The 288,358-nt window shown below is 43.1% G+C and overlaps 1 protein-coding gene and 1 long non-coding RNA gene across 2 annotated transcripts; one reads left to right on the top strand and one right to left on the bottom strand.

Moving 5' to 3' along the window:
- Positions 1-129,332: 129,332 nt before the first annotated feature.
- LMX1A (LIM homeobox transcription factor 1 alpha) lies at positions 129,333-280,527 on the bottom strand. The gene is made up of 8 exons (XM_003928067.2): positions 280,452-280,527; positions 278,072-278,258; positions 174,635-174,867; positions 138,696-138,868; positions 135,803-135,880; positions 133,507-133,576; positions 131,313-131,483; positions 129,333-129,507 (listed from the first exon to the last, which is right to left on the bottom strand). The coding sequence occupies exons 1-8, from the start codon at positions 280,525-280,527 to the stop codon at positions 129,347-129,349; spliced, it is 1,149 nt and encodes a 382-aa protein (XP_003928116.1). The 3' UTR covers positions 129,333-129,346.
- On the top strand, positions 141,014-144,087 carry LOC141582240 (uncharacterized). Its single transcript, XR_012515047.1, has 3 exons — positions 141,014-141,199; positions 142,177-142,299; positions 143,636-144,087. It is a non-coding gene; the product is annotated as an uncharacterized LOC141582240 (long non-coding RNA).
- Positions 280,528-288,358: the final 7,831 nt, after the last annotated feature.

Below are 288,358 nucleotides of genomic sequence, written 5' to 3'. Positions count from 1 at the left end.
GGATGAATCTGGAGACCATAATTCTCAGCTAACTGACACAAGAACAGAAAATCAAACACCACATGTTCTCACTCATAGACGGGTATTGAACAATCAGAACACATGGACACGGGGAGGGCAGTATCACACACTGGGGTCTTTTGAGGGGGCTAGGGGAGGGACAGCAGGGGGTTGGGGAGGTTGTGGGGGGATAACATGGGGAGAAATGCCAGATATAGATGATGGGGGGATGGAGGCAGCAAACCACATTGCCATGTATACACCTATGCAACAATCCTGCATGATCTGCACATGTACCCCAGAACCTAAAGTACAATTTTTTAAAAATATCCACATAAAATAAAATAAAATAAAATAAAATAAAATAAAATAAAATAAAATGTATCTCCCTGGATAGAAAGACAGCTGCCTCCACTAAAGCAGGGCTGGTCCAGAAGTATTACCACTGGCATTAGCTATGCTTCCTTAGGCAGACAGCATGTGGAGAAATTCACATTCATCAGCCTGCCTAATCCTTACAATAATCCTAACTGGCAGGTATTATTATATCCCAATTCACACACTTAGAAGGATTTTTATATTTTGCCTGAGATGGTAAATATGACTCATGGCAGTGCCAAAATGTGAATTCAGGTCCATCAGTTTCCAAATCCCAGCCCATAGTAAATGGACGTACGTAGGACAGCAGATTAACAGTGCCATCAGTCACAGAGGGGACTGCTACCCAGAGGCCAGAGTAGTGAGGGCTTGAGGCACAGCCACTCTCTCCTGCTGCTGGCCTGTGCGAGGGGTTGCAGGGGGAGATGACCTTGGGGGAAAAGGTCATGGTGGTCATGATGGCACCACAAAGACAAAGCCTGCCTCTGAAGTCACATTTCTAAGCACATGGCAGGCACAACCACCGAAAGCAGCTGTGGTCACAAACAAGTCAGTTGCCAAGGGGATGAGGTTTGGCCACACCACAAGTCTTGTCACCAGGACTTTGTAAAGATCCACAGATTCCCAGAGGCTGGACCACTAACTCCCTGTGGCTACTTCACACTGACCAGGTCCTTCTCTCTAGAGCCAGCCAATAGAGATTGGTCTTTTCTATTCAGGCTATTGTTCTTAGAGAGCAAGTAATGCTGTCCAAGGCCCATCATTCCTGGAACACTGTTTTTCATATCCTAGTGGTCAATGCTGTTATATGTATCTCACAGAGAGGCTGTATTACTTTGCTAGGGCCACCATAACCAAGTACCATAAACCGGGTGGCTTAAACTGTAGACATTTATTTTCTTACAGTTCTGGAAGCTAAAAGTCCAAGCTCCATCTTGTCAGTAGGTGGATTTCTTCTGAGACCTCTCTCCTTGGCTTATAGATGGCAGCCTTGTCACTGCGTGCTCACACGGCCTTTCCTCTATGCATATCTGTGTCCTGATCTCCTCTTCTCATGGGGCACCAGTCACGTTGGTTAAGGCCCACCCATATGACCTCATTTCAACTTCATCACCTCTTTCAAGACTCCATCTCCAAATACCTTCACATTCTGAGCTGTTAAGGATTTGCTTCAATATATACATTTTAAGGGGATAAAAGTCAGCCTAGAAGAGTGGCAAGTGTGCAATGTCATTCAAAGAAGAAAATTCTAGGTTGTCTAGAGGCTGCCCATCTCTCAGCTTCTCAGACATCCAGATGTAGGGAGTTACATTTGCTTGAGTTCTCCCATATTGGGGCATCATATATATTGTTATCCAAACCAGGACGCATTCCTGGTTTGTCTTGAGGAGTTTGTGATTTTATTCCTCATTGTATGTGAAGTGCTGTAAGCTCTGTAGAGCACAGAAAATTTTAAGGGTAAAAGAGGAAGCTATTGATAATGATGCCAAGAAAACCAGAATAAACTGGAATCATTCCCCAGGTAAGCTGGGAAGTACAGTCTCCTATCCATAAATCCAGAACCCAAGATTTCCACATATAGCCACATTTACTGTAATAACCAGACTGTACAATGTTCCCTGAATCGCTCTATAGGAAACAGCAGTGGAGACGTGAACTCTTGTTTCAGACAGTGCATCCAGGAGCCCGGGTGAGCTGATCCACCCTCCTCTCCACTTGCTGCCAGTTAATCCAGCCAGTAGGCTGTGCATGACTGTGCCTTAGTTCCATGGCTCACTCTCCCTCTGTGCAAGGTGTGAGGACACCCTCCTCCCAAATCTCCAGAGTTCAGCTTCTAACAGCAGGTGAATGTGCTGCCCCTTTTAGGAGCCACAATACCCAACTGAGGACAATACCAGCTTCCAGGAAGCATTGGGAAATGACTGGGGACATTTCAGTTGTCATGCTGACTAAAGCCAGGAGGCAACAATGATCAACATCTTCCCCTCCTGGACAACACAGCCCTGTCCTGCGCAAACTGCCCAGAGGAACACAAATGCAGAAGAGCAAACCATGGGCTTTTAAACACTGCAAAGCTGGCTGGAAAATTTCTGAGGTCAGGGAGACCGTTGGCTGGTGATTTTGCCATTCTGCTTACTCTGTCCCTGCCTAAGATAAAACTTGTCCTCCTTACCCTCTTCCCTCTTCAGGAAAACAGTGAGTCTGGAGTAGAATTTTAAGACAAGATCTGGGATTGAGTCTGGGCTCCACTGCCTAGTATTTCTGTGACCTTGGGCCACCTAGCTAAGTTTTGGGGCTTCATTTTCTTCATCTGTAGAATGGGGACATACTTGCTCCTCCTACCTGTCTCAAAGGATTTGTGTCTCCCACAGGGTAACATTTGTAAAGTGCTTTGCAAACCGAAAATTCCGTAGCTAGGTCAGTTGTCATCATGATTAGCAGATGTGCTTACTTGAGACAGCGCCCGCTGTGAAATGGCTCTGTCTTTCCTACTGCGCTTTACCAGAACAGAGAGGAAGAGGGGGAGAAGGGACAGCCTCAGCAGCCTGGCTTTCCTTGCTTCTCAGTCCTCCCTCCTACTCCTTATTTTCATTACAAACAAAGGTCTGCAGCGGGCACATTTAAAACCAAGAAGTCTTCCTTGCTGTCCACCCATAGCCTGGCCTATGACTTTGTAACAAAGGCCCTCTTGGGTTTTGTTCCCTCCCCCAAATCTTCTTTGCCTCTAGGGAACCGGGAACTGGGGAGTCCGTGATTTTATTCCTAATTGCATGTGAAGTGTTGTAAACCCCGTGGAGCACATAAAATTCTAATCTATTTTAGTCCCCATTAATTTCCCACCCCTTTTCATTTATAACTTGCTCTCCTTTCTCTGTAATGCTCCCTTTTCCCTGATGGATTTGTAAATTCCCCTTTTATTCCCTTCTACCCGCTAGCAGGCATTAATTCAATCTCCAGTGAGGTCTTTTGCATGTTTCCCTTTAAATCTTCCTGGAAGCCCCAAGTGCTTCTGGAGAGAGTTCAAGGGTGAGCCGGGAGACAGCATGGGCAGTCTGACCTCCAGCTCTGGCCGGCTCTCTGGCCTTGTCAGTGTCTCACAGGTGTCAACAAGCTGCTTTGTGACTTAATTTTATTGCCTGCGAAATGGTACTCGAGGTACCTGCCCAAGGCACACTTGACAGACATGTTGTGCAGAGCAGTTAATTAGAGGTGGCCCTATCGCCCCTCCTCTGACTCTCCAGGATTACGCCCTGCGGCCCCATTCTCTTGCATAGTGGATATAAATTTGCAACCAATACTCTCAGGTGCAAGGCATGTCGCATTATTTAACTTTTCTAAATTAAATTAAATATGACTCTGAGCCCTCCCTTGTTAGGGTATTGAGAAGTTAAATCAAAATCATTACTAGACTTCCCCTCTGAAGGGCAATGCCGAGGTGCCAAGGATCTTACCCAGCCACTCAGCCTCCAAGAATGGACTCAGGTCTTTAGCCCACAAATTTCATAGCTCTATACACCTTATCTAAATCATCATCATCTCCTGAAAGTGGAGACTCGGGTCCTTGCTGCTAGGGTACACAGAGCCAATCCTCTCTGGGGTACTTTCCCATTCCTGAGAGCCAGGAGGGACCCAAAATAAGGCCCCCTCCCTGAGAAAGGGAAACTCTCCCTTCATGGGGGTTGGCTCTTCTACCTCTAACCATCTCTCCGACTGCCTTCATCTCCCCGCCTGCCACCACCGCCACCCCACCCTGCACGATGTTATCTCAGAAAGTGGTAGAAACAGGTTAGTTACTTTCTTCAGAAGAGGCGTCTGTTTTGCAAAGGCGACTTCATGCAGAGTCTCTTTTGCAAGTTATGTAAAAATAAAATCCAGCAACGGATCAAAGTTTTGCTGCCTCACCTGCTTCAAAGTTTCTTCTTTCCCCTTCCCTCCCACTTCAGCTCAGGACTGATCCAGGCATGAAGCCTGCTATGGGAAAGAGCTTCATTCCACTTACACCTCACGTGCTCGCCTCTCCGAGGCCCCTGCCCTGGGTGGAGGTGGAGAAGGCCAAAATGGGCACCATCTTCAGTAGACAGCCCTGCAGTGTTAGGCCTTCTGTAGGCTCGAGGCCTCATACTACATTTAGAGATCCCTGCTCCACTCCCCATTGTGGGGACCTTCTACCTGAGCTTTCCTTTTTGATCTGGCCGCCCTCAGTCTCTTCCTTAGCCTCTGTTCTACCCTTCAGTTGGTGTCATCGTGACCTTTCAGGCCACCAGTCCACATCCAGCCTGGGAAATAGGACTCTATACTTGCTCCCACTGAACTCTGGATAAGCAGGCTCCTACCACAGGCCTCCCTGTCAGGCTACATCAGCCATGTCTCTTTTGGAAGGTTTTTTATTTTAAATTCTTTAGGTCAGGCACCAGTCCCTAGTTACCCTGAAACTCCAGGAAACATGCATTAAATCCTCCCCAGGAGTTCTCTTGAGATTTGATCCCTTACCCCTGCCACTGGCTCTCTCTAAAGCAATCCTTACTCTAAAACGCTTTAAATCCCCCTTTCTGATTTAATCTGATTCTTCTATTGACACAGCAGTTGGGAGATCCTGCAGAAGTGGTGAGCACTCATTGTTCTCAGCTTTTGGAATTCCAAAAGGTCTCATATTATCATCCTGTTGCAAACGTGTAGCATACTCTCAGGCAGTGATGAGTGTAAGGGGAGCAAGGTGACAGCAAGGATCATTTGAAGAGTTGACATCAGAGCAGAGAGGTGGATAGTTGTGGGGCTGCCCAGACAGGTATCTGGGGAAAGAGCATTCCAGGGGAGTGTTCAGCAGGGGTGTTGGCCTGGCATGCTGCGAAGGATGAGACCAGCTGGTACAGAAGGAACAGGGAAGAAGGCTGGCCAGGAGGAGGGAAGAGGAAGAGCATGTAGGGTCGGTCTCATATACCTGGTCAAGAGTGTGGATGTTATTCTAGTGGATGAGAAATTCCTGGGGGTTTGGAGCAAGTGTTAAAGGGTCAGGTGGCCTTTGTGTGGGAAACAGACTGTTGAGAAACAAGAGTGGGGACCCCTTGAGAAGATCCTGGCAAGATCCAGCAAGAGCAGTAAGATATCCTAATATCCTACCCTCATAGGAAGTGGCCACATTTGAGATATGTTATGAAAACATGGGCAGCAAGATATGTTGATAGAATGCATTCAGCATGTGAGAGGCAGAATTTGTAGAAGGAAGATTTTGAACTTCCATGTAGCTCCAGGTAGGACTGCCCACAGGCGGCAATACTCCCGGGGCAAGCAGAGCTTTTTGTCATGGACTTAACTTGAATTTGCAGTCTCAAAGTTACCTAACCACACAATCTTTTTTTAGGGGACACCTCTTGCCATCTCTTAAATGGGAAGATTTACAAGGTAACATCTATAAAGCAGTTTTTCAAGGTTTGGTCCCAGGGCTGCTGTTATAGACAAAAAGATAATTATATACACAGTCTTTTTCCAATTGCTTTATATTTGGATCTCAAGTTATCAAAGTTAAGAATGAGTGTGATGGAGATGTAATAAGAAAGAAAATTAAACTAAATATCATATCTAAGTCAGTGGCTCTCTCAACTAACCTAATGCACGCTTAATTTTCAATCATTACTTAGCTCTTAAGTTTTCTTTCAGGGTTACAGAAAAAAACGTTGATACACCCTCAAGTTATTGTGTATCCCAGTTTTTTAATTGACTTCTGTTGTTGCCTGCACTGTTAGTTTCATAGTTTCAACATCCTGCTTCATACTAGACAAGAGCTATACATTACATATGTATATATACACCCATACATATATATTTAACTTTCATACAGATATATTAGTTTTTAGTTGCTATTTGAAACTCCCATTTCTCCCTGAAATCCATCTATTTCAGTGAAAGGACTGTGAAATCTAAAACCCAAATGGCCCTGGGCAGGCAGATAATAGCTGTGTGGAGGAGCCAGGTGTGTAGGGACTAATGGGTGCTCTGGAGAACAGCAAAGTTCGTGCCTACAGAAAGTCATTCCAATTAAGAAAAGGAAAAGAATTAAACACTGTGCTGACAAAACAAAACCCAGTGTTTATAAGACCCATCTTCATGCTGTCTCTCCTGATTGCGTGAAACAGTATTTTCTCCTCTTAGACCCCAAACATACACTTTTCCTGATCAGTTAGAAACAGATGCTAAAATATGCCCCAATAAGCACACACAAAAAGCATTCTTTGGCTTGCTTTGCAAGGACAGTGCATATAGCTACTGTCTCTCCTGTGAGCACCTTATCTGTATTTCTCTTACATGGGGTCACTACTTTATTACTTTATTATGCATTTACAATGTGATTTTCTACTAACAAAAGATATTCTTAAAGAGACAACATGTTTTACTCTTCCTTTTGAGGTCTTTACAAATCTAAATAGAACAAAAATGTTTTCAAACTTTCAAACTAGTGTTTTCTTCCATTTGAATCATTCTTAATACTTTTCAAAGTGCTTGCATACACTATCTCAGTTAGGATGTGCTAGGTTATGCTACAGCAATAAACTCCAAAATCTCAAAACCCAAATATAATGAAATTCTTCCCTATGTTTTATGGGTCATCGGGGGGCTTCTGCTCACCGTAGTCAGTTATGGAATCAGTGCACTAAGACCAAGATTCATCTCTGAATCATCTTCTGCACTCACTACTGTAGGTGAGAAGGAGGTGAGGCAAGTCAAGCCCCAGTTTGTCACATTCTACCTGAGAGTGATATACATCACTTCTGCTCACATTTTATTGGTCAAAGTACTTCGTATGGCAAGTAGGAGGGGCAACCCTACCATGCACCAAAAGAAGCAAAGCCAGAACTATTTGTTAAACTGTACTATGAACTGTAACACTCATAAAGGTATTTTTACGTTAAGTGCTTCCCAGAGAGAGCGAGAAACCTTTCTATTTAGCATGAGAAAACTCAGTCACAGACAGAGACAGAGAGCAGAAACAAGCACCCCATTTTCCTAAATCTTAGTTTAATGTCTTTGTATCACAGCATGCTCTCAACCCTTGGCTGTGTTAGCTAGCCTTTTTTTTTCAACTAGCTAATTTATTTATTTATACTCTCCTGGTTTCAAAGAATATTCGAGTGACATTATGCAATAGTTGTGTCACAGCCTTATTATATACACATAGAGCTTCTGGCTGTGATTATATTGCAGAAAACACAGGTTTTATAATCATTTGATTTTTTTCATTTATTTTAATGACCTATTAAAATAATGATATGGTTGATTCAATCAACTAAACTGTTTAACATTCTTGAAAATAATGATTCCCTTGAAGGAAAATAAAAGTCATCTCAGAGGTCATCTGTGGGTGTTAGACAGACGCCTTCAAGTGTAATGTGCTACAGTGATACACCCCTTGCGCTAAGAGCTGAAGGCGAGAAAAGTAGCATCAAAAGCTCCTACATGCCTTTGAGAATCTGAGCAATAACATTCCAAATTTCCATCCACATGAGGTTGTTACAAGACTAAAGGGGACCCTTTGGCTAGGGAATGAAAGGATTTGCTTGACACTTTCTAGGGCAAAATAAGACAAAAAATGAAATACACATTAGCTGACAACGAGAGATTTGTAATCACAAAGATAATAGCTTAGGTAGTTTTATAAGAAATTTAGGCAGCGTATTCTCTCATTCTCATCATGTATTTTTTTTTAGTTAGAATTAATAAATCCCTTAGATAACTGGCATTCCAGTCTTTAGTTAACAGAGACATTTGCATAACAATAATAAACCCTTTCCCTCTGGGTGTGTGTGTGTGTGTGTGTGTGTGTGTGTGTGTGTGTGTGTGAGACAGAGAGAGATGTGTTGTGTTAGCTAGTGGATATGCATGTGTCTGCATTTCTAGGGCCCATGGGATGAAATTACAGTGAAAAATTTAGAGGCAGTGTATTTTTCTCAATTTGCTAGAGACTGGTTGCACGCTTCTTCATTTTAATAGGAATCAAATAAAGAATGCTGACTCATTAAGAGGCACCACTGAGAGGTGTGAATTCCTAGCTGTTGGCTATGCATGGCTATGGGTTAGTATTTCAAAAGGTGAGAAAATAACTTTACTTAATGTGTAAGGAATTACATTTGAAATTTAGACCTGGAAGGTCTGTTTACAAGGGTTTTCAAACTTGAGGAATATTTCAGTTTATTGCCATAGCACTGACAAGAATATATTTTATTTGAAAGAACTACAGGAGACAAAAAAAGATAGTGAAGATAGTAATATCTAACTCATAAGGGGGCTCTGTCTACCACCTAGTAACAACAGATCAATAGTCATCATCTTCATCATCATTATAATAATTAGATACCAATATACTAATGATTTTCAACCTTTTAAAAATTCTTAGCCATAAAAATCCATTATTCAAATATTATTTTAAATGGAAACCCTCTGGGTAAAACATGTATGTAAAACAAAATTGCTCTGGTTGAAGACAGAGTAGAAACCTGAACCCCCCCAGGTCTCCCAACTCCAGCCCCCACCCTATCCCCACAGGGCTCTCTAGGGCATATTTGGAAAATCATTGTTTTCAAAATTATCTTTCATTTGTGTCTGATGTAGGTAAAATTTTCAACTATACAATCCCCCTCATCACTTTCCCCACACACACACTCATAATTTCAGGGCAGGTTACGGGCAAATGTGCTCAGTATAGATAATCCATAATAATGGCCACAAGACTTTACCCAACTCTGAAATGAGAATTAGAGATAATGTGTGTAAAGTTTTGATCAAAACGGGTTTTGCTCAAAACTGTACACACATTATCTCTAATTCTCATTTCAGCTCTGTGTGATTGGTATCTTTATCCTTATTTTTAAAATGGGGAAAGGTGACATAAAGAGATAACACAACTGTTGAGTTAATGGAAAAGCTAGGTTTGAATCTGAGTTTGTTTTTCTTCAAAGCTTAAGCTCTTTCCACTTTACCACAGCTGCTCTCAAACTGGTGATCTGTGAATGTCTATGGGTTTTGTAATAAGTTTTAAATTTGGTTTTCATCTTGTAATAACCCAACAACTTTAATGTATGGCTATTCTGGATCATCTCGACAGCCCCAAGATTTCAGTGTTCTTATTTGCTTTTGTTAGCAATTACATTGTTGCCAAGTGGCACTACTTTAATGGCTCTTACTAATGAGAAAATAACAGAGGTGAACTGAATAGTAATGATGCGTTTGTGCCAGATGAAGGCCAAATGACATCACAGCAGGCTGTACAAAGTAGTCAGAGGAGAGTGGCGTGCAAATAGCCAGCACATAGGTGATAATAAGGGCACGTGGAACTCTAAGGAACTGGGGCTGCAGCAGTCACTACCATGCTCATGTTGCAAACTGTGACTGAGTTTCAGCCAAACATTACTCATCACAGTACATGCATGTTCTTTATTTGAATTTTATTATGTTTATATTTGAGTTTGTATTTAGTTGATTGAGTTGTTTTGGATGTAGTAGAGTTCTTACCATGAACAGTTTATATCTAGTTTTATGTTAAACATTTTTAAGTAATATAAAAATAATTTAACACGGGAATCCTTGAGTATTTTTTCCCCTCTAAAGGGAGTCTACATACAATGTTTGAGTTTGAAGAATACTATACAGAATGAGTCCTCTATCTACTGGGTTTGCTCTTGGGAAACTTTCAAGTTAAGAATCTGAAGACTGGTCAATCCTAGTAAAAGTCTACTCAATTCCACCAAACAATTGGTTGACTGACTCTTTCTTTTTTTCCTAAATTTACCGAAACCACCTAGAAAAAACTCCAAATATCATAATAAAAGGGGTGTGTGTGTGCGTCCTTGAGATTGGTTTTTATGTGCCAGAAAATTTCAATTATGTATCTTTAGTTGTAGTAATTAATACTAATTTTATTAGAGTTACTAATCCAAAAACTTTAATCCTTCCTTAAGCTTTTTAGTTCAATTTACAAATCTCATTATTTTATCTTTAAATGTAGCTAATCTCAACAATCATATTTTGAGGACTTTTGTTAACATTTGGTCTCATTTACAAACTTGGTTAAGCTCTTTTACAAATTTTAAACTACATTTATAATTTATTATCTTCAACTTCCTCTTTAAACACTTCACTTATCTGACTGGAAAACACTTCCCTGTACTTAACTGATTTTTGTAAGTCTAATAAATTACACTTTTAAATGCAGTGAAACTTAAGTTCTCTTAAATATTTAAACATGTATATACAATTAGATCACAACCAAAAATTATAGGACTAAGCCAATTACTCAATTCTATATTTATATTGATATTACAAGGCTAAGCCATTGTTCTAATAGGTTATTGCTGGTATTTAAACATTACCGGTAACTAAAATTCCAAATTTTTCTAAATTTGTTACACAAAGACATTACTACCATAATTCTGGTCTTTTAAACATTTCAATAATTAATTCTAAATTCTATGAGTTTTGGAAAATGTATACAGAACGAAGAAGTAATTATTATCCATACAATTTGGGTGGATACCTCTGAGCCAGTTGAGGTTTCATGAGAACCCAAGGTTTCAGCTGGAATAGTGACTGAATATTTGTCGGCAACACTGATAGGGCATGTCTACTTCTATTTACAGTGGTTATACCAAAATGTTTCAGTGAGGTGGCCTCATAAACTGTTTAGCTTATGTCTTTGTGATCAAGTAATGTACTACATGATTATTTCATTTACCCTAGAAGACTGCATTCTGAAGCCATGTTCAATTGATTGGATTTTGCTTTTCTTTGTTTCTTAAAAAAATGAACGCATTTTCCAGTTAACTCTAAAGACTTTTGGACATGTCAGAATCTTGCATTCTTTTCATATGTTTTCTATCCCTTAAAAAGGAATTCTAATATCTCTTATGACTGGCTGACGATTCAACCACAACTTTTAAGGTCATTCCTCTGACACAACCTATTTCTAAGACTCATCAAAATCAATTTGGAAATCTAGCCTGGTTATTCTCAAAATTTTGCATTTGTTTGGAACTCCTTGTTCATCTTTAATGTTATACAGAACTATGAACAAATAAAAGAGACAAAAGCTTCAGATTCTATCATTTTAAAACAATGTGGACCTCCAGGCATGAGATCACAGGGAAAGTTTCTCCAACTTTTATTTTTATGGTCTTGGCCATCTGCCACGAACTGTCACATCATCCTGGCTAGCAGTCCTAAGAGTGGAGCATATGGCCACAAGGCTTGCAGGCAATGAAAGCTGTAAACTATGGTCCTGGTGCTTTGGATGATTGTTGAGCCATGCACAAAGTCCAGGTAAGGTTGAGTCATAAAAAGTGGCGTGAGAAGGAGAGATTATAGAAGGCTGATAGCTATTGTCTAAAACCCATGTTCCTCTTCTTTCTTTGTGTATAGCTAGAAAGATTACATTTCCCAGACTTTCTTGCAATTAGATGTGCCTATGTGACTGACTTCTAGCCAACAGATTGTGAATAGGTATATGATGTTCTCCACTTCTATTTCTATCCCAGAAAAGTCTCCCCTACCCTTCTCTCCATGCTATTTTCCCCTATGACTGGCAAGAATGGAGACAACCTTCAAAGTAATCTTGGCAATCACAATTTGAAGATGACACATTCTCCATCAGTGTGGAGAAGAATAATTGGATGGATGAGGGCCACTTCATCAAGCTGTTCTCCCTTTCTGCACTGTTACACTTCAGAAAGCAAACTTGTACTGTGTTAGAACTGTTAGACTTTTGGGGACTCGATTGTTATGGTGGCTAGCCTATGTTAACTAATACAGCAATCAGTGAGACCCACCTATCCATGTGGCCCTTTGCTCTAACTTCCATGAATAGTGTCTCAGTCATTGTTAATGTCTCAAGCAGAAAGTGCTCCTTGACAATGTCCACTCAGAATGATGCAAGCTTGAAGCTGGTCAACAGTGGGGCCTGGTACCTCCACACAGAAGAGACTCCAGCTTGCATGATTTTCAGTGCATTCTGATTCCCTTGGAATAGGTCTGATGCCCTGACTCTTAATCAAACTGAAAGAATGTGGAGAAGGGGTACAGTTTCTCTATTACTTGTATCCGGGGACTTTTCCTGATGGTGACAGGCAATGCCAGAGGTTTCAGGGCAGGATAGCTACATACAGAGTGACCAGCTTCCTCACAACACAGCTGTGAGTGCTCACACTGATGACACAGTTGCTCAGTAAGTCAGCAGGGTATATTTCCATCAAAGAAGTATTCCATGCTGAAGAATACGTTTGAATAATTAGGAATTAGAGCCAATGGCCTTTCAGCCTTGTGGAGCAGGATCATCAGAGTGGCTGGCTTTTACCACGGGAGTCGCTCTGTCATAGAAGGGATCACTAGAACTCTCAGTGGAATTGTGTACACATAGGCAGCTGCATTCTCCATTAACAGAGCATTTGTATATGTTATTTTTTCCATTGTTTTCCCTCTGGTAAGCCCCCTACCTCTGTCCCCCCACCCCCAGTTAATTGACTCCTAGAATTCTTTAACATTCAGATGAAATCTCATCTACTCAAAGAAACCTATCGTCTCTCAGAATGGGTTAGCTGTTTTCTTTTCTGGTTTTCCATAGCATCATGAGCATATTTCTATGTATTAGCCAGTTTTGTATTTATTGATGTTCTCCCTCTCACCAGACTGTGAAATGGGGGTGGTGGGATCTGTGTCTTTTCTCTTGCAAACCACCTTCTCTTTATCATTATGTGTCACTCAAGAAATATCTGTTGATGAATTAATGAGCTCTTATTTGTTATCACATAGACTGAACAACAAATTAATTAGCTGGAATTTCAGTCCCCAACTACTATGTCACCATATAGTTAGAACTTAGATTTCACCAGTCACCACTTCCCTGCATGCTTGATTTCTCCCTCCTAGCAGCACAGTGGTAATTTTCTAACTTCTGCTTTATTTCCCAGGATAAAAAAAGAACATGAAAGACATTAAAGGGTTAAACATGTAGCAATCTGTTTGACATGAAAAGAAAAAGACACGAAGAAATTTTAATAAAAATACAACCCTACCAGGACTTGGACTCATTACCTCTGCAATATAAGGAAGACACTAGGCAATGTGAATTTACAGGTGTTAATTAGCCAACAGAGGGCTCCCCGATTGTTCCCAGAATACCATACAAACATAGAGAAATAGAAAAATTCAATCAAAGAACATTCCCTGCCTCATAGAGAAGACTGCATGCGTGCACAATGTCATGCAAATCAGCTTTAATTTACTGCGTGTTTTTCTGCTTCCACCAAATTTGTTGAAGAAAATGGATCTTTCTCTGCTCATAGCTGTAAATTCCTGCATCATCAAAGCATACACAGATCAGGATGTTGTTTTGCAACTGACGCTTGAATAATAGCGGAAGAAAACATCTATGCAGAAATATTAAATGGATATTCCCATGGCAGCATTAATTCAGAAATACTCCCCACTGCACTATAAGGTGGGGTCTAGTTGGGTAATAAGAGCATGGATAGGTCCTTGTTTTGCACCCAAGCAGTTGCTGTGTTAGGGATTCCTGTTCCCTCCCAGAAAACTGAGATTATGATTTGCATGAAGGTGAATTAAAATATATCCCTGCAGCCACAATTAATTAAACCGTATTCACAATGCAACATAAGTAACACTTTAGGAGATGTATCTACACAGCATCAAACCACTGGTCTAATGTTTTCTCCCCTGCATTGGTCTGTTTTCGTGGTGAATTGTGGACACAGGCACAGATAAGTTCAGCCTGTCAGTGCAATTATGATAATCCAGCTACATCCATTTTCTCATTCGTGCTGTCACTCATGGAGCCCCTGCCATCTTCAGAGATTGTATTGTTCTAAGCATTCTGAGTGTCCTGAAGATGCAGACATGTTGTGATAATCATAGCTAACACTTACGTAGTGCTTACTATGTATGAAGCACTATGTGAATCACTTTAGAATTGTTCATGTTCGTCTATTCAGTCCTCGTATCAAGCCTATGAGGTAGGCATTATTATCTCCATGAAAACAGAAGAGGCAGCTGAGGCGTGGAGAGGTTTAGTAACTTTCCCAAGGTCCTGTAGCCAATAAATGGGTGAGGTGGGATTCAAACTTATAGTCTAGTTTAGTCTTTGCTTTTAATCATGACCCTCTGCTGTCTTAGTTCCTAGTAAATCTTTCTTGAATGAATGAATGTGGCTCACAGAATCAGACTGAAAGGTGATATTATTTATCAAAACAGAGATATGATTACAGACTGCCAACCGGTGGTTCTCAAAACAGGATCTGCAAGCTATTTGCAGTTTGTTAAGCTACTCCAGGTGTCATGTGTTCTTTGACAAGGACATATTAGCATCAGTTTTCTTGTTTGCATTAATATTTTGAGAAATCCAGACATCACTCCTGGTGCCTCGTCCAAAGGAGTGGGCATCTTCTTGTGTATCCTTTACTAGGAAGAATGTCTAGGTTGTTTCCTTGTGCTGATGAGTAAGGGTAGATTCACTGGCTTCCAAGCTCTCTCTGGGCACTGCCAGAGTGGCTTGCAGTCTGAAAATCTTACAAGCCCTTGATCTAGGTGATGACATTTAAAGATTGGGAAAGGTGATGTGGTTCATGTTTACTATTGCTCTGAAGAGAAGAGGCTGCAGGACACATGCTCAAGACCTAACCCTAGGCTATGGGCAAGACAAACCCAGAAGCTGACTCAGGAGGGTCATTTCTGACATTGGGAAGACATCAGGTCTAGCTGACTCTTACTGTTTTCAAGCTTTGTACTGTATCAGTTGGCCAAGAACCGTCTCAAGTGGGGGGAAGACAGAGAGGCCACCTTTTTGCACTAATTAGTCTGTTTTGTCTAGTTACCTTGGTTCTAACAACTGCATCAGGTTAACCATGTGGTAGGTTGTACCACCTGAAACTGTGGACCTTTGGTCGTTTTTTACTTACAAAAAAGTGGCAATTTTGCATAAGACAACTTAATAATAGTCATTCTTATATAGTACGTCAAATACTAACATCATGGTCTTTCAACTTGAAGAGTGAGGTAAGAATCCTACCAAACTCTTTCATTATTAATTCAGTAGTGAAGCACGTGTGGGTGGCTAGGGTATGCAAGCATGACAAGGTGCATGGGCTGTACCTGGGCAGAAAGAGGAGGGAGACACCACATGTGCCATGTGGCAATGGCGCTGCCTCCTCCAATAAGGTCTTGTGGTTGAAAAAAGCCTTCCAATTTACGTTGCTGGGTATCCATAGGTGATTAGGAAACTAGTAATAAAGATACAGAACTAAACTTAATGAAAACATGCTGAGTCCTTCCCATGCACATTCTCTTAAGTGCTAGAGTAGAAATGAGTATGGAACAGAGATCCTAACCCCAGGGCATTTTTATTTATTCAACAAATATCTTGGCCAGGCATGGTGGCTCACGCCTGTAATCCCAGCACTTTGGGAGGCCAAGGCGGGTAGATCATGAGGTCAGGAATTCGAGACCAGCCTGACCAACATGGTGAAACCCCATCTCTACTGAAAATACAAAAATTAGTTGGGTATGATGGTGTGTGCCTGTAATCCCAGTTACTCAGGAGGCTGAGGCAGGAGAATTGTTTGAATCCAGGAGGTGGAGGTTGCAGTGAGCCAAGATCACGCCACTGCACTCCAGCCTAGGTGACAGAGCGAAAGTCCATCTCAAAAAATAAAATAATAAACAAATATCTTCAAGCATCCACTATGTGGTATGATCTGGTCTAAGTGCTTAGGGACACTTCAGTGTTCAAAATGGAACAAAATCCCCATCCTTGTGGAACAGTCTAGCAGAGAAGACAGACAATAAACAACAAGCAAAAAGTAATAGTTATGAAAAGGGAACAGGCAGTCAAGGGGATCCGGACTGGAATGGGGCTGCCTTTTTAAAAGGGTGGTTAGGAGGAGGCCTTCTGAGAAGGCAACAGTTGAGCAAAGACTTGAGGGAGGCCAGGGGTCAGCAACGCTGACATTTGTGGGAGAGGAAATCGCTAGCAGGAGCCCTAAAGTAAGAGCGCCCCAAGAATGTTCAAACACAAGAGGGAGGCCTGTGTGGCTGAAACTTAGGGTGAACAGTTTAGTCCCTACTAGTGACCACATTGTAAGAGATTATTCAGACAATCATCAGGTTCAACCAGAGGAAACGGCAGCCATGTGACCATAAAAGGCTAGAAAGTATTGTTTAAAAGTTGACAAAATGTCAGTCTATCAGGAAGCGGTGCATAATCACAGGACAGCAATCTATAAATACAGGAGAGCCACAAGAATTAGGTGCACAGAGCCAGGGAGCTGAGGCCAGAGAGAAAGTTCTCCATGCTGCCCAGAGAAAGCCACTGGGGAAGGGGGTAGAGGCTCCTCAGCTCAAGATCAGGAAATACAACCAAATACGAAGGAAAAGGGAGAACGTGGGAAAGCAGGGTTGGCAAAGGTGTAAACCCATAGAACACTGCATAAAGAATAAAGAAGAGAAGGCGTGTTAGAGACCTGCTGCTCCATTGGCTTGCGAATTGGAGCTCTTGGTAGAAGAGTAAGCTTGATTGTTTCATGTGTAAATTAACCCAGGCTGAGCAGCTGCTATCAGAGAACAAAGGTCTGGCCAGGCCCCTGGGGAAGAACAGGGGACTTCTGTCTCCCCACAGCCTTGGCTTGCCCTCTCCTCAGACTTCTATTCCTGGGTACGGGTTCACTGAATGTCACAAATTGCTCGCACTTCCACCCTCCCCAGAAGACAACCACCTCAGGCAGTTGTGTGCCTGCTGCGGGTCAAGATCCACCTCAAAGGCCCTTTAAGCAACCCAGTCTCCTCCGGGTCTTCCCAAGTCATCCACGTCTGTCTGAAGTGTGTACTGATTCAGCAACTTACAGGAGGCGTGTATCTGTGACTGGAAGACCAAACACCCTACCCCCAACACATATCTCACCCCCACCCCCAGAAAGGGGTTCAGGAGGAGAAAGGCCTCACTGCACACATCTAATCAAGCACTCACCGGTGGTAATTTCAAGATTCCAATATGGTGTGTTGTTTAAGGAAGCTGCCACTTAAGGCGATAGCTCTGTAAAGAGTCTATTTAGACTCTTCTTGTAGTTAGGCCTGTGGTAAGGGGAAGGGCAAGAGGGGTCTTAGACTAAAGGTAAAAAAAGAAAGACATTGCATCATTATATGAAGTCCTGACTCCTTGTGGAGAGCTGGCCTTGCCAACTGTAGTGGCTGACAATAGGAAAATAGCTCACGTAAGTACAGAAACATTTTTCAAAGGGTGGTCCTAAGATCGCATCAGAATCGCTTGGAGTGTTTATTATAATTCACATTCCAAGGCTCTGCCCAGGCTTCCAAAACCAAAATTCCTTGGATGAGGGCCCAAGGCTTTAAATTTTAACAAGCGCCAGGAATGTTCCAAATATATGTATCATTTAAAAACAACTGGTTTAAATTGTAGTATTTGACTGATTAATGTTGTTCTTTGGGAAGTGCATGTGTGTATGTAAACTTGTTTGATCCAATAGTTATCATCTGCATTTGAAAGAATAAGAGGCAGATGTGTAACTCACAACTCAAAATGAATGGGATTTAGCCTGGCTCTATCTGACCTGAGTAATTGCACAGGACAGGAAATGTCAAAATCTTTCCCTGCCAGAGGAGGGCATGTATGTGCAAACAGAAACAGATGTGTCCTTCTCTCTTACTCTGTCTCACACGTATGCATTCACACATGTACACACACACACAGACACACACACACACACACACACATACACAGTGTGCCTGGGTGAACCGCCCTGGCTGATGTCTTGAGCATTACTACATAATGGAAACTCAGACTAGAAAAAAGGTCCAGCTGCCAGAAAGGATATGAATCCCAGGCTGCTGTAAGATTGCCTGAATGCTGTCATGGACGTTGGCATAGTGGACATTAGAGAAAGAGGTATCTTTATAGAGGAGAGCCAACTAAGCCAAGAAATATGATTAAGAAATACAGATGTTAGTGAATGCTCTCCCTGTGACTATTTTAACATCTGGAGTGCTTTTATCATGGACTAAGGGAAAAGTCAAGATTTTTCTGCTTCTATGAGAGACTCAACTCTTCAGTCAAGAATGGTGTACCTCCAGGGCATGGGAAGAGATACTATAGAGAATGAAGGCGAGAAAGTTAGGGATGTGTGGCCATCCCCACATTCACCCCTCACTAACAAGCATTCTGGCAAAGAACACACATATTACTACCGAGAGAGCTGTGTCCAAGAGTTCTGCAAAGCTGACAGTACCAAAGTGAAGGGCAGCCTGTAGCAGGGCTGATAGAGAGGGAAGGAGACACAGCCAGAACAGTGTCAGGCAAGACAGACACCTCCTTCTCAACCATCACACACACAGAGAGCTATGGTTCTCAAACTTTTATGACCATGCTCACTGCATGATATACATCTTATATTGTACACCAATACAAATGTTACAGCAAAAGTTTAATAAAATAACAGTAATCCTCACTTAGTGCACACACACAAGATCAATATCTGATGTTTCGGGCATGACTTTTTACTAGGAAAAAAGTCTGGCTAACAGGAAAGACAGGAATCCCAAGGCCAGAACTGCACCTGATACCTATTGTTCTTTACTGGCTTAATTTACTTCATTAAGATAAATGCTGGTTTTGACTCACGTAATTAATTTCCTGAGTATACACAAACACTGTACTGGAGGAAAGAGACCTTCAAACGAAGAGGGAAAACTAGTTCATGGGCTCCATTTTACTCACGTTATGTCTCTTGGGTAAACTGACTCATTCTACTAAATAATGCAAAGTTATTGACTGAAATCTGGACCAGGGAGCTCATTCTTCCAAACACAACTCTGAGGCCTTTCCTTACAAAACCTTCTTTAGTTTTCTCCATTTGAATTGACTGCCTCCTTCTTCCTTGGACTTTGGGTTCTACCTCCTTAGTAACACTAATGTATGAATAGTTTTCAGTTCATCATGTCCTTGTCTCTCTCACTAAATCACAAGCTTCTAGAACATGTTTAGTGCCTTATTAATTTTTTCCTACCCAGAACCTGGCCACTTAAGGTTGTCTGTTGACCGTTGAGTCTATCTGTGGGAAGATTCGCTGGATTGAATTTGGTTGACTAGAACCAATGTCATGTACGTCTAAGATGTGGGCTTGTTACTGAAGCCTCTCATGCTGGCTAGGAGGCCGAACAGGGATAGAGCCAGTGTCATGTGCCTGGACCTTAATCCCGTCCCTGCTTCTACTCATATTCATGTAACTTGGGCGGGTAACTTACTTGCAGAGTTTCAGAAGATACTGAGAACAATTATCTCATAAGTTTATTGTGAAACTTAAATGCAATAATCCACAGGAAGTGCCTGGCACATAGTAAGTATTCAATAAATCTTAGAGATTATTTTTTCCACATTCCTCGGTGGCCTTTTGTGAGAGTTAACAGCCACCATGAGAGTCAGCATGCAACAGGTTATCACCACTCCGGGGTGCCAGAAAAACAAGGCTCAGACTTCACTTTATCAATCTGAAAGTAATTGATCTTTAGTATAAGACAATAACCTGCTAAGTAACCACATTTACAGTGGCATTTTGGTGATTTCTACCTTCAGGTTATTTGGAGATGGGCTAAGACTGCACTGTCCCATACAGTCACTGTTAGTCATGCGTAGCTACTGAGCACCTGAAATGTGGCTAGTCTAAACTGAAATGTGTTCAATGTAAGATACATCAGAGTTTGGAGATTTAATTTTTAAAAAGAAGGTAAAATTTCTTACTAATAATTTTTATGTTGATTACATATTGAAATAACTTACCTATAAAGGATTAAATAAAATATTGAAATCAATTTCAGTACTTTTAACTTTTTAATGTAGCCATTTTACTGCATTATGCATGTGGCTTGCATTGTGTTCTGTAGGTCAGCAAGGGTGTCAGAGTTGGACACATACTGTACCTTCTATCATGTTTCAGATGCATGCTTCTTAAAAAGCAATCATTCTCCAAAACACCTCTGTACAGTTCTCCCCCCACAGATCTAACTGCATCCCCCTGCATCCCCCGTAATATATGTTTTCCCAGGCAGTGATTGGCAACTTATTCCTAGCATATTCTTATTTAAAGTTGTCTTGCTTTCCAAGTGTTAGGAACAGTGCATGATCGGATTCCATTTGTCATGCTGATGATCCAGCTAATGGTATGGAACACAGTCAATAAATGGTTGAAAAATATTGTTTTTGTACATCATTCAACAGATAAGTAAGTAAATCATAAGCATTTAATAAGAACAAGCACCATGTTTGATGCTAGGCTATGGGCAATGCAATGACGAATACAAGGCAATGTTGCTTTCAAATAACTTAGCATACTGAATATCACCTAAGCTTTGCCCTTTGCTATGCAGTCCCCACATATCTATTGAAGCCCTTTCTAGCAGTTCTTCGCCTTGTACCAGATGCCTCAGTGGTACCAAACTACCAGTGCAATCCTGAACTTAGCATTCTATTCCACTGGGAGCTTTACCTTGTTAGTTCCTTTGTCTGAAATGCTCATTCCTCCCACCCTTGTCCTCTAAATTGGACATATTTCCCTGGCTCAGTGTTTCATGCTTTCCTCTGAGAAGTCCCTCTCAATCCTCCAGCCAAGGCAGCAATGGCCACTCCGTTTTTCATTCAATTAGCAGGCTTTACAATATAGTTCTATTGTTGATCTGTCACACTGGATTGCAATTGCTTACTGTCTATCTCTCTTACTAGCTTATAAATAATTTAAGAGCCACATGTATATTTAAGGTAGTTGGATGTTGATTTTGTACTTCAAGACCATACACCCAGCAGCCCACGTACTTCTGCCTTCCATTCCCTAACTGATGAGCCAGAGGAAAAAAATGCATGTAACCGTAATTACTTTTGGGGGATAAGTCTGATATAAGAAGGAGAGAAAATTAATTTTAGCATGAACTTATATGACAACATTTTCATAATCAGGCCATATCCCTTGCCAGGATATCTCTGGTGTAAAGGGATGAAATGGTACTTGATCACATGTGTGTTCATCAATCAATTTATTGTAACTTTCTAGTTTAGATGTTTCAGAGCTAGGAAGTTTTGGTACTACCTAATTGCAGTTGCAAAACACCCCAATGGGGTTGAAATAAACTGCTCACAGAATGGCAGTGTTAGAAAGCTTCTGCGATTCATTTACTCGAACTTCAAGAGCTTCCCTAAGTGGAGCCGTGCAGACCAGCAAGTGTTATCCTGCTTGACTAAGACAGATTCACGAAGGAGTAAAGGCAGCAGTGCCCATCAACATGTGCAGAGTGTCTAGTATGAAGTGGGAGCTCAATACATGTGGTTGAAAGAAAAAATGAATGAGTATCTCTGCAGAAGATCAGGACTGACTTTAATAAGTTGAGAAGGATCATTGCTCATGCTGTGGCGGTAGTATCAAATAACTGCTTTATAAGCATATTTTCTGGGAGAGTTCCAGAAAGGGCAAGAGAGAGACAAAAGTATGGAACGGTTCTTGTCCTCAGAGGCCAAAACAAAGTCAAACGGAGACACAATGTTCTTGGAGCTATGCAAATATCTCTTCTTTGTCCTATTTCAGTAGGGAAATCAGTTATGAGAATCTTATTCCGTTAATTTCATTTCTTTAAAGCTCTCACCCTATATTAATTAGCTGATAGAACCCTTATGGTGTGATGTGTGTTTAGGGCCATTGTAGAATGCACATTTTCACTGAAATCTGTTTTATGGGACTTGTTACCACAGATATTATTTAGCTAAATAGCTCTTAATGATTTCTTCGGAGCCTGCTGCATCTGTTGGGTAATTCATTTTACAGCTGGGGACTTTAAAAATTCTATTTTTTAACCTACTCAGCCCAAGTGACCTGTCTCTAGACCAAGGAGGATAATGGAGTACCACTGTGTTCAGAAGAGACTTAAAATAATACTTGATTTGTCCAGGAGTAACAAAAAGTTCCCTTAGTGTAGTACTGTATTCCATTTTGAAAAGTCTTAAAAAACATGTAATTTTTTCAAACAAATTGCTTCAAGGGAAAAGAAGAAATTTGAATTATATCAAATACCTGGCTTTTTTGAAAATAACCTGTTGAATTCAAATGACACAGTTGATGTGAATTTGTTTGCACAAATCAGTCGGTGCCCCTGGGAGCAAGTGGACTCAGGCTCTGAAAAGTCCATCCTGTGAGTTCAATTGCAGTCAAGTCACTTGACTAACAGATCAAGGGTTTCGTGTTGCTGCAGGCAATGCCATAAAATGTCACAGAAGAACTCCCCAGCATCTCAGGGCTGGGGCAGCTGTGGCAGCAGCTCTGTGATGTCAGCAGCAGCCTTCTCATCAGGCAGTTCATTTTGCTTGTGAAATGCAAATACTCGAATGATGACAGATGGGGCTGGGAAGAAGTGTTTTTTAAATAATTCTATAGCCCCATCAAATGTTCTGGTCTTAGGTAAAGGGGAGACTTGAATGTGGCATATACTGGAACCCCATGGTGGTCAAGAGATGTTTCTTTGTAGGGTTCTTTTTCATGTGCACGTCAAGATGAAATTGAATGTCTCTGAAAGTAAATCCCAGGAAGCATGTCTGATGACATAAAACCCATCAATGGCTCCTGCGTATTCCTCAGAACACCCATTTTAAGTATAGAGTCTGCTTGGTTTTCTGGAAGGAAACCAGATCTGTGCACTTGGCAGTCCTTTTGTTCAGAGCCCTGACAACCTTAGACCCATTCCAGGAAGCTAGATCCTACTTCTGGAGCCAACGGCCATTTTTCCTTTTTCAGTTGGTTCTGATAGAAAATGTGCAGAGTACCCACTGCCACAGAGTAGAGCAGTCAGTAGCCCAGGAAAGAAATAGAAATTGAATCACATTCCCATTTCTGCCACTTACAAGTTCTGTGAACTTAGACAAGTTATTTAACTTCGCTAATGCAAATTTACTCATTTGCAAAATGAGGCTAATACTATCTAATTCACAGGGCTGCAGTGAGGATTATGTGAGATAATGTATATGAAATGCTTAGTGGAGTGTTGCTTATGTTGTAAGTGCTGAAAACCATTATTAGCCTTTAGCAGGGTCTTACCTATGCTCTAGGGCAGGCGTCCCCAAACTACTACGGCGGGCCACATGCGGCCCCCTGAGGCCATTTATACGCCCCCCCCCCCCCCGCTGCACTTCAGGAAGGGGCACCTCTTTCACTGGTGGTCAGTGAGAGGAGCACAGTATGTGGCAGCCCTCCAACAGTCTTAGGGACAGTGAACTGGCCCCCTGTGTAAAAAGTTTGGGGACGCCTGCTCTAGGGGGAAAGCCAGGTTTTCATGATGGCAGTAAAAAGGCAAAGGCTATGTATGTAGTTACCACTAAATATTCTCACATGAAAAGAACATATAAATAGCTTCCTCTGCTTTTTCTAGAACAGAGATTGGCAAAGTTTCCTATAAAAGGTCAGGTGGTAAATATTTTAGGATTGTAGCTATTTGATTTTTCTTGCAAGTTTGTCATAGTAGTGTGAAGGCAGCCATAGATAATATGTAAACAAAGGAGTGTGACTCTGTCCCCATAAAACTTTAAATACAACCCAGGCAGCCAGCTGGACTTGATAGTTTGCCAAACTCTATTCTGGAATAGAAGCTGTTGTTTGATGAAGGACAATGGTCAATAATTCAAAGGAACAATAACCAAAATCACATCCTATTATTTCCTGCATCTCTTTGTCTACCCCTCAACCTGTACAATAGAATGTTTGTTTGATTTTAGCCACATAGAGGATTTGTTGCCTAAATTTCCAAAGGTACTACTAGTAAATAATGTACGGGTTATGGACAGTAATAACATTTAACAGACTAGATGCAATTGGCTATATAGATGAAACAAAAAGGAAATTAAAACTTGGTGAAAAAACACACTTTGCACGGGAAAACTAGATAGTCTACATCATAGAGAATTATACAATGAGCTATTGATTCTCCTGACTCTCTGGTGAGTATGTTTTTAAAGTCCTAGAAAACTTAGAAGGCACAGTGAGAATTGGAAATTTTAACATCAAACACACACACACATAAATATTCAACTGATCTTCAAAAGAAGCATGACCTTAGAAATCACTGTAGGATAAATTCCAGCTGAGTCTACACACACAAACCTGTTTTGTAAAAAGGAAAATGATCATGTTCAAATTCAGTCTTGTCACTGACTATGTTGGGTGAAAAAAAAAAGAACACAGTGGTTTAATTAGATATTTTAAAGTTAATCAGCTAGTTGTTTTCAAAATAACCAAGTTTTTAAATTAGTTTAACTTTTCTTCAGTTTTTGAGTCTGACCTTTGTGACACTGATATGCAAATCAAATTACATTCCCCTTCCCATGCCCTTCAATGGCTTCTCTTTGCTCTTGGGATAAAGACCAAACAAGCTATCCAGCCCACATGCATTTCCTTGGTCCCCACTGACTTCCTACTCCAGCTGCATCTTCAACCACCCTCCTCCAGGCTCTTTAAACCTCAGCCACACAGGTTTTTTGTTATTTCCGGCGATGTTCCAATCTCTCTCTCACCTTGGTGTAACTCACCACCACCCCTACTCCTCTGCTCCAAAATCACCACTGCACACACACTGTTAGACTCATTTTCCATATACTGTTTAGGCCTCCGTTCAAAACTTACTTCCTCAGGGAGCCTTTCCTGAGCCCCAGTCAACTGTGATAGAACTTGTCTCTAGCCTTCGAGCTCTTATTGTACTTTTTCATTACACATTCACTAGGGTGATGATTTAATTAATGTCTGTTTTTCCCACTGAGCTCTCCGCCCCCCAAAGAGCAGGAAATGTGCCTGTATTTGAATGGCAGAGGGCTCAGCTCAGTGTCTGGAATGCAAGCGGAGCCATAATAAATAGAGGTAATGGAGTGGTCATTGGAAGGATATAGAATTAAAATGTAGCCATGAAAGGTCAAACCGAATTTCTAAAGGATATTGTGTATGTTGCAATGAAAACATTGCCATTTTTCAAAACAATACAGATTTTCTTGTTTGCTCATTGTTCTTAACTCATTTTCTAGATTTAGGTTGGCAAATTTTTTCTATAAAGATGCAGGTAGTAAACATTTGGGGTTTGGGACCATATAATTTCTGTTTCAGCTACTCAACACTGCCATTGTAGCACATTGTGGAAACCAGAGACAGCACAGAAACAAATGAATGTGGTAGAGATCTAATAAAACAAGGGATTCTCAATTTCCATACTGTTGATATTTTTGCCCAATAATTCTTTCCTGCTGGGCTACTATGTGCATTGCGGTATGATTAGAAGCATCTCTGGCCTTGACCCGCTAGATGCCAAAAGTGCTCCCACCTCCACTAGTGACAAGCCAAAATGTCCCTAGATATTGCCAAGTGGTTTGCGGGGGAGCAAAGTCATCCCAGTTAAAACCACTGCAATAGAATTTTATGAAAACAAGTGGCAAACTGGATTTGGCTTATGGGCTGTAGTTTGCTAAATCCTGATCTGGAAGAAAAAGAAAACTAGGAAATTTCCTAATGGATGCTATTTCTGTAAGGGTTATTAATTTACATTATTTTCCAACTTCTTGGATTTTCCTTATGGGCTATAGATCCTTTCAAGACTTTCTTTCTCAGAGGTAGGTAAACCCTTGGCGTATAATCAATGCAGCCCTCAGAGAGAAGCAGGGACAACCGATTTTAGACTGAGTAAGAATTTACTTGGTCCAGTAAAGGATGCTGGCTCTGTTTATACGAGTTACTCTCCCCATTTGGACCCCTATAATCCTTTTGATTACTTTGATGAGTTTTTTGTTTTTGTTTTTTTAACTAGCTTCTAGCTAAGTATGCACTGCCAGGCAAGTGAGAGCGGAAGGCAGGTCAGCACGAAATCCAGCTCTTCGTTTAAGTCTGAGAGCTGGAAGTCTGACCGTAGAAACCATTCTATTTCTTCCCACCTTATTATTTTTTCTTTTCTTTTTGGAACTCAGGTACACAGGCTTGGATTTATCATGATCTTTGGATCATAATACCCTCTCATCACTGGTCGGGGCATGACTCATTTTTGGCTTGTTTATATATTTATGTCATAAATATCTGTGCCTTTCCTGCCACTCCCCCAACACAAAAAATAGAAATAGTCACTAACTGACCCATTCCTAGATGTTCTATCTCTATCCCGCCCTGTGTTCCCCTCATCTGAGGCAACCACATCCTGAATCTGATCTTCATCTTCCCACTTTACTTGGCCGGATGCTGGTTTTCTCATCTTTAAGAGGGGAGAGGGCAAAGGGACTGTCATCTCATCTTTTAAAGCTACACCCTTATAGCTTTAATGCCAGTTTCATTTTCCCTGGCAAGCCTCAGAAATTGTGTCACGCAAATATTTTACATCTCTAAATGGGAGAAAAAAACCCAGGCAAATCAACGCTGTGAGAGACACACAAAAACAGATTTCAGCTCATGTTGAGGATAGCTTCTTGCGAGGTATCTTGCAGCCAAGGAGTCTACAAGGTGCTAAGACCCTGAAGATGTGCTTTATCAAAAAATGCTCTTCCTCTGAGAGCCAAATAGATTTATTATAAATATTGAGGCCTTTCCCCTTCCTTGGTCATTTCTCTACTTTAACATTAAAAGAACTGTATCATTTATACAGCTCTGATGAAGAGAATTCAGTCTATTTGCCCCTGGGGCCGCAATGCTGGTGTGGTAAAGTTCAACACGGCATGTAATGCATGGTCTAATTTTAAGTTCTTCAAAATGCCGATTTATTTGTCTTTTACCAGACCATGGAGATAAGGCAGTCATGTTCCCATGCAGCTAGACATCTCTGTATGCTTGAAATTAAACCTCAAGGAAGACGGGAACACACGCCGGGGCACTGGTCTGAATAAAGGAGACTGGTGCTGACATACAAGTGAAAGAGAAGATATAAAAGAGAAGGAGACACTTGGGAGAAAACAATCCCTTGTGGGGAGGGAGGGGAGATGAATGTCGTTAATAGCAATTTGCATCGCTATCGATTTAATGTGGGAGAAAGTGAATTCTCCTGGAGCTGTCCCTGATATATTTGGGTGAGATTCTAGCGACCTCCAGTGGAAATTCTCTAGAATTACCCTCATTGCCCCAGGACACTAAGACCAATTTCTACACTTAACAAGCCTGTCTCCCCTTACACATATTTTATGCTCCCGTACCTTTCTGAATTGAAAACAGCTTCTCCGTGCACATCATTCTTTTTTTTTTTTTTTTTTTTTTGAGGCGGAGTTTCGCTCTTGTTACCCAGGCTGGAGTGCAATGGCACCATCTCGGCTCACCGCAACCTCCGCCTCCTGGGTTCAGACAATTCTCCTGCCTCAGCCTCCTGAGTATCTGGGACTACAGGCACGCGCCACCATGCCCAGCTAATTTTTTGTATTTTTTTTTAGTAGAGACGGAGTTTCACCTTGTTGACCAGGATGGTCTCGATCTCTTGACCTCCTGATCCACCCACCTCGGCCTCCCAAAGTGCTGGGATTGCAGGCTTGAGCCACCGCGCCCGGCCACATCATTCTTAAATAACCGGGAAAAAAATGTAATTGTAATATAAAAATTCAAAGTAATTTTTAAAATAAATCAAAAATAATGGATAAATAAAATATATATAATAAAACAAAGTCTGTATTTGAAGATATAAATGTTCACAGCTGGGTGCTCTAGAAGACATAATTACTTGGAAACTTACATCTAGTCTTAGACTCACCAGAAATGTGACAGCCACAAATGCAATACATGGAAATGTATAATATTGGCACCAAGGGCCACCAGCTGCATTATTGTAGGTTATGTGATTTTTAAAAATAAGTAAAAAAAAAAAAAATCTGGTAAAATTCTAAGCTAGACAAAGACAGTCTTCCCTAGATTCATTCCTAGGAAATTTAAGGCATATGAAAATTTTGCAAAATGCCTCTCAGGCAATTATAAAGAGGCTTTTCTCTGTTCTGGTGAAGCTTTCCAAAGCTGCTGGGATGCTGCAGCAATTTTCTAACACACGGAAGCGCTGGACTGTCCTCCGTTTTGCAGAGTATTAATCAACCCTAGTCCTGCCCCACAGATACTGATAGGACTCCTCATCCATGGAGTGATCAAAAACACCCATGCAAATGACCAAAACCACCCTGGGAAGCATCACTGCCCAGGCCTTCCTCTGACAACGCAGAGGGCCCTCCCACCCTATGGGAGTCTTCTCCCGGGGCTGCCTCCAGGATGTGGGACTGTGGGTTCTTGAGCTTTTCCTCCTACTTTGGGGAATTCTTGACACTGTAGACAGGGCGTTTCTGGGGGAGCTGGGAGGGAACAGCAAAGAAGAGGCTTCCAGCAGAGTGGTGGGGTCGGTGAAGTGAGCACAGCTCTTCAGCCTGACCACAGCAGCACGGGAGGCGGAACGCCAGGTTCTGAAGCCAGTTCTCATTACCACCAGCGCCCACGTTACAGCTCTGCACCAGCGGCTCTCCTGGGTGTGCTGTTTATCTTAAGTTCAAAGAGGGGCATAGTTGGCCTCACATTGCTAGGATTCTGAGAATTTTTCCTTTTAGGCTTTTTAGAGCACAACTCTCTAATTCTTAGTTGTGAACCCTTTCTGCCTACTAAAAACAAAAATATACTCAACAGAGATAATTAATAATGGCACAACGATCTGAGAATAGATTCTGTTGTTTGTTCGTTTATTTTAGGGGAATAGCACAAATGGTTTACACTCTAAGCCAGCATTCTCCAAATTGTATTTGAAGGAACACTCACATTATTAGCCAGTCATAGGTATTTATCTAAAAAAGAAGTGTTTTTTACCAAACAAGATCAGAAGTCCTAGCTTAAATGAATTATAGCAGGCATAAATTTCACAGACTCTGGTGTGCAGATATGTAACTACTTTCTAAAATGGCACAAAAACCAACTTTTCAATCTAGTCCCATTTGGTGTCTTAGAAAAAAATACTGACAATGCGAGGGAGACAATGCCCTTTGGGTCTGCCAGCCCTCTTTCAAATATTCTTCCAAGATCTTCTCCAGTACACAGACACTTTAGCGTCTTTCCCTACACCACAAGCAGATCTGAGAAGCTCCAGGACATTTCTAGGCTGGAAGCCTCCCCAAGCTACACTATGGAATTGAGGCCCTGGCTCCTCTCCTTTGGAACCCCCAAAGTTATCTGGATTTCTATCATTGCATCATGTGGCCCACTCCCTGCCAAGGGTGTTGGCCTGTGCATTGATGGGCCAGAGGGCCCCTTCTCAGAAAATCCCCATTAGTAGCTGAATCTAATGTTCTTTCTGCAGGCTCAGAAAAAAACATCACCCTCCTCTATCCCTGAAGGACTTTTTATTTCCTCAGCCTATGGCCTAAAATTGGCTTGACAAATGTCTTTGGCCTTCTAAGCCAACTAATTAGAACAGTGGTTCAGATGATTTTGCCTCCCAGGGAATATGTGACAATGTTTGGAGACATTTTTTATTGTCACAGCTTGTTGGAGGGTGCTACTGCCACCTAGTGGGTGGAGGCCAGGGGTACTACTAAACATCCTACAGTGTGCAGACCAGTCCCCAATAACAAAGAATTCTCCTGCCCAGAGGGTCAACAGTGCTAAGGCTGAGAAACTTCAAGTTGTTCTTGTTATTTTGTTTTTATATCAGAGAGAAAAGGAATCAGTTCATTTTCTTAAATTTCTTTTTTTTTTTTTTTTTTTTTTTTTTAATAAAGACGGGGTTTCACCCTGACAGCCAGGCTGGTCTTGAACTCCTGACCTCAGGTGATCCACCCACCCTGGCCTCCCAAAGTGCTAGGATTACAGGCGTGAGCCACCGCGCCCCACCCCCATTTTCTTAAATTTCTAGCCTAATTTTATGTTCTAGTCAATGACCATACTCCTCACTGACTGCTGTTATTTAACAACCTTATTAACAATTTCCACTGGACCCTGGGAACCTGCAGACATAAGCAGTTTGAATGAAGAGACTGGGTTTTTCTAATCTTGTAGATGACATGCACCTGGGTACTGATAAATGCCCTCCCCTCTGCTGTCTCTGCAGATCCTTTCTGTAGAGGAGGATAGTGGAGACAGGCAGGAGTAGCCTTTCTTATCTTTGCAAAGCTCTCTGAAATTTGCAGCATCCCCACCTATCGAGAATCACCAGCTGCCTTCAAAGCAACCAGGTTTGCTGCTAGAAGGAACTGGAGAGCGGCCGTGTTCCAAGGCTCACAGGCTCATCCGGGGCCCTTCTGAATTCAGAGCCACATCCTTCCTGGTACACTAGAGGGGAATCAATAACCTACATGTTCCCCTCAACATGCCCAGGAGGTCCCAGATGTGTTCAACCTGTGATATGCAGAACTCGGGGGTTCACAGAAGGGTTTGGGGGTCTCACTCTTCAACCAGAGTTCTAATTTCCAACGTTTTAACATGTTGGTCTTTTAGATCAAATTCAGTCTAAAGAAGTGGTTCTGAAAGCCTAAAGGAAGATGGAGACACACCCTGTAAGAAGGGGATAGGGGGTCATGTCTCAACAGGACACACTGCTGAGTGCTCAGGCTCCTGTCCCGTGAGCACACAGCACAGAGCAGATGGACGTGTGTGTCACTTCCCTCCCACCCTCTGGAGGTGAGTTGTAAGGAACTCCAGGGAGCCCTAAGGTGATAACGATGCAGATGGTGGAGCCAGGAGATGGTCTGGGAACAAGGGAGGAGGCCATTACATCTGCGAGAGACAGAGTCTGCCCTAGCCAACATCTAGCCTGTGCCCAGTCCGGGGCCAGATCTCCACCAATAGCTAACTCTGGTTCCCGCCCTCCTCTCAGCAGCCCTGTGCATCTGCCATGCTGATATTGGCTGTAGTGTGCAGAGGAAGAGCGAAGCTCCTGTCCTTGGGTACCCTCCTACCAGCACCTGCTGCCTTTGCCACGGGAGGGGGAGGATTGCGCCGTGTGGCAGCCACGTCTCCTAACGTGCAGGGCACGCTTGGATCACCAGGAACATCTGTCACAGCCATAACACATTTAGTCTGGTTGTCTTGTTTATACAACCTGAAGTGACCAGTTGGACTAAGATCTTCACAAAAAGACTGATGGGGTAGGGCAAGGAGGGGTCAGAAAAGGCTGACATCATTTAAATAGAGAATTGGATACAGCCTTAAACAGGGGACTTCAGACTTTGATATCTTAAGCTACACTGTGAGTTGGCCTGTAATACTTGCAGGTACTTTCTGTTATGCTACATGACAGTAAAAAGCAGGCAAGGAATGAACGCCCTGTCCTTAAACGAGGTCTTTCTCTATGGATGCAGAAAGCACACTGAATTTACAACAATGGGAATTGTTGTTGAATTTTCCCATTGTATTAGTTGTTGAATTAACAACTAATACAATGGGAAAAGATGCAAACACTGATATTTAACCCCCCTCTGGCATAAGTAAAACCTGCCCCTTCTGAACTAACATGGTCTTTTACTGAAATACTTATAACTTTTATGAGCCATTATTATCATTATGCAATGGTCGTCACCCTGCCTATAAATAATAATCATGGAGAAGCTTTAAAAACAAACTGAATGATGTCAGGGCCCAGAATGATTGAATTGAAATCCCAGGGAGCAGAGCCTAGGAATTAGAAACTTTTAAAACTTTCCCAGGAGAATCTAATGTGCCACCTTAGGCTGAGAACCACAGTTCTGGCTGTACATATTAACAGGCCAGGGGACAGAGCTTTAGCAGTTTTATTGCCCAGAAAGAAAAAAAAAGATTTTTTTCCTACCTTCTTTGGTTTTGTGGCTCCAGTGCAGTGCTTCTTAAACCTGGCTGCGCTTTAGAGTCACCTGGGGAGCTTTAAAAACTATGGCTGTCCTGGCCCCGCCCCAATCCAATTAAGCCAGAATTTCTTCCGGTGGGACTTGGCATCAGCAGTTTTTAAAAGCCTGCTGGATGATTTTAATGTGTGCCCAGGATTCAAGCTACTGCCCTAGCACAGGGGTTCTCAATCTTGGTTACGTATTGGAGTCTCCTGGGAGACTTTAAAAAATCCTCAGACCTGGGTCCCATCTCCAGTGATTCTTATTTAATTGGTCTAATTAAGTGGGAGATCTGAACGTTAAAAATTTCAAAACACTCCAAGTGACGATAGCATGCAGTCAAGATTGAGACCACTGGGTCTTCAGGAGGAAGGATTGTGCTGTTTTTAAATGAATTAATTTCTTCTTTCTGGCCCTCATAGGTATAATTTGCTTCATGGCACTGCAGAACGAGAAATTGATGTTGCTTTATATAATTCTGGCTCAAGCCCAGGTTGGTGGCACGTTTGATGTCCATCTGTTGGGACTCCTTTACACTCACCTAGAGAGTGAAGAACACCAGGGACACATCCATTTCAGTAGGGTGATTGGAGAATTATCTGTTAGATTGCTTTTCTGCCTATCTAATATGGTTTTTCTGCCTACCTAATATGGTTTGCCTGTGTCCTCACCCAAATCTCGTCTTGTGTTTTTCTGCCTACCTAATACGGTTTGCCTGTGTCCTCACCCAAATCTCGTTCAGGTGTTGTGGGAGTGACCCAGTGGGAGGTAACTGGATCATGGGGGCAGGTCTTTCTTGTGCTGTTCTTGCAATAGTGAATAAGTCTCATGAGATCCCATGGTTCTATCAGGGGGAGTTTCTTTACACAATCTCTCTCTCTTTGCCTGCCACCATCCACGTAAGATGCAGCTTGCTCTTTCTTGTCTTCCGCCATGATTGTGAGGCCTCCCTAGCCATCATGTGGAACTGTAAATCCATTAAACCTCTTTTTTTTTTGTAAATTACTCAGTGTTGGGTATGCTTTTATCAGCAGTGTAAAAATGGACTAATACAGTAAACCAGGAGTGGGTTGCTGCTGTAAAAATACCTAAAAATGTGAAAGCAACTTTAGAACTGGGTAACAGGCAGAGGCTGGAACAGTTTGGAGGGTTCAGAAAAAGACAGGAAAATGTGGGAACGTTTGGAATTCCCTGAAGACTTGTTAAATGGCTTTAACCAAAATGCTGATAATAAGATGGACAATGGAATCCAGGCTGAGGTGGTCTCAGATGGAGATGAGAAACTTGTGAGGAACTCAAGCAACGGTGACTCTTGTTATGTTTTAGCAAAGAGACTGGTGGCATTTTGCCCCTGCCCTAGAGATTTGTGGAACTTTGAACTTGAGAGAGATGATTTAGGATATCTGGCAGAAGACATTTTTAAGCAGCAAAGCATTCAAGAGGTGACTTGTGTGCTGTTAAAGGCATTAAATTTTAAAGGGAAATAGAGCATAAAAGTTTGAAAAATTTGCAGCCTGACAATGCAACAGAAAAGAAAATCCCATTTTCTGAAAAGAAATTCAAGCTGGTAGGGTATGAGACCCCCCTACCAGAAAAAAGATTACAACTCACTGAAGGCTCAGATGATTGTTAGCATTTTAAGCAATATTTTTAAAATTAAACTATATACATTGTTTTTAAAGACATAATGCTATTGTATATTTAATAGTCTACAGAATTGTATAAACATACATTTTATTTAACCAAAACTAAAAACATTTTTTGTCTTGCTTTATTGTGACTTTTTTTTTTTTGTAGTGGTCTGGAGACCACCATGAGGAGATACCTGAACTACTGGTATCTCCGCAGTCTGCCTGTATACCCTTTAAAAAGATATTTATTCCAATGTCTTTGTAACAGTAGAAAATTGTAAAGATGTTGAATATAGGATAATAATTATGTACAACTATGGATTATGTACAACTATGGGCTATGTACAACTATGGATTGTGTACACCTATGGGTTATGTACAACTATGGAACGAAAAAATAACAGTATTATTAGCATTAAGTCATAAAAAATTTATTAGAAGAATAAAAAGATGGTATAAAGTTAAACAAAACGTGATCATGAGTCAACAAGTTCATCAAAGTGTCTCCATTTACTACCACAACCAAGCGCAGGAACTGGAGGAGGCCAGAAGTCATCAACTTTATTATGCAGTGATACTCCCTTTGGCCAAAAGGGCCCCGTTTGAACTCCAGAGTCTGACCCATTAACTTTTCATGGTGGGAGGAGAAGGGGAAAGGAAAGGGAGAGCTATGAGGAAGAGCCTGAAGTGACCCATATCAAGGAGGCAATTGACTTTTTAAATTTCTATTTTATTTTGTCTTTGATATTAAATAACACATAGTAATATTAGAATTTGGAAAGTATTTCTGAGAATTCACCTTCGTTGATCCATAAACAAGGCATACAGAATGCATACCTAGTATTCCAGAATGGAGAACTTCTGTGAAACATCGGCAAATTCTAGGGCCAATTGAAATTATTAACGGAATATATTCACTTCAGAAAGACCATTTTTGAGTGATTATCTGAGTCTCCATAGCAATACCAGTGAATTAGACTTAAGGCATGTGGGCAAGAGAAAGGTATTTCTACTGCAATCAAATGTCATTGAACATAAGATACCTTAGATTATAAAATACATCCCAATTTTAGATATGTTAACATGTGAAAAAAATCAATGAAATAAGTGACTATACCTGAGAGCTTATTCTGTATCAAGTATCTGATATATAGTCTTTTTTTTTTTTTTTTTTTGAGATGGAGTTTCACTCTTGTTACCCAGGCTGGAGTGCAATGGCGCGATCTCGGCTCACCACAACCTCTGCCTCCTTGGCTCAGGCAATTCTCCTGCCTCAGCCTCCTGAGTAGCTGGGATTACAGGCACGTGCCACCATGCCCAGCTAATTTTTCATATTTTTAGTAGAGACGGGGTTTCACCATGTTGACCAGGATGGTCTCGATCTCTTGACCTCGTGATCCACCCGCCTCGGCCTCCCAAAGTGCTGGGATTACAGGCTTGAGCCACCGCGCCCAGCCCCTATATAGTCTTTTTTAATATTCACCACATTTTACATGTGGTGTATCCTGGTATTTTTATTTTACACATTAAGAAATTATAGCACAGAGAAATTAAGGAACTTATATACCATGTCATATAGCAATTCAGTGCTGGGGCTAGATTTTCAACTAATAGCAATTTGACCTAATCCATGATGCTATCCTCATATCAGAAATTTTGCCAATACTTTTCCTTAGGTGGAAATAAAGAGCCGTAGAACATGTGAGGTGTTTTTATAGATACCCAACTGTAAAGCCTGGACCATCAGAGATAACTCAAAGTCACTATTTTGCAACCCCCAGGAACTAATAGATACAGATAATAATTATCAAAACAGAGATAACAAGACCTTGTGTACTTTCTAGTGTAAGTACACAAGACCACCTCTGAATTAGCCTTAACAACAATAACGACAGCAAAATCACATCTAAATTTGACCAGTCTTCTAGATTTAAGCACCCCTACATTTCTAAGGAAATCTAGAAGATAGAGTAATATATTACCTAACACTATGAAAATGAAGACAGAAAAACCTGGACCACGAGAGTATGTGTAGAACAATGTAGTTTCTTTACAAACCAATTGCAAGGGGAAAAATAAGACATAGAAGGGATACCTATTAAAAGAGATTTAAGAGATGCCAGTCAATCACAATGCGTGAACTTTACCTGTATCCTGATTCAAAACAAATTATTATTATTTTTTTTGAGACGGAGTTTCACTCTTGTTACCCAGGCTGGAGTGCAATGGCACGATCTCGGCTCACTGCAACCTCCGCCTCCTGGGTTCAGGCAATTCTCCTGCCTCAGCTTCCTGAGTAGCTGGGATTACAGGCACATGCCACCATGCCCAGCTAATTTTTTGTATTTTTAGTAGAGACGGGGTTTCACCATGTTGACCAGGATGGTCTCGATCTCTTGACCTCGTGATCCACCCACCTCGGCCTCCCAAAGTGCTGGGATTACAGGCTTGAGCCACTGCGCCCGGCCCAAAACAAATTATTAAAAAATTTTAAGATAATTAGAGAAATGTGAACATGAAATATCTGATGATATTAAAGAATTATTGTTAGTGTTTTAGGTTTGACAATGATATCACAGTTGTATTTTAAATAGTCTTATATTTAGAGGTAGTTACTAAAGTATTTATATAAAAATAATATAATTTGTTTCAAAATAATCTTAAGGTATGGGTAGTAAAGGAAGCAGCTGGGTACAAAATGAAATAAGGTTGGCCATGAATTGATGGCTGCATGGGACTTACAATGCTATTCTCTTCATTTCTACATTCTATAATTTAAATTTTCTTGTCTATAAAGATAAGTTCTAAAAAACAATTTTAAAAGTCACTCGAGTTGCCCTAGCAACTGCTTTCCAAGTCCTCGCTGTTCTCTAACTACTATTGACCTTTGGCTTCTCTCCTCCATCTAGTCTCTGCCACCTTAGAACTTCCACTCTTTAGCACTGGTTACCTACATCATTTTGCCTCTTTGATCACAAGAACCTCTCTGCAAGCCTATCTAGAGATTTTAAAGAGTTTCCCCAAACTCCAGTAAAGAGATGGATCAGCCCTATGGAACAGAAAACTGCCAACCTCAGTATCTACCACACACATCAAGAGACTAACGTGTCCATCCATGGGCCACCAGGTTCAGCCTTCTCACCCAGAACGTTAGCTGGAATCAACCTGCCCCAGTCTAGAAATGCTTAATGAATTGATCCTTGCAAGTAACCTAATTTAATCATCCCATGCTTACTCCAGAAGGGAGGCTCATCCTAGAACAGGGGGATATGGTTTTTATTTTCACCAACCCCTGGCACCTGCTATCATCGACCTGGCAGGATTTTTCATGGCTCAGATTAACCTCAAGCCCATACTTCAGCAGGTTGAATCTTCTTAAAAAGCCATCATGGATCTGTTCTCAAGAAGCTCTTTGTATCAGGTAAGATAGAGTTCAGCTGTAAGCAAGGGCGCTCGACCTATCACTACTAACATTTTGGGCTGGATTATTCTTTGTTGTAGAGGCTGTCCTGGGCATTGTTTAGCAGTTTTCCTGGCCTCTATTTACCAGACGCCGGTAGCGCCTCTTCAGGTGTTCAAACCAAAAGTGTCTCCAGACATTGCCATGCATCTTCTGGGTGAGCTCCCTACTGTAAGCCAATAGCCAATGAATTACAGAAAATCCAAAATAACTGTGGCTGAAAGAAGGCAGAAATGTATTTTTCCCTCATGTAAATGAAGTCCCCAAATAAGCAGCCTGGCTAGTATGGTGGCTCCACGACCACCAGTGCCTGGGGCGGCTTCTTGTTGCCTCTCGATCAGGAACACGTGGTTTCCTCACTGTGGCCCCCAATACTCGAGCTACAACCACAAAGCACAGCTTCCAGAACCAGGAAGGAGAAAGAGTGAAGAGCCAATGGCCTCTACCTTTAAAGACACTTCCCAGAAGTGACATAGCATGGACATCCCATGTGCCTGAACTAGTCACGTGGTCACACCTGACTACAAAGAAAGCTGAAAAATGCGTTCCCTAATCTAGGTAGACATGAACACAGCCAGAGGTTACCAGGGAGGAAAGGAAAACCAGATGCTGGGGACTGCTAGTTGTCTCCACTGCACTAAGATAAGCAGGAACCATATATGAATATCCATGTAATCCCTCAGTTCCACCTGGCTATATTGAAGCTGGGAGTATGAATGCACGGAGCCCCCTCCCCTTGCCACCATGGGCTCTGCTTGGCCTTTGGCTGACTATTGATTCACAGCTTCTTCTCTAACCAGCCAGCTCTACCTGCAGCCTTTTAAAAATGCTTTCTTGGCTGGGTGTGATGATTCATGCCTGTAATCCCAACACTTTGGGAGACCGAGGCGGGCAAATCATGAGGTCAGGAGTTCAAGACCAGTCTGACCAACATGGTGAAACCCCGTCTCTGCTAAAAATACAAAAATTAGCTGGGCATGGTGGTGCATGCCTGTAATCCCAGCTACTCAGGAGGCTGAGGCAAGGGAATCGCTTGAATCTGGGAGGTAGAGGTTGCAGAGAGCTGAGATCGTGCCACTGCACTGCAGCCTGGGCAACAGAGCAAGACTCCATCTCTAAGTAAATAAAATAAAATAAAATGCCTTTTCTCCTTTTTTATACAATTAATGAAAGTTCACTTTGAAAATATAGCTAAAACCAAAGAAAAAATTAAATGTCACCCATGTTCACATTATGTTTAGATCATCATTGGAAAGTTTTAGCCTGTATCTGTAATAAGAGCTATCATGTGTTGAGTGGCTACTAAGTGCTTTACCTGTACCACCTGATTTCATCCTTACACTAATCCTGTAAGGAGGGCTATCGAAGTATAGAAAAAGTAACCTTAGTCTTTACTTCCCCAGCAATGCTAAAAACTGGCTAGGCCAGAAGTTGAAGTCAGAAAAGGACACCAAAGTTCTTGCTCCTAAGCTCTTTAGTCCATTTTTACATAACTACATTTATGTCTCTATTACGTATGCACATACACACTTCTTTTGCAAAGTGGGGTTATATTATATGATTTTGTAAGCCTTTCCTTTAAACATAAGAATAGATCATGAACATCTTTCAATGTTCCAAAGAACATCTTTCTTTTCTTTTTATTTTTAGAGATGGTGTATCGCTATGTTGTCCAGGCTGGTCTCGAACTCCTGGCCTCAAGCTATCCTCTGGCCTTAGCCTCCCAAAATGCTGGGATTACAGGTGTGAGCCACTGCACCTAACTTTCATATTTTCTTTTTTTTTCTTTTCTTTTCTTTTTTTTTTTTTTTTTTTTTTTTTTTTTGAGACGGAGTTTCGCTCTTGTTACCCAGGCTGGAGTGCAATGGCGCGATCTCGGCTCACCGCAACCTCCACCTCCTGGGAGGTGGGAGGTTAAACCTGGGAGGTTCAGGCAATTCTTCTGCCTCAGCCTCCTGAGTAGCTGGGATTACAGGCACGCACCACCATGCCCAGCTAACTTTTTGTATTTTTAGTAGAGATGCGGTTTCACCTTGTTGACTAGGATGGTCTCGATCTCTTGACCTCGTGATCCACCCGCCTCGGCCTCCCAAAGTGCTGGGATTACAGGCTTGAGCCACCGCACCCGGCCCTATATTTTCTTAAATATAGTTTGGCATAGTGCTTGAGAGCCTGATTTTGGGAGTCAGACAAATTGGGATTGGAGTTCCAGCTTAACTAGAGTCTGGCAAGGTGGCTAACTTTTCAAAGCTTTCATTTTCTCATCTGTAAAACAGAGATAATATTAATTTCCAATCATAAAGTCATTAGGAAGATTGTACTGATGTTAAGAGTGACCTTAGGGATAATCACAATGGTTAATATTTATTAATTAACTGCCAGGTATCATCAAAAACACTTCAAATGCTAGCCATCATGATTTTTCCATAAAGTTATTTTAAATGGCAACTGTTTTCTGTTTCATGGAGAGTATCCTGTACTCTAGTTTACAATCCTGTAAATTATGTCCATGATAAAATTCAAGGACCTTCCTTAAATTGTTAGGATATCTTAGATCCTAGATCCTTAATGCTGCCAGGAAAGCTGCCAGTCATTTCCCCTAAACTCAAAGAGGCAACTGCAAAAATGTCAGTGGATCAGCAGATTAAAGGCCCTCGCAAGGCATCATGTGCCTGATGAGCCAGGTATTCTTATTTAGGCTGATGACCCTACCTGTGCCCACCTTCAGCCAAGGATCAAATCTGAAGTGGTATCCGTACTAGCAAACAGGCAGATTTTGTGAACTTCCTCTCTTAAACGTGACTGCTCACATTCTCTGCTATCCTTTTAGGCAAAACACAACTCCCGTTTTTTTGGTAATTAAAGTACAGAAATCAGATACCTGATCTTGGCCTTTTCTCTTTTGTAAAGTGGTAACATTGCCTTACGAGGAGAAAATGTGTGAGAGGAAAGAGATGTAAATGACAGACATTTCGCCAACTTTGGTAGCAGAATGCAAGGACCCTTTGAAGGGAAGAGGAGGCGTTGGCAAAGGGGAAGAGACCGTGACTGCAAAAAGCAGAGGACTTTGCGAAGCAGGCAACTTGCCTAGCCTCACACGTTTGCCTGCAGGTCCTAACCTGTGCTCTAGACTTTCAAAAATTTATTTTGAAATTGGTCCAGACGAGCTGCAGTTTTGATTTTGAACACACGATGGAGCCTTTGCCTCTTAAATGGGAAACGTTTGTCCATCTTTCAGGGAAAGTCAAAAGGTTATGGAGAGAAGTCTTCAAGCATTCCATAATCTTTGCTGATGGCTGAGCAGAGCCAGAGCTCCCCGCTGCCCTCCATGAAGGGGCTGAAATTAGTTGTTTTTGCTTTGTTTCAGTGGCACCAACCATAGCCTACCAGCTATTCATTTGTGCTGGGTTTTGTTTTCTGGGATATTTTTCCATTCTTTATTTCAGATGAATTCCTCTATTTTTTTTTTTTTCTTATTTAACTTGATTCTGAATTTCAAAGGCTAATTAGGGGGAAAAAAAGATCTGTCAAAAAAGTCATTTGGAGATTTACCGCGAAACAAGTTGACTGACTGTCCTTTTAAGTTTTTACTAAGACTTCCTGTCTTTCTGCTTTCATAAGCATAACTGGTCTTTGGAACTACCCAGTAAAAGAGACATCATGGTGCTCTCACTGACATAAAGAAACATGCAGCTTTATACATACACACACACACACACACACACACACACACACACACACACTTGCAGACACACATACCTGCATGCACAAATGATCATTCACACACATGCATTCATGTTCATGCTAACACACATGCAACCATACATTCTCACACACACATGCTCATTGTGACAGTTACACACTTACACATATACCCACACTTACGCACCTATTCACACATGTGAAAACACGTGCACAAAATACTCATGTATGTGCTTACTCACCAACAGTTGATATCATACACATATACATTTATACATACACTTTCACACAAACACACATTACACATTCACCCACACGTGCCTTGACCTCCACAGTATGCATATACACACACATCACATGCACACACACACTCACACTCACACACTCTTTCACACGTAGACACACTCTCAAATCCACCCACAGGCTTCTAGCATTTGCTTACATATAGATCCCAAGTAAGAAAACAGGAAGTGTTAAAACATTTTTTTGCTTCCTCAGTAGTACCTAGCACGGAGCTGGACATCAAGCAAAAGCAAAGAAACAAAAAGCATTTGAAACAGGAGGAAGGAAACATTTAACTGACCAGCTCTTTTCTGGGTAAATTTATTTTGAAAAAGCAAACTTTGGTCCATTTATCACTCACCAAAATTTTATGTTATAAATGTCACAAACTGGAATTTGTGGCATAGCATACATAAAAAAGAAGTATCAAAAGTCAAAATATAATGCACACAGGAATGGTTACTGCTCTAAGAAAAATGTCCAAACAAGGCATGGGGTGACCAATACTTCAAGATTAGCATAATCATTCCCACTTGACAAGGGAAGACACCAACACCTGGAGAAAATAAATGGTGCTTGTCACTAAACTAAAACCTTATTAGCAGGGAGAATGTCTAACCCATCCCACTTTGCATCCCTAATATCAGCAAAATGAATGCCTGCCTGACTCCTTGTTTCCTGTTTCTTCTTCCTCTCCTCCTCCTCCCTCTCCTCTTCCTCCTCCTCCTGTTCCTTTTTTTCTTAAGACAAGGTCTTGCTCTGTCACTCAGGCTGGGTGCAGTGTCATGATCATGGCTCACTGCAGGCTCAAGCAATCCTCCCGCCACAGCCCCTCAAGTAGCTAGGACTGCTGGCAAACACCACCACGCCGAGCTAATTTTTGTGTTTTAGTAGAGACAGAGTTTTAGCATGTTGCCCAAGCTGGTCTCAAACTCCGGGGCTCAACCAATCCACCCATCTCAACCTCCCAAAGTGCTAGAATTTCAAGGGTGAGCCACCATGCCCAGCCAGACTCCCTGTTTTCTTACTCAAAATATAAATGTAAGACTATGGCATGAGTGTGTGAGTGAGTGTGTAAGCATCTGTATATGAGTTGTGTATGTTTGGTAAATACTGGCTAAACATAAGAAGGTGGCTCAACGTCACACAAGCTGAAAGGGGCACACTTGAATTCAACCCCAGTTTGTCTTTAAAGTATGTATCCTTTCTATAATAGGACAACCACTGCCACTAGAAAGCTCAGATTAAAGGTACAACACAGAGACGTCTCAAGGTCAAATGCCCCTGGAACACAGGTCAGGACTATTCTATTGTCACCCCAAATGCTAGCTCTCCAGTGTTTGCATGGAATCATCTCTAAATCTTGTTTAGTCAATTTACATCACACAGCAGCTTTCTGTCTGCATGATTTTGTTTTCTTAATTTAGATACTTTTCCATATACTTTAAGCTACAAATTCCAGTTGTTGACATTTGTAAAATACTATTTGTTAACCTTTTAAATCACTTTTTTTTTGGGTGCTGTTTTGCATATTTTTCTCAGATTTTTCTCTGAAAACAAAGAGATACTTTTGGGGTATCCCAATATCTTAACATTTGGTTAGTATTTCTTATAAAAAGACTCTCTTCCAAAGAATGTATGAGAGAGGTTGAAAATTTCCTCATTTATTTGTTTATAGATTCTTTTGTGCATTTAATCAAGATGTTGGGAGGAATATTGTCAGAATCTTCCATTGTTGCTTTTTGCTGCCCATGACAGCTCTTCTCATATGACAGAAAAAAATCTGTCCCCAATGAATGATTTGTGTGACTCACTGTTCAAGCTCCCTATTCTAGGCTGTCTTCTGGAAAGGAAGTCTGAGGAGAGACACTTTCAGGGGTGTCTTGAAGGAGCATCAGCATTACCAATTGACCCAAGGAAGAGGCTTTCCTAAGCAGAGGGAGCTGCCTGCAAAGCTGCAGTGCTGCGTGAGGGGACATAGGGCAAGAGACAATGCCAGAATGGTTTGCTGTCAGAGCCAGATGCCATAAAGCATTCTTCACACACACAATAAGAGTTCAAGTTAATATCATAGGCACAAATCGGCCATGAGTCTTCATGTTGGAACAAACAAACTTGTAATAATCTCAATCCAACAGAAGGCATTTAACCTGCTCCCAAACTGTGATTCACATGCTCTCAAGCAACCTCACTTGTATTTAGTTTTTGAGTGACCAGGACAAGATTCATCTAGAAGAAAGAAAATAGCTTTTGCCTAAGAATAAACTATGCAGTGGTTGACCTGCTTCAGCTATCATTTTGATCTTGAATAGAATCAGAGTAAACTTGACCCAAGATTTCCACAAAAGCAACAAAAGCAGTTACCCACAAATAGAACTTGTGTGCTTTGTGGCTAAGCTAGGGCTGGTATTTCTCTTCTCCACCTTCACCCCTTATCCCATACGTGCAATTAACTCGTATGAGCCTCTCTCTCTCCAGCGGGCCATGGGCTCCTTGAAGGTTAGGATCATGCCTTGTTCATGAATCATTCCACACATATTTGTAGTACAAAGCTGGCACCACGCTCTGTGCTAGGACCTGGAGTGACAGAGATGAGTAACACTGACAGGGCCCTTGTGCTCACGCCATAGATGATTCCAGTTCAGGGTCTTGAGTGCTATGATTGGGAATGTGCAGGGTGCAGCGGGGGGGTCACAGGGAGGCCACCCACAGTGTACTCCAGGCCGTTTCTTGGAGGCTTGGAGTCTAGGTCAAGTCTCAGTCAATCTTGAAAGATGTGTAAGCAGGCATTCTCCTCCGCATTGAGTCAGTGACGTCACCCCTTCCCTACACGTCTGGTGAAGCAACAGAAAGCAGGTGGAAATAGGTAAGCCAAGATTGACAGCCACCGAGTTCCAGGCTCATTTCTACGCAAAGCCTTGAGCGTCCCATTAGCTCTTCCCAAGCACCCACCCTAAAGCGCTCTCCTCTAGTTGGTACCCCTCCAATCCCCTCCTCTGTGCCCATCTCGCTGGCTCCACCAACATGTCCTTGGTGTAAAGACTTAAGACTTTTAAAAAAGTTTCCTCCTTTCCCATCCTTCCTTTTAACTCCAACAGCTTCAGTGAAAACTTGCCAGAAACAAACCTGCCAGGGCAGCTGAGAGAGGGGGCGGCTGGTGGCACCGTGCCTTCCCGCCGGCCGTTCTCTCCGCAGGTGCCCGGCCCCTGCCTCCGCGTGCGCCTCGCAGAGCGCAAAGCGCTGTCACGACTCGGTGGCCGAGGTGATTAATTAGCGGCGTGGCCGTGCAGGGGACGCGTGCTGGCCTCCACATCTGCCCCGTGCCAGCAGGGGTCAATATGCGGTGTCACTGCTTTCCCTCTCACTCCCTCCAAAGCCTAATTGGCTGTGACACGCGGGCCAGCTGTTGTGAGAGGTGGAGCGCGGCGGGCGTTTTCCAGGACGGAGGCGGCGAGCAGGTTGACGGGCCTGTGGAGCTTGTGAGCTGCTTCCTGACGCCGACCTCGTCTTTGTTCCAAGTCTGGGGTGGCTGGACGCTCTGGGTATTCGCATCCTGTTTCTTTCTCCTGGCTTTCCTCCTGGTCACAGTCAGGAGGTTGGGTACAGAGGAAAGAGAAGTTTCAGGGGTCCATAAAGGGGCATCAGGTAGCGAGCGCTCCTGTCCACGAGCAACCAGAAATCTCTCCCTCTCCTCAACTGAAATCATTGTGCCACTGTCAATACTCTTACTGCGGGATAAATTCTATCTCATTTCTTTCTGCTTAGGAAAATATGGGCTGGGGTTGGAAAGAGAGGGTGAATGGGGTAATTTTGGAAGCCTGGGCAATGGGAGAGTAAGATGCCAGGGTTGAGAGGGGATCTGCACCTCCAGGAATTGGCTTGAGCATAGGAAGGAGATAGAACAGTCTAGGAGCAGATACGGGCCTGGTATTGGTAAAACTGCAAAGGGTTTTCCCCCAGTGTGTGGGAGAAATATGATTCTAGAGGGAACATCCTTTAAAAAAAATAGTCTTGCAAAGCTGTTTTAGAATATCTCCCTACTCAAACAGAAGTGTGCTGAAAACCACCCTGATGGTCATATTCTAACACAATGAGCTATTTTCTTTCTTCTAGATGAATCTCGTCCTGGTCACTTAAAAACTAAATACAAGCGAGGCTGCCTGAAGGCACGTGAATCACAGTTTGGGAGCAGGTTAAATGCCTTCCATTGGATTGAGATTATTACAAGTTTGTTTGTTCCAACATGAAGACTCATGGCCGATTTGTGCCTATGATATTAACTTGAATTCTTGGTGTGTGTGTGAAGAATGCTTTATGACATCTGGCTCTGACAGCAAACCATTCTTACGTTGTCTCTTGCCCTATCTCCCCACACACTGCCCTGCAGCCTTGCAGGCAGCTCCCTCTGCTTAGGAAAGCCTCTTCCTTGGGTCCATTGGTAATGCTGATGCTCCTTCAAGACACCCCTGAAAGTGTCTCTCCTCAGACTTCCCTTCCAGAAGACAGCCTAGAATAGGGAGCTTGAACAGTGAGTTGGATTGAGGAGGAAGCACAGAGGAAGGGTCCTAACATTGACTGAGCTCCCACAGCATGCCAGGAAGGGTCCTCAGCACTGCTCTATTCTTTGGAGAGGCTGAGACAGGCTCCTTGGTCTCTCCAGATCCTGCTACTCAGGATTGAGCTAGGTGGCTAATTTGAATGATTGGTTCACTTGTTTCATTCAGTCCACAACTTTTATGGAACCTAACTCTGAGGCAGGCACTGAGAGGTACCAAGACGAGCTGGAGGAGTCCACAGGTAAGGCTAGGGAGCATGACAAGGCAACGTGACAACCCGGGGTGGGAGGTGGGATGGGAGCGTCAGGGCTAGGGTTCAGGGAGGCTTCCTGGGAAAGGACGTCCTGAGCTAAGTTCCGAGGCTGAGCAGGTGTTCATTATGAATCAGTGGCAGAGTTCTGGCACAGGGAGAGGCAAGCTCAGAACTGGAACAGGCACAGATTGTTAGTGCTGGGCGAGGTGGGGGGGGTGCACCACAGCAATCATCTGCTTCTCTCTGCTCAGCCTGGAACCCAGAGAAGGCCAAGAGCTGGGCAGGTGTGGGCATTTCTCCCCTTTAACTATATGGACAAAACTTTAAGACCACCTTCCTTTTGGAAAGCTGGAGGGCCGCTTAGGCCCAGAAGTGAGAAGAGGGGATTAGAGAGCGCCTAGAGGTCCCCTCGACCAGTAGGACAGTAATAACCTTATTAGGAGAGAGGGGGCTTTGCAGCACGGGTAGCATCAGCTCCCACCAATGGCCCTGCAGCTGACCGCATGCTGTCCGCAGTTTCAGCAGCCGGTGATTGCCTTCGTCGCAGAAGCTCCTGCCTCACACCTCGCTTCTCATTAGCCCCTGCTGGGCTGCCACCCTGGCAGATGAGGAAATGCCACTGTGTCCTCAGCCCAGCTCCACCTCCTGGCCCACCATCCTGCCGCTCCCACCCCTCCCCTACCTACCCGAACAGTTGCCTTGTCTCCTCCTTCTTGGTCCTCCAGCCCTTGACTCAGGGAGCTAGAGGGGAAACAGAGAAATTAGCTTCATCCTTGGCTCTCTTGGGTCTAAACATTCTTGATGTCCTCATTAAACATAAAGGAAACATTCTCCGCTGTGCTGTGCAGCTGGAGCAGTGGACACTTCTTTGCTCTTGGTTAAATGCGGGCCGTTGCGCACATCACTCAGTCAGCTCATGTTTGGACCACGCAGGATGGGCAAGGTGCCTTGATAGAGGGCAAGGGTGCTCCTTCAGACACTTGCAGTCTGAGGAGGAGCGATCACAATATACAAAGGAAAATAACAGCACAGCAGCGCAAGAGATGTCTTGATGCTGAGCGAACGAGTGGAATGAATTTAAAGGAAATGAGCAGCTAGGGCTTGACAAATACTTACCTGGCCTACCATATGCTGTTGATGAGAGCTACAGGGATGAGTCCAGGTGTGTCCCCTGACCTCGAGGAAGTCATAGCAGGGAGGTGTGTGACATTTAAGGCACACACTGAGGCCTGTGACATTTAAGGCAGAGTGTACAGTGGGAGCAGGGACATTGGGTGAGGGATAGACTGAGCACACAGAGACAGCTGGCAGACAGCAGCAGAAGCAGTGGTTATGAGTGGAACAGTGTGGGAGCGGGCTGTGACAGAGAGGACCCACTGGGCGCTGCAGTCCAGCATGGGCACCAGGCCTGCTCTAAGAGGGGTTTGCATAATCTACAGCCACCCCTTTCATTGTGCTGTTCTCCTCCTATGTACTATGAACAGCAGGCTCCAACCTGGGGCTCCGTAGCACAGACCCAGGTTGCTCAGAGCCTGACGGGATCACTGCTACTCTTCAGCTCCTCTCTCCCTCCCATGTGGCCATCACAGTGGGTTCCTTCATTTTCTACATCAGTCTTGCAAGAAGTTTTAATTTCTCTGCATAATGGATTTTCTTTCTCTTGATGTTTGTGGTTCACCTGTTTGTTTTCAGGATTATTCATACAGAAAGATTCAGGAAGTTTTTTTTTTTTTTTTTTTGGAAAGTTAAGGTAAATCACTGTCTAGTTTTAACTACATGTTATCAAGAAATGGGCTTTACTGGTTTCCGATCAACTCGCTCTTATCATTGATACCACCTCCCAGAGCAGACTAAATTATTGGTGTAATGAGCTAAGCAGTAGTTTTGGCCTCTGACAGGCATAGCCTTCTTAATTCCTTCAGTTAGGATTCTCATAGCTTTTCTCTGTCTGCCCCGTGCAGAGCCCAGCACTCAGCAGATGTGCTGGGGAAATGGCACTGCTTTCTCTGATCCCTCAAGGTCATCCAGTGGAGGTGTGAGGACGGCCAATTAAAGCTGAATCAGGTGCAACTTTGTGAGGGAAAAGGTGATAGCTGAGGCCCAGACAGAACTGAAATCTCTACCACCTGTTCAGCGTCTCCACCTGCCATGCGGCACTTTGCTGAGCTGCTAGAGACAGCAGTCTGTTTTGAGTACATCTTTTTTGTCACTTCAGTCTTGCTTACCCCTCTGAATTTGGTATTTGGCTGGCTCTTATTAGCCCTCTATGGCAGCTTTTCTTAGAATGTGTTTAGTGGAAATCAGACCCATGAGACACTTAATTTTAAAATAAATACATAATAAAATAGTTGGGAGTGTTCCGGTTCTATCGTCATATGTATTTTGAAAATGTGACCTCCTGCATCCCCCTCTTGGGAATCCATTATGCACGTTAGCCTATTCAAGGCTCTGAGAAGTCTTGCAGCTCAGAAACTCTGGTTTTATTTATTGTGGCTGCTAAATGTATTTTACCACTGAAGCCCCCTTTTTATTAGTATCTCGTAGACCTTGGGTTTTGTAGAATACACTTTGGGTAGATGTTGCTGGCCTATAGGATCATAAATAATAGTTTGAGATATACTAATTTACTAGGCTATTCTTGGAAATGCACAGTCTTCTGGAGCCAAAGGAATAATTATTTCTTGTCAATCAATGGCCAGGCAGACGGCAACCCGACTCCTAGTTTTGAAATCACCTCACGTGGCTGATCACCTACTCCAACAGCCAATCAACACAGAGAGTTTCAGAGAGGAGTCAAACAGAGGCACTGCGCTTCTCTTCAAAAATAGAAGGCCTGCCTTTTTTTGTGACAGAGACAGAAAGTTGAAAGATATCCACTCAAGTAAATTAATTATTTTATCTTACAATTTATTTGGGAAAACAAAAATCCGTATGCACACACACACACACACACACACACAATCAAAGAATGATGGTAAAGCCACCTTATTTTAATCCAAATTTGCTGTCCAGCATACAACTGGTAGCCAAAGCAAGAATTGTATGTGAACACAAGGAGGTAATAAGTAGTTATCAAATAAACAGTGCACATCATCTCTTTTCCATATCTTATGAAAAGAAAATGAAAAGTGAGGTCAAATTGCAGCGAGAGATGTTGTTTCATTCATTATTCACTTTAGCAAGTACTTATTGGGTGCCCATTATGCTAAGAAGAAAGAGAATGTTTAGGTGAAAAAGATATCAATCGTGCCTTCAAGAAGTTAGCAGGTTTGTAGGAGAATTAACATGTAGACTCCGAAACTATAATCATAGAATCACTGGGCTTTAAACAGAAGCCTCTTAGAGGCCATCAAATTTAAGCCGTCATGTTGACAGATGAGGAAACAGAGGCTTACGGGGACTGCAAAATGCATTTAAGGCCACACGCCATTTCGGTCACAGAGCTGAAGGTTGCATCATCCTCCTGACTACCACCAAGGCTCCTCCTTCTGCTCCACGAAGAGTGTGCTAGAGCCCCTAAGAGTTGCAACCGAAGTGCTATGGAGGCTTAGAGGAGAGGCTCTGGAAAAAATGAGGCATTTAGGTTGAGTCTCTAGAAATAGATAAAATTTTGACAGGTTGGAGACAGTACTGAGGATGAAAGGGCATTCCAGGAAGATGGAACAGCAAACAAAAGTTTAGAAATGAAAAAGTACAGGGCAGATTTGGATTACAGAAAAACCATCCAATTCTTGGTCAGATACTTGGTAGAGGGGAAACATCTTATAAGGGAATTGACCCTGAAAGATTGGTAGAGCTAAAACCCTGGGCAGCCCAGTCAAACCAAGGGCTAGATTAGGCTCAAAGCACGCCATGGTTTGAGCCATGTGCAGGAACCGTGGAAGCTGTTGCATGATAAGGTCCAAGCAAGACATGCCGCAGAAGGATAAGGGCAACAGAGCAGGGAACAGAGGGTGAGATGCTAAAGTCTTAGGAGATGCAGAAGACACAAATTGCTGGAGTGCTCAGAAGGAAGCATGTCTAGATGGTGAAGGACATTAACTAAGGATTTTTCTGGAGTCGAGAACAGGAGTGATGAAGTTTCCTCTCCACAAAAAACTTTTAGTAGCAGGTTCAGTGTCATCAATTCATCTCTCCAAAGCACTCTAATTTTGTGCCTGGTAAGAACTGAAATTGAAGAGGGAGGGTTATAAACCCTCAACATGCTGTTAGTGCTTGGGATAATATAAATCTCGGGGCAAGAATTACCCTCCTGAAGCCTGGCATTATCAGTGTATGCAACTAAAAGAAATCACTGAGGATTGACCTCACTCTGGCAGGGAGTCATCATGGTAATGATTCCAGATTCCTTCTCTTTCATTCATATTCTTTCTTTTTAAATTAAGCAGATGCCCATGTATACATATTTAATTGCTGGGAAATTCTTCACCAGGGAAGAGCTGGTGCTCAAACCATACTTGAACAATATTCTTGTTTTCTTGGCATCTTTTGCAAAATTGTTTTGCCTAGCATTGAAGAGATTTATAAATGAATTTTTCAAATACTCTTTCAGACTGTTCATCTGTTCATGTGAGTCACCTCATATTTGAATATAAGCAAATAATCTAAGTAAAATGTTTTGATGCTTCCAAATATTCAGACACTTACCATTGTAGTATCAAGATACTCTACAATATAAGTTACTCATATATTTTTATATAGCAAATGATACAGATAGTATTATGATGACGCAGGCACAGAACTGGGTCACAGTTTAATTTTTTAGCAAGAAGAAACTCTGATTTGAATGTTCTCTGCAAGTTCATTTTTGTGATTCTTGCCATTCCTGCACAATGCTATTTCATACCAACACACACACTCTCTCCCAAAGAGGTATTCATCTGAATGCCAGCAAGGCTGTGAAAACGCCTCCAATCCCTGTGACCACAGGGTCTACTGCTGTTTCTGAGAGGGAAAGGAGAGCTGAAGGACCCAGCCTTATGTTCAAAGCATAAAATCAATAAGACCTTTCTCACAAATTAAGAAGAAATGAAAGGAGGAGGAAAACAAAGAAGAAAGAAAGGAAGACAGAGACAAGGAGAAAAGAAGGAGAATGATTCAGGATCGAGCCACTCTGTGCTGATATATCCTCTACAAAATAATAGAGAAGCACATAGACGCCCCGGCTGTGCATGTGTATAAAGAAATCACGTGCCTATATCACAGTAGTAATTAAAACCTCTCAATCAGATGCTATAGAGAGATTAGTTGTCACATTGTGTTAAAGGAATCCTTGCCTTATTCCCTAGAAGGGGACAGACTGCCTGCCGTTCTGTCATCTGTTCCCGAGCTAGAGTGACCCTCAGCCAAAATGCCTCACTGACAGATTCTATGCGCAGAAGAAGCCCTTTGCAACCTGGGACTGTTCTACTAATATATAAGAGAAAAAATGGATCACATCTATGGGCCCAAAACTCCACCTTGTGTCCCAACAGCCAACCCAGTTGCCTTCAACAAACACCCTCAATGCTATGTCAAAACTCTCACTTTCCAGTCCTGCTTTTCAGGAAGGCCAGTTGGGAAATTCACCAGGCAACCCGGAAGGGGCAGGAGTAAAGTGGTGCAGTAGAAAGAAACTTGGTCTGGAATTCAGGGGATCATTTCTGGTCCTCAGCTCCACCAGGCAGTATGAAAACTTAGCAGAGTACCTTGACTTTCTCATCTATAAGCTAAGGGAATGGCCTGGTTCCAAGTCAACTGTTAATTCTGTTATCCTAACCAAGTAGAACAGATGGTGTAGCCAATAAGTTGAATGAAGAACAATGAGGTCTATGGACATTTTTTTCATCACCAAATAACCAGTTGATTCAGTCAAATATTTTGTCAGCCTACTGAAAAAGAAACCCCAGCCAAATTAGCTTTTGTGCTTTTTTTTTTTTTAACTGATTGCTATATTGATTGAATTGATAACCTAAATCATTGGTCCCTAGATAGAAAAATTCACAAGAACTACTTGAGGAGTCCACGGATACCTATTATCCCACTGGTGTGACATTTTTATTAAGTTCTCCCATGTATTGTATTTTTGTAATGCCTTTGCCTGAAAGCAACTTGGAGACAAGAAACGTCTTTGACACCTTCAGAAAATAGAAAGACAATTCACAGAATTGGGAGAAAATAATTGCAACTTATATACCTGATAATAGATTGTAGCTAAAATATACAAAGGATACCTGCAACTCAATAATAAAATGATAACTCAATTAAAAATAGGCAAAGGATCTTAAACAGGTATTTCTCCAAAGAAGACACACGAATGACCAATGAGCACATGAAGAGATGGTCCATATTTTTGGTCATGAGGAATATGCAAATCAAAACTGCAATGAGATACCACCCCATACCTCACAGTCTAGAATGCCTAGAATGAAAAGGACAGATAACAAGCGTTGGCAAGCTTGTGAAGAAATTAGAACCCTCATACATGGCTGATGGGATTATAAAATGGTACAACTACTTTGGTAAGCAATCTGACAGTAACTCCAAAGGTTAAAGATTTATTATATGATCCAGAAATACCAGGAGAAATTAAAACATATATCCACACAAAAACTGGTCCATGAGTGTTCATAGCAGCATTATTCATAACGGCCAAATGTGAAAACATCCCAAATATCCATCAAATGAGGAATAGATAACAAAATGTGGTATAGCCACAGAAGGAATATTATTTCACTGTACAGAGGAATTAAGTAATTATACGTGCTATATGAATGAGCCTCAAAAACAATGCTAAGTGAGAGAAGTCTGTCACCAGAAAACACATATTGCATGATCCTATTTACATAAAAAGTCTGGAAAAGACAAATCTACAGAGACAGAAAGTAGATTAGTAGTTTCCAGGAAATACGAAGAAGAGAGAATTGAGGGTGACTGTTAATGATGTGAGGTTTTATTTAGAAGGGGGATGATGAGGATGTTCTAAAATCAATTATAATGATGGTTACATAATTATGAATGTGATAAAAGTAATAGAACTGTATGCTTTAAACAGGTAAATTGTATGTTACATAAATTGATCTCAGTAAAGTTGCCATTTTTAAAAAAGGGGAAAAAACTGGTTTTCTTCATCTGCCCTTTTGTCCAGGACCTGCATCCGTTTCTTGCCCTCCAAAATATATTGATGCAAATTGATTTGATAATGATGATAATCACGAAGATTTTTCTTCCTTTAAATTCAAACCTTTCTTTCAGGAAACATTTAGATGTTAACTACACGATTGTAGGGAATGAAAAGTTTAGTGGAATTGCTGGCAAAACAAGTTTCCATCCACATGGTCCAGTATGAAAGGGGGCTGGGTGATCCCACAGTGACAGATTTGGCCTTGCTTGGTGCGTGTTCTTCAGGATGGGAAGGCTGACTCTGGTACCATTTAATAATCAAGACCAGTGGACTTATTTACTCTTTGTGTTCTCACTACTGACTCACCATCTGTAAAAATGTGAGTTTCCCACAGTTCAAGGCTAGTTCATAAAACATGTGTTTAGACACTGGATCCCATCTGATATCTAGAGTTGATGAGACTCACCAGCAACAAATTACTATAAGAGACTGCTGGTTGTTCCAAAATATCTGTTCTCCCTTTCTTCCCCAGAAATCAAGTTTTAGCTGGATACCTAGCCGCTCAGTGTGGCCATCTGATTAGGTTCTAGCCAACAGGCTGTGAGTAGGAGTGATGTGTGCCCCTCTGGGTTCTCCTAAGATGACTGGGCATATGCTTCTCTGGTCCTTCTTAAAAAATCTTCCCACTGTATAACAGAGTTACGCACCGGAGACCTTTGTCCAGAAAGGAATAACACCTGTCAAAGAGATGGAGTGGCCCGGGCATGGTGGCTCATGCCTGTAATCCCAGCACTTTGGGAGGCCGAGGCAGGCAGATCACTTGAGGTCAGGAGTTTGAGACCAGCCTGGCCAACATAGTGAAACCTTGTGTCTACTAAAAAATACAAAAATTATCCAGGCACGTGGTGGTGCATGCCTGTAGTCCCAGCTACTCAGGAGACTGAGACAGGAGAATCACTTGAAACTGGGAGGCAGAGGTTGCAGTGAGTCAAGATCACACCATTGCACTCCACCCTGGGCAGACAGAGTGAGACTTTGTCTCAAGAAAAGAAAGAAAGGAAAGAAATAGAAAGAAAGAAAGAAAAGAAAAGAAAGAAAGAAGAAAGGAAGGAAAGAAGGAAGGAAGGAAAGAAAGAGAGAGAAAAAGAAAAAGAGAAAGAAAGAAAAAGAAAGAAAGAAAGAGAAAGAAAGAAAGAAAGAAAGAAAGAAAGAAAGAAAGAAAGAAAGAAAGAAAAAAAGAAAGAAAGAGAAAGAAAGAAAAAAGGATGGAGAGCTCCTACCAGCCTGAGGAACATAATTACCACTGAACTATTCTATGAGAGAAAAATAAATTTCTGTGTAATTTAAGTCACTCTGTTTTGGGGTCTACTTGTTACAACAATCAAGACTGGACTATAACTAATATAACCAGACTCCCATGTTTGCACAGGACTGATGAATAAACCAAATGCCAATTTGTTTGTCATCCCCACTGTCTGTTATACACTTCCTAAAACAAAAAATGTTTAATTCCTTCTACAGAGCATTCTTTTCCTATTCGGTATGGGAGAGCATGGGAAACTGAATTAGAAGCTCTTTTATCAGATACTGTTAGAATTGATGGTTGGCTGTTAACCTAGACAAATTAAAGTGAGGAATCATTTTTAAATGATACAAACACATATAAAACATTTTATTTGAAAATCTGTGGGAAACGTCCTGAAAGTCTCTTGAAAAGAGAGAGGAGGAGTTGGGTTCTTTATCTTGCTACTGAATGATTGGAGCTCTGGAAGCTACATTGGACCAAAAGGATGATGGTCACTTTACAGGGATAGCGGCGCAGACACCAGGAGGGAGCCTGGACCCTCTACAACCTCATGGGACTGTCATGTGAGCCTGCACTGCCAGCTTCCAGACTTCCGTTCCATGATAGATGCTGTGGGCATCAGCTTGTACATTTTATGGAAGGAATGGAGAGTGTTGGTCAGTCCAGCACATTGACTGAGGAGTAATCAATTAACAGTGTTTACAGAGAAATTAGATTCTGGAGCAAGCAAAGGCTTAGGTCAAAGCAAATTATACAGTTCTGCATGATATTTCATTTAAGTTACAGAAAGGTTTAATGAATGTCTCTATCCTACAGTAAAGTATACCTCTCCTGTGACCCGAATTTTTGTAACCACTGACTATCTCATTTCATATTCTCTCTGTTAGTACTGAAAACTGCTGGCAAGTTTTTAAAATTTGATTGTTTTTAAAGTCAACATGAGCCCAATGTATAATGTAAGACAAGTTACTATAAAATTGAATGGTTTGCAGTTTAATTGGTTTTCTTAGTTACAAATGGTCCTTTTATGTGCTGGCTATAATCATTGCCTTGGCTTCATTAGCCAGGTCCCAAAATTATCTGAACTAAAATTACTGAAGGAAAACATCCCATCAGCTATACTTGGTTAGGGATAATACCAAGGTGGCATTTATGCAGCTTACAAAGGTCTAAATCAGAAGGGATTTCAAGTTCATTTATCAGACCCCCACATTGCTTTCTAAGAAAAATTCCACCTGAGACATGATATAGAATTATCTTGAAAGACATGTTGCAGGAGGCAGAAAATGATTAAATGGCTAAAATGAGTGCTTGTTCTATATTATTCTCTGAAATTATTTAAAACAAGATGTGAAGCTGTAGCCATGGAAAAATGAAATAGTTATTAAAAAAAAGATGAGCTCTACTGTTCATTCATTTATCCCTTTATACATTTAGCAAATGTTTATTGAAAGCCTCTGATTTACTGTCCTAAGGGCAGGGTGTCACAGCCGCACCCAGCTGACCAACAGAGACAGATGTTCCCTTTCTTTGGTGTACAATTGTTTCCCTACCAGGACTACACACTCACGCCCTTGTGCATCTCAGCAACCAGTTCTGGCTCATGTTACGTGACTGTAAATGATACATGTGACTTCTAAACCAAGATTGTTAAGATCCATCATGCCTTCTCCACGTTCTCTTTCCTTCTAGGGTGACCTTGAAGACTCTGTTGAAGATGGTGGCATCACAAGATAGAAGGAACATGGGTCCCTCAGTCATCACTTGCTGGAAACCCTCCCCAAAGAATCGACCAACCAGGAATACTGTATTGGATTTTAGTACAAACAAGAAAAAATATATTTATTCTGTTAAGCCACTGAGTTTTGGGTTGCTTTGCTACAGCATTTAACCTACCTTGATTAATACTAGAGACATAGGACTGGGGATTATAAATTTCTCATTTATTGCAAGCAACTGATCCCATTATTATGATCTTATTCCATTGTAATGCAACTTTGTTAGAAAATATTGGGAGTTTATGAAAACCTCCCTCTGAGTATCTTAAAAGCCTTCTTTACACAATAAAATCTCATGAAAGAATGAGAACAAACCCAAACTAATTGCATTTTGGCAAACATTTCACACATGTATTTGCAAGTTAAAATCTCTATAGACAATTGCCTAGTTTTCAGAATGGAATGTTGGAAAAGATCACAAATGAGACCATCGGATGGACGGACACTTTTAGTAGGAATATTCTGCAAGGTCTGGAAAATTTAGCACTCATAGTTTGACTGCCTATTTAGTTCCTCCCCTCCATGCCCCCCAGGCCTTCTGATACGTTTGATTTACGAAAAGGATACACTGTCAGGCAAGGTGTGATGGGATGCAGAACCTGAAGCCATGGACAACCACCGCTCAAAGAATGAGGTTTGGGGCTTGGGTCTTCAGAGTACCGAGTCATGACCTGCTTACCTCGCTATAGAACTCCTGACCTGCTTTATCCAACTAGACTCCCAAGCTAGAAGACGAGAACAGCCTGGATAGTAAAAGGCAAAATATTTTTACAATCTGAAGAGAAACCAGAGCATAAGATGAGAACAGCACGGATCGATAACCAAACTAAAAACTTCACAAAACAACACTTACCATCACTATGCACAATGCAGTGAAATATTTTCTACTCCTTTTATACAATACTAACTGAAAGCCAATAAACTCTTTTCACAACCCACTACTAAATTAGAATTCTCAGTTTGAAAACTGTCTCATCTAATGTATGTTTTCCTTTCCTGCTAAAGGGCCCTTTCCATTGATGTGCTCTCCTTAAATAAAGCCTGCACTTGGCCAGGCGCGGTGGCTCACGCTTGTAATCCCAGCGCTTTGGGAGGCTGAGGTGAGTGGATCACAAGGTCAAGAGATCAAGACCATCCTGGCCAAAACGGTGAAACCCCGTCTTCACTAAAAACATAAAAATTATCTGGGCGTGGTGGTACACTTCTATAGTGCCAGCTAGTCAGGAGGCTGAGGCAGGAGAATAGCTTAAACCTGGGAGGCAGAGGTTGCAGTGAGCCAAGATCACATTACGGCACTCCAGCATGGCAACAGAGCTAGATTCCATCTTGGAAAAAAAAAGACTGCACTTTAGAAGGACACAGTCTCAGTTTACTCTGCTGTACAAAGAACTGAAGTCAAATTGTTACCTTCACAAGGAATAGTTGAATTTTTATTTGAATGTAAAGTATATATATATATATTTTAAATTTATTATACTTTAAGTTCTGGGGTACATTTGCATATCATGCAGGATTGTTACACAGGTATACGCATGCCATGGTGGTTTACTGCACCCATCCCCACTTCGTCTACATTAGGTATTTCTCCTAATGTTATCCTCCCCAATCCCTCACCCCCTGCTATCCCTCCCCTACCTCTCCCACCCCCCAACAGGCCCTTGTGTGTGATGTTCCCCTCCCTGTGTTCATGTGTTCTCAATATTCAACAACCACTTATGAGTGAGAACATGTGGTGTTTGGTTTTCTGTTCTTGTGTCAGTTTGCTGAGAATGATGGTTTCCAGCTATATTCATGTCTCTGCAAAGTACATGAGCCCATCCTTTCTTATGGCTGCATGGCATTCCATGGTGTATATGTGCCACATTTTCTTTATCCAGTCTATCATTGATGGGCATTTGGGTTGGTTCCAAGTCTCTGCTATCATAAACAGTGTCGCCACAAACATACGTGTGCATTTATCTTTATAGTAGAACAATTTATAATCCTTTGGGTATATACCCAGTAATGGAATTGCTGGGCCAAATTGTATTTCTATTTCTAGATCCTTGAGGAATCGCCACACTGTCTTCCACAACAGTTGAACCAATTACACTCCCACCAACAGAATAAAAGTGTTCCTACTTCTCCACATCCTCTCCAGCATCTGTTTTCTCCAGATTTTTTTAATGATCGCTATTCTAACTGGTGTGAGATGGTACCTCAATGTGGTTTTGATTTGCATTTCTCTAATGACCAGTGATGATGAGCATTTATTCATATTCATATTCTTCTCTAAGCTATTTATTCTAGTTTGCATTTCATCTAACCTTTTATCAAGGTTCTTAGTTTCTCTGCATTGGGTTAGAACATGCTCCTTTAGCTCAGAGAAGTTTGTTATTATCCACCTTCTGAAGCCTGCTTCTTTCAATTCGTCAAAGTCACTCTCCATCCAGTTTTGTTCCCTTGCTGGTGAGGGGTTGTGATCCATTGGAGGAGAAAAGGTGTTCGGGTTTTTGGTGAAATCATCTTTTCTGTGCTGGTTTCTTCTCATCTTCATGGACTTATCTACCTTTGGTCTTTGAAGTTGGTGACTTTCAGATGGGGGCTCTGAGTGGATGTCCTTTCTGTTGATGTTGAAGTATTTCTTTCTGTTTTTTAGTTTTCCTTCTAACAGGCCCCTCTGCTGCAGGACTGCTGGAGGTCCACTCCAGACCCTGCTTGCCTGGGAATCACCCGCGGGGGCTGCAGAACAGCAGGGATTGCTGTCTGTTCCTTTTTCTGGTAGCTTTTTCCCAGAAGGGTACCCACCAGATGTCAGCTAGCACTCTCCTGCATGAGGTGTCTCTTAGGATAAATGGGGGTCAAGGAGCTGCTTGAGGAGGCAGTCTGCCCCTTTTCAGAGCTCAAGTGCTGTGCTGGGAGCTCCATTGCTTCCTTCAGAGCTGCTGGACAGGGACATTTAAGCCTGCTGAAGTGGAATTCACAACCGCCCCTTTTTCCAGGTGCTCTCTCCCAGGAAGGTGGGGCTTTATTTATAAGTCCCTGATGGGCTGCTGCCTTTTTTTAGAGATGTTCTGCCCTGCAAGGAGGGAGTCTAGTCACAGTCTGCCTGTAGGGGCCTTGCTGAGCTGCCATGGGCCTCCGCCCATCTGCTGTGTAAATTTCCTGGCAATTTTGTTTCCACAGGCAAAGTTAGAACTGCCTCCAATATAGCGGACTGCCTCAATAATGGTGGACAAGCTCAAACTGCTGTGCTGTCTGTGAAAATCTCAGGCTGGTGGGTTTCAGCTTACTGGTCTTTGTGGGGGTGGGATCCGCCAAGCCAAATCACGTGGCTCCCTGCCTTCAGCCCTCTTTTTTTTTTTTTTTTTTTTTTTTTTTTTTTTTAAGGGGAATGGGTGATTGTGTCTCACAGGCATTCCAGGCGCCAGCAAAAATGGCCACCCAGTTTTGTGCTGGAAACCCGCGTGGCACCAGTGGGAATTTCCTGGTCTGTGGGTTGGAGTGCCAGAGTGTCCAGAAAAGTCCCTGATGGCCTGGGTGGGAGGGGGAGTCCTCCCATCCTTTCCTCTTCCCAGGTGAGGCAACACCCCATCCTACCCCCGTTTGCCCTCCTTGGGCTACATCTACTGTCCAACCAGTCCCATTGAGATGAACTTGGTACCTCGGTTAGAAATACGGAGATCACTCACCTTCTGCATCGTTCTTGCTGGGAACTGCATTCCGGACCCATTCCTACTTGGCTATCTTGGCGGAAGCCAATATTTGTTTATTTATTTGAGACAGAGTTTTGCTCTTGTTGCCCATACTGGAGTGCAATGGCAGAGTCTCCGCTCACTGCAGCCTCTGCCTCCCAGGTTCAAGCAGTTCTCCTGCCTCACCCTCCTGAGTAGCTAGGATTACAGGCATGTGCCACCACACCCGGCTAATTTTGTATTTTTAGTAGAGAAGGGGTTTCACCATGTTGGTCAGGCTTATCTCAAACTCCTGACCTCAGGTGATCCACCCACCTTGGCCTCTCAAAGTGCTGAAATTACAGGTGTATGCCACTGTGCCCAGCCTGAATTTTTATTCCTAAAGCTGAAATAAATCTCAGATATATTTTCTTGCAACAGATGGTCTAATAGGTCAGCTCATAAAGGTTGAAGTTCTTGGCATAGCTGATCACAGAGCTGGAGACTAGAACTCAGGTCTCCTGATACGGGGACATGTCCAGTTATGACCCTGCCACCTCTCTAAATGACTGCCTGTGTCCTCTGATAATCTATTTTGAGATTAGTAAGACAGAAAGAAAGAGTTTTGCAGAGGAATGGTACTGGGTGCCAGGAAAGCCCTCAAATTGTATTTGTTTATTTATTCATTTATCTATTTATTTTGAGGATCCAATAAGACACTTCATTGACTAAAAAATTTATTCCTTAATACAGTTCTATGGGTTATATTTTACTGTGGTAAAACATAAAAGTTACCATCTTAACCATTTTAAGTATACAGTTCAGTGCTGTTAAGTACATTCATACTGTGCAACCATCACTACCAGCTACCTCCAGAACTCTTCGTCTTGCAAAACTAAAACTGTATACCCATTGAACAGTAACTCTCCATTCTTCCCTCCCATATCCCCTGACAGCCACTGCTCTGCTCTCTTTCTCCACGTCAAATTGTATCTTGAGGTTGCTTTTTACATCTGGGCCACCCAGCAAGCAGACATGGAACCGGCAGGTGGGATGGCTGGCTAGCTCGACATACAGGCTCACAGCATGCTGATTTTAAATGTCATCCCTTAGCTCGGCAGGTGGCGCTCTCTGACATCAGTTGACTCTGAGGCAGCTCAGGGAATTAAGGGAACTGTTCATGCAAGTGTGGAAAGTAAGAAAGGGCAGGAAGAAGGTAAACACTGATTGGCGGCTCTGCACTCTGACCACAGAAGCTGCATCCCTGCAGACTGGCAGACGCAGACACTGTGACTGACAGCAATAACGACAAAGCAGCTGGTGCCCCATTAATCATCACAGGCTCTGGGGAATTTGTCCCCCTACAGATGAGGACGAACGGTGTAGGCTGTCATCAGGGTGTGCTGGGAACACCCTCAGCCACCCTGGAGGCATGACTTCATGTCCCTCACCTTTTCAACTTGCTTTTCTAGGGGCCTGTGACATTTATTTGCTGACCTCAGGGTGACATCTCATAAAGGCAAAATTATCCTAACCCAGTACCTTTGAAGCTATCAGGCTTAATCCATGTAACTCATTACAGTAAATGACAACAGCTATGATGGACAGAGCTGTAGGGGGATGTAGAGTTCTCCTCTCACCCCTGTCCAATCTGTCCCAAACAAAATATAATTCTATTACATACTTAATCCCTCTTGTTAATGGTAGTCTTATTTTACACAGACAGTGTAAACAACTTACAAAGTCACCCTACAAACCAGAGAGAGCCATTGCCAACAGTAGTGAGGAAAGAGTGATAGCCATGAGCGATCAGCATTACTAATAGAACTTATTAAAGGCACAGTCAAACCCTAATGAATGGCCAGCATGGACGTCTCTACTCAGGAAATCAGTAAATATTCACAGAGAAAACAACACGGCATCAGCCTTAGTTTGGACTTCATAAAAAGAAGAGACTCTGAAAGTAGCCAGTTCATAGATTCAACGCTCCTTAGGAGTGTTGTGAGGTATGAATTGCCAAAGAATGTACTTGTATAGCTGGATGGTATATGCTAAAGAGATTTCGATTTGAAGCCAGAAACTGGCTGGGCACGGCGGTATACACCTGTAATCCCAGCACTTCGGGAGACAGAGGCAGGAGGATTGCTTGAGCCCAGGAGTCTGAGACTAGCCTGGGCAACATGGTGAGACCTCACCTCTAAAATAAATAAATAAATAATAAATAAAAATTGTATGAAGCCAAAAACTTTGGTTCACATTCAGGCTCCTCCTCTTACTAGCTGTTGAAATTGAATAAGACACAAGCTTAGCCTATTTTATTGTTGCTGTTGATGTTTGCAAAATGTGTATAATACCAGCTGCCCCTGCCTTCTTCATGGAACTGTAAGGATGAAATGATATACTGTAAATAAAATCACCCTAACTGCAAATAGTAAAGGCTAAGTAGACACTGATTCCTGTACAGAGGCAAATGTGGGCATACACACACACACACACACACACACACACACACACACGGAAGTACAGCATTTTTATTTATTTCTTTATAAGAATTCTTCAGCAGTGCTTATGAGAATGTCTGCCTGCTCCTCTGCCCTGGGGATAGTCACCACAATTCTATGAAATGATGCAAGTTGCAGAAAATGTAGAGCCATTTGTAAGACCTTGATACATCTGAAACAGAGGATGCATAAGGTAACCACTTTGCAATGTTGAGTTGAATTAGAGGGTACGTATACTACAAATTTACACAGGTTTTTCCTGATACATAGAATAGATGCTATGAATTCCCAGAGTTCAGTAGAGACCTGGAATCACACTTGCTGAACTACAACAAAAAATGTCATGTTCTTGCTTGTGATGCCAGTTTTGTTGGCCTGGGTGGTGAAGGCTGTGGAGTCTCTGCTTTCCCATGGGCTTCTGCATTCATGCATTCCCATGTGCTTATGGGCAACTGTGATGCTTACACAAGGAGGTGTTCAACAGAAATCCAAAGCATGCTTTTTAAAGAGGGAAAAAGAAACCAGGCTAAATCATTCCAAACTAAAAGTTAAAAATAATGTAAGAACAAAGGATCTGTGAGCAAACAATATCCATGTGCATGTATCTTCTGTGATGCCTTTATTTGGGTATCTGCCTATTAATATTCTAAATCATGTATCTATTCCTAATAGTGCCTCCCATCACATATTGCTTATTTTTCTTTCTTTCCTGCTATAGGCAGAGTAGTAGGAGGGCCAAGACAATGTCTAAGGAATCACTGTATTTCCAACAGCTAACAAGCTGCTTAAGTTAATAAACATTAGGAAAATAAATGAATGATGAAAATGGCCACTCTCACCTCTCCTAAAAAAGAATTTTCTAAAGCATTAAAAACACAGTTATTTATTTTTATGAGAAAACTGAATGAATTGCAGAGATAGTTTGAGCAATTTATTTTGGGGGTAGCTTTAAAAAATACGGGAGATACCTCAAATGGTGTGCCATCTTATTAGAAGGAAGTAGCATGAACTAAATCCATGGACTGTCTGTGTCAGAATTAACAGCAGACTTTAGAAAATATAGATAACTGGGCCCGAGACCTAGAGATTTCTGATTCGGTAGATCTTGGGGTGTGGTCCTGGTATCAGCAGTTTTTAAAAGTCCCATAGGTGATTCTAGAAGTTATTAGACTGGGGACCTTAGTCACTTTCAGAGCAAGTTCAGGCTGGGTCTGATTTGAAGATAAGCCCTGCTTTGTCTAGATTCAAATCAGAAAAGCCTGCCTGGTCAGAACTCAAGATGAAATGAAGATGTTGAGCAGTTGGCTAATTCTTCTGGTTTTAAATACTTGAGATTACAAAGCATGTTTAAGCTTCTGAAGAGATCATGAGTTCAGTCTTTCGCTGAGGCTCTTAGATGAAAAAGCTCTCTTTGGAGCCCTGAACAGATGCTGGGATGGAAAAGAAAAGAATAGGATTCGAATTTAAGGTGAAATAATGAATGAATGAATGAATGAGAAATAAAAGGCATAGAGAAATTTGAAAGCGGTTAAGTAGCAGATTTTTTTTTTTTTTTTTTTTTTTTTTTTTTTGTAGTTTGTTACAGGGAAAAAATGAAGAATTTATCTGGCTCCTAAATTGTTCCACATCCTAACGTTTTTCCACTGCACCCATTTAGGGAATAAGTTTATTCAACTGTTGCAAACAAAAACACTAAGGCAGACGTCCCCAGACTTTTTACACAGGGGGCCAGTTCACTGTCCCTCAGACCATTGGAGGGCCGCCACATACTGTGCTCCTCTCACTGACCACCAATGAAAGAGGTGCCCCTTCCTGAAGTGTGGCAGAGGGGGGGCGGATAAATGGCCCCAGGGGGCCGCATGCGGCCCGCAGGCCATAGTTTGGGGACACCTGCACTAAGGGATGGTGAGAAGTGACTTAATTTGTGAGCAAACCAAGTAATCTGCTCTTTTCAATTGCCATTAAGTAATGGTGGCAGAGAAGGAATCATCCAGACCAATTTTTAGGTACATTACTTCTGTATTAATGGTACAGACTCACCAACTTTCATAAAATATAAGCATTCATTCAGTTGACGTTTATTGAACAATTGCTTTGTGAAGATCTCTGCTAGGCAATCTGGAGATTCAGATATGAATTTTATCTGATCCTTGCCCTCCATAACTTACTTCACAAAATCAATACCTTAGAGTTTTGTAAGTCTTTGGATATTACAAATTTCTTAATTATCTCTTTCTCCCTTCTTGTATCCACATTTACCCCCCTTATTCCTTTACCACCATAACCATATATATCTGTTCCAGCTACACTAATACACTACTTAAAGAATAGTAAGACACTATTCTTTAAACATACTAGAAATGTTCCTGCCTCTAGGCCTTAGCACTGCCTGTTCCCTGTGCTTTAAATGCTGTTCTCCAAACACCTGCGTGCCTAACTCCCTATCTCCAAGTTTTGTTCGAATCTCACTTTCACAATGAGGCTTACCCGGGCTAATCTGTTTAAAATTTCAACCTGCAACGCCCCACAATATTTCTGATGCCCCTTGCTATGCCCTTTTTTTCCCCCTTAGCTCTTACAGTCTTCTAACATATTGCATAATTTACATATTTATTGTATTTGCTGTTCATTATTTTCTGTTGCCTAGTAGAATATTAGTCCTTAAAGGTAAAGAGCCTTTCCAACTGGGTCAGAGGAAGACATGGCTACAGAAGACTAGACAGATGTGACATTGCTAGCTTTGTAGATGGGGTAAGGGAACCATGAGTCAAGAAGTGTGCGCAACCTCTAGATGCTGGAAAAGGCTGGAAAATGGCCTTCTAGAGCCACTAGAAGGATCATAGTCTTTCTACACCTTCAGTTTAGCCCAATGAGACCCGTATCAGACTTCTGACCTACGGAACTATGAAATAATAAATTTGTGCTGTTTAAGCCACTAAATTTGGAGTAATTTTTTATAGCAGTAATGGACACTAATACAGGGTGGAAACCGATGTCCCTGTAAATTTCTCCCACTGGCTCTAGAGCTGCCCCTGGAGTAATCAAAACACATCTGCTTCCTTCTGCCCCATGGCAGACATTCAACTATTTGAAAATGCATTTCAAATCCTCCGTATATCTTTAGCTTGTTAGCTAAATGTTGTCAGTGTTTTCTTACATGACAGTTTTCAGACCTCTCATCATTATAACTATATTTTTGTCCCTACCCTCATCCAGAAGACATTAGAACCCTGAGTTAACTCTAGAAGGTAATACAAGGGAATCAGGCTCTAAAAATACTCTAGATTACCAAGACCTCTGCTAGAGCACAGCTCTTGCCACCAGGCCCACACTGTGCTGCGTGTTAACGGAACCCGACATGGCTCTGCAGAGACCTTATTGTGGGGCAGCGGAAAGAGCAGGGCTCTGGAATCAAACTGACCTGACTATGAACTCTGACACTTCCACCTCCTGGCTACATGACCTCGAGATAATTAATTAGCTTTCTGTGTATTGAACTCTAATTCGTCTTCCAAAAAAAAAAAAAATAAGGCTTATAGGTTATGGGGGAAAAAAAACCAAACTATTTGAAAATATTTTGCAGAAGGAAGGCATTCATTAAAATATTCTGGTTTCTTTTTTCTGTAGTTCTAAAGATTATGTTTTCATTCATGCAAATCACATTTGAACTAACTCTTTGGGCAATGATACTGCATCTCAGGCTCGTGTCGAATTTACAATTGCCTAAAAGACTTAGGTGTTTGTTTGTTTAAGGGCATGCTTATCAAACCACCTTCCCCTATTCTGTACTGAACACTTAGTGATTTTATGGTATTTTAGTCTTGTTAGGTTTAGTTTACTGGCTGAGTCCTCTCATACCTTTGGGATTCTAATTTTTTCATTCACCATATTAGTTAGCAGGCCCAGCTTCAAACCATGAGTTTGTCAAATGTTTCATTCAATGCCTGCAATGCCTATTTTGGCATCACCTCCCCTTAATACATTCATGCAGCATCTGAGTCCAAGTGCTCACAAGCCAGCTTCTCAATGACCGTGGACCTCAAGATTCCTCAGAAATTACTCAAGATCTGTCCAGTCAGCTCATATGCAAGCTCTCTCCTACCCTGCCAGTAGATGGATCTACCCAGGAGACTTGCACGCAGATAGAGCCCCTGGTTTCTCTTTTGTCACCTCTCCCTTTCTCCAGGGTTTAACTTCTCTGCTATCAGTATTGATGTTCACCTTGACAGTTGAACAACCCTTCTCCTTAAATAAGCATAGAAGCAAACAAGTATTCAAGAGTTCTGTTTTCTCTGTGACCTGTTACCATGTCAATATTGACCTACAGCAGAACTGTCCTTTCAGTGTTATTGTTGTTGTTTTCTTTCTCAAAACCGGTCTGTTGTCATCTGTCACCTTTTAGTTTACTAGCAGATCACCCCCTTCACCCTCAAAGAGGTCAGTGGCATGGCGCCTGTCCATCCTTGTTTATACCTCAATCCATGTTGTTGATGTCTGAACTTGCAGATACATTTTCTGGAGGCAACCTCAGTCTTTTGTGGATATTCTTTACCTCTTTTCTTCTATATGGGACTTTTTTTTTTTTTTGAGAACTGCTGTGTAAATGAGTCCCCCTTGGTCTTAGTCTGTGGAGTTTTTTCCTACCTTTACTCTGAACTCTTTTTCTGAGTCTTTTGAAACTCTATTTCTAACATATAACGGATATATCTAACTCTGCCCTATGCGCTTGGGGACTGTGAGCAGTCAAGTGCTAAAAATACAGAGCTTGCAGAGTTGAGTTTGGTCCTAGCTCCTCAGACGTGACATTGAACCATCATTGCCCACTCCCCATCACCTAGAATAGCAATGGAATCTCCCCCCTTCCTGTAGGAAAAGTGGAGGGCTCTCCTTAGCCTCAGAGGGAAGACCAGCTTTGAAGGGAAAGGAGTGGGCCTAAAATCCCAAAAGTGATGACTCCTTTTATCCCTTGCAGAATTACTTTCCCTGAAGTCCAGAGAAATCTATTCTCTGGTCAAAAACTATTGTCCCCCTCTTTCAGTCTTCTCTGTACTTCCCCTTATTCAGATGGCACCTGCAGGACACTGAGGTGCAGCTAAAACACTGCGGCTAAGATCCTTGGCTCTGAAGGCAGACACACAGACCTGAGTTTAAATCCCAGCCTCTCTGAGCTTTAATTTTCTCATTTATAAAATGTGATAATGAGATAACCTGCCACAGAGTAACATTTGAGAATTGAATAAGAATTAAGTGAGATGATGCTTGTAAACCACTCAGCTCAGTGTCTAGGAACTAACGCATGCCAACTAATATCAGTTATTACTCCTCACTGGAAATATGTCCCTTCAGTGTAAAAACCCCAGCTTGTATCTATCTGGCCATTCAGTCTGCCTACAAGTCAACTCAGGTCACTATACCATCCAGGCAAGCCACAACGGAGCATTCAATTATGAATGCTCCATCAGTGAATATTCAAGATTGAATGCTCTATAGTGGGTTTTTTTTCTTCTCATTAGTTTTTTGGATCTTTTTTTCTTTCAAAAGCACTTCTCTTTTAACATTGCCTGCAATAAGCTTTGGTACAGAGATTTGAAGGGGGTGGGGGGATGCACATGGAAAAGAAGGAAAAAAAAGACTCCAGGCAGTTGCACAAAGCCTCTCCCTGGAAAGCCCAGGCTCTGAGGTGGTTAGAACACGTGGTTGCCCTCCTCCACCCCTAAAGCTCCAGCTTTGATGGTCAAGGCACAGATGGGGATTCATTGCATTCCCCACATAAAAGAGCTGTCTGGGAGTGGGAGAATGGTGGGGGTTGCCTGTATAGGTGTGTATGTGGATACATATATGTGTATATATGCATATGTGTGTGTGTGTGTGTATACATACATACATATATATATGCTATATTAGAAAATCCTCTCTATGTATAAATATAAAACACTGGCATCCAAACATGACACCAATGGCTAGCTAAAGTGCCTGGCTTTTAAGGAGCCTGGCCTACGTGCATTTGCAAGGAAAATTGTTTAACCTGAGTGCCCAGAATGAGGGAGGGGCTCTGGGGAAGCAAAACAATGGGGATCCCCTCTGTGGGCAGGTGGTGGGAGGAAAGTGTGTGCTGGCCAAGCAGGGCCACCAAGAGCATTTGAGATTTTTTGGTCCCAGGGCTGTCATTAATAGAAGAAAACAAAGAAAGGAGCGAAGCACAGAGGGGCAGGTTCTACGGTCCATTTATAGAGATGGCTTCAAGCAAAACCCGAGTCTATAAAACAAGAAGGCCAGAGCCAGCCTGGCTTTTCTGTAGAACTACCACGGAAAAACTCAGGCCTGGCTCCATTGCCCAGTTGTCCCTGAGTAGTATATTGCAGACCCCTGTAGAAAACACCTTCATTGAGCCAGTTTACACAGAAACCAGGGAATGGTGAGGGGTGTTTTTGTTTTCAACATCTCAGCACAAGGATGGGTTTGAGAGAAGAACGCAGTTGAGGAGGACAGGAAACACAGCTTACCTTTGTCCGTCTCTCAGAACTGGCACCAGGTTTTTGGCAATCTTTTGGGAGTCTCTTTGCCTGGGCTGGGTTGACTTGGCCCCGTCCATTTAAGAATATTCGATTTGATTGCAGAGCAAAATGCTTTTGAAAAGCTGGGCTATTATCCCTGAAATAGAAAAATTAAAAAAATTTGAAAAGCACCTTTGAAGTCAGCTACCCAAATGAAACCTGTGACATCAGAGAGATGGCAGATAAATGGAGGGCAGAACAAGGCAGCCATTGACCATGAGGCAGGCCAAGCTGATGCCACACTTTACACCCTACCAATATAAGTCAAAGATGAAAGATGCTTTGGGCAGCCCGCCTGACCCCTGGGCCTCTGTTATCTTCAATTGATTGCACAGTGTTTTGCTCGGAACAATCCCTCACTGTCTACCTGGTGCAGGTGAATCTCAGCAGAACAGGGGCTTGGGTGGCTTGGCCAGGTTATGGGAATGCCATGCATAGCACAGGGGGCCAGAGGAGGGCTTGCTTGCATGAAGTGCCGTCTTTATTACCTCTCTTATCCCTTGGATTCTGGGGACAGGGCAGCTAAGTGCAAATCAGGGGCATTAAAAAACCCAGGGCAGGTATGGTGACAGACAGGCAGCTCTCCCTCCTCTTAGGAGACTGTCAGAGACTGAAAACAAGCTCCAGCTGCCACTCTGCACCCTGCACTTCCACACGATGTACCTGGGAAAACCTGAATCCCTTAATATAAGCAACTCCTTACTAGGCAAGCTGCTAAGGATAGTCTATCAGTCGTTCTTAAACCTGAGTCTGCATTAGAAACACGTGGAGGACTCACCGAACCACAAATGGCTGCCTCCCCCACCCCCATGACAGATTTAGTGAATGTGCATTTCAAACAATCTCCAGGTGATGCTGATGCTGCTGATTCACGACCCGCACTTCGAGGTGGGCTTCAAGGTAAGTATCAGACTTACAGTCAACCCTGCTGTTACAAAGGAGATTCACTTGGGTTTAGTGCAGTACAGTGGAGTCAGGGGCTATGCTAAGAGCCAGGTACAAAGATGAGTAGTAACAGACTGCAGCTAAACAACTCAATACAACCTAATCTCAGCAAAGTGGGACCAAGTAAAGTCCAGTGGCGTCAAATAAATCCCTACAGAGTCATCTTTCCCACAGAACACTGGGGAATAAGCAGGGTGCATATGTACTTTTTTAAAGAGGTAAAGTTACCTTTTAGGTATCATCAAGCGTTGGTGAATACATAGTTTAGAAAGAAAATTTGGCAGAGAAATGGTTTATTCTCCTTTAAAAAGCAGTTTTAGGACAAAGGCAAAATGGCTCTGCATTTCTAGAAGACATACTGCTGCATGGTAATCCCTGAAACTGAGGGCAAAGAAATATGGCGAAGATAAAAGATGAGAAAGAAGTGGAGCCATTGCCAATTGCACAAGTAGGTGAAAACAACAGACAAATTATTCTAACTCCATTTTCCACTGGAGCCTACCTAGGCAGCCATGGAAGAGGGAGGCCAGCGGGTCCTCAAGCCTTCCTCTGTGGCACTGCCTCAGCTTCTCTCACCTTGCCTCGAGTTCTCCGCATATCCCTGTGGTTTCCCTCAGATATCTAGGGCGGCTGAGGCACAGGAGGCAAATCTATTCTCAAACTGCCAAAGACCTGATTGCTTGCAGTCTTCGTTTTCTGAACTGGTATTCATTCACTCATTCACTCCTTCATTCAGTAAACAGCACCCCGAACAGCACCTGTGTTCCCAGTAACATGCTGGGCCTGAGGAGGTGCTACAGGACATCACCCCTGTCTTTAGAAACCTTACAAGAGAAAAGAAAGAGCCAGGCACCGTGGCATGCCTGTAATCCTATCACTTTAGGAGGGAGAGGCAGGAGGAGCACTTGAATCCAGAAGTTTGAGACCAGCCTGGACAACATGGTGAAACCCCCAGCTCTACAAAAAATAAAAATTAAAAAATTAGCCCAGCATGGTGGTGTGCACCTGTATTCCCAGCTACTGGGGAGGCTGAGGTGGGAGGATTGCTTGAGCCTGGAGGGCAGAGGTTGCAGCGAACCGAGATCATGCCACTGCACCCCAGCCTGAGCAGCCGGACCCTGTTTAAAAAAAGAGAGAGAAGAGACAAGAAAGACACTCTTAATAAGTTATAGATCACTGACTAGCAATTTCAAAACCACTGTAAAAGATGCTGTAAGACATAAATAATTAAGTGTCGTGTGATTATGCCATAGTAAGAAGGTAGGGTTGCAGAGGACAGGACAGTCTCCACAGACACTGAGATGAAAACTCACAGTGAAAAGTGAGTAGGGATTATATCGTTAGACAGAAGAGGGCATTGCAGAGAAAAGAAAAGCAGGTGGGAATGTAGATATGAAGGAGACAATACATAGCTTATCCTGGATGAGCCAGAATGTTCAAACCACATAGACCAAGTTGAGAACAGACTGAGCAACACATTGGGGCTGTCCTAAAGAACTTTGATGTTATTCTCCAGATTGCAGGAAATCAACCACGCATTTTATTCATTCATTTATCCAGTTCACACTTATTTAGAGCACGTATTGTGAACCAAGAACAACTATCAGCTGTGAGCTCAGAAATCAGTGAGTTTAGTCCTTGCTCTTCAAGCTTTCACTGTCCAGTAGAGAGAGCCCCCATAGAATCAGATAATAACACAAATTAGGAATGAAATTTTGAACAAGAAAAGTGGAGGCCAGAGGAAGCAGCCGTTGGCTCTCCTTGAAGGCACTAAGGAAAAACTTCACAAAGCCGAACCCTCAGGGATTTGAAAAGGGGTAGACAGACCCAACAGAGGCTCCATGTTGCACTCCGTGGTCATAGAAGGCTGCCTCCTGCTTCTTTCTTTTCTCAACCATCACGTGTCATAAGTGAGTTAGGGAATACGGAAAGAAGGAAGGCAAGAAAGAAGGGAGGGAGAATGGGAGGAGGGAAAGAAAAAGGAAGGTAAGAAGAAAAGGAGAGAAGAAAGGAGAGGGAGAGAAAATATAGGCTGTAAGACGGCAGGAGGGTGGAAGGACTTTCAGAAGAGGTGACAGAGAGCCCTGCAGAGCATTGTCATGTACAAATGGCAACTCTAGAACTGGCATATATAGGATGTCCCACACTGCAGCTCTCAGGGAACAGCAGAAAGATGTTCTTCCAGAAAATGGCAAATTTTCCTAATCTTTTTTAGGAGACCGTGTATGGCTGAATGTCTGCCTAGTTCTTTGCTCAGGAACAAGTTTTGTCCCCTAGTCAAAGAAAGAGGAGGTGATTGGTCCTTGCTCTGGCTTGAGGGGTTCTGAAAGTCCCTGCCTCTGCGCTGCCCCACCCTCCTAGGCTGGGATGCTGCCCCTGGCCTGACTTCACCATCTCATAACTGCCATCAATCCTGGATCAGGGAACACACAGGGCTCTCTGGCTCCAGAGGACCACGGGTAAGAGGTGCGTATGTCAGCTCAGAAGCTTTGCTGCCCTTTTTCCAGAGCATGAGAGTCAGCTTTTACAAGGTAAAAGAGGTGGCCCTTTAAAAGATGAGTCCCACAAGAAAATGTATCTTACTATGAAAGATAGTCTGCAATCACTCTGGAAATGAAAAAGAGGGAGACTAATTTTCTCAAAGCAACTCACATCTCAATGTTCAGTAAACAATTTATTTGGATAATTAAACTGTTCAACTTCTAGAAGATCAATTAATTCTATCCAAAGAGTGATTACAGTTCAGAAATAGATTTCAACTTTCTTTTGACATATATCTTTCTCTTGCCCTGAGACTTAAGAGATTGTCCAGGCTGGGCGCGGTGGCTCACGCCTGAAATCCCAGCACTTTGGGAGGTCAAGGTGGCGGATCACAAGGTCAACAGATTGAGACATTCTGGCCAACATGGCAAAACTCCGTCTCTACCAAAAATACAAAAATGAGCTGGGTGCTGTGGTACACGCCTGTAGTCCCAGCTGCTAGGGAGGCTGAGGCAGGAGGATCACTGGAACCCTGAAGGTGGAGGTTGCAGTGAGCTGAGATCGTGCCACTGCGCTCCAGCCTGGCAATGGAGTGAGACTGCAACTCGAAAAAGAAAAGACAGAGAGAGAGAGAGAGAAACGTGCCAAGATCATCTTCCTTTGTTTTTCATGTCTTTATTCTTTTCTTCCTCCTTTCCTTCCTTCCTCCCTCCTGTTTCTGTCTCCTTCCTCCTATTCCATTAAGCATCATTCTTCCATCTCTTACCACCAGCTCCTCCCCCTGCCCTGGGTGGAATTCCACCTAAGAGGATCTGTGCTGGCCTGGGAATCTGAATTGAGTGGGCTTGGGGGTTATGTGGCACCCACTACAAGCAATTTTCCCTGTCAGTCAGTTTCTTCTTATTACAAGAAGGACCTCCAGTATGGCTCCTCCTGTGGTTGGATTCCAGGTCACTGCTGTGCCCTGTGTAATTTAGGAACCTCTTTGATTATACAGGTGAATAGCTCTACTTGTTTCTCCAGCAGATGTTTGGTTGAAGTCCCTTCCCTGTGATTACGACTTTCTTTGGTCAAAAGGAAAGTAACCTGAGAAAGCTGGGTCCAGGAATGAAGATCAGGGAGGCAGCCACAAGATGAATTTTTGAACTCTCCAGACCACATTTTTGACTCTACAATCCCTGAACCAACCTTATTATTAAGTATAATTACCAGCCCCAGGCACAAGCTACAGAGCCCCTCCAGAGGTACTGTAGGTACCCCCAAGTTAAGCTATATTTTTTTTCGTGCACAATCATCTTATCAATTGAGGAGTTATGAACCCCTGGGTAATCAGTTGGGTCAAGGTGGCTCCAAATGAGAAAGGGCATTGATAGGATACTGAGAAATGTAAAACAGCCATCATTAGAACTTGAGAGTTAAGTGTGTTGAAGCCTCACTTAAAAACAATACAGATATGTTTAATGCAACATTTATTTCCCCCCAAATATTGATTCTTGGAAAATAAAGCTTCTTCCCAAACACCTGCATCAGCTCCAGACTTATTAATATGATGGTCCACTCAGGAGGTGGGAATGGGTATTCGTTTAAGGATGACCAGTCCCTATTTCATATAAGCCATACTGATCAGATAAATATTGGCAATAGGTCCCTCTCATCTAATTGCATTAATAGAAAGCACATGAAGGGGAGCAAGTTCAAGATCCAGCAGCTCTGTGAGGTAGACATGGTTCTTAATCCCATATTTCAGGTAAGACAAACAAGATTTAAGAGAGATGGCTAACTTGCCAATATAGTCTTCATTTCTTATCTTCCTTCATTCCTCCTTCCTTCCTTCTCTCTTCTTTCCTTCCTTCCTTCCTTCTTCCTTTCTTCCTTTCCTCTTCTTCTTTCCTTCTTCCTTTCCTTCCTTCCTTCTTCCTTTCCTTCTTTCCTTTTTTCCCTTCTTTACTCCTTCCTTCCCTTCCTCCTCCTTTTCTTTGCACTCAATGTGCAAGTCTCTATAAGCACAACAGAGAACAAACAAGACAAAAATTCCCGGCCCCCACGGAGCTCACATTCCAGTGGGGAGTAAAACAATTTTCTCTACGTACTATGCTACCATAACGCCAGGTAAGGAAGAGCTTTGTGAAATAATAATAAATGGGACAAGGATAGAGAATGGGGATGGTGGTAAACGGGCTTTTATTTAATATAGATGCTCAGAGAAGGCCTAACAAGATGACATTTGAGCAGAGACTTGCATGAAAGACAGGAAGGACAAATGCAAAATGTGCTTGGCACGTGAGAGGAAGACCAAGAAGACCACTGTTACGGAGAAAAGAACAAGAGAGGGAATGACAGGAGATGAGGTTGGAAACGTAGCCAGAGCACGCAGGTATAGCGTCTTGGAAGCCGCAGTAAGGATTTGGATTTCAAGTGTAATGAGCACCTGTCAGTTGCTGGGGAAGGCTGTAAATAGACAATAGTGGAAGCAGTTGGTAGGGGTGGGGGTGGGTGGGACGGGCGGGAGGGCAAGTTGGTGTTTTTAATAGAAAGCCATGCAGTCGTCTATGCTTGGGCCAGGGTGGTAATGAGAAAGGTAGTGAAAACTGGCTGCATTCATGTTACCTCTGATGCTGGGACCACAGCATTTGTCTCAGGACACAACGAAGTCTAGACTTTAACCCAGGCAAGTTGACAGCAGCTCCACGTACCCACGCTGGCCAACACAGCAGACAGTAAGCAGGTTTTAGTCTCACGGCAGCTACCTCCTCAATCCTCCTTTTTCTAACAGCCCTCCTACCCCCACCCCCACCCCGTGCTCTCTGCTGTCACCTAGTGCCCATGTGCTGCCTCCAACTCCTCCCAGCCCTTGCCCTGAGTGGTGCGCCCATCAAATACTTAGGAAGAAAATCTCACTTCTCTCAGCCTCAGTTTCTTCAGCTATGAATACTAGGGCTGGGATAATTGTCCTCTAAAGCCATTTTCAATTCTTACTTTCCATGGTCATGATCTCTTCCCTATGACGCAGGTGGGGAAAATGTTAAGATTATGGCTACCTATATTTTCCCTGCAGGAATATATTTTTTAAATGTTGCCTTGGCAGTTCTTGAGAACACTGCTCTACTGCTCGGAAAGAATCAAGGTGCTCTGAAATCATTAGGTCTTTTTGCACAGTTGGGATTAAACTAATTAACATTATATAAAATTTAAAATTGAGTATGCAGTTTAGTTGTTCTCCAAAAAATTAAATAAAGAATTCCTGTGTGATGTAGCAATGCCATTCCTAGGTATATATTCAAAAGAATTGAAAATAGGTACTCAAACAGAGCTTGGTACACAAATGTTCACAGCAGTGCTATTCAGCATAGCCAAAAGTTAGAACAATCCAAATGTCCATCAACAGAGGAATGGATAAGCAAAATGTGGTATATCCATAAAATGAAATATTACTCTGCCACAAAAAGGAATAAAATGTTGATAAATGGTACAATGTGGATGAACCTCAAAAACATTATGGTAAGTTAAAGAAGCCAGACTCACAAGCTGACATATTGTATGATTTTATTTCTATGAATTATCTGGAATAGATAATCCATAGAGACAGAAAGCAGATTGGTGGTTGCCAGGGACTGAGTAAAGGGTGGAAATGGGAAGTGACTGCTTAATAGGTACAGGGTTTCTCTGGAGGTAATGAACATCTTTTGGAACTTGATAGAGATGCTGATTGCACAGCAATATGAATGTATTAAATGCCACTAAAATGTACAACTTAAAATTGTTAATTTTGTTTTGTGGATTTCACTTCACTAAAAATGTTAATGTAAAGGTGGAAGTGTTAATTCACTCCCTCAGTCTCACTGGCCACATTTCAAATGCTCAGTAGCTAGCGACCAACATATTGGGCAGCACAGACGTGGAACATTTACCTCATTGTAGAAAGTTCTGTTGGACAGCACTGATTTAGACAGCACATGGTCTCTGACACGACCATGGGGAGGTTGCCGGAGTAGAGGAGAAAGGAAGGCATTGGCTCACAGTTCACACTGGCCCCTGCTCTTAGCAGAGGCTCCACGTGCACCATGGTATATACTGTTAACCATCGCAGAGCGGGGAGCCTCCTCAGCGCTACTTTCCAACCAAATGTCCACCAGAGGGCACTCTTACGCCCCAGAAAACGGAACTAAAAGGACGTCAGAGAGCAAGGACCCTTAACATATTTTTAGCATCCAGAGTGGTAACAGAAGTGCACGGAAAGCAAACGCTATATGACATGTAAACTCTCCCCCTCTGACGTGAGAAATTGTCCATGATTTGGGGAAGCTTTCCTTCTTGGCTATATTGGATCTCAGCCCAATGCGAAATTGATGAGCACGTAGAAAGGTTGCATGTGTACTAAACGCAAACATGCGAGCTAAAGGCTAGAGTCCTGTGGCCCAGGGATGAAGTTATCCATCCTTGCCCTGCAACTTTGTTGCTCCTTTTTCCCAAAGTTCTTGCTGACAGCTTGATGGCTGCTGGGCTGTGCTACCATTAAATATCCATGGGAAATTAAAACTCTGCAAGCATTCAGTGTGGCAACCCTCTAAGTAAGTCAGCAGGCTTTTGCTTAAAATAAAATGAAATAAAAATATCTGCTTCCAGGATAGGAACTATACCTAAAGCACATTTTACAAAAAGATTTGAAAATCATCATCTCTTCTGGTGAGCATTCTGGTGAGCCAGTGTGAACATTTATATTTCATTGTTTGAGTTTTTGCATAATCTTCTCACAAAGCTCTTGTAATCAGAAAGTTAACCAGGATGATAGTTTGGCTCTGGCATTGCTGTCATTTTGCAAATCTAAATGTGAAAAAACAATCTGTCAGTTTTACACTTGAAGAATAAGATTGTATAGGACTCAACTATTGTCTCTACCATTTGGCTCTTAGGGCACCAAGACATTTTTTCTTCCTTCCAGAATTTGGAAATGTTTTGGGTTTAAAAAAAAATACAAACTTACAGTTCTCTAGATCTGGAAGAGCCATTTCTGCAAATTCTTCAGGACAGAGTATAAATGTAGCCTGCCCTTCCAGTGATTGGCTGGTTGATCTCATGGACAGAAATGGTGGGTGTTCTTTCTTCCCTTTCTTCTCTCCTCCCTCACTTCCTACTCTTTCTCCCTGTGTCTGAGATGAATTTATTAAATTTGGAATGTCCTTTTTTCTTTCTTTCTTTTTTTTTTTAATTTGAGACAGAGTCTTGCTCTGTCGCCCAGACTGAAATGCAATGGCGTGCTCTCTGCTCACTGCAACCAAACTATCCAGGTACTCGAGCGACTCCCAGGTTCAAGCGATTCTCCTGTCTCGGCCTCTTGAGTAGCTGGGATTACAGGCATGTGCTGCCATGCCTCCATTAATTTTTGTATTTTTAGTAGTGGAGGGGTTTCACCATGTTGGCCAGGCTGGTCGCAAACACTGAATCTCAGGTGATCCACCCACCTTGACTGGGATTACAGGTGTGAGCCGTCATGCCCAGCCTGAAGCATTCTTTACTAATTCTCAGCTCTTTGGAACAAGTGGACAAAATCAGGCTTTGGTCTTGGGTTAATATCTGCCAGAGATGTTACAAAGATAGAAAATGACTAGCTGTTACTCAGCAGAGTATTTAGAAAGAAGATATCTTAATATTGTCCTTTTATCTAGTGTCTTATCATTGTCTGTAGGTTTAAAAATTTTATATTCACCTATTTTGTTGGTAGACATGCTTCTTAGGTTTCTGAAACCCAAGACCAAAATGCCACTTAAATCTCAAAAGACCATCACATCTTCATTTCCCTAGGTGACATTAAATGTCTTCAGCTCTCAAAAGCATTGCATAAAATCAGCCACATACAGCCCAATAGGCTGAAACGTGCTGGAAAGCAGGGAATTACTAGCCAACTCACGCCTACTGGCACAATTTTAATCTGTGTTTTCAAACTAAATTTTCAAAAAAGAGAAAAACATATGCAGCATTTACCAAAGAATGTTTCACACACACGCCCAAGAAAAAAAAAGAAAACAGCCTGAGAAGGATTGAGGGGAAATGTGTACTCGGTGCTCAGATAAACTTGGAACACACTAAGCGTTCGCTTTTTCTCTTGACCATTCACAACTTTTATGGTAAAGCCCTTGAGAAGCTGCATGCAGCGGAAGTCATCAATGCTCTATCCAGATCCTTGGAGATCATTTATAGTTCCTTGTGCTCACCCCAAGCTTTTGCATCCTTCACAACTTCCTTCAGAGTATTGGTGGATGCACAGAAAGCCTAAGAATTCACAGACAATACATCCTCATACCTGAGAATTCACAGTCTCCAACAGGTTCATGGTCAACGAGGACAATGACGGGCAGATGATGGGAAGCCTAGCCCTTTGCCTTGAAGTGGGACAAACTTTGTGAAATACTTCATGCCCCAGAGCTGCCTGGGCCTGAGTCTTCACCTGCAATGGCACCCTGTCTTCACTTCTCCCTTCCCTATCCAATTTCCTACTTCACTGGCTGCTGTTGGGAGCACTTTTTTCATAAATTCCTTGCCCATAATTCCTCACCTCAAAATCTTATCTGGAAAATCTGACCCACCATGCTACAAGGAACCCCATTCAACTTTGTTTAACCCAGGGTTTTGGTCATGCATTCATTAAACAAACATTTACTGAGTTTCTAATGTGTGTCAGCATGTCCTAAAAGTACTTGACCGTGGATGGCTAATCATTGGCTGATTCATCCCACCAAGCATGAATGGGTGAGTTTTCTCTCCCATGTAACACCTGTCAGATTTGGGGGAAACTAAAATGCCAAGGAATTCACTTTCAGAAATGCTGACATACGGAATTCAAATTGGCACACATAAGTCATACTCTCAAACCATGCTGTACAATCCTCAAGGGAGAACTGTGGCGGAGGTGCATTTCTTTGTATCTGCATTATTATTGTTCAACCCTGACTTGCACCTTGAATAGAATCTCAAGCAGTTGTAATGGAACATGCCCTAGACGTGGACTCAGAACCACTGAGTCCTCATTCATCTTCAAGAAGTGAGGGGAAGCTGGAGGAGAGACAACCTGGTGATTAAGATGTGACGCTGGTAAACGTGGGGAAGGCTAAAGTCAATTTTGTGGATGAATACAGTTTTGGCCACCTGGCAATTTTGGAAAAGATTTACAAAAGAGTGTTGGGTAATAATTTCTCCCAAGAAGCTCAAAGTTCATCCCAGATGTGGGGTAATCCATCTCCAAACATCCCAACGAAGCAGAAAGCATTTTAGAAGCTCACAGTGTGATTTTTAAAGTGTTTGATCAATTCATATAACTCAGCAGTCAACGCTTATGTTAGATGTCACATAGGAAAACTACCCAGGTGTTTTGAGGCTGGATTGACTGGGGAAAACAATCTGAAGGTGGAAGCGGAGTCAGGAGACACACTGTCTGTCCCCACCTTTTCCCTGCCTGCTTTCTTAAGTGAGCACGCATCATAGCAGTCTGATGTGATGGGATTATAGCTAAGCCAAGGTCTCTTAAAAACTAAGCGTGGTCAGGGAGAAGCAGCAAAGAGAGGCCTGCTGGCTGCTAAGGTAAGCACAGTGCACACAGTGCCTCGTGATGCCGCCTGAAGCCAAGTATCAGGACTCTATGCTTCATAAAGTAAGAAGGTTAAAAACAAACCAACAACAAAACCTGTTCTTTGCACTTTTCGGAGAAAGGATTAAGAAAAATGAGTGATGAAATTGTAGGTAAAAAGGTATCTATGTGCATACCTGCATTCCAGTCATATCCTAAAAGACTAAAATGCCTGCACTAGGTAAATGGAAGAGAGTAAAGACTGAGAGAAGGTTGGGAACCAGTTGGAGAACAGTTCCAGCAAATCAGAAACCTAACTTCCAGGTTAAGGAGTATGTGGTGGTTGTGTGCAAACCCCAAGCAACTCCAAATACGCTTATATGTGATCAGAGTAAAATGAAGGACACAAATAATCAGAGGGTTCAGGATTCAGAACAGAAAAGATATAGAAATGGCAGGGCCATAAAAGTGTATCAAGAAACATTCAGGCTTGCAATAGGCCTGGAGGTAAATGGGAGGAGCTTGGTTACAGATTTTAAGAGTCTCATCCCAGGGAATTCCCTGCCTGTTTACTCTGGAGAGAAGATGCTCTGAAATTCTAATCTTGATTCTTCTAAGTGAAAAATCATGGAAACCCTTCCAAGACCTACACCTTAAACCAGTCACCATAGTCTGTTGTTGACTTTCCTGTCATCTGATCCCTTGCCTCATTTCCTGTTCATCCCATAATATCTTTCACTTGCCCATGACCCCTCCTCAGCTGTGGATTTTATTGCCGGCTACAGGCTATCTTCCTGCTGCGTAGATGGTAGCGTCTCATTGAGTCCTTACACAGTGGAAGGGGCAAGGCATCTCTCTAGGTCTTCCTTTATAAGGGCACTAATTCCGTTCGTAAGAGTGGAGTCCTGATGACCTAGTCACCTCCCAAAGGCCCTACCTTCTAATACCATCACCTTGGGAGGTAGGATTTCAACATATAAATTTTGGGCAAACATAAATATTCAGATCACAGCAGCATGTGTGAGGGAAAAGGGATTCAAATCTGTGTGTACAGTCATGTCCGGGCACTGATACTGGTGTGACCACCTACCACAAGACAAACATTAAATAGCACAATATCTGTAACACTTTGCTAGAAGGCCACAGTACAGAAGGGCATATATAATCCAAGACAAGTGCAGTGACAGAGCTGCAGTTACAGAGCACACAAACATTATCACCCTCTCATCATGGATTCAACACCTGATGGGTAGGGAGCACCCATGCTACAGAGGTCAGACATATCTGACTGTAATGGGGGGAGCTTTGTATTAAAAGTTAGTAGCCTGAGTCCAAGTCCTGACCTTACTCCTTTTTTGTTCCATAACTTTGAGAAAAGGACATAAGGTGTCTAACCTTGAGTTTCCTGTAAAATGGGGACAATACAATTCCTGCCTTGTTTACTTCAAAAGGCTCTTGTGAAAATTAAATGAGATGATGAATGTCAAATCATGTTGCATACTCTGAAATAGTACACAAATGAAAGTTCTTGTAATATAATTGATACTTAATTCTCTCCAAAGCCAAGCAAGGTGGGGTAAGAATAATCATCATAACAGTTAAATTTTTCTTTTATCATGATGCTTTTTGTACATCCTTTCAAACCACAGAAAAGTTACAAGAAAGTACCAAAAATGCCCATAACACTTACATTTTTCTCTTTTATAATGCCTTGATTTTTTTTGTACATCATTTACAACAGAAAAGTTATTAAAAAGTGCCAAAATTTTTTTTTAAAAAAAAGCCCATAGGTTTGGGAGGTCGAGGAAGGTGGATCACTTCCTTGAGGTCAGGAGTTCAAGACCAGCCTGGCCAACATAGCGAAACCCAATCCCTACTAAAAATTAAAAAAATTAGCCAGGTATGGTGGTAGGTGCCTGTAATCCCAGATACTCAGGAGGCTGAGTCAGGGGAATCGCTTGAACCCGAGAGGTGGAGGTGGCAGTAAGCCGAGATTGCACCACTGCACTCCAGCCGAGGTAACAGACGGAGATGGTCCCCCCCGCAAAAAACCATCAGTCTTTTATCCAGATGCATCAAATGCATCAATTAGTAATGCTTTGCACCATTTGCTTAATCATTCTCTCCCTTGCCCCCATCACTGTCTTGCTTTGATCGCACACATTATGTCCCTTTATCCCTGAATACCTTAGTATATATTTCTCAAGAACAAGGACATTCTCCTATATCCTCTCAGTACAATGATCAGAATCAGCCAATTTAACATTGATATAACGCTATAATTTAACCCATGGTCCATATCCAAATTTTGCCCATTATCTCAAACTATCTTTTACTTTTTTCCATTCCAGGATCCAGTCCATGATGATGCATTTATTATCATGATTTTTTAAGCCTCCTTTCACCTGAAACCGTTCCTCAGCCTTTCTTTGTCATGATTTGGGTATTTTCTGTGGAGTAAATACAGTTGTGTTGTAGAATGTTTCTTATCTGGGGATTATCCGGTGTTTCCTCATGACAAAATTCAGGCTGTGGAAGTAGGACAGAAATGCCACAGAAACAATGCTATGCCCTGCTCAGTGCGTCACAGCAGAGCCATGGCATTGGGTTGTCTTAATACGGGCACAGGCAGCTCTGACCACTGGGATAAGGTGATGTTTCTCCACTGCAAAATAATTACATTTCCCCCCTTTGTAGTTAATATTTGTGGGAAGATACTTTAACATGATGTAAATATTCTGCTCTTCATAAAGCTCACCCCCACTAATTTCAGTATTCACTGGTGATTCTTGTCTGAGTGAATTATTAGTCTAATGGTCACAAATTAGAATTTGTTGACTTCATCCTTTCTCCTACTTTGTAAAGTTAGAATAACAAAATGGAATTGTTCCTTAGGCTCTATTTATCTATGCATTTATTCATTTATTTAGTTATACCACCATAGACTCATGGATTCTTTTTTTGCTCAATAAGTTTTAATCCATTACTGTTATTGTGTTTGCTTGGATTCTCAAACATCTCAGATTTGGCTAGTGGGCAAACTTCAGTCTGGATCCCCCATCATTGTGACACACTTCCATTGTTTATTCACCAAGCACTTTCTTGCTTTCTGGCACAAACAGCTGGTCCAGTCTCATCTTGCACCTTCTCTGCCCTGTAATTCTCCATTTCTTTGAAAGGTTCTTGTCAAGTTCTTTTTGTGCAGAATGGTTTTAGAAGATCTGAGCCTACAGGCATGCTGGGGATATCATAGTTTCTAGGCCCTCTCCATGAACAGATATCACTTTAAAACATTTCCCAATAATGACTGATTAATATGTAAACCCATTGACCCATGACAGCTCATACAAGCATAATACATACATATCACGCTAAACGTACATATTTAAACCAATATGCAAATAAAGAAAACATGAATTTGTACTGGTATTTCCATTCAAACCAATGTTACTAGTTTATTCCAGCCGTTCACCTTGCCATATTCAGACCTCCCTTCTCCAACAGTGAAAAACCTGGCTCCCACCCACAATGTACTTATTCGGTTGCCCAATACTTGAACATATGCAGAGTAGTTTCAGAATTGCTCACCTATACCATTATGAAAAACAAACTACTACGTAGCATTCAATATTTGTTTATAGTTCTTGTTCTCTTTGCATTGGAGGCATATAGTGAAATACTGTGTTCAAAAGTTACTTTGATTAGTTTTATTTCCTCCTTCAGTATGACTGTTTTTCATATGAAATGCAAATAGATTCAATTGTTTATATGCAATTTTATTTTTATTTCACAATTTTTATTGATTTAACTTTTTTGTATAGTAAAACATTAACATGCTTCCAAAAGTTAAGATTGTACAAAAAGGTATTTTAAAAGATGTATCCCTCTTCCCCCGCCCCAATTCCTTGTACTCCATTCCCACCATGCCCTGTAGATAACCAGTGTCACTACTTTTTGGTTTGTCCTTCCTGTGGTTGTTTTGGCAAAAATAAGCAGATGCACGTGTGTTTCCTTATAATAAATATTATAATTATTATTGGCTTACAGAAAAGGCACAATCTGTACACACGGCAGAAGTCAATGGGATCAGGTTACATTTCTTCCTGACTCAGAGGAGCCCGTAGGGTTCAGCAAGGGGCACAGAGCCGGCTCTCCAGAGCGGAGTGGGTATTACAAGTTCACTGCAGCCTGAACCCACATCCATCAACTGGCTGCTAATCCTTCTTGACAGACATCCCAGAAGAAACTTGATGTGCTAACTAGTTCCAGAGTTTAACGAGTGTGAAAGCCAAGGTTTGTATTTTGGAGGCTGGAAGTAAAGTGATTTATGTCTGCATTTGACTGACCATGAGAAGTCACCAAGAAAGTGGTTGGCCTCAGTTGCCTAAATATTATTTTTCTTCAGAGGAAAAGCTCGCACTTTTAAGATTTCTCCACTTCTTCCCAATAAGTCTGTACTTGGGAGACCCAAGAGCCTCAAGCCCTTCTTAAGATGCATTTGATATACCACCCCATGCAGGGTGACAATAGCAGGTCTGTCTGCCTGCCTGTCAGTGGGGCCTCTCAGCTCTGCAGGTGAAGAAAAAGGACGGTGGCTTCACCTGAGTGCACCTGTGCTCACAGGAGCAGAGTCAAGAATGTGAACAATTCGAGCATTCTCCAGCCTAGAAACTCAGCTGCGTTGACTGAGAGAAGCTGGATGCACTTTTCTGTTTAGATATCTCTCCTTTGTCCTCATTGCTTTCTTGGCAGAAGGGCGCAGTCAGTGCTGGATGGCAGACGGAAAGCTTCAGATGGCTGTCTTGGCTCAGGCAAGCAGGGCTACAGCAAAGGAGGCAGCTTCAGCTGTTCTGTACAGACAGGAGCAATACGAGCCCACCTGGATATAAAGAAAACCCCACCCTCGACTCCACCAAGTATAGAGAGGAACAGAGCTCTCTCTTCCATCCCCAACTCTCCGTGTTTTCTTAAGTCCTTCATATCTTCCCACTTTAATACACTCAGCTGAGAAGTATAAAGAGATACTCACCCTTAGGGCTAAGAAAAGATACATTCTCCCCCTCCTCATTCCAACTGAAACCTCTTTAGGTTAACAGCAGCCCCCTCGTGCCCCATGAGGCACAGAATTGGGAATAATGTGTTGATGGATGGTAACATATAGGCAGGTACAAGAATGTCCCACTACTGTGGCTCTTTTATAGGTTCTTGGATTTGGAAGGGCCTTAGAGGTCACCTAACTGACCCAGTTTCCACCTCCCCAGCAGTCCCGCTGCAGTACCTTTGAAAGGTGGCCATTCAGTCTCTGCCTGAACACTTCCAGTGATAAGGAACTCCACGCTGCTGAATAGCAGACTCCTACTCATCCTTCAAGACCCTGATCAAATGTCATCTGCTCTGTGAAGCTTCTCCCAGCTCAGCCAGGGAGATCGGTTACTCCATAATTTGTGATCCCTCAGCACTTCACCCTCACTCCATCAGGACCCATTGTATTGAAATTTATCTTTTTCACTCATATCCGTCTCTCTCATTGGTCTCTGAGCATTTCAAGGGAGAGAGCCACATATTATTATCTTTGTCTACTCAACTCTTACTACAATGCCCGACACTTAGATGGTGTTCCAATGATTGTTGACTATGTAGATGAGTGCATTCTCTTAAGACAGCTTACACCATATTTAAACAACTATGATTATTAGAAAATCCACCCTTATATTGGGCCTATGTCTTCTTTCCACACAGTGGTCTTTATTCTGCCATTAGACAAAGGGACAAAAGGGTACATTAAGTATCCGCTGTGTGCTAGGCACTCTGCTTGACAAGCCTATAGAAAGCCCACTTGTGCTTCCATTAACTGTCCTTCCAACGTTGCTGTCCTCATGATTCCCACAGGCCTCTCCTGTGCAGGGTAACCCTCCATGGTCAGGCACACAATTTCTTAGCTGATACAGCTTTGAGACCTTGGCTTTCCATTCACTCTGGTCTGGATGGGTTTATCATGAAGAAGCTAAGGAAACCCAGAATCATGTATTTAGTTCCACTTGCTGCCCTGGGAGTGCAATGTCTGCTCAAAGAGCCTGTGACAGCTGCTCAGTCTCATAGAGGGTAGATAAAAAGGTTCTGGGAAAAGGTGAGCACTTTTCGTAAGTGCCAGCCACAGAACTTCAGCAGGCCAATGTTTCCTGATCACCCTTCAAGCCAATTTCAAGGGAAGCTTCTATTCAGCATCCCTGCTTATGAAACATTTAACCTGAGAGCAAAGGGCCATATCCCACCCTCAGAAGATTATTGTCAGTAGCTGCTCCTCCTTAGGCCTGGGTTTTCCTTTGTAAATCAATCAACAATACTTAACTTCTAGTCTTGCCTGGACCTATTATCTATTAAAGTTTTAGTTATTTTCAAGTAGGAGACTTCTCTGCAAATGCTGCTGCCAGGATATGCATATATCCATGTATTTTAGCTCACCAGGTCTTCCCTCTAGAGAACACCAGGGATACCAGGGGGAGGTGGAATGAGAGGGCAAGCTGACCCTGAGAGGCAAGACACAGATGTCCAAGTCAGACTTCATCACCTGGAGCCAACCCTTCTCTTCCATCTTGCCAAAACATGCCCATCCAGCCAAGCGCATTTCTTTCTTGCCACCTCTAAAGATGAATTTCCAATGATGATATATTTGATTTCAGTCACTGTCCTCACAGCTGAAAGCACACTGCCCAGTAACTGTGTAACTTTCTTTTCAAAGCCTGCCACAGCATTTCCTTCTCCTCAGCTGTCCTATCAGGCTCTTGTTCACTACACTGGCTTTCAAAACATCCCCGTCCATGTCAGCTTAACCTCAATGCCTTTCTATATGCAAAGTGATCACTTGTGCTTTGTGCCCACCCTGTATCTCATAGAGGCTTCCATCCCAACAATGGGTTGAAATTACTTATTTATACAACTGTCTCCCACAGAACAGTCTATGAGCTTCTTGAGGGCAGGAACTTTACTTTGGCTTTGTATTTGCAGGGTCCAGTATAATCTCTGACATGTCGGCAATACTCAGTCAGCACTGATGAACTCCTTTTTACAGTCGAAAAAATGGTAAATTGATGTCTTTGATCTTACACCTCATGTCAGTGGCTTTGGAATTTGTAAAACATCATCTGGAGAGCTTTTTAGAAATACACACCACAGATCCGTTAACTCCATAGTATTGGTGGGGCCTAGACACTTGCAATCATAAATAAGTACCCCAGATGATTCTGACATGGGTGTTCTTCATCTCACATTTTGATAAATAGTGATTAACCTTCAGCCTTCTTCCTCACCATGTTCTGGGTTTAGGGTAACTTGCCATTTCATACCCATAAGATTATTAGCCTGGTAGATTGGTCACACTTTGTAAATGCAATAGATCTGCCATTCAGCAAGGCACGAGAGAAAGTCTCTGACGGGATAGACACAATTAAGCACATTAATAGCTGTTGAGATACTGTCAGTCAGCATAGGAGAGGCTATGCTGCAATAACAATCAGTCACAAAATCCCAGTGGCTTAATGTAACAAAAGTGTCTTTCTTACTCAGTGAGCTTGGGAAGGGACTCGGTGTATGTGTAGCCACTCAGGGAGCCAGGCTGGTAGAAGTTCCACATCTGCATGTGCTTCCAGAGTCCCACAGCGGGGAGGAAAGGATGCAGCAAGTCTTGCACTGGCCCCAAGGCTTTGTCCTGGGAGCGACACGTGCTCATGTTTCATTAAGCAAAGCGAGTCTTGTGACCACACCCAAGGACAGGATAACACGAATGCTAGCAAATAGCAGTAATAACTACCCAAACACACACCCAATATGAAACCAGAGAGAGGTGTTAGAGAACCCGGCACAAAGTAGATGCTCTGATAAAAATATTTATCAGACAAATAAAATGAAAAAACGTGGCCCTCATGTTAGGAAACAACTATCACTATCTTTCTGCTTGCAAAGCTGTCTGTATTCTGTTTGAACCTATCCTGAAGTGCGTGTTCTATGTTGTTGAGTGGAGGAGCCACAGATTACAGAACAGCTGTTGGTACGATTATGAACTCATTTAGGAAAACTTATGCATGTACACATACCCAAACACATAGTTATATGTTATCTAAAAAGAAATAAGTGTCTGAAAAGGTGTTCAACCAAATATTATTATTGGATTATTTCAATCTGATGGGCTTTTATGTAACTTTTATAATTTTATTTATCCTAGGTTGTTTGACATACCGCCAGTAAGCATAATAATCAGAAACAAACAATGAAGTAACTTCCGTTTTGAGAAAAGAATATACACATCCTCACTGCAAGGGAATAAAGTAGGCAACTAACCAAAACATGCATGGCAGAAAATTAAAATAGTATATGTTCTGAAATACGAGCAAGTTTGCAGAGTGACCTAAGTTACAAAGCTGTCTATCAAGGAATATTCTGTGGAGTACACAGAGAAAAATCTCACGTGTTCATCAGAAAATAAATTGGTCCTCCCAGAACAACATGGGCTTGTGAAAAGGACACAGGGGCCAGCTGGAAGAACATTACAATTAATACTGACAGTAATGGGTTATAAGTCATTGAATACAATAAGAATCAGAGAAACCATTGGAGGCTCTTTCAACTTCAACACTCACTAGAGTTGTATACATGGAATACGTCCTCAGTCCTCATATTACTTGATTTATCAGCAGCATTCAAGAGAGTAGATTCCACCCTCCTCCTTCAAGTATTTTTGTTCTGACCTTCCAGAACACAATACTCTCCTGGCTTTCCTTCCACCTCACTGGCTCCTCTTTCTCAATCCCTTTTCTGTTTCTTCCTCCTCTCCTCATTCTCAACATTGCAGGGCCCCCAGGACTTAGTCCTTGGTCCTCTACCTGCATTCTCTCCTCTGGTGATCTCGTACAGGTTCGTTGCTTTAAATACCACTGTTTGAAAATCAAACACCGAATGTTCTTACTCACAGGCGAGTGTTGAACAATGAGAACACATGGACACAGGGAGGGGAGCATCACACACTGGGGTCTATTGGGGGGAAATAGGGGAGGGACAGTGGGGAGTGGGGAGTTGGGGAGAGATAGCATGGGGAGAAATGCCAGATATAGGTGAAAGGGAGGAAAGCAGCAAATCACGCTGCCATGTGTGTACCTATGCAACTATCTTGCATGTTCTTCAAATGTACCCCAAAACCTAAAATGCAATAAAAAAAAGAAAAATAAATAAATACCACTGTTTATGTTGCTAGCTCCCCAGCCCGTACCTATCACCAAAGCTGCACTCTTGTGAAGCAGATTTATATATCCAACTGGCTACATAACATCTGCAGCTGGATACTCAATGGACGTTTCAAATCTAACATATTCAAAACTGACCACCAATATTCTCCCAAAACCCACTTCACCCTCATCCTTCCCCCATTTTAATTAATGTCTTCATCCTTTCAGTTACTGAAGCCAAAACTCTGGAGTCTTCCATGACTCCTCTCCTTCTTTCCCCATCCAGTCTTACAGGAGATTCTACTGGTTTTGACTTCAGATACATCCAGAAATCAGTTATTATATCATGTTCTTCATTGCTACCAATGGTTATTTCCTCTGCCTGGAATGCTCAGACAACCACAGGTCTAAATCCTTCACCTCTTATAAATCTTTGCTCAAAAGCCATCTTCTCAATAAGGTGTATTGAGACTACTTTGGTTAAAAATGCAATTCAGCCAGGCACGGTGGTGCCTGTACTCCCAGCTACTCAGGAATCTGAGGTGGGAGTATTGCAGGAGCCCAGGACATCCAAGATTTCCACCTGAATCAGCCTGATATGAGAGCCCACACTCATGACACCACACCGTACTTTAACTCCAATCTGTGCAAACACTGCAAATGTCACGATTTGTCTATGGACACAGAAGAATCAACAAAAATTAGAACATTTCTTGCCTGCTTTTATTTTTAAGAGAGTAGAAGAGGATGTCTAGAATTTCCTGAAAATTGACCTGTAGGAGTACTTAGAGATCTTAAAAATAAGGAAACCAAGTATCAAGGATGTCAGTGGACTTCACTAAGTCTCATGGTTGGAATAGACCTAACAGCTGGTTCAGAGCTATTTCCACCTCACCCACCAAAGCCAACGCTTCTTCACAACCTCGGCATGCCTCTGCAGCCCAGCTGGATCACCTCTTCTCCACTCCCCTTTCCCTCGGGGCAAAGAGCACCAATTTTTTCAGTTTTCTTCTAGGTCACTTATCCAAGCCTTTAATCATTCACAGTCTCTTCTTAAACTTTTAAAAATATTTAGTCTCTGAAGCCCAACTAAGAAGCACTTTCACCTAAAGAGTGATTCTTGAGTTAGGAAGTAAACACGCATCTGCTCGTGGGCAGCTATGATGAGGTCAGACAGCATGATTGCTGTCTCACCCAGGTCGTCTTGCCTGGTAAGGGTCAGTGGGCATGAGGGCTGGGCCGGCCAGGGAGAGTGGGAGGAAAAATGAAATCTTAATTTCCAAAGAGCCTGGGAGAATAAAGCTGCCTGAAAAAAAAATGTGATCGTTGCAAAGATAAGAAGGATAGAGACGATTCTATAAAACTACTAGCTTACTATGAAAACATTTGCCTACTCTGTTTTCTACCCAGTTTCCTGACACATATTCATGAGGGATCCCCTCCTTTGCATGTGCACACATACACAGACATACACAATCAGCTGCCATTATTATCGTCATAACATGTTTCAACTCAAGGTATTTGAAAATTACTCTCAGTGCACTGTGTTTAGCTGGACAGCCATTCTTGACTGACAGACACATTCATACACATTTACCCACTACCCTTCCAGTCTTTCTTATCTCACCCCTAGCAGAAAACCACTTGATAATGAAGATGTGGAGTTTGGTTCAACACTATACCTACACCAAAGAGAAACAGATGCAACCATCCAGTAGTTAGTAGAAAGGTCCCTGAACTAAAGATCATGAGATGCAAGCTTCCTTCGCTCACCTCCTAAAATTCTGTGACCTCAATCATTCCACCTCCTCAAGTCTCACCTGTTTCTAAAGTAAAATAAAGATGATAATAAAACTTTGCCTACCCGAGAGCAGTTGGCTAGGTCAAATAAGATGGTCTCATGAATCTCTTCCTAGCCCACCATTCATTTACTTAGTCAAAAATATTTACCAAGCTCTGTTAGGTGCCAGAGATGTTGAGAAATGTGTCAATGAACAATCCAGACAAAGCTGCATGTGAAAGGTAGGAGGCAGAGCACTAAAGGAAAAGTGAGGTCAGGAAGGGGAGAAGGAGCAATAAAGGGATGCTATCAATAGTCTTCAGGAAAGGCATATTTTAAGTCTACTTGAGCTACGTGGATACTTTGGAGGAAAGCATTCCAAGAAGTGGGAAGAACACGTACATTCTCTGAGTTTCTGAACTCCACTCTACACATTTTAAAAAACACAAGAGATGTTCCAGAATCCTACCTCGTTTAGAAACATTAGCAGTGTGAGGGTTTGGCCAGCCCTGTTGTGGAAAAGCCAAGTACTGAGAATTAGAGGAAAGGGATAACTTGTTTTTTTCCTTACCTCTTCCAGAATCAGCTGGAATGTAGCCACCAGTCTGTGGGCAGGGATTTTCCCAGAGCCCAGCTTCAAATGAGCCCTCTTTGTTCCAGCAAGTGTCTCATGAAGAGAGCCTTGGAAACAGCTTCACTATTCCCTTCCAGCTCCTTGGAGGACAACAACCCTTTTGCAGCAACTCAGAAGATGTTCCACTGGTTACTCCAATCTTGGTCCTGGGACCACATTCATTTACTATCAGGCAAACCTGAAGCTTGTCTCCGAGTAGACTTAAAGAAAGTAGACTGGAAGAAAATAAATAACAAGTAGAAAAATCATGCTCCAAAATGCACAGGCTGCTTAGAGGAATGTCCGAAATGTCCATGACGCATCACTCTTTTAAAGTAAAACTGAAGTTCTATTCCATTTTTTTAAATGCAAACACAGTACATTGATGATAACACATTAGAATGTTATCTGCCTTTAACCTTGTAGTGTGTTGAATCACAGCTCCTCTCAAAAGACGTCCACATCCTATCCCCCAAACCTGCGAATGTCTGACAAATGCTCTTCTAAGTGAGAAAAGAGGAAAATACACGCACAGAGCGAAGGTCATGTGAAGCTGGAGGCAGAGATTGGAGGGGTGCAAGTGCACCCCAGGGAGTGCCTGGAGCCACCAGAAGCTGGAAGAGGCCAGAAAAAATCCTTCCCTCGAACCTTCAGAGTCTCAGCCCCTGCCAACATCTCCATGTCGGACTGCTGCCTTCCACACTGGTGAGAGTGACATTTCTGTTGAAGACACTGAGTGTGGTAACGTGTTACGGCAGCCCTGAGAAACTAATGCGACACCTTAGAATTTGTCTATTGTACTAGCCTCTGCTGCTTCCCTGGACCTCAAAGCTCTGGGGCCTTGTCCCTCCCCCGTCATGTTTTATAGGGAAGGGAACAGGAGCAGGAGGAAATGTTGGACAGCTGGAGAGTGAAGAGCAGACCCGGGGGCACACTGATGTGGCAGAGGGGCCATGTCAAAACACTATGGGAGACAGGAGAATGTGGGCACTGGGGTGAATGGGGCAAAGAGGAGCAGGCAGGACCAGCAACAGGGCATTGAAGCGGTGGTGATGGCCAACCCCAGAGACTGCACCCTGGCCTTGATGGTCTTGTGGTTTTATGTCACTGCGGGTTCTAGCCCACAGCTCAGAGAATCAGACTCCTTCCCGGAAAGGGCTCCAGGTCTCCCCCAGGGAGCAGCCAGCCAACACAGCCTCTGCAGAGAAGGCTCTGGGCTGAGCAAAAAGGTAGATGAAAAGCTTTCTCTGGTTGCACTTCTCTAAAGCGCACACTTGAAGAACTCTCTGACTTGTGCTCCGAGGCAAACTCATGGCTGTTGGCTTCAGATGCAGAAGTCGCAGGCAACTCAAACCTGGTTGGGAAGACAGTTTGCCCGTGATTTGTCACACACAGAATGCTCCGGGGACTGGGAAGAAGTGCCTGAACTAGCAGGCTGGCACGTGTCCAGCTAGGTGTAGGAACACACACAGATCCCAGGCAGCTGACAGTTAAAACGTCTTGCCTGAATTCCTTTCCTTTGCCGAATTTGATGGCAATGATCAAGTAGCCTCCTTGGGAAGCACCTTGAGGATACAGGGGGAAAGAAAGCTTCCTTTGGGGTTTCCAAAACACTCCCCTTTCATGCTTGTTTTCACTTAGTCATTGCCTCCCTCCTGGCCTCCGGCACCAGAGCCTGCATCCTGCCTGCCCCAGGTAACCAGAGCCCTGAATGTGCACAAAGCGCCACTATGCCGGAGCGATGTTATCAGGCAGGGCTGCCTGCTCCACACGGCAAGACAGCGGCTGAGCCAGGGTGGCCGGGCCCGGAGCTGAAACAGGACTCCCATGCTGCCGAGCGAGGACAGAGTGGCCTTTGTGCAGGACAAATCGTATTTAGGCCCATTCCTTATTAACATTGCAGTCATCAGAGCATTTTCTTTCCTGACTTCCAGCTCCAAAACTCTGCATAGGCTTGTATAGGATGTGGATCAGCCCTGAAGTTGACACTGAGTGGGAAGGATGATGTGGTTCTTCCCGGCTTCAGTTTTTGGGGTCCATCAGAACACTGAGTTCACGATCATACATGATGAGCAGCAAATCATAAAACTTGACTGGAAACTTGATACAGACTAGAAAAGATCTGGTCATCATAGAGGGAAATAGTGTCTTTTATGGGAGTAACTGCAGATTTGGGAACCATATTACCCTGGATATATATTTGCACCCTACCACAAACCTGCTGTGTGCCTTTGGGCAGATCTCTTGACATCTCTGATCTTCAGTGTTTTCCATCTGTAAAACGCAGACAATAGCACCTACTTGCTAGTGTTGATGTGATGATTACAGACAGTAAATGCAGATAAATTAGCACATGGTAGATGCTCAAAAATAGTAGTTTTAGTATTAAATGGATTTTCTGTGCCTTCTCCCACCTCCAAATTATTAGAATACATCTCAGTAGCCCTATCACACAGGTGATATATACATCTTAAGGTCTTAACAATGTACAGTGTAGAATTTGGCCCAAATCAGAAGAAAATCAGCAAATAAATCAACAAGGGTATTCAAAGCCAGATGTTTAAGACCACAGCCCTTTTAATGATACTAAACCCATGTTTCATGAGCAAGGCCACATCTAGAAAGAACAGTGCTGCACAAAAGCAAGAGAATCTGCTCTTTGAGGTTTCCAGTCTCCCACCTGCAACTCCTCATGGCCCACATGGATTGTGCCCCTTGTTAGGCAAGGTCTGGGAGGGAGGCCCTGAAGAAGCAGCCATCTGAAAACTCAGTTTGACCTGGAGTAAAGTAAAGCAGGATGCAAACTGGTGAAGAGTTCAGCCGGGGAGAACAGACAGCCCCTGTCAGTCCTCGCTTGTCACACTCACCAGCTGTGTGATTTGGGGCATGTCATGTTGCCCCTCTAAACCTCAGAGACCTTATCAATAAAGTGACAATAGCAAAGCATCTCTCTTGTGAGTAGATGTAAGAATGCAAATGGCCTGGCACATAGAGCTCAGTAAATATCTGCTGAACTAGTGACTTACTGTTGAAAAGTTTAGGCTGGGAAGAAGAAACAGGCCAATGGACATAATTGGAGGCAAGAGACGTTTTGTGGCACCCTCTGATCACACTGAGTAGGTAGGAGGCAGAGTGCTCCCCTAGTTACCTTCCATGCACTTCGGAGAGGAAGATGAAGCCAGCTCAAAGTCTGAATAAGCAGTGAAGGCACATTACACTGGAGAAAAAGAAACGGAAAGGAGGGGCTTTGGCAAATGCTAGGGGCTTTACCTGTGCTATAGTGTTTAAGTCTTACAGCAACCCTACTGACCCTCTTAAACCCATATGAAAAGATGGGAAAGCTGAGTTGCAGAGATATTAAGTAATACTAACAAATAATTATGGAACATATATTGTGTGCTCTATTGATGATTTTATAATCATTATTTCTTTTAAAGAGCCTAATGGCCAAATAAATGAGATAGTTCCATAAAAATATAATATAAAGCCCCCCCCACCAAAAAAAAAAAAAGAATCCAACTGCCCTGGATTCTTCAGTTGATAAAGGAAAAGCCAAGATCCAAAGCCAGAGATCATCTGGCAGCAAATGCCATGTGCTGCGAATCTGTCACCGTGCACCACCCACGAAACCACTGGTTCTCAATATTTGATGTGCATCAGAATTACTGGTTGAGTGTCTTGGAATCTCAGATTATCAGATCTATCAGATCTCCTCTAGCACTTACCACATCAGAGCCTCAGGGTTCTAGGCTCAAGTTAGTGTGTTTTGTAAACGTTTCACAGGGCACTTTGCACTTGGCAAGTGTGGAGAATCACTTCACTAACTGAGGAGTTTTCATACACTCTCTGGTTTTCTGACGCCCTATTCTCGCCGGATGCATTCTGAGGAAAATAGTTCCCACACTGTGGCCAGGGCAGACTTGCTTTGTCAGGCCCAGAGGCCACCTGGTAAGCGTGGGAACTAGCCTAACTCTGCGAGAGGTCAGCTGAGCATCCTAACCAGCTCACCGTTCCTTTTGTCATGACTGTTACTTTCCTTGAAGAAGTAACAACAAGAAACAGATGAGGGTCTGGGGAATCATCCGTGACTACTTTTATATGCTCTTCTACAACTTTGCTTATCTGTTATTTAATTAAATAACAATATTCTTTAGTAAAAATCCTAGGGCAGATATTCCTTTATTCCATTTTATCACAGGGTATGAATAGTTTCCAATACTTTAATATTTCCATGTCTTTTCATAAGCTTTATAATTACATATTTTTACTTGTAAAATATCTCTCTCAGTGGAGAGGCCATAATGTAGTTAACCTTTTTTTCTATTATTGAGCATGTGGGCTATTCTGAATTTTTTAGTATTATGGATAATATTCAAGTAAATAGCTGCCCAGGTAATTTCAATTTCTTCCTTCCCTCCTTGCTTCCTTCCTTTCTTCCTCCTTTTCTACCAACCATTGACAACATCTACTTAACATCTGCTATCAACAGGTTCTACCCTAGACATTGGGTAAAAATCTGAATAAGACCCAGCCCTAGCCTTAACGAAATTTATTGTCTGGGCCGGGTGCAGTGGCTCACACCTGTAATCCCAGCACTTCAGGAGACAGAGGCAGGCCGATCACTTGAGGTCAGAAGTTTGAGACCAGTCTGCCCAACATGGTGAAACCCCGACTCTACTAAAAAAATACAAAAAGTAGCCAGGCGTGGTGGCACAGGCCTGTAGTCCCAGCTACTCAGGAGACTGAGGCAGGAGAATTGCTTGAACTGGGAGTTGAAGCTTGCAGTGAGCTGAGATCGTGCCACTGCACTCCAGCCTGGGCAACAGAGCAAGACTCCATTCCAAAAAAAAAGAGTTTATTGTCTACAGAAAAAGGGAGAAAACAAGGAAATTTTAAAAATACTTATATTAAAACACAATGAGTCCACTAAAAGATGTTTGATGAAACAAGAAGGTCAGCACTAACCTTTCTACCTGGGGTGTCGCTGGTGGATGGAGCAAGGACAGCTTCCCAAAGGAGGGAGCTTTGCAGCTGGGTCCTGGGAGAGCTTGTGATAAGGGAAGGTGGACTGACTGATGGTCTGGGTTTGGTTTCATTTCAGATAAGCCTTTAGGCCACATTTCCCACTGGTGTTAGAACAGATCCTCCTACTGGCAAGGATTGTAGGCTGGCAGTTCCAAGTCCTCTGTGAGAAGAGCCTCCGTGTTCCCATCACATTACATTTGAACAGAGACTCACCTACCATCTCCTATGGCTGAGTTAAGCCCTTATGGCTGTTTGGATCCCCTTCTTGCTGCGTAGGATCTATGTAGGCTTCTATAAAACTTTCTCATGGCTAAAATTCCATGGGACATAGCTGATTAGGACACTTAGAGAATTTCATCCTTCGTTAAAGCCCAGCTCAAATCACACCTCCTCAGCCAAACCTTCTTCAACCCCAGCAGACTATAATAACCCAGTTTCTGCATGGTACACATGGCCAGAGCAGACCCTGGTTGTCTGAGATTAAGTTTATTAACTTTTGAGGAGGTAGAGTGAAGAGGTTTTTTAAAAGATAGCCAAAATTATAGTACAGATGTGATAGAAAAGTAAATATTTAACTTAGAATGAAAGAAAAAGGCATTATAAAATTATGAAAGCTGGCAAGTACAATGAACATCAGGCAATTCAGGAAAAAAAGACATTTTTATGAATTAACTGCCTAATACACTTTTGTATTTTTAACAGTGCTTATGAGGTGCTTCATGGTCTGGGCCTGCCTGCTTCTCCCATCTTGCCTCGTCTCTCAACACCCCTACCCCCTTCACCAACACAACCCCTTCCATTCTAATTGCCAAGATACATGGAATTTCTCCACCGTGCAACCTTTCTGTGGCCTCCAAGTCAATTCACTTGCTGGTCCTTCTGTCTGGAAGACTCGTATCCCAACACCCCTCCTTTTGCTGATAGTACTGCAGGACGCAGCTCAGCTGACACTTCCTCCAGGAAGTTATCCCTGACTATACAAGGTGCTCTGCCCCCACCGCCATGTGTCTGCACTGCCTCCTGCTCTTCCTCTTATCACTGCACTTAACACACTGGATTCTAATTGCCTGTTCACTCATCTCTCTCCCCCAATAGCATGAGGGCTCCTTCCGGACCCATAGTACGTAGCACACTGACTGGCAAACACTGGTGTTCAATAACTATTTGACAATACATTAGTTGAAAATAGAAAGAAGGTCAACTCTCCAGTCCCTTGGTGGTATCTACAAAAGGCAGCATAAAGGTGGGAAGCCTCTGGGATTGATCTAAGGGCAGTTGGCTGGTTCAAGAGAGAGGCAAACTTTCTCCTATCAGATAACAAAGGGTGAAAGGCTCCCTGCCTGAGGACACCTCTTCAGGAAGCATGAAGACCATTTGCTGAAGTCATTGACCCCAGACCTCAAAGGGCTTGCAGAAGTTGCTGGACTGAATGAAGAAAACTTGTACAGGTCAGGGAGGCTTCCCTGATAACACAGGTCTCCCTGGCAGCCAGGTGGCCAGCCATATAAAGCAGTCACAGGTGGCTGTAAGAGGTGTGGGGTTCACTCAGTGGCTAGCCCCGGGGCTACTCGGATCAGGAAGAATGATGGCACAGGAAGTCCTTCTGCACAGGGGCACAGAAATAGAAATGAAGAGGAAAAATGGGTCATTAATTAGAAGACGATAGCCTGAGGTCAGCCTTCCTTCAACCTCAGAATATATCTCCAAGGTTCAGAATATAGCCCACAAATCAACCTGTTCTATGGAAAAGTGTCTAACCTGTGACTAGATAATGTCCCATTCGCCTCAGCAAAAAGTACAACCAAAGCTGGAAGTTCCTTAGATCTTGGGATTTTTATTTTGTTTTTGTTGTTGTTGTTGTTGTTGTTGTTGTTGTTGTTGTTGTTGTTGCTTTGAGACAGAGTCTTGCTCTGTCACCCAGGCTGGAGTGCAGTGGTGCAATCTCAGTGCAGCCTCCACCTCCGCCTCTCAGGTTCAAATGATTCTCCTGCCTCAGCCTCTCAAGTAGCTGGGATTACAGGCATGTGCCACCACACTCAGCTAATTTCTGTATTTTTAGTAGAGATGGGTTTTCACCATGTTGGTCAGGCTGTTCTTGAACTCCTGACCTCAAGCAATCCACCAGCCTTGGTCTCCCAGACTGTTGGGATTACAGGCGTGAGCCACTGCGCCCAGCAAGATTTTTTTTTTTTTAAGATGCAATAGGGGGGCTACTTTACCCACTCCCAATTGTCCATTGTGGTCTGAAATTCCACAATTACACATGCATTCCTTCAGCTTAGTATTTGTTTTTTTTTCCTGTTAGAATGCAAACATACCTGGCAGCCTGTGCTTTGGACCATGTCAGCCATTTTCACTGCATGTCAGTTTACATAATCTCTCCTAGCCTCAGTATTTCTTATCTGAGTTGTGGAGTTAAGAGTGCTCTGATTTATGGTACATATACACCATGGAATATTATGCAGCCATCAAAAACGATGAGTTCATGTCCTTTGTAGGAACGTGGATGAACCTGGAAACCATCATTCTCAGCAAACTGACACAAGAGCAGAAAATCAAACACTGCATGTTCTCCCTCATAGGCGGGTGTTGAACAATGAGAACACACGGACACAGGGAGGGGAGCACTACACACTGGGGTCCGTTGGGGGGAAATAGGGGAGGGACAGGGGATGGGGAGGTGGGAAGAGATAGCATGGGGAGAAATGACAGATACAGGCGAGGGGAAGGAAGGCAGCAAACCACACTGCCATATGTGTACCTATGCAACAATCTTGCATGTTCTTCACATGTACCCCAAAACCTAAAATGCAATTTAAAAAAAAGAGTGCTCTGAAGAGAATTTCAAGTCCCAAAATCAATGTCATCTCCTTCTCAATTTTTCTAAGTGATTTTGGCCCTGCCTCAATCGATATCCATTTTAAATATCAGCAATCCTGTTATTCTTCACAATGGATCCTTCTTTATTTTTTCTTTCTCTGCATTTTCTACCTTTCTCCCTCCATTATTTCTCTTCTTTCATTCAATTTCTCCTGCTTCTCTTTTTATTCCATCAACCCCAAGCCTGCAAGAGCATTCATAGGTATGTTCACAGGCATTCTTTTGTACAGATGCAGTGTGGTATATGGTAGGCAGCACAAAGTTTTCAAAGCCACGAAGGTCTGGCTTTAAATCTTCTATTGTTTAGGAGCTGTGTGATTTTGGATAAGTCACTGGTCTTGTTTTTCTCCTTTGGAAAATGGGGAATAAACTGTACCAAGCCAGCAGGGAGCTGTGAAGATTAAATGTTTCACCAGTGTGTTTGGATTCCACCAACCCCTTGCTCCTTTCCTTTCTGTCTCCATCTGGGCCTGACAGGAGCATCCAGTGAGCCCCATGATCACTGCTCAGCTCTGTGGACTGGAGATCATTAATATCTCTCATAGGCCAGTCTTATTTGTTGTCCTTTTTGATTTTTCCTGGCTTTAATCCTCTCCTAATAATAGTGTTCTCAATTAAGTTGTGGTGAGTCTGCAACATGGTAGCGTGATCTTGAAAATACAGATGGTGTTTCCGACCAATTTGTCGAAGTTGAATGGAAATCCTGCAACTTAAGAGCATTGCTTCCAAAAGTGTGATATTTAGTTTAGCTGCATCAGAATCTCTAGGAGTGTAGGTAAAACTGCAGATTCCTGGGCCTGTCTCAGTGCTCCTAAATGGGATCTCTGGGAATATAGCCTGGAATCCAAATGTTTGCCAAGCACTCCGGGTGATTCTTACATACTCCAAGGTTTGAGATCTGTTGCCCTACAGGTTAAGCTTAGGACCTAAACTGACTATTGAAATACAGGTTAGAAATGCTCAGCCTTTACTGCTCATTTATAGCAGTAAGAAGAACTCTCTTCACTGGCCATCGAGACCTGAGGAAATGGCTTGCCTGTATGTTCATAGCTAGTTAGTCGTAGAGACAGAAGGAAACTTCCAGGTCCAACTCTCTCTTAACTGCCCTTGAACCTTCCCTCCAAAGAGTTCTCATCGCCTAACAAAGTACTCACAAGAGTCCTATAATCTGTAGGCAAAGAATAAAATAAATGTGCGTGTGTGTGTATGTGTGAGACAGAGACAAAGAGAGACAGAAAGTTCACTCGCTCTTCTTTCCTGTGTTCATTATATTTTCTCTTATTTTCAAATTAATCATTGAGCTTAGATGCCTGATATGGTTTTTTTTTTAAATTCCTGAAAATACACCTTCACATGAGTATAATTATAATTAAATTCCATTATAGGGAAGAAATGTAGCTGACTAATGGCATTATTTTTTAATCCTGAGATTTGATCTGTATGTCCATTTAAATATCTTTTGTGCTTATAGTTAGAAACTGTTCTATCAAGTTTCATGCTTCCACCTGATAAAAGATTTTTGGACCAAGCTAGTCATTTAAAACATTAGCTATTATCTGACAGAGAAATGAATTTAATGATGCTTCAGAAAACATGTAGCTGAAAGAGCAGTGGTCTGAACATCAGCAGATTGGAGGTTCCAGCCTAAAGAATGAGCTGTGGAACCCTGGGTGAATCATGTGCCCTTCCCAGTCTTCAGTTTCCTCATTGAAACAATAATATATATATTTTTAAAAATGTGAGTGTTTCTCAGGCTGCAGAGCCACGTCCCTTGATGTGCTCACTGACAGCAAATGCTGCAGTTACACCACACCCTCCTGGAGCGTCTTGACACACACTCATAATAAAGGCTTGAGCGGTTCAAAAGTCAATAATCAAGCTTAATGTCTCTCAATATTGCTTTCCCAATGCCCCTTTCACTTTCCCATTCAAAAAATATTTGTTGAGCACCACTTTGTACCAGGCACTGTTTCAGGAGTCAGGATTCAGCAGGGAACAAAACCCAGAAATCTCTTCCTGCAAGGAATTTACATCTAACTGGGGGAGACATCACACAAGCAAAACAAAAAATTAAAATACGTAGTATATTAAATGATGAAAAAGGTCGTGAAATACAGTTAATTAGGGAAGCATATGGGGCTACAAGAAAGAGATGAGTGACTAATATTATTTAAGAATTCTTATCATAACTAATATCTCTGGACCTGACGTTGTGCAAAAATACGACCTGGGAAATCAGGTACTAGAATGTGTCTAAAAGGCTGTCTACTTCTAAAAACATCTGCTTCTCTGATGAATGATCACACCAGGTATCTTTCTGGTATACAGGTAGGTAGTTTGTCTTTGGCATCAAAACTGGTCATGTAGTCAAATCATTCCCATAAGGTCACAGGTTAGTATAACTCAGTCCACCCATCCTTTGCTTGCCTAGTGCTAAGGCAGGTGCTATTAGGAGACACTATAGTAGAAACCATTGCCCTTTTCCTGAGCAGCTGAGAGCCTTGCTGGATAAAATGACTGAAAAGATAACTCACGGTCAATGTCTTCAGTGCAGTGGATGCAGTGAAATCCATTAGAAAATCATGAGGTTTGTCATCTAATGCCCTTCATCTCTAGTAGGTGTCTTGGCAATGTCACCACCAAACTGGCCTCAGTTTGCAAGTCTTAAAATCTAGATGTTGCCCTGTGACCTTCAAACTTGCTTGTATTGGTGAGATGTTATGTTATCTGTTTGTATAAGAGAGATTTATTCATTCGCTTAACAAACATCTATTGAGCTCCCAGTGGTATTTGACCCCAGAGTCAAGATAAATAATCCAAAAGTCCTCTTCTGAAAAAAAAAAAAAAAAAAAAAAAAAAACTTATTTGGCTCCCATTTGGCTAATGTTTACTGAGCATTTACTATGTGCAGAGAACTAGTCTGAATGCTTTTTATATGTAATCACAACCCTTTTATTAGCTGTATTGTAGGAGGCAGAATGACTCCTACAAGGTGAGCCTCAATGACTTTCACCTTTTATAATGTCCGTCTGTTAAATGTAGATGAAACCAGTAAATTTGATGAGATGTCACCCTGTGGTTATGTTATGTTCACTGGGAAAAGGGATTTTGCAGATATAATCAAGGTCCCTAAACAGTTGGCCTTAAGAAAGGGAGATTATCTTAGGTGAGCCTGACCTATTTATATAAGACCCTAAAAGGGACTGGGCTTTTCCTGAAAAGACTCTCAGCATGAGAGAGATTTGATGGGAAGAGACTCTCCATGGCTGGCTTTGAAGATGGAGGGACCACACAGTGAGGGATGGTGAGCAGCGTCAAGGAGCTGAGAGCAACTCTTGGCCAGACACCAGCAGACACGCAAGGACCTCAGCCCTAGAGCCTCAAGGACTCAGACTCTGCCAACAATCTGAATGATCCTGGATGCCGGTTGTTCCTTAGTAATGCATCCAGGTGAGAACACACCCCAGCTGACACTGTGATTGCAGCCTTGTGAGACCCTGAGCAGAGAACCCAGTCATACCATGCCCAGGCTTCTGACTTGCAGAAGTAGGAAAAAATAAGTGGATATTGTTTGAAGCTGCTAAGCTTGAGGTGATTTGTTGCACAGCAATAGAACACTAATATCTTCATCTTATGGATTAGAAAACAGGAACTTACTTAAGCAAGATCATATAGCCAGCAAATGCCAGGATCAGGATTATAAACCTATGCCATTTGGTTCCAGAGCCTGTGCTCTTAAGCTCTGCCCTTCAGCAGGGACCTACACCAGTAATCAAATGCCCATAGTACAGTTTACCCAGTGCGATAACTAACATTGGTGGTTTAAAAACAGTTGGCCAGGTGCAGTGGCTCACACCTGTAATCCCAGCACTTTGGGAAGTCAAGGCAGGCAGATCACTTGAGGTCAGGAGTTCAACACCAGCCTGGCTAACAGGATGAATCCCCATCTCTACTAAAAAACAAAAGCAAAAAGAAGACAAAAACAAATGGAGTGATTAACTCTATCAGGGGAATAAATAAGTACTGTTCTCTGCAGAGAGCCCATTGTTAAATATTCAAGAATTTTACAAACTGGTTATTAAACTGTTGGCAGCTTGAGATAGGTAGGAGTATTTACCTCATGGAAAGTGACAAAAGCTACAAATCAGGTTTTTGTTTTTTAAATGAGATAGCAGGTTTGCCAGCATGCCATGGGGACTAATGATTCCTCAGGTAAAGTATACGAAGAATTCACACAGATCAAATGTTGTTAGAATTCTGAGAAAAGGAAGGATCGTTGTGTGACTGGGTCAGTGCGGAACAGCATCATGAAATAGAGTGTGGGAAGAGCTTTTCAAATGCACATTTGTAGAATGGCACAGAGGTGGGGAGGCATGTCATGTGTGTGAGCACCTGGAACAGAGGGTCATGCTGGGCACATCATTCTCCATCATGAGATGCTGGCACAGTACTGTGTCATGAGAGCAGAATGTGATCTACATGGGAGGGGTTTGGATGGATCCCAGCAACGTACCAGATGGGGTGGAGGATGGGGCACTCACAACTGTCCATCAAGTGCGACCCAGAGGCCCAGGGCACAGTATACTGGAATGGGAAGGTGGGGATCAGGGCCCCATCAGAAAAGAAGAGTGCTAATATGAACCCAGCTTGAAACCAAGTTCTTATCAGCTGGTACTGAACTGGGTGTAGCTACTCAAGGAACAGATGCTTTAACTGGACAATGGAGGCAAGAACTGCCTGAATGAGTTTGAGTTAGTTTCCATTACGAGCCCACTAATGAAAAGATATAAATTTATCAACATTTAGTTACATACCATTTCTCAAATCCCCATTATACAGTGTCAAAACAACTGGTTGAAATGAAAGCATTTAAACCTTTTGCCCAAGTGTGTTGCGTACTGGGTACAGTAAAACCGTTTACTGGTGTTTTTTGGTGTGCTCTACTGGACACTCCTTTCACACCTTTTCAGATCCTCTTGGCCTAATGGCTGCGAGAGGTAGTTAACAGCTTCACATCAGTATGACTGATAGTCCCACACATCAGTCCCTTCTTACTTGTCCCTTACCTCTGGTATTTCCCTGTTGACCTTGTGGCTTGGGACACCCCAGAAGCATACCTGTTTCTGAGCCCTTAGCTGCACAGCCCTGAAGTGCAAGGGAATTAATGCCCCCATGGGGCAAGATTCTGAGCACTGGTAGACAGGAGTGGTGGGCAGATACTTCTGCTTTACCACCCTGTGGATGGTCTTGAGGTGCATTTCATGGGGCTTCTCAGCCAGACTGGTGAGCTCCAGCAGCCACTTGTGCTGGGAGCCAGCTCACTCCTCCCGTGCTCTGTTCTGCCTCACTCTTGCTCCCTGGAAACCTTCTCATCTCAGTTCTGCTTTCTGCGGAACCCACAGTAAGACATGTACTAACTGGATGTGCTGTTTCCTTGAAGACATAAATGAGAACAACAGAGACCTTGAAGACCAATTACCTGCTAGGAACAGAGGTTGCTGAAATGGGAAAGTCTTAGAAGTCTTTCCAGGTGAAAGGCTAAATGTGGTAGGTCGTTTCTGATCCTCAGATTTTTCAATTCCCCCAACCCAGCCCTGTTTGATAAAGTTGGAATAACATGCAGCACTCTCACCATAGTGTGCAAGAGATAAACTTCCAAAGTTTTGTGGATTAGATTAAGCTGGATATACATATTGTTTCAGTGAATATAAGAAATGTCTTTTTCGGGGTATACTGGTAACCATGTGCTGAGAACTGAGGCACCAATACCATTAGAAAGAGGGAAATAGTTACATTATCAATTACTATTGGAAATCTATGACCTTATGAATCTAAATCTACGAATTACCTGTTAATTTTGAATTGCATTTTATGGGTTATCCGTTTTCTTCACTGCTTCGAAAGTGTACACATTTAAAGTTTAATAACTCACTTTCTTGGAGAGTGCTTTTCATGTTCCCTACCCTATTCTAAGTGCTCTATATGCATGATTCACTACTCTGTGGTAGGTATCGTATTTTCATTATTACCCATTTCACATATAAGAAATCCGAGAACCAGAGACAGAAAGTAACTTCCTAAAGGCCACACAGCCCAGTAACACTATAGCTAAACCTGAGATTTAGAGCCAGCTAGGGCTGATTTCATAGCCTGTACTCTTGATCCAATCAACGTACTAATTCATGGTTTGATGCTGTCATGTTTAGATAAAAAACTAAAAGATTGTGAAAATATGTGGTGAATTGGGAATGCAATGAAACACCAATGAATAGAGCCTTATCAGAATTGGATGGACATGATGCCCAATCAATAACTGAAAGTGAGAAAGAAAACCACAGTACTTCAGTGTTTGATAATCAGATGCTTGGTGGACTTTTCACTGAGTTCATATGAATCAGTTTGACATTTTCTTGTTTGTTTCTTATTGATTGAACTGACTGGGGCTATATTGCTATCAGTCAATTCAGCCTAAAAATGCACTAACTGATCTAAAAAGTTTGTTTATGAATGCTTGTAACCAAACTTTTGGCATTCTAACCAATCATTTGTCTTGAATAGGATGCAGGCCTAGACCAAATACTATGTATAATTTGTCTCAGTTTTCTGTCTAAGCTACTTTAAAATGATTACTTAATGGCAAGAGCAACATAAAACTGAGGAAAAGAGTCCATTGTCTTGCACCTAAATCACATAAATTTCAGCTAGCCAGCTCTTTGAGAAACACAACCTTCAGAAACTTGGTTTCCTAAGCAAATCATATTCTAATTCTGCAACTGTACTGAACTACCTAGGACCATGGGCATATAACAAGGTCAAGGTCAAAGGTCAGACATTGATACCTTTAGGAAAAATCAATCTCTTTCCTGTTGTAAGAGTAGAACTAAGAATCTCCTGGTGTTTTCTTTAAAAACTCTGCCAAAAGAGCTAAGACCTAAAAACCTGTCACTTTCCTTAGTTCTGAGCACCAGCAATGTTTGACCACTGAGGATCTCATATCATGGCTCTGATGGGGGAAGAGGTCCCTGGCTGTAAACTTGTTTGCTTTGTATAGTGTAAAACGATGGGTCCTGAACTTAATTGTATGACAACAAGCAAACCCACTTAACCTCTCTAAGCATTGCTTGAGTCATTAAGGGGATACAATGAGATAATATGCGGGGATACTGTGCAAAAGAGAGATTTGAAGATACACACCTGTGCTCAGCAGAGGACAACACGCTATGGTAACAGACTTAATAATGGTCCCAAAGATACTCATGTCCTAATGCCTGGAACCTGTGAACGTTATAGCATCTGGCAAAAGGGACTCTTATTAAGTTAAGGATCTTGAGATAGGAAGATTATCCTATATCATTCAGGTGGGTCCTAAAGGCAATCACAAGTGTTCTCATAGGAAGGAGCAAAAGGAGATTTAGCCACAGAAGTAGGAGTGATGACAATGAAAGTGAGAGACTGCAGTGATGTGATAAGCCAAGGAAGCCCAAGGAATGCCAGCAGCCTCCAGAAGGTGGAATGAGGTGGGGAGCAGGCTCTCCCCTGGAGCCTCTGGAAGGAACCATCCCTGCTGACACCTTGATTTTAGCCCTAAGAGATTCATTTCAGATTTCTGACTTCCAGAACTGTAAGAGAGCAAACATTTTAAACCATGAAGTTTGTGGTTTCCTTTGACAGCAATGACAAAAGTCACTAAGTTTGTGATTTCATTTCCTGTTCCTGTTGTCACTTTTCTATCTGCCTGCTAAAATGGGATACTCCGCTCTTACCTCCTTCTAAATAAGCATCTCATGCCATGCTTCAAAGCCAACCTTCTCATATTAGTTTGTTTTCACACTGCTATAAAGAACTGCCCAAGACTGGGTAACTTATAAAGGAAAGAGGCTTAATTGACTCACAGTTCTGCATGGCTGGGGAGGCCTCAGGAAACATACAATCATGACAGAAGACAAAGGAAAAACAAAGCACCTTTTTTGCAAGGCGGCAGGAAGAATTGCCAGGCAAAGGGGGAAGAGCCCCTTATAAAACCATCAGATCTCACGAGAACTCACTATCTTAAGAACAGCATGAGCAAGCCTCCCTGATGATTCAATTACCTCCACCTGGTCTCCCCCTCGATCCATGGAGATTATGGGGATTACTGGAATTGTAATTCAAGATGAGATTTGGCTGGAGACACAAAGCCTAACCATATCACTTTTCCTTGGATATTGTATGGTTTTTCTAGAGAGAGTCATTATTTCACTTAGCTCTAACAGTGAATACAAGAACCCAGTCAAGTGTCTCTTAGTCAAAAGAAATTCACAACAGGAGTAAAGAGAAAAGGCAGTGAAGAAGAACTCTCCAATGCTGCCTGTAATACAGTTAGCTGGGCCGAGCACCAACAAATTACTCACCTGTTGGTCAACATGTTTGAGCAGTTGGTATATGTGTAGCAGTCCCTGTGCAAGTCAATAAAAGAATACACAACTTCTCTGAAGAAGGAACCAGTGTGGGTATGCATGACTTAGTAAAAACATAGTGAAAAAAGTCTCGCCTTTAACCGATCATGTGGCTTTGGGCAAGTCCCAGCCTCTCTGGGTCTTGTTTCCCTCTTTTCTCAAAAGTAGAAGTTACACTGTAGATGATGTTTATACTTTTTTTTTTTTTTTTTTGAGACGAGGTTTCGCTCTTGTTACCCAGGCTGGAGTGCAATGGCGCGATCTCGGCTCACCGCAACCTCCACCTCCTGGGTTCAGGCAATTCTCCTGCCTCAGCCTCCTGAGTAGCTGGGACCACAGGCACGCGCCACCATGCCCAGCTAATTTTTTGTATTTTTAGTAGAGACAGGGTTTCACCATGTTGACCAGGATGGTCTCGATCTCTTGACCTCGTGATCTACCCGTCTCAGCCTCCCAAAGTGCTGGGATTACAGGCTTGAGCCACCGCGCCCGGCCCTGATGTTTATACTTTTGAAGTGTCTTTCTTACCGTGTGAACCTCCCTGAATACCCACAACAACACAATAAACAATATTGTTATTTCCATTTCACAGGTGAGGAGCCAAGCCTGAAATTGCTTCATTTGCCAAAGTCAATACTGGTCTGGCTACTGACCCTATTCTTCTTCCACCACATCACAGCACATGATGCCACCCAATCCGAAAGACCCACTCACCTCTGTAGCTCTCCCGGCATTTATCCAATCTGTTTGTTCCCTCTGCCTAGAATTCACTTCCCCAACCTATGCTTGTTAAAGTTCATCATTAAATATCCAGCTAAAATGCTATCTTCTTGATTGAAATTAATTTCCTTTCTGTGCCTTCTCATAGAAACTTGCTTGAATAGTACTTTTATATACTTGTTTAAATCTGTTTTGTAGAGAAATATTATGCCTGTGTTTAACTTCCCAACCAGTCTATGAGATGAGCAGACAATTCTCCTTCTTTCCTCCCAGCACCAAGTATAGTAGCTCTCACACAGTACACACTCATTTTCCACTGAATTCCATGTGCAGCTTTGGAAATAGGAGTCAGAGTGCCTGATTTCTAGATGAAGTGGCATGATCATTTATGTGGTAATATGCTATTCAGTGCGTTCATGGATTTTGCTAATCCCTCTTTTGACCCTAAGTCTCACATGCTATTGATTTCCTTTGGAGAGGATATGTGTGTGGTGTGTGTGGTGTATGTGTGTGTCCATATGAGTATGAGACGAATGGGTCAGGGGAGAGTCAAGGACATGATATGGCAAATGGGACTATCTATACTTTTGGGAATGTAAGAGAATATCTAACTAAAGACTTATTTCTATAATACTCCAATTGTAAAACTAAACCCTTGTTCGTTTTTCTCTAAATGAGTGGTCTTTACAGAGGGAATCCCTGGACATGAGTAAAATAAAAGCAAATTTTCTAGCTTCACCATTCTAGCCATAGTACCATGCACACTGACAGCGTAGAGAAGTGGGTGGGGGGGCATGTGTCCTTCCAATAGCCAGAAGACCCCGAGATATTGGTATATATCTTCCAGTCAGGTAAGAAATCCCACAGGGGACTCCAGGTGACATAACAGTAGGATTAAGTGCATGTCTCATCACCCAGATTTTCCCTGTGGGGACCTTGGGGCTCCTTCTTTTTTTGGGACTCTGGACATACTGACAACTCTTATTAATAGAGGGTAGAACACATCCATTTCTTACAGTGTGGTATGCTAGGTAACTGAGACAACCTCCTTGAAAATAATAAAAAAGAAAATGGTAGATAGCTTTTAAAACAATATATTGAGATGCTTTCAAGAACATACAGGAAAATAAGGATGTCCCAGAAGTCAAAACCTGAGGGGTAAATGGGAAGAGAGACAAGCAAAGCCCTGAAGCTGGTATTCTGTCTGAGAGCATTTGCCTAAGCCAGGTAATTGTGAGTTTTAGATTTCATATTGCCCAGGACAGGGAAAGCAGGAACAAGACTGGAAAGTGTGTACATTGGGGAGACTCATAGAATACCCTAAATAAAACTGGAACCCCAAAGGGTTACATCCTCAGTGAAGGGTGAATTGGAAATCCCCCCATCTAAGAAGAGGAAAAATAGTAATGATTTCAAACCTGGAAGGTGAGTAAAGGAGAAACTATCCTCTAAAAACTCCTAACTGTTAGCCAGTCATCAAAAGGGTCTGAAGTCCAATTTATTATTATCAGACTTGTCTGAAAAGTCTTAAGTCAAAAAATTAGTTATAAAATGATTCCACATTGGTAGCATATCCTATCAGTTGGCAGAACTTTATTCATATCCTCTCTGAAGGTACCATCTTCAACCCAGGCATAAAATAATTACAGACATATTCTAAGTTGTTTTTTAAGCAAATCTCAATATAGTACAAGAAAACAAGTACCACGAGTGAAAGCTAGTAGAAACAATAACAGATAAATCAGATCTGTTAAGGCTTCAGTGCTAGAATTATCAGTCACAGGTTATAAAATAAGTATGCTAAATCCATTTAAAGAAAAGCAAGAAATAAAAATGGGAATAAGGAGGCAGAGACTATCAAAATTACCAAGAAAACTTGAAAAAGAATGAAATAGAATTTCTAGAAATAAAATATAATTGAAAAATTTTAATGGTTTTCATTTCCGGCAGTATGGTGGATTACATACCTGAACTAACCCTCCCATCAACTTTAATTCAAAATGCTAGACAAACTTTTCAATCCTCCTAAATATATCCATGAGCTGGTAAAAATGTAAAGAAAAGTCAGAACAATATCTAAGTGAAGGAGTGAGCCCAGAATGGTCAGTGAAGACCAAGCCGGTTTTGTGAATCTGAGCATCAATTTTCTCAGCTTTTAGGAATTAAGAAACGGTTACAAGTTAGGTATTCTAACAGAAGCCATCTGCATAGAGCGAGGATGGCATTATATGGGGGAGTTTCCCTGCACGAGCTCTTTTTGCTTGCCGCCATCCACGTGAGATGTGATTTGCCCCTCCTTGCCTTCCATCAGGATTGTGAGGCCTCCGCAACCATGTGGAACTGTGAGTCCAGTTAAACCTCTTTCTTTGGTACATTGCCCAGTCTTGGGTATGTCATCAGCAGTGTGAAAGTGGACAAATGCAGTAAATTGGTATCAGTAGAGTGGGGCATTGCTGAAAAGAAATCCCAAAATGTGGAAGCAATTATGGAACTGGGTAACAGACAGGGGGTGGAACAGTGTGGAGGGCTCAGAAGAAGACTGGAAAATGTGGGAAAGTTCGGAACTTTCTAGAGACTTGTTGAATGGCTTTGACAAAAATGCTGATCGTGATATGAACAATAAGGTCCAGGCTGAGGGGGTCTTAGATGGAAATGAGGAATTTGTTGGGAACTGGAGCAAAGGTGACTCTTGCTATGTTTTAGTAAAGAGATTGGCAGCATTTTCCCCCTGCCCTAGAGATTTGTGGAACTTTGAACTTGAGAGAGATGATTTAGAGTATCTGGTGGAAGAAACTTCTGAGCAGCAAAGCATTTAAGAGGTGACCTGTGTATTGTTAAAGGCATTCAGTTTTAAAAGGGAAACAGAGCATAAAAGTTTGGAAAATTTGCAGCCTGACTATGCGATAGAAAAAATACCCCATTTTCAGAGGAGAAATTCAAGCTGGCTGCAGAAATTTGCATAGGTAGCAAGGAGCCAAATGTTCATCCAGGGCATGTCAGAGGTCTTCATGGCCACCACTCCCATCACAGGCCCAGAGGCCAAAGAGGAAAAAATGGTTTCATGGGCTGAGCTCAGGGTCCCCATGGTGTGTGCAGCCTACAGACTTGGTACCCCATGTCCCAGCCACTCCAGCCATGACTCAAAGGGGCCAGGGTACAGCTTGAGATGTTTCTTCAGTGAGTGGAAGCCCCAAGCCTTGGCGACTTCCACATGGTGTTGAGCCTGCAGGTGCACAGAAGTCAAGAATGGAGGTGTGGGAACCTCTGCCTAGATTTCAGAGGATGTATGGAAATGCCTGGATGCCCAGGCAAAAGTTTGCTACAGAAGCAGGGCCTCATGGAGAACCTCTGCTAGGGCAGTGTGGAAGGGAAATGTAGGGTCAGAGCCTCATCACAGAGTCCCTACTGGGATACCACCTGGTGGAGCTGTGAGAAGAGGGCCCTCATCCTCCAGACCCCAGAATGGTAGATCCACTGACAGCTTGAACCATGCACATGGAAAAGCTCAGACACTTAATGACAGCCCATGAAAGCAGCTGGGAGGGAGGCTGTACCCTGCAAAGCCACAGGGGCAGAGCTGTCCAAGACTATAGGAACCCACCTGCTGCATCAGTATGACCCAGACTTGAGACATAGAGTTAAAGGAGATCATTTAGGAACTTTAGGATTGGACTGCCCTGCTGGATTTTGTACTTGCATGGCACCTTTTGTTTTGGCCAATTTCTCCCATTTGGAACTGCTGTATTTACCCAATGCCTGGACCCCCACTGTATCTGGCAATGCAAGTAACCTGCTTTTGATTTTATAGGCTCATAGGTGGAACGGACTTCCCTTGTCTCAGATAAGACTTTGGACTTGAACTTTTGGGTTAATGCTGAAATGAATTGAGACCCTGGGGGACTGTTGGGAAGGCATGATTGGTTTTGAAATGTAAAGATATAAAATTTGGAAGGGTCCAGGGGTGGAATGATATGGTTTGGCTCTGTGTCTCCACCCAACTATCATCTTATAGCTCCCATAACTCTCACATGTTGTGGGAGGGACCTGATGGGAGATAATTATGGGGGTGGGTCTTTCCCATGTGTTCTTGTAATAGTGAGTAAGTCTCATGAGAGCTGACAGTATTATAAGAGGGATTTTCCCTGCACAAGCTCTGTTTGCCTGCCACCATCCACATCAGATGTGACTCGCTCTGCCTTGCCTTCCATCATGATTGTAAGGCCTCCCCAGCCACGTGGAACTGTGAGTCCAGTTAAACATCCTTCTTTTGTAAATTCCCCAGTCTCGGGTATGTCTTCATCAGCAGCGTGAAAATGGACTAATATAGCATGTATAGCCTCATTGGAAAATATTTTCACATTAGTAAAGCTGAAAATACATGTTTCCCATGACTTTGCAATTTCATTTGCATGTACTTAAGGGTTTCGAAGTCTTTGAGCTTCACTTGCAGCAAAAAAATTTAAAAAACAAATTGTACATTAGGACCCAGCACATGTGTACATTCCTACACACACTCACTGCGACATGCAGTACCGGCACACCATGCAACTGTAGGAGGGACTGTTCACATTGCAGCCACAGCCCTGAAATGTATGTGATATGAGGAGTGAGGGGTGTGTGTGTGTGTGCATGCACACGTGAGTACGGATATGTTCATAGAGAGATCTATAGATAACTCTAACAAAAGTTTCAGAAAACTCTCGCCCTTTTAAAATATGTGTTCTTGCCATGTGAGGCATGTCCCAATACATTCAACTGTATTTAAATCAGTTTTTTAAAATGCTGATCAGGAAGTGACCCAACATCCACAGTCTGCAAAATGCTCTTGCATATGTGCACCAGGAAACATACAAAAATATTTATGGCAGCCTTGCTTCATAATAGCCCTGAATCAGAAACAAGCTAAATGTCCATCAATAGAATGAATAAAAATATTACGGTCTATTTTTATAGTGCAAAACTCTTCAGCAGTGGAAATGAATAAACTACAGCTAGACGTGACTGTAGGGATGAATCTCAGGAAGATAAATGCTGAGTGAAAAGAAGTCTTAGAAGAACACGTATGCAAAGTATATACGTACAGTATAGTATCATGCTGTCTATGCTGAATTACTTTTAATTTTTAAAGTAAGTTCTAAATGTGATAACAGGGCCTGTGCTCAATTTAAAGCCTACTGCCCTCAACTAATTTAGGTCACAAGGAGGTTGCTACGTGGAGATAGTTCTGCGTACACAGTTGCAGATGCATGAGGAACTAAGATTGACAAAAGAAATTCTCTAGTGGTTCACTCCAATACGAAGAACTTCTGCAAGGTAAACTACACTAAAGGGATGCTGCCTTTCTCCCTATTATATCTTCAGAATCTATAGTGCCTGGCACTTAACAGGAAGAGAGGAAGGAGGGAAGGAAGAAAGGAAGGAAGGAAGGAAGGAGGGAGGGAGGCAGGAAGGGAGGAAGGAAGGGAAAGAAGGAAGGAGGGAGGGAAGAAAGGAAGAAAGGAGGGAAGGAGGGAAGGAGGGAAGGAAGGAAGCGTCGCATCCACAGTATTTACATATTTGAAGACTTTAAATCCCTATTACATAGTCTGCAGAATTGCAAGTCTTTAGAGTGAGTCAAGGCTCCAAGCATTATAACCTTGAGCAAGTCACTTAAGTGCTGGAAATCTGTTTTCTTAGGGTCTAAAGGGGACCGTGCCCTATGGCAGTGTGGCAGTGAGGTTCAAGTGCAGCAATGCTTGGAAAATGGTTTGTCACCTGTTAAAGTTGTATGTAAATGTTGTTCCTTAAATGTTTTGGCTCCAAGGTCTTAGACCTCCTTGTAAACAAGTTTCTGGATCACTGGCCTCCAGAGGCCCCTGGGGCAGTAAACCCCTCCCCCTCCTACTGGCCATTGCTTGAAACCCCTCAAACGGCAGACAGTCTTTCTCCTGCAATCAGAGATAAGGATACAGAAAGGGTGTTGACAATAAGCTTCACCTGCCTCACTGGAGCAGCACAGGTCCTGTGTTGCTGAATGGGTGTGAATGAAGGCTGTGATGGGGTGAAGATGACCTGCTTATCTCAGGGGGCACAGCTAGGTCAGGAATGAAACTGAGAGGTCAAGAAATTGAGAGGGCCCCAGGGGCTAGAGGGTGGGCTGGAATCCAAACCCATTCTTCACCTTAGGAGAAAGGCCTTCCCCTGTGCCATTCACTCACTCATATCCCCCTCCCCTTACTCCCGACCTTCTCATCAGTCCCCTCCTCCCCACTCCCAGTCTAAAAGGTTGGAGGTTTAGGAATGTTCAATCTGAGCCTAGCTGCAGCCAGCAGGCAAGAGAACCACTAGGACACAGGGACAGAAGAGCCATGCCCGTGTCTCAAGTCTTTCCAGTCATGTATCAGAGCCCAGGTCAGAAGAATTGGGGCAGCCCTTCCACAGCCACACCTGCAGGAGAAGCCCACTTGCCACCAATGGGTCTACCTGCCATCAACTCCTGGGCAGAGCCACTGCTGGAGTTCCAGTGCCAATATCCTTCCCTCTGCCACCTAGCACCTGTCCCAGGCCAGCGCACATGCTTCACACCCAAAGGGAGAGGAGGTGGGACAGTGCTGAGAGGCTTCTAGGTCAATGAGACTCAGGTTGCAGAGTGAGTGGTAGCAGCAGCAGCAACAGCGGTCGCCAAAAGTCCCCAGGAGTGTGGGATTCAGAGCCATTTGGAGCGTAGAGTCAGTATTGACCAAACTGAAGCATCAAAGAGAGATAGTGGTGAGAGACAGCAATGAGAAAATAACAAGAGCCCTGCATTATTGTATGATCGTATGTGTCAGGTGCTTTACAGGCATGGCATCCTTTAATTCTGTTGACCGAGGCAAAAGGAGTTTCACACAGATAATGGGGTACAGAGCTAGTCTTATGAACTCATGGTACCTGACTCTAGAATCCATTGTCCTAACCATTCCTCTCCTCTGCCCATTGAGAATAGCAATCTGTTTCTGTGATTAGGTTTCTAACTTGAGTCCACAGGGCATGTTAAAAAGCCAGGACCACAGCTGCACTGGAATAGACAGGCCAAACGCTCTAAAACTGGCAGATATTAGTGCTTGTAAGTGCTTGGTGCTGGCTGGGAGCTGGGCATACAAAAGTGAACTAAACAGCCCAGCCTGCCAACCTCCCAACCACCACCGCCCCACACCTAAAGCCTATGATATAGCCCAGTAGGAGCTGTGAAAGCCTCTGAGAAGGGCAGAGGCCCCAGAGATGGAAGGGGGCTCAGCAGACCTCTTGGAGGAAGTAATATCTAATCTGAAACATAAAGGATGAGTAAATTAGTCAGGGGTGTGTGGGGTGTATGTGTGTGTACATAGGAAGGTAGGGGAGGGGTGAAGGGCAAAGAATCTATGCAAATGCCTAGAGGCGGGAGAGAGGCTGGCAGGCTGGAGGAAGTGGTGGTGTAGGGACTGGAACTTGGAGTGCAAAGGGAAATGGAGGAAATGGGAAAAGAGAAGCCTTGTCTGTTTAAAGCTGGCAGCAGCATTATAAAATTTGCCTTTGGAATGTTCATCGTGGCTGCAGGGTGCACATGAAAAAGAAACGGCTTTAGCCACTAACCCTCTTGCAGTGGAGGATGGGGAAAAAACATTGTTATTTCGGATGTAGGGCAGGGCTTCGAAGCAGGGCCTAGAGAAGGCTAGTGGAGCGTCTTCCTGCACTAACTCACTCATGAAGGCCCTGTTAGCATGCTCTCCAAGGACAAGGACCAGGGATGTGGCTAGAGGCTCATAGGGTAATAACCCATGTCTTGCCTTCTACTGACCCATATGACCCCTAACAGAGGAATCCATGTGGCACACAGGCAGGCACCACCCTTGGGCTGGCAGATCTGACCTAGCCAAGAAGCAAGCCCAGGGCAGGTAGCAGCAGAGCTCACCATGTCTTCTGGGGAATACGGCAACCCATCCTTCTGCCTCTGTTCTGTCCTTCTCCGGTCAGTCCTCCCCACTGCGGTCAGAGGCATCTGGCAAAGAACGTATCACATCACAGCTCTGCTTAACAGTCTTCAGAGCAGCAATCGGCAAACTTCTGGAGGTTTAAGCATGATTTAAGGCAGTAACACCAAACTGTACCTCGTGTCCTTGCATTCTTCACTTTCACACATTCCCGTTTAAAAAAAAAAAATCATTTTTTACTTAACAATGCAATAGATGAATCACTAAAAACATTATTCATTTTATTAAATCGCACCCCTTAAGGATGAGTAGATTCGTCAGGGGTTTTTAACATTTGGTGTGTTGACATGGGCAGCATGCACAAAGCACAAAAGTGTGTCCGTTGTGTTCAACGCACTTGTGTGATTGATTGAGTGGAGAGAGCTGAACTCGCTGCATTTTTCATGGAACACCATTTTTATGTGAAAAAAATTACTGACAAACTGTGGTCATGCAGACTTACATATTTAATAGACATTTTCTCAAAAATGAGCAAAGTGAACCTGTCATTTCAAGGAAAAAAAAACTGACCATTTTTGTTGTCAGTGATAAAATTTGAGCATTCAAAAGAAAATTAGAATTTTGGAAAATTTGTATTTGCCTGTGAGCACAACAGCTCTCCAATACTGAAAGACTTTTCTGGTGAGCTCAAGGGTGACATTAAAAATTTTTTTTTAAAAATATGACGTAACGAATGCACCATGCCTGGGAAGATCTGCCTAACTGTGAACAGTATTTCCAAAAGACCAACAAACAATGTTACAAAAATCAAGCATGGATTAACAGACACAGCACAAGATTGACCAGTGGATTTTAAAAAATAGATCTTAGTTTTTTAGGACAGTTTTAGATGTAGAGAAAAATTTGTGAATATAATACAAGGAGTTCCCACATAACTAACACCCAGTTTCCACTATTAACATATTTTATTAGTATGATACATTTGTTAAAATTAATGAATCAATATTGATACATTATTATTACCTAAAGTTCATATTTTATTCAGATGTCCTTAGTTTGTAGCTAATTTCCTCTTTCTGTTCCAGGACCTCTTCCAGGATAGACCTTACATCTAATCATTATATCTCTTTAGGGTCCTCTTTGTCTCACAATTTCTCAGACTTTCCTTGTTTTGATGACCTTGACAGTTTTGAGGGTTACTAGTCAAGTGTTTTGCAGAATGTCCCTTACCTGGGATTTTTCTGATTTTTTTCTCATGATTAGACTGGGGTTATGATATTGAAGATGAAGACCATATAGGTAAAGTATCATTTTCATCACATCATATCAAAGCTACATACTATCTATGATTGCTGATACTGGCCTCAATCACCTGGCTGAGGTAGTGTCTGTTGGGTTTTCCCTCTGTGAAGTTACTTTTTCCTCTCTTTTTTGTGGTGAACTCTTTGGAAGGCAGTCACTACAACAGCTCACATTTATGGAGTGGGAAGTTAAGCTCTGCCTACTTGAGGCACAGTATGCATATAAATTATTTGGAATTCACACAGAAAATTTACCTCATCTCTCTCCTATTATTAATATAATCATTCATTTATATCAATGTGAATTTATGGATATTTTATGCTTTAAGCTCTAATTCAATACCACCTTAATTGTATTGCTTAAATCGTTTGAGCTTTGGCCACTGGCAGCTCTTTCAGTTGGTTACTGTGTCCCTGCCTTTGATATACCCGCATTGTTGTGAGTTGTGGGGGTGGTGTTTGAGAACCTCCTTACTTTCTGGCACTACAAGATGCTCTACACTCATCTTGTATATTTTAGGCTCCATTCCCACAAGATCAGCCATTTCTCTCAGGAGTCCCAGTTCCTTTTACATTAGACAATAATATTAGAAACCAAGATCTAGGTAAGGGGTTCTGATGTATTTTAGTGTAACAGAGAACATGGTATCAGATGCAAATAAATTTTAAAAAACTACAGTCTAGCAGGAAATAACTAGTCACCTTTATGTTTGCCCCTCACCTGCCTTCCACGGTTAAGAACATCCAGAGTCAGTTCACGTAGAGCCGCCAGCTGGATCTAAATTTAGCCCTAATCCTGGGGCCTAAATAGGACAAAGCAAACGCAATTATCCAGTGAATTCAAAGAGTGTAGACAGATACTATAGGTAGTGAAATGTAGGAAATATTTTATGCAGGCTAGTGGTCAGATTTACCCATATTCCAAAACTCTTTGCCGTGATTCTTTTTGAACAATGACGCACAAACTTGACCAAGTACTTGTTCTCTCATTCTTCTAGCATTTTCTTGCTGGCAGGTAGCAGAGTAAAAGGAGATAAAAAGAAGAAAAGAGACATGATGCAAGAAAAAGAATTCAATTTGTGGTCCACTTGGCCAGTAAAAGGCAGTTAAATGCTAATAAATTTTACTTGCAATTGAGCCATCTGTTCAGATATTCGAAGCTAAAATTACAAGAACGTCCTTTTGGCCACTGACCCAGTGTTTGAAATTCTGTGTCCCAGGCTGGGTGCAGTGGCTCATGCATGTAATCCCAGCACTTTGGCAGACGGAGGTGGGTGGATCACCTGAGGTCAGGAGTTCAAGATAAGCCTGACCAACATGGTGAAACCCCATAGCTACTAAAAATACAAAAATTAGGTGGGTATGGTAGCACATGTCTGTAATCCTAGCTACTTGGGAGGCTGAGGCAAGAGAATTGCTTGAACCCGGGAGGCAGCGGTTGCAGTGAGCTGAAATTGTGCCATTGCACTGCAGCCTTGGCAACAAGAGCGAAACTCTGTCTCAAAAAAAAAAAAGAAAGAGAGAAAGAAATTCTGTGTCCCAAATTGTCTAAATGTGTATAGTCTAACTAACATAGCCACTTCCTACATGTGGCTAATGAGCACTTGAAATGTGGCCAGCTGGACATGTTGAAATATAGCTTAAGGGATATGTTGTGTTTAATAAAACATATTATTAAAATGAACATCCATTTCTTTTTATCCTTTTCACATGGCTATTGGAAAATTATAAATTACATAGGTGGCTGATGTCATATTCCTATTGGACACTGTGGATTCAGCCTCAACTCGCCACCTGACACTCAGGTTAGCCACCCCTCTTCCCTATTCTCCTGTTCACTTGGCCAAAAACTCCACCATTTAACTCCCAGCCACGGGGTCCTCTGCCTGTTTTTGCAAAGCAAGGTAATTAACACAAGATCACTCAGAGCAAGCTCTTTCCCTCTCCTGATAACATCATGTGGAACTCCTCACCTAAAAGGCAATCTCCAGGTAAATCTCAGGTTGGTTATCAGGCAACATCTGAGGACAAAGGAGGGGTTGTTGATGGAGTGTTGCAATTCTTCCAGGAAGGTCAATCCCAATCCATCCTTTCTCCTCTCCTCACCCTCCAGCACCTGAGCAGACTTTCATTCTCCCTGCAAACCTCTTCACAAAGAAGACTCCCTCATCTCTGAGTCTCCTCAGTCCCCTGCTTTTCCAGAGTCTCATTAGCAGCTGTGGAATAATGGCAGGCGTGGAGCAGCCTCCTTAGAGCCTGCTCTGGGGAGCTCCCCTCACCAGGTTAAATCCCAGGCACACGCCTGACATCACACAGGGCTGATTAAAATCCACTTTCATGTTGTGCTTGTATTTGTCAAAGGAGGACAGAATGGGGCAGGACGTACTCAGTATTCCCTAATTATTTTTCTGTTATACAAGGGCAAGACATGGATGAGTTAACATTTCTTATTTACTGTGAAGAAAATGAGGCTGAGAAAGATTTAGTAACTTGTCCAAATTTATGTTTAAGGAAGAGAACCAGGATTGGAAACCAAAGTGCTAGCTCCACATTTTACATAGCTAATGGCTATGTTTTTCTGCCATGGTCTTTTATTTTTTCAATGTTTTATTGACATATAATATTCGCACATTTTTATGGGGTATGTGTGATATTTTGTAACATGCATTGAAGGTATGTGTGTAGGGAAATGAAGAGAGGTTGGTTAATGGATACAAACATACCCAGTTAGTTAGAAGGAAGACATTCCAGTGTCTGATGACAGAGCAAAGTGGCTACAGTTAACAGCTATGTACTGTGTATTCCAAAATAGCTAGAAGTATTGGGCACTGCCATGTTCTCAGTTACTCAGGCTCCAAACGTCATTAGCTCTCCCCGCTCTTCTTCCCTTGTCTGATCAGTGATCAAGTCCAATGACTCTTGCCACTGAACCATTCCTGAAATAAGTGCTCTTTTATCCCCATTCTCATTGCTGTCCACCAGGGCATTGCTTTGCATCCAGAGTGACTATAATATTCGCCACCACATTCTAGGCAGCTACTGATTTTGCACTTCTATTCCTCATATCAATCTGACTAGCAGGCATCTTTATCCACATTCACTGATAAACAACAATTCAAAGGGAATGGATGAGTGGCATTGTGTGGCGGGATTATACCTTAAGTATGCACTCTTCCCATGCTGGCTTCCCATCTCAATGTCATGAGAAAAGAAATAACTGAAGCCATTTCTAAGTTGTGTTGGTTTATCCATTGACCAAGGTCTGATGAAGGCTGAAAATTTTAATCCAAAAAATGTAATCCAAAGAGGCACAGTGGAGAAGGGGCTTAGGAGTGACTTTGTAGGTTTGAACCCTAGTTGCTACAAATATCTGATTGCTGGAGCTTGTAGTAAACAAGTATATTTATTTGTCTTATATAGTCTTATATATTTTGTTAAATAAATATGCTGTAAATACTTAATAATGTACCTTATCTCCATACTAACCTTTAAGTTTTCTAAGGGTAGAAGCTGTGTCTGTCTTTATCTCATCTCCTAGTAGTGCCTACTTCTGGCAGATGCTCAATGAAGGTTTGTTGAATTGAATAATTTCTGATGCCCAGTGGGTGAAGTCCAATCTGTTAGAGAGGCATCTGACGTCTTTCCCAATCATTGCAGCCCTAATTTCATAGCCTTGTGCCTGTCATTTCTCAACCCCTCTTCCCCATGCCTCCAGTGTCCAGCCACAGTGGCTGTCTTCCCCATAAGCAGTGTGTTTTGCTCATGCTCTAATTATTTCCTCTTTGTGGATTGCCCTTCTCCACTCTGCATTCCTGGCATTCTCATCTTTACAGGCCCAGGTTAAATGTCACCTCCACCATGATGTTATTCCTAACCCCCCTCCCCACTGTGCCTCTTTGGAATTCTGCATATGCTTTCATTAAAAGCCCAATTCTAACAATCCATTTACAAATATCTTCTCCCCAGCTAGAGAGATACTATGTAAGATAATTTCCAAAACCTAGGGTGACAGGCAAATGTATACCTTTAAAATATTATTTTATCATAGGAGAATTAAGCAAAGACAAAAGAGTGAGGATCAGGATATAGAAAGATGTTTTAATAAGAAATATAACGTAGAAAAGCATTTCCCCACTTAAAAAAGAGATTCCTGGCTTAATTAGAGGAAGAAGGAGAAAGGATGAGAACCTACTCAGGCTTCCTGCTAAGGCTGTCAGAAGACCCAAGAGAAATTACTTCACAGCATACCCAGGTTTGCCACAGGACCACAGCAGTTATGCAGAAGGACATCAATGGCATTGACTATGGTGAAAGGTACCTCAAGGTGATGGCAGAGAGCCAGCAACTGATAGGTCCCTTCCCTTCCTCTAACTGCTCTGCCACCTTGGCCTTACCCAAGACCCAAGACTACAAGTGGCCATGAGGTTTGAGAGGGAAACCCAACCTTGATAAAACTAGACATTAGGTTGCCATATAGAAAATAATTATTTTTTTAAAAGCTGAGTTTTCAAACTAAAATTCATACTCATAGTGACTGTCACAGAGACAGTTCTTTAAAAGTTTGTCTTAAATATTGAGTGGATACTGAGTGGATGAATTAATAAAAACAGATAGGCCATACAAGGGCAGAACTTTTTATGGTATGCCTAATGAGTATTCATTTGTTGAAATTTTAGAAAAAAAATGCATAAGTGTTATTTGTCATTTCACCACTTGTGGCCTCCATTCAGGGGACCAACTCATGGCCTAATATAGTTTCTCCAGCTCCAGCCATCACATCTGCATTCCAGCCAGGAAGACAGAAGTGACACAGAAGAGGAAAAGAACACTTGCCAGCTGTTTTTTAAGGAAGGGACCTAAAAGATGCTATATGATACTTTTGCTTCTGCCCGCTAAAAATGGAGGGTCTTATTTTAGAGGAGAATAGATTATGAGGAATTACTAGTAGCCTCAGCTGCACCTTGAAATATGGTACCTTTTATCTGTATTAGATAACCACTGGTAACATGCTCCTGTCATCAACACCTTCATCATCAGCATCGCTCAGTGACTCAAATTCCACCATCAGTCAACCCATCACTCCAACCAGAATGGTCTCTATATACTCACACATAAATATGCCTTGGAACCTTTCCTCCATACTTTTACCTACGCTGGTCCTTTTGTTTGGAATGCCTTCCCTCCCCCTCTCTACCTATCTAAATTCTACTCACCTTTGAAGGCTCAGTTCAAGCCCCACCTTCTTGGAAAAGCCTCCTCTTCCCTTCTTTGTCCCCAGAACCTCTTTTCTGAACTCCCGTAGCTCACATTATCTACACTAGTCATCTGACTCTTGGCATATATAGACATATATGTTTAGCTCACATGCATGTCTTTCACCTTCAACTAGATTGTAAGCTCCTTGGAGGCAGGAAAACTATCATGACTTCTTTGCATCTTTCGGAGTGTCTAGGCATGCATATGCTCCTAAAACTTCTATGTACCTCACTACTGAGAAGTTAGGGTTGCGGGCATTAGCATAAGACCATGAGCCAAGAGAAATGAATCAGAAACTCGGCTCTAACCCTAACCAGGTCTGTAACCCTGGGCAAGGAACTTAACTTCTCTGAGCTTCCGATTTCTCATGTGTAAAATACAGAAAAACCTGTTTAACCTAATCCAAAGGGCTATGTTAAGGAATACACAGACACACACACACACACCCTTGGCACAAGGCAAACACCACAAAAAAACATATGTTTGTAGCTTCTGTCCGAGTTTTTGTTTTGTTTTGTTTTACTGAAAGCAATAGAAACCAATAGCTCTCGCTAATTTAAGCAAAAAACAGTCTTTATTGGAATAGCAGAGCAGATTGCTCACAGAATCAAAGCGTGTCTGCAGTCCAGACCAATCTTGGAAATGTGGTGCAGGGTGGCTCTGGAGCCCAGGCAGCAAGAACTGTTTGACCAGCTTGTCAGGTACATTGCCAGAAATGACCTAGCTCCAAGTTTCCAATGTTGTGCCATTCCATGAGATTCATGTTCTGGGCAAGACTGGTTGGCCAAGCTTTGGGTATATGCTCCCACTCTGTGGTTACAGCAGATCAGATCACCTTGACGCATAGTCCCACAAGGACTACCTGCTCACAATGGAGGAAGGACAAGTCCTCAAAGGAAATCAGAGTGATGTTATCAGAAGTAAGGTGAATGGATGCTGGGTGGTCAGAAAGCAGCAAATGTCCACTACAGGGCTTAATAAACATGTGTTGATTGAGTGACAGTGGCCCATTCCTTTGATTCTGAAGACATTTTTCACTAAGACAGTACAAGGGATTTCTTTAGACCGTATCAGTGAACAACTTGGAGCACATCAGTTTATCAGATTCTTTCTACCAATGGCAATTAGGACAAGATCTTAGAGAAAGGAGAAACAGAATTACTCCTTGATGGAGGGAGGACACCAGGAGAGAGAAATAAAGTCTCAGCTCTGTCACCACATGCTCAGAGAAATCTTTTCTGACCTTCCTGACTAGCTCAAGCCTCCCTCCATTCTACTTTCTTGTAGTTCTGTGTCTTCCCCTCTGTGGCTCTTAATACAGTGCAAGCTAAATTTTAGTTTTTGATTAATAGCCCTTTCTCCCATAAGTTGTAAACTCAATGAAGGTAGGGCCAATGTCTTTCTGCTCACTTCTGTGTTTCTGTTACATATCCCAGAGCCTGACATATTCTAGATGCTTAGTAAATACTTGTTGGATGGATGGCAGGTGAATGTATGAATGAATAAGGTTCTAAAAGGGCCAGAACAATTAGTCAGCTGCACAAGTATCTAGAGTAGGTTCTTCCAATCACAAATCAGGGACAGGCTCCATCTTTTCCTTCCCAGGAATATGGAGTGGCAGGAAAGAGGTTAAAAGTAGTGGCAGAGTAGCCAATGCACCACCCACGAGGGGCTGGGTCATGCTAGATTCTTTCCCAGAACCCTCCCCTGGTGGGGAGAAGGCCCATAAGGTGGTGGTAGCAGTCATCCACAGCTGCCAGAAAAGAAGTCATTCACACTGTGATTTGGGGCACCCCTTCCTTGCCATGGGCAGAAGGAAGCATTGCTTATGCAGGTGTTATGCTTCCCACGTGGCTGATCTGTATGTGCCTCCTGGGACAAAGTCACAGCAAGCCCTTCCATCTGTATGGCACTTCAAAGTCTACAGATCTCTGTCCTAATTCATTTTTAGTTGTGTTTTGTTTTTTGATGTATACAATAACTTGTAAGACAGGCAAGTGTCATTGGCCTCATTTTATAGATGCAAAAGTGAAGGCTCAATATATTATTAAAACTTTACATCTAGGGAACTTCCAATCCAAGTAATCTCCTCATCATCCATGTGTAGAAGGCATATACTTTTAGTATAAAAAAATATCAAGGCCTTCTTTTGAGAGCTAAAGATAGCTCTCACCTTGTCACTGAACATAATGTTGAAACATGGTAAATGAAGGGATCCAGGGAAACAGTGCGTCAAGTTAGTTATGATTCAGCTGTAATTCTTGATGGCAGTTTTGTTGTTGTTGTTAAATCATATTAATAGGTTTCATTCTACTTTAAATTGATTTAGAGAGAAAAGGAAAGAGATAGACAAATGTTGTTTTCATTTGCAATTCAGTTCAAATTTATTTTGTCTTTGAGTTTTGAACTAACAGATTAACTTCATTTTCTTCCCATTTTTGATTCATTTTAGGTCAACTCAGTTTTCTTCAGAGACAGCCTAGGCTCAGGCCTTTTGAGGTGTGAAGGCTCAACCTGTGGATCCAGGCTCTCCACTCTGAGCCTAGCCCTAAGGCCTTCCCCCTTGTGCAGGTCATGAAAAGCAGGTGACAATAGGTGGCTGGAGGAATCTCCTATGACCTGACCACTCCTCCTTGGGGGTCAGAATTCTGAATGTGTCTTCATTATTGGAATTTTATCTGCATGCTTTAAAACAAACAGAAACCACTCCTTCATAATTCTGGCTCAGGCTCTGTAAGACACACACTGAGATTTGAGGAAGTGATGGTGAGAAAGTGTTGCCTTCTGAGCTCAGGTGAACCAGGATGTGTTCTTCTTTTTCTTCAAATAGGGTATGAGACTCCCAGCAACCTTTCATCAATGACCAAACCCCAAGAGCAGGATTGGCCCATGGCACAGCAGCTAACACTCATCTGGCCTTTACCACACTCCCAGGGCAGAGCTAAGTGCTTTGTGTGTATTATCTCACCTGTGCTCACAACCCCCATGAGGTAGCAACAAGTACCATCCATAGGAATCAACTCAGCAGAGTGAAGGAGCCTGCCCAAGACCACATAGCTAGTAAGTCCAGGAGCTGGAACTGCAATCTAGACTCGTGCACTTCCAATGGGAAGGGGAAAAGATGAATGAAGACAACCAATCCACAGTGAAAGCCGGGAAGCCAGGAGCAGAGCCTTCCTTGTGCATGGAAGAGAAGTGTGCTGTAACCCAAACTCCCTCCCGGGTATTTTATGTGAGTAAAAATATTAATTTCCATTGTGTTTGAGCTACTATAATATTTGGGGTTTATTTGTTGCAGCAGGTAGCATTAGCCCAAGTAGTCCATGCAGGCACCTAACCCAGCCTTGTAGGCTTCAGAAGGCCAAGTATGCTGATCCTGAAGGCTAGGTAGTTGCCAATTAAGCAAACAGGAGGGGTAAAGGGCTTGTGCCCATGCTCCCAACTCCCTGGAAGCCGGAGTTAGGAACTAAGACCAGCCCAGTGGAGGCCAGTTTGAGATAAGGCTTCCTCAGCGGGCTCCTCCTGCCAGCCTGACCTTACAGTGCACATCTCTCTCCTTCCAGGCCCTCAGCAAGAGGAAGAGCCAGCTTCTAACATATGGTGGGTGAGCCGGAGGTGGGGGTTGCAGGATTTGAACAATTGCAAGTGGGGAAGAAAACAGACAAAATGTAACACCACCCTGTGAGAATGTCTCCTGGTCTTACATCCACATTGCTCCCTGACTTCTTTTCTCCATAGTCCTAATTGCCCACCATATATCACATTTAAAATTGTTGAGAACTTTGCGAGACTCTGTCAGGGAGCTGCTATCTGCTTCCTGGCTCTCCCATGCTGGCTGGGCATCAGCCTTCAGTCCTGCATGAGAAATCCTTCTCCTGCCTTGTCACTCTGTTCTGATTTCCAAGTAAATGTTTCCTCATCACATATCGCAAGCTGTTCTGCCCTGAGGGAACTTCACGGTGGTGGTGGAAAGCTCCCACTGCCTCCTTCTGTAGGGTGTTTGGTAAAGGCTGGGGTCTTTGTCCATCTCGGCAAGAAGTTGAAGACCCTTTTCTCCTTATGTTTTGCTGTAGTCATCCTTTTCAGTCATTCAAAGCTTCGCCATAAGATCATCCCCACTGCTTTGTAGACAAAACTCCCACGTCCCCCTGGTTCCCTGCCCACTACACCACCCCTGAAGAAACAACAGCTCATTTGTAAGAGGTTTTTAATTTCATCTTGGTATGCCATTAAGGAGTGGAATAAGGATCTCTATTCATTTTCACTCACATAGTATCTGCTACATTCTCCAGCTGGTCTTTTATGCAGAAACCTGTGGGGTCATACAGCATCTGCATAATTTTCACTCACCAGACTGGTTTGGGTTTCTTGGTGGTTTGCATAAATTATAAACAAGAGCACAAAAATCACACAACATAGACTCTACCATAAGGGGACATGTTCCCTCTGGCCTTGCCAGAGTGATAGGGACATGTCCCTGTATTCAAGTCTCCAATGACGTCCCCAGAAGTGAGGCCAAGCCTGTCCTGGCCCCTCTCAGATGGGTCCACAGTGACCCTCTGTCTTCCCCATCAACTCATTCTGGGTTCCCAGGAGGTTTCCTAGCACAGAAGGATCCCATCCTAGCACCATAACTGGAGACCAGGGTGTAGAACTGTCCCCATGTACAATGGCTGCTGGGTCTTCTGTGCCGAGGATCAGAAGAGTGAGCTGGAAGGAAGAGCCGAGGGTTCCCACCAGACCCTTCTGCCTCTATGAGCTCCATGAGGTTATTTAGAAACAGAACCTCTAAAGCAAAGGGCCCCAAACTTTTCCTTTCAAGAGCCAGACAATACAGATAGCAAATATTTCAGGCTTTCCAGGCCACAGACAGCCTGTTATATATTCTTCTTCTCTTTTTTTAAATGACCTCAAAAAAATGTAAAAACCATTCTTTGCTGGCAAGCCAAAGAAAGCAGGCCTGCAGGCAGGAGTTTGCCCACCCCTGCTCTAGAACACCACCAGGCCTTCCTCTGTCCCCTCAGCCTTCACCTCCTTCCCACTCCGGGACTGTGGCATCCCTCTGAGCTGCTCTGAGCTGGTGTCTCCTCCAGCACAGCCTTTGCAGAGGGACTTCAGCAGGCAGAACCGCCCTCAGGAGTTCAGGAGCCCTCCAGCTCTGCAACTCTACATACCCTCCTTTGCCAAGTGAGTGGCCTGGTTGTATCTTAAACAAATATCAGATATGATTCTCAGCTCTGCTCACGTGTCCTGGAGATGAATTAAGCCTTGGTGTTTCCCACTGAGGTAGGTACATACTGTTAGCCTCATCCACACTTGCAGATGCTAAAGCTCAAGAGCTGAACCAACCTTCCTAGCAGTGCCCAACAACCACTTGTCAGAATGTAAAAGAAAGCCCCGGAGCCTGGGCTTTACATTTTCTCAGAACATGATCAGGGATTATTCTGTCCCATCCCAGCCTAGTGATTTAACCCCAAAGAGAGCAAGAATGCAAGAGAAAACACTGTCAGCCATACAGAATTGCTTTCCACACCTGAAAGACACTCTGAAAACAGAGTGAACCCAAGCACTCAAAGCTATGGGGCTAGGTGGAGCAGCCCTCTCTGCCCTGCCGACAAGTCTCATCAAACTAAAAATAAAGTTTATAAAAGTAAATTATCTCATTTTATAACTTAAGTGCATCAAACATTTCCTTAAATATAGTTCACACTGAAAATAAAGTTACTTTTGCTGTACAGTTGGTGTCTGTTATAATTAGGAATAAACTTTGAGGGTAAAATATGAAAGGTTACACACTCACACACACATCTATCTATCTGTCCTTCTGTCTATTGATGTGTAGATGGATAGACATATGCACCTCTTGACGAAAGCTTCCCCAACATGGTGGGAAGTTGTTAGGAGTCCCTAAGTATCTAGTTTGCATGAGAATATCTATATTAAAAGTCCCTGTCCTTAACGATAAACACATCTTCATATCTAACGCTAAGACTCTTATTAGAAACATTAAACTATGCAATCCATAATGTATTCAGTCTTTGGAAATGCTGAGCTACACCATATCATTATACAACAGCATCCCCAACAAAACTCCCTCCCCAACCCACCTCTTCCCTGGCCTCCCTGTCCTAAAGCCAGCGACCCCTCACAGAACATGGTTGTTCCATATGGGAGCCTAGTCACAGAACTCTAGGGGAAGACTCAAGAGGTGAAGTAAGAATTCTGCATGGAGTACAGGTGGTCAATGGGGTTTCCCACTCTGGACTGCAGAGGCCCAGCTTCTGAGGTTGCTAGGAAACAGTCACCCAGGTTACTGAGGGAGGTGTCGTCGCTATCCAGGTCATGGAAAAGGGGCTCAGCACCTGAAATGGAGACAAAACACTGGCATGAGGGTCTGGAAGAAGTGATTCATTTCAGTGCTAGGATATTCAGCTGAATTCAACAAGTGTGGCCTGACAACATGCCCCAAGTGAAACTTTCTATGAAAAGTCTATATTCTATTTTGGGAGCTCGTGTTCAAAGTGCAACAGGTAAAAACAATCTAAATCGGGATACAACAAAGTGCTAAATTGAGTGAGGCATAAGCAAATGTCACAGTGTCTAGACAGGGAGTGTGGGGGGTAGGCAGGACATGTCACCAGAGGCTGGAGAGACAGAGGCTCCTACGGGACTTGAGCCTCAAAAATGATGCTTGAAGGAAGGATGCTAAAACCAACAAGCAAAAAACACAAAAGCTCTTCCAGTGAGGCTAATGAAAACTCCTGTGATAACATCTGTTCTTCCAGACACCAGGGGCATACTAACTATCTGCTGTTACCCAAAATTTGTAACACAAAGAAAAGGAAAGTTAGGTGCCTACCTTCAGCTAATTTATACCTTTGATAGGGAAGCCAGCAGGGCACAATAGTGGAACAGCTGAGGAATCACTGCAAGCAGGACCTGGAGGCAAGGGATTTTCTGCCTCCGCATCAAGTAAATGGGAGAAGTGAAAACTGGAGTTTACACAACTTGTCATGGGGCTTTAAATATTCATTTTATTAAATGACTCAATCACAGGGATACTTTATGTGACACAACCCCTGACACTCTGAAAAGAATTTGCAAGAAAATGTATTTGCCCTGTTTTCCCACAGCTGTGGAGTGAAGAATGGTACAGATGTGACCCATGCCTTCTAAGGGAGCCAAGAGGGAAGATATCACTGAACATCCAGTGAACGTGGCTGACCCATGAAGGGCTTGTCAAGGGCCAAATCTTAATAAATGTTTGCTGAATGTGTGATATAGGAAGGTAGGGGTGATTTTAACAACAGAATTTTTTTTTTTTAATGAAGGCAAAAAAGAAGTTGTTTGACAAAAATCTATGCGCTGTGGCATGAATCTCTGATAATAATGTTGTGAAGCCTTGCTACATAAAATTATTTTTAATATAGGCCAATGCATTATGTACACCACTAACCTTCTCTGTATAAAAATGTGGTGGCCTATACTTGGCTGAGGTTGAACTTGAGCCTTCACTCCAGAACTCACCCAGGCCATACCCTGGGTCCTCAGGCCCCTGGTTGTTGTCCACTAGCTTAAGCACAAAGCTGGGTAAGTGGGAGAGTCTCAGCTATCCACATATGCAGCATTTAAATCAATGCCATTTTGGGTGGGGTAAGATGGGTATAAGGGAGATACTTTTCACTTAAAAAGTCAGTTTATGTTTCACAAGTTATATTAGAGCACCTATTAGTATCCATAGTAGGATGGTCCAGTTAGGAAATTTGTTTTCTGTGCTTTTTATATCTTTTTCTTCTTTAGGTAAATGTTTGCTTAATGAAGCCCTTCTGTAGCACTGATACTACTGATATCTGGCATGAAGCACCAGAGTGTGGAATTCTATCACAACAAGCAAGTCTATAAGGAGACACAACCTCCTATCTAAAACTAACAAACAAGAAGCTTTGAAAACAAGATAAATTGAAGTGTCGCTAATGAATACACATGCATGTAGGTCTCTGTCCTGTAGCCATTGGTTAGGTGACTCTAGCAGTATCTTGTAGGGCACATTATTCTGCTTCGAAGCTTCAGTGAGCATCTGGGAACTGCGTAGATGTGTTTAGGAGGGAGTGAGAAACCCGCACAAGTTGTGAGAGGGCCCAGGGTGGGGGAGTTGAGTCCCTCTTACCATAAGGGTGCATGTGGTCTCCAGGCATCTGGGGTGGGGTGAGACCCTGCCGGAAGGGATCTGAGCTGTAGACACTCTGCTCGATAGCCAGGAGCTGCTGTGGGGTGGGCAGAGCCGTGTAGGGGTTCATGATTCCTTCCATCCCAGCACTGCTACCACCATTTGTCTGAGCTGTGGAACAAAGAAGCCAGATCATTCTTAATGTGCAGCCTGGCATGTGATTTCCCTGAGTCCTGATTTGCTCGTTTATAAAATAAAATGGGATGAGGTGACATCAGGGCTTCTAGTCTTTGTCCTACCAGGGGCCATCAGGAATCACCTTGGAGGATAGGAATGGGGTAAGGGCTGGGATGTTGAACTTTGAGCACATTCTTGAAACATATCATTTCAACAAAAGGTTCTGATGTTAGCCACATGTTTAGAAGTCACTGGAATAGATGAATCTAAGGATCTTTCTATGACAACCCACTATGAGCCCATCAGTCAAGTGGGAGTTGTGACACTGACCCAGTTGACCTCATGGGGCTGATAGGAAGAATCCATAGGACTGGATATGTGCTTTGAAATTATAATTGCTATGCTTGTAGATAGAATTTTATGAGAAAAGCGGGCTTCAGTTCAGTTCCTGCCTCCACATCTTGCTGAGGTTCTCTGAACATGGGAAGAACAGAGACCATATTTCCCACCAGCCTCCGCTTTCTAAATACCTTTGGAGCTGCGTTTAGAATTATTTAAATGAAGTCCAAAGCAATAGGAGTTTGTGTTCTCATAATGCTTTGATGCATTCTTCTCCCTTTGAAATGCACAGAGGACCTGTGAGATAGGATCCACAGGCATTCGGCCCTACCCTAGGGATGCACACAGCCTGAGGCTCAAGGAAAAGATGGTCCCACATAAAAGCCTAATGGTGGAGCTAAGAGCAGAACTCAGATCTCACCCACTTGCTGCTCTGCCCTTCCCTGCACCCATGCTTTGTTTTGTTTCTTCTCTCCCTAAACATAGACCTTGTTGTTAACATACTGTTTAGTCTAGAAGGTAAGAAACTAAGGGAACTCCTGGCTACAAAAGTCACATTCTAGATTAAGCATAGACCCAGTGTCAAGCACAAAGCTGGGTCCATAGGAAGAGAAGAGGCTCTGTGGAGCGGCCTGAGAACTAGGATCACATTCCACAGACTTCAAAGTGTCGGTCCACAAACCAGCAGCAATGGCACCACACAGGAGCTTGTTAAAAAGGCAGAATCTTGGGCCCACCAAGACCTTCTTTATTAATCAGAATCTGCACTCTATCAAAATCCCAGGTGACTTACATGCACATTGAAATGTAAGAAGCCCTGCTCTAAGATACGGACCATTCAAGGCATTCTGGATAGCTGAGTTGGGGAGCAGGGGGGATATCCTTTAAGAATGACATTGTTCTAATACAGTAATTCTTGTTTTGTTTTTCTTTTAACTTCCATGAAGTATCCCACAATCTGTCCCTCTTTACCATCCTCCCTAATCCTCATATCACCCTGATTTGTTGAAAAGTAGATCTGGATAGAGAAGAGGAGGCAGCAGGCCTGCGGAACACAGAGCTTTAGGCCCAGCCCCATCCCTTACTGATCTAGGGCCACATTCAGTCTCGCAGAGCCTCGCTTTGCTCATCTGTGATATGGGGATAATAACAACTTCTTCACTCGCCTCCAGGAGTGGGTGTTATAAAAGTCAAGTCAGCATGTGTGAGAACACTGATCTACAAAAGTGCTCAACAAAGGAGGAAAATATTATTTTACTATCATTATTTTTACTACTTTACATTATTTCGGAAAGAGGAAAGTCATCGAGGTGTCTTCTATTAAATCAATTAGGCTGGAAGGAGAACTAAGCAAGATGAGAAACTGAACATATCTGTGACTTTGCAAGTAGTCCTGACACATTCCCCCAGACACTGTGGTGGGATCAGGCACAGACACCGTGGATAAGGTTAGTGCCATCCCCAGTCAGCAGTTCTAAGCCTGCAGCTCAGGCGCCCTCAACTCTCTCACAAGTTCCTCATGGCTCAGTCCTTCCTTGAAGGCCTTATCTCTCCCACGGGTGTGATCTGGGCTTCACTGAGTCCAGATATGTCATCCAAAGAGCTGGGTAGTGGGAGGCCCCTGGTAGGAACAGCCTGGATCCCAGCCAGAACTGCCTGGGAGGAAGTGCCAGCTTACCAGAGCTCAGCCTCTGGGTGTTCTGCTGATCTTGCTGCTGCTGCTGCTGTCGCCTGGCCAGCTTCTTCATCTGATAAGGAGAGGACCATAGGATTAGAATCAGGTGATCTGCAGCATGTTCACACAGTAAGGGAGATCCTGGAAACAATGCCTTCCTGGGGAGAGGGCTTATTTGCAAAGCTCTAGTTTTTACTTAGTAAAGGAGCCACAGTAGCCAACCCCATGTGCAACAAGCATTGCTGAGAGCTCTTCTACTCTGCAGCAGTATAAAGACAGCTGGCTGGGAAGCAGGGGTGCAGCTTGTCTTAGCAGGAACAGGGATTTTCCCTCAGCAAATAAAACTTGCTGCTTGTGTTGTGACAGTTTTACATTCGGTAATAAGTGTGTGACTGTGAAGTCTACAGCCCAGCCTAGACATATAGAACAAGAGGATACTGACAGGGTGTGATTTGGGGTGAGCCAAGAGGCCGTCCCTTTCCCCCTCCCTGTCTGCTGGCCCTGAAGTTTGAGATGAACCTACCCAGAGATTCATGCCTCTTCTAAAGCACCCCACTAACACACAAGCCTCCCTGAAGGAATATTTTAACCCAATGTTTCTCAAACTGTGTTCCATAGAACATTAGGGTTCCAGGAGATGTTGACATATACTTTGATTATATGTATGTGTCTGTGTGGAGGAAACACTAGATTTCTGTAAAAAAAAAATTTTATTGCGAGATCTCTCAGAGCTTTAAATGTGCCCCTGTGCTTTATGAATCCACAGGCTATAGGGGATCTGCAACACATTGCACCATGTAGTCTTTCCCTGGTGGAATAATACATCAGCAGCCCTGTTCTGAAGACATCGGTCAAGGAAATGCTACCTTAACCAATCATGATCAAATCATGAGATAACCTGTGATACTGTAAAGTATATGTTTTTTTGTTGCCCGTCTTTTTGGCATACAATTCCTAAAATTTTTGTTCTCTCCAAAGTGTTGTCTTTTTTAATGTTAATGGTTGACTGACAGCTATCAGCCCCTAGGTAGCTTCAGGATGGAGGCTGATTACTAGAAAGACCAAGGTATAATAAATGGTTGGAATGTTCAGTCCCACCCCCAAACCTCTTTGGAAAAGGGATGAGCTGAAAGTTAAGTTGACCATCAGTGGTCAATTTAATTAATCATGCCTACATAATGAAGCCTCCATAAAACCCCAAAATGATGAGGATCAGAGAGCTTTCAGACAGCTGAATACATGGAGGTTCCTGGAGACTGGTATGCACAGAAGAGCATGGAAGCTTCACATCCTTCTCCCATTTCTTACCATATGCATCACTTCATTTGCATCCATTGTAATATCCTTTATAAAAAGCAGTAAATATAAGTAAGTATTTCCCTGAGTTCTGTGAGCTGCTCTAGCAGATTAATTAAACTCAAGGAGTGGATCATGGGAATCCCAGCTTATAGCCAATTGATCAGAACCACAGGTAAAACAACCTGGAGCTTGCAGTTGGCATCTGAAGAGGAGGGCAGTCTTGTGGGACTGAACTCTCTACCTGTGAACTCTGACACTATTTCCAGAATTAGAAGACACCCAGTTGGTATCCACCACACAACTGATTGCTTGCTTGGCATATAGAGAATATCTCCACATATTTTGTCACAGAAGCATTCTGTGCTGATTGTTGTAGTGTAAGAGCAGAGGAAACATAGCGTTTGTTTTTTTTCTCGTATCTGCCACTGAAGATCAGGGCTCTTGAGAAACAGCATAGGACATATGTATTTTTAGAGGTAGGAAGATGAATGAGTAAAAGATCTAAAACTAAAATCATGATGAGGGAATGTAGAGCTTGGTCAGATCCAGAGGACAGTACGACAGCTTGGGCCTGTATTAGTGAGGGTTGGACCCGGTAGAAGTGAGAAAAGGTACTCATTCCACCGTGTCATAATGTTGTCTTGGACCAGTCATATGCATGCTACTTCTAAAATAACTCTGGTATTTGCATTAAATAAATATAAATTAAAGAACATGCTTTTACCAAAAGACAAAGAAAGGCATTTATTCATACACATGGCTGGCCAAATTCAGTCATGGCCTTAGGAATATGAAAGCCATTTCACTGAAATGAATGCCTTCTCTCTCCCCTACTGCAGGGCTGCTGTGGCCAAAATAATTATTGATAACAGAATTTCTGAATCAAGAGAACTACTCTAATGAGCAAAGGCGAGAAAACCTGGCAGCAAGAACAATGTCCTACTATGATTATTTCAGGAAACCAGCAACACAAGGAAGATAAAAGGAAGAAGCAGGTTACCTTTGCTCTCTGGTTCTGGAACCACACTTGGACAACACGGACACTCAACCCTGTCTCTGCAGCCAGAGTCTCTCTCACCTTGGAAAAATTGAACATGAGAATTATAGACACATCTCAAGGTAGAAGGTGGAACACTTCCTATATAATAGATGAGGAGGCCAAAAGACTGTATCTGCACTAGGAGTTGGACAGTTGTTAATGTTGAGGATAAACACAAACACAAGAACACTGCTTCCCTTCAGACAGAGTCCTTCACCAGGTAAAGAAAGAAAAGAATAATTATTAATTCACACATGCATTCTCAAGAAGTGCTTCTGGATTTCTCTTGCTGGATTTCTGTTGTGCTTTAGCTACAAGCCATGCATATACATCAACCTACTTAAGGAGATCTGAGAGTGAAAATCACTTTACAAAAACAAATGGTTTTCTTTTGCTCTCCCCTCTTGCCTAAATTCATTGACCTACATTTTTGGTTTTGTCCCTCATATCTCTGGGTAACTTAGGGTGTTTCATGAATATCCATATTCGTTGCTACCCCAAGTGAGCCCTGCCCAAAATTAATAAGATAAGAGTCATCTGGAACTTGGCAGAGCCAGGTAGACAGCTCTGAGGTCGGCACTTGTGACAGGGCTGTGGCGGAGACAGGACGACTGGAATCCAGATGACAAAGTGGTGTATTTCAGCATCTGCCCACCAGACAGGCACACAGTGAGGGGCTGGCAAGGTGTCGAGAAGGGGCAAAAAGCACAGATTTTCAGAGGGGGCCTGAGAGGCACTGCTCTCTCTTGATTAGATTTTAGGGAGGAGATGGGATTGAAAGAGCTCCTTGAATAAACGTGTGAGTAGAGCAAATGGAGGCCTTGAGAAATGCTTCCCCTTTATCATGCCTCTCGGGGCAAGGCTTAGAAGGGGAATGATTAGAACAGGTTTTTACAGCACATCCTTCTGCTAAGCCAACTAAAATAGGAGTGTACACAGGGGCCCACCTCCACCTGCTGAAACCCTATCCATTCCTCAGAGGCCCAGCTCAAAAGCCACCTGTTCCTCAAATCCTTGCCTGATTGCTCAGACCGAAGTGAACTTTCCCTTCACTTGGATCCCGGCTGCCCCTCTGTTATGGTCCTCAGAGCCTCCTCTCTGCTATTATAATAATGTGTACATGAATCTCCTTCTTGTTGGTTACCTGGAAGCTGCCCGTGGACAAGCACCCAGCACAAGGGCATACATAGGCTGGGAGTTTAGTATACACAGAAGAAGTGAATAAATAAGGAAGATCTTAATTTGTCCTGGTGTAAGCCCAATTTGGGGGCATTTCATTTTCTACCAGTACCTCTCTTGGAGCATAAGGAGCTGCAAGGGCAGAAAAAGGAAGAGTCTGCAGCTCAATGTTTCCAAAGTTCAGAAGTTGTGATAGGCTGACCTACTGCTCAACAAATACCTATCCTTCCCTCCCCTGCTCTGTGGCGGCTGTGTGCTTCACCACTGCACCTACACTGAGCTGAGCCCATACCTTGCTTTGGCCCATGGGATGTTATGTGTCTTATATCCAGCAAGAGGTTTTCAATGGGCTTCCCACTTTGACTTGGCCTCTTGCCTCCTGCCGTCCTCATGAGAACAACATGCTCAGGAGGGGACTGCTCTTTCAGCCTGGACCCTCAAATGACAGAGGTGGAGAGAGCTGGAAGCTGCATCCTGCTGTGCCACAGCCAATGCACAGCCCAAGAGAAGAAAAAACATATTTCTTGGGAGCCACGATGAATTTGGTTGTTTTGGGTTTTATTGTTTGTTTGTTTGTTTTGTTTTGTTTTTTATCTATCACAGGCAGAAAAAGATGCAGAAAAAATAATTCTAACATTTTTTCAAAATGTATTTCCTTTATGAATTTTAATAAAGAATATTCTATTTTCTTCTTATTGTGTAAAAGTAGTACTCAGCATATGATAGGCAGTCAATAAATGACAAGTACTTAATAAATGGATACTGCTATTTATAGCAGAGACTGCTAATTGTCCCCAATATCTATTCTCTCTTCCTCCTATGAAAAATTGAATCACAAAGTTTTAGCTTGGTCACCTAGATTGACTCATTTTCTGATTTCCCCTATAGGAAATGTGGCCACAGGGCTAAATTTTGGCCAACACATACGAATAGAAAAGATTTGAGCAACCCCTGGATACACCTTACAAAGCAGGCTGCTTGCCCTCCATTTCCTCTTGCTCTACCCTGGTGGCTGGAAACATGGTGACAACGGGAGCAGCCACTTGGACCCAGGAGATGGATAACAGAGCCACCTGCCAGTCTTGCCTTGCTCACCTCTGGACTGTGACAGAAGAGAATAGACTCCTGTTTCATTAAACCACTGTATTTTTTAACATGACTGTTAACAGCAGTCCTATTTGAAATAGTCCCAAAAACCCAAACACCCATCAACAGGTGCATGGACAAAGCAACACCTATACAGCAGAATGCTGCGATAGGAATGAATGAATCCCCAAATTACCACACCAAGTGGAAAAAGCCAGACTCAAAAAAGAGTACATACTGCAAGCCACTGTATTTTTATACTCTTCGTTTTCCAGCGTCTGGGTCTACACCACAATGGGCACCTATGATTATCGCCGTTCCCTCTGCTCTCCATGGAATGAAAGGTGTGAGCCAGGGGCCATTTGGAGTTGGTGTGCATGCATGAAAGCTTGAGGAGAGTCTGCAGCCTCCTGGCCACAGCTTAGTGATCTCTGGAGTCTCCAACAGGGCTCCAGCCACCTGTGCAGGCTCTGTCTGAACAGCCTTCCTCACCACTCTGACCCCCAATGCCCACTGAGATCCCAGACGGGTCTGAGTGCACACAGAGAAGTGGGGCCCAGCTCCTTTTCCTCCCTGCTCCCTTCTGTACCTTCCTGCAGGGCTTGGAGGATACTTCAAATGAGGCCTTGAATGCTCGCCTCTGTTGAGTTGTCAAGATGGTTCTGGGACGTTTGGGGCGCTTATGGTCCTTGCCTTCCTCAGCAGTTCCTTTCCCTGCCCCATGGGCTGACTTGCAAAGACTTTCTTCATCATCACTTTTACCTAAAAGAAGCAAAAGACAATGTTGTGAGTCCCTGAAAGCCAGTTCCTATCGCTGTACATTATTCCATAGCATGGCCTCCGGGTCCACATTTCCAGGATGGCTTTACATATGAGAGTAATAACCTGTAAGGTATTGATTTGAAAGCTTCCAGGAAGAGGCTAAGAAAAATATTTCTAAAACCCAGAGCCAGGCAGCAGAAAGTTCACCATTACACTTCAGAGCTTTATCACAGCACGTTATCCTGGCTCCACATTTACCATGGCCTTGGGCAGTGACATGGTTTTGCTCCGGGTCCCCAGAATTGTAATCCCCACATGTTGAAGGAGGGATCCTGATTGGATCGGGGGGCGGTTTCACCCATGATGTTCTTGTGACAATGAGTGAGTTCTCACACGATCAGATGGTTTAAAAGTGTGTGGCTTCTTTCACACTTTCTCTCTCTTGCTTCGCCATGGTAAGACCTGCCTTCTTCCCTTTCACTTTCTGCCATGATTGAAAGTTTCCCGAGGCCTCCCGAGTCATGTAGAACTGTGAGTCAATTAAACCTTTTTTATTTATAAATTACTCAGTCTCAAGTATGTCTTTATAGCAGTGTGAAAACGGATCAACACAAGCAAGTTACTTAACTCTCTAAGACTCAATGTACTCTTCTGCAAAATAGTGATATGAGAGAATCTACTTCATTAGGGTTACTAAGGATTAAATGAGTTTATATTAATACAGTATTGAGTGCCCTAAATGCCAATGAACCTTGATATATAAGTTCTCAATGAGTGTTGATAATCAGTATTATTTCTTAGATGTCATTTTTTAAGACTAGACCTACACACTATGTCTGAAACTCTACTTACTGCCAAGTGGTAGAAAATATTATGGATAAAAAGGCCATAGAGAAAAGCATTAGATTAACTGCCAGGACAGACAACTCAGAATGGACAGATAATACTGATAATTCATCAACATTGCTTGTCTGTAAAGTAAATAACTCCCTATTGTTAAAGTAATTGTCTAACTATTTGAATTACTTCAGCTCTATAAGCAGTGAACAACACAAGGGTTAACTTTGAGAAAAAAATAATAAAACCTCTAGTATATGTTACATTTCTTCCAGGCTACTTCTTGCATTCCACAGACATCACACTCTTGAGAAGGTGCTTCTAGGGTCTGGGATATACCGGTGTGAGAGAGGTTTTTTATTTTTGGCATTAAGAGCCATAGGCAGGCTGGGTGCAGTGGCTCATGCCTGTAATCCTAGCACTTTGAGATGCTGAGGTTGGTAAATTGCCTGAGCTCAGGAGTTCTAGACCAGCCTGGGCAACATGGCAAAACTCCTCTATACTAAAAATACAAAAAAATTAGCCCAGCACGGTGGCGCATGCCTGTAATCCCAGCTACTTGGGAAGCTGATTCAAGAGAATTGCTTGAACCCGGGAGGTGGAGGTTGCAGTGAGCCAAGATCACGCCACTGTACTCCAGCCTGGGTGACAGAGTGAGACTCTGTCTCCAAAACAAAATAATAATAACAACAGCCATAGGCAATTCTATGTCCAAATGGTCTAACAAGAACCTCATTTTTCTCTGCATGCTCACAGAGCTCAGCTGCCCTCTTTTCTCCAGTGAAAATCTTTGTCTCAATGGCTTTCCCCTGTGCCAGTCCCTTCTGTCCACTTCAAGAAAGCAAAGATGAAAGGACCCACTGTGTGTGAGCCACACATACCTTTTTCTTTCCTCCTGCTCCCCTCTGTGAAGGATGCTCATGGGCATATGCTGTTTTAGTGTAGACATTAACTGAGTTCTCATTTTTGGCTCTGCCAGAGCCAAAAAAAAACGTATTTAATGTCCAAAAGGACAATGGCTTCTTCTTTCATGAACATTTGAACATATAAGTTTGAACACGAAGGGAACACTAAATTGTGAGTTTATTGAGGACATGGCTCTTTCAATATAACTGAAAACGGACTGATACAGGCAGACCTAGGTTTCATACCAGTTCTGTCCCCATGCTGTAAGTATGGCCCTGTGCAAGTTACGTCACATCACTGAGCCTTGGTTTCTGTACCTACATACCAACAACAATAATACCCACATGGTGAGTAACACAGAAGTAGGATTATTGTGTATACAGTAACTAGCACAGTCCTGGTACTCAGGTGGCTCTTAATAGATGATGTGAAAAGGATGTCTTCTCCCTCTGCCTCACCCCTCTCAACAGTACAAATAAGAGCCCCCACAAAATTAAAGAAGAGAGTTAAAGCAAGAATCCTCCTGACAAGGGGTGGCTACTCTGGCATCTTCAGCTCTGAGGTTGCCGTTTTCCCAGGGGTGATGTGGTAAGCTGATCTCAGATATAACCTTGGTGTGAAGGGATTACGAAATCTTTCTACAAGCGTTTCAGAATGGCAAGGAAAACATGAGCACTTAAGAACTAAGAGCCTCAGGAAAATAAGAAGACCCCGTAAGAGAATAAAAGGTAGAAAAAAAGAAAGCCATTGACTGCACAGATTTGCCCTTGCTACGCCCTACTGCTCCCACTGCTCAGAGACACCCCAACTTTGGTGTCTAGTGAGGCCAGCAATTCTCGCTGGTGGTGGACTCCCCTGGGGTGAAAATGATGATCCTGTAGCACTAGTGATGACTTCTGGGACATTTCTAAGGAAATCCAGGGATCATGCAGATCTGCTTCAAGGTAGAGGCTGAGTCTGCAGGCCAGGCCCGCAAATTAGAGCTGGGAGATCTCCAGTATAGAATATATTTTAAAATGCAATTGTCTCCAGAAACCTCATGCCTCATACCAGTCTTTTCAATAAAACAGTACTTGCATTGATCCTTTTACAGTCATTCCTCACATAGTTTGATGCAGATGTATACTGATAAGCTGGATAACGTAACAAATGAAAATGTAAAGTCTAAAACAATGATAATGGTTCATTTATTTTGACACCATCCAGGAAAGCAACGTGACATGGTATCTACAAGCATGGCCTTTAGAGTTATATAAACTCAGGCTTAAATTCTAACTCTGACAGTTACTGTGCTTGATTCTGAACACATTCTCAACACTCAATTCTCTCATCAGGGAAAGTAACAATGTCGTTGGAATTAAATGGGATGATATATGTAAAGGGTTTAGCACCATCCAGAAATACTTGGTATTTAGTAAATAACAATAATAATCATTATCATTATTTCAGCATAAAAGACACAGTCTTAGTTCTGACGTGTGTCAGTTAATTATAGTCTCAGATCAATGGGGGTGGGTCTCCGTTAAGGTTTTACACTCCAGGTGTTCATTTCTCTCTCTTTGCAGATAGGACCGCAGCCAACATAGAGAGCTGGTTTTGTGGACCGTGCCTATGTGCTTGTGAGAAAGGAGAACAACAGAGGGAGGGGGACTTGGAGCTGGTTGCAGCAGGAAGGTGCCATTTCTGAAGTTTGTTCAGAGGCAGGAGGGCTGAGGGCCTTCTGGGCTCCTCCTATGGCTGTTGCTGTACTCAACCTTACCTGGGACATATCTGTATCCCCAAAGAACTGCCATGCCATCGTGAACCAACAGAGAAGACAGAGGAGGAGGACACCTCCTAGGCTAGCCATTTTTTGGGGGGAGATGGTGAGACAACAGGTGGCTGCTCCTTTCCTCTCTCCACATCCCCACAAGAAAAGAGAAAAACATATTTGCTTTCAAAAGGAGGAGGAGAAAGAGAAGGGGAAAGGGGTGAGGGATGGGTTCCAGGACCCTTCATCTACTCAACTGCATACTCAAACCTGTGCATATACAAGTCCCACACATAAGCCCTGCCTAACCCCGCCGTAGGAAAAGTGGGTCTCCCACAGTGCATATATGCGGGTTTCACAGCCCTTGAATATTGTCCACATTTGGTTGAAATAACTCCACCAATAAGCGGACCTGCACAGTTCAAAGCCATGTTGCTCAGGGTCAACAGTAGCAGCAGTAGCAGTACTTTGTCTCTGGAGTGTTTCTGTTGCTTTTGTGGTGTATTTTCTTTCTTTGAGTCTTCCTTCCTGCTATTCAATATCTCACGCTCTTCTCACTCACTGTCTCTTTACATCTTCCATTTTGCTTTCTAAGAAGCACTTCGTGCTCTGGAGCAGGAGTCTACAGACATTTCCCGTAAAATGCCAGAGACTTAATATTTTAGCCTTTGCATGCCTCCGTTTCTGTTGCAACTACTCAGTTCTGCAACTGTAGCACAGAAGCAACCACAGACAATATAAATGGGCACGGCTGTGTTCCAATAAAACTGTATTTCAAAAACAGGCAGCAGGTCAGATTTGGCCCGCACACCATAGTTTGCTGACCCCTTCCCTAGCCCTCTCCTGACCTCCTGTTCTCCATCAAAACTTACACATCCTGCGTCCCATTTGTCCAGGCTCTGACTCTGGAGGCAGGAAGCACTGCTCATGGCTAGCATGGTTTGATGTGTTCTCTCCCACAGCCAACAACATATATGCATTTAATAAGAAATGCTGCTGCTCAACAGTCACCAATGTAGAATTTTGGACATCCTAGCACATCTGAGCCAGGTAGATTGATGATGGAAGAATAGAGGAGCCTTTTGGTACCTCTCAAAGTACAGACAGACACCACAACCCAGCCACCAACAGGAATCCGGACCCTCGCTAACCATCGCCCAGCTTCCATCTACTGTGTTGCATATATTACGGGCACAGTGGTACCCTCTGACTCTCCTGAAGAGTTTCCAAGCTGCTCCTGGGGCGCTCCCTGAGGTTTTTGTTTTCTCTTTCAGCAGGGGCAGACCTGCCTGACTCAGATCTCAGCTTCTCCATGAAAATATGCAGTGCCTAAAATTTACACTGATCGATTTGTTCACGAGAAAGGAAATTTCTGAAAGAGCCAGGAGATTTCCCCCAGAACCACAAGGAATACTGGAGAACAGAAGATGCTGAAAAACCTTTAAACAGCAGAGCAGTGAAGTGGAGGGAGAGGCAGCCCCTCTCCCTTGCCAGAGACTCCCACTCCCAGATGCAGGCCCGAGCGATCTCTCATAATTTAAGCTGACACCCCTCAGCGGAGATGAAAGGAACACCACTTGCTGCTTTCCAGCAACAAATGTCAGCATCCCCAGAGGCCATTTAGACACAGACGCAGCATAAATCTGACTCCTAGTGGGGAAGTCCAGAGATTAAGTCTCCACGCACAGCCTACCAGAGTGAAATGAATTTGCTTGGCACAAAGTTTGAACATGTTTCTCAGGGCCTTTCTTTCCCCTTTCTTGTAAAAAAAAAAAAAAAAATCTGGAATGGTTCAGGGCTGTTGTTCCCCCCTCGCTGTTCCTCCCACTCGTTTATGACATAAGCAATGGCAGATGAAAGACCCAGCCATGGTTTATGGCTCGGAGATGGAGCTGCACTACCTGTGGGGCCTCGGAGATTCATTTCAGGTTGTTGGAAAAATCCCAACGGCCCATAAACAGGGCAAGAGATATCTGAGCTTGGCCCAGGAGGTGAAGGTGAGGGAGGGGATGAGAGATCTTCATGCTAGGGAAGGCAGAGGCAGGAACGGGCCTCAGATGCTTCCCCAGTGATGAGCCTCATAAATGTCTTTTAGACAAGGGGAGTAGAGGAAGGGTCTGGGATTTGTTTTGAGTGGAGGGAGGAGGGAAAGAAAGAAGGGAGGAATTTATGAAGACAGGATATATAGGAAGCTATTTCAGTCACTGCCCTGCACTACAGGACTAGAGTTCCATTCTCCCTGAGAATAGCAGCGGCCAACTTTCAATGCAATGAACTCAAAACGGCATTTAAAATCCAAGAGGCAAAAAGTGCAGTTCTCTAGAAAAGCAAAGTCCATGTAGCTACTGTTTTAAAACTGTCTGACACATAGTTCTTCAAGGAATTGTCAACTCAGACCAAAAACACTTTCTGGTAAAACATCTGACTTGGAACTTGTTCATTTACTTTTACATTTAATAAGCATTTATTACGGGCTCATGTGTGGGGCAGTGCACAAGGACAATCCCAGGATCCAGGGATGAGGAAGATTCAGCCTCTGCTCTCACAGAGGCTGTGCTTAATGGAGGAGAAAGACCCAGCACCAAAATAATAACTGTGCAGAGGAGTTAAGAGAGGGGATGAGGGGAGGGTTCACAGTGCAGGTGTCACCTGAGCTGAACGTGAATGACACAAATGGTGACTAGGAGTTGCTAGGGAGAAAAGGAGAGAGAGGGCACTTTATGCCAAGGGCACAGAATACTTTATGGCATGGAAACAAGACATTGACCTGGAAGGGAGGCTCCTCAAATATGAACATTCCTGGCATTCCACTACACATTCAGCACGGTGGAGCACTGCGAGGGGATAAAAAGAAGAACCGCTCACTCTTAAAAAACATAAAGTTGAGTTAGAGTGAGTGGGCATATGAAAGATAATAAAGTATATAAAAGTGTATGTGGTATGTGGTTAAGTTCTTCAGGCATAGTAAAAACTGAAAAAAAAAAAAAAAGTGTGAGCATTTAGAAAAGAGGAGTATCAATGAGCCAGAGAAGTTAATGAATGAAGGAGACATACAGGTAAGGAAGGAGAGGATTTAGAAAGCCCAAAGGGAGGATGCAGGTATTACAAAGGACAGGAAAGAAAGGGAGAAGGTGTGTGCAGAGATGAGTGTGGGCCCTTTGGGGCCTCAGGCAGCCTTTCATGGCATGGAAGGTCTTATTGGAACAGTCCACCTAACCGAGAAATAAACATAGCCTCAAAGAGGTTCAGGGACCCGTCCCAGCAGACACAAGGCATAGGTGGCAGGGTCAGGTTTCATGCAGGGCTTGTCTACTTCCAAGACCAGGCCCAGAGAATCCCTGAAGAGAGGAAAGAAACAGGCTGTTTACCCAGCATATCAGACATAGTAAGCAAATAACAGTCACCTGTACATGCCCTGGGTCAAGTGTGTGGAAAATCAAATACTTTGTCTCCCATTAATTACTAATAAGCACTGACAGATTACTCTTTCTATGGGAAGGCATGTGGAGTGGTGGGAAGTAACTTTGGCCGTAAAATAGGAGACCTGGATCCTAGTCCTAATTTTGCTACTAAGCTGTGTACCCTTGGATAAGATTCCTCACGTCTCTGAGATGAAATTTCTTTACCTATGAGATGAATTTAAAAATCCTTATGTTTACCTAATACTTGACATGGCATCACTTTATAATTGCATTGTTTCACTGTTTCTACCACAACCTCATGAGGCAGGAAATGCCTTGTTATCGGTTTTTCACAGATGAGCAAACTGAGGCCCAAGAAGAAAGGAAGGTGATCTTTTGCCCGAGGACACACAGCTGGGATGCTCTTTCTTCAACCCCTATCTCTCTCTGCCTGCTTGACTTGCCTCATGGGTTGTTGTAAAGATCCAAGGATACCTGGGGCTTGCAAAATATCAAGTGCTGTCTAACTGCAGGCAGCATTATTGTTATTAAAGAGTGAGGAAAGAAAGGGAAAGCTTTCTGGAGGGGGTGAAAGGTTGACCCTGAGCTCCTGCCGGAAAAGCTATTCTTTTCAGTCCAAAAGAGGCAGAGCTTATTTTCCATCCCCGTATCTCCCCAGACCTTCCCATCTCCCCTCCACTCCCCCCAACTATCCTGCCCTGCCACTGCAATCCCCACCAGGGCAAATGCAGGGAAAATCTCCAAGCGCGGTGCACTAAGCATTCCAAGAGCAGAGCAGACAGAAACCAAGCTGCAGACCAGAGTCAGGCCGTAGGTAAAGGGTCCCAAGAAAGACACCTTTGTTCAAAGATGTCCATTGCAGATGGGGGTTTCTGTGCCAGGCAGGAGGAGGGGCCGGGCAGGTCAGAGGCAGGGCATTCCAGCTCAGACGTCCAGGCAGGCCCCAAAGGGGAGCTGTGTGTCTCCACTCGGAGTGCTGGCAGCCCGCCACGGCCTGGATGCCTCTCCCTTTGCTTTCCTCAGCTGGCTGGTGCTCATGAAGGGAGACCTTGTGCTTGGGAGGTATTCAGGGAAACAGGACAGTATTGGAACTGATTGGTAGAATGACTGTTGATTTGCATCAGTTTCAGGCCTTTTCACATTTGAATAGATCTTAAGTTAACACCTACCTTAGTTCTGTCTCCCCTCTACACACAGACACACACACACACACACACACACACACACACACTCACTCTCTCTCTCTCTGTCTCTCTCTCTCTCCCTCCCCATCATTCCCTCTCTGAATTTTTCCATCTCTTTATCTCTCCTGTCTAATAAAAACATGGCCATCTGTAGTCCAAACTGATAAGCACGGGTATATACTGCAGGTACCTACACATAGATTTGTCAGACAGTCCAAATACTGGCAACTGAAATACCCCAACAACATCACTGTATTCAAATCAAGCCTGGGTAAATACACTAACTGAAACCATAGCCGGTTTTGTTTTTATCTGGCCAGCCTCCAAGAAGGAGACTGTGAGCTCATAACAACTTGATTCAGATGTTTGGGGCTCAGAGCTCAGTCTAGATAAAAGCTCATTAATCCAACTGCCCTATGGTTCGCTAGGCTTGGAGTATTATATGCATGACATTGTATTAGGTTCATATAATAAGGTTTGAGTGTGTTTGTCCTAATTTAGGAAGTAACTTAAGTGGATCAAATACCATCTCTCTTTGGAGTAGCCCAATTTTGCTACACTAACTACCAGTCCTTTGAAGGATAAATTATCCGAGAAAATTAAAATTGTTTCTAGGCAAAGGATGGAAGACAAAGGGTTATCTCTCCAAATTGAAAAGGACGAAGACAACAATCATGTAGGTGGCTAGGAAGGTGGGGTAAGTTGACTAACACTCAAAATGTTCTCATCGCAAATGTGAGTCCTTGTTGGTCAAATTTACTGTGGGCTTAAACACACAGAGAGGTTGCCTGGATGACCACAGCTGATCAGACTGCTTGAGCACTTGGCTGAGACACCGTGGTTCCTGGACACCGTGGCTCCTGATACAGGCCCTCTGCTGGTTTAGAGAGGAAAACCAAAGCTTATACCCAGCCGGGTCTATGCCTTCACACTCCAGTCCGTTCCATAAACCACTGACAGGCTATCTGAAGGATCAGGGGAAAACAGGGTCAGATACCTAGCCTTTGTTCTTACCTCCACTACTCACCAGCTGTGTGACCTAAGGCAAATAACCTAACCTTGCCTAGGACTGGGAGGAGGTTTGAGATTCACTGCTAATCAATACAGAGTTTCTTTCGGTGGGTGGGGCTGGGGGGAGATGGAAAATGCTCTAAAATTGACTGTGATGATTGTACAACTCCAAATACACTAAACACTATTAAATCGTACACTTCAAGAAAAAAAATGACTGAACCTTTCCAAGCCCTCCTTTTCTATTTGCAGAATCAAAGGAATAAAGAACTGTCAAGCTATCCTGATCAGATTGTTAGGAACACAATACAGACACAGTAGATAAATGCGCTTTGGAAAAGGTAATAAAATGTAAGATATTTTAAATATTTTTATTATGACTCTTGGCTGTTCATGAACTTACTACCTATCCCCACTGGCTAAGCAATTCAAACTCCTCATATGGAAAATTCCATAATTCAACAACTTCAGCTTCAGTGTGCCTACTATGTGTTGCCACTCTTCTAGATCCAGAATGAGGAGGAATGGACAAGATGAAGAGAGTCTCTGCCTTCCTGCCTCTAGTGGGAGAAGATGGTGAATAAAGGAAAACAGGAAATAAAACAGAGCAATGGGATAAAGAATGACTGGGGGATTGAGAAAGGCTTCTTAAGGTCACAATTCCGTGCTAACAGGGAGGTCCAAATCTATTTGCTCCCTGCAGGCTCCCTCAGCTCCTGCCCATGGTAATTTCTTCCCTTTCCAAATACCCAGAGCACGTGTTTGTCCATCTGAAATACTTTAGTTACTCAAGCATATTCATACAAGAAGACAATTTTGTATGTTGTCTTACATTATTCTCCAACCATTCCAGTGGAAACAGTAATATAAGCTCTAAGTACAAACTTTCTAAAAACCCAGTGCACTGCACCAATATAAAGATTCTGTTTGGACCTACTTCTGGAGGCAGTATAACAGAGTGATTAAGAGAGGTGCTTTGCACGAATGTTCATTGCAGCACTGTTTACAATAGCAAAGCCCTGGAACCAACCCAAATGCCCAACGATGATAGACTGGATAGGGAAAATGTGGTACATATACACCATGGAATATTACGCAGCCATCAAAAACGATGAGTTCACGTCCTTTGTAGGGACATGGATGAACCTGGAAACCATCATTCTCAGCAAACTGACACAAGAGCAGAAAATCAAACACCGTATATTCTCACTCATAGGTGGGTGTTGAACAATGAGAACACATGGACACAGGGAGGGGAGCACTACACACTGGGGTCCGTTGGGGGGAAATGGGGGAGGGGCGGGGGGTGGGGAGGTGGGAAGAGATAGCATGGGGAGAAATAACAGATACAGGTGAGGGGACGGAAGGCAGCAAACCACACTGCCAAGTGTGTACCTATGCAACAATCTTGCATGTTCATCACATGTACCCCCAAACCTAAAATGCAATAAAAAAAAGAGAGGTGCTTTGGACTCAAACATTTTGCTCTGTCATTTACTAGCTAGTGGTCTTGGCCAATGATATGGCTTGGATCTGTGTCCCCACCCAAATCTCTGTTGAATCATAATCCCCAGTGTTGAAAGTGGGGCAGTTTCTCATGGCTTTACACCATCCCCCTTGGTGTTGTCCTAATCATAGTGAGTTCTTGTGAGATCAGTTTGTTTAAACGTGTGTGGCACCTCCCTCCTCTTTCTCTTGCTCCTGCTCCACCATGTAAGATGCCTGGGTCCCCATTCACTTTCTTCCATGATGGCAAGTTTCCTGAGGCCTCCCCAGAAGCCAAGAAGATGCCTCCATGATTCTTGTACAGTCTCTGGAACCATGAGCCAACTAAAGTTCTTTTCTTTATAAATTTCACAGTCTCTGGTATGTCTTTATAGCAGTGCAAGAACAGACTAATACAGCAAAAATTCCCTCTGTATTAAGTCTAGGTATCCCCATCTATAAAATGTGGTTGTTGAAAGCACCTACTGAACAAGACAGTTTCAGGAATTAAATAGAGCACAGTGTTTATGGTACTTGGCTAATGGTAAGAAATTAGCAAATGCCAGCTAATTTTCATCAGCATTATAATTTTCAGTATCTACTATATAATTAGAATAAGTTTCTAGAAAACAGAGATCAAGTCTAAATCATCTTTGTATCCTCCACAACACAACAACATACTGAGTACTCAGGAGATTAATAATTAGCTGTTGAATAGCTTGTGTTTCAGTTAATACAGAATGAACAGAAATAAGCCAAAGGTCACCCTGGCAATGCATCGCACAAACAAATGCACTGCAGAGTTCTGCCTTTCCATTTTTTAACAAATCAATTCACCAATGTCAACCAGTAACTTCCAGTGACTATAGAAACTATTAGCTACCTCCATAGTTAGAGTTCACCTGGGATGAAATTTATTTCTCTTGAACTACAATCTGAATCTCTTTCACACTGATATTCATGCTACCAATGGTCTACCTTCTCATTAGTACACATCCAGTTATGTTTCGATAGGAAGACAGGAGAGCAGGTCATGAAAAACAGAAACCCCAAATTATGCTAATTAGGGAGAGAAGGAGGGAGACTGAAGAAAATAAAATGGAAACAGGGCACCTGGACAGCGCTGTGGAACACATACAGCCAACAACATGTCATCCAGCCAGTCCTCATGTGACTGCAACACATAGTCTCCAAGGTCAGCTTGGGGGAAGGAGGGAAGCCCTGGGTCAGGAGGCTCTCAGCCCTGGCAGGCTGGGCTGCCCTTCCCAACTGAGGGATCTTGAGCAGACCTTCCCATGGCCATGCTTCATCATGGGTGAGAACACAAGATTAAGTGAGGATAGCATAAATATTTTTTTTGCAAGAAAAGCTTGCCCTAGATTGCTATAAACCGATTATAATTGTATGTAGTGAACTACACTACAACCATTTGGAAATTATTTATGGTGATTACCCTTAGGTGAAATTGAGTGTCTCAAGATGATCTCAATGTTGATGAGATCATTGCTGACAGTACCAACATGTTGTGTAGTTAGCCTTGAATTACTAACATTAAAATCTTTTCTTTCCAATACTGTCATTACTTGTAAAAGATAGAGTTTATTGTTGAAATAGGGTTAGACTTGAACCTAAGACCACTGTAATTATAGTCTGGACTCTCAGGCAGTGGTTTTCAAAATGATCATGCCCCCGAATCACCTAGGGGGCTGGTGAAAATATGAGTGGCTGATTCAGTGAGTCTGGGATGGGGTCCATGACTTTCTAACCATTTCTCAGTTTCCAGGTGATGCTGCTGCTGCTTGTCCAGGAACCACACCTTTAGAATCTCTGATCTAGAATGTTTCTCCCTCTCTTTCCCCAGCCCTACACAACCACTCCTGCAGGCATGCACAGGGAGTTCGTGTAAGAACTTCTGAAGAGGTGGGAGCAATCATATCATAATCTTACTTTTAGTCATCAGAATCTTCATGCCTTTTCAACTATTTCAACCCGCTCTTCAGAATGATTGCTGCTAGTTTTGATAATTATGGAAGAATGGAAACTGGGGTTTTTTTACAGCCATCTTTTCATCTTGAAAAATAATGGTATGACTGGTGGAAGAGGTGAGGACGAGTATAAAGTAACCTAAGATGGGGAGGCACAGGGATGGCTTTTGGGCATCATTGGAAAGTATGCCACCAAGTACAGGGCCAGGTCTGTCTCCTCTCTATCAGTACGATGGCTGTTAAGCACCAGAGTGGTGAACAGCCAAGCGGGTAAGGAAGCAGCAAGCCCCCGAAAGGAATTTGCATCATGTTTCATCTCTTCTTTACCTTCATGCTCAAGGTGCCCTCTTCCACCTCTATTCCCTGTCACCTATTCCAGGACCGAGGCAAAGTGCTGAACAGCCCTTCTGTTTGCAAGACCGATGGATTCAAAGTCACGCACCTCTCACAAAACACAAATGTCATCCAACGTACGTGCTTGGCTCAGTGTCCTAGATCATGTCTTTCGATGAGTTCTCCCTCACAGTCAGCTGTTTCACCTCCACTAGTGCCAGTGAAAGCTAGAGCAAGAGATGATTGGGAAGTATGGCAAAGGAGGAAAACCTTGCCATTGTGGGTACAGCTGAACTTCGGGAATCACAGGTGGCTGAAGGGCTATGACAGCAGCTAGTTAAAGAGATGCTGAGCTTAACCTTGCTGCCAAGTTCTAAGTTAATATCGCTTCTTTTTGTATTGAATACCTCACTCTATATAACGGTTGTGGATCCGAGAAGGTGTATATAGACCAAACTTCTGTAAGGTTGAATTTTATTTTCCCAATGAAGGAGTTCTTAGTTTCATAGACGCTTCATCTTCAGGGATAAATATTTCTTAATATGCAGAGAATGCCCCATACTTCCATCATCATGTATTCGTCTAAACATATTTATTGTGCAAAGTGCTTAATATATATATCTCTGAACAAGGCAGAGTACCTGACTTCACCACAGTCTAGTGGAGGAGATGACAGATTAACAGGCCTTTGTAAGACAGGCTAAGAAGTGTTTTGGTAACGTAGGAGATGCTGAGGGAATACAACAGAGGGGTATCTAATATGGTCACAGGGGATCACGGCAGGCTTCCTCAAGAAGGCCTGCAGAAAAAGAATGGCTTTAAATTTAAATACATTTAAAATAAAGAACAAAGCAAAAATATTCTAGCACAAGAGAGTAGACAGGAGCATGGACAGTGAAGGAGGGGTTAGGAGAGCTGACAAAGCAGGGCCTTGTGTTTCAGTTTTTAAAACAGGCACAGTGGCTCACACCTGTAATCCCAGCACTTTGGGAGGCTGAGGTGGGTGGGTTGCTTGAGTTCAGGTGTTTAAGACCAACCTAGGCAACATGGCGAAACCCCATCTCTACTAAAAAAATACAAAAATTAGCTGGGTATGTTGGCGTATGCATGGAATCTCAGCTACTTGGGTGGCTGAGGTAGGAGAATCACTTGAACCCAGGAAGGCGAGGCTGCAGTGAGCTGAGACTGAGCCACTGCACCCCAGCCTGGGCAACAGAGTAAGACCCTGTCTCAATAATACATGCATACACACATACATAAAATAGAGAGCTAACAGAGGAAAATGATTAAAAGAGGTCTAGAGCTTTGAGTCAGAGATCTGGAATTCAGTGCCGGCTCTTTGGGGAAAATATTATTTCACCTTTCTGTACTGGGCACCATAGCATGCATTCAAGAAACTCAAGTCATTAATGTTTTTCATCACAACCAAGTAATATCATATACCCTATTCAAAAGGGTCTTATTAACATGAGCAATGACCAAAAAGTCTTGGTTTTTGGTTGTTTTTTTAAAACAAAAGGAAGGAAAGGGAAGAAGAAAACTTTATTCACAAGCTAGGGAGATAGTCATACAAGCAGATAATTACAATATCATTTAACGGAATTCCTTCATTTGCGCATTCAGCAAACATTTACTTACTCCACACAATGTAGTGGCTGCCATTCTAGGTTCTGGGAATACAATAGTGAATAAAACAAACAGGACCTCTTACTTTTGTGGAACTTGCCTTTATTTGGAGAAGATACATCAAGGAAGCAAAGCATGATCTAAGTCATTTTAGAATCTAAATAAAATTTAAACAGTGAAAAGTGATACACATAGATTGAAAACAGTTACTGTGTTGGAGAAGCCAGTAGTGATGGATGTTACTTTAAAGAGAACGATACTACCGTTCAAATAGCACCTGCGTGCAGCTCCTTCATGGCGCCAACCTATACCTGACAGGCCCACTGCCACTCTGGCTTCCACCAGATGCATGTGGCAGTTACATAATTTCCTCACTCTGTCCCTCAGCTTGCAAGTAGTAGCAGCAGCGTTCTTTTGTGTTACTTTGTAGATTGGCTCACCCAGCCTATTTGCATCTCAACAACCTCAGCAGCCATTTAATCAGTTCTCTGTATTAAACTCTCTCTGTTTTAAAAGTCAACCATTGTTTCTTCTCCCCAGGCTGGTCCCTGGATGGTTTAGTTCTTCAGGGTGACAAGGGATTTCACAGGTTGGGCTACCATCCCTTCACTTGCCAGGTAAGCACCGCCATACACCTGATTTCACTAGCCATGTTGAAACCTTAGTTAGCTCCAATCATCTTCTCACTTCCTTTGTTGTCTTCCTTGGACCTAGCTTTCTAAGGTTTACCCCAGAGTAGCAGTTAGGTAATGAGACATGGCAAACATTCACCCCAGGATTTAGACTTTAGGTCCAGAATTCTTTGGAAATTAGTATCAAAGTTCGACGAGCAGTCAGCACCATGGCCAGATCCAAGAGGCCACAGGCGAAAACCAGAGGCCAGAAAGGACTTTAAAGGAAACTTACTCCAGAGACTGAAGAGAGGAACTGGATACCTTATCATCTTGCTTGTAGAGACTCTCTGCAATTTGTCTCCATTATCTGTACTGCTGTGTCATATACAGACCAAACAATTAAATAGACAGGTTTCTCCACGTGATGCATCACCTCTAGGAATAGTTAAAATAGAAATAATCTCTGCAGCCTGTCCTGAAAGTGATCTATCAGATTTCATCAAATATCAGCTACCTTTAATTTATAAAATATGGACCACCAAGAAAGGAAAAAAAAAATGTGGCCACTTAAATATTGATACAATGCTTTCTCACCACATCAATCGTGAGTGAGATCTCAATTTTGAATATATTAAAACACAACCCCCACAAAAAGTGTCTTAGAACATGAAACACAGTATCAGCTCTGCTTAAGGTACCCACGTCCTCTTAACCAGATAAACTGTTTAAGAAACTGCTTATCTAGAAAATCCCAAGGTTCAGGACTTTGGGGAGAGCATTATTAATGGAAGTTATAGATGGCCCCTGTCATTTCTATTATTAGTCACAACTCCTTCACATGTTACCAGCTATCTCTTTGGCCATGTTTATGACACCAAATGAGGCAGTACAAGAGCCCTGCAGTGGGTGGGAGGAAGCCTGATACTAAATCTGCTTTTACCAGCTACTGTAACACTGTCTTAAACAAGACACTTAACCTCAACTTTCTCATTTCTCTGAAATGAGGGAGTTGTGATAAATGATGTCTTAGATTCCTTCCAACACAATCGTCTGTTTACAAATTAAAGAAGAAAATATTAACAAATCTGCTGTCTGGTTATGATCACTGGATTAAACACTGGTTCTCAATCAGGAGTTTTTCGTTTCTCAGGGATATCTGCAAATGCATGAGGGCTCTTTTTTCTAAACATTGTTAATGGAGGGGGGTGACAGATGCAATGTAGCAACTTGCCTCACCAAAAATGCCAGTAATGCTTACATTGGGAATTGCAGACCAAGACTGTTATGGGGTGAAGGTTTGTGTCCCCCAAAATTCACATGTTGAAATCCTAAGCTCTAATGTGATTGTTTTAAAGTGTTAGGCCTTTGGAGGTGATTAGGTCATAATAGGGGAACCCTTGTGAATGCTTTCAGGGGCCATTTAGAGGAACCCCAGAGAGCGTTCTCATTCTCTTTTTGCCACTTGAGAATACAAGGAAAAGTCAGCAATCTGTAAGCCAGAAGAGGGTTCTTTCCAAAACCCAATGATGTTTGGACCCTGGCCTCAAACTCTCAGCGATAAGAACTCTGAGAAATAAATTTCTGTTGTTTACAGGCCACCCGCTTTATGGTACTTTGTTATTGCAGCCTGAGCAGACAAAAACAGAAATCTTCTGAGAAGATGTTTATGATGGTGAACAAAAAATCTCTCCGTTTATGTTTTTTTCCCATAATAATTTCTTTCTAATTTAATTTCATTATAGTGATTTAACATGGATAGCTCAAGGGGCTGGCGCTTAGGCAATGCCCAAGGAAACCCCCCAGCTTGCTATCTAGATGCTAATCTGTGTCTTAATAGTCTCCTATGAACTTCTCAAGTTTCATTTTTCTTGGTGGCAGGAACAGCCCTAGATATTAGACAATAACTTTACCTCTGGGCACTGCCCTGCCACAAGCTCACAAATCGCTACATGAATGTGGATGTGTGACTTACCCTCCAGCTGCCCCTTGCTGCAACATGCTTGAAAACAGCACAGCATCTGAGAATAAAGAAACCTGGAGAGCATCCAGACCAATAATTCACATTCACATTTCCTCAGATAGGAAACTGAGTCACAGACAGGGCAAGGAGCTTATCCAAGATCATATGCCTGGGATCTAAGTCCCTTGGCTCAGATCCAGTGCTCCTTCCCCATCCCAAGTGCCTCTCACAGGTGGCGAGAGGAGAAAGTCCCCAGCAGTTCCAATTCAGGGTCTTGCTGAGCAGACTGGAGAGCACTCGCCCACTGCCCAGGAATGAGGTATGATCATCAACCCCATGCATTCAACTCAGAGGGTAGAGCACTAACAGTCTGAACATTTGTTTATGAAATATTTCCTAAATTATTCCACCATCCTAGTTAACTAGAGCTTGTAGAAATAATTAATTTATTGTTTGTTTGTTTGGTGACAGTTCTCAATCTTTTGATGAGTCATGAGAAGCACCGTCTTAACAAAGCAATTGCTTTATACAACTGCATATGTAATATAAGACATTGTGCTGATTAGGACTAACTCTGGAAAATACTTCCATCAAGGGTGTTGTTTAAAATAAATCTTTAGTTTCTTCTTATTATTTTTATTTTTGGAGACAGGGTCGCAGCTCTGTCACCCAGGCTGGAGGGCAGTGGCATCATCATAGCTCATAGAAGCCTCGAACTCCTAGGCCCAACCATCCTCTAGCCTCAGCCTCCTGAGTAGCTAAGACCAATTAACCTGCATGAACCACCATGTCGGGCTAATTTTGCTTTATTTTTTGTAGAGACAGGGTCTCACTTTGTTGTCCAGGCTGGTCTGGAACTCCTGGCTTCAAGTGATCTTCCAGCCTTGGCTGCCCAAAGAGCTGGATTGCAGTGGGAGCCACTGCACCCAACTTTATTTTCTGATTAATTCTTTATTCATACTAAAACAGACTTTTAAATAAAATATTCTGCTTAATTGAGAACTCTAGTTAATTGGGTTCCCATAAACCTGTGTTTAGTGTAAAATTACAGTTGTTATTTTATCTGACTAATCCTTTCTTCCCTACTTAAACTGATTTAACATTTTTATTTTTACCTGTTGTGAAAATAATCTAAATTCTAAAGCTTATAATTTGAGTGTCTAACATTTAAGACACTCACAGACAAGTTTATCTGAACTTTTTCTAACTTAATGATTACAAATCTGGTATTACTGGGAATTCGCATATGCAGACTATCCAAATGCATTGAGAGCACACAGGAACTGAAACCAGTGTGTTTTGTGTACCCAGAAAGGCACTCTTGAGGGCATTCTACCAGACAAGAAAAGGGAAAACCCTCTTTCTGCTGTCCCATGTGTCATGGTCCTTGGATATACCCAAGGTCAAAGAAAGTGAAGTACCGGGTTGGGGATTAGCTCTGTGAAACCAGTCTCAAGGTCCACAGAGTAGCGAAGGCTGGGGATACATTCCTGTGCTGGAACAGCAAAGGGCCCCAGACCAGGGTATGGAGAAGCTCAGGGGAACCTTGCCACTTTGAAGATCTGCGTCCCTGTCCTGAGCCCTTCCCTTTGGAAGTTACTGTGCCTGGGCTTAGAGACCCAGAGTTCATCAAAGAGAGGGAGACTTTTTCCATTCCTTTACTCAAACTTTGCAAAAGCACCAGAAAATGCCAGTTCATGGTTTTACCAGCCTCTTGAAGGGAAAACCAGGGTTCAGTGGATTTCCTTTGCATATAATATGGAGTAGGCTTACAGCATCCTGGAGAGCCATGAGACACTAGGCAAAGCAGGGAATAGAGGAAGGTTAACATTCTCATATTTTTTTTCAGAGGAGGATGATCTTGGCATCATTGTCTGATCTGCTTTCAGGAAAGCACACACTTCTACAAAGAGGAGCTTCCCATGTTGTAGCTGGTCGTTCAAGAAGAAAATAAACACAATTCTATATAAACTGACTACCTCATACACACAGATCCAAACCAATTCTTAGGGAAAGTGGTAGAATGAATGTCACATTCGCTTTGGCACATTCCACTTTGCAGAGATTGTGTCTGGAGTCCTTTGTCCCTCCTTCAAGAACCGAAATTCCCTCTGGTCACACCCCAGCTGTTAGATTAGGAAAAGCTAGCTGTGGCTCCTTGCATCACTGTCAAGCAGCATAACATGTGGCTTCCCAACCATATGAAAAGGGCACTTTGGTGAGTCAGGAAGAAGTCCCTGGAGCGTCTCCACTTCTTGGATTTCTTCACTCTCCTTAGGTGGTGTAGGAATAGGATGCTGAAAGGACCAGTAGAACTCCCAATACTTACCTATAATAATGAATTCCCTTTATTGCATCCTTACTTTGTACCTGACAATCCCCACCATAAACACTGCATATATTGTCCCAACCAAGCCTCACAAGTTTGTTTCCCCATAGCCACGAAGACTCAGACAATTGCATCATTGGAGATACTGGTTTAAAACTACCAAGTTTTGTCTGGGCACAGTGGCTCATGCCTATAATCCAAGCACTATGGAAGGCTGAAGTGGGTCGATTCCTTGAGCCTAGGAGTTCAAGACCAGCCTGGGCAACCCAGGGAGATCTAGTATCTACAAAAAATTTAAAAATTAGCCAGACATGGTGGCACACACCTGTGGTCCCAGTTATTCAGGGGTCTGAGGCAGGAGGATTGCTTGAGCCCAGGAGGCTGAGGCTGCAGACAGTACTGCTTGTGCCACTGCACTCTAGCCTGGATGACAGAGTGAGACCGTCTCAAAACAAAAACAAAAAAAAACCCACAACAACTACCTAGTTTTAAAACCTCAGCTTTTATGTGATTTCCAAATTCACATCTGACCTCCCCCTTAAGCCCCAGATCCATGTGTACAACTGCCCATTAAACGTCTACAGTCACCTGAATTATTATCTAGATGCCTGGTTCTTTTCTGAACATTCTCTCTCTTCTTTTACCCACACTATTCATAAAATTTAGAAATCTTAGTCATGCTCAACTTCAACTACTCTTCCTGTATTTCATGGTCATTTAAGTTCTAGAAGTTAAGCTCCCTGATGGACAGGTGCTTTGCCTGTTTTGTTCATTAGTAGGGATTCACTAAGTACTGAAGGCATAAACGAACGAATAAATTCTCTGAAACCCCTCTCTAAGGTTTGCCTTGGTTCAAACCTTCATCTCTCACTTGGAACACTGCAATAGCCTCCTGCCCACTTTCCTTGCCTGCAATGTTACCCCAACTCCAATCCATCCTCCCTACTTCTCTTTTGAAAAAAACATTGAATAACGTCACAATCCTGTTTACAAACTTCTGACTTCCCACAAGCATCAGAGTTTATTCAAATAAGACGTACTAAACCCTTCACATTTTGGCATTAATGTTACTGCACACTCACACCAGGATCTCAGTGCTCCAGAGGAACTCTTCAATCCAGCCCTTCCTCTGATGCCTGGATACAACCCTACTGAGCAACTCAGTACAAGCTAAGCTATGCTTTCTAACAACATACTCATCTTCATTTCATTGCCTGCAAATTAACTACTCTGCCAAGTCCTAGTTACATTTCATATCCATTGTGAAGCCTTTTCCAAACAGTACCAAGTCCTTTGCCCTAATACACATATACACGCCCCAAGAGGAATGATTGCTCCAGTCTCTATGATCCCATAGCACTCTATATCTCTAACATAACATTAATGTATATTATATATTATTATAATTATTTTGCTATAGGAGTTTCTAATCCCCTGAGGAACCTGAGGGTCTGGAACAGAAAGGCGGTTTCCCTTCCTCTTGATCACCAGTATCTAACCCAGAGTCTGACAGATATAGACAGGCTTTCAAAATGTTTGCTGAACTGGCCTCGATTTAATTTAGTTAACATCAATCAGAAAGTAAGGAATAAACAAACAGCCATGGACTTAGTGAGACTAATTCTCTGAGGTCTTCACCGCCAAGGCCAAACTAAAAACTAAAGTAATTACTTGGGTAGATAATTCATGAAAGAAGGAAAACCATTTGCATTTGAATGATCTAGTGAGGATTTTCTGCTTATTGATGTTTCTGGAATTTTTCAGATAATGGCTTCAATTCTTTGATTCTTTCATGGTATAGAGAGTAGGCCAGAAAGTTAATCTAACAATCACTCTCCCATCTGAAACCAGGCAACTTTCAACCAGTTCTGTTGAACAGCAAACATCCATAGAAACCAAGTTTTTTGAATACCATAATGTGGAGGTCGAAGGGCCTGCAATGTTCAGATTCAGCACTCTAAAGAGCTCCTAAGGAATGCCAGGAGGTGTTCAGTAGCTTTCCTGATATTTAAATCACTTCGCATCTGGCCACCATTCATTTATGCTCTTAGATTTCTCAAGGTTGGGGCATGAAGGAGAGACAGAGAGAGCACAGAGGGGCGGGGCGATGCAGTCCGTGGTATCTGTAGCACAGTACCCAGAAGACCTGGGAGCTGAGACCAAACCAGGAGTCAGCTCAGCGGGCCCGGGAGCCCCAGGAAAGCAGGGTTCCCGTGGCGCCTCTGTCTGTGCACTTCTTCCCTAGCGCCTGTGCAAGGGCTGGAGGCATCAGCGAAAGAGGGAAGGCAATGTCAGTGTCCAAAATATCCAGGGGACTCTCCCTGTTAGCACAAGCGCGCACACATGGGTTCACATGGACACGGACACCACACACACACACACACACACACACACACACACACACACACAAATAAATCCCCAGCACCTGCCTCGGAAAGCCCCCTCTCGCAGGCTGGCCCGAAGGCGCGGCTCCGCCAGCGGAGAGCCGTTGGATTTACCGTGGCATTACTTTTAATTAACTCTGCGGCGCGGCGCGGGGAGCGCAGGGTGGGCCCTAATCCTGGGCCCGCCTGACGTCACCTGGGAACGCGCGGCGGCGCGGGGAGGCGCGGACCCTGGACGACCTCGCCGCGACCCGGCCGCGCCTCCGCCCGCGCGGGGCTTTGCTCCGCGGGAATTAAGGGAAGGAGAAATGTTAGTACACTTTTAATTGGAAACCGAGTTCTTCTTTCAGAGAGGCTTGTTTACTCAGGATTGGGCATTAGAACTCAGGGGAGGCTCTAATTGAAGTGACGGCTTTGGAGATTATGGGGAACATATGGCCCTACCGCCGGGCTCTTTATCTGCATTTTCTCATAAAACTGCCGTCCGTGTGTGTTTCTGCGGCCGGCCTCTTGCATTTCTAAGGGGCCTTTGAAGAGAGGGCCGAATGCGCGCGGGGGCTGCGGGCGTCAGGCACCTTGCGCTCCGCGGAGGGTCCCGCAGCCCAGCCCGAGCCGGCCCTGGAAGCTTCGCGCCCGACTAGACTGGCACCGACGCCGCCTCCAGCCTGAGCGCTGAGAGGGAAAACGAGAGCTAGAAAGCAAAGAAATCGGACTGGTGACTGCCTGGCAGGGGTGTAATTCAAACTGTTGTGAGCAGACGGCAGGAGGGAGTTGCCAAGGTAACGGGAGATTCCCACCCGCCGCCCTTTCGCTAAGGCCCGGGAGAGGGAAGCCTCCCTGTGCTGGGTTGGGGCCAAGCCCGCGCACAGAGTGCGCTGGGAACACGGTGTCTTGGGACAGAATTACATTTCTTTTTCCCTATCATCAGTCAAACAAGTTATCTATCGTACAGGCTTGCAGGCTCCAGCACCGATCACCACACTGTGGGTTCTCTCTCCCCTACTCCTGCCAGATTCTCACCATATCTGGAGCTGCTGGGTCAAATACAGGGCACATCGTTAACTTAGCATTTCCAATAAACAATAATTTTTGTATTGCATGGGACACACTTGTACAAAAATATTCATTGTTTATTCTTACACATGGATTTGTGTTAGCTGCTGTCTCTCACAACCCTAACTACACCTGCTCACTCTAAGGAAAATGCTGCCTTCTTTTTTAACTCGAGTCTCCAAGGCTCCACACCAAAGCTCTGCAACTGAAAGAATGGCTGATTGAGGTGCCTCAACTCCATCCCTCTGAGCTTCACCTACTCCTGGAGCAACGGCTCTCAACCCTGCTGCACCTTAACTCACTTAGGAAGCTTTAAAAAAAATCCCAGGCCGCACCCCTGACTATTAAATACCGAAAGTCCATTCCACAGGAGTTCAAAGTATTTTTTAATACATAAGTAGAAGTCTTACAGGGTAAATACTTTGAAGGGTAACCCTCATTCGAGAATGTAACATTATGTATCCATTTATTTAGTTATTAATGATTTCCTTCTACTAGAATGTAACCTGTGTGAAAGCAGAAATATCACCCCAGCAGCTACAATAGGACTGCTACATACTCTGTACTCAAAAATATTTGCTCACTAGTCAAACTTCATATACTTCTACGTGTTCCACACCCCAAGCCTAATAATCCTTGCCCCATGTAAATACTCAGCAAATTCCTATGGATGGAACAGATGCTGAGTTGGTTCAGTCACTGCTTTCCCACCCTCACTGAGTCCTGAGATGGAATGCTTAGACACTCTATCTTGAACACCATCTGGGTTTACTGATCCCACCTTACACACCCATGCACACACAATATGCAAATTCCTGATCAGAATCACAAAAACAAGCAAACAAACAAACAAAGCCCAACCATGCCTCCATGCAAACCTGGACTTGGACCATTAAGAGTCCAGATGGTCTCGATCTTTTGACCTCGTGATCCACCCACCTCGGCCTCCTGGTCAACATGGTGAAACCCCGTCTCTACTAAAAATACAAAAAATTAGCTGGGCATGGTGGCACGTGCCTGTAATCCCAGCTAATCAGGAGGCTGAGGCAGGAGAATTGCCTGAACCCAGGAGGCGGAGGTTGTGGTGAGCTGAGATCGCGTCATTGCACTCCAGCCTGGGTAACAAGAGCGAAACTCCGTCTCAAAAAAAAAAAAAAAAAAAAAAAAGAGAATCCAGATGGTTCTAAAATTACCCAGTTTTCAATATAATTTTATAGCACCAAATACCAGAGTACCTAGTTTGCTACCAATCCTTAGTAAACTGGACTTTGAGGGTTTTCCTTGGTCACAGAAACCAGAGCAGTGGGAAATGTTAAAGATGATTCTTCCATCTGCTCAGTACTGTCTAAAGCATCTTCAGATCTATCTTGAAACCTCCTAGTTGGAAATCTAGTTGGTAGGCTTAGCTGAAACATCAGTGCAAGAAAACCAGTACCTTCCCTGCACCTCCTCCCCGATCCTTATTTCACAATAGAAAGTGAGTCCCTGGTTATTTAGCTCAGATAATGAAAGACTGAAGTCATGGGTTGACTCTACATGTCCAGAGACTGCATTCCTAAAATTCACTAGTCATACTGCACCATCATTGTACCCAAAGAGGACCCAATGTAAAGGTAGATAGACAGAGGCACGTTGTCATCATTGCCACTGGAAAAACAAAATTGACTTCATTTCTCCTAAGAGTATAACTGTAAAAGATGGTAGGACATTACAAGTCAACTTGCAGAAGCAGCATGTTAGAAGTTTTTATATGTACCAATTTACTTCACTGTTGTGCTTTTATTCATTTGATTGATGGGGGCTGCACAGCTGATACCTCTCATCTGAACAAAAAGTCAATTGATGTTTCCTGTTACTATCAACCCACAGGAGCAGAAGAACCAGAAGTTTGTCAAAAAATTACAAACATAAAACAAGATAAAAATCCAGTAACAGTACCTTACATGAACTTTTAAAGTAATTCCTCATTCACAGCCGGGCATGGTGACTCACACCTGTAATCCCAGCACTTTGGGAGGCTAGGGCAGGTGAATCACCTGAGGTCAGAGTTCGAGACCAGCCTGACTAACATGGTAAAACCCTGTCTCTACTAAAAATATGAAAATTAGCTGGGTATGGTGGTGGGCGCCTGTAATTCCACCTACTAGGGAGGCTGAGGCAGGAGAATCACTTGAACACAGGAGGCAGAATTTGCAGTGAGCTGAGATCATGCTATTGCATTCCAGCCTGGGAGACAGAGCGAGACTCCATCTCAAAAAAAAAAAAATCACTTCTTAATTCACATAGCACATTGCCTTTAGATCCTTCAAAGCCTCCTATTGCCTTAGAAGAGGCACCCATGAGAAGTATAGTGCTAGTGATTAATGATTAAGGAGGAACTGGAAGTTAAAAATCAAGGTGAACTTGTGACTGATTTTGAAAGGGAGTGTAAACTCTGTTCAAACCACCTTGTTTTCATTGCTTTAATTATATGTGAAAAGGTCCTTCAGTTGGGATCTCTCAGGTACTAAGTCCTACTGAGTGCCTGGAACACTGCCATAGCCAGCCAGAAACTGCTGTCAGTGAAACATGAGAAAAAAAACGTAAGGTTCATTTTCATATACACGCGCATTTTAAGCAACCAGGCAACACAGCATAGTGTTTAATGGTGCAGGGTGCCGGCGCTAGACTAGAAGTGAATTCTGGTTCTTTCCATTGTTAGCTGTAGGACCGTAAGCAAATTAATAACTTTTCCTTGTTCATCTTCCTTATCTGTGGAATGAGAATAATAGCATTGCCTTCCTCATCAACTTGGTGTGCAGAGTAAGTCATGTAAAATTAGTTAATTCATGTAAAATGTGTAATTTAAGGTAATGCTTTGTGCATACTAAGAGTTCAATAATTGTTGACACCATTATCATCATCATCATGCAAAAATCACAATGAACAATTGCCCATTTGGCCATTTTTTACAGAGGTGAAGCAGGAGAAATGAATGCACACAGATGGCACACTATTACTGATTAAATATGCTATGAAGCCATGGCGCCAATATTAAGTCATGGTTTTTATTATTCATTTTATTCAAAATTATTGTGTGAACACATTTTCAAAAATAAAGTATAGTCAATGGAAAAAGGACAATGCATTGTCTGAACCTGTATATTGCCTGTAACTTTTTAAGCACCAAAGATAAACTTTACCCAACTCATAATTATAGCAAGAACCAAACCCCTCTGTGTCAGTATCAAGTGTCCTGACTTGGTAATTGGTAGAATTAAGTTCTTATTCTGGCTTATCCCTGACTCGAGTATCCTGTGTCTTTATTTCTCCATCTACTTTATGAAGACAAAATAAATACACTAGAAGACAAAAGTTCACCACAGGAAAAAAAAATTGCTGAGCCTCAGACTAAGAGCAACAAACAATTCTGGTAGGGAATTTTATGGCAGTGATACTGTGTAAGAGACAAATCTGTTGATTTTGAAAACAACCTGGATGGCTCAGGCAGTTCTCAGTGCTTCTTGCCTATCATCCAGAGATGCCAGAGTAATAAATCAGAAAATGTCCATGAAGATCTTTGTACTAATCGTAATATAAATATGTGTACTCTTGATGTCTCCTTAATAAGACTAACAACAATAAAAATAGACAACAGTGATTACATGTTCACTGTACTCAGGACACTGCACCAAGTCTTTGGGGCCAGAGATGATATCATTTGTGCCTTTTGCCTTATTCACGGCACCTGGCACAGTAAGTATCATTAAGACATACTTACTGGCTGACATTTAAGGAATTTATACCAATTCCAAAACCTGGGGATAGGTTTGCAAGTAATTGTGCTTTGAAGCAGTATTTTTCAAACTTCTGGTTATGACCCACGAGTAGGTTATGAAATTACTACAGTGGCCTAAAAATAGAATTTAAAAATAAGTGGAATAGAAAATACCAGCACATAGGGCAAGCAGCAAGTCAGTCTGAGTGTTGAAACTTATATACACACATATAAATGTGTACACTAGCTCATGATTAAAAAATGTATTTTTTACTTAGCTGTAGTTAAGATTTTCTGAAAAGTGCTACCATAGAGTCTTTTGAAAACATGGCTCTAGAGGAAAATATAAAATATTATTTAAATATTTTTCTTCACCAATATGCTTAGCAGAGTACTTTCAAATACCTACTCAAGTTTTTTATTATTATTATTTTTAAAATGACTCACCCTTCTGCTTCTTAAAGGAAAGAATGGCTAGATTGCTCTCCAAGCTATATCCCTTTCCCATCTGCCAGTTCCTTTATATCACAAAGCTGGTCCCTGCTCCCCTGACATTAGGATGTTGGCTTTGAGGTGTTTTTCTCAATTGTGCTCCTCAGCATTCACTATTCCTCTGCCTTGCTTTTACTGCAACTAAAACATGGCATTTAACACAGAGTCTTACACAGTGTGGGTGTCTGTAGGAAATACTTGTTGAATTAAATGTTGGTCAGGTGGCCGCCTGGAAGGACATAAATAGATTATGGCATGTAACAGAGTAATGCTAGCCTACTTAGGAATAGAGTAACTCTGGCTCAGCTGTACACTGCATCATTAACTGTCAGGTTCAATGTTCTTTCTGGACTCAAAGACTCCAGTTGTAAGAAAAAATTCTAATCCGCTCCAAAAGCAACTCATTCAAAGATGGGAGACATACCATCACCCTCAGACCAAGAGGCACAGAGAGCTCCACCCCCAGGATACTATATGCCTGGAAATGTAATGTTCAGTAATAAGTAGGCACTTGGGCATTTAAAAGAGCCCAAATAACGACCACTGCATTTATCAGTTCTCTGGTTTATAAAAGAAAGATAGCTGCATTTGATAAATCCTTCCCATTCTTGCTTGAAATTCCTATTAAATCTCAGAAGCAACTTCAAGACTGTTTTCCCCCAGTCTTCTGCATTGACTTTCCAGGATGCAACACTAGCTAGAATGTTCAGAAGCCAGGGAGTGTCTCTGAGACACACAGGGCCCATGGTATAAATCAGCCCATCTTTACTTTATGCACCCTAGCCACCCAAAATGACAGACCCTATCTGTACTACCCTGAGATGCTCCAGGTATGCTATCCATAAGTGCCTAAAACCAAAGAGCAAAGACAGAAGAGGAGATACGTGAGACATGATGGATCTTTGGTGAAAAAAGCAGATGACCCATGAGCCATCCATAAGTACACCAGCTCCCACACTAGGAGATAATAATGGTAACTGCCATTTACTGGGCCTTGATCAAGTTTCAAGCTTTTGATTTTCATTGCCTCCTTTTGTTCTAGAGCAACCCACAAAGGTTGTACTGTAGCTCCCTATTTACTGATTAGGAAATAGCATTCTGGAGAGGAGAAGTGGCTAGCCCAAAGTCACACTGCTTATGGGAAAAAATCAAAGATCTGTCTAGCTTTAAACCCCATGCAGTACAATACGGAGAATGAGACTTCTTTCTAACTGCTGCTGACCTTTTCTATCTTTCATTGCAAAATTCAGGACCATGAACTGATGAGGATAATTACAGGGAAGAGTCCAGTATTTTCTAGAATTTGTGAGGTAACTACTGCTTCTCTAGTCTAGTTTATTGAAGAACAAGAAGATTTCCAAGACAGGATGGATGAAATACTTTTGTAATGAATTGAATAAAAAAAGACAAACAGTTCCAAGGTTGTAGAAGGAAATTAAGACAAATGTCTAAATACCAGCAGTGGAGAGCAAGACTCAGAAGAGGAGAAAGAGACGTATTACACAATGAGAGTGTCCAGCGAGACATTTGGATCTTCCAAAGCACAAACATCCTGTGTCCCACAGAAAACTGGGAGAAAGAAGGATTCACAGACTCCAGCAGATGTGAGGGATCTTCTCTCTGGCTTCGGTGAGAAGAAAAGTTATACTGGAAGATGATGCTTCTTTGCCAAGGACATCAGAGGCCAAAATGAACAGGACAAAGTGAATTTATTCACACAATAAACAAACATTTACTGAGTGTCTCTTGCATGCCAGGCACCATGCTAGGGCCAGATGAATGCAGAACAGGAGAGAAGCAGCATAAGCCTCACAGTGCAGCACAGACTGCCCAATAAACAGAGGCCATGCAACTGCTGCATTCATCCAAAGCATAAAACATTCTTTGCAGAAAGGGGCCCTCATGACAGAGACTTCACAACCAGGCTTCCCCTGGGAAAATCCCTCTACAAAAGCAGAGCACCTAAAACAGCCCTGCCTTAGCCAAGGAATAAATCCTAGGCGTAATCTAAAATGCAAACTGGTCTTCAGGAAGAAAAAATTTTAAACGGTAAATAAGCAAAAAAAAAAAAAAAAAAAAAAAAAGCATTTTGATCCCATGGTAAAAGACACTAAAAGGAAATAAAGATATTGTTTGAGACAGGAGCAAAAATGAAATTCTGACTCAACATTCTTCGGTGATTCCAAAATGAAGAAAAAAGGAAGGCAATTTAACATAAAACTACCTGCAGCATGATATACTGGGTTTGATCCTGGAATGGATAAAGATATTAATGAAAAAAAATCATGAAATAGAATAATGTCTATAGTTTAGAGTGTTATAGCAATGTTAATTTCTTAGTTTTGATAAGTTTGCCATGGTTATGTAAAATGTTAGCATTACAGGAAGCTGAATGAAGGGTATATGGGAACTTCTGTTTTGCAACTCTTTTGCAAATCTAAAATATCACTTCAAAATTTTTAAAAAGTCTTATTTTTAAAAGTTTTTAAAAACTGCTTCACAGGACACTCTCAGGTAACTTCTGATTTTAAAAGAAAATATAAAGATAAGAGGGGTAGATAAGAAATGCCACATGGACCAGCCAGAAGGCAGGCTTACCCACAGCCATGGCCCAAGCCCCTGCCTCCACTCCCAGGTCAAAAAAGCTAACGAAATCATGGGCTACATCAACAGAACATAATATCTACTACAGGCGGTAATAATGCTGTGCTGGTTCAAACCACATATGGAAAAGTGTATCGCCTGCCTGGTTGTACCTTTGAAAATGATCGTAGTATTTTCATAGATAGAAACCAAAGTCTCTAATGAGGCCTAGTTGGAAGAATGAGGAAGAACTATAAAGGAAAGGACAAGACTTAGAAAACAGCTTAACTCTTAGGGAGCATTTCGGTCTTGAACTTGAAGGGCTGCCCCATGCAGAGGAAACACTTACTTTGTGAAGTTCCTGAAAGGACAGCCAAGACCATGGTTTGAGTTTACATACAGAGACTGATGTTGGAATTCAATATAACAGTTCTGACCATTTTACCCTCAGAATTGAAGTCAAGGGCTCCTGTGATGTTGTGAAATATATATTCGGTCTTCATCCAGTTTCTTGGCAAAAGGCTACTAAAATCCTTGAACACTCCATAGTGAGAAGAGTATCTTTTGTAGGCTGATGAGATGTCGGTGGCTGGGAGCCCCTAGGTAGTTTCAAGATGGGGGTTGGTCACTGGAAAGACCAAGGCATGATTAGAGGAACCTATAAACCCCTAATCCTTCACCTCTGGGGAGGAGAGAGGGGCTGAAGTTTAAGCTGACTACCAATGGGTAATAATGTAATCAATCATTGCCTGAGTGATAAAGCCTCCTCAAAAACTCAAAGAACAAGGTTAGGGAACTACTGGATAGCTGAACATGTGGAGGTTCCTGGAAGGTGGTGCATCCAGAGAGAGCATGGAAGCTCTGCACCCCTTCCCCCATACCTTGCGCTATGAATTTCTTCACCTGTCTGTTCATCTGTATCCTTTAAAATATCCTTTGTGGTAAATGAGTAAATGTAAGTAAAGTGTAAGTTTGTCTAGAAAATTAAATGAAACTTAACTTTATTTCTAACTCACTGGATTAGAAATATAGAAACTTAGCTATATTTCTAACTCAGTGGGTATGAATTAGGGATCCTATGATTTACACCCAGTGAGTTAGAAATACAGCTGACAACCTACTGCTTGTCACTGATTGGTCTCTTAAGTGGGGTCGGGGCTGGCAGTCTTGTGGGATCAAGCCCTTAACCTGTGGGATCTGATGTTACCTCTAAGTAGACAGTGTCAGAATTAAGTTGAATTAGAGGACAACCAGCTTGTGTCCCCTGGAGAATTGCTTGGTATGCAGGGAGAACCCCTACACAGCTTGTCAGAAGTGTTATGTGGAGTGGAGAGCAGAGAGGAGGAAAAGCAGTTTGGTAGTTATTTCCCCCCTCTATCTCTGTAGCTCCCCATGGTAGGAAATAAGTAGAGGCAGGATGAGCATCTGATTGGAGCTTGGACTGGATAAACTCCCAAGTGCCTACCAATTTCAAGAGCCTGTGATTCTCTGGTGAAGAAGAAGAGCACTTCTAGAGACTTCTCTAGAAGTTTGTGAATGTTTTAGGGTCTCTCCGGGAGACCTTGGGCATCCAGGTTGCCCAGTGTCAAAGAAAGTCATCTGACTCTAGCTACAAATTCCATTCATCTGCTTGGGAGTCTGTCCAGGGACCAGGACAAAAAGGCTCGGCCACAACAGAAAAGAGCACACAGTAGTTGCAGGTATCCTGAATTTGGTGTCCCATGTAGATGTGAACATGTCACATACTTCTGAGTAAGATCAGTCAGCATCACAGAACCATAGATCCTTTTTAAAACAATAACTTCAACTTCTATTTTAGATGCAGGGCATACATGGGCAGTTTTTTTACATGGGTATATTGCATGATGCTGAGGTTTGCAGTACAAGTGATCTGATAACACAAGTAATGAGCACAGTGCCCCCTTCTCTCCTTCCTCCCTCTAGAATCCTAGACGTAAGCCACTCTAGAGGTCACTGATGCAGTCTTCCACCAACTGTAATTAAAATGTTAAGGGATAAGCAATTGATTTCCCATAAAGGCAATCCAGTCCGACCATTTGTCAGACACAGTTCTACCCTATGTTGAACCAAAATCTCTCATTTCTTCCCCACATGGGTCTGCAACCTTGGGTGTGACTCCCATACGTTCCTTGCCCTTATTTTTATTCAATATACTGAGTCTCTTTAATTATTTATGATTTAACAAGCTGATCACTCTCCTCAAGATTCTCTCTAGTTAGTCAATGACCTCCTAAAACGCGTCATTTGAATTAGCCCACATATTCTAAATGTGCTCTGACCAGTGAAAAAAGAAAAATACTGGAAGTATAATTACACATTAGGGACACTGTAGTTCTATTAACACAACATATGTCTTCTTGGCTCCTGTTGGCCTTATCATCAACAACAACACCACGTAGAATCCCTCAAAACAGGCACCATTTCATACAATTACAACTGAATTTTGGGAGACGATGGTTAGATTGTGCTGTTCTGCTAGCTTGTCAAAATCTTCTTGAACACTGACATTACCAGCTGCCACACCAGCCTTCCCTGCCAGGTGCCAGGTTTATGGCATCTGCAAACCAAGTAAACCTGCTTTCTGTGTCTTCATCCAAGTCATTGATAAAACTGTTTAAGATACTAGATCAGTCAATCATTCACTCAACAAATACTTTCCAAACATCTACAATATATATGTAGAAAGACAGAAACCAGAGGAAAAACTGTATTTGTACTAGGGCAGATGCTACAGTTGTTTGCTTTCTGGTAACAATGATGTAGACTTCATTCCATGAAGATTTAACTCATTTAGGTACGTATTGATCACTTACTCTTCTCTTGGCATCATGCTAAGCTTTGTTAAGGGAACAAAGGAACTAAAAGCTACAACCCTGCTCTCCAGAAGTTTGTCCTCTCAGTAAAGAGGCAAGCTTTGACACACACAAAAATGTATGATATGAGACAGGCAGCATTCATATAATTGGCAAAATGAGTAGTCCAGATGAGATATTTGATTCTGGTTGGGACTTTAATGTCACTTCATTTAAAACTACAAAAATAATTATAGATGTTTAGAGCTGAAAGGGATAACAGAGGCCTTCTAGAACGATCCTTCCCTCTCACCTCATCTATATTACTCTCAGTGAATGGGGAGTGCTGTCTCTTGAGTAGTTTTACTCTTCATTACATCTAATAATTGTAATGACATTCTAGCATTTCCTGTGTTAAAACTTACATCCTTGTACCCTCTATCTGCAGTGTAAACACTCAATAATTTTGTTGAATAATTAAATGAACAAATTCTAATTCTGTTCTCTGAAACTGAAAAAAAAAATAGGTCTGATCTAACCATTTGAAGGTCACAACTATGTCTCCTCATTCAGTCTTGACTTCTCTATCCTAAACACACAATTTCTTCATTTGATATGGTTTGGAGACCTCCCCATTCCCACATCATTCTTGTCATTCATATTTTGACTCTGTGCCTGGCATGATACAAGCACTCAAGATATGTCTACTAAATGAATATATGAATGGATAAACTAGAAAACTCCAATATGTCATTATCAGCCTCAAAGAGAAATTCCCATCACTGAACATATTGCTGAAAATGTGATCAGAAAAGTGAACCTGTTGCAGTTCCCTAGTACTGAGCATTATAATGCTATTAATCTGTAAATGTTGCTTAGATCCAGTTATTCCTATTGCCTTTTTTTTTCTTGTGCAGGGGCAGGGGGCATGGATGCCTCTTATTGATTTTGTAGTGAAGTAAAATCTGTAAACCTTTCACACAGTGCCAACTGGATAACTTAGTGACAAAGCCCCCAAACGAATATTTATCAAGAAAGGCTAGACCACAGCATTTATTTCCATGTGACAAAGAATGGTATGCCCCTCTGGGTGTATACATCTTTCTATGGTCATGCTGGTATTCTGACCACCATAACAGCTAAGCCCTTGGGAAATTCAAAATTCTATAGTATTCTGAGGAGGAAGCCTGAGAGGGCTGGCACAGCAAGAAGCCTGGAGGAAAATGACAGGGTGAGTTGACCTTTTTATACCAAATGGTACACGCTTTAGACTGGGCCCAACTACCCCTGAAAGATACTCAATATGTCAGTGCCAGTGTTCCTGACAAGGAGAAATTTCCCTCAAATCGAAATAGATCCAGGAAAGTGTCAGGCCAGTAAGACCAATAGGAGTTGGGGCTTTCCTGATGCCAGCTTTCTCAAGGCTGCAAGCAAGGTCAGGCAAGAACCAACCCGGACATAAAGGGCGCAGAACATGGCTGCTACAAAGACGCAAACACTGACTGGCGGATGTTACACGCCAGCATTTATTGAACTCCAGGCTTTTTATATGCACTCTCTCTCATTCTCCAACAATAAACCTATTAATAGGCATGACCATCACCATTTTATAGCTGTGGAGACTGAGGCTTAGCAAGGTTCCAAAATTTGCCCGAAGTCACAGAAATATAGTAATCCAACCTGGCTAAGGCTCCCCACCTGTCTGTCTCCAGAGCTTTTTCAGTTAAGCACCACAACATGGTGCTTTTTTCTCATGTGTTTTTTCACTCTTAACAGAGTTTGTCAAGCACTCTCAGTGTCGCAGGCCTGTGCTAGGCCTGGCATCTAGTGGTAAATAAGACACACACTGTCCTTCACAGAGTTTAGCATTCTGAAAAGAATAAGAAACAACCGAACGTGTAACTACAATGAAGTAGGATAAATACCCCAGGAGGAGAAGTTAAGGGTAAACTCACCCAGCGTGAGGGATTAAGAGATCTTCCTGATGAAGTTGCCTTTAAAAGGAAGCTCAAAGGATAAGCTAGCAGGACAAAAGAGAGAGGGAAAGAGGCAGAGAAGGAATAAACTTTTAAGATTTGAGAGTGGGTGAGACACACTGACAGGTGCTAGGGCCTTGTAAGGGTGGAGGGAAGGGTGGAAGTGATCAGAAACTCCCAAAGAGGTGGAAGAAATGGACAGAGTGAGGTTACTGGAGGCTTGGAAATGGACTGGAATTGGCAATGGCAAGAAATGATAAAATCACATAGATGTTACCTAACTGCTTCTCACAGATTACTATGGATAAGATGAATGCTGAGCAGTGGGGACCAACACTCCAGAAAGGCATTTCATGTTTAATGTAGTCAGTGTTAATTTAATGTAGTTTCTGTGGCCTTGTGAAACCTGCTCTGTAAAAATCTCTGAACCTCTCCTGTCTCCTTTCTTTCGCCCACCCTCAAGGCAATAAGAGGGAGGGTCGAGTCGGGTGATGAGGAGAAAGAACAATCTAGTTCCTTTCTTTATGTGACCTGCCAAGCCTTAGATAGAGTCCACCTTTCCCACTTGACAAACGAGGAAGCAAAAGCTTAGGGCAGTTCGGAGATTGTGGGAGACTAAATGATCGGTTCCAATCCATCATTCTCTTTAATAGCATACGTATCTATACCTGGGCAGGTTTTGTGGTGCATGGAGTGTATTTCTCCTCTTCTTGACTTTGAATTTGATATTGCCATTTGCTTTGGCCAATGGAATATTAGCAGATGTGATACAGGCAGAAGCTTGAAATGTGCTCTGTGGTTGGGTATGCCTTGTTGCACTTTTACCACTGTCAGAGGATCATGCCCTGCGGCTGCTGCTCCTCAAGCCCGGATCCTGGAATGAATGGCACAGAGCATACCTAAACCTTGTCTACAGCCTGGAGCTAAGCTCAGCTGAGATCAGCAGACTCCAGCTAACTGGAAGCCTGAAGCAAAGTCCACTTAACTTCAGTTAACCCAGACACTTGTATATGTATGTGTGAAGTGTTTATGGTTGCATGCCATGGAATTTGAGGGTAATTTGTTATGCACAATCGTAGTGGTAATCGCTGACTGATAAGAGATTACTCTAAGTTTACAAAGAAAGTTCCTGGAAAACACAGAACTGCCTTGCCTTGGAGCTAGGCTGCCCTGGAGGCTGGCCCTCTAGGGAAGAAACAATGCAGACAGCCACCCCACTCCAGGCTACCCACCCCACCGCAGCCCTGCCCACCACCTGGCACTCACCTGAGTCTGAGGCTGCTGGGCTCACCAGGCTGAGAAGTTCCCGCTCCTTCTCATAGTCCCCTTTGCAGAGCAGCTGCCCCTCCTTCAGGACAAACTCGTCACCCTTCTGAAGCTGTCGCTCGCAGACACAGCAGCAGAAGCAGCTCAGGTGGTATACACTCTTCTGGGCCCGCATAACAAACTCATTGGGTGCGATGGCCTCAAAGCAGCCCCCACATTTGACAGCAAACAGCCTGGCAGCAGGGAGAAAGGAAGTACATGCACCATGAGTAAAATCTGGCTTGGTCCTGGGTCTCCCCTGAAGTCAACAGCAGAAGGATCTTCAAGAAGTTGAATACAAATGTTAGAATGGAATGTACTTTAAATCCAGGTTATCTATTCCCTAAGAGATCGAAGCATTCAGTTGAGTCACTCAAAGGCCTAAGAAGGGTGTCTGACTGCATAAAGAAAATCTGGTACATGTACATCATGGAATACCATGCAGCCATAAAAAGGAACAAGATCATGTCCTTTTCAGGGACGTGGATGGAGCTGGAAGCCATTATCCTCAGCAACCTAATGCAGGAACAGAAAACCAAACACCGCATGTTCTCACTTATAAGTGGGAGCTGAACAATGAGAACACATGGACACAGAGAAGGGAACCACACATTCTGGGTCCTGACAGGGGGTGGGGTGTGGGGAGGGAGAGCATTAGGGAAAATAACTAATGCATACCAGGCTTAATACCTAGGTGATGGGCTAATAGTGCAGCAAATCATCATGGCACACATGTACCTATGCAATAAACCTGTGCATCCTGCACATGTACCCTACAACTTAAAAAATTAAAAATTAAAAAAGGAAGAGTATCTGAGTTAGCGCCCAGAATGTATTTGCTGTGGTTCATGACACAATGCTTTCAAAGGCTGGTCTACAGACTGGCCCCAGGCAGGCTGTTCAGAATCCCTGGGGGAGCGTATTATTTAAATTATTTAAATCAACAATAACAGTAACAGAAACGTCCAGGCCCACTCTTACCAGTGTGTAAAAGGATGTGCCCCAGAATGTGAATGCTTAACAAGCTCTTGAAGTGTGTAAGATCTTAGATGTGTCATCTAGTTTCTGAGAAACTGCATCCCAACTTCTCAGCCTGATATTCAATAGATTCAGCCTATCTCTCAAAACTTAACTCTTCTTTCGTTTATTTTCAACAAAGCAGAGTGTCTATTATATACACCAAGGCAAAAGTAGTAAGTGCTAGTGGTCTGAAGATGAATAAAGGAAAATCCCTCTCAGAATTGAGTTCAGGCTAATGGAATAGACAGACATATCCAACTAATTAAAGTGGAGGGCTGTGGGAGTAGAGGGAGAAACAACTGACCTGCAGGGAGTGATTGGGGGGTGCATTTATTATGTATTTAATAAATCTCAATCAAACAAAAGACAGGAAGGAAGGAAGGCTGGCAGGCACAAAGGGGTGGGAGGAGGGACATTCCAAGGGGAGGAAGCAGCCTGTGTGAAGGCCTGGAGCCATGAATAGGCATGGATGCTCAGGTTGTAAGGTGCACTCCACCAAGTTGGAGGCAGGTACCTCCAGAAAGGTGGCAGCTGAGGTTAAGTCATGACCCAATCACACACTAAGGGGTTGGACAGGCAAGTAACTGGCATTATCATTACCTGCCCCCTCTGACCACCAGGATCCTGGGACCCATGCCCCATACTTTCCTTTCTCCTAGCTGTGGGTTCTGGCCCCTTCTGACGGGGTTTCGCCATGTTGGCCAAGCCGGTCTTGAATTCCTAACCTCAACTGATTGGCCCACCTCAGCCTCCCAAAGTGCTAGGATTATAGGCATGAGCCACTGTGCCAGGATTGAATGATTTTTTTAAACATGATAATATCCAAGTTCTGAATTTTTTTTTTTGAAACAGAGTCTCGCTTTGTCACCCAAGCTGGAGTGCAGTGGCATAATCTTGGCTCACTCCAATGTCTGCCTCTTGGGTTCAAGCGATTCTCCTGCCTCAGCCTCCAGAAGCAAGAGAAGCTGGGATCCCAGAATTCTGGGATTGCAGGCGCACACCACCATGCCTGACTAATTTTTGTATTTTTAGTAGAGACAGAGTTTCACCATGTTGGCCAAGCTGGTCTTGAACTCCTGACCTCAAGTGATCTGCCCACCTTGGCCTCCCAAAGTGCTAGTATTACAGGCATGAGCCATTGTGCCAGGCTTGAATGGTTTTTTAACATGGTAATATCTGAATTCGGAAAACGAACTCTCAGCTGTTTGAAAAGTGGAATGGAAACAGAGGTAGTCAGATGAATGAGCAGCTGAGAAATGATCAGGGTCAGGACTCATGCAGCAGAGGCAAGGCAGAAAGAAGGGGCAGAACCCACAGCTGGGATATAGGAAAACATGGGCCATGGCTCCCAGGGTCCTGGTGGTCAGAGCTGGCAGGTATTGATAAAGCCAAGACTCCAGTATACCACATTGCTCATTTCCTACCTCTGAGCCTGTCTATGCCATCTCCCCATTCTAGAAAGCCTTCCTTTCCTGTTTAATTTATCTGAACCCAAACCACCCTTCGGTATATAGCAGCTCCCACCTTCTCCTCAATCTTGCCCTGATCTACATCCCCCAGCCTGAAGTGACTGCCCCTCCTTTGAATGATGATACCAGGAACTACCTCTGTGGGTCATTCCTGTCATCCGGAGATGTCTCAAAACGACAATACAAAAAGTAGTGGGCACTGGAGGCCTGGGTTCTGCTGCCAGCTCTACAGATAACCATGCAAAATCTTGGACAGGTTGTTTAGCCTGTGCCTTCATACCTTCATTTCTCTGTCTGCTATTAAGATGTTACGCCAATCTCTTCCAGCTACAAAAATCCTACCATCATTGCTTGCAATTGCTGGCTCAAAATATTATCTTACTCTTGCCTTATTATTTTACTTTTCCCATGTTTATAACTTATCTTGTCAACAGCTCCTATTTCAAGAACAAGGCCTGTGGAATATTTATATACTCTCACACATGGTGGGTACTCAATAAAAGTTGATTTTATTTGACTCATGGATCTAATTTGTTCACCCTCTTTCTGAAATAACATAATATATACAAACAGCCTAGCATAGGAGCTGACACATAATAGATACCCAATAAAGATGTCTCTTCTCTTCCTTGTCACTCCAGAGAAATAACCATTCAAGGCAACCTATGAAAAAACTAAAATGTAAAGCAGATCCCTCTGTTTCTTTTATTCTTTTTTAAATTGCTTGATGATAACATAATTGTGTGTGTCAAAACTTTGGCATAAGCACAGACACAATATATCCTAAGATTATCTCCGTGATTCATTCACTATAGCATTCATTATACTATTTCCAAAGTAAAGAGTTTTTTTTTTCTTTTCTAAAGTAGTAGCAAAATAGAGCGGAAAATACTTTAAAAACACTCTGTTTGTCCCCACATGCCAGAGGAGTCAGTAGATATGGAAGGGTCAGATGGCATACAGGAGAGAATGCCAAGGGGGCATAGGATGGCCAGAGAAAGCAGATAAAACTCCACATCACTCTCCTCTTCATAAAGCTAGTCACAAGCTGAATCAGAGTCTATCCAGGGAACTGAGACCACCTTGCTCTGCTAATGAGCCCCACCTTGGCAGGAGCTAAGAAAATATGAACAACTGAAGAGCATTTTCCTATAGACAGGCCAACTACCACGATAGCCTACAGGTTGCCAATCCATTCACTCAAAATCTCATTCATGCACTCATTCAATCATTTATTCTTTTCATTCATTCTTTCATTTATTCAGAAGTATCCACCACACACCCTGTAATATACCACACTCCGTGTCTTTCTAGGGAGGGGAAGAAAAGAAACTTTCATCCCAAAGGCATTCATGTACATAAACAAGTATATACTGAGTGTCTGTTATGTGATAGGCATTGCTGTAGGCACAAGAGGATACAAGACAGGCAAGTTTTTGACCTCATGTAGCTCACATGCTTGTGGGAGAGATAGTAAATAAATACATAAATGAACAGATCAATTGCATCTACCATTAGGGATTTACCTTTAGGAAACAGCATATAAGAACAATACAAAGCAATGTCCCAGGAATATAAAATAGAATGGCACAAAGCTATAGAATATATAATTATAATTTTTTTTTTAGATGGAGTTCCGCTCTTGTTACCCAGGCTGGAGTGCAATGGCACAATCTCAGCTCACCACAACCTCCGCCTCCTGGGTTCAAGCAATTCTCCTGCCTCAGCCTCCCAAGTAGCTGGGACTACAGGCGTGGACCACCACGCCCAGCTAATTTTTGTATTTTTAGTACAGACGGGGTTTCACCTTGTTGACCAAGATGGTCTCGATCTCTTGACCTCGTGATCCACCTGCCTCAGCCCCCCAAAGTGCTGGGATTATAGGCGTGAGCCACCGCGCCTGGCCAATTATAACATTTAATCACCTTCCAACTCTAAAATTGTGCTAGTTTATGAGTCTAAGTCAATACATGTGTACTGTGCTTTATCTTGGAAGCTTCCTAGAAGAAGAGAAAAGTTTCGAGGGTGGAATGAAGGGGAAGCTAAGGAAAAGTTCCCAGGGAGATTGACACAAAAAAAGAGGGCCATGTGACTTCTTTGAGTGAAGGAAGGCAAGGCTTGGAAAGGATGATGAGCCCACCTCTCATGAATCCATGAGGAAGCGGCCTCTGGGGTCAGAGGCGGGCTGCAGGATTGGAAGTGCACGCGCTGTCTTACTTTCAACACAGGCCTTGAGGCACCACAGCAGCCCTCCCTGTCCTTGGCTTTCAGAAGCACCTCAGAATAACCTGTCTCGAGATGCTTCTCCTCTGCCTCTCAGCTTCAGAAAGTGAAATTGGGGGACAGTCCAAGAGGGTGGAATGGCTCATGTATCACTAGCAGGTATGGCAGAACCTGAAAAGCAGAACTCCAGGTTCCAACTGCCCTTCCCCTGCCCTCTCCCTTCCTCCAGCTGCCCAGTGTGGTTTCTCTCTATGTCTAAACCAGGCGTCCCCAAACTACGGCCCCACTGGCCGCATGCGGCCTCCTGAGGCCATTTATCCACCCACCCGCCGCACTTCAGGAAGGGGCACCTCTTTCATTGGTGGTCAGTGAGAGAGGAGCACAGTATGTGGCGGCCCTCCAACGGTCGGAGGGACAGTGAACTGGCCCCCTGTGTAAAAAGTTTGGGGACGCCTGGAAACCTCTGACACACCAGTCATTTGACTATTTGCCTTGACTCCCTCCCCCTATGCTGGATGCTGTCATTGGGCAAAAAAAATCCACCCAGTTCGTCCCTGGGCCCCAAGTCCCTGCTTGCTGTTTGCCAACCTGAGCAAACTAATCAATGCTTTTCCAGGAGCCCGTCAAAGGCCCTTTGTCCCCAAGCCCTCCTTCTCCTCCCCTTCCCCTGGAATGAACTGTTAAACAGACTCAAGGCAAATGCTCCCAGGGAGTCAACAAGCACTTGAGAAAGTGCAACAGCAGGTGGTAGCATCTGTGCTTGTCTAACTTCCACCCTGCTAATCTCCTCCTCTTTTTCTTGCCTTCTTAATTTCATCCCCCACTCCAAAAATATCCCCCAAGTTGGAGAAGGGAGGGTTGAAGTGAGCTCAACAAAGAAAGCCCACCATGTTGACTCAGGAGAGGCTAGAGGAAGCGGCGGGAGTTGTCTGAGCTCAAATCCTGAAATGGTCATGGTCACTGGGGATTACAGACCAGGAAGAGCAGGGCAGGCCTGCTTTTTTCTTCTCTCCTGTTTCTTTTCTCTCTCCCTCTCTGGGTCCAAACCAGATCAACCTCGCCTTACTACCTTGACTCCTGTCGCCTTCACTAACCCCAGAGCAACTCAAGGAGAAAAGGTGCATGTGGTCCACCACCTGTGTGCCAGATGTGTACACAGCTGTACGGGTACTGCTGTGGACCCAGCTGCCGACTGTACACCTCCCACAAGTTGTTTTCTCTAAGGCTCAGACGAGCAGAGAAAAGGATGTGTTCAAAAGTCCAGGTCATAATTAAAACACAGCCTGTCTCTTCCTAATGCTCTGGATGGCATCCCCCATGGTTACTTCGCCCTCTGAATGCTAATGAGACCTCAACTCTGGGTTCAGAGCCTGGCAGCCTGGCTGTGCCCTGGCAAGCTGGACAAGGCTTCCAGAGATGTCCAGCTCATCAAGGCATACATAACACCACCCAACTTTCCTTGATGTTATCAACTCTCCTATCCCTGAGAACTCTTCAAATGATTCCTTAACTCCTCTTTGCATTTAATTCCCTCACCTGTAAAATGGGAATCATCGTATCTACCTCCTGGAAAGGCATCCAGTGCGTACTTGCTGCAGAGACTAAGCACTCATGCTGTTCCTCCTCTGTCAATCATTCTCTGTAGGGAAGGCTCTGGGGATGCCATGATAGATAAGGCTGCCCCTCTCCTTAGGTAAGGAGTTCACACTCTCTGGCAGGCAGCAGGCTCTAAACAAATGACCTCCGTAGGATGTGTTTGGGATATGCAAAGAGAAATAGCTGGGAATAGCACAAAGGAGAGACCCATGCACTTGGCTTAGGCTAAGGGTCACAGAATCTTTTGCTTTACCTTTTCTCTTCTTTTTCTCTCTCTCCCTGCACCTCTTCTCACTCTCCCTTTTCCACTCACTCTGACAAGCAGGAAAGTAGAGGTTGGCTGAAATGCCATTCACTGCCTTGCTTACATCTCTTCTTGTACAGCTGCAAGCTATAAGATGCATAACTTTCAGTTTTGGTGAAAGCACCTGCGTTCTCAGGCTCTGCCACCTCCAGACAGCATGACTGGGAGCACACCACTTCATCATGTGCTTTGATGTAAAAGGTAATAATGCTGCGCGCATTTCTGGACTAGTGAGAATTAAATGTATGTGGAGTACTTTGTGACCTATAAGGTGTAGCACAATTTTTTGTGCTTTATCTTTTGACCCTTGTGGATTTTTCTTTTTTGTCCCAAACATAGTTCTTGGAACTTAGGAATTTTGTAAATGCTGACTGGGTACCATAGCTCATGCCTGTAATCCCAGCACTTTGGGAGGCTGAGGCAGGCAGATCACCTGAGGTCAAAAGTTCGAGACCAGCCTGACCAACATGGAGAAACCCCGACTCTACTAAAAATACAAAATTAGCCAGGTGTGGTGGCACATGCCTGTAATTCCAGCTACTCGGGAGGCTGAGGCAGGAGAATCACTTGAACCTGGGAGTGGAGGCTACAGTAGGCTGAGATAGTGCCATTGCACTCCAGCCTGGGCAACAAGAGCAAAACTTCATCTCAAAAAAAAAAAAGAAGAATTTTGTGAGTTCCATTCTAAGAGAACACTTCCTCTGCAGCATGAGCCCTTCCACTGCCTCCTCCCTGCTTTGACATGGCACAGCTGCACCCCAGAGCATAGTGCTGAGCCAGGAGATGAACCATGGAGATGCACTGCTGGTGGTGCAGGCCGAGCATGCTCCTTACACCAAGCCATGGGCCTCTCACCTTCTTTCCACCATGGGCCAAGATCGTCGGACTGAAGCAGTATTTCTGGCAACAAAACTCAGCCATCCCGCCCTAGGTGAGGTGCTGGGGAAAGAACACCAGACTTAGAATGAGAAACTTGGGTTCCATATTTCTGCCTTTTTCAAGGGGCCTCAGAAAAGCCACCACATTTCCCTGAGCCTTGGTTATCTCATCTTCCATTTCTTAATGGAAAAGTACTGTCCTAGATCAGTGTTGTCAAGAACTTAAAGGCTGAGGAGGAAGGATGTCCCTGTTTCCGAGTTCTCCACACACTTACAACTAGAGAAACGCACTCTGTTCACACCTAAATTCAGGTCTACAGATAGTGTTTTAACATTACATTGTCTTGCTATGGTAATTCCTGAACAAACTCTTTTCCAGAACCATTTCATTTGAATATATATAAATATAAAACAGCTAAAGCCAAAAGACATGATCTCTATTCTATGAATAGAAGAGTAGCATTGGAAGAAAACATTTTGCTCCTAAGGCAGGTTGGAAATCTACCAGGCTGGATAATTTCTTACTCCCATTTTTACATTTCCAGCTTTTATTACAGGGGTTGAGAAGTCTCCTCTGTAACCAAGGAGACAAGAATGTTTCGAAAGCAGATATGAAGGCTTGATGCCTGAGAAACTACTAGGGGTCAAGCCTATGGCAATCAACAAAGAGGCACAGAACTTTTAGACACAACAGCATACCCCTGTACTGCAAGCATTACGGTAGCAAGATGACAACACACAGAGACATCCTAGGGACTCCTGGATTTCAATGCCTGTTGTGCAATCTTAGGAGAATCACCCCACCATTCTGAACATTGGGGTCTTCATTGTTAGAATTTCAGCTCCAAAAATCATATTTCTGCAAAGGAAAAAGGCTTATGGAGGGCAGGAAAAAGAGAATTAATCTTTATTGAATACCCACTCAGTGCTAGGAAGTGTGATATCCTTTTTACCCATTATGTGACTAAATTTGTGGGATGGGGTAAACAGAACTATTTTATGAACTCAAAGAGAATCTGACCATATTTCGGCTCTGCTTGGCTCGTGATGCCTCACCTCCGTAGGAGAGAGTCACTCTGAGTTGGCAAACTCATGGGTCCTGTTTTGTATTTCTCTCCCACATGCTCTCTAGCACTGTCTTCATAGTAGAAACACCTAGAAAGACCAAGCAGTTAATATGGCAGCCTCAACTCATGAGAGGGTCTTGAGACAAGCCCATGGTTTTGTAGAAGGTCCTGAGACTACAATGCAGACATGCAGGTAGGTGAAAGGCAGGAGTTAAAAACCAAGTTGATTCCTTTAGGCTACTCAGCTCAAAATACCTGATGGGATTTCTGAAAGAGGTCTACCCTCTATGAATTCGAGTTAGGGCAAATAGTGTGTGGGGGACACTGACCCAACACCACCAGCCAAGAGTCTACCATAAATCCAGAGATACTAGGGACCAAGACAATTCTTGCTGGAACCCCATTCACTGGGGAGCCTAATAAGTCAGGTCATTCTTTTCAAAGTACAGGCAGAAATGTAGCCTAATGGGGACAGCTTTAGACCCAAAAAGACCTGAGGAAGTCCACCCAGAGAGAGGTTAAGATCTTCATTTAACTTCATCCCAAATTCCTGCAGACCTCAAAAAGAGCTTCTCAAAGCCTCCACACCATAGAGAAACAAATAGAAGGATGGAGGAAAAAGCAGACCCATGGAAAACCCTGATTCCAGTTTGAGCCAACTGTAGTACACTGTGTTTGCCCCCCCAAAATAAGAAATCCCAGCCATCTGTAGCTCTGGACAGTAGGCTACTACAGATCAGCTGTCTTCCTACAGGCACCACCAAAACATCTTTTGATGAGACACCTGAACCCTCTGGTTTAGAAGTAAGAGAGGGTTTGGGGCAGCGCTTTAACAAGGCAGGAATCTGTGTCTCATTCCGTTTCCACCTCTCCACCAGGGGGCAGCATAGCAGCACTCATTCAGGGCCATGTTGACTTGGTAACTGAGGTCATCCAGGCAGAGACAGGGATTGGCCATAAGCCAAAACTGTCTGCCGGAAAATCTGCTGCTGGGAGTCTGGGAGACCATGTGGCTAAACTGAAGGAGAGATGGTGAGAGAAGAGTATTCAAAGTATTGAGAACCAAAAGCATGGCTTGTGGCCTTAGAAGTAGTGACACAAGCAACCTTGTCAGCTGGCTCAAGGTCTCTGTCCTTGAGGCTGAGCCAACACCACCACAATAAGCAACTGAGCACGTGGTCCTGGGGCGGTGGGAAAGTCTGCAGGGACAATAGAGTGGCAGGATCTTCTACAGGAGACAGTCCCAAGACTCTGCCGCGGTGAGAAAATGGGAAACAATAAGTGGCTGGCAGAGCCAATCAGGGTCTCTGTCTGCCTGCGGTTCCTGGGGAGCTGTAAGGAGGACCATACAATGGGATGAACGAGTGGGAGCGAGGACTGCTAAGTATGATGTCTGCACGGCTCCAGGAGGCACCGGCCTCACCAAGAAGGGCAGGGTAATGCGCATGGTTCTTCATCTATCACAAATGTTGCTGGCAATGGGTGGCTTCTACCTTGAAATGGTACACTATTTTTTTTTTAAGCGCTTTTCTTGTTCTCACCAAGTGTCCATTCCAGAATCGGCAAGACATTGTGGGAAGAGCACAGCTTTTGAAATCTGGTAAAACCCGTATTCAAACCTTAGTTCTATCTTTTAAGAACTTGAGCAAGTTACAGACTCTCTTGGAGCCTCGGCTTCTTTCTCTTTAACAATGAGATCATAACTACCTTATGAGATATTTCGGAGATTAAGTAAGATAGCATATTTTAAGTATCTGACACATACTAGCTGCTCTCAATAAGTAGTAGCTATTAACTCCCTTTTATAAAATCAGTTTACCATATCTGCCCATGTAAATATTTATATAAGATAATTTATTTCAAGACAGCCAACTGAGCCCAAAATAGAACTTTATATGTATCTTAAGGCTCTGTCTTTCATTATTATAACAAATCAAATCAAACTTCAACCAGCCTTTCATGTGTTATGGGAGAAGACACCAACAAACAAATATTAAAGGCCAAACACTTAAGAGGAAACTGAAGGTACATCTCATTCAAGCAGCTATGGCTATGGTCTACCCTAGCCCAAGGTCAATATTGACATCAGCCATGAATGTTGACCCACACACAAATTCATTGCCTAACACCCAGCATATGTTCAGGAAGTTGTCAGCTCCGTGTTTAACCAACCAGAGCCAACAGTTGCTATTTGGTTAATGCTGACATTACCTGGCAAATATTTGGAACAGACTCTTTCCCCACATCATTTCAGTTCTCAGTTAACTGCTTCTTACGGAGGTTGCTGACTATGGTGTGGACATGTACTGAGACATACCTATTCTTGCCTTACTTTCCTAGCTGTCTGACCCCATCAACCAAGAGATCAACCTCTTTCCTCTTATAACATATGGAAAGAAACCAAGACCAATAAAGAAGCAATGGTCTACCCCAGACCACAAAGAAAGCTATGACTGCCAAGAAGGCCAGACAGAGCTTGGGACTTCATCAATGATCAAGAAACTAAAGAGATTCTAACATGGCTCAATGAGGGACAAAAATGTACTCCTCCAGGTCTTAAGCAGTGTTCTGAACAAGTAAAGAAGTCGACAATGTCAGACAAGCTGAATAAGTGTGCTGTGTGTGGGACTGTAAGTCTCTCCTATTTGGAAGCTTTCTTTTCCTCCCCCTCTTCTACTTTGTTGAAAGCTGAAAAGTATCTATGAGTCAAGCCCTAAAACAAAAGAGTGTGTGGTGAAAGTGTGGATTTCAATAACTTAAGCCAAGGTGGCACAACTTATAGACTTTCCATATTGTCACACAGACATGCAAAAATGGCAAGAAACATAAAACAGACATATGGAAAATATATGTTTTCCTTTTAGGGAGTTAAAGGTTTGCTTTCCTTTGAAAATGTCAGTTTTCCTTTCCCTTCATCCTTATTAGCCTCCTGGGACACTCTTAAATATACCCAGCAAACAACAGAGCAGGAGAAATGAGGTATTTTTAGCTGATATTCTGGGCACAGATTCCTATTGTTCCACAATTTTTGGCTTGGCTGGATGGCACGTGGCCAATACAATGTATACACTTGCAAAGAATGTATGTTTCCTGGGCTCCGTGTGTGTGTGTGTGTGTGTGTGTGCATGCACATGTGCTCACGTGTGTGTTAATAGGAAAGACAAAGGTATTATTGATTGTGTTTTGATGGGAAAGATTCTGGGATCCCGGCAGGGGACCACACCAAGCTTTCCATGTATCCTATTTGCTTTGGTCAACATCACTTTTCACTCATTATTACCATTGTGCTATATGTCCAAAAAAGGAGAAAAAACAAAAGCTATATTGTCACAACTGAAGAGCTCCTCATATAATCAACTGTTTCCAGCAGCAATTTATTAGGAACTAAATGTATTCTGAAAACCAATGATTATGTTCCTAAACCATCTGGTGCACTGCCTAGCATATAACAATGTTCAAAACACTGACTGCTATGATGATCTTCCTCCTCCTCACACGAGTCTTGTTCTCAAGGGTTACCCAGGCTTGTAGGGCAAACAAACAAGAAAAGAAAAGCATTCACTGACAATCTGAGTAAAAATCTCCCTGTGGCATAAAACCACAGGGAGCTGCTATGGGGCTTTCCCTTTCTAACTGATGGGTGGAAAACATCTCTGGATTATTTGAATTTCCAGAATGCCTTTAGTTCAAGGATCTCAAGGCACAGGAACTCTTGTATAAACATCTCAGCTCTGAAATAATTGAGAAGCGGTTCAGATTCTATGATCTTATTCAATTAACACTCATTATACAGAGGGCAAAACTGGCATAACAGCAGGATGCAGCACATTATACACACTCCAAAATCCAGCAGTAATGGAGACCGTACACAGAAGCTCAGGCCCCTGGATCCCCAAAGCAGCCTCTTTGCCTCCTTCCTTTCATGTTAGACTTCGGGTGTCTTGAGAACGCCATGGAAGTTCCGATAAAGTCCGATCCAGTGGAAGTGACACAGTTGTTTTTTATTTTTAAAAATACTTGTATCCTTCAATTATTCAATCCTTTTTAATTCTTCAACTCTCTCCCCCTCCTTGCATTTCAACTCTCCTTCTACCCACTGAAAACTAGAAGGCACGACACCCCTCACAGTAGCTACTCTCAAAGAGACAAGAAAATAACAGGTGTTGGGTGTAGAGAAACTGGAAGTCTTGTGCATTGATAGTGCGAATGTAAAATGGTGTAGTGCTGTGGCATACTGTACAGCAGTTCCTCAAAAAAATTAAAAATAGGATTACCATGTGATCTAGCAATCTACTTATGCACATATAGCCAAAATGATTTAAAACAAGGACTCAAGGAGATGTTTGTATGTCTAAGTTCATAGCAGCATTATTCAAAATAGTCAAGAGGTGAAAGCAGCTCAGGTGTCATTTACAGATAAACAGATAAACAAAACATGATCTATGCCTGCAATGGAATATCATTCAGCCTGAAAAAGGAAGAAAATTCTAACATACACTGCAACATAATAAGGATATTACGATAAGTGAAATAAGACAGTCGCAAAAGACAAACACAATATGATGGTACCTATGAGGTTCCTAGAGTAGTCAAATTCAGTGAGATGAAAGTAGAACAGTTGCTGCCAGGAAAAAAAGATGAAGAGTTACTATTTAATGGGCATAGAGTTTTAATTTGCAAGATAAAAAGACTTATGTGGATGGACAGTGGTAAGAGTAGCCCAACAATGAACTGTACACTTAATGATGGTTGGGATGATAAATTTCACATTAGGTGTATTTTACCATACTTTTTTTAAAATAAAAAATAATAATTTTTTTTAAACTGGAAGACACGATCATCTTCTATGCTCTACCTTCTATAACCAAAATGTAGGTGATTATGTTCCGAGTGAAACTCTCACCAGCTTCCCTTGCAGCTAGGAGTAGCCATGTGAGGAAGTACACGGATTCTATTGGTGAAGGAAGCTCTGGAAAAGCTACCGTTTTATTAATAAAATGAGACAATCTCAACTGGTGCATACATTTTGCTCTTTATCTTTTCTCTTTTTTTTCTGCCTGGAATTAAAATGCAATACTTAGAGATAAAACAGCTGTCTTGGGACTAGGAGAATGAAAGCTACTTGTAGCTACAGGTAGCTAAATTCTTGAAAACTTTCTTGAGCACTTATACATTCCTTGGACTTCCTACTTCTTGACTCCCTCTTCGTGAGAAAAATCAAAGCTCTCTTTGATTAAAATTAGTCAAGACAGTTTTATGATGCCAAATGCAATCCTACTTGTGGCTCTTCATACTGAGTTGCAAAAGAGATACCCGCTTCCCATCTGATGTCTTGGATGTCCTACACTCCTATCTAGGTGCTAAACTTTATCACTTCATGCTTACTTAGGTGCTAAAGTTTATCACTTCGTGCTTACTCAAAAACTATATCATATATTCTCTCTCTCTTTACAAATATGTTTTACAATTTTTTTCTTGCTTCTCCCACTTTGAAAAAAAAATACCCCCTCTTGATTTCATTTTCTCTACCAGCTACCTTTTCGTTTATCTGATGGCCTTTGCAGAAAAAAAATGTTTAATTACTTCTATTTACCACCTCCAGTTCCTCTCTTTTTAGACCAATCCAATCAGGTACTTATCTCACCCTTTCTAACAAAACTGTCTTGTGAAGGTCACTAATAACCTCCATAGTGTTTAGTCATCATTGTACTAAGCCCATCAGCAGCCTTGTACATCATCAATCATTTGGCTTTCAGGACTGCTCACTCGTGGTTTTCCTCTCACCTCACTAGCCACTCCTGCTTTGTTCTCCTTTACAGTTTCTCCTCATCTCCCCGACCATAAAATATTTAATTCTCTTCCTTATCTATACTCACTTCCCTTAGTGATCTTATCCAATCCCATTACTCTAAATATCATGCATCTGCTAAATGATTTTAACGTTTCTATCTCTACCCCAGCTTGCTTTTTAAAATCTAACTTGTATACCCAACTACCTACTCAACATCTTCGCTTGGATTTCTAATCACAATCTCAAACTTCACAAAACCAAAATAGAATTCATGATCTTTTCCCACCTACCTCATCCTGGCTCAAATCTGCTCCAACCACAACCTCTCCCTTTCCATTGATGGATGACAACTACATCTTTCCTGTTGCTCAAGACAAACATCATGGACTCATTCTTGATTTCTTTATCCTCAACATTTCATATCCAATCTTCCAGTAAGCAATTTCTGCTCCACCTTCAAAGAACAGACAGGATAGTCATTTCTCATCATCTCACTGCTCCCACTACAGTCCTGCCTGCACCATATCTTCTCTGGGTTACCACCACAACATCCTCAATGAACCACCTGCTTCCTCTTGTCACCTGCTACACTGATCTTCAGCATAACACTCAGGGTTATCCTACTAACTAAATCAGATTACATCCCTCATCTTCTCAAAATTCACTCCCATTTTCCAGATAAGAAAACAAACACTTACAAAGGTTTAAATAATTTGATCAATTTTATACAGCTAGTAGTTGGAGATGCCAGGATTTAAATCAAGTCTGCCATTTTATCACTGCCTAACTTAGCTCTGGGGATTGTCCTCATCAAATGGTAGGATGGTATTTTGCAAATTAAAATATCTATGTGACTACAAGGTAATACTACCACCATCATCAACACAAGCTCTTGATACGGTAGTGCTGAATGAAAATGGTTGTCAATTACATTGAAATATTTTACCTAGAAAGGAAAGGCAAAAGTTTGCCCTTCAATACTTGAAAGAAAACCCAGACTGAGATCAACAATCCAGGATGAGTCTAACCCAAGGGAGCATCAACTTTGTGACTTACACTGAAACAAGCAAGGAGGGACTGGGTGCAAACAGAAAAACCAGAAAGAATGACGGCAGCCAGCACGTGGCCCCTGCCCCCACTTCAACCACAACACTCATGTACAAGTCTGCAATATAATTTTCATCTTGGATGCCTTTCATATGGCTCTTCTCCCTATACCCAGCTCCATTCAGAAAATTAAAGAAGAGGGACAGACATGAGGAGCTAAAGAACCACAAAAATCTCTGTGAAACAGAATTCTTGGTTTAAAATCACAGTGGCAAGTTATGTGTACAGATGCATAAAGCATGCATATGCTGACACACATGCGTGCATGTGCACACGCACGCACACACACACACACACACGCACACACATGCTGCCTTGGACTGGGGATCCACAAAGCATGCTACAGCCAGAAGTTTGGAGAGGAATTTTTTATAACAGTCCTTCCCAGCCATGCGAATAAATAATGACAAGTTAGGATGTCCTCAACCAGAGGAAGTCTTGAAGAGAGCATGACCTTTGAGGGAGGTCTGCATTTTGCTGGGGCAGTGCACTCTCAGATCTACTCAGGTGAAACCAAAGGGAGTGCTGATATAGGAAAAGGAAGCCTAGTGCAGTGGAACACACCTATAATCCCAGCACTTTAGGAGGCTGAAGCAGGAGGATCACTTAAGCCCAAAAATTTGAGACCAGCCTGGGAAACTTGGGGAGACCTCATCTCAATAAAAAAAATCTGAAAATAAGCCAGGTGTGATCATGGGTGCCTGTAGTCCCAGCTACTCAAGAGGTTGAGCTGGGAGAATGACTTGAGCCCAGGAGATCAAGGCTGCAGTAAGCCATGTTCAAGACACTGCACTTCAGCTTGGGAGACAGAGCAAGACCCTATCTAGAAATAAAAAAGGAAAAGGAGTGCCAGGAGTCCACCCCTTCCATACTTGGACCTTCAGCTTCCAAGTTATAATTGCAAAAACAATTAGGAAGTCACAGACCTGTTCTTCCAAGTCAAAAGATAAGGCCAAAGGCTCCTTTTGCTGGTTCCAAGAGAAACATCTGCCTGTGTCACTCAGAGACTGGCAGATTACCTACAGCCAGGCACCAGGGCAGGGAGCCTTTTTCCTTTCGGCAAAGGAGGGGGCAGAGGAGCTCTTGTGGAGTCCTCTCTCAAAAGGCTTGTAGATACTGCCCCAGTCACCCAGGAAGAAGAGACTTCTCTGGCACTCAAATGCACGTGCCTCTCTGAGCCCTGCACATGTTTCCACTGTGAAGAGGGAACCACACACACTGACATCAACCTCCATTGCACTATACCAACAAGAGCTACACTAGAAGAAAACCAATCATTGCTATTGTCATGGAAATGTGCAGCTACCCAGACTTCAGTTATGGGCTAAATCCCTCCAAGAACAGGTCAGCGCCTTACCTCCATGAAGAAAAATATTTTTCCCAAACTGCAGTCATGACATGGGCCGAGAGAAAAGGGGTAGACAAAACCCACAACACAGCTTCACCAACCAGAAAACAACTTAAAGGTCAAGACCAACTAATTTACAGGCACAACTGGGAGAAATATGACTTTCATAGCACCTCCCACAAAGGGACACAAGGGTTCTTATAATTAGCAAATAGTGAACAGGTAATTAGAAAACCTGAATAATAGATTATTTAGGGAGGGGGTTGGATTCATACATACAAGTATTTATTGAGGGCCTACAATTCTACCTGGTAATACTGAGGCACTACTCTGAGTTCTAGGAATATAACAGGAAACACACCAGGGGAAAATCCTTGACCTTGGAGTTTACAGTTTATTGAAAACAAATAGGTACCAACTAAATGTCAGATGAATGCAATGGATGAAAATGAAGGAGTAAAGGAGGATGAGAAGTGTCAGGTCAGGGGAGTTATAATTTTCACTGGATAACTGATGTTACAGCAAAGATCTGAAGGAGCTGATCAGGAATGAGCAATATCTGTGGAAAGAGCATTCTAGGCAGAGAAAACAGCAGGAGCGGAGGCCCTGAGGTAGAAGCAGGACCAGCATTTTAGAGAAATAGAGTCCAGTGTGGCTGGGGCGAAGATGTGGCAAAGGAAACAGAGGTAAGAGCTAAGATTAGGGAAGTCACAAGGGAAAGGCTGGATAGGTCAGAGAGACCTTGTAGGTTACGGGGAGGGCTTCAGCTTTTCCTCCGGAAGCTGGAGCAGGGCATTCTGCAAAGAAGCAACATGCCAGATAAACTTTCTCCCTCCCTTTCTTTCTTTCTTTCCTTCCTTCCTTTCTTTCCTTCTTTCTCTCTTTCTTTCTTACCCCTTCCTCCCTCCCTCCCCCCTCCTTTCCCTTCTCTTCTTTCTTACCCCTCCCTCCCTCCCTCCCTTTCTTCCTTTCTCCCTCCCTCCCTCCCTTCCTTCTTTCCTCCTTCCTCCCTCCCCACCCCTTCCTTCCCTTCCCTTCTCTCTCTTCCTTCCTTCCTTCCTTTATTGAGATGAAATTCATGTATTTCAAAGGGAACAATTCTGTGACATTCAGTACATTCACAGTGTAGTACAACTACCACTTCTATCTAGTCCCAAAACATTTTCATCATTTACAGATTAAACCCTTTTCTGATTGAGCAGTTCCCACCATTTTCCCTGTCCTCAAATGTGGGCCACAACCAATCTGAGTTCTGTCTCTACTGATACACCTGATCTGGATATTTTATACACATATAATCATATAATATGTAGCTTTCGTGTCTATCTTCTTTCACCTAGTATAATGTTTTCTAGATTAATTGCATTCAGTAACCTATATCGAGGTACATGTGTTCAGTAGCATGTGTCAGTACTCCATTTTTTATGGCTAAATAATATTCCATTATATGATAGACCACATTTTGTTTATCCAGTCATCCATTCGTGCACATTTGTCTATTTCCACATTTTTTTGTGAATAGAGCTGCTATGAATATGTGTGCACATGTAGTTATCTGAATGCCTGTTTTCAATTCTTTTGAAACTTCATCCTATACCTGAGATAAAGCTTTAATAGAATCACTATCGCTGCTGCGTTAAGGGATACTTGTGGGGAGATGAAGAACAGAAGGAAGAAGGCCAGTGAGAAGGCTATGGAAATACTCCAGGTAAGAGATGACAGAGTCTGAGGAGAGGTGACCAGGGAGACAGGAGAAAAAAACAGGAAAGTGAAGTGGAAACCAATTGAAGTGAGAATTTCAGGGGAACAGGAGTAACAAAACCCGCCGCAGGCTGCTGACAGGTCAAACAAGATGATGACTGGGCACTGACCAGGGAACTCAGTACTGGGGAAGTCAGTGAGGGAAACATGGCTAGGGAGAAAGCCTCGTGGAATGAGAGGACACGGTGACACAGAGGAACATCTCTTTCAGAGTTTCACTAAAGAACACAGAGAAATTGAGTGACAGACAGAGGGATCTAGGGCCAAAAGATTGTTTTAATGGGAGTAATTACAGAATGCTTGCTGATAAGGATAATTTTGTACTAGAGAAATCTTCAGGATATAGGAGGGAAGGGGCGGATGAGTACTGGAGTGATATTCCACAAGTAAATGAGAGGGAGATCAGAGGGGAACTAGGGCACGTGTGGAGTGAGTGTCGGCCTTAACTTAGAGCAAGTAAAGCCTCCTAGATGCTCTAGGCAGAATTCTCAGAAACTCATATTGGAAGGAGCGTAAGTCTGGACCACTCTGGATTATTTGATCCAGTAACAAGGGAAGCCAAGTCTAAGCCAAAACATTGCAGAAACCAAAGCACTCATATTTGACTGCATAATATACCCAATAATTTTGCTATGCCACATATTTACCTTCTCATGATGTTTTGGGGGTAGTGTTAAAGCTAAGAGCATGAATGGTGAAGCAGATGGCTCAGGAGTGAGCTCCCTGACTAGATAAACTAAGCCCTGCACCTCAAACCACATGCATGATGTTGAGGCCTTAGAAATGGCATTGAGAGATGTTGTTACCAAGATCACTAGCAAATATTCCCACATCTAATTCCAATATGTATACATAGGAAGTAAGGTAGAGGTGTGTTTAAAATGTCTTTTTCTAGTATTTGAGGACAGCTATGGTATAACATAAAGAGCACTGAAAGGTCTGGATTCGAGGCCCCACTTTACCACTTAGTAGCTGTGTGACCTTAGTCAAGGTAATTAATCTCTCTGAGCCTGTATTTCTTCAACTGTAAAATGGGCTTAGTGACACCCATGCACCAATCATCAGCAGCAAATGAGGAGATATCTCTAAAAACTGTTTGTAAAATAGTACACAGTTATCCAGATAATCAGGCTTTAGCTGTCTAGATGTGCTTCAAGTTGTTATGAAAATTGCTGAAAACCATTGCAAAGACCATATGACAGGGAGCATAAAAATCCTCAAAAGCGGAGCTATACTTTCTATGCACTGGACCCAAAGCCAAGGAACAAGACAGAGAGAAATCTCCAACACCCCGGGCATGTGGCCTCTTCTAGAGTCTAGACTCATTACCTCATCCCTGGCTAAGCCTCCAAATGCTTGCCAAGAGCTACCCAGAGATGGTTTTCCTGTTTCATCACTTACTTCCATCATCTCGCCAAGCATATTTCAGTCCCTTGGAGGCTCTGAGACAAAAGAGGGTGAGATAACAAGTTTAGACTCTCAATTTGGAGATTGCCTCCAGAGGGTGTTCTCTCTCCCAGTGCAGAGAGCAGGACTGCTAGAATAACCTGCTAAGAATCCGCTTCCCTAAGGTTTGTTTGCATAGAACCTGCATTTCCATCCTCATAATAGACATTGCAGATCAGAGTTCAGCAAACTAATAGAATAAATTCAGGAACTGCCCCTGCACCAAAAGATACCAGAATTTCAGCCACACTAGACAACTCCCCTGGTAACCCTTTAGATCATTCCTGTTCAATAGAACTTCTCATAATGATGAAAATGTCTTAGTTCAACCATGGTGGAAGACAGTGTGGCAATTCCTCAAAGATTTAGAACCACAAATACCATTTGACCCAGCAATCCCACGACTGGGTCCATATCCCCCAAAATATAAATCATTCTGTTATAAAGATATATGCATGCATATGTTCACTGCAGCACTATTCACAATAGCAAAGACATGGAATCAACCCAAATGCCCAACAATGATAGATTTGATAAAGAAAATGTGGTACATATACACAATGAAATACAATGCAGCCATAAAAAAGGAAAGAGATCATGTCCTTTGCAGGGACATGGATGAAGCTGGAAGCCATTATTCTCAGTAAATTGATGCAGGAACAGAAAACCAAACACCGCATGTTCTCACTTATATGTGGGAGCTGAACAATGGGAACATATGGACACAGGGAAGGGAACAATACTTACTGGGGCCTGTTAGGGGAGTGTCGGTGTGGAGAGCATTAGGGAAAAGAGCTAATGAATTCTGGGCTTAGTACCTGGGTGATGGGTTGATAGGTGCAGCAAACCACCATGGCACATGTTTACCTATGTAACAAACCTGTACATGTTGTATATGTACCCCAAAACTTTTTAAAAAATAATTATTGTTTTGAAAAAGAAAAAAATGTCTTCTATCTGTGCTATTCAACATGGTAGCCATGAGCCAAGTTTATATGCTCCTGGAGAGACAGTACTAAGGTGTCTGAAAGGGAGGCAAAAGTAGGAAAGTGAAGACCTAGGTGCATTCTTATATACGGCCTCATCCCCCCAGCTAGCTGGCATGGCTCTGTCTTCTCCACCACCTAAATCCTCCCCAGGCCTCAAAAGTCATCTCAAGACTCATACCCCCCATAAGATCATCTATGCCTTTCCAATTCTATGTCTCATGTGGGTACACTGAAAACAAGGGCTATAGAAATTTGGACACTCAGGAAACTTCCTGTGGGGGCAATCAAGGACGTATTCTCCAGGGAAATAACTTAAATGAGGTCCTTAAATAATAAGAACCTGAGCAGGCCCAAGTTATATATTCAGACAAATCAAGTGGAGACCCTAGAGTGAGCAAAGTGTGGAGAGGCCAAAAGCCTCTCAAGGTGTGTCAGTTAGGAAATAGACCAGCTTGACTGATACCACTTTTGCACAGGGGAGTATCAGGATGTTTTAGAAATTTCTTATTTCCTGCCAGATGTGAGGTTGGTTTGAGTGGGGTGGAGGAGGGCCTTGAATGCTGACTTCAGTCTCTATTTTACAGGAAATGGGGAGTCTTAACACATTTTTGAGCAGAGGGATAACTTGAGCAAAGAACGCTCTGAGAAGAATACTCTGTTAGGACTAGCACATGGGACAGATGGCAAAGAGTCCTGGAAAAGTATGGACTACTGGGATTCCATATCTCAATGCCTTTCATTTCTCAGGAATGACTTCTCATTTTCTGATGGTTTCAAGCATCCCAGTGACAATTTCCTCTTCCAACAGTGGTGGCTCACCACAGCGGACACTGCTGGCTGCCTTCCCAACAGCCATTTCCCTCCCAATCACCACTTTCTAGCCTGCAAAGAGAACCCTGACTTCATTAGGTAACAACAATCTTTCCCACCCCAGTGATGAGTCCTCATTTATTCTAGCCAAGCCAAGCCATCTCTTTCCCCTTTGCCAGTACTAGCCTTGGGGTAGACATGCAGCCCAGTTATGGCCAAAGAGAAGTAAGAGTAAGTCTACTAAGAAAGATTTTTTTTCCTCTGTAAGTAAGAAGCAAATAATGAAGAAGCCCCTGGTCCCAGCCCTTTCCTTCACACTTTGGACCCTGTTCTGTGAAGATGAAAAGCCATCACTCGAGTATTAGGTGGCAAGCTGGACAATGATACCAACATCCAAAAAATAGAAGGTAGGAATTTAGAGAGAGGCTGGATCCCTGATGACATTGTTGAATTGCCAAGCCAACACAGTATCACATACCCCCAAGACTTCAGGTTCAGTAAAAATAGTTCTCCTATTGGTTTAAACCTCTGTTCATTTAGTTTTGTGTTAGTCGCAAGAGTCACCAAGGCCAGAGGCTGCTGATCCTGTCATAAAAGGAAAAGAGCTACACTCTTCCCTTGCTGCTGGGTAGGTAGAAACGCCTGGCAGGAGAAGGATGTGCCAAGCCAGAGGAAGGGCTCAGGGCCCCAGCTAACTCATCGAGGACCACACTGCCCACCAAGAGGTTCGGTGCTCCAACAAAGATCCCTCCTACCAGCTAAGCCCAGGGCGTGACAAGCTGGATGCATTCCCTGCCAGATTCTCTCTGCCTATCATGCTTTACAGACACAAAAACAAATTCCACCATATGTTAAAGTTAATTGCAAACATTTGCTGCTGAAGAGAGCTCCATTTTTCAAGAGCCCACAGAGATCTGGTTACACTGGTGGCTGAAGCATCAACTACCCTCATTCACTCATTGAAACCAGCAGGGCAAAGCAAAGGTGGCAACCAAGTGGTGGAAGAGACACTCACTGCTCCCTTCCCTGCCTTCCCTTTAGTCTGTTTCCACCTCCACTGGGTCCAAACAAGTGCATATTCTAGGCCTAAGCACGTGCACCCCTCTAACAACACAGAATGACAACCGTAGTGGAGATTTGAAAGGACCAGGGCTATGGAGGCAGGAAGAGATGCTGTCAGGAAAGGGTGGAAGGAAGAGGATGAACTGAAGTCAGTTGGCTGTATTTCATTGCCTGGCGAACACTGAAATAAAAGGCACAGAGAAACCCAGTAGCTCCAGGGTACCCAGAGAAGACAGGCTGGTTTGCTAAGGGTCTGTGAGTGATAGTTATTTATGGTGTGGTTTAATGAGGGTAAACCCGGGGCTAACAAGGCCCTCAGCTTACGAATGCACAGCCTGGAGAAATCCCCAAACAACATAGATAGCTGGGAGGAAGGAAGGACTTAGATCTCCATGAACATTCTTCCATGGACCACAGAGAGGCATTAATAAGCACATCCCTGGTAGCATGAAAGGGAAGTAGGAGCCTGTGCATTGCCTCTACATTCTCATCTGTCCCAGGAGAAGCATTATTGGTTTGAATTTGCACCAACCCAGCTGGAGACATGAACTGGGAGGAGCTCTTAGTGCTCTCCTGGCTCAGGTAAGAGCACTACTGAGGATGTCTCTAGAGCAATTCCTTCAACTGCTCTTTGGGCAAGTCCAGATGTGTGTGTCTGGCTGACAGAGAACTCTTTCTGAGCAACCACTTGATGAAGGAATATCTCATGCCAGCATAGTCACTGAATGACCTATCATGACTTGGGACTCATTCCCCAAGCCCTTTGAAGAAGGGACTAGCATGTGTGGTCTGCAGAAGGGAGCTCACTTGGCCATCTTCTCAAGCAACCCAATGTCCCTCCATAGGCACCTCCTTACAGCAAGTCCCAAGACACTCAGTCTGCATCCATGCTAAGCCCATTCACACAGCCAATTCATACAGGCAACTCGAAGGAGAAAACAATCTGTCAAAAAAGTCAGGTGAACCAATTAGGAACCCCTTGGAACCTGTCCACTGAAACCTCGCCTTCCCCTCTGGGGTCCTGTATATTGAGCACTTACCTTGTTTTGTCTCCTTAGACATGAATCTTGCCCCCTACCAAAAACATTTCAGCACTTTATTATATACTATCTTATTTGTAATAAATATTTATGAAGCATCCACTGTATCAAGTTCCCCCAAGCTATAGGTATCACAAAAACATATATTGTCCTTACCACGATAAATCTAACATCTAGCTGGAGGTGCAAAGCATTTACATGAAAAAAAAATAAGCGACAATAAAGATTTAAGTGAGAGTTCAAGATGAAGGTGTAAGAGGACATTTAATGAAGGCCAACTACAAATCAGGCACCCTTGGGAGGGCATACATGGTGAGCTGCCACAAGTAGTGCCCAACGAAGACAAGCAATGTGGCCATCACCACGCTCACCAACCCTTACATGCCCAAGACGTTCCTCAAGCTGCAGACTACATCATTCATTCCTCATAGCCATCCTTTGAGTCAAACACAATTATCATCCCCACTTTACAGATCAGTGGGGTACGCAGAGGTTAGGTGAACATATAGTCTCATCCTAGCTTGACTGTTATATATCTGTAGGTCCTGGGTAATGCATGCCTCCCTGGGTTTCTGGAATAACTTTTTCTCTCTTCTCTATCTTTCAGGTCTAATTATGGCTTTCTTTGGCCACCCATTGCCAACACCTCTGCGCATATATGTGTTTGCATTTCATCTTTGTGCTCGAGGAATATTTTACAAGTCCACTCTGATTTATGTTACAATATTTATAAATATTAGTTTATATTTCCCACCCTCACTACATTGTGTCTCTAGGGGAACACATTCATTTTTGTACCCCCAGAACATAGTATAGTGCTTAGCATACAGTAGGTACTTAATAAATGTTGGTCAGATTGTTTTAGATTGGATTGAATTGAACTAATTTGGGGTTTCAGTTTTTGGGTATAAAAGCCAGGACTTATTGCTGATTCTGAGAACTAAGGAATGACCAAACAGCCCTTAGCTAATCCACCTTCCCAGCACTGGCCTCCAGGGGTGAGTATTTACTGCAGAAATCCGAAGTGGCAGCAGGACTGATGGATGGTCACCACCCTCATAAAGAGCTGTGGGACGCAGTCTCCATCCACAGCCTCAGGGCTGCTATGTCCCTTGAAACTTTATGGCATCGTTGCCATGGTGGTCACGGATGTAATGCACCATGAAGGTAAAACATGAAATTCCCGTAGAGGTGAAACACTGGTGGGAACCCATTCACAGGCAACACCGAGCTACTTCACCTCTCTTAGCCTCAGTTTCCCCATCTGTAAAATGGAAATAACACCTCATAAGGTACCTCGGAGGATTAAACGCAATAATATATGTAAAGCTCAGTGACTAACACACAGTAGGTGCTCAATAACTGGTAGTAATTACCATTTTCTTAACTGTTTGAGGAAATATGAGTTTTAGCATGATTTCATTTTGCCAGAGTGAAGTTTGTTTTTTTTTTTTTTTTTTGGTCTTATTTCAATTTTTAATTTAAATACAGGATCGTAGGAGCTCTGGAGTTAATGATGGAAGGAACCCTATGGTTTCCAATAAATGAGGCTTCCCATTGATCAAACACAGCCAGACTGACATCTGAAATTGCCCCTGAAGTGCACAGAACTCAACTCTTCCCAACTTCACAGTGCCCAACAGCCCCGAGTTGGAGGGCTACTAGGTTGGAGCTTCTATCAGGCAAGTAATTTGCTTCTGGGTCCCTCAAGTCACTTGTTTGACTTCACTGATTAATACATTAATGGCAGTTACTCATTAGCAAGTGCGAATAACACTCCCCAATAAGCAGCAGTCTGGGCTTTGTTAGAGAGCCCACTACAACTGCTCATTAGTATTTGTGGGAAACACCCCCATAAAAATGCCAAATATTATCACACTAAATCCGACTGAGGTGACAGAGGGTTATGTACTTCCAGGTAACTTCTAGTCATCTCCCAAAATTCATATGCCTTTTCTTCCCTATACTCTTACTGCATCCCCTCAACTACACTCTTTTGCCCCCCATTATATCCTGCTCCTCGGCAAAACCCCCTTCCTTCCTTTCTATAGCAAATCCATTCATTAAACATGAAGTAATCCTTCTCCAGGGAAGAAGAGCTGCTGAATCAAACACTCTTGGGACTGGAAGGGGGCTGGTGGAAGGGAGGAGGCAAGGGCAGGAAAGAGGATAGGGAGGAAAACGTGCAGCACACAGGAAAGACAACTGGGAGACTGTGCTCTCACGTCTCTGGTTTCTAGAACTTCTATAGTGCTGGCGTGTGTGTGTGTGTGTGTGTGTGTGTGTGTGTGTGTGTGTCTTCCTCCCTGTGAGTTTGAACACCAGCCAACTTGAAGAATGAGAGCAGACTGGGGCTAGGCAAGGAGACAGCCACAACTGTGTTTGGGAATGTCACTGAGGTTTCACAAAGGGAAGCTGGAGAGTGAGTGATGGGACGCACACACCAGAGAGGCTGGCAGGAGGAAGAGGGGGAGAAGCCCGAGATGTCATGAAGAGAGGAAAAATCAAGTGTGTCCCTTCAGAGTGCATCATCCCTGGCTGCAGTCCTGAGAATACATTTTCTGATTCTCCTTGCCAACTTCAACTCCCGGATCACTGCATATTTTGGCAAAGCCTCTCTGCCTTTTCCGGCTGATCAATCAATCGATTGATTGATAGAGAGGTCTTAAACGCTGAGACAAGCTCCTCCTTGTCTGATACCAAGAGCCTGCTGGGATTTTTAAAACAGACCCTTGAGGATGAACAGCTCTTTAAACATAAAAAGATTCCAGCTGAGGCCGCCGCCTCTCCACCCTCACCCTTTCTGTCTTTGGCAAAGCCCAGGCACAAACATATAGCTGCAGGACCCAGAAAGAATCAGCACATGCAACCTTGATGATTGATAGCAATTCTCATTTCCAGTCTCAGGAGGATGAACAGCCCTACAACCACATGCTTCAAGCCAGGGCAACCACAAGACTCAAAGATTACAGTTATAATCACCCTGTCACCTTGGACAGTGCTATACTATACCATGCGGTATTTGTAAAGAAAAGCAAAAATAAAAATTAAAAAATTAAAGTGTAGTTGATGGTATTCTTTCTTGGAAGAAACAAACTCAGCTCTGAAGAGAGTAGTTGTGGGGAGAAAGTACACACTCAGGAAGTTAAGGAGGATAACATTAGTAAAATAATGCTTGTGAACATACTTTATGAGGTATACAGGAACTCTATACCTGTAACTGGATATTGTTTTCATTATTGTGGATAACTCTAAGTTACAGGAGGGGAAACGGGGCTTTGAACAGTAAAGAGATACAGAGAGGTAAAGGGAGGAACTCACCTGAGCCCAAGATTTGGGGTTTAAAGTCCGTCATCAGCCAAATGCAAGGCATGCCACGATTGTATCCATAATTATTAGCAGCTTGAACAGAGGGAACAACGGAGTGGTAGATGCTGCATGCAGGGTGCAAGAGCGCACCAGCTCTGGGGCCTTCCATTTGACTGCCACGGGAACGGTGAGTGCCCGAGAAAGGGATTTGCATGGGTTTGCCAGTGACGGGTGCACATAAGGAGGGTACAGCAAGTCTACTGGGCTGGTGGACCTGCAAATGCAGGGCGAGCCAGAGTAGGAAGACTCTGGCCACAGGAGGTGGGGGTCAGAAAGGCTCTGTGGGTGGCATGTCCACTCAATGAAGTTGTCTTGGCATCAGCCCACCTCCCCACTCTCCGCCAGGGCTCACTACTAGGAGCGCCAGCTTTCAGAAGACATCTCTGCCAAATCCTTCCCTTGGGAAGGGGCATTCCAGGACTGTGCAGGAATCTGGGAGACTGTTCAGGGGCCACAGAGTATTCCAATGTCACTCACTGGGTCTTCCACATTCCCTCTCTCCCTGGGAAAAGGTATGTTAGTGTCAGAGACAGATTTATCCTGGGTTGTCACTGCGCCATATGAATGTGCAAAGCACCTGACTGCCAGGAAACCCCAGTCCGTCTTTGTTCTACCAGCCCTCTCTGGGCTTCAGATTCCTGGAATCCCCGGCTCTGTCAGTGCTGGCCACAATCAGCACTGTGATCCTTCTGTTGAGTGTACTCCAGACTCATTCCCTACAGCTCCACACAGCACCTAAAATGCCTGCTGCTAAAACAGCAGAGAAGGGAAGGTGGGGATCTGGTGTCATTTGGGGCAAAAAGGATCAAGCTTCTTCCATTTTTCTGGGTGACATAAATGAAAAAATAAAGTGGAGTCCTTATCCAGGGAGTCTATGGTTGAGCATCATGGGAGTCTATGGAACCCCAGAAATTGTATGGCTTTATGTGTTTTTATGTGAACTTCTGAGAATAACTATAGTTGTAACAGCTAATACTGTGTGCTAGTTGCTATCCTAAGGGTTAACACATATCAGCTAATTTAATCCTTGGATAGGAGATATAAACTGTTTTTAACCTCTATTTAATGATGAGGTACCAAGGGACTAAATAACTTGCCCAAGGTCACAAAGCTAATAAGTGGTAGAGCTAGAATTCAAACTCAGGCCACTTGACTCCAGAGCTCCTGCTCATAACCACCGCGATATCCCGTCCCAGCTGACTTCATATTCTCAGAGGGGTCCATGACCTCACAGACTCAAACAGTCACGAAAGCATCTTGCTATCAACACCCAGTGCATGGCTATGACTTACTCATCTTTGTACACTGGAAATCAAGAGCTGTGCCTGGCACGTACTCCCACAGCTCAGCAGCTACTCCAGGGAAAAAATGAAGAGTTTGCAGAATCTAAGCTCTTTTTTTGACAGCTTTCCTCTTTCTTTTGGAGTACCTTTTTCTCACATTCTCTCACTACTTGGCACTGAGTACATGCTGCCAAGTTCCTAACCAAACACTGGATTTTTGCTGCCAAAGGTGTTTTTTGTTTATTTCCTACCTGCCTGCCACATTCTGTCTTCTGTCTTCTCTCTTCCCCATCCTACCTCTTCACCTGCTGTCTTTCTGAACCTCACTTGCTCCATAAATTCTGGGGACAGCCCACGACCACCTGCTTCTGGCCTACCTCCTAGTTTGAGTGGCAGTTGCATAGGAGGTGGCAAGACTGAAATTCAGCACACCCCCTCCACCAGAGCACTGCAAGGTCTCAGGCACAGCACAACAATACCTGGTTCTCACCTAGAGAAAACTCACCTGCCAGGAAGCCACTCAAAAAGATTGACAGAGTGGAATTGAAGCATTAACCCTGCACCCAGTGCTGCTGAGGTCCCAGAAGGCTGAGAGGAGGTAGAAGGCAGGACCCCGGAGGGGCCAGGGGATGGGGATGAGGGTGAGACTTGTTATACAGCACCCTGAGGGAACCTCAGCCCAGGATGGCACCACATAAGAGCTATTCTGCATCAAATAAGGTAGGCTTCTCTCTGTTCATGGGGACATTTTCTGGAATTTTTGAGGAGTCCAAAAGTTGAACTTTTACCACCAGCTGTATATATCCTGTGAACATTCAATACATCTTCCCTCATCAATGAGTTCCCGAACAGAATTAGGAACCTTTTCACTTTGGGTTGCAAACTTACAAAACCTGCCAAATAAAGGCTGAAATCTGTTATCCTTTGCAGAGACTCCTGTGGTTGTGAGAAATAAGCGGGTGGAGGCTTCATCCACTGGGAAGAAGCCTTGTCCACAATAACCACCACTGCGGCAAGCACAGTCCCCAGGTTTGTTTCCTGCTCCAGGTGACCTTGGAAGAAGCACCAGAGTGCCTGGCTCAGTGCCCTCTTTGTAATAACACTCATGGGTATTTCCAGGACTGAAATTCATTGTATTAATTTTCCCTCTTACAGCCTTTTCTACCACACAGGAACTTGCGAGATCCAAGAAAGAAACTGGTATTAATTCCATCTACAATCCCATCTGCCCTTGAGAGAGAAGGCTGGTGCTGATGCTTGGCTCCTCTGTCCTCTCTGTCTGGGAAGCTCGGCTTCCTTATGCCTCAGTTTCCCCTTCAGTTAACCGGGGCTGATGCTGCCTGTCCAGAACAACATTATTTGTTCGAGTATATCTGGCGCTGCAGAAATGGCATACAGGGCAAACTTACCCTGCTATTAGTGACTTGATAATAATAAAAATAATTTGTATTATTAGTTCCAACAAATGACCACCATTTGGGCTTACGTGGCAGTGGCTCTCCACATCAATAAACATATCAACTGCTCCAAAGATTCTCAAGTGGGGATTTTGTGGGGAGGGCTTGAGTGAGTCGTTTACATGACCCTTTTCCATCTCGTGGTCCCCCTCTCCCTGGGGCGGGCAAGTGCTCGTTTTACTGCCTGGCAACCAGACTGGGACTAAGCTTGCTAAAATATGAGTGTTTTTTTGGCTGGAGTACCAGAGAGCCTGCAGCCCTATGGAGAGAGAAAAATTGAACACACCAGGCCGTGGCTCCAGAAAGGGGAAGAATTAGGCTTCACACCGAGCAGGCTGAACCATGGCATTCTTTAGATAATGCTTAACAAACCCCCAAACAAAGGCAGCCAACTTAGCTGCATGTTCGTAAAATGTATTCTCAGCAGATTCGGGCTTATTGAAGCACTGACTTGCTTTGCAGCCAGGGTCCCCATCCTAAGCTTCCCGTTTTTCCGTGCTGTTCCCCTTGTCTAAATTCCTACAGATTCTGCCAATCAGAATTCCTCACCTCGGGCTCAGAGGGGCTTAGCAACCAAGGTAAATGGTGGTGCTTTTAAATTTGATCCTAACCCTTAAAAACAACTGTCTCCCACCCCAAAGCACCCCACCCTGATGAGCCATCATCTGATGCCAGCCCTCTTCAGTGGCTGAGGGCTGACTTCTTAAACATGAAGGGGAACATTCAGGGATTCACTTCCACATCTCACCATTATGGCACTTCTCATATTTATTCAATGCTGTATTAGGCTGTTTATCTCCACAGCCCCAAAAATTCAACTTGAGGAAATCTTTTTTGGCTTTGTGACCATCACTGTTATTTTTTAAACAATAGTTATCATGAGTGATAATGGTATTCATGCACCCATACAGAAAGTCAGCTTGATAAACTAGTAGGCATGCATTTGTGGTTTAGTCTGATTTTCTATTGCATAATGTAGAGAAGTAGGTAGAAGTGGCAAAAGTTATGGAAGCAGACTTACATATCTGGGGCCAAACACAAATAGTACTGAACATTCTTATTACTCAATGCAGCTGTCACTCTTTTTCACCACCCCACCCCCGCCGCATGGTATCCCAGTGATCCCTTACTCAAATTCCCCAGGATCTGTGCATTCGATGGGTCCTTTGTAACAGTCCATTGGGGGCAGAAACTTAAGGTCTAGAGACCTAATTATGATCCTGATGGATACACTATTTACAAATTTATTGAGATCAACTCATTTTCTACAGAAGGTGGTACCACCCTACCCCAGAACATGGAGAAGTAGGCTGGTGGCTGGAGTACCACTGAAACTCCTTGGTAACTCTGTGACCTCAAGCAAGGTTCTCTGTTATGAACCTTCACCCCCATAAAATGAGAATAACAATTCTTCTCACTCAGGAGTGAATAGGAAAAGGAGTAGAAGGCACTTTTAGTGCCTCTGGGAAAAAGGATGCAGAAATGCAAGACATTAAGCTTACAGAAAAATTTCCAGGACTCTTTAGTTCTTGAATTTCCTACATGTGGCCACCTTAAATCCTAGTCTCCACTGAAAAGTGTCAGCTGGGCAAGCATACCCAATCTTAAAGCACAGACCAGGGCTTCCATCAGGATTAGGAGCAAAGTCTGCTTGGACCTGTGACCTAAATGTTCTTCAGTTCAGATCTGGCAGATTTAAAGTGGTGCTCACTGCAAACATGGAGACCAGGAAACACAGTGAGCATGGAGTTGAGCACTCAAGTCCAGGTCCAACTCCAGGAGACTGAAGAGACTCCAGGATTTCTAGAGGTGAAGATAAGGGAACTTGCATTGGAGGCAAGGGTTCAGGCTGACCACAGGCAGAGAGGAAAGCAGGCTTTATGAATGATGGCTGCAACTGTATGCAGGAGATCAATGTGTACATTTATGTGTAAACAGCAACTGTTTGCTTAAGACTGCCCACTTAGCCAACTGTACACACAGGCAATATTGTGTGTGTGTGTGTGTGTGTGTGTGTGTGCGCGTGCACGCATGTGTGCATGTGTGTGTGTGAAGCCAAAATGCACTGTCCTTTCAAAATGAAGCTATATTGCTTAGCATATTGCTAACCAGTAGCAAATATTCAGCAAGTTACCTGTTGACTGACTAGCAATTCTGCTGACTTTTAGATTATCCATATGATTTTTCCCCCAGAGACGGCCATGAGTTTTCGCTGATAAATTAATTTCTCATCTAGCTCTCTTGTGATCAATGTCCCTCAGTTGTGAAATGGCTAACTGCAGTTAGGAGCACAGATAACTCAGACAGTGGGGAGAAGAAAACACATTGGCACGTGCCAGCCCTCAGACCACAGTCCTGCCACTCTGCTTTCTGCTGGGCACTGCCCTGTGGGTACCAGGCTTGCATTTCTTCCTTATCCACACACTCTGCCCAGGTCACCCATTCAGCTTCATGATTGTCAATACTACCTATAGACTGATAAGTTCCAAATCTCTACCTCTAGTCACTCTTCTAAACTCTAAACTCATGCTCTCCTATTGCCTCTTTGACATTGCCACCTGGATATATATTCATCATCCCTCAGCATGCTCAAGGGATTGGCTCCAGAAGCCAACAATTGACTCAGATACCAACAATTCTCAGGTGCTCAAGTCCCTGATATGAAATGTAGTTTGTGCATGTAACTTATGCACACCCTTCCGTATACTTTCAATCTTCTCTAGGTTACTTATATTACCTAACACAACATAAATGTTGTGTAAATAGTTCTTACACTGTATTGTTTTTTAACTTGTATTATTTTTACTGTATTGTTATTTTTAAAAATATTTTCAATCCCCGGTGGCTGAATCTATGGATGCAGAACCTGTGGCTGTGGAACCCTCAGATGCAGAGGCTGACTGTACAGCACATATATAAGCTTCACATGGCCATGCAGAACCCTTTGCTATGCCCTCCAGCCATTCTTCCACTCATTCACATGGCAGTTAGTAGTGTCTCCATCTACCGAGGAGTCACCTTTGGTTCCTGTCTATCCCTCACCCTACTTCTAAGTCTTCAACCAGTCCTGTTAGGCCTCCAAATCATGTACGGAGCTCCTGCACTTTTCACTGGCTCCACTGCTACCTCCATCCCTTGCCTTCCTAAACTGGCAAAAGGCAGTTAGAATCGTCTTTTTAAAATGTAAATCAGACATCAGTCCTCAGTGTAAAGCCTTCCAGTGGTTTCCTAATGGATTCAGAAGAAAGGCCAAAACCTCTACTCTGACTTACAAAACACATTTTAGTTTGATCCTCACCACCGTCTCCAACCCCAACTCACACCACCCTCCCCTCTTTCATTCAGCTCCAGCACATCGATTTCTTTCTGTGCCTCAACTACAGCCATATGCTGAATAAAGACTTCGGTCAATGACAGACTGCATAGACAGCGGTGGACCCATAAAATTATAATAGCATATTTTTACTGTAGTTTATCTATATTTAGATATGCTTAGAAACACAAATGCTTACCATGGTATTATAACTGCCTACACTAGTCTGCACAGTCACATGCTGTTCAGGTTTGTAACCTAGAAGCAATAGGTTCTACCATATAGCCTAAATATGTAGTAGTAGACTATACCATCTAGGTTTGCGTAAGTACAGTCTGTGATATTCACACGACAAAATCTCCTAACAATGCATCTCTCAAAATGAATCCCAGTCATTAAGTAATACATGACTGTATGTCAAGCTCATTTTCAACATAAAGCTTTTCACTGGCCACATGTCCTGCCTGGAACCCCTTCCTCCTCCCTCTCTTTCTTCTCTTCCACCTCTACCTCCCCCAACTCATCTTCATCCCCCACATGAATGGTTCCTGATATTCAGCTCTCAGCTCAAAAGAGTCTTCCTTGACCACAAAATTTAATGTACCTATCTGGTCACTTTACCACATACCCTTCATAGCACTGCTTTTCTCATTTGCTTGTTTATTCCTGGTTGTTTCCTCCAATTCCAGTGTAACTTCATGAGCAGAGAAGCCATGTCTGAATGGCTAAAACAGAGCCTGGCACACAGCAGGTTCTCAAAACATTTTTCAAATGTACGACCTTCTAACCAATAAAATACACACAAACACAAACATTTAGTTTTTAACACGTTTGGTGGGTTGTCCTCACTATTCTCATTGTCCAAAATATACCATATATCACGAGCCAATGCTTACTTTATCTCTAATGCCTCTTTGTGCCAGGAGGCAGAAGAAAGAAATTACTGAATACTCATGGCCTGGACTGGCAGGAGGTAAAGATACAAACTCATTCCCCCTTACCCCAACCTTCATCATCGCACTCTATCTCTATGGTCCACTCTGAATCAGATATTTAAGCAACAGTGTTGAGGTCAAAAGACATAAATGTGAACCCAGGGCTCGGCCACTAATTGCACAGGGGATGCCAAACAGGCCACATCTCCTATCTGACCTGTGTCCTTTCTCATCTGTGAGATGACTATAATGTCAGCCCTGCCCACCTGACAGGGCTGTCATGAGGAACAAGTACATGAAAGCACTTGGCGCATTGTAAAGTGTGAGCTGTAAATGTATGGATTATCAACCATATTGAGATAGTAGAATTTTCCATGCCTGCAAAATCTACAAAATTGTTGATTTCATTTGATTACCTTGGCTCCATGTGTGTTTGAGGTTAGAGTAGGAGCTGACGAAGGACTGCTGAAGAAGAATTTTAAAGAACATATCCTAACAACAAACAGTGAACGCTCATTTTGGGAGTCAAAGCTAATATTAAGAGTGAGTGAGCAGGCAGACTGTGGAGGTCAGAGTTAATTACAGCTAGCGGCATTTTACATGGTGCCTACCCAGACCCCCTCCACTGGGAACCACCACAGTCTAAATCTGAGCCAGCTGATATTAGTGAGCAGTGATTAGAATATGCCCACAGGGCTTTTTAAACTTTCCTCCTCTAGTTAAAGCATTTGTTTTCAGCAAGATTTATAGGCTCGTCTGCTGAGCACAAGCAGGTTTGCCAACACGGAAGTCCTTCAGTTTACAAAGCCTTGGCCGCTCAGCACCCGCCGTAGCACCCTCGTGGGAAGAAAGGCAGCCTCCATCTGGGTATTCTTTCCCAGCAGAAAAAGCACGTGGAGAGATGGCAGGAGGTTTTCGGGTTTCTGACCAGCCTGCAATAGCCGCCAGAACCAACAGCCACAGCTAGAGGAAAACCACGTATGGTCGCTGCCTTTAGGAGAGCCAGGGTGCTTCAGTCTCTCCATCTGTGAAATGGGTTGACCTTGTCTGGTTATGACAGATGGGAAGTGATTGGTGTTTGAGGGAATGTCAGTTTATACCCTAGCTACACATCTACAGTGCTGTTCTTAAAAAGATTACATGTTTAATTTCCCTGATTTTAAATATTACTCTGCAATAGTCATAAAGGTCTCCCAGGCTAGATACAAAGATCCAGTGAAGAAAATAAAATAATTCTCACCTCTGCTTCATAGTTATGGCCTATAGCACACCCAGACGGAAATCAGGTGGAGAGAGTTCTGCAGGGACTCTAGCCTCCACCTTCCCATCCATGCAGGTTAAGTGTGGGCACTGAAGGATGAGTTTCAGCTATAAAATGATACGGTTCAATCAGACTGTGTTCTAAACATAATGATTCTATATGTCTTATTGTTCCTTCTCATGCTATCCACAAAATCAAAGCCAATTCTGCAAAGAAATCAGCGACAGCTCACAGATGCTACAGACCTTTTCTGTTCTAAGAGCTATTCTGTGTCTCTGGGTCATCTGGTGGTAAAGTCCTCTTGTACAGAAAACAAGAGAAGCCTTCAATCTCCAAGGTGAATGCATGCTTATGGGCTTCCTTGGGAAGATTACGGAGCCTGAGGACCAGCTGTTCACCATCTCCACTGAGGAACAAACCAAAAGGAATGGGCTCAGCCTGATGGACTGGGGCTTAGCCTAGAAGTAGGGAAGCATTCTCAGCCAGGATGGGTTATTAAACATAGCAACGGGTTACTAAGGAAAGCGTGTAAGCTTCTTTTCCAAATGCCTTTATTGGCCCAATGGACCTTTGTCTATCTGTCGTGGCTCAGTTGTCTGGGTATGGATGTGGGGAGAAAGAACAGGGGCTATGAGACATCCTTCTTTTGCCAGCCATGTGACACTGCTCCCTGGAGTTGATCAGAGATATAGACTGGTTAATTAAGAATAGCTCCTCTTTGCCGGGCGCGGTGGCTCAAGCCTGTAATCCCAGCACTTTGGGAGGCCGAGACGGGTGGATCACGAGTTCAAGAGATCGAGACCATCCTGGTCACCATGGTGAAACCCTGTCTCTACTAAAAATACAAAAAAAAAAAAAATTAGCTGGGCATGGTGGCACGTGCCTGTAATCCCAGCTTCTCAGGAGGCTAAGGCAGGAGAATTGCCTGAACCCAGGAGGCAGAGGTTGCGGTGAGCTGAGATCGCGCCATTGTACTCCAGCCTGGGTAACAAGAGCGAAACTCTGTCCCAAAAAAAAAAAAAAAAAAAAAAAAGAATAGCTCCTCTTTTTGGCCAGTAAAGAAAACATAGCCCAGGGTTTCTCCAGACTCACAGGCCAAAATCCAAGGGGAGGCAAGACCCCTGAGTGGCTGCAGGGAGAAGTGGAATTGGCATGAGGGCCCCTGTCTAGAGTCCAGGGGCCTGGGTTGACTCTTACTTCCACTGCTTTCACAATCTGCGTGAATGGACAACCAGCTGCTTAAAACCCCTGCATCTTAATTTCCTCCTCTGTAAAATGGGCTCAATAATTCCAATCTTGGAGGCTTCTCGTGTCCAATAATTTATGTAAAAGCACAGAGTATGTGGGTACTCAATAAATGTCAGTTTCCTTCTTTACTTCCTGGTAGACCCTTGATCTGTGCAGGAAGTGCCCTGATAGAGAGCAGAACTCCCACCTGAACGATAGGAAGGAGCCAGGGAAGAGCTAGCTGGATCTGACATGCCAGTTGACTTGATGGATCCTGTATCAGCCTAAATTACCCCAATTCTGACAATACCTGGACATCAAAAGACCATAGGTTCCAAAACCAGAATCTGAGGTTCTGACACTTGGCTTTGCCTTGGGAAAGTTACTTTAATGCTCTGTGCCTCAGTTTCTCCTGGTTTGGTCATGATAAAATTAGAGCATCCAGAGTAGAAGGGAGAGCGCCCACCAGGCACTAACCTCTGCATATTCCATTTTTTGTAAATTAATCCTCACAAGAATCCTGCAGGGTTATTGCTATTAAGTGATTTTACAGATGAAAAAACTGAGGTTCAAAAAACGTAAATTACCTGGTACCATACAGACTCTGTTTGGCACCAGGATCCAAACCCACCTGACTCAGCTCTGAAAACAAGCCCCTTTCCAATTTTAAAGACCTCACAGATGTATCTGGAGTATTTACAAGATTGTATCTGGAAATAATTAGAAAAAAGTAAATGATAATACTACCCTGTAAGTGATGTTTGGTGCTGAAAGAGAACCAACAATTCTTGAGTACCACAGAGTCCTAGGTGAATCCAGCTTAATTCATCCATCTATCTGCCCCCTCTCATCACCCAGTCAGATTAAAATGCAGGAGGGAATTAAATACAATGGGAACAAATATTAATAATATGTTAATAGAAAGAATAAATCATCAGAGTCCCCCATTATGCTTGATAATAGGAAACATGAGAGCTTTCAAGCAAATTGCTAATTATGTGCACTACCTTCTACCCCGCTGGCTAGCCAGTTGCCCCAAGCAGCACAGAGTGGGCTTCCTTCGATAAAATCCATCTGATCCTGACTATGGTTCGGGAGCAGAACATGACCAGTGACTGTAGAAATCTTCTTCGCACATGAGATAGTCCATTTCTCTAAAGGACTTCAAAAACTGAGCTCTGTTTCCCTCTATTCCTGGTAGGTAAATTGGAGCTCCAACTACACCTCTCCTTAAAGAAAGAAGCCCAGATTCAAGAAGTAATTTGGCAAAAGGGAGGCGGTGACAAGACTGGGCTGGAATTGGGCCCTCAGGGTGAGTTACAACTGTGAATTCTTTTGTTCCTTTGTGTCCCAGAGCAGTGGTATGCTCCAGTTATTCATCTGGGAAGGGTGAAGGTGGGTCCCTCTGCCCAGGTTTCCCAGCCCAAACATTCCAGGATTCACTCAACTCCCAGGCAACACCTCCTACAAGGGCCACACCAGCCATCTGAGCCATGCTTAATACAGAGTTTTATTGAGGAATACTCTTATCTCAACAAATTTATTTTAAAAATCTATTAGGGGAAAATTATTCATGTTCCAAAATGGATTTTGGCTTTTCTTAAAAAAAAATAAATAAATAAAATAGACTGATGTGCTATATGCCTTATGTTCCTCTAAAGGCTCTTTTATTTCAAAATTCTGATTTATAGACAATTTCCCAGGAATGCTGCTATTGTGTAAATCAACATCCACTTGTCCTGAGAGTGAGCCTCCCAGCCAGGGTGCCTTGTTTGGTTGTATAGTTGTAGAGCCAGATTGCGTTATTCATTAACTTCCTGTATGAAAACCGAATAATAAAACTGAAGTGTGTTAAACAAATCCAGATGAGGGGGTTTAAATCACCTCCCAGTCACTAGGCTGAAAACCGCTGTCATTTGTCCTGGAACAAATATTCTCTATCTTGCTCTAGCACCACGTTATTAAATGGAGATAACAATATTTATGCCCTTCCCAGGGGGTAGTGGGGATGGACAGCTCTCCTGGGTTGGGCCCACTTGGATGAGGAAGTGACAAGCAGTGGGGAAACAGGTAGGGGGCCCCTTGAGTCTACTTGCAGCCTTGTGATTCCAAAACATGCTCAGAGATTACCGGCAGAAAGGTGTCTTGGGATGAGAAAGTGTGGTCTGGAAGAGGCAGGACTGTTTCTGTGACTAGCTATGGGAGTCAAACCCATCACCCCTTTGTAACAACCGCTTAGCTCTTATTTCTCCCCAGGGATTTATGTGTGAGCGAACAGCAGGCAGCTGTCTCCTCGGCAGCGGCTGCTGCCACCGGGAACTACCAGGCAATGTGAAGCCTGCGCTACAACAACCCCTTCTGGGCCGGTCCTGGAAGCAGCCAAGATGCGGTTAAAGATTCCAATTCTGATGGGATCCTATGTCTCCTAGGTTACAGCTGAGGACTGTGTTTTCCTTTATTATAATAGAAAATGTGTGTTCCCCAGGGACTGTTCAAACATCTGTATGAGGTACACCGTGTGTATGCGTGTGTATGCGTGTTTGCGTGCCTGTGCTCACACACACGCTCAGGCGGCACCTATCATGACCTGGTTCTTCAAATAACCCTCTCCAGATAATTAAAATTCATGGTGCCTTATTGCTGTTCCAGCAGCCAGTCTGCTACAGATGTGTGGTGGTGCAGTTGCGTTTGAGGCAAACAGTCTCAGAAGTCTAATTAAAACAGAGGAAGCGATCTCCTCCTCAAATTTCCTTTAGAATTAACTCCATAAAAATCACTAGGTAATATCCAATTGGCAGAGTGAATCATCAGAGCTGGCAGCTGGGCCAAGCAGGCAGAGCAAACAGACTTCTGGCCCCTGCTGGGGGTATCTTACAAAACACCCACAGCAGAGGCTCCAGCCTCCTTGCCCTGTGCCTTCATCCAAACTTTTGTGGTCGCATTTATAAGCTATGATTATACGTCCATCTGGAGTTGGGAGCGGGTAAGGGTATTGTTGATTCACCTAAAAATCCACTGACCCAAAGTCACTGAAATGTGTGCTCAAGTGCTTTTCTCTGATTATTGATTTTAAAACAAAGAGAAAGAGAGCGAGCCAGTTGCCTGGACCTCCACACTAGCAAAATGGCGCTGCAGATCTAGTTATCCCACAGGGAGACCCTTCATCTGCTGATACAAGCACTCTAGCATGTGTTTGGAATCATTGTCACCCAAGCCTAGCCCAAGAGTCAGATGCAAAATGCCCCAGGAACCGGTTTGGGATGAATTTTAACTCCCTCTAAAGAAACGTGACCAAGGCTCCCTGGCCTCAAATCTTACCTTCCTCTTCTCCCGTAAGTTTAAAGTGATTCAATGTGTAAAATGTTCATCTTTCCACTGTCGAAAATCTCAAGGCTGACAATGAATTTACCTGAATAGTCGTTAGGTGCACACAATCACACATCACTGCTGAGGGCAGGAACTGCCGTGCAGCACAGGAGGCTCTGAGTCCGGGTGGAGGACGGGCTGCTCCAAGATAGCTAATTTTTCCCAGGACTCATTATTCATCTGGAAAATGATGGCACCCACCCTGCCTGCCTCAGACAGCTGGTGTGGGGTTAGATCTGATAGGAGTACTTTGCAAACTCTAAAGCCTCTGGAGTGCTAGCTCTCGACCGTCATACTGAGGATCAGCCAGCTTCTATGAAATAGCCTGGTCTAAGCAGTTTTCAATCCTGGTTGGTGAACTTCTGAAACAATAGTGAAGCACAGGCCTCGTCCTTAGGGAGTCTGATTTCATTGTGCAGTTAGGCTAGTAGAAAGGAAACTGAGGGAAGTGACAGACTTGAGCCTCCCATCAGTAAACATACACTGCACATTTGGATCTGAGACATCAAACCCTCAGTTTATGTATCAGTTAAACGGACATCATAATGTCTACATCTGACTCCCCTGTTCATTGATGTTTACTATCTTCTATAGTTATTTCTTATGGTCAGTGTAACAAATTACTGACAATTGGTGGCTTAAAACAACAGAAATTTATTCTCTTGCAGTTCTAGAGGCCAGGAGTCCAAACTGCATTTCACTAGGCTGAAACAAAGGTATTAGCAGAGCCGTGCTCCCTCTAGAGGCTCAAGGGAAAACTCTGTTCCTTGCTGCTTCAGGCTTCTGGCGGCTGCCAATGCCAACATTCCTTGGCTTACGGCCACATCACACCCATCTCTGACTGTCTTCACATTGCCTTCTCGTGTGTGTGTGTGTGTGTGTGTGTGTGTGTGTGCACGCGCATGTGTGTGTAATGTCTCTCTTTATAAAAACCCGGTGACAGCATTTCAGATCCACCCAGACAACCCAGGATTATGCCCTCACCTCAAGATCCTTGATTTAATCACATCTGCAAAGACCTTTTTTCCAAATGAAAAAAACATTTACAGGTTGCGGGATTAGGACCTGATGACTTTGGGTGATATTTTCAGACTATTATGCCTTTTATGGATCAGATATTGTGCCAAATGCTGAGAAATAGCAGATAACAAGACCCTATTTACTCCCAAGGAATGAAGGATTATTAAAGATCACAGATTTTCAGATTTGGAAAAGACCTTAGAACCATGATTCTCAAAGTGTAGTCTCCGGACCACCACCATCACCAGGGAATTTGTTGAAAGGGTAAACTCTTGCCCCCCACCCACCTTCTGAATCAGAAACTCAATGGTGGAACCCAGCAGTCTGTATTTTAACAAGTCTTCCAGGTGATTCTGATGCGTGCTAATGTTTGAGAACCACTGGTCTAGTGGGAACGAAGTTTTTTATTTTAGTGTTCTTTCCCTAGCATCTCTGCTAAATTTATATTCAGCTTTGGCTTAAGCGCTACCCATTTATATACCCATCCACTCCATTGCTTACGGTTAAAATGGTTACAAAGGGCTCAAAGTTATTAACATAAGATCTCAGATTATTACCATTAATTGTATAAACACCCAACATCACCAATATTCTCTACCTCAGCAACAGTTTCAATTTCCAAAGCCCCATGCTTGAGTAATTAAGCAGCTAATGATTAAATGCCAACTTCTGGTCTATAGCACTGTCCTGGGCACAGAAAGGAATACAAATACAAAAGGATATAACCCACAGATTCTGGCTTTAAGGACTTGATGAGGAGAATGGAGAAACCCATCAAAGGCATGTGAAGCGCTAACGGAAAGTAGGAGCAAATACCTGTCGTTGGCTTCGAGATGAAAAGGAGAGTTTAAAATCTGGGCTTGCCTCTTTCCATCTGTTATTTCCAGCTGACTGAATTTGGGCCCATCCTTTTACCTCTCTGTGGCTCAGTTTCTTCATCTAGAAAACAAGGCGAAAATACTGGACCATGTCTAATCATCTATGACTCTGAGCACAGCCAGCAGTGCCAGAATTCAAAATAATGATGCCTAATACAGAATGACTTGGGGCAAGTGCTGGTTTAAAATATTGGCATACATTTATTCTTCATTTCAACCCTAAGAGCTTCTGTCATCATTTTCATTTCATAGATGGGAAACTGAGGCACAGAAAAATTTTAAATTACTTTCTTAAGATCATACAGCTAACAAGTAGCAAAGCTGGGATTTGAACCTGTACTCTAAACAATATGTTATATTCCTGCTCACCATAGACTAAGGTGGGCAAGGATGCCTCAGGAAGGCAGTCGAACTTACTTATGGCTTTAAAAGACTGCCAAAGTGAACCAACTGTAAAAGCCAGAATTTGGAATCCTGTTTCAATAGGATGCTGGAGTTTTTCTTTTTTTTTAAACAAATGGATCAAAATAAGTGTGGCTACTGGGAACATGTCTTTCACAGCAACTCAAGAGTCATAGCTACCTATTCAGAAAACATCTGTTTTTATTTTTAAAGCTCTGAGAACCACACAGATAAAAGCTGGAGGCAAAACTCAGGAAAGTGAGTCAGAAGTAGAAGTGGTTGTTACATATCAAAAGGCAGTGAGGGAAAGAAAATATATGAGAGACACATGCAGGGGCTATAAGGCTCATATGGAGAAGAGTAGGTGGCCTCCTATCAGGAGGGTCACCTGTGCGACAGGATTATTCAGATAGGTGCATAGACTGTGGTATCAGTCTATGCATCTATCAGCTATCAGGCGTGACTGGTTTGTACTTGAAATGCCTGAGGATGAAAATTATTTCATTTCATTTCCTCCAAGTAGATAGCATTCATTTGCTCATTCCCTGAAATTTTATGCTATATGTTAGGACTCAGAAATGAATAAAACCTAAGGAATTGGAGCAGACAAACAAGATTCTCCACTCTGGTCTGTTGTTTTGGGCTTTACCCACTAGTCACATTCATTGTCTTCATCAAAAACCTACTGGGTTACAGCTGTATGCAAGACACTACACCAGAGTTCCTCAGGGAAGCAAGGGCTTAAGAAGACCCAGCTCGCTGAGTGTTCCTTCTCTTTGAGTTTTATTTTTCATGGGCCATATAGACAGTATACAATTAATTAACACTGGATAAATGTGTAAACGTTTAAAATAGCACTTTCACAAATAACATTTGGTCCTCAAAATAACTGTCTGAACCAGGTAGTAGTAATATTCCTGTGAGCAAGTTACACTACTGCTATAACCTCAGGTTTCTTGTCTGTAGAATAAAGAATTGGGCTACAAGATTCCTAAGACCTTTTCCAGCTCTAGAAGGCTGTGTGATTCTCAGAATTTGAACTAAAACTCAGAGAGCAAAAGAGACCTGAGAACATTATACCTAATAATGATATTTAATAATTGTTAAGCATGTTCTATGTCATTGTCCATTCAGGCTGCCAGAGCAAAATATCATAGACCAGGTGGCTTATAAACAACAGACATTGGTTTCTCAAAATTCTGGAGGCTAGAAAGTCCAAGATCAAGTTCGAGATGAGCCCGTCCAACATGGTGAAACCCTGTCTCTACTAAAAATACAAAAAAATTTAAAAATTAGCCAGATATGGTGGCACATGCTTGTAATCCCAGTTACTTGGGAGGATGAGGCAGGAGAATCCCTTGAACCCAGGAAGAAGAGGTTTCAGTGAGCCAGGATCACGCCAGTGCACTCCAGCCTGGGTGGCACAGTGAGACTCCGTCTCAAAAAAAAAAAAAAAGTTACATGCACGTAAACTTTGCATGCAATTTAGAAAATGCATCGATGTTGCTCTGAAGCCCTTCTATGAGTTTCAGCTATAAACACCTAAAAAGAAATCATTGATGTCCAACACCTGAATAATATAAGACTTCAGTTTAATATTATGCAGGGTTTAAACTGATGTTGGAAATGTGAAAGAACTTTTAATGATATGGGAAAGTGTTCATGGTAATTGCCAAATGAAGACACAGATTATAAAATAAGATGTATCAAATAATCCCCACTAAAATATATGGGCAGGAAAAAAGGAAAAAACCACGGGAGGCTAACTACCAAAACATTAATAGTGATTATTTATAGACAGTAAGATGATGGATAATTTTTGTTTGTTCTTTATTATTTTTGTGTAAGTTCCAAATTTGCTGTAAAAAATAGGTAGCCCTATTATAATCAGATATAAATACTTTTTAAAAATAAATAACCTAATGATATTGCCTGTACAAGCTTGAAGATTCATTTTTTCCCAACTCCCAGATATAAGCTCCCAGCCTTCCCAAGGAAAGGGCACCTGTGTCAAAGCCACCTAAATGAAATCAAAGTGCATGATCAGTGGATGCTGGTACATTCCACATACTTGTGTGTAAAAGTGGAGATCCTTTTCTCCTCTAGGAGGTAGGGTGAAACAATAGGTATTAAGCCCATAAACAGAAAGGTGAGATTGTCCCTGCTCTTTAAGGAGAGGATCCCCCAAGTGCCAGGTCTCAGTCACATGCCCAGGAGAAAACTACCTCCCAGAGGCAGACAGGAAAAGAACTGGGATAAACATGAAGTTCACGCTGCTGCTAGAAGCAAATCAAACAGATGGGCCTGGAATCTGCACACCAGGTCTGGGGTGCCATCCTGGACTACAGGAGGGAATATTGCATATTTATTTTTCTCTCACTCTAAATATTTCTTTACCAGAAAAGGTTTGTCGGAAACAGTTGTAACCTTTAGAGAACTGATTATCTGGTTTAGCAATCCCACTCAAAATATATACATAAATAGAAACGGATGCACCAATCAAACTAGCTGTATTTCCCAGCCTATCTCCCCTCCTTTGTCTATCACACTCTGTCCATCCTTACATGCTTTTCAAGACATGGTGAAACAGTGAGCACCAAACTTAATATGTTTCTCAAAGTGCAATTCTCAGATACAGCAAAATCTTTTTACAAAAGAGAGGGCCCAGCCTGAGTTTGAACAACAAAGAGAATTAATCCATTGAGGAGAAGCAAGAAGGGTGTTACGGCCAGGGGTAAGAGCACCTGAAAGGCACAGAGACACATACTAGAGTGTAAAGAGTCAGGTAAGGAACGGCAGGGGAGCAGGCCCCACAGGGCATGCTACAGTGAACCTTCTCAAAGGAGAGGTACCATTATACGCTGCAAAGTGTTCAGTGTGCCCAAGTGCACGTGTCTCAATGGAGAAGGGCCTGCTCTTAGAATGTCAGTTCAGGGACCAGGCATGGTGGTTCATGCCTGCGATCCCAGCACTTTGGGAGGCTAAGGCGGGTGGATCATAAGGTCAAAAGATGGAGACCACCCTGGCCAAGAGGGTGAAACCCCATCTCTACTAAAAATACAAAAATTAGCTGGGTATGGTGGCACACACCTGTAATCCCAGCTACTCAGGAGGCTGAGACAGGAGAATCACTTGAACCTGGGAGGTGGAGGTTGCAGTGAAATGAGATCGTGCTACTGCACTCCAGCCTGGTGACAAAGCGAGTCTCTGTCTCAAAAAAAGAAAGTAAGTAAGTTAGTTAATGTATCACGTTGACTGTGCAAACTTCTTCGACGTCTCCATTCAGATTTAACTGCTCCTTCCCCTTGCTCCCTCAGACACTCTCTTCATACCTCTAGTGTGGAATAAATGGCAGATGCCTGGAACCCACCCAAGGTTCCTATATCAGACCTTATATAATGGGGTTCAGGCCTCTGCCCGTTTTCCCTCTCACACCTGCTGTTTCTTGTGGAAATGTGCAGATATTTCAAGGTGAACAAGGCTTCCTGAACTGGCTAGTGTTGCAAGCAATGTATCTTTATGTTTCTGTTTTAAAGAATGCACATGTCTTTTCCATTATTGTGTGAATTACAAGAACGGCTTGGGGGTTAATTTTGCTTGATTTACCAAGAAGGTGGATCCACATTTAGCAAAGGTGTTAGCCAAAGGGCTCCTGCATTTGTAACAAGTTCCTTGGGTGAGTTAGATGTACAGGAAGGTCTGTAAACTCCTAACAGGTGTCCTGATCTGAGCGCAACCACAGTTCATTTTCTGTGTGTCTGTCTCCCCCATCAGACTGTGAAGCAAGTGGATGTCTCAGACATCTCTAGAGCTCAGTTTCCAGCACAGTGCTTGGAACACACTAGGTCCTAAATGTATGAGCATGTAAAATTCCCTGTCTCTACCTCTGTTCACTCAAACCCTTCCCACTTCTGCCTTTGTGTTCCCCCAGGTGCTGGGAACCTCTTTCCTTCAGAAATTAAAATAAAGGCTCTCTGCTCTAGCAACACATTAGAATAACCAGGTGAGTTTTTTAAATCTCAGATGCTCAGGTCACATCCCTAGAAATTTTGGTGTAATTGGTCCACACAGGGGCTTGGCATTAGTATTTTCTGAAGATTCCCAAGGAAGGCATATTTTACCTTTTCTCTCAGCCGGCAAACATGGGGCTGAAAACAGTCCTGGAAGTCTGGACTCTTAGTAGAAGTTGAAAGAGTCTAAAACAAAGTCTCTGGATATCCTCAATTTGCACTTAAGAAGCAGAACACTCAACACTGAAAAGCAAGATGGCGAGCAAAGATCTTATACCGCCTCCCCACTCTGGATGGAGACAGCGGGGATCAGGATGAGCTAGTGGCTGGAGTCTGGGAGAAATAGAAACAGGTTCCCAAGAGACTCCAGGCCCCAACATTGAGCTCTTATTGTGACATCCAGGGCTGTGTCCCAAATTACCCTTTCTGAGACCATCCACAACCAGCCTCCTGGGAAGCCTGTGAACCAGAGAGAAGGTTCACTCTACTGAGCCACTGCCAAGGTTTGGAGTCAGCGCAACTGAGCCCCATCATCTGTATCAGTGCTTCATAGCTATGGGAACTCAGGCAAGTCATTCAGCCCCTCAGATTCCTCATCTATAAAATAAAAATAACAAAACCCGGCCGGGCGCGGTGGCTCAAGCCTGTAATCCCAGCACTTTGGGAGGCCGAGGCGGGTGGATCACAAGGTCGAGAGATCGAGACCAACCTGGTCAACATGGTGAAACCCCGTCTCTACTAAAAATACAAAAAATTAGCTGGGCATGGTGGCGCGTGCCTATAATCCCAGCTACTCAGGAGGCTGAGGCAGGAGAATTGCCTGAACCCAGGAGGCGGAGGTTGCGGTGAGCCGAGATCGTGCCATTGCACTCCAGCCTGGGTAACAAGAGCGAAACTCCGTCTCAAAAAAAAAAAAAAAAAAAAACCAAACCCAGTCCACGGCATCAAGCCATGAGGCTTCGATGTGACAATGCATGTCAAATGTCTGTTGCAATAAGTTAATTCTTGTTTCCTAAGCCGGGAAAGCAGATACGTGACATAAAGACAATGCAAGATGTTCTTTGAAGAAGTAATCTTACATGACTTGAAAGAAATACACTTGAGATAGGAGTTGAAACCTATAATGTGCCAGAGGGGCATCTCCCTGGGCGCAAGTACCTGAGCTCAGGGCTGATTCTCTTCCCGTTTATAAGAGCCTGCCAGTGCCTCAGTTCAGGTGTGCTTTCCTCTGGCCAGACTGGTTTTTATGCAGCTATTTGGGGAGATGAGAGTTGATTTACTGCCAATGAGGACCTCCATCACTTGAAGGCTGAAATAACTCTGGGGGCTCAAGAGCAACTTTCAGCTGAAAGGCTTGTGGCCTCATCAGGGAGAAAGTACAGCCTGGGGCTGAGGCAGCCAGCAGGGACAAAGGGAGGAATTCAGCACAATTGGCCACACAGTTCTAAATGGCAAGCAGGATGTGACGTGCTGCTACAGACACACCCAGTTGGGAGGTCCAGGTGCAAGAACACACAATTAATAGGGGACCCAAAAGGGCTGGGAATGACATTCTACCTGCCATTCTGGATTTTGGCAGCTAACCCCTGTCCAGGGCCGAGGCAGCTGGCCCGTGTGAAATGCTACCACACCATCCGAGATCATCTTTTGTCACAGTGTTCCAAAAGAAACCAAGATGGTATTTTCTGTTATGAACCTGCACAAGGTGTAACTTCCCCTTAAAAAGAGCCTCCAGGCCTACAGAAAGGACTCTAGCTTTTAGAAACAACCAAAATAATCAAGTATTACAAATTTAGCAACTCACCCTACAGAGCACTAGACAGCCACTAACAATAATGAGTGAAAGCTTGCAGAATTACAGAAGGTGCTTATTTTATAAGGCTAACATGTTAAAATGATACAAACACTATGATTTCAGCTATACAAAGTGTCTGCATGTGAGAAGAGATCAAATATTGAGAATGTATTCTATACCAAGCTGTCTTCAATAATTTTATTTAACCCTACAACTCCAAGAGATATTTTTATTTATTCCCATTTTGCAGATGAAAAAAATTGAAACTCAGAGAGGCTGAATAACTTGTCCAAGGGTTATATGTTTCAGACCCATGACTTTAACAAAGTCAGCACCCTTCTGATATGTGTCAGCCCCAGATATCCCATTCTTCCTCTTCTCTTCAGTATCTGCTCTCTGACAAGAATGCTGTAATGGACATTTATGCATCCGTATGAATTTAAGCCATTACTTCTCGCTGGATGTTTAAGAATAAAACGAAAAGGAAAGTTCCCTTGTTAATGGATCTGAGGCTTCAATAAGCAGCTAACATCAGTCCTAGCTGGATGGCTGTTTGGGGATCAGGAAGGCAGGGAACCTAAGTTCTCTATTTCCTGCCTAGACACTGGCCATGAGGCCGTGCTCCCTATCCTGGAAAGCCCTTAATACCATAGGATGGAAGGTATTTTCTGCTGAAAGATATCATTATTGAACAAAAGGGGAGGGAAAACAGAAAAAGGGCATCAAAGCCTAAACAAATAACATCAGCATGAAATCTTTAATGAATGGCTCATCCAATGCGATCTACTGAAATCCAGAAGGTTTAGTAAAAGATGCCTTAAACCCAGTTTATACTGCAAATCGACCATGAAGAAAAGTCAACACCAAGTTAATCCCATTTAATAATTCAGTTTCAGGATGTTAAAACATATTTCTCTCTCGGAGTTCCTGCATGTATGTCCGATAGCAGGGCAACCAGGAAACACACTCAAAAAAGGAAGAAGTATTCTTTAAGTAACTATACTGTACTGTTAGCAATTTGCAAGAGGTGCCAGTTAGTTCTTCATGATCCCTTACTTATCTCCCAACTCCCTTTTTTTCTCTTTGACCTTGCCCCAGGCAGAGATATATTAAGCCTGGCTTTGGAAACTGGCCTTGACCCAGTCTGAAAATGGAGTCACTGTTTCTGATACCTATGCCTGGCTGCTCAAGAATCTTGTGTGGGACAAGAACCATGCAGTCAGGAGACTCCTTCTCAGACCCTTTTGGGAAGAGTCAGTCTCACGATGCTTCTGAACTCATTGGACACCTTGCTGAGCATGCTCCCAATGGGTGGTCCCAGGCCAGCTCCTTCACCTGTCTAATCCTCAGAATCCCTACAACTCTCAGTTGACATCCTGAGCATTCACCAAATCAGTTTGAGCTTGGAGCTGACCAGAGCCTGCCGTCAATTAAAATGTGCTCACAACCTTAGGCCTGATGTGTGACCTGTTTACAAACTCCCCACTTAACCTTCTGGAAAGGGCTTTCTCATCTCTGATGTTCACTTGGATTAGGGCAGCTTCCAAGGCTTTCCTCAACAGAGCTGCTCAGACTCGCAAGCAAGTGCCTAACTCATCCTTCTTCCCCATCCAAACCTTGAGCTGACCCAACTGAAGGGCTCTTCTTTCTCCCAAGCCTCCCTTGCTTTTACTACAGAGAAAACGCTTGAGTGAAAGTGGTTCTCATCAGCTGTTCTCAGAAAAGCAGCACTTTATGCATACATAAAGCAGGAAGAGCCAAGGGTCAAGTCCATAACTGACCACGAAGCAGCCTCAGCTCCTCCCTAAGGCCCCCTGCTTCCCTGCTCTCCAGGACAGCTCCCTGGACGCTTTGGCAGTGCTTGCAACTGCACAGAAGAGAAATTAAAAGCAAATTTGCATCACCTTTGCTCAGTGCTGGAGCGCGCAGTTTTAATTTGCATTTTATTTGCAGAGCACTTGCATATAATATTGTAGAAATGCCGAGAACTCTCCCTTCCCCCTTCTCACCCTGCCTGCTTCTCCTCATCCCTGATTCCCAGGATGCCTGTGAACAGAGGTATATTACAGAGGACTCAGCACACTGGGAGCTAAGGTAGAGAAACTCTAGGTGGCATCTAAGGGCTAGAGGATCTGAGGGGCAGGAGTCTGAAAACAGTAGGCTCAATCTGTAATGAAATAGAGCCCAGATATCTGCTTTCCTTATTTATGAAATCATAGGAAAATTCTCCTCACTGCCCACTGTGCAAATATGCACGATGCTGACTCAAAGCCACCAACTCTCAGGACTGGCTTAACACAATTCCAAACCTGGTGAGAAGCCATGGGGCAGCTATGCTGTGCCATCTGTGGAAACCCCTGATGGTCCATTTTAATATCCCTTCCCCTTTAACAAGTGGACTTTCCACCGCTCTGGTTCTATTGGTTGTTACACCCACCTGCCTATCATCCCACCTGGCACCTGTATGGTTGAATATCCAACTCCAGAGCTCCCCACCCCTGCACGACATTTGGCTTATACCAAAACTAGCCTGAGTCCAAGATTACACCCCTGACAACACACACACACATTTCTCTGCCAGTACAATACTATAACACATTAAGATTTTTGTAAGACCTAAAGTTTACTAACATCACACACACAGAGGACAAGGAGCTAGGAAATGCACTGCACCACACCAAGCTAGCGTTCCTGCTTACTCAATGACCATTCTAAGAAGTGCCCTTCTCCCCGTTTACCCAGATGGGCAATTTTCAATCTGAGGGAATTCAGCGTTACAAAAAAAAAAAAAAAAAAAAAACCAAGCAAACAGGTGAGAACACTCTGCTAAATATGCTCCTCCAGTGTCAAAAATGACAGCCAGGTTCCAAGATGCACTTTTAAATGAAAACAAAATCAGGGCAAAAGCAATGAGGATAGTGAACACAGAAAGCAAAACAAAACAAAACAAAGAATAAGAATGAAAGAATAGATCAAACTGGTTCTTTTCTTTTTCTTTTGTTTTAAACTGTTGCCAAGTTATTTATCCCTGGAAAGCCACTTACTTTTTCAAGGTGAAGTAATTCCTTGTGAGATGACTTATTTCACTTGGTTCTACTTAAGTTTATAGCTATTGGTTAAGGGCGGGATATATCAATTTATAGAATGCTGAAGTACAAAGGGATCTTCAAACCATCATTCATCTTCTCATTTTACAGAGGAAGAAACTGTAAGGCCTGAATTTTGCTCAATACAATTAAGTGACTTTCCCAAGTTCACACAGACACTCAAAACAGCGGAGACAATGAGAAATCAAGTCTTTCAAACCCCCTTTTCTGCTTTCCCTCTCTCTGTACTATTGAAAGAAGAGAATGAGGCCAGGAGCGGTGGCTCATGCCTGTAATCTCAGAACTTTGGGAGGCCAAGGCGGATGGATCACCTGAGGTCAGAAGTTCGAGACCAGCCAGGCCAACCATGGAGAAACCTCATCTCTACTAAAAATACAAAAATTAGCTGGGCATTGCGGCACATGCCTGTAATCCCAGCTACTCAGGAGGCTGAGAGAATTGCTCAAACCCAGGAGGCGGAGGTTGCAGTGAGCCAAAGTCACGCCATTGCACTCCAGCCTAGGTAACAGAGCAAGACTCCATCTCAAAGGAAAAAAAGAAAGAAAAAAGGAAGAAGAGAATGTTCTGATATGCGATTGGTGATGCGGACGTTGCTTCTGTTCAAAATCTTCCTCCTCAGTCACTACTCTTTGCAATGATGATCAATGTCCTTGCCCTCTGTTTGCACTTCTGTCCGCCAAAAACATCTGTGCCCAAATAATCACTTTTACTTTAACTGGGCATGATGAGGATGAATGACAGGAATACCACTGAATTTTTGGTAAGGTCACTTTGAATTGCTATCTACTAAATTGCTCAATGACCCTAGGACGGTCATCCTTATGTTTCCTCCTCCCTAGTAAAAAGTGCTAGGGTCAGGTTTTCCTCTCTAGGTGCATGAGGAGGCTACCAGTTGCTATATAGCCTCCTGTAACTCAGCATAGTTGATGTTCCTTCCAGCTTCTAGGAAGCTCAGAACTAGGTTTCACGTGCTCGACATAAATGATTCCCTTAGCCTGTGTTGTTTGGAACACTTCTTGCTGCACACTAACCCCTTCTTCATTACTTTGCTGTTATTCTTTTATTCTTATTTCAATCATCTTATTGTATCTTTGTCTTCATTGTAAACTGCTTCATATCTTCTTTGGAAGGGTAGAGTATAAATAATCATAATTATTATAAATAATCTTAAACTCTCAAGACTTTTAAAGCTTTGAGGAGAAAGATAATGTATAATTTTCATGCATCTTGGTCCAAAACCAGGAATGTTGAACTAATGAGAACACTCCTTTTGTGCCAAAATTACGACACAAAACAGACAGAGAACTCCAAGATGCTCCCAAACCTTAAGGTAAATCTGGGACCAGCAATTTCTGCTTCTGCCGTTCCATAGCCCACAGTGTTTCCGCTGCATTTACACACAGAAGTGATCATCTCCTTTATAGCTCACAAGTGGCATCTTACTTCTTCCCAGTGTGCTGGGGGCTGGGAACACTTTGTGGTTGGCTGACCTTGTACCCACTCTGGTGCTTTGGGTTGTTCACTGATCCTCGTCAAAATTTACAAAAGCGCAAGACAGATGAGAAGGGGGAAGCACATTCCTCAGCTGGAAGAGTGGCCAAGTAACCACAAACTGCTGGCCCTCCTGGGATTGTGCTGGTCACGGACTTGGCTTCAGCAGCCCAATGACTTGTTCCTCCAGACATCGCCCATGCCTGCAGTCAGTTACTCTTCACTCAGACCACCAGCCCTCTGGGTCCCAGGGAGGCAAAGCATGATGGGAAGTAGGAGGGTACTGGACAGGAATGTAAGGAGCCAAGGTAAGACCAAGAAGGAAGCCACTTCCCCCAGAGTCAGTCCCCTGCTGAATTCTAAGACCTCTCTGCTCTAACAATTATCTTTCTAAATAGCTTTGGTCCAAGCTATGGAGACTTTAAAGCAGTAGGAACAGAGCATAAAGCTTTCCATCTTCCACATGGATATTATATCTGGTATACGGGTGGGATTGCCACCGGCCAGAGATTGTTGTTTTCTTAAATAGCAAAGTTTATCTCTCCCTCCATCCAAGGTACATAAACCCTGGGCCTGAGGAAGGAAAGGGTCAGAGCGGTCACTATGTTACACATTGCTTTAATGCTCAGTTCTGGAGTTGATCAGAACTGAGGAGGTGAAACCAGGCTCCTCTCTTTACTAATAGAGTCACGCTGGGAAAGTTACTTAACCTCTCCGGGCCTCAGTTTCCTCCTCTATAAAGTGGGAACAATAATGGAACCCACCTCATGGGATCAGAAAGCCCACGGTATGTGCCTGGCTTAGGGCAAATGTCATATAAACTTTAGCCTCTCCCACCCCAAAAATATCTTGTCCTCCAAGATTTCAGTCCCATCTCAGAAATAAAAAGGAATTCAGTAACCATGAGAGTTAGTTCAGCCTTCTCTCAATTATTTACAGAAACAACACATTTCCTGTTTGAGGACCATGTCACACATGATATGCCTCCTCTAAACTGGGTCATTAGGAGCATGAAGGACTGGTTTGGATATACAGTGAAAAAGGAAAATCAGTTATGATTGGGTCTGCTCATTTTTACTTATTTCTACTCCCTAAACCCAGATAATTAAGAATTAACTGCACATGGTTAAGCCTCTTATAAAAACACAACGCAAATCTTACCACGTCATTCCCGTTTCAAGCTTTTCAAAGATGCCTAAACCCAAGCTCCTTCCATGATACCCAAGGACCTCCATGATCTGACCCTCATTGCCCTTCCCTGCCTCATCACCTGCTAATCCCTGTCTGGACCTTTATAATCCAGCGATGCTGAACTTCTTTTTTCTCCCTGGTGCCCGGCATCCACTTCCTTGTCTGGTGCCTTTACTCAGATTGCTCCATCAGCCTGGAAAACTTCCCCTCTCCTCGTCTGCCAAATCTGCTCAGACATCATCTTTTCTGGAGGCACCTTCCCCACCACCCACCCCACAGCAGGCTGGGTGCATCCACCTCATGCTCCAGTTATAACCTGTACGTTGTTTCATCACTACATTCACCACTTTGCATTATAAGGACCCCTATTCCTTGTCTCTTGGGCCCTCTAGAGAGTGGGCCCTCTGAGATCAAAGAGTGTGTCTGTCTCTCTTGCCTGTGTGTGTCTATGTGTCTCAGGTGCCCAGCACATAGTAGGCACTCATGAAAGGAAACACACAGAAAAGGTGAGAGACACGTGCAGTTGGACTGGTCAACAGGTAGGAGTAGTTTAGCTAAACAGCACACTGCCCAGGTAATGGAGTCAATGGACTCACCAACACATATTGCCACCCAGCAGTGGCAGGATCCTGGAGAAAGGGCCTCTCCACTAGAAATTTATGACTGAGCAAAGGGGAAAGGAGAGAGATGAAGGGAGACAAACTTATGACGTATAATACCATCTTGGATGGAGTGTTCTAGAAAGCAAGCATGAGAGGGAAAAAAGACATCAAGCAGAGAATCTTGAAGATTAAGTTTGAAAGGACCCAGCAGGCCAAATATTGCATCTTAAAATAAACGTCTTCACTGAGGGCTAAAGCAAGAAGAGGGCCTAAGTATTGTGGAGCAAAGGAGTCCCTACAACCACTGTCCTTCCTGACAACACAGCTCCTGAGCAGAGCTTAGCCAACTGCACATTCCACAGTGGAAACATCAAATTGGATATCCAACAGTTGTTCCAAAGAAACACAGAGATACAGAAATCTGACCCAAGTACTGGCAGTATCCAACTTGAATCTGGCTTCTTTTTATCTTTACTATAGGTCTCACTCCTAGGCAGACAGCCTACATTTATAGTTCTTTGAAAACACAGCAGGTTAAGTACCAAGACTCCAGAGTTATGGCCTACAAGGTACAATATGGTGAGTGAGCCAAGGAGTGACCAACCAAGAGCCGTAGCACATGGAAAGCCAGCACGTTCCTGGTCCTGACATTCTGCACACACCTTCAGGGAACTTCTATCCATAGGAGCCCAGACCGTAGGTGGAGGGGCCAGGAAGTACAGTGAGTTATTAGCATGAATGTCATTCATGAAAACCATGTCCCAGATGTGCATACAGAAAAAGCCAGATTTCTCATTGCCGAACTCCTGCCTGGTCCTGTATCCTTAAGCTCTTTCCACACTAAATTCATACCTGCCCATCAGACATCCTTTACTCCTCCAACCTTCTTTCTCCCACCTATTCATTCACTCTGCAGAGCTCAGGTTAATGGAAATTGTAGATATATTACTTTGTGTGATATTTTAATTATCACTTAATAAATAGTCACTCTCCTCTTGCCCCTCCTTTTTGATATAGAGTAAATTTCCCTCTTCCACTTATGTTGGGCTTCCATGTGACTTGTTTGGGCAGTGGAACGTGAGTAAATGTGAGTGTGTGGTTTGGCTTCTGTCATTCGCCAATGAGAACTCAACTAAGTGGCTCCTAATCCAAAGAGAATGTGGAACAAGATCTGGACCCAGCCCGAAGCCTGGAGCAAGTATAGGTGACCCATAGCCTGAAACAAAGTTGCCCCTGCCCACCCAGAAACCCATGAGTGAGAATAAATGCTTGATTTTTTTAAGTCTTTAGTTCTAGGATGCTTTGTTTTGCATTATTCCTGTAGCAATAGCTAATGGATCCACTCTTAGAAAAGCTCAACTTGATTGCTGGTTTGCTCTTTCTTAACTATTTTCCTGTATAACACAGTGATGGCTCCTTTCCAAATGTAGTCAGCACAGGATGAGCTCTGAATATCCCCAACAGCCTGTTGGTGGCTCTCACACCACAATATATCCAGGATATGCAGTGCCTGGTACCTCCCAGAGATGAGATGGCTGGTGGTTTGGCTGCCTCTGCCTGACTTCCCACCATCAGCAGGATTTCCACTCTAGTCCTTGCTGGAAGCTGTGTGTGCCATACCACCCTCCTCTGCCTCCTCCTGCCCAGGCAGCTCACAGAGTGAAGCGGTCAGCAGGAGAGGGGCTCAGCCTGAGCTGCTGGCAGCAACTCTCCCCATGTCCTCTTGGGCAGAAGACAGATGCTATGTCTGTGCATATGGGCAATGGTAATGAGAATTCCCTGTGGCTTCATGCAAGGGAATCAGGCAGTGCAGGCAAATCAGGCCAAACTTCCCTTCTTGTTCCAGAAATGACAGTGAAACAAATGGCAGGAAACTCTTTGTGCTGACCAATACAGAAAGGATTGCCAGGGCACAGCTCTGGAAGTGGGAAGAAAGTGAGAGGAAAGATAAAGGGAGCAAGAGACAAAGAAAGTGCGAGCACAACTGTAACTTGTGTGAATCACTCTGTATTACATCATTGGCCTTCACAGCTCTGTCCATCAAACCTTACCAAATCCAGTTCCAAAAAGGCTTACATATCTTACAAATATTTGCTATCAGGAAAACATGGCTGATGACATTCTGCAAGCACTCTGGATAGCCAAGGGGCCAAATAGGTGGGAAAAAAATGAGCTGGTTTAAGCAAGCCCAAGGCCACAGTACAACTGGAGGCAGTTCTTAGTTACAAATGGGCCTGTGCCACAGGCAGAATGAAGAAGAGCATCAAGATCCCCTCCCCAAGATTATGCTCTGCCCAGAAGGGTTTATAGGGGGTAGGCAGTGTATGCATGCTCTACACGTGTGCTGCTGAAATGCTAGTAGATCCACCCACAACCTCCAACCCTCAATACCCTTACAATAGAACTATCTGAGTTTGCAACTGACCCCTACCAATGTCAGCTGGTCATGGCATTCTGCACATAGCTCCAGAGAATTCTCTCATCCATAGGAGCCTGGACCATAGGTAGAAGGACCAAGGAGAAGTACTATGAGTTATTAGCATGAATATCATTTGACAATCTTTATTTAGACTGGCATTTGGACTCAGAATTTAAATGAAAAATAGTTCCTGAACAACACATTTTAAATTTTAACTTTCTTTTTAAAAAGACTGTGTGAAGGCCACCAACCATGGCTACAAATGCTCTTCCTCCTTCCTCCTTGGTTCCATAAAGGTTAAGTCACAGAACTACTTCAGAAAGTCAAGCAGCCAGAGAAGGGCTCCTGGAACCTGACTGACAACATAAAAAGGAAAAAGGAAGGGAAGGAATCACACACTGAACAAACAGCTTTGAGGAAAAAGCAGTCAGCATTTTCATAAGGAAATTATTAGTCCGAGTCTGAAAGAGATACACAGACACTATCATATTCAGGACACTAAGGAACCACAGTTAGCCCTCTGAGAACCAGATGCCAGGGAGGAGAGCCGAGAACACCTTCCATACAAGCTCTGTGGCCAAGTCACACCAGCCTTACTCAGGTTCCTCCAGTGCAAACGGAAATAAGAATTGCAGCAAGAAACAGACAAAATCATTCTGAATTCAGTAAAGCTCTATATAAATTTTAGATAAAATGTGTATGTGATTTTGTGATTCTGCAAAGTATCTGCTAAGCACTGAAGAAAGCAAAGTCTCTAAGGTAAAATGAAAGGAAAGACATTGGATCTCTTTAATATAATATTTTAAAACAATACTGAGCACCTACTTGGTGATTCATGCTTTCTCAAAGTTGCATCATTTAGTCCTCACGACGATTCTATAAAACAGGCATTATAATCCCCACTTTACAGGTAAGAAAATTGAGGCTCCGAAAGATAAAGTGACTTGATTGGTCTCCTGGATTTGTGACTTTTTATTCCCTTGTACTACATTCCACAACTTGGGTCTACGTGAATGTAATGAGTGACTTTTATCATGCCTATTAATTTAGAGACGGAATCTGTGCCAGTGCATCCGCTCACAGTCTCTGCCTCAAGACGCTCAAGAAGTCATGTGTCATCTGGAGGGGTGATCCACTCATCCTGAAAGCACCTCCCGCGTTAGCCAATGGGACCTGACACAACCCTGGATTATTGGTCCTTCCCCCCTCTGTTTTGTTGACCTGAATATTATTATAAATGATGCTTAAAAAAAGGCTCATGAGCATCTCATATTCTATCTCCGGTCCCCTTTGGAAAGAAGAGATGCTTATGGAAAACCTCCCTTTCCGTCCTGAGTCAAGACATTCCTTGCCGCCCTGCCACCATTTGGAAGTGATTATCACCAAGATACCCTGACAGAGTGAATGATGCTGAGGGCTCTCTCCTGGATGCTGAGCGAAGAGCTCGCTGCATGCTCCCCACCCCCAGCCCTTGGCACACGCTGTTTAACAGAGAGCCTGGAATCCCACTTGGATGCCGATTTCCACGGCTTGCTTTCCACTTTCTGATACGTGGGATCAACTTTAATAACAAAAACCTGGCAGGGAAGGCACCTCTGCCTAGCAAGAGACCCCAGTGGCAAAACTGAGGGAGTCCTGGTGGGGGGCTGGAGGGCAGACTGTCAGCTCATTTGTTACCCTCCGCCAGAGATGCAAGGGCACCCTGTGACCTTCCCCTAGGCCCTCTGCCTCAAAGTCAACAACAGCAGCAACTGTCTACATAGTGGCTTCTTCCCCTTTTCCTTGAGGAAGCCCCTCCCACCATCTCCAGCCAAGATCCACCCAATCCTTCCTGTAGGTTCAGCTTGGGCTGTAGATTCTTGGGGTAATTTGCACTCCCCACACGGCTCTCAGCAGCCTCTCCAGAAAGGAATGCAAAAACCACTGGGACCAGACATTGCTGGATGCTCAAGATGACCAGCGAACCACCCACCTTTCCCATGACCTTTGTGTCTGAAACTGAAAGCGTTTTGGTAAGCTGGTCTTGGCAAGCTGAATCACAGCATCACAACCTCTGCAACAGTCACCACATTGTAAGGTGCCAGGGAGAGCACGTATTCCATCCCACTGCCTCCACGAGAAAAAATAAAAATGAGAAAAACGTTCATCCACTTCCCCTGGACAGTCATTTCCTCAAAGCTGTTTCATTAGATATTGACAACAATCTTATGCACAGTTATTCTCCTCATTTTACAGATGAACAAAAGCCTCAGCTTTGTTGCCTGATGCCCTACTGTCAGTAAGTGGCAGTCGCAATTTGAATCCCAGTATTACAACTAAAGGGTATATAACTCTCTGCTTCACTTCACAGAGTTTCAGGCTCTCTGAATTCTTGTCCACTACAGAGCTTGAGAGTTTCATAAAGGCAAGGACATTTGACACGCCAACAAAATTTGTCCCAGCTCTATGTGGAATGAATTTGAATTCTTCATTAGTGATGAGTGACAAGAATACCTCTTCTCTAAGCCAGATTTGGTCTCTTTCCACCTTCCTAATTTTCTGTACCTTCCCTCCAAGGTCTTACCAGGCAGGAGGATTTGACAGGCTTCCAATGATGAAATAAATGAGCAGGGTGAGGTGATAAAAACTACCTTCTTTGCCTGTTTTCTTTGTGTTCTTAATAGAATCTCATTAGGTGTAGCATTACAAAGTCAAAGCTGCCTCCATCAAAAGCCACAGAGTACTGAAGATAGAACAGTAAGTAAAAGTGAGTTATCATGCATCACTAGCCATCATTATACCCCCTGACAAAACTAGAAGCCGAGCAGATCTGGCTCTCCGTGCAGTATGAGCACCCAACAGAAGGCTCATGCATCCAATGGGGAGGAGATGCAGATGTTGCCCAGGCACTGATATTCTCCCTCTTTCCTTCTCCCCACTCCTGTATTTTTAGTCTTGCTTCATCTTAGTGAACAATCCTGGTTTATTTGAGGTGTGGGTATGAAGGGCTACTGGAAAGTAATTACCGTTGAATGTCAAATCACCAGTGAGGAGAGCTCCACTCTGCTTTCATCTGCATCGCTCAGGCATTTGCAATACAGAGGAATGTGATGCTGACAAGGATTTGAGAATGTGTATCGTATTTGGTTATGACTCCTGGAATAATTCTGGATAAATGTGATCATCCACAGGACAATGAAAATACTTTATATATAAAAGTTACCATTATGACAATATTTGTAATAATGTACCCCGTATCTGGGAGTCTATTTCTATTTCGACTTTCCCACTTCTTTTAGTTGTAACATTCAAAAAGTTTAAGACATATCTGGAATCTCATCCATAGATGTAATGGAATCCCAAGAACTAAGTATTTCAGTCAACGGGATTCTCATTTTTTCTTCCTCCAGGGCCCCTTGCTCTTCCCTAGAAATGCCTGACTGGAACCGGAGTGGTCAGAATAAACTGCATTATTCATCAGAGATTTTCAAAATGATGGGTCCAAAGGCCTGAAGTGATAAATACTTTATTGGAGGTTCCTAATTATGTGAAAAATGATCTCCCATATGTAAAAAGAATCCCGGTACAAGGCCCGGTCATCCTTGTACCACATTCCTAACTTCATCTGGGTTTGTGTGACAAGCCTCCACTCAACTGGATTCTGAAATCATCAGAAGTTCCCAAGCCCACTCTACTTCAACTGAAGGGATGACATGACAGGAGTGGCTTGCCCCTCAGAACCCCAGGTACTGCAGCTGTCGGCTGTGGAGACCCAGCCCACCCACTGGCTCTTAACAGCCTCATGCCCCTGAAGCTACTGCATGGACATGCCTGAAGATAGGCATACCACACCAAGAGCCACACACCCCAAATTTCAAAGATCAACAGCCTCCTTCCCAGAATTGTCATCAAAGATTAAGGGATGTCACCCTGAGTCGGGCAAGCTCTAAACTGTAAACCCAGCTTTGAGAGAGAAAGAGAAGGGTTTGCCTGTCCCAGAGGCTCCAGGAGAAGCAAGCTCTTCAGGCTTCCCCTGCACAAAGGCATTCGAGTTCTTTGAAGGACCATGGGGCCAATTTTTGCTATAAGGCTCAATTAACTCGGAGCATCTCAGAGGGCACTGGTGTGTGATGTGCCCTCCATGATGGCTGAGAGCTCCTCAAAAGCCTCCAATCTTAACTCACAGCTTCGCAGTGACCCAAAACAGAACTCCTAGTACCACCATGACTACTCTAGCAGATTGTCCTGAGCTACCTGCTGTGCCTTTAGAGGAGCAAGAAGCAACCATGTACTGTTATATCCTCATATTCTTTCATCAACCCTGAAAAATCATAATTGCTTTGGTTTTCAATGGTTTGGATGTTTTCCTTTGTTTTCTAAATGCCTGGACTCTATTTTAATAATTCTAAAAAGTACTGGAATATCTCCCTGATTACTATTCTAATGGGCTTTAAAGTTGAAAACCAGGGCCATGAGGATAAGAAAGAGTTATTGCTGTGTATTAGATTAGCAAAAGAACGGTATCTATACTAGGCAGAGTAAAGTCTGGGAAATCAGGAGCTTATGAGTGCTAAGTTCAGCTCTGCCCCTATTTGCTGTTGCTCTGAGAAAATTTCATTGTGCTATTACCTTTAATTTTTTTCACACATAAAACAGGGATGCTTATCCAGATTAAAGACATCTGGTTATAAATTATCTGACTCTCTTCCCACCAAGAGCTGGAACCATTTCCCCAACCATGAGTCTTGATGGGCTCTATGACAGTGGAAGTCACAGTGGGAGTCACAGTGTGCCAGTTTCCCAGCCCAGGTTTTAAGAGACTAGTAGGTTCCACTTGCTGTCTATTGGATCATTCATGCTTGGAATTCAGCCACCATGCTGCAAGGAACAGAGGCTCACATGAAGAGGAAATAAGATCCCCAAGCCAACATCCTTAGCTGAGCTCCCAGGCAAGAGCCAGGACCAACTTAACAGTCACATGTGTGAGCCAGCTTGGAAACAGATCCTCCATCTCCAGCTGGTCTGCCAGCAACAGACACTGTATTAAACAGCAATAAACCATCCTTGCTGAGCCCTACCCTACTGCAGATTCATTAGCAAAATAAATGGTGGTGGTCGTTTCCAGTCTCCAACTTTTGGCTTGGTGTGTTATGTGCCAATGAATGACAGGGATTTATATTTAGACTTTCAGGGAAGAAAATTGAACTGAACCAAATATAAAGAAATTATCTTTTTCAGTTATACCTCTCTGGCTCACACAAAGAGGCTGAGTATCATGGGGCAAATGTCCACCAAAGAATTGGCATTCTTGTCTAATGGTCTTATATCCCCATCACTGACAGAGGGTTAATCATGCTCAACTTATGCCAATTGGAAACAATATATAGAGTCCACAAGTAAGTTCATCCTAGCAAAATTAGCATAATTTATGGGGCCCAGTGGTGAAGTGAAAATGCATCATTCCTCATTCAAAAATTAAGAATTATATATAGCTGTAGGCAGTGGCTCATGCCTATAATCCCAGCATTTTGGGAGGCTGAGGCAGGCAGATCACGAGGTCAAGAGATCAAGACCATCCTGGCCAACATGGTGAAACCCTGTCTCTACTAAAAATACAAACATTAGCTGGGCGTGGTGGTGTGTGCCTGTAGTCCCAGCTACTTGGGAGGTTGAGGCAGGAGAATTGCTTGAACCTGGGAGGCAGAGGTTGCAGTGAGCTGAGATTGCACCACTGCACTCCAGCCTGGCACTTGACAACAGAGCAAAACTCTGTCTCAAAAAATAATTATTATTATATATAAAATTATAAATAATTTCAAGAGGGAACAGTATAGGATTAAACCAAAAAGCTGCCCTGCATCCCAGCTTAATGGCCTAGCTGATCTGATCCATATCATGGAAACGCATATTCTAAACCCTAGATACCAATCTTCTCCACTCCTTACCTGATATTTCATTTAGAACAAGCATTCTGATATTTCACTTAGAATAAGCCAAAATCTTCCTTATGTCATGAACCATTCTTTAAAATGATCAACCAACTTCTTCATACTTAGTTACCCACACCCTCTTCCTTTTTTTTTTTTTTCTGTTGTTTTTGTTATTGGGGTCAGGGTTGCATAATGGAGAAGAGTTTTTAAAAGGTATGGGCAGGGCTTAAGGAAAGCAACAAAAAATGGTATGGAATCCCAGGCTGGAAACTTCAGGCAGCTATTGCCAGCCCTAGGCCTGAAGGGAGCAGTTAGCAGAACCCACATGGACAAAGACATATGATTGTATCTTTGACTTCTGGTGAAAGGACAAAACCGACATGTAGGGAATGCATGGGGAAGGAGCCTGGGGAATAAATTCCCAGCTCATTTCCCTTCTGCTTTCAGCTCTTCTGCCAGGGCCTCTTCCTGGTCAAAGCAAGAGAAACCAGAGGACAGAGGAGTTCCCTGAGGCAGGACATACAAGCCAGTCTCATAGGAGCATACCTGAAAGCTAAGCTATTTTTTAAGAAAGCCAGAAAAGCCCTCTTTAGGAATCTCAGCATTTTCTCACTTATCCCTGCAGATAACAACAACAAAAACAGCCTCGCAGGAGGAACCGCTTGGCTGACATTTCCCAAACTGCTCTCAGAAGTCAGGGCTGAGCTGGGTATCTGAGGTAATGCAGGCAATGAGTGGTTATGCCAGAGATGGCAGGGGCCAGCTCTCACCCCGCAGCGATGAGAAGGAGTGATAACAACAAACAGAGAGAGGCAACCAAGCCAGCTCCCTAAGCCAAGCAGTAAATATCTCCACAAGCTCACACCTTCTTGAGAAATAACTGCCACCTCTGCCATTTGTATGGAGCATGCTTGAGGGTGGTGGGGGTGGGAAAAGGGAGACAGTCACCACTTATGCACCATCAGAGCTCCAAAACAAAGCAGAGAATGTGGCAAAGGGGGCCCAAGAACATCCCTCTATCCTCCCGTAACCAGCCTCCATGAATGTAACATCTCAGGATGCTTCAAAAAGGGCTCAAGTGGCCGGTCACACATCTGTCATACCAGTACTTTGGGAGGCCGAGGTGAGCGGATCACGAGGTCAAGAGATCAAGACCATCCTGGCCAATATGACGAAACCCCATCTCTACTAAAAATACAAAAATTATCTGGGTGTGGTGGCATGCACCTGTAATGGCAGCTACTCAGGAGGCTGAGGCAGGAGAATTGCTTGAACCCGGGAGGTGGACGTTGCAGTGAGCCAAGATCATGCCACTGCTCTCCAGCCTGGTGACTGAGGCTCAAACAACTTTGCTTTTATGCTTGCATCTTAATTAGGTGCAGGCGACCCCAGGTCAGTGGTAATATTTTTGCAAGTCAACCTTTTCTGCCTTTAAGATCTGACAGGAGACAGGGTGCAGTAGCTCTAATGTTAGATCAGTCGCCTTTCTATGTGGTCCCCCATCTTACTGACCTGTTTCCTTCTTATAGGTCTTAGCTTTTTCTCTCTTCATTTTGTTTCTTCTAGCTTTTTTCTACCTTTTAAAAACTATAATTTCTTCCAATATTCTTATTTTTCAATACCCTCATTCTGTAGATCCCATCCCTGTTCTCTTTTTTTTAGTCTCTCAGGGTTTGAACCGAGAACTCAGATATTCATGGTCTCCATCCCCACAAGACTTCTAGGGTCCAGCATCTTCTCCCTTTAAGCAAAACTGGCAGTTTCCGTTTTCTACAGTAGCTAGCATGTTATCTTTCTTTATTCATACTAAGCATCCAATAATTATTAGAATTACCTGAGTACTGAGGGCATATGTAGCAGATAGTGGTGGATGGCTTCCACTTGGCATCAGTTGGAGCACAGCAATCACAGGCAGCTCCACTTCATCCCAGGCAGAAGCCCTAAACACCAGCACCCTGGAGGCTCCTGCTAAACTGGTGACCTAGTTCCTTTCTCTGTTTCCCAGCCCCTGGGTTAAGTGAATGATCAGATACCTGCACGAGACAGGACAGTCTGGAGTTGCGCTGTTTGTCTCTCTTGACGTGTTCAGCAAGGCACATCTTATCAATTAACACTCTTATTACAGCTGTTCTCTATCTTCATCTTTCCCTCTCATTCTGTTCTCTACCCCTCCCTGTTTAGTCAAAGTCATTCTAATAAGTCACAGCTTTTACATTTATGAAGGGGATGTCCCCACAAACCACATCCACAACTCCCTTCTGGCCATGCCTGCCTTTGGGCTGGTTCCAGCCACGTTTCTAAACTCCCCTCTCCCAACATCCACCCTAACCAAAGAATATTCAGGAAAAGCCCTACTTCCTTTCATCTCTACCCACTCCAACCTTGGTTTAAAGCCCCCCAGGCCCAGAACATCAGCACAAGAACTTCAGAAATCTTAACTATAGCTTTGTACTTTGAATACTGGCTTTGAAGTACTTGCTAACAGCTATAATTGGCATTATGGAAGAAGGTTAGAATAAATTACTTGTAGCTAAGGAGCCAGCAAAGTGGAAATTATCCAAGTCATCTTGTATTTGGTCCTTAATCCAACACTATAAAACTAAATCCTTGTCACCCTGACTCCTTGTTAGGCTGAAGCACAACACAGCATTTCACAATCCCACACTGTATCTGACAGCCTTGAGATCTGGCCCCCTCTACCCTCAGGGAAAGCCTCAAAACCATCAAGGAGGCACCACGCAGCTTTGGAGAGTCCCATCCACTACCGACACAAGTGACCCACCAAATACCTCTGCCTCTCTCCTAGAACCTTGACTTCAGCAGCTGAGTTGATCCTTACCAGGGTATTGCCTACAAAAACATTCAAGGAGCACCCCTCTCTGCAGTAGTGATTTTAAATCAGGGGTTCTGAAAATTGGAAATCTTAAAGACCCAAAGGGCTTCCCCTCTCTGGTAGTATTTCAGATCCCATCATCGGAGGCAGATGTGCACTGGCCAAGTAAGGACCTACTGGACATCTCTCATAATAGAGTACCAGCGTCCAGGTCAGGCGACAGGTGCACAGACACCCCCGTCACCCAGTCTGTCCATGGGACATGGTGTGCAGGGGAGATTTTATTTTCTGACAGGAGGAGGAAGGTTTTTCTTTCTTGATTGGGTAGCTGCCTTGGTGACATTCTGTCTTGTGTATATACTCTGTGTGTGTGTGTGTGTGTGTGTGTGTGTGTGTGTGTGTGTGTGTTGCGAGACAGAGTGCACAGAGGCATGAAGGAGAGACAGGTGAACACTGGGCAGCGTCTGTCCCCTTCCCAGCCCCATGAACACATGCTGAGAGCTGACCACAGGTAGATGGGGAGGGCGGAGCAGAGAGGCCTGGGAGCACAGTGTTGCTGCTTCAGGGCCCAGGGACAGAGAAAAACACCCAGCTGCTGAAGGAACCAGCACCATGGTCACTTTAAGGACTGGAGGTCCTGGGGGCACTGTTACCACCTGCCCCTTGGTCCCTACCCTAGCAATCTCGTGGTGGGCACCCTTGGCCATAGGGTCTATGACTCCCTCAAGCTGCTTCACAAGCAGAGAACACTGCAGGGAGACACTGGGCAGGAAAAACTGGGGCTGCCAGGCTGGTACAGAGACATGCACAGAAGTGGTTTGTAGGGGAGGTGGCTGGAGCCAAAGGAGAAATCTTTAAAGTGAACATGCCCTCATTTGCATCCATATGCAGGCAGGTCCCCAGGGGCATCTGGGTTACACACAGGAGGCTGGCCATGGAGACAGAGGTACTTGCACTTTCTCAGCACAAAAGAAAAATGGCAAATGAGGAGTTGGAGAGAAGCCCAGCAGCCTGTTGCGGCAGCACCTCCCCACCCGGATCCCACGGGGCACTCGGGCCCAGGCAAAGCCTCCACCCTCGATGGGATCCAGGCTTCCCTTCCTTTTGATGGATGCACTTTTCTGATTAGGATTTGGTTCAGTGAGAATGAGTTTAGAAAACCTAGAAGGAAAAAGAAAAAACTCCAAAAAAAAAATACTCTGATAAGATTATTTATGGAATTGATACTTGTAAATGGCTTAAGAAGAAAGTGAACTCTCCTTCATGTTTCTGAACCCCTCCATCACCACCACAACACCCAGCATGTGCATCAGACACAGTGAGCCTTCAGCCCGCGTCCATCATTCTGTACATATAGAGGGGTGCTATGAATTTGTGGAACCCATTCTGTACATCTGAGGGGTGCTGTGAATTTGTAGAAAGGCGAAACCCCAACAGTTCCAAGTCTAGTTTATTTTTAAGCCCATAGAAATCCAATAATCATAGATACAATTAATACACATGCTCCAAACACTCCAACTATGGGATACATGGGAAATACCTGAATACTTTTACAAAAAAAAGTTATAAAAGAGGCAGCAGGATGAATAAGTTGCATTCTGGATTTACCTTTCTCTTTGTATTAGTTAGGATACTGGACTTCAGAATAAGGTAAAATTGAAATGTACATATTAATACAAAAAAACTACAGTATTAAAAAAAAAAGTAGAGGCACAGAGCATGTTTGTACACCAAGGCATTTCAGATGTGTCAGCCTGGGCTCTTATCACATGGGGAAAAAATAAAGCCATTCTGAACCACTGGGACACAGGTCCAGCCCCAAAATGTGAAGCCTGATAATAGAAGAGGACAAGATCCTTCTGAGTGGGGCTCCAGGCCCAGAAGATTTCTGCAAACTATTATCTAATTTGATTCCCCTCATTGCATTACAAGGGGATTTAAAACACATCACCTCCTGCTGAAATGGGTTCTGGTAAATTTCTTGAGAGCTCTCGCGGATCTCACGTCATCCTCTGGGTTCAGGGTCAACGCTGCATTAATGACCCACCATTTATCCGCTTCGTAATTCATTCCCTGGCAACCTATTTTATTTATGCTGTATAAATTCAGGAAGCAATTAATAGTTGCCACAAAGGCAACATGAGTCAGGGTGCTTTTCTCAACAAAACTTCAGAGCACCGCACTTCTCATGCCCCAAGGCAGAGAAAGGAAGCAAAGCTCACTGAGGAAAAGCACTAAATCACTTCACTACATGTTCTGTCTTCCTTCTCTCCCAGTTTGGAGGGAAGCAACTTTCTGGCTTTTCTCTTAGCACCTTCTTTTCCCACTTTATAAAGAAAGAATTCCTGTTGCTGACAGCTGTCCATGCAACCTTTTTTGATATCCTGTTTACCTTACGGTTCTGTTCAGGCAAAAGTAATTTAGTAACACCATAAAAATCATGAGGAAGGAGCAGTTAACTAACCCAAAACAAATTATCCTAATGCAAAAAAGAAATGAAAATAGGAGTCCTTCTAGGATTTGACTTCCTTGCACTCCACAAGCATCTCCCAGGTAGCTGAAACAGACATCAGCCAAAGGACAGAGAGGTGACTTGTTCATGCCAGTACAGAGGGTCAAAAGAGAAGTCAGAATTCAGACAAAATCTGCTGGCTTCAGGTTCAGAGCATTTGTTAAGGCATTATATACATAATGTTTTTTTCTGTGAAGACTCCAAGCCATTTACTTGTAAGCTGTGATAGATGCTGTGGATTGGTTAACCCAGCTCACATCCTCAAGCCCCTTCTCCCAGACAATTTCACTGTTAAGAGCTGCCCATTTGACTCAATGAGATGTAAGAGGAAGCCCCTGGGTGGCTTCCAAGAGAGCTTTTAAAAGGAGACAAGACCCAGCTAGTGTGATTCTTTGACCTTTTACCCTTCCCCTTTTGGCCCTATACTCTTCTTGCCTGGAATGTGATTACAAGGCTGCAGCTGCACAGTCTTCCTGGCCCTGAGAATAAAGACCTATGTGCCAAAGAGATGGAAAGGAGAAATATAGAAAGAGCCTGGATTACTGATGGCATCAATGAGCCACCATACCACTTCTGTACTGCCTATCCTCAGACAGCTTGTAACGTGGAAGAAACCAACTTCCCTTCTGGTTAAGCCCGGGTTAATTGGGTTTTCTGTTATTTGAAGCTGAAAGTATTTCAGCTGAGTTCTCTCTCGCTCTATCTCTCTCTCACACTCACTCACACGCGCACACACACCAACTTCTTTGTAGAAACTAGACATTCCTTAACATAATAAAGAATGGCAATCTTAAACCTACAGCCAACGTTATACTTTAGTCAACTGAAAGACATTCATTTTCCCGTAAAATTCAGGAAAAAAAAGACAAAAGTGATCCATATTACCTCTACTATTTAAATACTTAAGAAGTTCTGTGTTAAAAATAGATAAATACATAGAGATACAACTGCTGGAAGGAATAAGATAAAATAGTTAATGATTTGCAAATGAGTAAAGTCAAGAGAATAAAGGAAAGGCTTACAAGTATAGATTTAGTAAAGTGTAGAGATACAAGACCATATATAAAAATTATAAACATTTCTATGTTGCTAGTAACAAAGTTTAAAATAAAGATTCTGGATATTAGCCATTTGTCAGATGGACAGATTGCAAAAATTTTCTCCCATTCTGTGTAGGTTGCCTGTTCACTCTAATGATAGTTTCTTTTGCTGTTCAGAAGTTCTTTAGTTTAATTAGATTTCATTTGTCGACTTTGGCTTTTGTTGCCATTGCTTTTGGTGTTTTAGTCATGAAGTCTTTGCCCATGCCTATGTCCTGAATGGTACTGCCTAGGTTTTCTTCCAGGGTTTTTATGGTTTTAGATCTTAGGTTTAAGTTTTTAATCCATCTTGAGTTAATTTTTGTGTAATGTGTAAGGAAGGGGAAAAAGAAGTTCTAAAAATGTTAACATGCTTTATTCCATAATCCTCCCTCCAGTAATCTAGGAAAATAATCTAAGATAAAATAAAATATGTATTATCAGTAAGGCCACCTAAGTGTCAGTAACATCATAAATGGGTAAACAAATTGTTCTATGACTTAAGTTCCATAACCATTAAAACCATACTCTCAAAGACTAATGACATGGGAAAACATTAATATAATGTTAAACAAAAATAGATGGTTACAAGACTGTACATATGAATAGGCAAAACACAGGCACACACATGAATAATGAGGGAGGGGGAAATACTAGAAAGAAAATATACCAAAATACTAAGAAGGTAACCTGTAAATAGTGGAATTGTAGATGATTTTCACTTGTGTATATTTTTTGTATTTTCCAAATGTTCTCTACTAAGCATTTAGTTACCTTGTAATTCAGTGTCTCTGACCATTACAACGTGGTATCTCTCAACCACATGGGCCACCAGCTTTGTCAAGGTTATAGTTCTGCATAACAACCACTAAGGTACAACTTCTACCTCCAACTAGATTTTTCTTTCATTATAGGGTGACAAGGCACATTCATTTTCTCCCCAGTAAAGAACTAAAACTGCTTCTTTTACAAGCACCAGAAACTTCTTTTACAAACACTTAAGTGGAATAAAAAATTGAGATCTTTTGATAAATGTCTGTTCATGTCCTTTGTCCTTTGGTTTTCCACCTGCTGACGTTATGTTAAAAGGCAGTACTATTGATAGACATCTCACAACCTAGACTATACAACCCAAGAAGTGCTGCATATAGTGAGGATGGCTAATATCCACACCATAGAGAGCATGCCACAGAGAAATTGACATCTTTGATTTGCTGAGGTCTTGAGCCCACCCCAATGTCATTGTTAGCTAAGACACTAAGCACAAATTAAATGTAAAGACTGAAATGTGTTTCTTCTCCTAAAAATTAAGAGTCAAGATGGGAGTCTTGAAGGATATTCTGCAAGGCAGAAGGAAGAATGAGAGAAAAAAAGACATTGTGTGTGCATAAACCTTTGGCCACTGACCATACGGGTCTTCTCAAGGGCAGATTACCAGTACTCTAATAGGGGGACACTACAGAGTAATCTCAAACCTGAAAGAGACATTCATACATTCAGTAGAAACTTCAGAGGATTCCATAAGATCAAATGTGTACCCTGCAAAATATTAATATTTGCCTGGTCTTGCTCATTGCATATCTTTCTAAATAGAATTGCCATTACAAGTAACCCAGCTTTTCTGGGATGTTAGGAGTATTGCCTAGAGATAAGGGTATCCACCTAAAAGGGAAGCCAGTAATTTTAACTACCTGAATAGTAATTCCATGGGATAAGTCAGACACATTGTAAGAAAAGATAAAGGTAAAAAACAATGACAAAATGCTATGTAATATTACACAAAAGCTAAATGTTATGTCCACACTAAAACTTCTACATAAATGTTTATAGCAGCATTATTCAGAGTAGCTAAAAAAAGTTAAAACATCCCAAATGTCCATCAACAGCTGAATGATAAACAAAACATGGTACATCCATGCAATCAAATATTACTCATCCATAAAAAGGAATGGAGTACTGACACATGCTACACATAGATGAACCCTAAAAACATTATGCTAAGTAAAAGAAGTCAAATACTAAAGACCTCAGACTGTATGATCTCATTTATGTGAAATGTCCACAATAGGCAAAGCCATAAAAACAGAGAATAGATTAATCGTTGCCAGGAGCTGTGGAGTTATGGATAGGTAGTTACTACTAATGGATACAGAGTTTCTTTGTAAGGTGATGACAGTGTTCTAAAATAATAAGGAAAATAGGGGTGATAGTTGCACAACTCTGTGAACATACTAAAAACCACTGAGTTGTATGATTCATTTCAAAAGAGTTTTATGGTATGTCAATTATATCTCAATAAAACTGTTATTTAAAAAATAAACCTATCTTTTGATTCCTCTCTCCTCTGCAATAGCTTCCCTGTTTTTCTCCCAGTTTTTTCTGTTTCACTCTAAAGATAACTGGTAGAATAATCTTCCTAATACCACTATTAAATGATTTCTATGGTCAGGAACCCACCATGGCTTACCTCACACAATATAAAACATCAACTCCAAATGGACCAAAGATCTAATTTATAAAGCCAAAAACTATAAAACTCTTACCAGAAAATGTGGGGATAAATTTTTATGACTTGGCAGTGGCTTCTTGGATATAAAAACAAAAGCACAATCAACAAAAGAAAAATCAAACCATTTGACTTTACCAAAATTGAAAACTTTTGTGCATCAAAAGACACAATCAATAAAGTGAAAAGACAATCCACAGAATGGGAGAAAATATTTGCAAATCATATAATACATAAGGGTCTAGTATCTAGACTATATAAAGAGTAATACCCACAGAATGGGAGAAAATATTTGCAAGTCATATGAGTCTAATATACAGAATATATAAAGAGTGCTAAACAATTAAACAACAAAAAGACAAGCACAATTTTAAAATGGACAAAGGATTTGAATAGACATTTTTCCAAAAGTAGTATACAAATTGCTAATAAGCATATGAAAAGATGCTCAACATCATTAGTCTTTAGGGAAATGCAAATCAAAGCCAGAATAAGATACCACTTTATACCTACTAGGATGGCCATTTTTAAAAAAATGAAAAATGAGTGTTGGTGAGGATTCAGAGAAATTGGAACCCTCATATATTGCTGGTGGAAAGAAAAATGGTATGGCTGCTGTGGAAAATAGTTTGACAGTTCCTCAAAAAGTTAAACATAGAATTGCCATGTGGCCAAGCAATTCCACACCTAGGCATGGGCCCAAAACAACTGAAAATAGGTGTTCAAACAAAGCTTGTACAAAATGTTCATAGTAGCATTATTCATGACAGTCAAAAGGTAGAAACAACCCAAATATCTACCAAATAATGAATGATATACAAAATGTGGTATATATATATATACAGTGGAATATTATTTATCCATAAAAAGGAAGATAGTACTGCTACATGCTCCAGCATGGATGAACCTTGAAAAGCTTATTTTAAGTGAGAGAAGCCAGACATAAAAGGCTACATATTGTATGATTTATTTTATATGAAATATCCAGAATAGGCAAATTTATAAAAACAGAAAATCAAGTAGGGGCTGAGGTAAACGAAGAAAGGGGAACTGTCTGCTTAATGGGCACAGAGTTTCTTTCAGGGATGATGGACATATTCTGGAATTAGATAGTGGTGATGGTTGCACAAAATTGTGAATGTACTAAAAGCCACTGAAGTATACACTTTACAATGGCTAAAATGGTGAATTTTATGTTATACGACTTTTATCTCAATAAACAGAAAAAAATAACCCACCATGGTTCCTTAACACCTAGACTTTGAAAATTCTTCTTGAATTATTCCTATCCTTGTCTTTTCTGACTTTTCCATTCATTTTTAATCATGTATTAATTCAATATACCAGTGCTGTGTCCCTTAGGTCAGAACACAATTAGCTGATTTCAAACTGTTTCTTCAAATGCCATTCTCTTCACCCAGAATAACTCCCTTACTCCTCTACCATGGAAAAATCTCAGAATCAAAAGGGGCAGAATGTAATTTCAGATTACTACTTACTAATTGTCTTACCTTGAGTAACTAAACTTCTCCAAGTCTTGCTTCTTTACTTGTAAAATGAGTAGTCAAAATTCAATTAATAAATACATGTATTCTAATTCTGCTTTGCTCCAGAGTAATATTATCTGCCCAGCCTGCTATACAAGTCAGTTAACCATACAAAATATATGGAAATGCTTCATGAATTATAAAGCGCCAAATCTATGTTAGGTGATAATATAATATACGCCAGTGTTTCCCAAGCTTCAAGAATTTTCACATCACAAAAGTGGTGTATGCCAAGTCTCACCACCGTAAAATTATAACTTAACATTTGTAATCAACTCACTCATTTTACTTAAACAGATTCGTTATAAAATAGAAACTCTGTATTACTGCCATGAGATCATTGGTTTAACACAATAATTTTTCTGCACATGTTAAAAATAAAGACACTACCATCACAATATAAAATGTGTACCCAGATGCCACATAAAGTCACCTTCTGTACCATCACTAGCAGCATACATGATAAATACTGGTCTCTGCCAACTGCCTTTTTAAAAAACTGACTACAAATTTACCTACTCTAGAAAACCACCCCATCCTTCGATCTACTTTTCATCCCATTTTAGGCCTTCTTTGCTCCTTCATAAGTCCTTGCATGTTTAATTTATACCCCATCACTTTTGTGTGTGTTTTCACTGTTCTCAGTACTTTCTCATCTGTGCTTTTCTCCTGTACTAGATTGTAAAACACCAAAAGCAAAGACCTTCACTTATTTCTTTTAGTTCCTCCCATAGGCCCAACTGCAGTACAAAATCATTTACTGAACAGATAAAAGTTGGCCTGAACGTTGTGTCTACCAAATACTTGCAGTTAACCTATCATCTCATTTCTAAAGATAGCACACAATTAACCCACATCATTTTCTAGTCTATATGTAGCTACACTAATAGCCTAACACAGGTATCAACCCATGAGAAAGATAAAAATATGACTCATGCCTGGCACATTGCAGGCACTCAGTCAATTCTGTGGAATGGATGTTGAATAAGTGAGATGATTACTTAGCAGGTCATGCTTTCTCAGACAGACCACCTGCAGAAGGTGAGGGGCACACCATAAGAAAACTAACACCCACCCAGGGCTGAACATCCGAGGTGTGAGCAGCTGAACTCCGGTCTCTGGTCAAAGCCTCCTTCCGCTAGCCCAAGAGCAGCTCTACCCTGATGAGGGGCTCAGTCCTCAATTTGCTACTCTCCTAATTAGAAATAAATCTCTATAAGACAGAAGAGCCATTGAGTGTCCACAGTGCATTTTGGCCACAAGTCTCAAAGCACTGATAAAAGAAGCTGCGAGTGAAATTACTGATTGAATACATTCAGACCCAGAGCAATCCTTGTGTCAATGTTGACAGACCAGCTCTTTATCATCCAGCTCCAGGAGGGCAAACGTAAAGCAAAACCACCAGAGATACAGAGAGAAAAAGGAATATTTGCAACTACAGGACCATAGAGTTTTAGATTAATAAAATGACAATAAATATTAATAACAACATGAATGGTTTTTAATCCTAAAGGTGTCTAGCTCTTTAAGTCTACAAAATGTTACTCAAATTTTATTATCCTATATGATTCTTATACCAGCCCTATCAGAGAAATAATTTGCCCATTTTTACAAATGAAGAAACTGAGGTTCAAAGGGCATCTTAAGCCCAGGTTTTCTGACTCCAAATACAGTGCTCTTTTGATCGCAACATCATTCAGTTAAGCCAGCTTTCTTCTTTGTGCTGAAACATGGTAAGGAAATGTTTAATATAAGAAGAATTTTGAATGCCTTCTATACCGACATTATAACAAAGATTCACTCCAAGTTTAAAGCACTGTAACAAAGTCTTCTTTACTTGAGCTAAACGTCTCTCCAGGGAGCTCCTGCCACTCCTTAGCCCCCAGATGACCACCACATCACCATCTCTAAAACCCTCCAAAGGCTTCTGCACAGCCCCCTAAAGAAACCCAAGCAAACTTTGCCTACCAGATTGTTAATCCCAATGTTGGTCTCAAAACAAGATGCTGTTCCTCACCATAGTTCTCACTAAAAGACCTCTATCTGGACTCCCCAGACCTGTACAATCAGTTTGTTCTCGTTACTTACTCTTGGATTTTCTGTACTCATGAATAACTGGAGAAACAGAACTAGAAATTCTAATTAAACCATTCTATCATTTCTATTTTTTTCTTTTCGTGTATTTTGTACCAATGATACCTAGATGAGGATTGTATAATTCCTTTCCATCATTGTTTAGATTTAGATCACTATTAAATATATATATATACACACATATGTGTGTGTGTGTATGTGTATACGTGTGTGTATATACATTCTTTCCAACACTGCCTTTTCACAAGCTATCCAGTGCCCCCAAGATGAGGATTATCTATGACAGCCCCATGGTCCTTGGATGAGAGAGAACAGAGCATCCTCCTCTCAGTTAATTACCATTTCTTGCCTGTGCATTTGATTTCAATAAAGTCTCTCTAATTACTTCAAATATCACTGCTCCTTCCCCCTCCCCTCTCTCTTGTACCCCTCTTTCTCTTTGAGAGCCTGAGACTGATGAACTCAAACACCAGCAAGCCTCAGGCATATGCTGCGACGAGCAAAGACTTCTCAAAGTTAATAAGCCAGGAGAGTTAATAAACCAGATTCCCAAAGTTAATAACCCTGGAAAACACAATTATCACTACTATTACTATTATTAAAATATTGCCATTATGATTGTTGTTGTTATTCTCAGCCTCATCTGCAGCTACCCTAAGACCCTCCCCCACACCTGCCTGCCTCCCCTTCCTTCCCCCATCCTCACTGGTGGCAGTAATATTGTGTGAGTAATCCCAGAGGGGCTCCCCAGCACTGCCCTGTTGGAGGAAGCAATATTGGAGCTCGTGCAGCCCCTGGTCCCTTCAGGCCCAGCTCTGCCCTTTTATATTACACACTGTTCAGTCAAATCCATCACCGACCTCCCAGATCTTTCCAATAGGCTTGAGAAGGCTGGTGGAAATGATGATTAAAGAAGCTGGAGACAAAGAGGAGGGGAAGGGGGTAGATGAGATAGGAGAAAAGATATTTGGGTTTTGGACACGCTTGAGCTGTCACTGAGTCTGATTTCCATATGATGGCTTCTGAGGATCAGTACTTCCCTGCACCGTCCAGGCAAGGCATGATTCTCTCAGGATCCATTAGGAATGTCTGCAAATCAGGGTAATATTAACCATAACTGTTTTGCAGACTCCCAGCAAATGTATTCCTCTCTCACCTGTTTTCTTTCCCTTTGGAGGAATCACTCATCAATGGAGACAGAATCCTTTTAGAACTGGTCAATGGTATTAAACAAGTGGGAAAAGGATCATGGGGCAGCAGGGCCTTACATTTCATTTAGGCCAAATTCTCATTTTATTCGTGAAGAAACTGAAGCCCAACAAAGTCAAGTGTGTCTGGGTCAGCTGGTTAAGAGGGGTTTTGAACATGCCTGAGCTGTCACTGAGCTCCCTGGACTGTTGATCTCCAGCACACCTTCCTTCTGCAAGTGGCTGCATCCTTTTCTTCCCCAGCTCTTCCTAGGCCCTCCTCATCTTGTTTCCTGTCAAACTCAACCACTTCCCCCAAACTTACTCAGTTCCATGCGGTTCCAATTTCAGTGATTCATATCACGACATCCCAGTGATTCCCAGCTTGGAGACATTCTAGGTGTCTAGAGATATCCTTGATTATTACAACTGCAATCACCACTGGCATCAAGTGGGTAGATCCAGGGATGCTGCTAAACACCCTACAATGTGCAGAACAGCCCTCTCCCCACCCACAGCCCGACACACACACACACACACACACACACACACACACACACACACACACAGAGCAAACAATCATATGGCTTAAAATGGCAATAGTACCCAGATAGAGAAACCCTACTATACCCACTCTGGCTCAACAACTCAATTACCTTGAAATTTCCTTCATGAGCAGCTGAAAGCATGCATCTGGAGACTACAGTAGAGATGATTTGGTAGGTTTGAGATCCCGAAGTCACCCTCTTGAGATACCAGCTGAAACTGGGAGAGTGGACAAGTACATTGGTTGGAAGAAGGTAGGCAAAAGAGATATAAGGAAAGGACTGTGGGCAAGGACCACAGAGGAACCAAAAAAAAGGAAGCAGCAGTACTCCAAGGAGAGAAGAAAGCCAAGTGCAGCCCAAACAATGAGCTGACTCTACCTGTGCACATACAACCAAGTACAGGCCCAGGCCATGTTTCAAAGGATACTGCAGCAGATATAGACACCCAGAAAGAGCTCCAGGTCATCCTGATCCCAACAAAGCTGAGCCTGACTTAGAGAAAGAGCTACTAAAGATGGCCCTCTGGGTGTGCAGAAACACCAGAAGGCAAGGGCAGGACTGCTGCCAAATCCTGGAGCTGAGTCTTGAACTCCAGATCCTATCCCAGAACCCATCCAAAAAGGACAGACACAAGGGCAGCCATTCCGACAGCCTCAGGCTTCTCACCCTACAGTACTCCACCACCAGGAAATGAAGCTGAAACTGGACTGTAGGAGCCACCTGGGTCTGGACACACCGCCCAGCCAGGAAGAAAGGGCCTCCCACACTGCTCACAGCCCAAATCCAGTCCCTCTTCAACAAGGTAGCTGCTGCCAGCAGGAAGCCTCAGAAGGAGTCAAGAGTAATTAAAAGCTGTGAAAGCAGCATTGTCTCTATTGTAAATCCTTCTCACTAAGAGGCCTTTACCAGAGAGTTCTCAAAGGCTGGGAGAGGGCAGAGCTGTGACAGCCACCACCTCGACTTAGAGAGTCCAGCAAGGAACTTGAATGGGAAAATATTTCTGTCTAACATGGAAACGAGGAAGTTGCATCACTTCACTCTGCCTCTAGGGTTGAAACTAGGGGGAAAAGTAAGACAATGAGAGTGGAAGGAGAGCTAAGGAGAGCATATGGCACAAGCTAGGACAAAAAAAAGAATTACATTAACAAAAACACCAACCTGCACCCTTGTTGATTTCTTTCTGACTGTTTTAACACAGCAACCTGTGGATTCTGGTCAGTTGCCCACAGGCCAAGTAACTGTTTTGTGATCTGTGTTGAGGTCACAGTGTTCACTCATCTAGATTTTAGCTCCAGTAACAACCTGCTAGCATGTGACATAAACAGATCACAGAAAGATGTACTTCTGTTGCTGGGTAGGAGGCTGTCCCACAGTGCTTTGTCCACAGTGTGTAAAATTAACAAGCAGGTACAGCAGGCCTGATACAAACCCTGCAGGCCGGAAGCAAGCTGTCAGTTTAACCTCTGCGGCACTCCCACCTACTTGCAACTCTGTCCCAGAATCTGGCCAGAAACCCAACAAAGACTGAGCTATGTGATCCACCCAACAGGGCCATAGTTACAATGCACCTGTGCCCGTGAGGGCTGGCATCCTGCTGGAGGCATAGAAGCATGAGTGAAACTCAGAGAGGTGGACCAACAGACAGATTCAGCCCATCCAATTCAGTCATATTCACAGAGGCACAACTAGAATAAAACATGAAGCAGACCTTAGTTTTCCAGTGAGTTCTAGGTTTCCTCCTGCATAGCAAAGGCAACTGCATGCCCTATTCACATCTTACTTCTTTGTGTTTCTTGTCTTATCTCAAGATCTTATCCCACATGGAAAGAACATGGCTTCCAGAAATAATCTCAGCTACCAGTGCAATTGTCAGGAAAAATGAAGCAATTTGTCTCTCTGGGACAGAAATCACAAAACACAAAATGATACTCATGATGATGCCAATGTGCATCAGGGCATACCTCCCCCATGACAAAAGAGAGCCCCAAGCTGAGAATCAAAGTCTCTGTTCATTTTCACATTGCTATAAACAACTTCCCCGAGACTCTGCAATTTATTTTAAAATAAGAGGTTTAATTGACTCACAGTTCTGCATGGCTGAGGAGGCCTCAGAACACTTACAATCATGGCAGAAAGGGAAAAAGGCATGTCTCACATGGCAGCAGGCAAGAGAAAGAGAGTGTGTGTGGGAGGAACTGTCAAACACTTATAAAACCATCAGATCTTGTGAGAACTCACTATCATGAGAACAGGATGAGGAAACCACTCCCATGACCCAGTCACCTCCCACCAGGTCTCGCCGTCGACACATGGGGATCATGGGGATTACAATTCAAGACGAGATTTGGGTGGGGACGCAGAGCCAAACAGTATCAGTCTCCCACGCAGAGGAGATGTGCAAATACCACTGTTTGATCTCCAAGAGAGACAGGGCCTCTCTGTTCCCAAAACATGTCAGCAAACCAAAGGCCATTCAGTGAGGGGCAACCAGCATGATGTGGTCTGAGAAGGCTACTTCATTCATGGAGTAAAGGGATAAACTTGAACATTCCCACTAAATGGAAAAAGAGAACAGAACAATGTAGTTGAAGGCAAAAGGCAGAAATTACTCACATGCAACTCTCCCACCCCTGCCACTGCAAAAAAAAGCCTTACAGTGATATGGGTGAATAAAGGGTTAAAAACATCAGAGGCAACAGAAAATTTTTGTGAAGTCTGACAGAAAAAGCTGTTATTAGTAAAACTTATCAAACTGTCTACTCACTCACCTCTCAAAAAATCAAAAATTGTGGAAGTATGAAATAATGTATAGAGCTACAGCACATCAATCGAAGACGTTTTGTTAGGCAAATGGCTATCTCCAAGACTAACATATTGTTTGAGTATGTCTGTGGACTCTCTGTGTGGCCCAGCTGGGAATCAGGGTTCCAGTGCTAGCTCTGTCACTCACTAGCAATGTGACATGTGACTTCCTCGTATGCAAAAGGAGAAGACTGAACTCACATACTGTTAACAACAACTAACATGGGCAATTAGTCTGTACCAGAAATAACTCTGAGTGTTTTATATAACTGCACTTATTTAATCTTCCCAACAATATTGTAAAGCAGGTATTATTATCCTCTTTTCACATATAATGAAACTAAGGCATAAGAGTTTAGCAACAAGCTCACATAAATGGCTGAGTCAGATGTGAGGCCAGGCATGGTGGCTAATGCGTGTAATCGAGCACTTTGGGAGCGGAGGCTGGAGGTTCCCTTGAACCCAGGAGTTCGACACCAGTCTGGGCAACATGGAGAGATCCTGTCTCTACAGAAAATTTAAAAGTTAGCTGAACATGATGGCACATGCCTGTAGTCCCAGCTACTTGGGAGGCTCAGGCAGCAGGACTGGTTGAACCCAGGAGGTTAAGGCTGCAGTAAGCCAATATCATGCCACTGCACTCCAGCGTAGGCAACAGAGCAAAGCTCTTTCTCAAAAATAAACCAATAAAAGTTAAAAATCTGAAACAAGTTTCCTCTTCCAGTAATGGCTGAGTAGCTGCTAGGAGAGCAGCTTCCCCCAGAAAAAAACTGTAGACAAACGGTAGACAAAATACAGAAAACAACTATGTGAAGATAGCAGACAATGGACCAAAAGTAGGCAGATATTGAAAGGGAGTCACCACAGGGAAGAAGGGACTGGAACTAGATTTCCTGTTCTTACAGCCTTTAGTCAGGCAGGGTAACTAAGAAACTCAGATGTAAAACCCACAGTCTTACTGACTAGAAGAACCAGAGGCCCAAATCTAGGGCAAACACAGCGGCTAGAAAGTGAGGGAATAAACCTGGAAAGACACAAAGAGGAGGAGCTCCAAATTCTATACATAAGCTTTATCCAAACCCAGCTGAGCCCTGACCTACACACATACTGGGTAGACTCCAAGTAGCCTAATTCAGGATGAAAGAACTGAACTGAGATCCCCTGTAGATTCTTTCCCTATAGGTCACCACAGGGAAGAAAGTTTACAATTTGAGTTCAACCAAGTGATCTGCCTACTGGAAATTTTCAAAAATAAGATATATATAAGTATTCTTTGAATGAACAATTCAGGTTATTGATAATGCATCATGTCCAGGATACAATTTAAAATTATTAACACAGCCCATACTCAAGAGGAAGGATAATCAACAGGGGCCAACCCTCAAGTGACCTAGATGCTGTGATTAGCTGACATGGATTTTAAAGCATCTATTAAAACGATGCTCAAGGATGTAAAGAAAATACAAAGAAAATGTAAAGAAAAATATATTCAGAAAAAGGAATGATAGGAAATATCATCAGAGAAACACAAACTATAAAAAAATCAAATAAAATTCAATAGCAACACTGTCCAATACAACTTTCTGCAGCGATGGAAAAGTTTTGTACCTTTGCTGTTCCATTAGTGTCACTAGTCACATGTAGTTACTAAGCACTGGCAATGTGGCATGTAACTAAAGAAATCTTTTTAATTCATTTAAATTAAAATGAGCAAATGGTGCTAGTAGCTATTAGGCTGTGCAATTCTAGAACTAAAAACTACAATATCTGAAGTCAAAAAAATCACCAGAATAGCTTAAGAGTAGATTGGAAATGACAAAAAAGTTTATGACCTTAAGGATAGATCAATAGAAATTATCTAATTTAAAGAACACAAGGCAGGGCAGGGAGCAGTGGCTCATACTTGTAATCCCAGCACTTTGGAAGACCAAGGTAGGTGGATCCCTTGAGCCCAGGATTTGAGACCAGCTTGGGCAACATGGTGAAACCCTCTGTCTACTAAAAATACAAAAACTAGCCAGGCATGTGGCAGGTGCCTGTAATCCCAGCTATTCAGGAGACTGATGCTTGAGACTAGCTTGAACCCAGGAGGTAGAAGTTGCAGCGAGCCAAAACTGTGCCACTGCAGTCTAGCTTAGGCAAGAGAGTGAGACTTGGTCTTGAAAAAATAAAATAAAATAAAAATAAATAGATAAATAAAGAACACAGGGGGAGAAAGTCTGACAACTATAGCAAAAGGAATAGAGGAAGAGAGTAAACAGATGTCTATAGTTCCAAGGCTCTTACATGCTATGTGCAATATTAACTATAAGTATATTGTGAATTTTTAAGGAGATATATTGTAATCCTGGGAACAACCACTAAAAAATTAATAGGGTAAAGAGGTATAGGTTAAAAAAAATTAAGTAACTTAAAATAAAATTCTTTAGAAATTCCATAAACCAAAAGAAGGCATGAAAGGAGGAACAGAGAACAAAAAACGGAGCGCATAAATAGAAAGTAAATAGCAAAACAGTAGACCTTGCTTTGACTGTATCAACAATTACATTAAATGTTAACGAACTAGACACTTGATTTAAAAGAAAGAGGTTGTCAGAATGGATAAAAAAAAAAAAAAAAAAAAAAAATGCTCGGCCAGGTGCAGTGGCTCACGCTTGGAATCCCAGAACTTAGGGAGGCTGAGGCAGGCGGATCATGAGTTCAGGAGTTCAAGACCAGCCTTGCCAACACAGTGAAACCCATCTCTACTAAAAATACAAAAATTAGCTGGGTATGGTGGTAGGCACATGTAATTCCAGCTATTCGGGAGGCTGAGGCAGGCACCTGTAATCCCAGCTATTCGGGAGGCTGAGGCAGGACAATCACTTAAACCCAGGAGATGGGGATTGCAGTGAACCAAGATCGCACCACTGTACTACAGCCTGGGCAACACAGCTAGACTGTGTCTTTAAAACAATAAAAAGACTCAGCTACCTACTGTCTACAGGAGATGTACTTTTTAAAATAAAGATTAGGAACAAGGCAATTCATTTTCTATTTTTAACTATTATACTATGCATAATATACAAAGTACTTTCCATTTCTAAAATCCAATTATTTCACATGTATATGAGTATGTGCATTTGTATACACATAGGTATATAATGTATATTTTTATGCTCAGGATATAATTACAATAATTAATAGTCTAACTAATATGTGCCCAGACCTGGAAGAAATTGTAGAAAAGAAAATTTATCAAGCAAACACATCCACCATTGCTTATTTTATTTCTCAACAACATACATTCTATCAAGTAATAAGATGGAGTTGCGGGGAAATTGTATTCAGAAAAATCACTCCACTTATTCTTAGACAGTGACTTAAACCTATCTTTTCAGCAACCGAACTGTCCCAGAGCTGTCTGCATTTAAATTTTCATGGAAAGAGTTGGCATAACCTTTCCACACAGCCTGGTGACTGAAGCAGACAGTATCTCCAGGGCTTTGTCTTACACAGAAAGCAGCTGTGACACAGTGCAAAGAGCACTGGACTTGCCACCAGAAAACCTGAGCCTCACTCCCATCTATGCCACTTAGAAACCATGCAGCATTGGGACCATCACAGCCTCTTGGAGCCTCCGTTGCATTATCTCCAATGAGATTATGGAGATAACTAAATGACACGATATCTGTTTTCCTAGACTCGTTAGGCCTTTATTCTTACCTCTTTGCCCGGACTGCCTTCCTTTTCTTCTCTACATTTACTTTTTATCCTTCAGGGATTCACTCAAGGCCACTTTTCTCATGGTGATACTCCAAGTTTTGAACAGCGTCAATCTCCGCCTTTTAAATTTGAATTTAAATTTTTAAAAAATTTCCCACGGCATTCACTGTCTCTTCCACACAGTTTTTCTCTAAATGATAAAATCATTTGTTTTCTACATGTTTCATTTTTATACATCTTCACCCTCCAAAATATTTTATAGTTCTTGAAGCCCAAGAACATTGTTTATACACATACACATGCACACACACAAACATGCACACACACACAATGAAAACACCAGGTTCAATAATAATGATGACCTCCCTGGATCTTGGGCTTCTTGTTCTAAAAAGAAGCAGTTAGATGAGGTGTTTTCTAATATCCCTTAAGGAGAGTGTCTATGAATCTTAAATATTCATAAAAACTCACAGCTTTATGGCTTTCTACAGATTTGAAGCACCTTTGCATAGAATGTCTCATTTGACAACCACCTAAGACATAAATTGGTGTCATTTATACTAATCAATATATGTCACAGGTGGTTGTCAAATGAGAACCAATCTAAGGAAAGGAAAGGTAAGGAAAATTAAACACAGTGACTGGCAAAGACATAGGTGAAGAGCACCTAGTGATTGATAAATGGACTCACACAGAGAGATCTGGGTCAAGACACACAAAACAGCTGCACCACTAACCCAAGACTGAGTTAGTATGAGTCATTTACATGAAACTGACTGACCCACAAATGATATGAATGGAGCAATCAATGGATTGCTCGACAGATCAACTAACCAGTTTACAATTCAGTTGAAAAGGCACAAACAAAAATAGACACAGAATATTCTAGCAATACAATCACAGCTGTCTCCAATTCCATAATACTGATGATGATAATGATGAGTTCAGTTTTAACTCATCATCAACTTAATAACAGTAAGTTTTAAGTTATTTACATTCATCATCTCATTTAAAACTCAAAACATTCTTTCAAGGTTGGTAACATATCATCCAAACTTTAAATGTGAAGAAACTGAGGCATAGAGATATCAAATACCCATCCAAGGTCACACAACTAATAAACGGCAAGTTTCAAACCAGGTCTGACTCTCACATACTCTGCAATTATTTCAAAACTAAACATAAATAACACATGAATAATTATGAGGAAAGCTAAGTACTGTGCCATGTGGCTTAAATGAAACTCTTTTTATGCTAATGTCCTGGCCATGAAAGGAATTGAGAGGAACTTCACTCTTCTTTACACCCAGCAAGTCTATAACTGAAGAGGCATTAGTGCAACAAGCTAAGGGAAGAGGTTTCTCTCAGGGACCCAACACCAGCCTCTTGATCTGCTGAGACAAAGACAGAAGCCCTCCAGAATGCCCAGTCTCTGGCCACTGTACCTGGGAGCTATAGCCCACCTCAAGCAGTCTCAGGAGGTCTAGAGTCACCTTGCAAGGCTGGACAGGGAGGAAACTCTCATCCTAGAGCATTCCCTGATGCAGTAATTCTTCCCAAGAGTACTGGAATTTTTTTTTAACTCGAATTGTGTTACTGTAACACCAGCCCTTTGTTAAGAGGTTTACTGTACATTCAAATTTGGAAGAAAATATTTCTATGTAAATTAGTTTGGGTTCTGAAATGGAAAGACAGAAAATAGGATTACAAATTAGGAATAATTTGTATTGTTTACTTAAAATATGATCTTCCTGTCTTTTAAACTTTCAATATTTCATGGTATCTTCTTAAAAGGGTTGAAAGAAACTGTATTATAATTTCCTTCAAAAATAAAAATTCAAAGACTTTAAACTCTTATAAAAGTGAAAATACATAATGCATGCATAAATTGTTAAAGATACATTTGAAAATGTGAGTGTATGTCCATTCACTAAATTAATATTAACAAATTGATTAATTAAGGGAGCATTTTGTGGTCTTGGTTATAAAGGATAATCAATAACTCAGTAAGCCTTGTCATTATGCATACCTTCTGAGAGGGTGAGCCTCTCTTAAATACAAGACGTATAAAGTTCACACACATTTGTGAAATTCAAGTGCATTATTTCCCTCCTGACAGCTATAATCAAGTCAGTGGAACACAGTTCAACATTCGGTTACCAACAAATGATCACAATTAGCAGATAAAGGTAAACATAAGCCTCCTTAACAAATTTGCTAATTATTTTTCAATTTGGGATTAATGTAACAAGTAAATACTGGATGACCATGGTTTCAGTTCATCAGTCAGTTTGTATAAACCAACAAGGGTAAGTATATTTTATCTTCAATCTGAAGCTCCTGTTCTTAAACCAAGTATTTCTTCTTGATTTTTCTTTCTTGAATCTGATGTATGTTTTTACTTTATGAGGCAATCTGTCAGCTTTTACATCCTTTTAAAATATTAGGTATAGCCACTAGAATTCTTAGAAAAAGTTATGCTAAGGTTTCAAGGTAATGAAAGAAATAAACCACGGGTAGGAGAATAAAATTGCCCATGTGAGCCTAATGTGCAACTGGTTGGTATTACTAAACATTGCCAAGTAAATTATTAGTATGCTAGTTCCTGCTTACTGAGGATCTTTACTAAATGCTTTATAACATACATAATCTTTAATCCCTAAAACACATGTAAAGAGATAGTGCCTGCCTTTTAGAAATAAGGATAGAGATTCCTCAGAGGTTAACAGAGCTGGGATTTGAACCCACGTCCCTGTTCAAGGTAGGGGTAGGGGTTGGGGTTGGGGGGTCTCTATGCATCTTCCTGTCCTTCATTCTCACAATGTTATTTCCTTGTTAGAATGTGCCTAATACTTAATACTTTTCTTCCATATCACCAACCTTTAATCATTTAAGGATCACAGAGCACTTTCAATAACTAATCAAATCTAGGGACCCTATTCCCCAGAAACAGACACAAACAGGCATGCTCTTCAAAGAGAGCCGGCAAATATCAGGATTGCTGGATTTTTCACCTGCTTGCCTCTTTACACTTCCCCTTCCTTTTTGGTCTCTGAGGATTTTTTGAGACAGTCTCATTCCACCGCCAGGTGCCAGACTGGAGTGCAATGGCACGATCTCAGCTCACTGCAACCTCCACCTCCCAGGTTCAAGCAATTCTCCTGCCTCAGCCATCCGAGGAGCTGAGATTACAGGTGTGCACCACCATGCCCAGCTAATTTTTTTTTTTGTCTATTTTTAGTAGAGACGGGGTTTCACCATGTTGGCCAGGATGGTCTCGATCACTTGACCTCGTGATCTGCCCACCTCAGCCTCCCAAAGTGCTGGGATTACAGGCGTGAGCCACCGTGCCCGGCCATGTTTTTAAGAAATAAAATAATGGTGCTAAGAAGCAGAATGTTATTTGTCCACATCCAAGAAAAGCTTTGCTGTCCCACACCCCTACTCCAACCCCTCCACCTACATCGTTGGTATCTCAGCACAGGGCATCACCACACACGCAGCTCAGGGGGAGTATCTTGGAATCATCCTTCGGCCTTCACTTTCATTAACTCTCGCATTCAGTTACTCCAGACCTTCCTCAACGACCTAATGCCTATTCTATTCCAGGCATCAGACCTGTGAGCAAAACAGTAATTCTTGAATTCATGGAGATTACAATTTGATTGGGAGAACAAACATTATATTTAAATACTAAATAAGTAAACTACAGCATATTCTGGAAGATACTTAGTGGTCTGGGAAAAGAGAAACTATACAGAAATTATGGGAAGATGGGGAGAGTTGGAGTGGGTGGCAATATTAAATAGGTGGTCAGAGTAGGAGAATATGGACATTTAGCACCCACATGAGGGAGGAGTCAAACATCCGGGTATCTGGAGAAATACACATTTTGCTTGTTTTCTTTCTTTCCATCTAGAATATAATCACTGCTGTATCCCAAGTAACTATAATAATGGCTCCTACATAGTAGATGCTCAATAAGTATTAATAGACAAAATAAATTAATTAAAATTTATTTTTCAAGCTAAAACTGAGGGTTAAGACCACAATTCTAAAATCTTGTTCTGAACATAACAATATCTTTTATTAAATGGGAATTTCAGAGCATAGAGAAAAGATACTGAGTCATGACGGATTCACCTTTTGAAGGAAAATTGAAAAGCAACCATACATGAAAAATGATAATCATCTGAACACCAACTCTAAAACAACCAAACAGAAATGGGTTTTACAAAACAAAGAACAAATAGTAGATCCTATACCCAAAAGGGCTTTAAAATTAGAAATGATCCTCGAAATCTGGGGCTTCTCAATGCTAAGTGACTCACTAATAAGGCTCTCATGACGACCATTGTCTCTTGCCATGGAGACTTGGTAACACAGATGCCACTCATCCAGAAGTACCACTTCACCCCTGACTGCATTCCCCACAGCAGACCTGCATTTCCAGAGCACTCACTGTGTACGGATGTCCTTGGATTTTCAAATAGCTTGCTTGTGGCTGGTTAGCTCCCTTATTTACCTCTTGGTGATCCTGTGTCTAAGGATATAGGTTGGGTCCCCAAAGATACCAAGAGGAGTCAACTCAGTTTTGGTTTACCAGAGGCTACAGCTTTGACCTTGTCCACTGACCCCACATAGGCATATCATCAATTATATTAGCGGACTGTGTGTGTGTGTGTGTGTGTATGTGTGTGTGTGTGTTACTACCCCAAAAACAGCAACTCAAAGTACATGTTCTATGTTTAAGATGGTTGCCAGCAGCCACTGAGGACTGATTCACCCCTTATGCACAATTAAACATCAAACCAAGGTCTGGGATACGTCTTTTTCCATTAGCATCCCTTAAAAACACCATTGAATTCTAAGAACAAATAAGTACTATCTGGACAGACGCCACACTGATTGGAAGGCTACCAGCAGAACATGTTCTCCCTCTGTGTTGTCCCCAGAAATTAGCACAATCTGGTAAAAGTCAGGAATATGAGCTCCCCTGGATTCCACAGCATGTGACTTTATTGATGGTGGGTCTTACCACATTACAGGTAATGTGAGCTTCAGAACCTTCTTTCTCTCTGATTAGCCAGCAATGTTAGGGCAAAGCTGAAATCACTTCATCGTAACAGTCTGACCTCTGCAATACTGCACATCATTAAACTTTTAAGGGAGTTCATCGGGAAAGTCCTTTAATCCTTTAATAATTGAGTTGGGGGAAAGGGGCCAGTGATGGAGAGCATTTACCTGAGCTGATATTAACTAGGTTTGGCTACTAATGGCTTTCCAACAATCCCGCTGTGTCCGTATTGCCATTTAAAAGAGTGCATTTCATTTGGCCCTTGCTCTTTAACTGTCAACAAGGAAATTGAAAAATAATACATCATTAGGTATTGCAATTTGTATTACAATTTTCTACCCAAGTCCCTTCTAGCCCTATTGAGCTCAGTCCAAACTCAGTCTCACAAACAGTTGACAAGTAGAAAAATCCATTCCATGAATCAGTTGGATGTCTACGATATCAAATAACCCATCACTAATATATTTTCCACTGAATTTACTGCCCACAAAAGCAGAGCCATTGGAAAATACTTGGCTTCCTTGGTAGCACCAAGTCAGTTTAATTCCCTTCAAAGCTCAGAGGTCTGGCCACTTATGACCTTGTCACTGTTTCTTTTCTATAGCTACAAGGATATGACAGCCCTAGACCTAGGAAAGTATTCCCACCTAACCACACACTGTTCTCCCTCTTCCTTCAAAACAATTAACTCTCCACCACTGCACACATCAGGCACGTTGTGAGCATGTTCCACACCTCAGAGAGCTCAAGGTAAAGGCACTGCAATTAAATGGGATCATCTCAAAGAGGTTCAATGATTTGCCCAGGCCCACCCTGCCAAAGCAGAGGCAAAGACAGAAGTAAAGCTCAAAGATTCTGAAAACCCAGTTTTACCCACTAGTCACCCTACTCTCCAGTCCTGGGAAGGAAGTGTATGATCAGCTAAGTGGATAACACTACAAAACAGTGATGGCTGGGTACAGACTGTGTCACTGCAGTCTGGTCAACAAGGAAGATGGTACCCATACCCTGAACTCTCTTGTTTTGAGAGCCCTCCCAAGTATCACAGAAAGCAAAAGCTCTTCAACTGACAGGCATGCCCATAGGCACAGCCACTGGTTCCTGGCCTGGTGAGGCTTGTCAACCTGTCTTGGAGAGCTAGCCATGTGGAGGTGTACTTCGGACAACATGCAATAGAGTTCTGCATGGATCAGGAGCAAAAGCTAATAGAAGTCAGGCAAGTGAGCTTCACACTGAGATGACCAGTTATCTGAAGAAGGAGGAGATAGATGGGAGCCTCACTCTAGTGCCATTCCCAGGCCCATAACCCAGGGAGACATTGGCAAAGCAGCTCTATGGGAAGCTCTCACCTACTGAGAGGCCTTGAGGAGTGAAGGAAAGCAGACTCACCTCTGCCAGCCCTTGCCCTGCAGTGATCGGTTCCAACCAATCCACAGGGAAATGCACAAAAGAACAAAGGGAAGGGATGGCTGGGAAGGAGCAAAGCAGGGGCAGAACCTGTGCCCCGGATGTGTCCCTGACCTTCCCCAGGCTTCTCCTCTATCAAATAAATGCTCTCCCTCCTAGATCTTCGACTTCCTTCCTTCCCTGGCTAAACTCACCTTAGCCATCAAGCAGGTTCAAAACTACCTCATCCTAAAGCACCTTCCCTTCATTCTATCTTTTTTTCACTACCCATCTTCTTGAAAGAGTAGCCGCATCACTCCCCCTATTTCTCCAACTTCTTTTTACTGTATAACCTTTATATGGTATAAAATGCTGTCCCGCCCCCTCTATGCCTCTAGCAAATCTCATTTGTTTGGTTTTTTGAGACAGGGTCTTGCTTTGTTGCCCAGGCTGGAGTGCAGTAGTGATGGAGTATGATGGTTCATCACAGCCTCCAACTCCTGAGCTCTAGCCATTCTCCCGCCTCAGCATCGCAAGTACCTGGGACCACAGACACGTGCCACCACATCTGGCTGCTTTTATTTTTATTTTTTTTTTTAGAGATGAGGTCTCACTACATTGCCCAAGCTTGTCACAAACTCCTGGACTCAAGTGATCCACCCATCTCGGCTTCCCAAAGTGCTGGGATTACAGGCATAAGCCACTGTACCTGGCCAAAACGACTCTTGATAAGGGCACACAGGCAGCCCTACTTCTTAAAATTCCCTACCACTGCCCTGTCTCCCAGAACTCCACTCCCTCCAGCGTTCTCCCTGCCTTGGTGTCATCTCATGGCAGAATCTCCCAAAGCTCTTTGAATTCTGGTGTTCCCCACAGAGTCCTCCCAGGCTCTCTTTCCATGTAGTACACCCTTGGGCATTCTATTCTCCTCTTCTCACATTTACATAGCAGTGCATCCCAAAACTTTGTGCCCTGACTAGTTTCCAGATCTTCTTTCACAACTGCCTCCCGGACCTCTCCACCAGACTGTCTCGCCAGTAATTTAGCATAGGATGTTCATAGTCATTGTCATTATCCGCTTCTGCCTGTCTCCTGCTCGCTTCTTAAATTCTCTCTATCAGGTACTGACATGACAGTCCACCTTGTCCCTTCCGGATCATCTTCAAATCTTCTCTCTTTATCACCCCTTTCCTCCGTCAAAAGTCATGAAGTTCAACTTACCCTATGTCAGGAATATTTTCTTGGTTATATTTGTCCTCTTCATTCCCAATGTCTCACCTTAATTTATATCCTTATTATCTCTTGTCTAGACTATAGCAACAACTGTCTAAGTAGTCTCTGCCAGTCTCTACCCAGGCTCCTACCAGTGCCCCAGTTTGCTACCAGAATTACCTTTCCAGAAAATAAGTATGGCCACAATATTCCATGCTTAGAAATCTCTGCTGGCTGCCTACTAATCACAGGATGAAACTGAAAGTTCTTTGCATGTTACACAACACTCCTAGCCACTCGGCATGATTTTGCAGTCCACAACCAGCCATTCCATAAATGCACTTGACATTGTGGCACCACCATGTCTATGAACAGTGACTACAGCAACTAGCACACTTTCTTTTCAGAACTCCATCCACTTGTACATGTTTCTTCTTCCACTTGGAGTTCTCCCATCCTCTCCCCTTTTCCTACATTCCCACTCATCCTCCAAGAGCCAGTTAACATGTCACCTTTTCCATGAAGCTTTTTAAACAACCCCAGGCAAGTCACATGATTAATTTATCTATTCAACCGACATGTGTTTGCTGAACAGTATACAAGATTATAGAGATGAAGGGGTTATAAAACAAAACCAAAACTAGAAGTGTCTTCTTTAATACAGCTTATGGTATAGTGACATCGACAGACCATACACATATAGTTGCTTTATTGGAATATATATATACATATATATGTATGTGTGTATATATATATATATATATATATATATATATATATATATATTCAAGTTGTAATAAGCACTTTGAACATGATGAATAGCACATGGTTATACAGAACCAAGGAATTTAGATAAAATGGTTCTCTATGCCTGTGGCCATGCCTTTCTTAAAATAATGTTGCCAGGCATAGTGGCTCACACTTGTAATACCAGCACCTTGGGAGCCCAAGGTGGGCAGATCACAAGGTCAGGAGTTCCAGACCAGCCTGACCTACATAATGAAACACCATCTATACTAAAAATACAAAAAATAGCCAGGCATGGTGGCACACGCCTGTAATCCCAGCTACTCAGGAGGCTGAGGCAGGAGAATCGCTTGAACCTGGGAGGCAGAGGTTGCAGTGAGCTGAGACCATGCCATTGCACTGCAGCCTGGGCAACAGAGCAAGACTCCATCTCAAAAAATTATAATAATAACAATGTTACTGTTTTTTCAAGCATCTGCTTAATTTACACGTCTAAACAGTCTTTGCTAGACCTTTAGTGCATCAGTGTTTTATTCATTTGTACATACCTGACACATACAGAATTTTAATAAGGATGTTTGTTGATTAAATGAATGAATGATTTAATTAATAAACCAACTATTTAACTCTAAATTAGAATATTCCACATGCAACTAAGTAAAGTGCATTCCAGTTGCTCATGTGCTACCTGAAATCTCTAGTTTCATTAAACACCAGTATACAAAGATTAAATTCAGAAATATATTTCATCTCTCCAAAATGAACTAGAGCTAGTTTTAAGAGAATAAATTTCAGCAATGGTAAGAGAAATAATACACTACAGAAATACTCAATTTCCTTAAAAACTGAGATTCCATTATCACTTTCTGATCCAGCCAGTCCAAGTAACAAACAAGAGAGATGTCAACAGTTCTGGAAATCAGCCTCCATTGGGGGCAAAATGGGATCTTTTCTAGCTAAGGCTGAGACTTGTTTGAAAATACAACACAGTTCAGAAGAAAACTTGGAAAGGGGTTATGCAAGGAATGGATAGACAGCTGCTGGCTGGTCCCAATGGAAGTTATGCTGGAAGCTCCGGATCTGATATTCAACAGTTCTGCTGCCAAATGTACAGACAAGCTCCCAGGACAAAAGTCACCAACAGCAAACCCTTGGAGCTGGAGAGAAAGCAAAATCTGCCTTTTTGTCCTTCTTCTGGGGGTTGGGGAAAAGAACAGCTATGCTATATGCTAGAGGGGCAGTAGAGGCCAATGCGGATGGTGTGGGATAGGAAAGGATGGTCTAGGACAGCTTCGTGGGTGTGAAGGAGTTTGGCAAACAACAGCAATGATTGTACATAAGCTGATTTCTCATACACACACACAGTCAATCCCCAAATCCTAAAAACTTCCTTTAAAACCACAGAATACTATAAACAGCTGACCATCAGGAGGCTGCCTGAAAGCTCAAGTATCTAGCAGGTGGGGACTTGTTTTCCAAGAGCTGGTTCAACAGGACAAACTGAGAATTGTGATCTCACTGGGGTGTGAACACCAGAATTCAAGCAGCAGATGGTGTGATTTAGTGGAAAGGCCATTGGACCAGGAGTTAGAGGCTGGGGACAGCATCCCAGCTTCTCTCCTCCTGCAACAGCGTGACCTTGGGCAAGTTGTTAACTTTTCTGAGCCTTTATTTCCTCAGCTATAAAATGCAGGAGGAGAAAACCAAAAACCTCTCCTTATCTAACTTTTAAAACTGTTGTGAGGATCAATAGAGATAATATATGTGAAGGTTCTTTGAAAATTGAAAAGGATACATTTTTTTCAATGAATCATTTTACAGCATTTTCTGTGAGACAAGCATTGATCTGCATGCATTTCAAATATTAAACAAAGGTGGCTCTTTGAGGTTGATACTATTACTATCCCTGTTTTAGAGAGAAGAAACGGGCACAGAACAAGTAAGACCCTTGCCTGTGGTAACACAGCTAAGGAACAGCAGGACAAGGATTTGCTCCCAGATACTCTGGCTCCTGAGTCTATGCTCTTAACAACTAGACTGTATTGGCTTATCACTAGTGGTTCCAATCTAGAGCCTAAAATTCTACCCTAAGATAGTCATTCATTTGACTGAACACTCTTCCAGTTAAAAAGTATCTTCAGAAGAATAGAACATCATCTTGTCCATCCCAATGTGAATTATTTCATAACATCGTCCCAATTTGGCAGCTAGGTAAGAGCCAGCTCTAGCCTGAGCACAAAGTAATATGAAACATAAAAGGTCACAAGATGGGTTCAGAGCATGAGACAAGGAAGAAGGCACAGCCAAGCTGAGATTCTGAAAATGGGGCTTAGAGAAAAACAAATGCTGTGGTTGAATCCAGAAATTCAAGGTGCACAGAGCACCAGGGGAAAGAAGGGTGCAAGCAAAACTCCGGCCAAAAAGAGGCAGAGAGGAGTCTCCTGGGATGTTCTTCCCTTCTGGGTTTCCAGAGTCTACCTCATGGCACTGCCAACTGGTTTGTGTCTCTGAAGAGCTGTGCCTGCCTCTCTGTGAAGATGGTGGCTGTCATTACCGGAGAACACATGCATGATGGGAGTCCCTGCCACAACGTGAGGAAGAGCAAGAGGAGAAAGAGTGAGCAGGGAGCCAAGAGCAGGGAAGGAAACTCTAGATGGTTACATTTAAAGGGATTTGTTCCACTGTCAAAACCAGAAAGCTCTCCCCAAGAGCCAGCTTTAGAGAAGGAAGCCTGAAATGACAGAGAGGAGGCAGGATGTTATTAAGGAAGCTCTTTGGAAAGGAGGCTGAAATAAGGGAAGAAATGTTAGGCAAAAGACAGGTGTGTCCATAAAAATCCACCACTGTACCGTGATGGACCAGGAATGCCTGGGGGATGCACAGAAACTAGGCTTTAGTGTTTCTCAAAGGCTCCTAAAGCCACCTGATTCTCTAGGGCCAGGACAGCTCTTTAAATCCAGGCCATCAGAGCCCTTGCCTATTCCCAATTCTCTCCAACGACTGGGCTAGGACCCAATGACGGCCAAGCTTGTGAAACTGCAAAACTCACACCTCCTCTCAACTGCCCATTCCCTTTCCTGGGCCCCATGCTCAGGAGAGACATCAACCTCTTCCCCTCCTGGAGCTGGGGGCCCCAGGCCAAGCTGGCATCAGCTCCCACTCAGGCTCAGGCTGTCGGGTGCTCAAACAAAGACATATTCGGACCCTCCTGCAGAGAGAGGGGGCCTATTTCTGGGCCCAGAGGGAGCTGGCCTTAATCGGCTACACAGTGAATGACAACAATGTTAAGAATGAAAATATGGTTTGGGGGGATAGTCCCCAGGAGCCCAACATTTTGGTATTTAAAGGAACTTTAATGAGCTTAAGAGGCTAATCTGGAGTTCAGGAGGGGGTGTTTTGTTTTGTTTCGAAAAGTCCTTTTAAAGATTCCTGAGGCTTGATAGGGAGGAGGCAACAGAATTCTGAGTCCAGGCGTGGCTGCTGTGCAACTGAAGGGGCAGGATGGAATTAGGAGAGGAAGCTGCTCCAAAGAGCTCTTCTCATCGCAGCAGTAGAACCTGGCACTCAAGAGATGTAGGGTGCTTCTTTCCAGGCTGGAGAAGTATGATGTACAGAGAAGGAGCCAAGAGTTGAGAAAGAGTGATGTGTTTACATCCTACCGAATGCTAACCAGGCTTCTGGCCAAATGACTCTTTCTCCGGGTTTATTGATGACAGCATCAGATTCAGGTACTTCTCTCACCCACCAAAACACACCCACCTGTAGTAGCAGGACATAATCCAGCATCCACTAAGGTGCCAGGCACAGTCAGAAAGGCTTTTAGGGGCCCCTAAATGGTTGCCCAAAGAGTAATGGTCATGGGGTCATACAAACCTGAGAGTTACACGACTCACTATCTATTTGCCTGAGCCCCAAGCAACTGAGTGGTCACGTGACTATTATTTTGTGCATCTAAAAGGCTAATTAGGCCAGGTGCAGTAGCTCATGCCTATAATCCCTGCACTCTGGGAGGTTAAGGTGGGAGGATCGCTTTGAGGTCAAGAGTTCGAGACCAGCCTGAACAACATAGCAACACTCTGTCTCTACTAAATAAATAAATGGCTAATTAGAAAATCAAAAGAGCACTAACAGTCCACAAAAGTAGTTTGGGCAAAAAATGAGGCAGTTGATGAAATGGAGTTTAAGAACATCTGATGGATGCTTGCAAGAGTCAAGTTAATAGAATTCCACAGGGTATAGGGGAGGGAGAAGGGGACAGAGGCAGATGTGAAGTCTAGATACAGCATCTGGTCCATTCCAGGCAAGGCTGGACACTTAAGATATTTTTAATACAGATGGAGTTTAACTGGATCAGTAGGATAAGGCGATCCAGTCCATAGTGCCCAGATAGCTCTCAGAGACAAATCGATCAATCTATCACTCTATTATACAACAATAATAATAAAACACAGATTGATCTATTGGTGTGAGGAGATGCTGGAGGCCCAGAGAGTCAGAAAAGCCAGACATATTTGCTGTTATCCAAAAATAGGATCCCCAAACTGGAATCTCGAAAGGCTGGAAGAGAGCAAACCCTTTCATGTGACTTCAGTTAGAGGACTAGGAAAAGCAAGGTCCACTTTGTATTTTTAGTTGTTATGACATTATGGTGCAATAATGGGGAATCTGGCAATCGTTTCATTAAATTCTAGTTAATCTGTGCATGGCAGCAAGGCGACAAGCTCTGCAGATGACTAGTTGCCGTGTTTGACCACTGTAAGAACAGCACAGAGGTAGGCTTTCAAAATCCTTTTTTAACTACCCAGATGGGGCTATTTGTGATGAGACCAAGTATACCCACGGGGTAGGAAACCAATGTAGGGCCACAGTTTTCTTCCTTACATAATGTCTTCACTAATACTTCAGGGTTTCTGCCGCATTCCAGTTGCATCTGCTGTCTAATGCCAAAAGAAACTTAATCCCTATCCTAAGTCTCATTTTATTTATTTTCAGTAGTGTGAAAACAAACATGTAGCAAGATTACAGTGTTTACACCTCCTTTTTAGCCGATATAGCTCTAATCCTCCCGTTAATTAACACCAGGGCCATAGCAATTTTATTAATTTCATCTTGGTTAAAAATATAGACAGATAATTGTGCTTTACTAAAATAACAATTTGACATTTGGGGGGTGTTCGCTTCATTCTAGCAAGATGGTCGATCAGATTTTATTTGATGTATGACAAGGAGACACAAAGCTGCAGACGACAGTAGTCGGTGATAACGTAACTAAGTTTAGTTGTGAGAAAACGACTGAAACACCTCATATCACACTAGTCAAAGGACACTAAGGAGAAAACGTTAATCCTATGGGGTACCAAGCCAGAGTCTCTCGTTCAGAAAACAGGCCATTCTAAAGGGGCCCGAAGGGGAAAAAGGCATCTTTTCTCTGTTCTCTCCGATATTTGCTCCAGAATCTTTTCTACGCTTTGCTCTTTAAATTACCAGCTTCCCCAAATCAAATCTGAAAACGCCACTGGCAGTGACTGTCCTAATGTTCCTAAGAGACTTTTTTAAGAGAAACATATAGAGCATTCCTAAGAGGAAGTCTCAGGCATGTTGGAAATAGAGCTGGGCCCTCCCACATAGGAACCTTTCTGCTTCTATGCAGAGGGCGGGAGAGACACACCTCACCCCATCCAGCCCCCATCTCACCCTGCAAGTGGTTTATACAAGAACTTCTCTCTGAAGATGTGAAAGACCATTTACAAATCCATGTCAGGAAAATAAATGTTTAAAAAAAGAAAGAAAATTGAAAAACACTGAAGTAGATCTAAGATTTCAGAAGTAGGGCAGAAATGATTTTTAAATCTTTCTCTTGGGGATGTGATTGCATTTTTTCCTCATAATTCATTTTCTAGTGTTGTACAACTGTACTTAATAACCAAGATCATAACGTTCAGTATTGGTTATTTTGAATCTGATAAAATTCAACCATGACATTTTGTAATACGCATTTATTCTAAAATGCTTTAGTAAATTTCTGATCATGAGTATTTTAAACCCTTGTCTATTTTCTCCCTTCTAAACACTATGACCCAAATAATTTCTTTGACTATAAAATAAATATCAGCTGATATTGAAATAATTGGAATTGTTCTCATTAGAGAAAAAAATCCCTGCTCAGCATCTCCAAAAACCTTCCCAGAATTAAAAAGCAATAAGGAAGAGGCCTCCCTAAAACCAGTAATGGTCTTTTGATTAATAATTATAAATAGGAAAAATGAAAGCAGAAAGAAAGAGAACAATGAATGATCAAGAAAGTTATTGTCACTAAAGTCTGAATATCAAAAGCTACTTCCTAGCCAGGTAGATGTACTATTTAAAACCAGGCTGAATAAATAACTTTTTAAAATGTGTTCCATTTATGTAAGGATCAAAAGAATCCCATAAGCCTACTCTAAAAAGGAATGTTCATATCTAGTATTTTAATTCCCAGAATACTATTAATATCTACTCCTGCCACCTAATTTTATTTCAAAATTTTAAGCCTTAGATTCCAAGAAAGTCTTACCCAGGGACCAATACATATAAAAAAAGAAAACACCTCTGAGCAAGGAATGCTTCCAATCACCCTCTAAAATTAAAAAGAGAGAAAGAGAGAGAGAGATTAAGTGCCTGCACAAACACAGCCACAGCCCATGGATGGTGCTTGTGCCAAGCTAAGCCCCCTGCAATTTAACACAGACATCAGTTTATTGCCTAGCTGTGTTTGATTTTTATATTCCTGAATTTTGTTGTGCCAGGAGTGGGGCCAACAAAAGATAAAGTAAAGCAAAACTGTAACAATTGCCTCTGTAATTTCATCTGCGGGCTCCTTTCATGAGTAACTGCATGCCCAATTTTGATCTCCAAGTAACATCACAGTAATAAAACCAAACTAATTCCTCCTCACACATACACACACACCTCCTCCACTACCTTGATAAAATGCAGAATTAGTTCATTACTGATCTTAATAGATATCATTACCTAAGTCGTTTTCACCGCAGGGCTGCCAATCAGCAGGTCCAAAGAAAGATGCAGAGAAAGCTCTATGTGTGACAGCCACTTTCCCCCTTTCAGTCCCTCTCTTTGGAAAATTGGTCTGCTCCAAAAGAAAGGAAAGAAAACATCCACTGGGAAAGGTTTCCCAAGGCCTGTGATTTGCTGACATGTGGGGAGTTATGATGTTGTGAGAACAGCCCCGATGACAGCAATACTATCCCACACTGCTCCTAGGATGTCCAGAGCAATCCGAGGGGTCATGATAAACTTCATATGTGAGGGCAGAGGGCCCCGCCTGACCCACAGAGCCAGGCACATGAAAGAAACAATAAAAACTTGATTTAACTGTGGTATCCCTTCCAGAAGACTTAATTATCTATTGTATTACCACATTCCCGTTATTCAGCAGTCTCTTCTGTCTCAGACTGAAGTCCAACTGCAGTATTTGTTTGGAACAAATTCAGGGAAAACTCCAAACTAACCAGATCATAGAGGACTCAGTTAAATCGGGAACAACAGTTACATAAATAGAAGTCCCATAGGCTGGAAAATATTTTGGTTGTTCGCTAACTTTCAGAAACGTTGAAGACAGTTGAAGTCACTTTTAAAACATCTACACCTATGTATCCTCATGTTGTCATCCCACCAAACTAGCAATTTTTCCACGTTGACATGTCATAAACAACAAAGATAGCCTTCAGTTCTTAATTTCTATACATTAATAAATCAGTGTTCTACACTCTCCCCTTAAAGGCTTAGTTTTTTGGAGTAATCAAAAGATAAATTATTCCTACTGTCATCACAGTATATGAGACAAATACTTAATAAAACATCCTGAAATCTTCTGATGAACAGTTGTGTGTGCAAGACGCCACTGTCGACTCTATTTTAATTAGAGAAACCTGGTGTTTGACATTGTGAAGGTGTGATAACTAGTTGAGACAATGAAATTTTAATTTAACTGGTTGCCTAACACCATAGACAGATAGCTAATAAGTCAAACGCAAAACTTCCCAATAGCCAGAAAGGCACATACAGATGGCTAAGATAAATTTGATAAACTTGCTTTGCTAATACTATGCTTATGATTGCCACTGAAAACTGTGCATTCCCTATATATTCTTTCATTTAAATGTGTAGAAATAGCATTTGAATTTCATGAATTTTTGAAAGCAAGGCACTGCCTGCATATTCGTTTTTTATTAAGTGCTCCATAATTTACCACCAGTATCTTCTTGCCACATAACTTTCACCTCATTTCCTTCCCATTTTCTTTGTTTGGGCCTCACATTTTTCAGAGATCCACCAAGGGGGGGCGGGGAGCAAAGCTATTTTTACAAATTTATTTTTTAAAGAGAAAAATGCTCTTTGTAATTGCTTCAGGACTATTGTCTAAAATTGAGTTGTATTTCCTCTGGAGGATAAATATCTGGTCATTCCAGAGAGCTTCTTTGCAAGACCTATTCCTGCACTCTAAGTGGAAAAAGACTGTGAGAAATTCTTGATGGTGAGGACAACACAGACAGAAAAACTGCTGAGCTATAAGCCTCCTGAAGGCAGGCTCTGAGACTTTTTCTCTCTGTCCTCTCCTTGTCTAGCCTACTGACTTGCGTATATGAGCTCCATAAAAGCTAACTGAATACACAAGTTTGTTCTGAGCCTAATTTTTTTTTTTACACACACAAACAAAAATCCCTCTTTCTCCTTCAGGCACCACCATGCAGACTGAGACCATTAAGATTATCAAATCTATGAAAACCCTATTTTATTGGAAGAAGAATATGATTGGGATGGGAAATAGAGAAGAGAAAAACGGAATTTTTAAAAGGAATAAATTAATCTAACAAGCAATTGATGGGCTAAGCACAGACCAGTACTGATATCATGCCATTAGCTAAAGAGGACAAGAAACTCGATTTTCTAAATCTGTGTTTCCAAAAATATTTTAAAATTAAAATCCTCCGCTGAAACGTCAGCACCTCTCTGAACAATGTAGCTCACATCCCTCTCTAAAGTCTTCTAGGTTCTGGCTAACAGCTGGCAAGTTGATCCCTGCAATTTTCCCTTTGCAGAAATAGCTTTGTGAGAAGAGAACTGACCCTCCTGGGCTAATCAGCCCAAACCGCGCCAAACCTGGAGGGCTGAAATGGAAGGGACATTGTTGTGTTAAGTACTTTACAACAACTGTTTCTTCTCCTCTTGACACAGCCTGACTTCCTTAAAGAAGATTTGACTGGCCAGACAGCTGTGTTGACCCTTAAGCCTTCTTTGGTTCGTGATTTTTTTTTTTTTTAACAAACAGAATAGAAATTCACAACCCAAATCCTTTCCTAAGCTCCAATACTTGTGAATTTGCTAGTGTTGTGCCTGAAGGATGTGGACATTTCAGTAATCTATAAGCAGAAAGTTAAAGATTGAGTCTACACAATACCAAAACCTTTCCATGAAAAGCGAGAGAGAAAAAAGCGAGCAATCAGCCAGAAGCTTTTATTCAAAGGTGATACTTGAAGTTGTGTTGGCAAAATCCATTTAACTACCTAAAAATTACACTTTCACTCAGACACCATGTCAATAAACAGACAACCAAGAATAGAGACAGGCGTATCTTCTTTCAAAAATGTTAACCATAATATCATTTCATAAGTGGTCATAAGAAGTTTTCACTTCTTTATATATTTACATATTGTCAAACTCATCCAAATTGAAGCACATTTTTAGTTCTGAAAAAAAGCCAAGCTATTGTCTTTTCAAAACGACACACACACGCAAAGAAAAATACCTAGTACTCTCTCCACATGGGAGTAAAATTCGATCATTTTAGGGCAAAAAAGCAGAGTGGCAGAAATAATTTTTTGTGTGGTCACAGGGTCTAATCACTTTGTCCATTTTTTAAACTTGCATAACTCTAGACAACAGGAAAAGAAAATAATTTGTTTATTCTCAGTGCTTTTTGTTATACTGAGACTTCTCCCGCTCAGCCCCTTTCATTGTCTGTTTTTAATAACATGATAGAACTGCTTTCCACGCATGCTAACCCTCCTTTGATTATCCTCATGTAATGCTGTCCCTTTCATTCGCCAGTGACAAATGCAGAATTCTGCGCCTGCACGCGCGCGTACACGCAGTCAAGCTACACCAGTCCTAAAGCACAAAAACAGAGACCTCCGGATCAGCCACTCTTCTTCAGTCATTTCCAAAGCCCTGCGAAGCCAATACCCTTATTAATTAAACATTTCGGAAGTAAAGCCCGTTCCCTCTCCTTACATTTCCTAAGCTCCTCCAGGCACGCCCGGAGAGAATAAGGAAGTTCTTCTACCTCCCACTTCCTGGCCTCATCCAGGCGTTGGTGTTATAAAAATCTAGCTTCGAAACATTCACTTTCTTAAATGTCTGCCCCCCAGTTCTCCTGTAAACATCCCAGAACGTTCGTGAGGACAGGAGGGAACTGAACCTGCTCCGTGGCAGAAGAGTATATCCACACCTGAATAGGTTGAAGAAGGCTTCAGTTCAGGCCCCAACTACTGTCCTAAAAGCCCCTGCGTCAGAGGGTTCTGGAGAAAAGGGTAAAGGCTACAGTCAAAGGGCGAACCGGCTGTGCGCTGAGCTCCGAGTGGCAGCAGCGCCATTTCCGAGCCCAAACTGTCCGGACTCCAACGAACACACCCGAGCTGAAAACACCCACAGGACGCAGGGGACAGAAGCTGCGGGGTCAGTACAATCTCGCCGCCCGGCACAAGAGCGAGGCTGGCGCGGACACCTGGGTAAGAAGGGTGGGAACCCGCGAGGAGACTTGGGGTCACTGGCAACCCGCATGGCACTCCGGTAAAAGGGAGAGACCAGCTTGGAGAGGGCAAGCTTGAGGGATTCCAAGGCTAACAAAGAGTGGCCTCTGGGAATAGCCGAGTCAGAGGAAGGGGTCTAGGAGGACTAGAAACTAGGCGAGCGGACCGTGGAGGAGACATCGCGCTCACTTCTGCGGGGCTCGGACCACTGTTGCTCGCACCCGCACGCATCTCTTCCCTACCACCTTCCCGGGAAGGGTAATGTACAGGACTGGACTGAAGGGAAGTTCTGCGTCGCTGGGCGTGCCTCTTGGGCCTTCCAGAATAGGACTAGGGTAAGGGAGGACAAAGTCCTGGACGCACGCTGATGCCGGTGCGTGGGGAGCGCTGCGGGGGCGCGGCCACTTACTTCTCGTAGTCATATTTGCAGTAGAGCTTCTTGTCCCGGTAGAAGCAGGTGGTCTCCAGGGGCTCTTTGCAGGAGGCGCACTGCACGCACTGCTCATGCCAGAAGCTGTCGTTGAGCCGCAGCAGAAACCTGTCCAAGATGACCCGCTGACAGCCCTCGCAGACAGACTTGGGGCTCACCGCTCTGCCTGTAGCCACAACAGACGTTCGCGGGTGAGCAGCCCCGGCGGGTCGACCCTGCCAAACCTGGCCGGGACTTGCTCCTAATCCCTTCACCCCACGGATTTCCCCAGCGGCCCCCATCCCAGGGAGCCCCTGCTAAATCAACCAAACTGAGATTCGGAAAAAATCAAGTGGCTTGTCTAATAAACGAGGACTAGGTGAGAAGGTTTAATTCCTAGCGGGGGAGGGCGCAGAAATCAATAATTGGCCTTTAATTATCAAACATACCCAGGTGTGCTCGCAAAGGTGCGCACATCCTCTAAGATTAAATTATATACAAATTTGTGCTATCGGGTTTATTACGTCGTAATTATTAAATCACTATGCCTGTCTCTACTGACTGTTTTTAAAACTGAGAATACATAAGAACAATTTGGATTTTTTTTCTTTGTTAAAACGCAGTTCTGTTCCATTTTTTGAGGGGAAACTTAAAATTTTCTCTTTTCTTCCTAAAAAGTCCAGGGGGCGAGTACAGCAAAATACCGTCTCGCTCCCAAGCAAACCTAACATTATTCAAACTGATGATCCCCAAACTGTTGCTTCTTGACTGGGGTGCAAACTGCACATGGGTTTTTCATAACTAAGAAGCGTCAAAACAGAGACAGGGGAAAAAATTAGGGGAAGCAGCAGGCCGCGGAGTGTCCCGGCCGGCATACCCAATACCAAGCGCGTTCGGCAACCGCAACTGGGTATGGGGGCGAAACGGGCCTCAAAGCGACTCTGCAAAGGCAGGGAATCCACTCTTTCCTACCCCTTGGGCTTTCTGTGTTTTGTTCCTTTAGGCTGTGGGGGGCGGAGAGGTGGTTCAGGTGGTGAGGCTTGGCCACCTTGATTGGCACTTTTCACAGCTATTTAAAGAAGGCCTTGTCATTCCAGGACTAACACTCTTGCGCTCCCCATTTCCAGCCTACACTCTTCTCACTCGCCCCTTTCGAGAGGCCGGGCCACCGGCTCGAGAACTGGGCCAGCCGCTTTGGGGAGCGGACGAGGAAGGTTAGGAGAAGCAGCGAGACAGACCTCAATTTAACAATTCTATTTTCTTTTGGCAGGGTCTCAGCGTCCTGGGCTACGACCCGGGCGTTGAGAGCGAACGTGGGCCGAACGGAGGGCACTAGCGAAACGCGACACCCACTATGTACATAAATCCGCACGCGCTGCCCGCCAGGGTACTGCCTGCCCTGGCCTCTGCTCTCCTCCCAGGCTGGGCCAGTACGAAAGTTCCCGAAAGGGGAGTTCGAAGAGGGGCGCTCAGTGCCCATGATTTCGTTTCATCTGGGGTGCTGGGGCGTGGGGAGATTCCTCTCTCGATACGTTTCCCCAGCAGAACTGTCTAGTCCTCCGCATTTATCCCGCTCTAGCGGTTCCAAGTGAAAGCGGCAAGAGGTTTAAATGACAAAACGTAAAATCTCTCCTGCTACACAAATTAAAACACGGGATTCCCACACTTGAAAAGCTCCAAGGGCGGAGTGGGTGGGAGAGCTATAACCAGAATCTCTGGCTTCAGCTCTGCAAGACTCGTGTGTGCACACTCTTCCGGGGTCTCTGACTCTCTGCTCCTCCGCAGTCACTGCAAAGGAGTTGTAGGGTTGGGCTGGAGGGACCCACTGGACCAGGCATCCAGCTCCAGTTAATTAACGCCGAGGCGAGGGCCCAGCCGCGCGGTCTAATCCCCGCGCTGCGCTGCCCACCGGCCAGGAAAAGTCTCTCAGCTGTGCCCAAGGCTGAAATTGGGGCTGGAGTTGATGGGGAAGAGAAGCCGCCTCGAACTTGGACGCTCCGGGCCTTGAGTCTCCGATGCTATAGCCTCTAGGCCACGAGAAGAGGGCGGCATTTATCGGACGTCGATTAGCTCCAAGATTAAAAATTCAGCCCTGGGTATTTTTAATCACTTGCCACTCAGACGCCTTCGAAACAGCTCGCCCGCCCCTCGCGGCTTTGGGGAATTCGCTGCCCGGTGCGTGAGGCCTGGAGCGGCTTGCTGGATTTATTTGGGTAGGGACGACCCACAAGGACTGATAGATAGCGACCCGGCTCAACTGAGTGCCGGAAAGAGGGGCGCTAGTTCCCCTATAGCGCACCGGGTCCCAGAGAGCCGGGATCCAGAGCTCAGGGCCAAGCGGAAAGAGAGTGCGCCCGGGACGCACCGCCTGAACACTCACCCAGCAGCGAGGAGAAGGAGGCCGAAGTGTCGATCGCGCTTTGAAAGTTCTCCTCCATCTTTAGGCCGTCCAGCATGTTCGGGCCGGGCCGGGAGGACCTGTAGAGGAGAAACGATGAGTCTGACGTCCGTGTCCGCTGGGACTTGGCGCCCGCAGCCACAGCACTCCTGGGAGGGAGTGTCCAGGGCGACCAGAATCAGCCTGGAGGGTAGAGTTCAGTCAGCCAAGAGAATGTAGGGTGGGAGGAGAGATCAGTCACAGCGAACTGCTCTGACTGATCTGATTTCACTTGAAGTCAACGGGTTTTGTACTTAGGCCTCCGCCCCCCAACTGCGTTTCTCCTCCTGCCCCCCCCCCACCTTCATCCCTGGCCCCAGGTTTTCCATCCGGAGTCCGACTCCGCCCCAACCTATACAAAGGTGGCCCTTGGGACGTCTCTGCAGGAACCCAGCTACTGGGATATGATGGGCATGTAAAAAGTGGGTGCCCTCCCTCGCGCGACCCGGTCCAGGCACGCGGGACGATGGGGCTTGCAATCCCGCGTCTCGGCCGCCCCATTGCGGCCCTCACCTGCCCGGGTCGAGGAGAGGCAACGTTAGGGACCCAGGCAGCGTCCCGCCCGCTTCTAGACTCTGGGCGCTGCGCTCTGCTGGGGGGCGCGCGGGAGCCGGTGTGCGGGGCGCGCAGGGAGGTCCTCCCGCCGGTCGGCCAGCGCCGGGAATGTCTGCAGAAGCAAAGAAGTCGCCTCGGGGAGGAGCCCCGGCTGGCCCGGCTCACTCTTGGATGCATTTCAAATCAACTTTCAGAAACACGCCCGCCCGAGCCGCAGTCTAGGCACCGGCAGCCTTCCTTACCTGGTAGACGAGCTCTCTCCCAGAGGCTGGAGCAGAGAGAAGTTGCGGGGCGCTGCGGGAAGCTCGGCCCGGGAAGGCGTCGCCCCCGAGACTGCAGCCGGAGGAGCCGCCCTCAGCGCCGGAGCGCCGGGGAGGGAGCCGGAGCGAACGGCGGCCCCTGGCTCTGCTCCTCGGCGCGCCCGGGCCGGGCCGGGCCGGGACTTGGTCGCGAGCGGCCGGCCTTCCCGGGACGTCCTGCCAGTCCGCGTCTCTCCTCAGCAGGAGCAGAGGGCCGGGGGCTCCTCCGCGGCTAGGAGGGAAGGCAGAGGCCCAGGGTCCTGGGTGCGAGTCGGCCCTGCTTCGCCGGGGCGGATCCTGCAGCTTCTGACAGGGGCTGCGACGCCGCGCGCGCGGCAGAGGAGAGGGGGTGGGGTGCGCTGGGCGGGGGGCTGGCAGCGCGTCCCGCGGCGGGGCCGTTGTGCTCCCTTTCCCAGCCCGGCTTCGAGGCCACTTCATGGCCGCGGCCCTGGGAGGTCTCGGACACGCTAAGTTTTCTCCCCTCCAGGTGTGACTGTTACCTCGGGGCTCTCTGGCCTGGTCACCCCCAATGCCCCTCACCCCGACTGGGCCTTTGCGGGGATGTCCGCGCCTCCTAGACCGCGGCACGGACACGGTGATTCCCCACAGCTCTCCAACTGCTGCAAGTGATAAAAGCGCTGCAGTCCTTACCCAGACACGGGGAAGCGCTGAGAAGCCGTTTACACCAGTGGTTGTGGGCCCAGCAGCTCCGAGCTACTCAAACCCCTCATCACCCCAGGGCTCTCGCAATCTCCCAACTTCCTTTAAGCTCGAACCATATTCACCGATGGGGTGTACAGAGGCCATGGGGCCCACAGCCTAAGAATCATGCTCCTGGGAGACACTAGGTGGGATCTGCCCCCAGATGCTGAACCTGCAATGGCACTGAGCAGGAAATCAGGTAAAGGGACATTGTTAGCGGAACGAAGTATCTGGGGGGGAAATGTGAATTCTCTGCACCTCCTAACTTTAATGTACAATGACAGATCTTTAGCCCCTCCAGGGGCAGGAATACGGTGGTATCCGTCTGTATATCCCAGGGGATAAGCAGGTAGCATGGCCCCAAGTGGATGCTCAATAAATACATCTCAGTGCTGGCTAGCGTTGATCATTTATTTTGTGCCAGCTTTGGTTACATAGTCAAGTCATTTAATCTTTACAACAACCCCCATGAAGTGAAGACAACTGTTATCCCAATCTTACGAGGAAAATGGAAGGGAATTCACGCAATCCAAGACCCATCATCTGAATACCCTGGGAAGGTTCAATTCAGTGTGATTCTCTGGGGCACCTTCAGTTCCTGAACTGAACTGAACTGAGGTGAAATTGGCAGGCCATTTGACATGGTGAACTCAAACAGAGGAGATGCCCATAGCTAGGGTTTTCTATTACCTCCTCCAAAGACCAGCCACTTCTTGATTTTTAAAGAAAAAGTGCTGGCAGCAACTTGCTCTAATGTGCTTAGGAGCAGCGACCCCACTCGCCATTCTAAGTGCTTTCTGCCAGCAGGCACAAGCCAAACACTGAATATGACTCCAAAGAAACAAGAGGAAATGGCAAAGAGGCTAATATGTTCTATTTGAATGCTGCTTTACACCTAGGGCATTTTCACACACATGATTTTGCTTGATCTTTACAGCAAACCTGTGAGGAAGGAAGAACAAATAGTTTTATCCATTGCTTCAGATGAATCTTTGGGGCTTAGCATGGCTGGGAGATTTCCCTGATGTTACCCAGATGGCTAGTGGCATGTCTCCTAACACCTGACCTCTCTGTCCTTTCTGTCACCCCAGGTAAAGCAGGATGTAAAAAAAAAAAAAAAAAAATACAAACTACAAGTATTCTTAGGATAATATGTGAAATAGAAGTTAAGCAAGAAAAAAAAATGGAGTAGGGCAGATATAACCATAGGAACATTGTTATTTACCCAGCAGAGTTTTGACTTCACTAAAAGTCTTGAATATACAAAATACATTTTAACTAGTGGTAAGACTGTTCTTTTTAGTGAATATCCTGAAAGAAGATAGATTCTATTTTACCTAAAACCCAAATCTTTCAAACAATTCTTACATCCACCCACAAGGCATCTTGATTAGTGTAGATCACGCAGGTTTTGGTGAGAATGTCTCCCCAGCCATTGGGCATTTCAGGATGGGAATGGTGCCTCAAAATCACATCATAAGTCATATCACTTTTAGTGCAGAGCCAGACACATATAATTGATGAAAAAATACCATTTACTTAGCTGAGGAATGAGTGGAGCTCTCACTATGGTCAGGAGGCACTACAGTGAAGGGTCAGGAATCAAAGGACCTCAGTCCCATTCCCAGCTTTGCCACTGAATTGGTCTGGCCCATCAGTTCACCTCTTTAGATGTCAATACCTTTCTGGAATGAAGGGGCTACATTATGTGGTTGTTCAGGCCCTCACAGTCTAAAGTCTGTGAAATCAGACTGGCTTTGGCCAGTGTGGTAGGCAATCGAACCAACAGATCTTTACTGGATGCTGGGCAATGGCTGCCTAGGTATAGTCCTGGCTGATGCGTTTAAGTGATGTGTCTAAACCAATAAAGATACAACTTATTTATTTGGAGCTTTCTCTGTTGTGATTTATTTATCCTCTTTCAATGAAGTGGGAGTCATGAATCTTACTCCTACCCTAGGACTGTTTCAGTTTGGCCTTAGCCAACTCAGTAACATGGACAGGCAGGTAGATCACAGGGGGATCGTTCTGACTCCTCTATGAAAGATCCTCTTGACCGTAGCTCATGGTTTTCCTCATGGTTTAAACTCAAACACTTTTATTTTACCTTTTAAATTAAAGAGAATGCCACAGAGCCACTGCCCAGAAGCCATTTGTAAAGAATCAGCCATACTCTCCCTTTTATCAAAAAGTACTCTGAGAATTCATGGGCTTAAGGTGAATAGGCTTCAGAGGGGACCCAAAAGACTACATGTTTAGAGTTGGAAATGATTCTAAAGCTAGTGTGGTCCAACCGTTTAGCTGTAATGGGCCAAAATTCATTTCCCTAAAGTTTCCATCCTCTGTTCCATTGACTCCTTACGGCTAGTCATTCAGGAAGTCAAATCCTGCATCTAAAACCTTCAAGCGTGGACAGAGCTGGCCTCACTCTCCTGCCCACTCTTTGAAGCTGATCCAGTTTTTCTGTCTGTCATAAATTATGGTATCCAGGCCTACTGTGACCTTCCAGTGAGAGGTGTTCAGGATGTTTCTCAAGCAATATAATGCCCATTAACGTGGCCTGATTTTGTGTGAGCATTTTCAATGGCTGCCATTGACTCACACTGTATGTGTCACTAACAAAACCTCCTCAGTCCTTCTCCACATGGTCTGCTGACAGGGCCCATCTCTGCCATATTGCATTTGTAAAATTGATGTTTGGGCCCATGTGTGAAATCCATCCCTGCTAAGAGGTAGGTAGTTATTGTGAATGTCAAAAATCTTGCAACTTTAAGCAGATCCCAAGAGATCCAGCAACCATGTCTTAAAGCCTAGTGCTTTGTTTTGAGATGGAAATATGCAGTCCTTACCCAGCTGGCCTGGAAGTGCCATCATTGAAGGAAGATAGGCCAGGACCAATGGATGGGTATATCTGTGGGTCCCAGGGGTTTTGTAGGTCCTTGTAACTTGGGGACACTTCAAGTAGGAGGTTTCCCTGATCCTGTTCCAATTCCGTCATCTGTCTTCAGTCCAACAGCAATTTGTAGAAGATGGATGTGAGACATGCAGAACAGCTGTGAAGCTGCCCTTCTGTGGCAGAAAACAGAGAAGCAAAAATATCAGATGCATGAGTCTTTGTGGCTGAGATTCGGGGAGAGGAGTGAGGATGGAGGAGCTAGAGACCAATGCTTGGTGGGAGGGAAGAAGCAAGGGAGGAGGACGGACAGCCTGCTGCAGAGTGGAGATGACAGGAACACATTTTTTTACTTTCCTTTTCTTGCTCTCATTTCTGGGTTTTATTAAGGGAAACACAAAGAGAAAATTGTGTTATTTGTTTAAAAAAATGTCAAAGTTCATTTCAAGATCGAGGAAAAGAAGCAGGAACATTACTGCCTGGAATGGCAATATCCTACTGAGGGCAGCCAAAGACTGGCATGGGACACACTTGAACTACACACTACCTTTACCTGGATTATTTTCATGTGAATCTCCCAGTGCTGTGTTGATATTCAGATCTCTCGACAGAGCTAGAGAACCAGGTGGCTCTCACTTTCTAGGGTGAAAGGGACATCCCAAACCAGCTGCCGGAATAGGAGGAAAGTCCAACAATGTAAATGTGGGTGTTCCTCCCTAGCCATAAAGCAAATTCTCCCCCTAGCCTGGCAAGGACAGCCCTAGGCAAGGAGGAGACTTGTCCAGGCTAACAAGAGTACCATCGAAAGCAGCACATTCTTTGGACCTTGCAATAGAATTATCTACATGCTCACTTTATCTTCCTGCTGGCCCATGAACTCCTTAAGAAAAGGTTCCAAGTCAGACTCCCCTGTGATTCTCCCAAGCATGGCACAATGCTTCACGTACAAAAGAGACTTCATGAATATTTGTTGACTCAGTACAAATGCCCTGATGTCATAGTCTATTTTATGCCCTAACTCAGTGGGCCGGAATGAACATGAATGGGCTTTGGAAATAGACAGGCCTAAGTTCAAATCCCAGCGCTGACATTAGTAAGCTGTTTAATCTTAAATTATTCAACCTCTCGTGTGTCAGTTTCTCTATTGGTACAAGAAGAAGAATGATATTCCTCCAGAGTTATTGTGACAGTTAATAGTGATGATGGCTGTGAAACATGTCATAATCTGAACAACTTAATGTTTAGACTCTGTAGGCCTCCCTCTACCATCCCCCTGAACGAGTGAATATAGTTTCTGAAGGGAAATCACCTTGGCTTTGCCCTGTTCTGCACAAACAGGAACCACGCCAGCATTCAGACAGAGTCCCTGTGCCTAGTGACAGCAGTTGTCACGATGTAACTGAGGGGTCTCTGTGCCTGGGACAGGCTATCCTCCGTGACTGGGCTCGTGGCATTGCAGGGCAGTTAAGAAGATGAGCCCTGGGGTCAGACAGACCTGGGGTTCTTTGTTGACCCTGTCGCTTATGATGGCCTCAGACAAGTTTCTTAATCTCTCCAAGCCTTGGTTTCCTCATTTGATAAACTGAGGAAATTATTGAGCTGTTTTTCTGTGTGTTTAAATAAAATAATAAATACAAAATACCTAGCACAATGCTAGGCACATCATAGGGATTCTGTGATTTGTAGCTGCTATTGTTACATCCTCATCGTTATTAGACAATAAGCAGCTCTAGGACCATGTTTTGTTTGCATCTGTGGTACCTAGCACTTGAATGTAGCTGTCCACAGAATGTAACTTGAATTAACCTAAACCGAACAGAATTAAAGACAGTGCTTGGTGTTGAGTGAGGCTCACGTGGTGTTTGGCTCTTGGTTCCACCCACAACTGAGATGGCATTTCTCCTGGAGCAATTCCACGTGTTCCCTAAGGAGTCCCCAGATTGCAGGCTTCCTACAGGAGCCCCTCACTCATGGGCTCTGGCAAACCCTATCTTTGACATCTGTGTGTGATACTTCACACCAAATATCAGAAACCTGAAAATAACGGAGGGAGGGTAGGCATGAACAGTGAACTCCCCCAGACATCAGGACAGGGGAAGTGACAAATCTGTGAAGAGGGGAGGTCTGTCAGCTCCTGGACCTGGCTCGTGAACCACCACATTGCAGTTACCACACAGTGAATGTACAAATGGATTAGGCAGAGCTCCTTGGGGACAATGCACAGGGAGCAGTTGGGAGCCTGGCTGAAGCCTTTTGCATCACTGGGGTGTCCTGTGCTGGCTACAACTGCTAGGAACAGGCCCCACAGGCATTAGCGCTGTGTTCAAACAGGTGCAGAGACCATCGCCATCAAGCCAGTAGCAAGACTCCAGCTTCCTACAGGTATTCTCAGGACAAGACTCTACCTGTGTCTTCACCCATCTAGGGCATTAAACCACAATGGGGACTGAGAACACCCCTGCCCCTAAACATATATCCATCCTCATTCTTCTGATGGATATGCCCTGTTTATTCCATTGTTAATTTATTTATATAATATATCTCACCTAGTTTCTAAAAAGGATTTGAGGTGACATACAAATACTACCAATAGGGAAAAGAATTTTCTTAAGTTAAAATTATATATTGAGAGCAGGAAAGTAAATCACAATCCCCCCCCAAATAATAACATGGGGCTAAATATTCGAATTGTGATAGAATGTTAAATGTCACTCTGTGTTTACAAGGTGAAACAGAGAAAAGTACAGCTTTAGGAAATTGTCACGATCTGATCAAACTGTGTATCCAACAATATTCATACATCTAGTTGGCTTCAGGAGAGGGTCTATAATAAAAGAACATATGTAACTCATGACAGTGGAGATCAGTTCTGTGACCTCATGAAGAGTGTTTAAATATTTTTACTTTTGTTTATTGACTGTATTTCACCTCCTGTGAAAAGAATTATAGTGAATTAAATCAAATGATACATACAAAAAGTTAATAAGGTAGAACTACAAACCCAGGAGGAGAGAAAACAGACAACATTAAATATGAGAGTTACCAGTTGTCTCTCTGAGGGCAGGAACTATCGTGATGATGACATGGTTTAATCTAACATAGTTCTAAGTGCATACTCAGCACTTGTTACGTGTGAACATTTGAATGAGCAAATGAATACTGTGGATGAGAGTTCCATTCGCCTTTGAGTTTCCTGGTGGCTCAGGCAAAAAGAGAAATAACCAGCCTACAGATATTTTTGCACCTGTATTAGAGTTGTAATTGTGAATTTGTTTGATTAAACAAAAAAGAAAATGTACGCTTAATCCTCATCCCTCTAAATTCTTGTGACCAAGGAGGCAAACAGTGAATCTTTCCATCGCACCTCTCAGCGTGGTGCCTTATGTAAAATAAATATTTGC

Source organism: Saimiri boliviensis, chromosome 19 (assembly GCF_048565385.1).
Source record: "Saimiri boliviensis isolate mSaiBol1 chromosome 19, mSaiBol1.pri, whole genome shotgun sequence".
NCBI classification, from domain to species: domain Eukaryota; kingdom Metazoa; phylum Chordata; class Mammalia; order Primates; family Cebidae; genus Saimiri; species Saimiri boliviensis.
The sequence above is the reverse complement of the archived record's forward strand: the minus strand, read 5'-3'. Positions and strand labels throughout refer to the sequence as shown.

Bases quoted from the DNA above. Each gene is read 5' to 3' on its own strand.
- LMX1A (XM_003928067.2), bottom strand. From the start codon at position 280,527: ATGCTGGACGGCCTAAAGATGGAGGAGAACTTTCAAAGCGCGATCGAC. The intron at 133,577-135,802 runs GTAACCTGCTTC...TCTCCTTATCAG, and splicing joins TCCAGAACCAGAGAGCAAAG to ATGAAGAAGCTGGCCAGGCG. The intron at 131,484-133,506 runs GTAAGCTGGCAC...TTTGTTCCACAG, and splicing joins CACCCAGAGGCTGAGCTCTG to CTCAGACAAATGGTGGTAGC.